The sequence below is a fragment of the Myxine glutinosa genome, chromosome 1, assembly GCF_964187855.1.
Source record: "Myxine glutinosa chromosome 1, kmMyxGlut1.1, whole genome shotgun sequence".
NCBI lineage: Eukaryota > Metazoa > Chordata > Myxini > Myxiniformes > Myxinidae > Myxine > Myxine glutinosa.
In genome coordinates, this window is record NC_136261.1 from 3,803,369 (window position 1) to 4,072,235 (window position 268,867).

Genomic DNA, 268,867 nt, shown 5'->3' on the forward strand with positions numbered 1-268,867 from the left:
GGCGGACACGAGTTTATTTTCCCTTATTGATGAGGAATTTAACTCTTATGATGTCATTTTGGGGATTTGAGCATTAATCATATCGTGAGTGTAATTTAATATTTCGGTATTCATTGCTGTGATGCTTGGATTAATTATTCGATGTACATTTTTTCCGGTTTGGGTAAAGGGGGAACTTTGCGATGTTCGCTCACTCCTTCGGGTTTCGACACCGATCGGCTAAAACGTCCACAAGTCGGCCAATGTACACGCGACTAACCACATGACCTCCCTCACATCACGTCATGTGAAACAGTGCATTCAACAACCACTCCTTACTGGAGTATGCTTCAATGGGGAAGGTGGGTACTTTGCGAAAGCACAGTTTATTGGGACATCGACACAGAGCGATGAAGAGAACGACAATGTGTTGCTTGAACGCTCGGTCTCTGGCAATGCTAATTGTGGGGTAACTGAATGCGACAGCTAGTCTAAACTCATATGGGATGGATAATTTTGCGATTAGATTAACCCTTTGCTTTCGGGTTTTTCATTGCAATACGTGTATGTAAAAAAAATAATGGAAAAAGAGAGATGTGAGGTAAGGTAAATTAAAGAAAGACGAATAAATAAGGAGGGGCAAAGGATTGAAAAGTTACGAGACGGGAGATGTAAGTGAATGAAAAACACTCCATGGTCCCGTGGGGAGCCGACGCGCCGATCCTGTAGATCAGGGCTTGCTATTTGTGTTTTTGACTGTCCGTGGTTCTGGAACGGAGAAAGATACTGGAGACTGGGATGTGACATAACCAATGTGAGGGAAGATTGAAGTGTCGAGCGACCGGCTTGGGGAGATCTATTCTGTTGGTTTGGACATCGAGCAAGTGTTCACGGAAGTGATCGTCCGGTATTTGGCCTGTTTCACCGATGTAGATCTTGCAGAGTTCACCTGATTCTGCAGATTGCATTTGCGGAGGTGCAGCCGAAATGGTCCGTGATTTTGATGATTCTTTTGGGTCATGAGAGTGAAGTGGTTTTCTTGATGTTGCAGATGTTACAGCGACTCTGAACACTTAAACGTTCCTTGTTGGAGGTCAAAGGGCAATGATGATCCTTTGCAAATTTCTGTCCCACTTGGAAGAGCTGAGGCAGTTGTGGAAAGATCGAGGTGGTTTCGGGATCATTCTGTCAGTGCTTGGAAGTTCCTCTCGATGGAGTTCTTGACTCGAAGGTCGATGGGATGGTAGATCAATATGAAGGAGATCCTCGAGTTGTTTTTTTCCCAGAAGGATGTCAGCTGAAAACATGAATCACGCCAACTCAAACGTTATTTGAATTTTATTTCCGCTACCACAGCTCCGTCATGGGTATATCATACACATGGTGTCTCGCGTTGGGCCATGGTTTTTAATGACTAAAAATGGCACAAATGTATTTTAAAATCGATCATGATTTTCATGGAATTTGTCTTCATCCTGTTTGCATCCAATTCCATGAATTCTGAGTTTCTTGCTTTAACAAACATACTGAAATTCAAGATGGCGATGAGTGAGAGAAAAACGGGTGGAATATTGAAAAATGTAAATGTCTGCTCAATGAACTATAATCAAGGCTGTTGAGATCTGAAAGTCTGCTCATTCGTATATTTGTATACAGAGTTAAGACTCATGGAACAGCAAGAACTCAGAACGCATCAGGATGCAACAAAACAAAAGGAACGGCAGAAAGAGAATGGAGAAATGCCAACAGCAGGGCAGATGGAGAAGATAGACGGAGACAAACAAACAAGGGATGCGGGTTATGATGAGGGGTAGAGGAGAGCGCAAGTGGTGGACATGCTCGATCCATAAGCAAAATTTTGGGAGGGGCGTGGGGGGAGGGGTGATTTGACGGGTGTAGAAAAGATTGGGATTCGGATTTTGATGGGGGGAAACCGAGACGGTGGTAAATAGCTGTCTTGAAGATCTGGAGGGAAGAATGAGATTGGAGAGGATGCGGAAGTTGGTTCTGCAGGTGGGAAAAAGAGGAACAAATGAGTGGAGGTGAGCAGTGAGCTTCGATTTAGGTAGATTCACCAGAAGGGGGTGATGGTGGGTCGTGTGTGTCTGGCAGAAACCTAGGGGAGACAAAGCACAGAGGGCAGAGGGTGCAAGAGCAGCAAGGAGGCGCTAGAAGACAGAGGGATCACTGACCTGTCTGCAATGGTGAAGTGATAGGCCCACAGACTTATCTTCATTGTGGGAGATTCCAATGATCTTGAAGGCCTTGGTATGCTCGGCAACGAGCTGAGCATCATGTGAGGCAGGGGCTCCAGCCCAGAGGGGAGAGCAGTACTCCATCAACCTATGGATGATGGCCTTTTAACTTTTTTAATTAATACTTTTTTATTTTTTGTTTAGTAAGTCGAGGCTCGTGTAAGAGCTAACACACGGAACATATAATAGAAGGAGTGGGAGACAAGAGGGAGAGAGAGAGAGAGGGAAACGCAACAGTAGAAAACAGGAACATCGGGGGATCTGTGGAAGGGGAAAGGTGGGAGGTGGGGGAGGCGGGAAGGAGGTGGGGTACACAGGAAAAACAAGATGGACACAACATTCCGTTAAGAGCCACATGTTGACTACGAAAGTGGAGGAAGTCAATAAGTCATGCGTGGAGTTGGCCTTGGATGCCATAGGCATAGACTTTGGAGAGCAGGGCAGGATGCCAGACTGTATCAGAAGCATGAGATGTGTCCAGAGAGATGGCCCTGATCTCATGTCTGATACTGAGGGCCGGGCCTCCATCAATTGTTGGGAGAGTAGAAGCAGCATGTACGGGTGGAGTCACCAGGTTTGAATCTGAATTGATGATCTGAGATGAGGTTGTTGGAGAAAAGGAATGATTTCATATCAACTGTCATGATGGATTCCAGGACCTTGCTGATGATTGGAAGTAAGTTGATAGGTCTGTAGTTAAGGGGATCAGTTTTTGCACCTTTTATGTACCGTTTTTTCATGCAAATAAACCGACCCTTGTTTAACCCACACCTGGGGAAAAAGTGCTTCAGGAAAATTTTAGGCATGTATAACCCACACGTGCGTGTAACCCGCACGTGGGAGTAACCCGCACGCGGGAGTAACCCGCACGCGGGAGTAACCCCTTGACAAGATAATGAATATCGTGATAGAGGGGGCCGTTGAAAAATCAGAAAATACGTAACACAACACATGGGGAGGGGGGGGGGGGGAGGTGGTTGTGAAGGTGTATGTCCAAGGGTTATGGAGTGCTGCGAGGAGGGGTGGAGGAGGGGGTGAAGGAGGGGGTGAAGGAGGGGGTGGTTTCCAGTGTCGTTATGTAACGCTAAATCAATCATGACGATATTATTTCCGGCACACTTAATTTTAAGATGTATCTAATGTTATACATATTTAATACATTGATTATAAAAGCAGATTGCTTTGTTTGAACGTACATCGTCTTACCATGGTAGTCGTCGAGTATTTTGTGACGTGGCATTTTGAATGCCATTTTTTTTTTTTTTTTTTTTTTTGTACACAAGATCGAGGCTCGTGAAAGAGCTAACATTAATCACACAAAAAGTCGAACCGACACATAAAACACAAAATAAGGGGAGCGGTAGACAAGATGGGGAGACGGGGAAGGACACAAACACAACATTTGGGAGCAGGGACATCGAGAGAAATTTGGGAGGGGGAGGGCTTGGGGGGAGGTGGGAGAGGTATAAAACATATGGACACTGCAAGGACTTCCAGGAAAGAAGTTGGAATTTCAAAAAAAAAAAATCTGGGGTGAATTAGCGGGGATAGAAAAGATCAAGGTTTTGGATGGGGGAAGATAAGAGATGGTGGTGAACAGCTGTTTTAAAGACCTGGAGGGAGGAGTGGGATTGAAGGGAGTGGGGGAGTTTGTTCCAGAGGCGGGAGAAAAGGGGAATAAAAGAGTGAAGGTGAGCAGAGAGCCTAGATTTTGGCAGTTTAACCAGAAGAAGGTTGCTGGCAGATGTTGTGCGACCTGTGGGAATATTTGGGGGGCAGGGCACAGAGAGAGCTGGGGGAGCAAGGCCAGAGAGGAGTCGGTAGAAGACAGAAAGACCACCAACCTGCCTGCGGTGACTGAGTGAAAGGCCCTCGGAGTTAGCTTCATCGCAGAAGATTCCAATGATTCTGAAAGCTTTGGTTTCAACAGCGTGAAGCCGAGCTAGGTGTGAGGCAGGAGCACCGGCCCAGAGGGGGGAACAGTATCGGGTTGCTTTTTCATTTCAGCCCATATTTTCACAACGATGAGCTGAACGGCCTTTTTGGGCGTTTCCGGGTGAGCTTTCTCATAAGCTTGAATGAGATTCTGGTACAGCTTGTCTTTATCAGCCGTGGCTTTGCCGAGAGATCCTGACACTGCAAACTGGTGCCTGAAGAAAAAGTGATATCACTTCCCTGAGAAGGAAGACGTTATATTTTGTATACTCAAATACTTTTAATTGTATAATTTTAGTAAAACATGTTTTTATATCGCCAAGGTCTGTACATTATACAATAACATCAACAACAACAACAACATGCATTTTATGGCCATTTTCCCTTCTAGAGCGGGGGTTAGCATTGTGGTCCCCATGACAATCTTCTTCATTTTGCCCTATTTTCTGCATCTCTCCTTGTTTAACCCCCTTGCCCGCATTTCTTCTTCCACCATCTTTAGCCAAGTCTTTCTCGGTCTTCCCCGTCCTCTACTTCCTTCTACATTCATTTCCATCACTCTTCTCAACCAGTCACTTTCATCCTTCCTCAACACATGACGAAACAATCTCAACCTGTTCCTCTTCACAGCATCAATCACAGGCTCTATTCCCATCATCTTTCGCAATTCATCATTTGTCTTCCTCTCTCTCAACGACACTCCACACATCCACCGAACCATTCGCATTTCCACCCTTTCCAGCCTTCATTGCTGCTCTACGTTCATTACCCATGTCTCGCTCCCATAAATCATAACACTTCTCACACATGCAGCAGACACCTTTCCCTTCAACTTCAACGACACTCCCCTCCTCATCAGCACGCCACTCAGTTCCCGAAACTTCTTCCATGCACATCTCACTCGAGCAACCGTTGCCGAGTCTGATCCACCTTCTCCATTCAGCATGTCTCCGAGGTAGCAAAATGTTTTCACACCTTCCAGCTTTCACACCTTCCAGCTTCTCCAAGATCCAACTCAACATTTCCTCCATCTGCAGCTCCCTCTGTGCATACCTTACACTTGATTGTAGCTGCCAAACTGGTTAATGACCCTCTCAGACCACTGCATTTTTGATGAACCCACTCAGCGCACATTGTACATTGAATGGAGTTCACTCCGACACCCTTCCTGCACACAGCACAGGGCCACTTCCCAGTTCTTTCCACCTCACCACATGCTTTACCACTTGCCATCACCTTCGTCTTTCCGATATTCACCTTCAGACCTTTTGTCTCCATACATTCCTTCCACTTGTTCATCTTTTCCTTCAGTCCATCCATACTTTTCGCAATCAACACCAGATCATCTGCATACAACAACTCCCACGGTAAACCCTCCTTTACGTTCTGAGCCAGCACCTCCATCACAGCTACAAATAGTAGTGGACTTAGTACCGACCCCTGATGCACTCCCACCTTCACCTCAAACTCACCACTGTTCCCGTCCTTCGTCCTTACAGCTGTGCGCGCGCTTTTGTACATTGCCATCACTACTCTGATCAACCATTCCTCCACTCCTAACTTCCTCAATACCCATGTCAATACTTCACGTGGAACCCTATTGAATGCTTTCTCCAGATCAACAAACCCAAGAAACAACTTCTTCCTCTTCTCCATGTACTTCTCCTGCAACTGCCTCACAATAAAGAGCACGTCTGTCGTTCCTCTCCCTGGCATAAATCCAAACTGCATTTCGTCAATCTTCACCTTCTTCCTTATCCTCCTCTCCAACACCCTTTCCAATACCTTCATTCCATGCTCCAATAACTTTATCGCTCAGTATGAGCCACACTCCAGAGGGTCACCTTTCCCCTTGTATAGAGGGACGAGGGTACTCAGTTTCCAACCACTGGAATGCGGCCTTCTTTCACCACCAGATTGCAGATCTCTGTCATTCTCTTCACACCCCAACTTCCTGCTGCCTTCAACATATCTCGCACAACTGCCGTCGGCCCTCCCGCTTTTCTACTCTTCATTGCTTTTATCGCTTCCTCAACTTCCTTCTCATTTGTCTTCTCTGCTGGTCCTAAAACTGGGTTACTCTCTATGTTGCCATCCCATTCATTCTCTGTATTCAACAGCATTTCCATATATCTTTTCCATCTTCCTTTAATTCCGTCTGGGTCCACAATGATTTGTCCCACTTCATCCTTCAAGCAACTCACCCCCATCACATCACACCTCTCTTTGGCTATCTGCTTTGCAATCCTGAATACTGCTCTCTGACCCTCTTCCGAATCCAAGCGTTCTCCGAACATTTTCCTACATGCCTCCTGCGCCTTTGCTACCTCTTTCTTTGCAGCCTTCTTGGTTGCCTTATAACTTTCATGCTCTGCTTTTTCTGCCCCCGTACCCTTCGCCTTCTGCCACTCCTTGAACTTCCTCCTCTTCTCGTCAATCCTTTTTCCAACTTCATCATCCCACCACGATGTTTCCGAGTGCCTCGGTGGTCCTTTTGTCCATCCACATACCTCACCAACGGCTCCCAACAGACTATCTTTCATTGACATCCAAGCACTTTCAAGCTCAACCACATCCTTCTCTACCCTACTCAGCCCCTCTTTTAATGCCCCCCCCTTACTGTCACCTCTTTCAACCTCCACACCTTCATTCTCGGTTGGTACTTCACCCGCCGAGCTCTCCTCGCACCTTTCACCCTTATGTCGCAGACAACCAAGTGGTGCTGTGAAACAGCCTCCTCCCCCGGGATCACCTTTGTGTCCCGGAGGTGCCCCCTATCTCGCCTACGCACCATCAGGAAGTCAACGGTTGTCGTCGACCCACCTGACGTGTATGTAACAAGCTTATTATCCTCTTTCTGGAACTGAGTATTACAAATCAACAAATCAGCTCCATCAGCAAACTCCAAAATCCTTTCACCTTCTCCATTTCTCACACCATATCCGTAACCCCCATGAACTCCCTCAAAACCGTCCATACTCCTTCCCACATGTCCATTTAGGTCTCCTCCTACCACAACAACTTCCTTATCTTTCACGTTTTCCATCAGCTTCTCTATCGCACACCAGAACTTGTCCTTCTCTTCATCGCTCCGACCAACCTGCGGAGCATATCCCGAGATGACGTTCACCAAGAGCTTTCCAATCATCATTTTCACCATCATCAACCTTTCACTCACTCTAGTCACACTCACCACACTGTCTACAAACTCCTCAGAAAACAGGACACCAACACCATTCACGCCCTCCGGGCACCCTTGCCACGCAAACTTGTATTTCTGTCCCTGCCTACCCTTCACCATTCTCACACCACTTCCCTTCCATCTTGTCTCTTGCACACAACATACAGTCACGTGAAAAAGTAAGTACACCCCATGTAAAGTTTTGACTTTTTCAACATATTTCAACATACAGCTATTTGATCTTCATTTCAACAATATTGATAGATAAAGGTGATATAACATAACAAATATCATGAAACATTTACATTTTGTCGTCCATTGTTTAATTTAAATAAACATAAATGCAAATTTCGCATGTGGAAAAAGTAAGTACACCCTTGGCTCTAATAGGTGGTCGTGCCCCCTTTGGCAGAAACAACCTCAAGTAGGTGTTTCTTATAACTGTCTACCAGTATCTGACATCGACTGGGAGAAATTTTTGCCCACTCCTCCATGCCGAATTCTTTCAGCTGTGCAATGTTTGAGGGGTTTCTTGCATGCACAGCTCGTTTCAAATCCCCCCACTCATCTCGATGGGATTTAGATCCAGGCTTTGACTTGGCCATTCCAGAACCCTCCATTTCTTTCTTTTCAGCCATTCCTTGGTGGATTTACTGGTATGTTTAGGGTCATTGTCATGTTGCAAGGTCGACCTTCGGTTGAGCTTCAACTTTCCAACAGATGGCCTCACATTATCCTCAAGCACCCTCTGGTACAATGAAGAATTCATAGTGGATTCTATGATGGTGAGCTGCCCAGGCCCTGATGCAGCAAAGCTGCCCCAAACCATAATATTTCCACCACCATGCTGCACAGTTGGTATCAGGTTCTTGTGGTCAAATGCTGTCTTTGGTTTTCACCAAACATGTCTTCTGGTACTGTGGCCAAATAGCTTTACCTTTGACTCATCTGTCCAGAGCACATTGTTCCAGAAGTGCTGGTCTTTGCCTAGGTGTTCATTGACAAACTTTAGTCTTGCCCTGATGTTCTTTCTGGACAGCAATGGTTTCCTCCTGGCACACCTCCCATGTAGATCAAATTGTTGCAGCCTCTTTCTCATGGTAGACTCGTGCACTTTGACATCAACAGTGCCAAGAGCTACCTGTAGGTCCCGTGATGACATTCTGGGGTTCTTCGAGACTTCTTTCAGCATATTGCGGTCTGCTCCCTGGCTGAACTTGCTGGGGCGTCCTGGCCTGAACAAGTTGGCAGTTGTTTGGAATCTTCTCCACTTGTAGATGATCTTCTGGACAGTCGAATGATTGATTTAAAATTGTTTGGTGATCTTTTTAAATCCCTTCCCAGACTCGGAGGCATCTATAACCTTCTTTCTGAAGGCCTCAGAGAGCTCTTTTGATCTAGGCATGGTGACGCCGCACACTTCAACAACAAAGAGCAAACCAAACGAAATGTCTGAGGTTTAAATAAAACAGGTTCCTCCAAGATCCTCTCCAACGATGTTCTAATCATTTGCACCTGAGCTGGTGCACCTGATTCTAATTTTAGGTATTTGAAGTAGGGATAAATGTGGGGGTGTACTTACTTTTTCCACATGCGAAATTTGCATTCATGTTTATTTAAATCAGACAATGGATTACAAAATGGTAAATGTTTCATGATATTTGTTATATTATATCACCTTTATCTATCAATATTGTTGAAATGAAGATCAAATAGCTGTGTGTTGAAATATGTTGAAAAAGTCAAAACTTTACATGGGGTGTACTTACTTTTTCACGTGACTGTATGTCCACTCTTCTTCTGACCAATACTTCCACCACTTCTCCTGATCTCCCAGTCATTGTCCCTACATTCCATGTCCCAAACCTCAGAAACCGATCTCCACTTCGGGCTGTACCCTGCCCATATGTAGTTGTAATTGTCATGGTTCTCTTTTTGAGGCAATGTTTTTTATGGTCGGATGCCCTTCCTGACGCCAACCCTCTTAGTCACCTCTTACGACACGCAGGGATACGGTGTACCTATTCTAAACCAGGGTACACACCGGGAAGGTCTGTACATTATACAATGTTACAAAATAATAATGAAATGTAAATTGCAAAGGTACAAAAATACGATAATTCAGTGATGTTGACTGACTTTCAAGCAGATGGGATATGACTTGGGGCAACTTATGTGGTGAATAGGACAGAGATGGGATGTGCAAGAGCGGCAGAGCAGGTTTTCAGATGTGCGAGCTGATGCCGTCCGATGCAGTTACAGAATCCAGAATCACATGATTGTCTTTGAAGGACATATGTTGAAGAACACATTGGGGTAAATAGTTTTTAATGAGCGACATAATTTATAACGTTTTGTAAAGTCTTAAACACTTCAACAATGAAGACATACGGAAGCTTCCACCTGGGACAATTGCATGTCCAAAGCTCGGGTCACAGTAGAAACCTCCTTGTGTGACCGTGTTTGGAGTTTATTACATTGAGTTGGCTTTGCTGGAGAGGTTTGGAGTAATGAAACTTTGCTGAGAATACTGACTTCTGTTTATTACAGTGAGTACGGCTTTGCTGAGAAGGTTGTGGAAGGCATGTCGTTGTCTGTGGGCTCCATTGTGGTGAAGATCAGGGCCAAGGCCTTCAAAGTATCCATGCAGCTGTCCCAGCTTCGCGTGTGCAGCATGAACCCTTCCTGGCAATCGAGCAATCTCCGCTTCACCCGCATCCTTGATCCTAACCGTGGGCAGGTGTGGCATCCGTGTTGCGACGCTTTCTTTAAGCACTCGTTCTCTCGACTCGGGGAAAAATATGCAAACTTCTCAGGTCCACTTGGGAGATTTTGTTCGATCGAATCTGGCGTAATCGAGCATAATCATATCTTCACTTCTGATAACGTATGCTGATGTGAACCTCTGAAATTACGTGCTCCCAGGAGTGATCACCAAAGAAATAGATGTTGTCTTGCATTCAAAGTATTACCCCATAAATTGCTAATCCGCAATGGTGGGGGTGCCCGGCCGGCACGCACGGTGGTTGGGGCGCCCGGCCAGCACGCGCGGTGACTTAGGCTCCCAGCCGGCACACGCAGTGGCCGGGGCGCCCGATTGGGGCGCCCGGCTGGGACGCGTGGTGACTGGGGCTCTCTCCCAGCCAGCACACGCGGTTGGTGGGGCGGCCGGCCGGCCGGCGAGGTGGCTGGGGCACCCGGCCAGCACGTGCCATGGCTGGGGCGCCCGGCCGGCACGTGCCATGGCTGGGGTGCCTGCCCAGCCGGCGAGATGGCTGGGGCGCCCGGCCAGCACGTGCCATGGCTGGGGTGTCCAGCCGGCCGGTGAGGTGGCTGGGGTGCCCGGTCGGCACGTGCCATGGCTGGGGCGCCTGCCCGGCCGGCGAGGTGGCTGGGGCGCCCGGCCGGCACGTGCCGAGGCTGGGGCGCCTGCCCATGCCGTGGCTGGGGCGCCTGCCCGGCCTGCGAGGTGGCTGGGGCGCCCGGCCGGCACGTGCCGAGGCTGGGGCGCCTGCCCATGCCGTGGCTGGGGCGCCTGCCCGGCCTGCGAGGTGGTTGGGGCCTCTTTAACTTCGAGATAGTGCAGTTGATGTGATATTGGAAAGATGAGTGTTTCAGGTGAGGCTTTTGATGAAACTCGTCTCCGTGCACCATTTATTTTGTACTTTCATTGTTGTTGTTATTGTTGTTTCATTGCTCGTGAGTGAGACAAGTGTCATTGTGTGGTGGGTGGCAGGTGCTCACTTTTAAGGAGTTAGAATGGCAGACCCTGCGCATCGAACTCGATGTAATTAATTCCGAGCTGCAAGACACGACTTCAACACCCCTTCGCCTAATCACCAACCAGGCCAAGATCCGCATTGTGCTCAAACGCAAGGTATTGTTGAGTGGGTGATGTGGGGGTATGTGGTTGAGGTGGGGGCAGGCTGTGTCGAAGGCTCATTCAGGAGCTAAAAGAGTTAATATACTCGCGTGCAGGTGAAGGAATTTAGGAGATATCAATGCACTTCTTCCTAAGCCCTCAGTTATCAGGATATGAGGAGATGATGGGCAAATCAACATATTTTATGGGATTTGAACGCAAGATCCCAGCAACTTGAGCCAAGTGATCAAATGGGAATGTTAAACCGTTCAATCAAGCGTCCTGTTGTATGAACAGGTCTCTCCACAAGTTCACGTATTGGGGGACATTCTTGTTATGTTTCAAAATGGAACTAATTTTGGTCCCTCTGCCCTGGTACACAAAACCCTGAGGCACTACGACCTGGCAAACAAAGTTCCTTACCTGAGAGTTTCACTTCCACAGATTGAACAAATAACATGCAGAGTCTGTGATCATGGTGTGTAAGTTGTCATTAAACCAAAAAAAAGAAAGACGAGGAAAACTTACTTTAATGGTAATGATTGTGATTTGTACACACATTAGTGCTTCCTCACACTCACACCTTGCATATGTAATATGTGAATGGCCTGTGCTTTTACAACCTGTCGTGTCACCAGCGATTAACACCGCAGGATGACGTATAGTCGATCGGTTTTACTCCGAGGTGGACAAGCCGAAATTTGGCGGTACTTTTTGGCGCGAGCGGGACGGAACCAAAGTGCTTACCTGCACGCATGGAAGCCACACGGGTTTATGCCAAGGACCCAACACAATGCAAACAAGACAGAAAAAGAAAATGCACAGTAAGGAATTTAATAAAGTAAATCAAAGAACCAAAAATGAACGGTGAGGTAAAAACTAATATCCTAACTTGAGACGTCTCCACTCAGACACATAAACAGACAAGGGGAAAGATTAAATATAAATAAAACGATGTTCTTTTTATATTGGCCAGCACTCAGCTTGCTCATCAAGATTGTTGAATGTGGTGTCGGCAACACAAGGCAGCCCGAAGCTGCTCGCATGGGAAACGCACAAGATGGCGCGCAGTTCCTCTTCACTGCGCCACAAACGTGAGGCAATTCATGCGGCTGGACCTACTTCGATCTCCACTCCCTCCAAAAATGTGATGCGGCTCCAGCTCCCCCGAAAACACTACCGCCAAACAACACCCTTGGCTCCAACGCTGCAAGGTTCTCTGGGCTCCGAACAGTTCTCCCCACAAGCGCGCCCGCCGCAAAGCCAGCACCACACAGAGAGATTCTTCCTCCTCCATTCTCGCAGTCTCTCAATGACGTCCACCCGACCAATTATGCACTTCGGGGGCGAGCCTCACGGCCCTCATGACCGCCCACCAATTCTCCGCCTCTATTGGGCGGGGCTTTTTTCATTAGTCGGTTGGTGGGGTGGGGTTAATTGTCTATTACGATTCGTTGGAGGTGGGGTTTACTTGTAGATCGTAATGTCCGTACCGTCGGCGATGGTGGGGCGGGGTTTAGCCCGATGGGGAATGTTCGGGTTTCTGTCGGCATTTATGTCGGTAGTTGTTGCTGTTGGCTAACGACGTCGGTTTTTATGGCCGGCCTGTTAATAATAATTTTAAGAACATGGGGGAAATCACAGAAGGCAATCACATACTGGGGAGATTAATCTTAAACCCTAGAGCTAATTATCATGTCTTCACCCCCTGTGTGAAGGACACATAAACAAGCTTAAGCTCACAGTTTTTTTTACTGACATCATGATTGGCTTCCTACTCGCATGTGGTCCATGCTACCCTACATCGTCCTATCTCCACGATGGTATGTCATCACCTACTCCTACAAACGTAACAATGTCTTGCTGCCATAATAACTACATAATGGGAACTGTCAGAAAATCTTCATGATCACACATGTGGACAAACTCTTCAAAATAAGAAGAGTTATTACTCCGTGCAAGCAAAGCGAAGAGCTCGGTAAAGCAAGTGGTTCATGTTTGTCTGTCTGATCAGTTTATGATCGAGGAACAGCTTATTTTAATGGAATGCTAGATTTTGAGCATGGACTGGAATATACTAGGAAGACAAGTTTGCCATTATACAGAAATTTGGCTCTGAATTTGTCCTGATCGCACGTTCGCAGAGAAAAGATAATATTTTTACTCTGCCTGCTGGCCTGGCAGTTTTGACAAAAGATTCCAAACAGGAACCCGACTGTTTTTAAGGACGTTATGAAGGACACAGACAACAGAATCACCAATGGATCACAAATGTAGCATGTTGGGGACAATAGAAATTATGGGAAAATAGCCAATGGGGACAATGGAGGTATAACCCGGAGTGTGTGTGTGTGTGTGTGTGTGTGTGTGTGTGTGTGTGTGTGTGTGTGTGTGTGTGTGTGTGTGTGTGTGTGTGTGTGTGTGTGTGTGTGTGTGTGTGTGTGTGTGTGTGTGTGTGTGTGTGTGTGTATGGGTGTGTATATGTATGTGTATATGTATGTGTATATATGTGTATACAGTCACGTGAAAAAGTAAGTAAACCCCATGTAAAGTTTTGACTTTTTCAACATATTTCAACATACAGCTCTTTGATCTTCATTTCAACAATATTGATAGATAAAGGTGATATAATATGACAAATATCATGAAACATTTACATTTTGTAGTCCATTGTATAATTTAAATAAACTTAAATGCAAATTTCGCATGTGGAAAAAGTAAGTACACCCCTACATTTATCACTACTTCAAATACCTAAAATTAGAATCAGGTTCACCAGCTCAGGCGCAAATGATTAGAACATCGTTAGAGAGGATCTTGGAGGAACCTGTCGTATTTAAACCTCAGACATTTAGTTTGGTTTGCTCTTTGTTGTTGAAGTGTGCGGCGTCACCATGCCTAGATCAAAAGAGCTCTCTGAGGCCTTCAGAAAGAAGGTTATAGATGCCGACGAGTCTGGGAAGGGAATTAAAAAGATCTCCAAACAATTTCAAATCAATCATTCGACTGTCCGGAAGATCATCTACAAGTGGAGAAGATTCCAAACAACTGCCAAATTGTTCACACCACGCCGCCTCAGCAAGTTCAGCCCGAGAGCAGACCGCAAGATGCTGAAAGAAGTCTCTAAGAACCCCAGAATGTCATCACGGGACCTACAGGTAGATCTTGCCACTGTTGATGTCAAAGTGCACAAGTCTACTGTCAGGGAATTTACTGGGGGACTCACAGGACTCCAACGACCGGACACAGGTTACAAAGGTCTAGTTTATTAAACTGTATTCACTTCATCCAATTACCAAAATGATACCGCATAATATAATGGATCAGGTTAACTCTTTTCGCTGGTCCTTCTCGTTCATCCGACACTCCCGTTCGGTCAGCGCTTCACGTAGCAAGTCCTCGTTCATTCCATCGTTCCGTCGGGCAGGGCTTCTGAGGACAAGTGTACTTTACTCAACGTTTGCTCTCGTTATATCGCCAAACTGGACTTAATCTCCTCTCCGCTAATGTCCCGAGGTCATGCATCGCACCGAGTCCTGGCATCAGCTCGCTCCCCTCCTGCTGTGTAAATGGAAATCACAGCAGGGGGGGGGTGCTCTAGCCTGGGGCCTTGACCAGGTGTTTCAAGAGATTACATTGTTCATACACATAAAATGTATCTGCTTTGTTACCAGGTTAATTAATAAGTTACCAGGGCCAATCAATATGTTACACTGAGTTACACTTCCACAATTCCCTCATCTTTTTGTTTTTGTTTATATTAACCATTAATCTAAACATCAATATAAGTAAACAATCAATCACTACTAGTAAACATCATTACAAGTATAAGTAAATAATCAATCACTTTGGTAATCAAATTCCCTTAGGCATACACCGTCATCCTGCAAGAATCACAAAACATTTCGTTGGTCATTGACTCCTTCCATATTGTTCAATCTATTGCATTTGCATCACAAATATATTTTCAAAACAACACTTCACCATCACCAAGATACAACAATTTCACTTCATTTTCAAGTTTTGTAAAGCATCTGCACCATCTGGCAAAAACGTTTGCCTCCACACAAATGTTGACTTTGTTTGAAAGGAAGGGCTGATCACTTGTGTTTGAATCCAGGTATGAAACATTTTCTCCTAATGTCTTCATAGCTCCTGCACTACTTCGTGTAGGATTTCGCTGTTGTGGTAACATTGCGGAGTCATAGACTGACCCTGCTCTCCTTGTAGCATTCTTGCCACTTTTTGCTGTAAACCATAGTAATTCCTGAACAAGGCCTTCACCCAGTTGTAGTCGACTTGCCTCCTCCCTTATTGTGAGTGGGCAGCAAGTATTGGTGTGACATTGATTGGCCAGCAAGATGTGGAACAGGGATGCCGGATGCATCCACAATGATGTTGGGACCATGGTGTTCAGGTCATTCATGGTCCTTACCAGGAGCAATCCAGCAGAATCGTGCACAGCTGTTGTGACAAGGGCACAGCCGTTTTTTGCAGCTCCATGCTGGTTCCCCGGACGTTGGTGAAGTAATAACATATGTCCCCGCATTTCACAGAGGTTGCAGGTAAAATGTCGTTGTCCTGCAACTTCTGATGTGGTGAATGTTCGAAGTCTTCGAACAAGAGTAAGTGATCACCTTTCTTTCATATGTTGCAGTGTGATCCAGGCAAATGGTCACATAAATTTCCTTGGTGAAGGTAAGCATTCATCTCCAAGTTACACGGGAGAATGTCTTCATCATTCTTTGAGAAAGAGGGTGTATGCCACGATTAACTTCATTTTTTAGCCACAAATTTTCTTTCTTTCTTCTTCCCAATTCCGTTAGCAATCCCTCCAAAATGTGATCTCGTCTTATCCTTATGCTCAGTCATATCTGAATCTGCTTTCCGCACACACTGAATCAGATAGGGTACATCTTACCATGAAATCAGCATAATCATGTATATCTTCCGACAGTTTCACATTCAACAATTTGTTGTTTTTCCTTAACACAAAAAGTTATATTCATTTATATGCGTCACACAAATAATATTCAATCAGGTATGTATTTTATTACTAAACTAAGAATAGCATTGTATATGATTACAATCACACACGGGAATACCTAATTCCCAACAACAATTTTCCCAAACCAACAAATTAAGCATAATGTATTATTACCATAATTCCTCTCCACTTTTTCTTTTCCCTCTTTTTTTTTTTCCTAACAGTGTGTCACTCGTGGTGATATGAGTTCATTGATATTGTAATTGACACAACTCATAACATTGTCGTTATGCCATTATCTTAATTCTACTGTATTCATTTGCAACATCACTTGATTTAGTCTTTTAATCTCAGTATTTATGTCGCCATAAAAGTCTTCCTTTTCTGGTTCCACATTTCTTTCCTCATTTGTCACTTCATGCGTTATCATCGTGTTGTTGGTTACCTTATTCAAACACACCGTCACTAAGGCTTTCAAGCAAGCCACCACTAAAACAATTGCCAATATAACTACTAAACCAACAAACAAGTCTGCTACTCCTTGTATATATTCATATCTATGACATAGTTATATGTCGATGACATTTAACATTATATACCAAACTAACAAGCTTCCTAAAAGGTAAATAAAGAAAATCCCTTAATATGTAACATAATCAGATTATTTGTCTTACCCTGATCCCCCTATCTCCCGGGGTTGAACTCAATCCCCTGATCATGAGTGTAGTTGTGATACATTTTTTCACTCATGCTGTATTAATATCAGCAGGTAATTGTATGTCATGTAGGCAAATAAATGTCACTATTCCAAGTAGGAATATCACATGTTGAAAATGTAATGTTTATCAATGCAAGGGGTGTTAAAATGTAATTCAAATGACTGTAAATCATGACTATCATTTTTCTACCACTGAATGTTCTGCTGGGCTGCTAGGTGCAGCCTCATTTTCTGTGGGATCGTCCACCTTAGCCCCATGTGCTTGCTTGCAATGAGAGGCATGAATCCAACTTTCTATTTTGGGTCCATATTTGTTTCTATTCTTATCAATCTCCTATGGTTTATCAATTCGTTCCAAGATACCGCAACCAAAGGTTTTAACCAAAGCTCTACCAAACTATTTCCAATGTGAACAAAAATGCCAGTGAAACAATGATTCGAAGGATTAACTTCAAGGGGTCAATACATTTATTCTATAGCCAGATCTAATTTTCCTATCCAATAGTTTGCCTTGCCACATGTCATATTATAACACCTTAATAAACCTTCGAAAAAATGTTTCCCATCTCAACAAATTTCCTTTTTTACAAATAGCCATGTGTAACTTACGTATTTAACTACAATTTCCTCTCAATTTGTTTGGCCTAACTGGCCGCAAAAGTGGCTGCCAGCATGCAGTACCGTTTTTATCTACCAAGGAAGTGTTCCACACAAGACCTCTACCAAAATGTTGTTTGTAAAAACAAATCTGGGATTTCTGATTACATGGATGCACACTCTCAGGACATTTTCAGGCTGCTGTTAACAATCCACTACGATGACTTAATTCCTTTACCCACAATCAAATAATTAGTACAAATTGAGGATATTATCCCTATCACATTCTTTTATAGATTCATTATGTTGGATCTAATTTTTTCCAATAATTTTCCACTGCTGTAAGGCGGAACAATAGCTCTCATAAGTCTTAGTAATATCGTACTTAATTTGCCCAGCAGAGAATAATTTATTTACTATCCTTTCTCATCTGTTAACCAGTGACTTTGTTTAAACTCCAGAACTGAAAAACCCACAATAGTTCAAACCAGCAAAATTTTCTTTACTCTTTTCCCATATCATCTATGCCTAAAACACATCCATACATACAGCACAATTTATATGCTGATAAAATTCAAGTTTATATATATAAAATCCATGAGCAGAGTATTCTGGGAAGTCAGTGTAAGACCTCTCCCAAATTTGGATGATTTTGTACTTCCTCATTTCCTTTTATGAAGCTCATATCCATAAATAGATGTTATTCTCATATACATTCTATCAAAAAATGGAATCCCAAAATTACTCACAATTTTACTATTAATTAATGGCTGCTCATAACCCAGCACATCAAATTTTTTTTATATTCCATTTCCCTTGACAAAAGAGATAATGTTCATAATCAAATTATATTTCTATTTTATTTTACGGATTCTCTGGATATTCAATCCCATCCACATATCCCAATCCCATCCACATATAACTATCCATTTCCAGACAGGCACACTGTCGGTGTCAACAATCTTGTAAGATTGATACACAAAAACACACACACACATGCATTATGCATATTTGTTTGCGTTGGAACCATTATTTACAGATCAGATGGGTGTCAATTTTATTTCAATTTCATAAAATTTGTCAATCAAATTCAAAATGCTTATAGACAAATAAACCAAAAGTCCATTCTTAGAAAACCCTTATGATGTCAAATTGAAATTACTCTTTCTGCCTTCACAATAATCTATCCAAATTTTGACTACACACCCATTTGCATGTCAGTCGACCATTGACCTATCAATCGTGCGGAACAATAGTCCGAAATTCCCACCTGATCATCATGTGACTCTTGTTACTTGGTTTGCCAACAATTGCAACGCAATTGTTCCAAACTTTGTAAATTTAAAATTGCTGTGCCCAAAATAGAAGATCCAATTTTGGCATTTGATCAATTAATTATTAATTTGTTAACAAGCAAAAAGAAAAATGAATCATTCTTGCTCTGAAAACTTTTCAGACACAAGAATCATTGACAGTTGTTCATGTTTGTCCAGTAATCGAATCTGTTGAGGCCAATCATCATTTGGGATTTGCAGCAATGAAGGCCTAATCATTGTCTGAGGTACCGGTAAGCACTGGTACCCTTGATCTTGGTTTGCCCCATGACCTTGTCTTCCTGTTGACATACGGACATCTTCTTCTCCAATGTCCCATCTTTCCACACTCGAAACACCGGTTTCTGTCGTTGTCTGATCTGTGCGCCTGTGCACTTGTATTGCTGGGCTGCATCTCTACATCCCTGAGTTGCCACTGCAATCTCTCGTTATCTCCTGAAACACGAAAAAATTCTCTGTACCGTCCTTTTTGGGGAGACAACTGGAAATCAGATGGGACAACTGTGACTTTCATTCCTAATTTCGAGGGCAGTTGTGCATTTGTCTCCTCCACTGTATCCTGTATCCTTTTTATTTTAAGTTCTAGTTCCGTTATCCGTTCTTGCTGTTCCCGTTGTCTGGATTCACCATCCCAAAGATGGAATGCAAGCCAGTCTATCGTTAGATTCTGTCTCTTCCTGGCTTTCAATCTTTGTTCCAATCTTTCCAATCGACTTCGCTCAAATGTACCATCTCTTGGAAACTCCTCATCATGTCCCTTTGTCCACAAATACCAATTCTCGACCTGCCTTATAGCTTCGGCACCATAACGGTCGTACATATGATGTGTACAAGTACCTTTTTGTGGAATCTCTGGTTGTCCTTGTGTGTTCTTGCAGGCTCCATTTCCCATTCTGCCTTTTATCAAAGTAGCGTTGGATGTGTTGTAGTTTGTTCCTCTAAAGCTTCACTCGTACCTCCAGGAAGGGTCTCTCCACCTGTTCACACGGTGATTTCCAGAGAATCTCCCTCAGCTGTGGCTTTTGCACAATCCAATCTCACAGATCAGTATTTGCAGATGAGCCAAAGGGTCAGTATGAAATGGGTGAATCCTCAGGTGTCCGCTCTGTTGACGGGGAAATCACACAATGGTAACCGCACATATATATCTGTATATAAACTCACCACCTTGCTCAATTTTCCCAGGTTGTCTCCACATTGATAATATCTCGCAAAGATATCAAAGCTTCTTTCTTGAGACCGCATTTTCATCAATCAAACAATCAATATATTCAATTCAATTTATTCAGTTCAATTTATGCAATTAAATTCAATCAATTAGATTCAATCAATTAACAATTCAATCAATTATTCAATTTCAATTAATTCATCAATATTCATCAATAAATCAAATTAATCATTTTGAATGACTCCTTGCATAAGCCCTTTCCCCAATGATGTCAGGACAGGTCCATCCATTGACTGAGATCGAATTTCATCGGTCGTCACCTCGGATTCGTACCTCATGTCAATTGATGAATCGCCGTCCTGTCCTAGGGTCATATCTGACATATTTTCCCATTTTGCCTGGTCTCCACAAATTTTTCTTTGCAACCACTAAAGGCAACTCATCCTTCATTCGTGAGACAGCCAAAATGGATGCCAGATATTAAAGTTCTTTGGGAAAAATATCTCATCATTTTCCTTTTAATAGTACCCAAAATCTCTTGGCAATATAAATTTCGTAAAACTCCTGAAATGGGACTGTCAAATTCCTTCAATCATGCTAAATTTTGAAACTCCATCGCTTGTAATACCCAATTTATCCCATAGGGCTTGAAAGTTCTTTCCCAAGTTCATGCAATCATTCTGCATTTGAACCCTATGATATCATTCATAATAATCATCATGATTTTATAGTCATGGTCCTATCATAATCATCTATTTAAACGAACATTTCCTTTATCACCACAGCTATGTGGTATAATCAACAATAGAATAAAACTGTACATAGCAACAGGCTACCTCATGGCCACTTAGTATACCTATTTACAAAAAGTCATAACAATATCGAATAATCATTGAACAATTCAAAAATCGCTTCCACTGCTCTAGCCGCAGCATCCGTGATATTTGTTTGCTCATTCCCTATTCCTGATTCGTCATCAAGGATCTCCATCATTACACAGCGTACTTAATTCCGCATTTTAATGAGAATTCAACAGGAATTTACGACTCAAAGGAAAAAGAACGAGCAGACCTTTTGCAGGATGATCGTTACAAAATCGTTACATATATTAAAGTATTTATGATGTCGACAAATCATATCTTAATTCTTACAAGATTTTGGTTCTTTGAATAAATCACAGCACCGGGAGAACCAGCTCCAAAAATGGATCTTTGTGTTTATTCAGCACCCTAGTAATTGGTTCTTTGTGTACTAATTACACAGCACCCAGGCCCCGCTCATATGGATCTTTGTGCAGCGCTACACAGCACCTGAGCAAAAGGGGTTTCATCTACATTTTCCCTATCTGGTGTACCATCCGTGATATTTGTCTGCTCATTCACTATTCCTGATTCGTCATCAAGGATCTCCATCATCACACAGCGTACTTAATTCCGCTTTTTAATGAGAGTTCAACAGGAATTTACGACTCAAAGGAAAAGAACGAGCAGACCTTTTGCAGGACGATAACTGGAATTAGTCGTGAAAATATATCCAAATACACAAAAATACACAAAAATACACTCCCACACAAATAAACAACATTTATTCCGTTCAACAGAACAAACATTTCCTCTATCATGACACGCATGTCTTCAAAATTATATGACCAAGAGAAAAAGTAAAATTAATTAAAACTGCGGGCAGTGATGATCCGGGGACCATACCGCTCCATCCTGATTGGACGAGTGCGTGCTAGAGTCGTTAACAACGACAGTCCAGATCCGATTGTTCAAAATTTCAACTCAATCGATCGAAAAATGAACGCAGGGATGCATTTTAAAGGTGCAGTGGCACTAACTGAGTTGCCACGAATATGGCCACGAAATTGCCAATATGGCCATCACAAAATATTTTCCTTAATCAATTGGCTCATAGCATAACCAATCTGCAAGTATTTCATCCGAAGATGTATCTCTCAGGAATTTTAATTAAATAAGTCATTTATAAATCAACGAGTTAATTTATTAAATGATTAATCAATAAATCAATATTTTCCTTGACAGCCACATCACTTGGTCAGTGTCATGTCCAAATATCAGCTTCCTTACTCAAAAGGTGCCTGAGTTAATGTAATGTAATTACTGTAATAAGATTACTGCAATTACTGTAATGATTACTGTAATTACTGTAATTACCGGAACTGTAATTACTGTAATTACCTCAGGTAATTACTGTAATGTAATTACTGTAATGTAATAAGAAATGTAATTAATTAAATAAGTACTTCATTAATCGTTAATAATGAAATAATTCCTGAATTCTCATTCGATTCACTTGACATTCGAATGTCCCCAAAACGTTGGAGCAAAACGTTGCAACAACGAAAGTGAAACGTTGTAGCGACGTTGTGGAAATGTTAGCAAAACCCAACATTTGAATGTTCCCATTCATTCCAACAACAAGTTCCAACAACAAGTTCCAACAACAAGTTCCAACAACAAGTTCCAACAACAAGTTCCAACAGCAAGTTCCAACAACAAGTTCCAACAACAAGTTCCAACAACAAGTTCCAACAAGTTCCAACAGCAAGTTCCAACAGCAAGTTGCAACAACAAGTTCCAACAAGTTCCAACAACAAGTTCCAACAACAAGTTCCAACAACAAGTTCCAACAACAAGTTCCAACAGCAAGTTCCAACAACAAGTTCCAACAGCAAGTTCCAACAACAAGTTCCAACAACAAGTTCCAACAACAAGTTCCAACAAGTTCCAACAGCAAGTTCCAACAAGTTCCAACAGCAAGTTCCAACAACAAGTTCCAACAAGTTCCAACAACAAGTTCCAACAACAAGTTCCAACAACAAGTTCCAACAACAAGTTGCAACAACAAGTTCCAACAAGTTCCAACAACAAGTTCCAACAACAAGTTCCAACAACAAGTTCCAACAGCAAGTTCCAACAGCAAGTTCCAACAACAAGTTCCAACAACAAGTTCCAACAACAAGTTCCAACAACAAGTTCCAACAACAAGTTCCAACAACAAGTTCCAACAGCAAGTTCCAACAGCAAGTTGCAACAACAAGTTCCAACAACAAGTTCCAACAACAAGTTCCAACAGCAAGTTCCAACAACAAGTTCCAACAAGTTCCAACAGCAAGTTCCAACAGCAAGTTCCAACAGCAAGTTGCAACAACAAGTTCCAACAAGTTCCAACAACAAGTTCCAACAACAAGTTCCAACAACAAGTTCCAACAACAAGTTGCAACAACAAGTTGCAACAACAAGTTCCAACAACAAGTTCCAACAACAAGTTCCAACAGCAAGTTCCAACAGCAAGTTCCAACAACAAGTTCCAACAACAAGTTCCAACAACAAGTTCCAACAGCAAGTTTCATTTGCTATAGCAGCCCTTGTATGGGCTAAATGTAAAAAAGTATTAATCCCGTGTAATCCATCGGATTCTAAAGGTGTGTCTTTATCCTTCATCAAACTTCTCTTCTGCTTTTGTCGTTCCGCATGATCATATATCTGTGTATCATTTGCTGGTGTTGCGTTTTGTTCCCTCATTACCCCAAAATAATCCATACAACACAGAGTCCCCACTACCAGAGAACCCATTCCTAGGATAAATATCACCATTTTCAAGGAGTATCTGAAGTAGAAGTCTCTGGTTTCCCTTGATTGGTCGGCTTGTCTTGATACGGTGTTTCCCTTTGTCCCACCTGTATCCATCTGTAAAACGTGTCTGACTATCATCTTTATCTCTGTTTGTCTCTATGTCTCTCTTTCTTTCTTTTTCTGTCTATCTCTCTCTGTCTGTCTCTCTTTCTCACTTTGTCTCACTCTGTCTATCTCTTTTTGTCTGTCTCTCTCTATGTGTCTGACTATCATTTTTATCTCTGTTTGTCTCTATGTCTCTCTTTCTTTCTTTTTTTTCTGTCTATCTCTCTCTGTCTGTCTCTCTTTCTCACTTTGTCTCACTCAGTGTCTATCTCTTTTTGTCTGTCTCTCTCTATGTGTCTGACTCTGACTATCATCTTTATCTCTGTTTGTCTCTATGTCTCTCTTTCTTTCTTTTTCTGTCTATCTCTCTCTGTCTGTCTCTCTTTCTCACTTTGTCTCACTCTGTCTATCTCTTTTTGTCTGTCTCTCTCTATGTGTCTGACTCTGACTATCATCTTTATCTCTGTTTGTCTCTATGTCTCTCTTTCTTTCTTTTTCTGTCTATCTCTCTCTGTCTGTCTCTCTTTCTCACTTTGTCTCACTCTGTCTATCTCTTTTTGTCTGTCTCTCTCTATGTGTCTGACTCTGACTATCATCTTTATCTCTGTTTGTCTCTATGTCTCTCTTTCTTTCTTTTTCTGTCTATCTCTCTCTGTCTGTCTCTCTTTCTCACTTTGTCTCACTCTGTCTATCTCTTTTTGTCTGTCTCTCTCTATGTGTCTGACTCTGACTATCATCTTTATCTCTGTTTGTCTCTATGTCTCTCTTTCTTTCTTTTTCTGTCTTTCTCTCTCTGTCTGTCTCTCTTTCTCACTTTGTCTCACTCTGTCTATCTCTTTTTGTCTGTCTCTCTCTATGTGTCTGACTCTGACTATCATCTTTATCTCTGTTTGTCTCTATGTCTCTCTTTCTTTCTTTTTCTGTCTATCTCTCTCTGTCTGTCTCTCTTTCTCACTTTGTCTCACTCTGTCTATCTCTTTTTGTCTGTCTCTCTCTATGTGTCTGACTATCATCTTTATCTCTGTTTGTCTCTATGTCTCTCTTTCTTTCTTTTTCTGTCTATCTCTCTCTGTCTGTCTCTCTTTCTCACTTTGTCTCACTCTGTCTATCTCTTTTTGTCTGTCTCTCTCTATGTGTCTGACTCTGACTATCATCTTTATCTCTGTTTGTCTCTATGTCTCTCTTTCTTTCTTTTTCTGTCTATCTCTCTCTGTCTGTCTCTCTTTCTCACTTTGTCTCACTCTGTCTATCTCTTTTTGTCTGTCTCTCTCTATGTGTCTGACTATCATCTTTATCTCTGTTTGTCTCTATGTCTCTCTTTCTTTCTTTTTCTGTCTATCTCTCTCTGTCTGTCTCTCTTTCTCACTTTGTCTCTTTGGTCCATTCGCAAAGCCAAAACGAACGACCACAGAACCCTCGCCATTAATATCTATTGTAAGCGTGCCAAATCAATAAGTATCAATTTTTCTATGAGCCTCGACCAGAGAGTGGTTGCTACTCACAAAACACCATTTCCTGTAATTATCTCTCACTAGGGCATGCCCATACTATATATATATCTAAAATTATATCCCCCGCCGAGCAAGTCGCTGGCTCCAAGTCGAGTGCTTTGAACAAAAAAAGAAGTACTCTTAACGGTGGTTTTTTATTCAACCGTGAAGCATGTCTCAAAGGCTTCTTGATGGACCTGGACAAAATTTGATGCAATTTTTTCCTCAATCGCCATCTTTCATCATAATTCTGGACTGGCATGAGGGGGGTTGTCTGTCATGAATTTATAGGCATGGCGGGAAAACTGAAAAAAATTATTTATTTAAAACGGGTGTACACGATTGTACACGTGTACGGACGGACCTTAGCGAACCGGCAAACAAGTCGCTTCATGCACATCAGTGGTGCGTTTCTTCGTGGCGCGTGTCAGAAGAATTACACAGCGCAGGAAAAATACGTATTTACAGAAATCGTTAAAAAAAAAACTCAGATAATCGCTAAAATCGTTGTGGCCGGTGTACCATATTGGAAATATATATATATAAGTATAATTCCGTTTCCCGGTTCCCTGTCGCTCGCCGAGCGCCGATCAAGTCAAGTGCTTCGAACAAGTGCAAAAAAAAAGTAGTACTTTATCCGTGTGCTGGTGGGTAAACGAGTGTACCGGCCTTACACGTCCTGGAAGCAAGCGGTCGCAAGGTGCACACTTGCTCCGTCCGCTTCCAGGTCACAGTAAGGCCCTTTAATAACCCGCGCAAAAATACGTATTTACAGAAATCATTGAGAAAAAAAAACGAATAAATTGCTACAGTCGTTTATCGAAATCCCATTCGTGATGGCTCCCGCCACCTATATCGCGGCATTGGTGCGCAAAGAAGCCCCAGATCTTCTGCTCCCCCATGTATGTACCCATAACTTCCAAGTTCGTAAATCATATTGGACAAGACAAGACACACTCACCTTTTAAAGAAGACTTGCTTGTACAATTGATCGCAGCGGTGCCTCCAAGATTGTCAGGGAATTTACTGGGGGACTCACAGGACTCCAACGACCGGACACAGGTTACAAAGGTCTAGTTTATTAAACTGTATTCACTTCATCCAATTACCAAAATGATACCGCATAATATAATGGATCAGGTTAACTCTTTTCGCTGGTCCTTCTCGTTCATCCGACACTCCCGTTCGGTCAGCGCTTCACGTAGCAAGTCCTCGTTCATTCCATCGTTCCGTCGGGCAGGGCTTCTGAGGACAAGTGTACTTTACTCAACGTTTGCTCTCGTTATATCGCCAAACTGGACTTAATCTCCTCTCCGCTAATGTCCCGAGGTCATGCATCGCACCGAGTCCTGGCATCAGCTCGCTACCCTCCTGCTGTGTAAATGGAAATCACAGCAGGGGGGGGGGTGCTCTAGCCTGGGGCCTTGACCAGGTGTTTCAAGAGATTACATTGTTCATACACATAAAATGTATCTGCTTTGTTACCAGGTTAATTAATAAGTTACCAGGGCCAATCAATATGTTACACTGAGTTACACTTCCACACTACCATTAGAAAGAGGCTGCACAAATTTGATCTACATGGTTTACATGGATCTACATGGATCTACATGGATCTACATAGTTGGTGTGCCAGGAGGAAACCTTTGCTGTCCAGAAAGACCATCAGGGCAAGACTAAAGTTTGCCAATGAACACCGAGGCAAAGACCAGCAATTCTGGAACAATATGCTCTGGACAGGTGAGTCAAAGGTAATGCTATTTGGCCGCAGTACCAGAAGACATGTTTGGCGAAAACCAAAGACAGCATTTGACCACAATAACCTGATACCAACTGTAAAGCATGGTGGTGGAAATATTATGATTTGGGGCAGCTTTGCTGCATCAGGGCCTGGGCAGATCACCATCATAGAATCCACTATGAATTCTTCATTGTACCAGAGGGTGCTTGAGGATAATGTGAGGCCATCTGTCGGAAAGTTGAAGCTCAACCGAAGGTCGACCTTGCAACATGACAATGACCCTAAACATACCAGTAAATCCACCAAGGAATGGCTGAAAAGAAAGAAATGGAGGGTTCTGGAATGGCCACGTCAAAGCCCGGATCTAAATCCCATTGAGATGTTGTGGGGGGATTTGAAACGAGCTGTGCATGCAAGAAACCCCTCAAACATCACACAGCTGAAAGAATTCTGCATGGAGGAGTGGGCAAAAATTTCTCCCAGTCAATGTCAGAGACTGGTAGACAGTTATAAGAAACGCCTACTTGAGGTTGTTTCTGCCAAAGGGGGCACTACCACCAATTAGAGCCAAGGGTGTACTTTTTTTTTTTTTTTTTTTTTTTTTTTTTTGTATACAATATCGAGGCTCGTGAAAGAGCGAACATTAATCACACAGAAAGACAAACCGACACATAAAACATATAACATAGGGAGCGGTAGACAAGATGGGGAGAGAGGGGGAAGGACACAAACACAACATTTGAGAGCAGGGACCGAGAGACATGGAGACATCGAGAGATCTGAGAGAGGGCGAGGGCTTTGGGCGGGGGGGCGTGGGAAGGTGGCAGTGGGAGAGGTATAAAACATATGGACACTGCCAGGACTTCCAGGAAAGAAGTTGGAATTTCAAACAAGGTGGATCTGGGGTGAATTAGCGGGGGTAGAAAAGATCAAGGTTTTGGATGGGGGAAGATAAGAGATGGTGGTGAACAGCTGTTTTAAAGACCTGGAGGGAGGAGTGGGATTGAAGGGAGTGAGGGAGTTTGTTCCAGAGGCGGGAGAAAAGAGGAATGAAAGAGTGAAGGTGAGCGGAGAGCCGAGATTTCGGCAGTTTAACCATCAGAGGGTTGCTGGCAGATCTTGTGCGACCTGTAGGAATATTTGGGGGACAGAGCACAGAGAGATCTGGGGGTGCAAGGCCGGAGAGGAGTCGGTAGAAGACAGAAAGACCACCTACCTGCCTGCGGTGAGTGAGTGAAAGGCCCTCAGAGATAGCTTCATCGCGGGAGATTCCAATAATTCTGAAAGCTTTGGTTTCAACAGCGTGAAGCCGAGCTAGGTGTGAGGCAGGAGCACCGGCCCATAGGGGAGAACAGTATTCCATTGAGCTGCGGATGAAAGCCTTGTATGTGGTGAGGAGCTCAGGTGTGCCGAGGAAGGACTTCGCACGACGGAGGATGCCCAGTCGGCGACTGGCTTTGGAGGCCAGCTTGGAAATGTGGTTTTCCCAAGAAAGATCATGGCAGATAGTGAGACCCAAAATCTTGAGCGACAGAACTTCTTGGAGAGGATTGTTGAGAAAGTAGATGGGAGGGTTGTCCAGTCGATCTTTTCGGAGAGACATAGTAAGAGTGTGAGATTTGTCAGGGTTGAAAGACATGTTCCACTTGTTTGACCAGTCTGTGATTTTGTCCAGGTCTTCAGAGAGTGAGGAGGCAGCAGACTGCCGATCTGAGGGAAGAGGAATGGAGCGGCAGAGAGTGGAGTCATCAGCAAAGAGATAGAGAGGATTTTCGAGAGAGTCAGAGAGATCATTGATGAAGACCAGAAAAAGCACGGGGCCCAGAACACTGCCTTGGGGAACTCCAGCCTGAACAGGAAGAGGAGATGAGAGAAACCCATTCAGGGCCACACGTTGACGACGACTAGAGAGGAAGTCCGCCAGCCATGCGTGGAGATTTCCATGGATACCAAAGGAGGAGAGTTTGGTGAGCAGAGCGGGGTGCCAGACCGTGTCGAAGGCACGTGATATGTCGAGGGAGACAGCTCTAATTTCCTGTTTGGCATTGAGGACCTCCATCCATTGTTGAGACAGCAGAAGCAGCATGTCCAGAGTAGAGTGACCTGGTCTGAAACCAAATTGATGATCAGAGATCAAGCCATTGGAGAAGAGGAAAGATTTCATATCAGAAGCAATGATGGATTCCATGACTTTGCTGATAATTGGGAGAAGGCTGATTGGTCTGTAGTTGCTAGGATCTGTTTTTGCACCTTTTTTGTGCAAAGCGGTGATGTTGGCTGATTTCCAAGCAGATAGCAGTTGACCTTGAGCAAAAGAGAGGGTGAAGAGAACAGAGAGAGGGTGAGATAGAGCAGCAGAGCAGGATTTTAGGACCCGTGGGCTGATGCCGTCGGGTCCAGTTGCAGAATCAGAGTCGAGGGTTGACAGAAACTTTTCCACCTTGTCAGGAGGAGAGGACACGGAGTCCAGGAGCAGCAGGGTACGACTGGGTATGGTGGGTACAGAGAGGGATGGGTTTGGGACACAAGATTTAGAGGCAAACACAGAGTTGAGGCATTCAGCTTTTTCACGTGCGGAGTCAGCTGTGTAGCCGTTTGAGGTAAGGGAGGGGATGGAGGGGGAACAAACACCAGAAACGGATTTGACCAGACGCCACCAGGATTTGGAAGAGGGAGACAGATAAGAGAGTTCGGTCTTGAGAACGGAGAGATATTGTTTCCTGGCTCTCCTGAGGGTGGACACACACTTGTTTCGGGCTTTGTGAAAGGAAATGAGATTTCCTTCCGTTGGATTTGCTTTCCAGGAGACGAAGGCAAGTTGTTTCTGGGCAACAGCCTCACCACAAGATTCCGTGTACCATGGACGGGAGGAAGGGTATGACAACTGAAGACGAGATGGGATAAATCTGTGCATGAGAGAGAGCAATTTACTTTGGAAGAATTCCCAGGATGAGTTGATGTCAGAGGTGGTAGAGATGGGAGACCAGTCCAGATGATTGATGGCTGCTTGAAGACCGTGCCAGTTGGCCTGAGTGAAATGCCAGACTCGTCGACGCTGAGCAGGCTCCATGAGGATGGTCAGAGAGATGTCCACTTTAACAAGGACATGATCAGATGATCCGATCGGAGCAGAAGAAGAGCAGCAGACATTTTCAGGGAAGTTAGTCATAACCAAGTCCAGAAGAGAAGATGTTCCGTTGACTGAGATCCGGGTCGGGAAATTGACAGATTGTGTCAGTCCCAGTGAGTCGCAGAAGTCCTTTGCTGAGGAGCCATGGCTGGTGAGAGAGGTACCCACACCCAGCCAACTGGCATGATGACAGTTGAAATCACCACATATGAGGAAGAGAGAGTTGGGATGAGTAGATAGAAGTTGGTCCATATCATCAGACAGCGAGATGTAGATGGAGTCATCACTGTTTGGTGGACGGTACAACACACATATGAACAAGAGGTGGGAGCGAAGGGGAAGCCGTAGCCAGAGGTATTCCTGGGGGTGAGGTGGAGAGAGTGCAGTGCAGGGCGAGTGAGGAAGAGAGTTTTTGATAAAGATAGCAACCCCGCCTCCAGGACGAGGCTCAGGTCTATCATACCGGAGGAGGGAGTAGCCCGGGAGAGATACTATGGAATCAGAGACATCATAAAGGAGGAAAGTTTCTGTTAAGCAGATCACGTCTGGTTTGACAGAAGCAACCTGTATGGAGAGATCAGTTAAGTTTGAACGAAGGCCCCGGATGTTTGAGGTCCATACCGTTAATGAAGAGGAAGGGGGAGCATCAGATACAGAACAGGGGGGAGGAGGGGTAGGGTAAGATGTGGAAGAGGTGGAAGAGGTAGGGAGAGCTGTTGAAGGTGTGTCAGAGATTTCAGAATAGCTCGGAGAAAGGGAAGGATGGGGCGGACAAAAGGTTTGATGGTGATTGGGTGAGCCACAATGAGGTGTTATTTGAGGAGGGGGAAGAGCGAGGCAGAAGGTTGGGGGAGATGGAGGTGAGAGTTTGAAGGGGGAAGAAGCGGGGAGGACACTTTGAGGAGGGGGAGTGGGCGGGGGGAAATTGAGAAGCAATGAGGGTGGGGAGATTTGAAGGGGAGGGGTGAGGGGGGAGTTTGGGAGGGAAGGGACAAGGGGAGGGATTTGAAAGGGATGGGATATGGGGGAGATTTGGAGGGGAGGGGTGAGGCAGGAGTCTAGGAGGGGAGGGGTGAGGGGGCGTCTTGGCGGGGAGGGGTGAGGGAGTAGTTTAGGAGGGAGGGGGCAAGGGGGGAGATTTGAAAGGGATGGGTGATGGGGAAGATTTGGAGGGGAGGGGTGATGGGGAAGATTTGGAGGGGAGGGGTTATGGGGAAGATTTGGAGGGGAGGGGTGAGATTGGATTTTTGAAAGTGTACGATTTATGGGAAACGAACATTTATTGCAAAATGAGTTTCTTGTGACCTTCGAGTTAAAAATACGTTTAAGGACGCTGGATGGAGGATGGAGTGCAGGAGAGTTTAGGGAATGTAGAACAAAGGCACTATAGGAGATGGATATTTTTTTTGGGATGAATTGATTTGGTGAGCAAGTCGAAAGCAGCCTTTTAAAGAAGAAGAAGAAAAAGGTGTTATAAAATATGACGGAATACATAACTTGAGGGGAAAGTGTAAACATTGAAGGTTAATGAGTGAAAACTATCTGGGGAAATGGGGGAGAAACACGTGGTCGAAGAACGAACGAACGAATAAGAATGAATAAACGAATGAGAACAGAGAAGGAAATGTTTTTTTTTTTTTTTTTTTTTTTTTTTTTTTTGAGTTGAGATTTACACAAGGAAGTAGGCTATGGGTGAAAAGACTGGGAATACAGAGAACGAAAGTTATTGGATCACAAACGACGGACCACTGAGAGAAAAACAAAGCCTCAAGGTTGTACAGTGCACACTGTACAAGGCCTTGCTCGCGACACGGCAAACAGACGATCAATTTATGAAAGATAAACACCGAGAAACAACCAAAGTTGCACACAATAACTTCACACACCGAAAGATAAATACAGTTTCGACAAAATACAATTGTGAACAGACTTAACTTCGAAAAACGTGGAGACCGTGTGGAGCTTCGAAAATCCCTGCCGCCGTCTCCAAGATCTCAAGATTTTTAACTCGAAGGTCTCCAAGATACTTACTTTTTCCACATGCGAAATTTGCATTTATGTTTATTTAAATTATACAATGGACTACAAACTGTAAATGTTTAATGAAATTTGTTATATTATATCACCTTTATCTATCAATATTGTTGAAATGAAGATCAAATAGCTGTATGTTGAAAAAGTCAAAACTTTACATGGGGTGTACCTACTTTTTCACGTGACTGTAAATGTGTTTGTGTGTGTGTTTGTGTGTGTTTGTGTGTTTGTGTGTGTGTGTGTGTGTGTGTGTGTGTGTGTGTGTGTGTGTGTGTGTGTGTGTGTGTGTGTGTGTGTGTGTGTGTGTGTGTGTTTTTTTTTTTTTTTTACAGACTTGTCATTTAATATGGAATTTTTTTTTACCTTAACTCATTATATCAATCTGGTGAGTTTCTTTTACACTTTGGTGATTTATTTGTTAAAAGAACCATGTCACTGATTGTCTGTCGCAGCAAGAAGTCAACAACAGGATTATATCACAGGTGGCGTGGCAAAATGTACGGAGAGGTACATTTGATGATTGGCTTCACAGTCGGCTATACAAGGGTTGTTGCGTTCTGTATTAGTGGAAAACAACTGCTGCATGTCTCCAAAAGTTATTGCCGCTTCCTCTGGAGATGGTCCGTCAACTCGACAATGCTGTTTGTCATGGAGTGGTGGCTTTACGAAATTACGGCATGAAACAGCGTGCTATTGCTCGGCAGTACGGCATCACTCAAGGTCAGGTGTCAAAGATCCTGAAACGAAATGCTCAGAGGGGTGTCCCTACTCCAATACCGAGGCCAGGACGTCCCCGCAGAACCACAAGGAGAGATGATCGGCAGCTGCACCGGTGAGTCCGCAATGGCCGTACCAAGTCAGCTAATCGGCTTAGGGCTGAGTGGCAGCAACTGACAAATGTGCCTGTATCCAGAAGGCTAGTCAACCAACGACTGGTTCAAGCAGGCTATCGTGCCAGGCATCCCCTGAGAAAGCCACGCCTGACCAGACAACACCACCAGCGCCGATTGCAGTGGGCCAGAGAGCACCGTCAATGGCAGCCAGGACACTGGAATCACGTGATCTTCAGTGACGAGTCTAGATTTCTGGTCTATCGTCAAGATGGCCACGTCCGAGTGCGCAGACAAGTGCAGGAAGCCTACAACAAAGATTGTATAGTGCCAAAAGTCCAAGCTGGAGGTGGTGGGGTGACCGTTTGGGTTGCTTTTCATGCAGGGGGCAAAACTGACCTGGTTGTTCTGAATGGAAACCTGAACCAGTTCAAGTTCAGGGCCATTCTGGAAGAAACATTGCTTCCATTTGCTCGTGCAGCCTTTCGAGGAAACTTTGTCTTCCAAGATGACGATGCACGGCCTCATCGTGCTCGCATGATCCAACACTTTCTTGCTGACCGTGGTGTAGAGCATATGGAGTGGCCTGCCATGTCCCCGGATATGAATCCGATAGAGAACTTGTGGGCAGAATTAACGCGTCAAATCGACCACTTGGACCAGCAGCCGACCTCTGTGCGTGAATTGCAGCAGGCTATTGTCACTGCATGGCAAGCGATTCCTGTCCAAACCTTGGCAAATCTCGTGAACAGCATGCCTCGACGTGTACGTGCTCTCCTGAATGCTCGTGGGGGTTACATGAAGTACTGAACTGTAATTTTACTGTCCATAATCCCAGTCGTAATTTAACTTTTGTTTTTGTTAAAAAAAATTTTGGCTAATGTGCAAAATAAAGAGATACTTCTGGAAAACGTACAGAAGTTTAACACAGTACTGTCCATGAATTGAGTTCGATATCAGTTTACATCACTTTCAAGGATCAATTTATTTGTTTCGAAATGTCAAATGTGGTTTTTGTTTCTTTTAAAGGTCACATTAACAAAATCTAGAATAATTTCAACATAATTCCAATGAACTTTTGGTTCTAAGACATCTTGAAAAGTAAGTTCACCCCCACAAAAAAAATATTCCATATTAAATGCCGTATGTATGTATGTGTGTGTGTGTGTGTGTGTGTGTGTGTGTGTGTGTGTGTGTGTGTGTGTGTGTGTGTGTGTGTGTGTGTGTGTGTGTGTGTGTGTGTGTGTGTGTATATATATATATATTGTCGTGTCCGTAGCTGATAAAGACCAGCCTTGGACGAATAGCCGGATGGACTTTAATTCCGAGGCGACTGCCCGAAAAATGGCGGTTGTTTTTGGCACGCGCAGGAATGAAGGAAACGGAATGCTTACCTGGACGAAGCACACGGGTTTAATCCGAAACCCACAGCGGACAGATACAACAAAGAAAAATGCAACAATGAAGATTTAATAAAAATAAATCACGGAATAAAAATGAAAGGTGAGGTAAACTAAAAATTCTCTACTTTAAGGTACCTCACATACAGACTCAAATACAGACAAGGGGACAGATAATAACATGAAATTCCTTTAGCCGGCCGGCACTCAACTTTGGCGTCCCAACAAGCACTTTGGTGAGCTTGGTGACCGTTGAAACTGGTGAGGTCGGTCGACGAAAAGACCACGCATCGAAGCTCCCCAAAATGGTGCCGATCAACGAAGTGAGAGCACCCCCCTCAATGTCCCCCCCCCCCCCCCTCAATTCCTGGCCAACAAGCACAACGCGGCCCCAGTTTCACCGAAGAGCACCACAGACCAACAACACCTCCTCCCTCCGGCTTTGCAAAACTTCCCACAAAAGCTCCGAAAGTTTTCCTCACAAGCACAAACACCGAGCCAGAATCAACCGAGCCACCCGAGAGAGACGCACTCTTCTTCCAAGGTCCATTTCTCTCCAAAAACCCCGCACCGAGAGAGCGACTCTTTGTCCATCCGTCGTTTCTCACTCAAACCTTCTGCATGACGTTACCCCGACCAATGGCCAAGTTCCACCGAATCGCCCCGTGTCCCCTTGACCCAATCACGAAGCTCTGGCGTGCCCTGCTGGCTTTGCTCTTCCACGCCCCTCGTACCACTCTGGGGGTGTGGCCTTTTTCCTGACTAGGTTGGTGGGGCGGGGTTTACTTGCCGAACGGCTCTGCCTGGCTTGCAGGGAACAGTTGTTGTTGTTTAAACGTAGGTTTTTATGGCCGGCCTTGTTGTAGTTGTAAAAACGTAGGGAAAAACCGCAGGGGGCAATCACATACTGGGGGCAAACTAACCTTAATCCCTACATAGCTAACATAGCTTCCCCCTCCCCCCCGTGTGAAGACATAAACAATCTTAAGCTCCAGTTTCCCTACTTAAATACATTGAGATGTCTCCTACTCGTCCACAGTCTATGCTATAATTATACAATCCTATCTTTTCTATGGGATTCCATCATCTACCTCCACAAACGTAACAATATATATGCCTTTAAAGGGGAACCCAAACGCTCAGACCACCTCGACACGAATCTATCCCTTGACACACTACAAAATAGATATGAAGTGTCTTTTACTGGTTTGCGATTTATAAAGTTGATAATTTTGCAAGTTAAAGTCCAAATTTTCTTCACGATTAGCCGTGACGTCACTTAGTGAAAACGACCGCCACTTCCACATTGTCCACAGATAACATCAAGGAACGATTAAACGAAAACGGCCAATAAATTTGGAATTTCTACAAATAAACCAGGTCGAAGCATCCTTGGTGGTTGTAGTATTACAAGCCGAGACGGTTTCATGCTAAACCAATGGCCGAGGGCTGCCAGAAATTGGACAATGTTTGTCCGAAATACCCGAGTGTGGATCGGGCCTACAATATGGTTGGTTTTGTGTTCGGAACATTTTACAGAGCACTGTTATGAATCAAAAGAGACGGCTGCAGGTCTTGTGGTTTTCCACCACGATTGAGAGAGGATGCCACCCCAACGATTAAGCAGAAGAAACAACCGTCACATGAATCTGGAAGACCATCTCTGTCGAACTACCAGCATATGGACACGGGTGATTTGAATGGTGAATCAAACAACTGTGTCGGCCTGCCGGCGACCAATCTCACCTTGCTAGATATGCTGGCTAACATCGACGCCACCTTGCCGTACGCATCTGAAGAGCTGAAAAACCCGAGCTAACCGTACCCACAACACCTCCCCCTACACAAGCCCCCCACAACCGTCACCCTGGCTAACAATACCCACGCCACCTCCCCTACACCATCCCCCCACAACCGTTACCCTAGAACCACATCCTTGTTGCCGAATGATCTGAGTTACCTTTTTGAGCACCTTTGCGTTCAGTGTTCAGGTGTCTGATTTTGATCTGGCTTTTCCTTCCCAGCTGGAGGACTGCCACGTGCTCGCATCGAAGTTGACCCTGGTGCTGGACGACCTGCTGTGGGTGCTCACAGACTCGCAGCTGTGTGCCGTGGTGCAGTACGCGCAGAGTCTGAAGGAGAGCATCGAGCGTTCGGCACAACAACGGAAAAATCTGGCTGGAGGATCTGTGCAGGTGTTATGTCAGGATAATGTTCGAAGATCTGCTGTGAGAGGTCGATAATGTATGAGTTGGGTGATGGTATGTTTGTGGATAGCAGAACGTAGTCCTCTGTGTTTGTGTCCCATGCAGGTGGGATCAACCCAGCCTACGGTACAGTCTTCACGGGGTGGACAACCGGGTCCTGGTCGCGACTCCAGCGAGGGCATTGGCCGGCTGTTTGAGCGATACGATGTGAAAGAAACATCCTACCATGCTGTTGGAAAAAGGCTGGACTTGCACCTGTGTGATGACAAATCACCTGTTGAGAAAGGTGGAATCCTTCTTATGTGTCGGTTTATGTGTCGGTTTGTCTTTCTGTGTGATTAATGTTCGCTCTTTCACGAGCCTCGAACTTGTATACAAAAAAAAAAAAAAAAAAAAAAAAAAAAAAAAAATCCTGGATAGATTACAAAATCGAATAATTTTGTGTACATCAGGAATGTGGTGCGGCATCCACTTGTGCGCAGCTGGGCTCGGCCTAACATTTGGTTTTGTGTTGCAGGTGACGGACGGCGTGTTTCTGGAGGTGCCCTTCAGGTCACTCTACATATGCTAACTATGGATTATTACCCTTTCCACCGAGCAGGTAACCAGAGCCATCACCTCCTGGTTCACTTCTCCATTTCATTTATTGCTCTTCAACAAGTGTCTCTTTCCAAAACCTCATTCTTATTATTATATGGAAAATGTACCTTATTTTTGTGTAGCACTTAAAACGAAAGCGTTGATAGTGTTTAAAGTTAAGCCATTTAGTGTTTAGTTTTAAAGTGATTCATCGAATCATTAAAAGTGCTCTTTGAAAGAACAGAATGTGTTTTGGATTGCACGCCATTACACGAAGGTACGTTTGCGTTTCATATCTCCGAAAATCTGGCACATTGGTCGGTCGGAGTTATTTTTATTTTCTTCTGCAGGATTGTTTAATTCTGGCCGCTAATCCTTTATAATCACCTTCTTCATGGTTGCACGGCATGAGTTCTTTGGTGGGAAACCAATCGGGACTGGTTACTGTATGTGTGGGTTCTTGCTCCTGTACACTAAACGTTTTACTGTACACTTTTTATTTATTTTGTAACCTAAATTTTTTTACTGTACACTACATTTTGCCGGACTTGAACCGGAATCGGCCTGAGTCCGACTTCTTGGCATTCAGAGTCTGACTCCAAGTCCTGAAGAGTCGAGTCCGTGTTCTCCAATAAGTGCACTCCAGTCCGACATCATACTCTGTACACTACACTACATTTGGAATCTCCCGCGATGAAGCTAACTCCAAGGGCCTTTCACTCACTCACCGCAGGCAGGTTGGTGGTCTTTCCGTCTTCTACCGACTCCTCTCTGGCCTTGCCCCCCCCAGCCCTCTCTGGGCTCTGTCCCCCAAATATTCCTACAGGTCGCACAAGATCTGCCTGCAACCCTCTTATGGTTAAACTGCCAAAATCAAGACTTTCTGCTCACCTTCACTCCTTCATTCCTCTTTTCTCCCGCCTCTGGAACAAACTCCCTCACTCTCTTCAATCCCACTCCACCCTCCAGGTCTTTAAAACAGCTGTTCACCACCATCTCTTATCCTCCCCATCCAAAACCTTGATCTTTTCTACCCCTGCTAATTTCGGTCCCCTTGTGTTTTATACCTCTCCACCCCCCCCTTCCCACGCCTCCTGCCCCCAAGCCCTCTCCCTCCCACACTTCTCCCTGCTCTCAAATGTTGTGGTTGTGTGCTTCCCCTTCTCTCCCCATCTTGTCTTCCGCTCCCTCTTTTTGTATATTTTGTTTGTCTGGTTGATTTGTTTGTGAAATAAATGTTAGCTCTTTCACGAGCCTCGATTCAGTATACAAAAAAAATAAAATAAAATACTCGAGACGAGTCCTACTGACTGAGTTGCTTTGATTTGACGGATTACAGTCAAATGTCACTTTGAATATAATTTGTCATCTCATAATAATCAATGAGCAGGGTTAGAAACAAGTGGTGGCCCGGGTGCCAAATACCACCAAAACCTGCGTTTGGCCACCAAAACCTACGTTTGGCCACCAAAACCTGGTCCTAGGTGGCCTGTGTGGCCACTTATCAAAATCTTCGATGTATTCCGTCGTTATCATTATGCAATCTCAACCAACTAAACTTGTCAAGCGGACTACGGGTCATACGGTAAAGGTTGTAGTGACTTCATTTGTTCCCAAAGTCGCATGATTCAAATTATCTTCGTGAACATGTACCGTGTAGGATCGCCGCTTTCGGTGCTGGTGTACGAGGGTATTACGAATGACGCTCCAGTACCCTAAATTGTATCACGAGTAAGAAGTCTCCGTGTTATTTTCACATTCACCGAGCCTACGTTGCTAATGACTTCAATTGACTGCAAAAAAAATGGAGGAATTCCCGTTTTTATCGTCTGTTCCCGCCTTGGGAAGGTGTATATATAGCAGCTTGATCCATCGTTTTACCTTGTGACGTTTTTCAATGGCCGATTCAAATGGTGCAAGAAAATAATAACTACAATCATTGGCAGTATTAAAAATAATAAAGTGATTCCTCTTGACCGCTCCTGTGAATATATTTTAAATTTTTATGCCATTATAATAACGGTAATCCCATAATCATAATGGTTAATCTCACCAACACCGCCAGCCAAAATAAACTCCAAAGGTAAAGGTGGTAAACAGCTTATCCAGGTGTGTTCCATTACCAATCAGCTTGCCAATCCAGCCATTCTTGAGTGCTTAAGCCACTTGGCGAGTGCTCAACAAGCTGCTTGGTAATGGAACACACCGACTGAGCAGTATCTATAACTGGAACATTCCCCGCTGTGGTGATATGTGGGTAGCGAGCTGCACCAGAGATTAGTCATTACCTCCATCTTGGATTGTCATAGCCCAGGTAGGGTATTCAGCTTACTGGTTTCAGGTAAAAAGATGGCGTTCATGTTCAGTGTTCTGCTGTGATTTCAGCTGCAATCACAGGAATTCCCCCTTCGTCCCCCCACCACACTTTCATTCCATTTTATTGGGGGCGGTGAGACTCAGTTATTCTCGCAGACCAACTCAATTTGACGCTTCTGACTTAATAAAATCGGAATCTCAGTTTAGTCAGTCACCTTTGTAGCTCTATTACAAACAACCACCACCACCACCACCACCGTTTAGAGGCCATTTTTCCCCGCAAAGCGGGGGTTGGCCTTTTCGGGGACCGTGGTTGTTGTTGTTTTTTGGTCCCCTTTTTGAAGCAATGTTTTACGGCCGGATGCCCTTCCTGCCGCCAACCCTGTTTGTTGCCTTTTACGACAAGCAGGGAATTACCAGTGAACTGGTACTCAATTAGCCGACCTCGGAAGGATGACAGGCTGAGTCAACCCCCCTGGCGTTAATTCAGCGATCGACCGGGATTCGAACCCAGGATCCTTGGATCCTAAGCTGGCACCCTAGCCGCTAGCCCAACACCAACTATTACAAACAACCAAAAGAGGAAAACAAATGTGAATCAATCTGTCAACGGAACCGGATAAAGTCCATATGCGTTCATATGCGTTCACGCTTATCAGACTCTCAGCTGTGCCTGTACCTCTCGCGTTCTCTCGAGGGAAGGGTATTCCAACATGGCGGCTGCTTGCCCTGCGAGCGCGTGCTTCAGCTGCGCTTCAGTTGTATATACAGCACAGGTGTGAGACCAAGCTTGGCTTGCATGCCCCTAACTCCGCCTTGGGATATAGAATCAAGGCCGTGAGCTTGCAATATGCACGCATCACATCGTTAGCCACATGCTCATCACGCAAATTCACATTGTGTTAAATTGACTATTCTTTACATCAAATTTTGACCCAATATTTTAAAAAACTGAATATTCATCAAATAAAAGCACTCAAGTTTTACAGTGACATGTGTTTTAGTACTATTTTCGAGATTTAATGACTACAATGATCTCGTCAATAGCTGAAAGTTTTGCAGAGCTAACAATTGTTTTGGAAAATGCAACAAATGGGTTAACATGTCAAGAGATTTTTATGCAGCAAACATTTAAATTGTCCAAGTATTATTTTGCTATAAATTAGTAGGTAGACGATTGAACAGCTGACGGGAGTGTTCTGTGATTGCGAGTTGCGAGGTTGCTGATATGAAAAGCACTCAAATTTGATCTCTTGGTGTCGTGAGAAATAATAATTTAAACGTGGATACTGATTTTTATGCAGTTTGATTCACCAACAAATAATATACGGTCGGGCCACCAAAAAAAACCAAATTAAGCGTAACCCCTGACTAGGGATAATTGGAAGTCGGTTTGTTAATCTGTTGGAGATCTGATGGTACCTTTATTATTCCCATGCTTTTTGAAAAAATACAGGAGACATCATAATTGGCTCTGTCTGTCTGTCTGTGTCTGTCCATCCTTCTGTCTGTCCTCATGCTATCTCCTCATAAACGGTTGTGCAGAAATTCACCAAACATGGTAGTTATGATCACCACATGGCACTAAGGTGCAAGAGCAGTATCATTTTGGCCCCGTCCCCTGGGGCAGGGTCAAAAGGTCAAATACTGAAAAAGAATTGATTATGGGCACATTTTAAAACATTTTTAAATAACTCTTTTTATATGCAAACACCATTGAGGTACACATGAGCCTGGTGTTGGCTTAGCGGTTAGGGTGCCGGCTTGGGATCCTAGGATCCTGGGTTCGAATCCCGGTCGATCGCTGAATTAACGCCAGGGGGGTTGACTCAGCCTGTCATCTTTCCGAGGTCGGCAAATGGAGTACCAGCTTGCTGGGATGAATGATCACGGTGTGTACCCCGATTTAGAATAGGTACACCGTATCCCTGCGCATCGTAAGAGGCGACTAAGGGTTCGCGTCAGGAAGGGCATCCGGCCATAAAAACATTGCCTCAAACAGGGAACCATGATTGTCATGGGGCCCGCAAGGCTAACCCCCGCTCTAGCGGGGAAAATGGCCTTAAAACGATCATTCATTCATTCATTCATTGAGGTACACATGAAATATGTAACAATTTATTGGATTTCGTACTCTGGTTCATGCCCCAGTGGGTGGGGACTTGAGGTTATCAGGGTGAAACAGGTAAAAACAATTTGTGTATCCTTCTGCCAGCTTTCAACTTTGCTTTTGGTGGGAAGTGTGGGGATTTGCGATGGCCTGCCATTGACTTCGCTCTTGTTTAGTACAGTATTGTTATTATTATTATTATTATTACTATTATTTTGATGATTTTGTGTGATGGCTTCCCCGGCTGGTCCCTCTGTCCTTTTCTCATTTAATCAATGAAGCTGTTGATTTGTGTAAATGCGGATTTATTTTTATGCGTCCGCAGCCGAAGGCCTAAAGCATTGTGCCCGTGCGTCAGTAACTTATCGGTTTTTTTGTTGCCATGATAACTTGTGAACCACTTCAGGGATTTCCACCAAACTTTGCACAAGTATGGACTGCAATACAAATATGAACTGATTCAATATTGGGTTCAACAGGTCAAAGGTTATGTGCCCTTTGAAATGCATTTTCCAGATCACAACTTGAATTAGAAGCATCTGATGTTGTCTCTCCTTTACTTCTCTCTCAAACCGTTTTTAATGTGACCTTTAATTTGTCACGTGACCTCTAATTGAGATCAAACCCAACAGTCATGGGTTGACATCCAACACGGGTGGAGTCAAAAATGCATTCTCGTCAAATTGTATGGTTTTTTTCATTATTTATTTTTTAATGTACACATTAAAAACGAGGTGTTGATTTTGTTTTGGTTATTTTATTTTCTATTAAATATGCATTCAGCATTCATAAATCTTATTGATTAAAAGCAAGTTTTGAATAATCTTGTGTTGCGGGACAGACGTTTATTTGATGAAATGTCTCGATCACACGTAACATATTGCTGTGATTGTGACGCACCTACTATTTCAATTGCACTTCCAAAATCAGTCAAAATTATTGGTATATGACAGGAAGAGAATATTGCCATGTTTGGGTTGTTTTGTGGTTTTATGGAGAAAATGAGGTGTTGCTGTGCTGTTGGGTTCAATAGTGCATGCCCGTGTGGTGCTCGTATCGTTTGTTTTTTTACAAGGAGCGAGCTGCAAACATTGGGAGAACCATTCGGCCGCTACGGAACGACGGGGAGCCTGGGCCAAGATCCTCAGGGCACGGTTTCGTGACCTGGTCGAGCGGCTGCCCGAGGCGGGAGGGCGCGAAAGCCACCGCCCTGAGAGCGAGAACGCACACGAGACCTCGGCAAGTCGGTCCCCTACCTCTCCCGGTCAGTGCCTACCAGCAAATGTACGTGTGCTGGATGTAAGGATACGGCGCGAGTTTTTATCATCCACGCTTCTCACCAGAATCAAAGGAACGAGTCGGTACGAAAGGTGAAGAGCCGGGCCAGCGTGCCGTTCCTACCTCGGGCGTACGTCACGTGGAACGTGTGAAGCTGCTCTCGAGTTGCGTGGTGCTACGCGTCGAGGACTTGAACGTGTATCAGGTCAGATGTGTCAGGAACCCCTGCGTCTTGGCTCGGGATGGGTTCTCGGTGTAAAATGGCATGACGCGGTTCTTCGTGTGGCGTGTAGGTTTCCACAATGGAGGTTCAGCGTAACCCACCGGAAAAACTCATTTCTTGTAATAAGTCTCCTCTGCTTTTGCCGCCAGACATCGCTGCCATCTACGCAGAGTTTACAGAGTACTATTTTCCTGATGAGATGCCGTTTCCTGGTAAGCTCAATGCTGTTTGCGTTTCTTGTGCCACCGTTGAATGCACCATTTTGGTCTTTGTCCTTTGTTACCGTCTTGTGGAGATCTCTCCTCCTTTTCCTCTTCCCTATCTCTCCCTCTCCCTCTCTCTCTTTCTCTCTAGAGGTCTCTCTCTATTTGTCGTTAAAATAAATCATTATTCGTTTTATTTTTTAAATACGTTTTTGTACGTCATCTTGCCTTGTCCACTTGTCCACCCTTTTTGTACACTTCGTCTTTATTCTCACGGCAGTTCGCACACCTCAGAACATTTCTATTTTCTATGCAAAGTCAAGGCTTGTGGAATAGTTTGCCAATTGGTTTGTTATTCTAAAACCTCGTCCCTTTCTCTATACATAGACGAGCTCTAGATGTTATAAAGACGAATTGGATGTTTCTGTGTATCCCAGTGCCAAGTTCAAACCTGTATATACAACTGAACGCTCTTCAACTGACGGTGGACTCTCTGAGCATGCTGTGGCTCGGTCGTCTTGTGCTGGACATCGCTCAGAGCCTGGAGCAGTGCAAACAGCTGTACTCGCCGTCCGACCCGCAGCCCCACGACGAGCACGTGGACATTCGTGTCGACGTGCTCATGTCCAAGGTACGGCTCGATGCGACTCTTGACTCGACCAATTATGTTGGGAATGAAGTTTAAAGCGTTTTTTGTTTTTTTTGTTTTTTTTGCAACGATTGTCTAACAATGATTTGCAAGTTTTTGGCAAAAAAGTTTCCTCACATGTAATAAAAATAAAACCAAGTGAAATATTTCTGTTATTGCTGGCATCTTGGCAAGTGTTTTGGCATATAACTTATGACATTTATTCTGTTCAGTTTTAAGCATGGCCAAAAAAACAAGGTTAGTTATGTTACGTTTAGTTACGTTACAGTTTGTCAATTTGAAGATCAGTTGTGAAAGATCCAGATTTATTCACATTTTTAATAAATGTAGAAGGAATATGTTTCCTTAACAATGAGAAAATAATTACAGTGCCCAATTTAGTATTAAATCTGCACTACTACCTATGTTACACTACTCAGGAAGATCTAAAAGGACTCCCTGCACTACTACAGGCCTACTTTTATGAACATTAACCAAAACGCTGACATTTCCATTTATGGACATACTGTAAATGCACCAGAATGCTTCATTTGTATTGAAGTTAATCATTGCTTGAATAACGCAACCTCACCAAAATGGTAGGTTTCCGTAAAAGTTAAAGTTATGAAAAAATCACAAGTACTGTATATTGCACTTTTTGTCCCCCGTCGCACGGGCGAAAGGGGGACTATGGTTTTCCCCTCCTTCCGTGTGTGCGTCCGTCCGTCCGTCCGTCCGTGCGTGCGTAAGCGAAGGACCGAATTCTAATTTGGTGTGTGGGTGCAACTAGGCATATGGAAGAACCCTATTGAAAATTAGGTCGCCACGTCAAAATCCAAGATGGCCACCGCCATGTATATGTCTGAACCTTGTGAGCGAAATATGTCTGTCCATGCATGCGTAAGCGAAGGACCGAATTATAATTTGGTGTGTGGGTGCAACTAGGCATATGGAAGAACCCTATTGAAAATTAGGTCGCCACGTCAAAATCCAAGATGGCCACCACCATGTATGTCTGAACCTTGTGAGCGGAACATCTTGAAAAATAAGCGAAGTACCAACGTCTAATCTGGTGTGTGGTTGTATCTTGGCATAAGGAAGAACGCTATTGAAAATTGGGTCGCCACGTCAAAATCCAAGATGGCCGCCTTGCGTCTTCCACTTTGTCAACGCACATCACTTCACCGATGGGGGACCTAGGCATAACGCTTGTATAACATAAAGAAAAGCTTCACATAATCATACTGTATGAGTACACCTGCAAAGTTATGTAATCAGTATCATGCACTGCTGAGATAAATGTGTGACTGATTTCATCAAATGGCAATGTACCTGTATGTGTTGGCAGCTGCTGATAACTTATATGAATGAATGATCGTTTTTAGGCCATTTTCCCCGCTAGAGCGGGGGTTAGTCTTGCGGGCCCCATGACAATTATGGTTCCCTGTTTGAGGCAATGTTTTTATGGCCGGATGCCCTTCCTGACGCCAACCCTTGGTCACGCACTTACGATGCACAGGGATACGGTGTACCTATTCTAAACCGGGGTACACACCGTGGTCATTCATCCCAGCAAGCTGGTACTCAATTTGCCGACCTCGGAAGGATGACAGGCTGAGTCAACCCCCCCTGGCGTTAATTCAGCGATCGACCGGGATTCGAACCCAGGATCCTAGGATCCCAAGCCGGCACCCTAACCGCTAAGCCAACACCAGGCTTAATATATATAAGGGTATACTTATACTTATAAGGGTATACTAAGGGTATAAGGGTATAATGGTATAAGGTTAATAAGGTTATAAGGTAATAAGGTTATAAGGTTATTAGGTTATAAGGGTATAAGGGTATACCTTATAAGGGTATACTTACTTATATACTTATATATACTTATATTATATAACTTATATAACTTATGATAACTTATATGAACACTGCAGTTATTTACTAATGTGGAACACTTGGAAATTAAAGAACAAATGATATGATACCAATACATTCTCTACAAATTTCTCTCATCTTGATCTTGACATAATCTATTACACCATCTTGGTCCAAATTATATACCAGTATAATTATTCATGACAGTTTCTTGCTGCTGCACATACATTGTACACTCTAAGCATTTTAAAACATAATTAACTGCATGTAAAACTTCTTACATGTAAATGACGAAAAAAAAAGAAAATCATCATAAGGTTGATATGTGTTTTTCTTTTTCCAAACAAATTTAAGAAAATTAAATGCACGCACAAAGTAGCCTTCATTTAAATGCACGTAGTGAGTTTATGCCAAACATGTCCTGGTCACAAGCATGAATACAGTGCATTCAGAAAGTATTCAGACCCCTTCACTTTTTTCACATTTTGTTATGCTGCAGCCTTATGCTGAAATCGTTTAAATTCATTTTTTCCCTCATCAATCTACACTCAATACCCCATAATGACAAAGAGAAAACAGGATTTTAGAAAGTTTTGCAAATTTATTAAAAAGAAAAAACTGAAATATCACATTTACATAAGTATTCAGACCCTTTGCTTTGACACTTGAAATTTAGCTCAGGTGCCTCCCATTTCTCTTCATCATCTTTGAGATGTTTCTACACCTTGATTGGAGTCCACCTGTGGTAAATTCAATTGATTGGACATGATTTGGAAAGGCACACACCTGTCTATATAAGGTCTCACAGCTGACAATGCATATCGGAGCAAAAACCAAGCCATGAGGTCGAAGGAACTGCCTGCAGAGCTCAGAGACAGGATTGTGTCGAGGCACAGATCTGGGAAGCCTACAAAAAAATCTCTTCTGCATTGAAGGTCCCCAAGAGCACAGTGGCCTCCATAATTCTTAAATGGAAGAAGTTTGGAACAACCAGGACTCTTCCTAAAGTTGGCCGCCCGGCCAAACCGAGCAATCGGGGGAGAAGGGCCTTGGTAATAGAGGTGACCAAGAACCCGATGGTCACTCTGGCTGAACTCCAGCGATCCTGTGTGGAGATTGGAGAAACTTCCAGAAGGACAACCATCACTGCAACACTCCACCGATCTGGGCTTTATGGCAGAGTCGCCAGACGGAAGCCAAACAGTTCAATCCTAGTTTCATCAGACCACATAATCTTGTTTCTCACAGTCTGAGAGTCCTTTAGGTGCTTTTTTGCAAACTCCAAGCGGGCTTTCATGTGTCTTTCACTGAGGAGAGGCTTCCGTTTCCACCTCCCCAAGGGGTTTTTCCTCCTTGAACAAACGTCGAGTCGGCATTTATAAATAGCTCATCATGGCGTGTTCGTGGGAGTAACGGTCTGGCCTCTACCAGAAGCAAAAATATTATAAACCACTAATGCGTATGATTAGCTTTTTAAACGGTCACTAAAGCTCTTTATAACACTAAATAAAGAAATTTGGAGGAACCCAGACATCCACAAGGTAAATTTTACTTTCAGAACTGAGTGAAGATATACTGTACTCTAGATACCCCACAAGGGTTAGTTAGGTTAATAACATGACCCTTCCTGCCGCTAATGTGGTGTTTTTCATGGCGAACTTTTGAAAGTCGCTCCTGCTGTTTAACTTGAAGCTGAAAGGGAGAAAGCCCAGGGTGTGCTCATTTACCAACCACCTAGCTAGTGCTTGCCAAGCCAGCCGTTCCTTCACGGTTTTGAATGGAGTGCTTGCTCGAATGCGTAAACCACTTGGCGATCCCTCCACGAGAAACTTGGTAAATGAACACCCAATGTTCTTGAGACAGACCATAGATCTACTGTAATCTATATACCCCAAAGAGGAATGACCCTTCCTGCTGCTCCCATAGTGAGCAGGTGTACTAGTTCTTCAAATGTGCAAATGGCACCAACACTTTTTAAGCTCTGGGACCTCAGTAGAAATTATTTTGTTGGGTGCCAAGACTTTTCACTTGCATCGCACCGGAATACTTAGACCCCAAGGCAAGTAAGGTTATTGTGCGTGCTGATACTTTGTGGACCTTGTCTTTGTCTTTGTTAAAACTGCCGTCAGTAAGATAGCTGCACGTTCCAAAATGCTAGGCCTTCTGCAAATTGGCAGGTGAACCTTTAAAGTCGGGCTTTATTGCTTGCACCAAGTGACGTTGCGCTTATCAAGCACCCCCCCAGATATGGTTTCGGAGCCTGTGTTGCTTTTGTTTGATTACAGGTGATTTTCCCAGCAGAGAAGCCCTGTCCAGACCAGCCCAAGAGGCCCCGTGCAATTGCTTTGCAGATCTCTGAAGGAATCGCCACCAACGTACGTCTTGGTGCGAACTGTGAAATACAGGACCTTCAAAAGGTCTTGGCTGACTTTGAACGTGCAAAGCTTTTTGATGAGTATTTTACGATTTTCCCAAAGGATGAAAAGGGATTCAAAGTGCTCTATCCTATGTTTCTGAGGCATGTGAAGAACGACAAAGAGAGAACGGATGCATCTCGATCTACATCCCCTTTGCTTTCCGTAAATTTGTTGAAAACTCCTTCTTCGGAGGACTTGTGGTCTGTAAGTCTGTCACAGTTCTGGATTGATTATGAGGGCAAGGGTCGGCCCTTGTGCTGTGTGGACTCTGTTCCGATTGTGCTTTGGTTGTGTCGAACTCAGAGAGGTTTAGCTCGTTCTTTAGTTAATACAGAAACAGGAGAGGATCAGACCACAGTGGCTGGCATGGCCCAGGTGGACAATCAGGAGGAGGGCGTGGAGCCGGACTTTTGCCAAGGTGAACTGAAGGAAGATAAAGATGAAAGAAGTTACGGTGATGCAGATCTGCATGTTCTGTTGCATATACCAACATCGTTCAGCGTGCAGATGGAACACGACCAGTATTTGTTCTTGCTGCGGTTACAGCAATCTCTGCAGGTTCTTCAGCAACAGTTAAAGCAGGATCACATGGACGTGTTGGGTCAGGAGACCGTTCACTTTGGTTTGTGTATCGGCCTGTTGGCTCCGGGAGTAGAGCTGGTATTGTTGATGCATCCGAGTTCTGGAGGAGTGCAAAGCATTGGAGAAGATAAATGGGGTGAAGGGTGCGCTGCTACCAGAGACAGTACCAGCCTCTCTGAAGAAGAGCTGTCGGCAGGTGTTAAAGAAGGCTTGGCTGAAGCGACTTTACAGCCAGGTGTGGGGAAGGAAATTGTGGAGGGATCCACTGATGTGGTTCCAGGCAGAGAGCCAAAAGTTTCAGTACAAAATGTGATTTTGGCAACAGATTTGAAGGTTGTGAACAGATCACTCGCAACAGAGGGGTCAGGACTTGATGGAGAGTTAAGTAGGTTGGAAGCTTTTGGGGTTGCGGATAGGTTTGAGGGACATGGAAAGTTTGCAGAAGTGAAAGAGACCGATGTTATGGAAATGCCGTGCGGTCAAGTTGTTGAGAATAAAGAGGAAGAACCAGCACCAACTATGCAGCAGGCCGAAACTACGACCGAAAATCAGGTACTCCTTGTGACGGCATCCACTCCGACATGCAGAAAACCCATGGAAATGCACAGTGGTGTCAAAAAGATCATGACGCCCCCAAAGATTGGCCTCTCGACACAAACCAGGTATGCACTTGATGGATCTTTTTTCTACCACATTCCTACCATTCGCACGAGTTTTTTAAATGTATTCAGAAGCTTCATCTATCTATAATTCCAGTAATCTCTGTGTGTTTGTTTGTTTGTACGTTTGTACGTTTGTTTGTTTGTACGTTTGTTTGTTTGTCTGTGACCGCTGTTTCTCGACAACCACGGGTCCGATATACTTGAAACTTGCCAGGTATATTGCTGGGGACCCGAGGATGTGCCTTTTCAAGGTTTCATATTAATCGGACAATTACTTACCGAGCTATGTCCAAAAAACGATTCAACCAATCAGAGAGCAGCGAGCTATCGCGTGTGCCGAACGTGGCGAACACACTCTGCCTCGGATGGCACATTTGAGAGCGTATTCATTTATTTCACGTTTGCAAACTATGTTGGCGCTATGTTGGCGTTAAACTATGTTTTAAAACTAATAAAAACCATTTCATGTAAATAGAGGGGGGGGGGGGGGGATTGTCACTGTACTCGCACGAGCAGATGGCGGAAGTGCCTGACCGCCAAGTGAAGTCCGAGCAACTCGCGGTCGAAGGTACTGTAACGGCGTTCGGGCGGGCGAAGCTGCCGGCTAAAGAACGCCAGCGGTTGCCAAGCTCCGTTTTAAAACTAATTAAAACCCCGGGGGGATTGTCACTGTACTCGCAAGCCGTTCGCCGTTCGCTTTGGCGTTGCGAATGGACCAAAACATTTCATGGACCAAACCATTTCATGTAAAGCGTTCGCCGTTCGCTTTGGCGTTGCGAATGGACCAAAACATTTCATGGACCAAACCATTTCATGTAAATAGAGGGGGGGATATAATTTTAGATATAGATATAGTACGGGCATGCCCTAGTACTGAACAAACACACACGATGCCATCATACAAGAACTACTCGGTGTTCTCAAATTAAAACCACTAGGGCATGCCCGTACTATATCTATATCTAAAATTATATCCCCCCCTCTATTTACATGAAATGGTTTGGTCCATGAAATGTTTTGGTCCATTCGCAACGCCAAAGCGAACGGCGAACGCTTTACATGAAATGGTTTGGTTCATGAAATGTTTTGGTCCATTCGCAACGCCAAAGCGAACGGCGAACGGCTTGCGAGTACAGTGACAATCCCCCCGGGGTTTTAATTAGTTTTAAAACATCGTTTAACGCCAACATAGCGCCAACATAGTTTGCCGACGGGAAATAAATGAATACGCTCTCAAATGTGCCATCCGAGGCAGAGTGTGTTCGCCACGTTCGGCACACGCGATAGCTCGCTGCTCTCTGATTGGTTGAATCGTTTTTTGGACATAGCTCGGTAAGTAATTGTCCGATTAATATGAAACCTTGAAAAGGCACATCCTCGGGTCCCCAGCAATATACCTGGCAAGTTTCAAGTATATCGGACCCGTGGTTGTCGAGAAACAGCGGTCACAGACAAACAAACGTACAAACAAACAAACACACAGAGATTACTGGAATTATAGATAGATATGTGGGATGTGTATACTGTATTTCATTTTGATCATAGTTTGTAGCACAAAACCTGTCACACAGTGCGAGGCATTAACAATGTGCTCTATGTCTGCTTTTGCTTCAGTTAGACAGGAAAGATCGACTCATTTGGGTTTATTATGCTTTGCGTGAGCACGACCTGGAACTATCGTCCGTCAGGTAAAGGGTCCCATTTGGCTGATTGGTACCACTCAAGGTGGCCAAGCTTCAACAGTATCATTTAAAAGACCAGCGATTCACAATTTGATTCTGCCCTGGTAGCACTCTGTACATCGTAGTTGAAGCTCTGCAGAGCCGTTCAAAGAGGACCTACTGTACATTGTAGTTGAAGCTCTGCAGAGCCGTTTAAGGAAGACATACTGTACATTGTAGTTAAAGCTCCACAGAGCCGTTTAAGGAGGACCCACTGTACATTGTAGTTAAAGCTCCACAGAGCCGTTTAAGGAGGACCTACTGTGCATTGTAGTTGAAGCTCTGCAGAGCCGTTTAAGGAAGACATACTGTACATTGTAGTTAAAGCTCCACAGAGCCGTTTAAGGAGGACCCACTGTACATTGTAGTTAAAGCTCCACAGAGCCGTTTAAGGAGGACCTACTGTGCATTGTAGTTAAAGCTCCACAGAGCCGTTTAAGGAGGACCTGCTGTGCATTGTAGTTAAAGCTCCACAGAGCCGTTTAAGGAGGACCTACTGTACATTGTAGTTAAAGCTCCACAGAGCCGTTTAAGGTAGCACTCTGCCCTGGTAGCACTCTGTACATCGTAGTTGAAGCTCTGCAGAGCCGTTCAAAGAGGACCTACTGTACATTGTAGTTGAAGCTCTGCAGAGCCGTTTAAGGAAGACATACTGTACATTGTAGTTAAAGCTCCACAGAGCCGTTTAAGGAGGACCCACTGTACATTGTAGTTAAAGCTCCACAGAGCCGTTTAAGGAGGACCTACTGTGCATTGTAGTTAAAGCTCCACAGAGCCGTTTAAGGAGGACCTGCTGTGCATTGTAGTTAAAGCTCCACAGAGCCGTTTAAGGAGGACCTACTGTACATTGTAGTTAAAGCTCCACAGAGCCGTTTAAGGAGGACCTACTGTGCATTGTAGTTAAAGCTCCACAGAGCCGTTTAAGGAGGACCGACTGTACATTGTAGTTAAAGCTCTACAGAGCCGTTTAAGGAGGACCTACTGTGCATTGTAGTTAAAGCGCTACAGAGCCGTTTAAGGAGGACCTACTCTACATTGTAGTTAAAGCGCCACAGAGCCGTTTAAGGAGGACCCACTGTACATTGTAGTTAAAGCTCTACAGAGCCGTTTAAGGAGGACCTACTGTGCATTGTAGTTAAAGCTCCACAGAGCCGTTTAAGGAGGACCTACTGTGCATTGTAGTTAAAGCTCCACAGAGCCGTTTAAAGAGGACCTACTGTACATTGTAGTTGAAGCTCCACAGAGCCGTTTAAAGAGGACCTACTGTACATTGTAGTTGAAGCTCTACAGAGCCGTTTAAGGAGGACCTACTGTAAATTGTAGTTGAAGCTCTACAGAGCCGTTTAAGGAGGGCTTATCTGGAAGAAGTTTTAACAAATTATTCAAAATGGTTAAAAGCACATATATAGATATGTTTACACAGGTTAGATATTTGGATGCACATTGACTATTGAGTTGGATATTTGGATGCAGATTCGGACGAAATTTGGTGGGGAGGTTGGGTGTGGGAATTGATTGGTGGACGAATATAATCGATGTTCGTGAAGAGCCGGATGCGGGATTTTATTTAAATTTTAAAGTGATTCGTCATCATTGAGTGAGAGGGCGAAAGAACGATATTATACCATATTTTAAAAAATTGTGGACAAGTTATGACAAATGTAGGTGGATGGAGTTGGTTAGGCGACAAGACCAAGTGATTAGATGTTCAGGTCCGAATCCAGATCTGACCTATCAGTGGGATACAAAACAAACTGTTCAGCCTGGCGGAGGTATGCTCTCTACCTAGTGCCGTTATAGTTTTGTTTGTGATGTATCCTTGAGAGTAAGTGTACAACTTGCTGATGGAAGTGTTGTCCGGGTAGTTTTTTTATCTACTGAGTAGCTTACGACAAAGGACCAATCGTGATGCGTCACCGAATGAAGCCAGGACGCTCCGTGAGCAGGTTGAACCATTTTGTGGCGAGGATGGGGTGCCAATGATTTATCGTCATCTAACTTTTTACGTGGTGATTAATCTTACACTTGAATCTTCAATCCTCTGGGTTTAAGTTTTCTGGAGATGATGTTTTGATTTCTATTTTTTAAACACTGTGGCACGTAGAGTTGATGCTTTTGTACTTTCATGGCAGCAAAGAAGCCCTGCTGAGGCCATGGGAGCAAACTTCACAAAGCTTTCCACAGGGCAAGTTCAAACTCATCCCACGGACATCTTCTGAGATGTCCTTGGAGACCGCCTTGTCTGATGGCTGCCTTACAGATGACACCATCTCGCTGGACAGCGACGGTTCAGATAACTTCATCTTGCTCAACCTGGATGCTTCCATGAAAGGTTCGTAAGTATTATAAAGGATCGTTAGCTATGCATTGAGGGAAGTGAAGTGCTCACACTTCCTTGACTTCGCCCCCACGGAATGAGCGGAAAATGTCCAGACAATTGGAGTCAACTGAATGAGGACTTGTTGATTTGAGTGAAAGCAAAGACATGTTGAAGTTTGTTAATTTCTATTAATATATGAGAGAATTGCCAAGACGGCACGGTAGTAAAACCTGCACCTTGTGAATTTGGGGATCTGAATTGTAGGATTCGTTAGAGCCAAATGCTTCCTCTTTGGCTGAGTAGTGATAGTCGTGCTATGCAATGGTTGAGCACTTTGTAGGAATACTTCTGAAAAGTAGCTGCAGAAGCGTTTTACTGTAACAAAAGTTAGTTCATGTTGTGGAAGACGCTGGCTTTCAAACGTCGTTTTCGCGGAACCCTTTTCTCATTGAAAATCGCCCCGAACAAGGCTGAGACCCACCAAATGTGAAGGGCTACAGAGAAAAAGAAGAAGAGGAAAAACTGGCAAACCTTCACAGGACCACTGCGCAGGAGGGTGTAACTAGGCCTTACGGAAAAATATATTTTCCTATCCCCATTGGGTGTTTTTTAGGAGACAATCTCCGTACTGGATGGCTGTTTGCACCCGAAAGGGAGCTTATCTGCCCTTTGCAAGTTGTTGTTTTTAGTCCTGGCAGGGTGTCACAGTCATCCTCCCCACCAGCAAAGACAATGAGGGGTGTCGGTTTGGTCGCCGACAATTCGACCATGCGTGAGGTAGCACTGGGTTACATATAGCACAGGTAGCACACTGGGTTGATAATTCGGTCATAACCTTAAAAATTGGTCAACGTCAAAAAAATTATGTCAACCCCGCCATACTTTTTATTGTCATCTATTGATGCAAAGTTCCATTCCGAAAGTCCCAGCCGGCTCTGTGATACAGCTCAGAAATTGGCAGAAAAAGGAGAAAAACCTAAATGGTTGTTTAGTAACCTCGGGGTGGAAGAAACTGGGGTAGCATTACAATTGGGGGCACCGTTAGTTGCTGGGGCGTGAGACCCCTCTGCTGCCGGGGCGTGCGGCCCCTCCGCTGCTGGGGCGTGCGGCCCCTCCGCTGCTGGGGTGTGAGACCCATCCGCTGCTGGGGTGTGCGGCCCCTCCGCTGCTGGGGTGTGCGGCCCCTCCGCTGCCGGGGCGTGCGGCCCCTCCGCTGCTGGTACGTGAGACCCCTCCGCTGCTGGTACGTGAGACCCCTCCGCTGCTGGGGTGTGCGACCCCTCCGCTATTGGGGCGTGCAGCGAACTGACCGAAAGTGTCCCAATCCCAATCCTGACGAACCAATGTTATGGTTGACCGGGGGTGGACTCAGTCAAATCCTACACTCGATCACCAATTTAGCGACGGATTGTCGAAAGAGACCATACGCCATACACCAGAAAAGCTGAATTGATCAATTAATATTTCCTTCCGTTTTTGAGGTACACTTAGCTCTGATGAGTCTCTGATGCTCTGCCCGGATCACTCTTCGAAACAAGATGGAAAGCCTGAGCGGTGCCTTGGGTGATGCGGCAGTAATTTTCTAAAGTGTCCTGTGAGGTAATGACACCAATTTCCCACAGGCACAATCGTGCGTTTTATCCATGCTGGGATTAATAGCCAAATGATGAACCAGTCGGCACAAGTTAATGAAAAAGTAATCAGATTTAATAAATGGGGGAGGAGAGAGAAACGCGTCTCAACAGGAATTACTGAATCAATGTACAGTACATACTGTACTATAACAATCAGATACAGATGTAGTGATACAGTTATGATTCCCCCATGTCCACGATAATCCATCTCCCACAACCATCCACTCGACAAGCGAGCACTCACGACACACTGGAAATACACAACAGACGATCAGAAAACCCAGACGTGAGAGCCTGACAAAGTGTCTGGAGGTGGTTTGGATCCAGTCCCTGCATGAGGTGACTTGTCGTTCTGCACGTCGACCGAGGAAGGAACAAGAAACACGGCTTGTTCAGCGAGGTACGTCTCAGCCGCCCTCTCTACAAGCTCGGCGCATCCAGCAGCACCGAGACAAACACAAAAACTCCTTTCTCGGGACTCTTGGGAGCAATTTTGTCCGCGTCTCCGAGCGTTCTCCAGCTTCTTTCATCCAGTCGCTCATATGCGCTTTTTAATATCGGTCTTTTTGCACTTTTTATCGTCTGTCGTTCTTGAACACTTTATCTCCATCCGCCGATCTTGATCATCACTCCAGCGAGCGCTCAACTACCGACGAACTCCTTTCATGTGCTGTCACTGCTTTTTCCACATCCTGGGGAGATACCGATTTCCAGCTTAAGCAGCCCAGAGACCGTGCATGACTTTGATGGATTGAAGGAACATTTAACGGAGATGGCAGAGGATTGAATGGTCCAACTAAAATCTGTCTCGACATACCTCGACACGTTGTAATCTTTGTACACAAATACTATACTCTTATGCTGAACATTTAACAATGAAATATCTGCACTGTTTTTTTTTTGTTTTTGTATACAAGGTCGAGGCTCGTGAAAGAGCGAACATTAATCACACAGAAAGACAAACAGACACATAAAACAAATAACATTGGGAGCGGTAGACAAGATGGGGGGAGAGGGGGAAGGACACAAACACAACATTTGAGAGCAGGGACCGAGAGACATGGAGACATCGAGAGAACTGTGGGAGGGAGAGGGCTTTGGGGAGGAGGCATGGGAAGGGGGGGGGAGGGGGGTGGGAGAGGTATAAAACATATGGACACTGCCAGGACGTCCAGGAAAGAAGTTGGAATTTCAAACAAGGTGGATCTGGGGTGAATTAGTGGGGGTAGAAAAGATCAAGGTTTTGGATGGGGGAAGATAAGAGATGGTGGTGAACAGCTGTTTTAAAGACCTGGAGGGAGGAGTGTGATTGAAGTGAGTGTGGGAGTTTGTTCCAGAGGCGGGAGAAAAGAGGAATGAAAGAGTGAAGGTGAGCAGAGAGCCGAGATTTCGGCAGTTTAACCATCAGAGGGTGGCTGGCAGATCTTGTGCGACCTGTAGGAATATTTGGGGGACAGCACAGAGAGAGTTGGGGGAGCAAGGCTGGAGAGGAGTCGGTAGAAGACAGAAAAACCACCTACCTGCCTGCGGTGAGTGAGTGAAAGGCCCTCAGAGATAGCTTCATCGCGGGAGATTCCAATGATTCTGAAAGCTTTGGATTCAACAGCGTGAAGCCGAGCCAGGTGTGAGGCAGGAGCACCAGCCCATAGGGGAGAACAGTATTCCATTGAGCTGCGGATGAAAGCCTTGTATGTGGTGAGGAGCTCAGGTGTGCCTAGGAAGGACTTCGCACGACGGAGGATGCCCAGTCGGCGACTGGCTTTGGAGGCCAGCTTGGAAATGTGGTTTTCCCAAGAAAGATCATGGCAGATAGTGAGACCCAAAAGCTTGAGCGACAGAACTTCTTGGAGAGGATTGTTAAGAAAGTAGATGGGAGGGTTGTCCAGTCGATCTTTTCGGAGAGACATAGTAAGAGTGTGAGATTTGTCAGGATTGAAAGACATGTTCCACTTGTTTGACCAGTCTGTGATATTGTCCAGGTCTGCAGAGGGTGAGGAGGCTGCAGACTGCCGATCTGAGGGAAGAGGAATGGAGCGGCATCGAGTGGAGTCATCAGCAAAGAGATAGAGGATTTTCCAGAGAGTCGGAGAGATCATTGATAAAGACCAGAAAAAGCACAGGGCCCAGCACACTGCCTTGGGGAACTCCAGCCTGAACAGGAAGGGGAGATGAGAGAAATCCATTCAGGGCCACATGTTGACTACGACCAGAGAGGAAGTCCGCAAGCCATGCATGGAGATTTCCATGGATACCATAGGAGGAGAGTTTGGTGAGCAGAGCTGGGTGCCAGACCGTATCGAAGGCACGTGATATGTCATGGGAGACATGACATATCACGTGTTACTCCCTTTGACCCATATGACATCCCCGCAACATTTCCCCTCTCTCCGAGGACTGTCTCAGACCTAAGGGGCCAAACCTGGATAAATCACACCCCAATTCCCAGGATAAATCCCCCTGCCCTCCCCCCTTCACTTCCCACTCACCGTGGGGCTTGTCATTCCTCAGTTTGAGAATCAATGGTGACAGATACTAGTTTAATACCGCATTAATTTTTTTTGGGTGGGGGGTTGGGGGGTGGGGGATTTCAAACATTGTTTTTATTTTCAGGTTTTTTTTAAACATCTCTTCTACTGCCTCCGTTCTGGTCTTGCATCTTCTGCTCTTTCCGTGGTTCCTCCACACCCCATTATTTCTGCAGGGCACATACGGTCCACCCTCAACCCCCTTCTGGTGTAACTACCTAAATCCAGGATCACTGCTCACTTCCACTCATTAGTTTTTCTTTTCTCCTGCCTGTGGAACCAACTTTAACATTCTCTTCAATCTTTTCTCATTCTGCCTTCCATTCTTCCTTCTTCAAGACGGCTATTCACCACCATCTCAGATCATTCCCAATCCAAAACCATGATGTTTTCTACCCTCGTTAACCCTTTACCCCCCTCCCCAAGCCTTCCTCCTTCCAAATTTCCAGTTTTTCCTCCTGAGAGTTTCCTTCTGCATCCATCTTGTCCACCCAATGCATACTCTCCTGCCCCTCGTTTTCCTCCCCACACCCGTTGTTTGTTGAAGTCTGCTTCTGTCTTGGCCTTCAACTCTGCTGTTGGTGTTTGCCCCCTCTCTCAACTGTTCCCTTTGTCCTGCTGTGTCCTGATACGTTCAATGTACTAATACTAGGTCTTCCATGTGCCTCGACTATGTGTACAATTTTTTAAAAAACCAAAAAAAACGGTGCTGCCATGCTTGATGTTGACAATTGAGTATTGTTTCCTTATACAGAGGTGGCTGAACCCACGATGCAAGGTCGTGGCGCACAGAGTCCAGTGGAGAGTGCAGACGGAGCACTGGGTGAGAAGGCCTCGTGCTGTATCTCCCCAGAGAGTAGTCCATCATGGAGTGGAAATTCCATGCAAGATATGGTAATCCCTTCACACCCATCAATGCTAAAAGTTTAATGATTGGGTTGCACATTTTCACCCTCACATCATGTTTTCCTCATGTACGTGCACATGTGCTCGTTATCTGCTATTAGTTTCATTAATCTGTCGTTGTTATTCCAGTATAATGTTGCTGTTCGCTGCAATGTGTACAGGGTGTTTCAAAAAAGTGGACTATTTGAGAAGCCTGATATACTGTGGTTTCTAATGCTCTACCCTTCTCTCTTGTTATGGTGGTGGTGGTGGTGGTGCTGCTGCTTTGCCATTTCTAACAAGTAGTCAGTTGGGCCCTACGTCAACTATGGTGTTCACAGTGGAACAAAAAGTGAAAATCGTAACTTTGTGGTTTGAGATAAAATTCTACGTGCAGATGTGCCGATGATACTGTTAGTATTACAATGTTCACACCTGTAATGGACCTTCTAATGGGAGCATTCAGCAGTTTGTGGAGCACGTCAAAGTACATGAATGAATGAATGAATGAATGATCGTTTTAAGGCCATTTTCCCCGCTAGAGCGGCGGTTAGCCTTGCGGGCTCCATGACAATCATGGTTCCCTGTTTGAGGCTTTTTTTTTATGGCCGGATGCCCTTCCTGACGCCAACCCTTGGTCGCCTCTTACGATGCGCAGGGATACGGTGTACCTATTGTAAACCGGGGTACACACCGTGATCATTCATCCCAGCAAGCTGGTACTCAATTTGCCGACCTCGGAAGGATGACAGACTGAGTCAACCCCCCTGGCGTTAATTCAGCGATCGACCGGGATTCGAACCCAGGATCCTAGGATCCCAAGCCGGCACCCTAACCGCAAAGCCAACACCGGGACTGAAAAGTACATGGAAGCATGAAAAATCAAAATACAGGTAACAGTGGCCACCCACCAAGTCAATTGAGTACCAGTTCACTGGTAATTCCCTGTTTGTCGTTGAAGGCGGCAAAAAGGGTTGGCGTCAGGAAGGGCATCCGGCCGTAAAACATTGCTTCAAAAAGCGGACCAAAAAACAACAACTACCACGGTCCCCGAAAAGGCCAACCCCCGCTTTGCGGGGGAAAATGGCCTCTAAACGGTGGGTTTTTTTTGGGGGGGGTTTTTTTTTTTTTAGTGGCCACCCACCAAGTGTTACCAAGGAACGAGGGAACATTGATCTTGTGAGAGATTCTGCTATCGAAAATCCTAAGAAATCCCATCATCGGGATTCCCGAGAACTGGCGATCTCGGCCTCGTGTGTGGTGACAGTGACGGTCAACGGTGAGTGGCACCGTGAGGACTTGCACCGATTCCACACTGATCTCGCTCAACTACCGTCTCCAAACCAACTCAGACTTGCATGGTTCATGCAGGACGGTGCCCCACCGCACACTGCAGGTGAAACCATCGACTTGCTCCACCAGCCGTTTGGAAACGGTGCCATCAGCCTGGGCAAGAGTGGGTGCCCCACAGCCCGGATTTGAATCCATTGGATTTTATATTTTGGGGTGCTGCGGAAGGTCAAGTTTGCACCAACAAACCTCGAACCCTGGCTGTCCTGAAGCAGGTGGAGGCCTACCCTCGGGCTACCACTCCAGCCACTTGTAGGCGAGTTATGGAGAATTTAGGAGTCAGGATCAAATCCTGGGTGAACAGAAGCCAAGCGCACATTGAAAATGTCAATTACAAGTAGAATGATGAGCGATTTGAAAATGGCGTGGTGGACGCCTTCCATCAATGTATCACCGAACTTACTACCTTTTGTAATTTCTCTACAATAAAACGTTCAAATGGTCCACTTTGCTGAAACACCCTGTAAGTGTTGATAATGCTAAAATTGAGCATCGAACAATCAAGTTTTATGGAAATGAGATGCAGTTTTATCGACATGCATGAGTGCATTGTGGCCGTGTGTGATGAAAATAGGGTCTTCTCTGCAGTAGCCAAATGGAAGGCTGACATTGTGTCGATGTGTAGATGACAATGTATAGCCAAATGGAAGGCTGACATTGTGTAGATGTGTAGATGACAATGTATAGCCAAATGGAAGGCTGACATTGTGTAGATGTGTAGATGACATTGTGTAGCCAAATGGAAGGCTGACATTGTGTAGCATGGATAGATGTCAAAGACACACACCCGTGCACATCCATAATCTCCTCTACACTCACTCTTTCTTTCCCATTTCGTTCTTGTCTGAGCCATCTCTACTCGTGTTGTTTGTCCTTGTTTACGTCTACCACCCACACAACCCCCTTCAACCAATACACTTTGGTCGTTTGTGAACTTGCTGTCCTTTATCTTTCAACTCCTCCACACGTCCAGACCATTGCATAAAATAAATCCCACTCTCGTGACCACCGATTTGGTGGCAATAAGGAACTGATTGATGCGACCAAGATTTGGCTGAAGGGGTTTGGCTCTGAAAACTTGTAAAACAATAGTTCAAACTGTATAACAGTTTGAAGAACTAGATGGTATTCATAGAATACTTACCCTGCACAGTCAACTTGGTGTGAGCCAACTCTTGTATTTTTGAACGTTTCTTTTTTTTTTGATCCAATATGGCTGCCAGACCACGTGAGCAATGACATCATAAATTTATATTCTCTAAATAATTGTTGCATAGATCATGCTCAATAAATTTCAAACTGATCAGACTAAGCGTTGTCCCTATCGAATTATGACGTCATAATTATGGCACCAATGACGTCATCGTTAACAACACCTATTCCCCATATGGAGTTATTTACAATGAGCCACGTTTCAATTTTTAAAATGCTGGCACGGCACATAGATTACTTTACTGAAATGCATACACAAATGTTATATTTTCGTCAAAAATCGTCGGAATTTTGCCAAATCTGTTTTGGTCGTGTGTTAATATACCTCAGCGATTGACAAATTTGAAATCAGAATTTTATTTGAGGTCAAAATGACCCCGTGAGGTCGCTCCATACTTTGCCTGCTCGTCATGTGCAGTGTGATAATTATTAATTCCATGCCGACACCAGAAGACTCTTCTTCTTCACGCAATAACAACTTCTAGCTTTCAGACCGTACATCCAATCATCTTGAAAAATTTTGCACACGTTACATTTCATTACCTCTACTATAATATAAAGTTTCACGTCGATCAATGAAGCGGTTCAAGGGTTATAAATTTTTAAATATTTCCATTTAATTATTCACATCTGCCAAACCACATCACCTATCGCAAATTTCAAAAGGTGATTTTAGTAGACTGATATGCTGAACACATCTGTGATGTTTCCCCTCGATAGGATCAAAAATGAGGGAGGAGCTAGGTTTTTAAAGTTTATGCCTAAAAACGTCATAACTACGAAACCATGTGACGCATGACGTCATGCTCGCTGACGTTTTTGTTCGTCATGGGTATGCGATTCTGTCTGCAAAGTTTGGCCTCGATCTGTTCAGTCGTTTTGGAGAAAATTGGATTTTCATGGGTTTTCACTCAAAACAATATGGCGGCCGAACCACATGACCTACGACGTCATTATAATTTTATTTCTGCATCAATTTATACCGAGAAGATGCTGAAGAAATTTCATCCTGATCGGATAAAGTTTTTTACATTGTCGAATTATGACGTCGTAACGGCGGCACCTGTGACGTCATAATTCACATGTTATTCGGCATGGAGTGTTCTTTGCAATGAGACCTGTCAATTATTTCTGTGCAGTGGTTTTTGAGATATAGTGGTGCAAAGTTTTTTGGTTTTTCCAAGGTGGCGCCCGTACCACGTGACCTGTGGCATCATAATATTCACTAAAATATTATACAGGAGAAGGCCCTCCTATGGTGAAAATTTCATGTCAATCGGACCAATGGTTGCCGAGAAAATGAATTTTTAAAATGCAGACGCGCGTACGTACGTACCCGAATGCTTAACCTCGCTTTTCGCTTCGCGAACGCAGGGTAATAAACTGAGGAAGAGTAACAAGTAACCCAGGAATTCCAGTAACGCATTCCTGGTTAAACTTCCAGAATACAGGGTTAACGCACACGTCCCTTTTCTCCCCATTGTGGAACTTGGACAAGCTTTACATGAGAGATCAATTAAGGAAATTGTGCTTGCAGATTACTGTATTTTATTTGAAAAATGCATAAACATTTTCAGAAAAGGACTGTGATGAATATCTGATCCACATCGTGTATTTAATTTTATGGAGGATTGATAATAAACATAATTGGTGCGGGAGAGTCCAGCAGTGAAAGTCGGAAGAGCCAAATAGCCTTACATCGTGTGACTGCCGTTCTGCAGGCCTCAGTTCTGATATTCTCTGTACGAGGAGTGACTTGCCAAGTGGACATTGCTGGTCCTGACGTGACGGTTGCTCTGCTGGCCCAGCGCGTGACACCAGAGGAGTTGGGAAACGTAAACGTGAAGGAGTTCTTGAGCAAGAGGAGTGCCAGTAGGTACCGAGAATTGGCTGCATGTTGTGATCTCGCCACGCCATGTGTTGGAGACTGCCAAGTGGTTAAATTATTCCAAAGATTTCTCGCAAGGCCTTGCCGTTGGTGTGTTTCCCCCAGAGTGCTGTCACCCTGTGTTTAATAGGCTCTGGAGACAGACGGTGGCACACACAGAGCAGTGAGACATTGGCGGACGATGTGCACGACGTAGCTCTGCGGTTGGAAATTGGGCCTTGTGCTGGGAAGCACTCACCGCTGGCCGTGCAAAATGGATTCCTGCAGACTCGACTCTGCGGATTGTGCTGCACACTGCACCTCTCCTCACTCACCAATTTTACTTATTTCTTGGAGGATGAGGTGTTCCCAGATGTGTTCCCAATGCAGATTGAAGTCGTCGACTGCAAGATCCACCTGAAGGTGATTCCCTGCTTACCCTGGAAAGCCCCGATCGGCCCTTTTTAAGTTATATTTAATGGAATCATAATCTTTCTCACATCTGACGTTGTAGTTGCCTCTTGTGTGTGCGCAGAACGATAGTCCTTCCGTAAATGCGACGTCCCCTGGACCCATTCCTATGGATCTGTACATTGAACGTGTCGCTGTTCACCGCCAGGACGATGGCACGTTTGACATAATCGGTGGGTCGTACTACAACTCGGTGATTTATAACCGGATGGTATCACCAATCTTGTGCACATGAAACTTGATGCTGGTAGAGATAGCAAATTCCTTTCTTCTGCTCCTCTCCTTCCCCCAACCCCTCCTATCTACTCCCCACATTTAAAAGTTGCTGTTGCTAACCACCTTGCGGTATTATTAACCACTCCGTGTCAGCGTCTCATAGAGATTGCAGCTCAGTTCAACAAAATACCCACGCCACGGTGCGATTGTTGCAAAAGTCTTTCACATGTGCAACACAATGATGCAAGGGCATCCAAGAGAGGCAGAGAGGAAACAGCTAAATCGGAGGGGGAGCGGCCAAACCGGAGAGGGGGAGCGGCCAAGCCGGGGAGGGTGAGCGGCCAAACCAGAGAGGGGGAGCGGCCAAGCCGGGGAGGGGGAGCGGCCAAACCGGAGAGGGGGAGCGGCCAAGCCGGGGAGGGGGAGCGGCCAAGCCGGGGAGGGGGAGCGGCCAAGCCGGAGAGGGGGAGCGGCCAAGCCGGAGAGGGGGAACGGCCAAACCGGGGAGGGGGAGCGGCCAAGCCGGGGAGGGGGAGCGGCCAAGCCGGGGAGGGGGAGCGGCCAAATCGGAGAGGGGGAGCGGCCAAGCCGGGGAGGGGGAGCGGCCAAGCCGGGGAGGGGGAGCGGCCAAGCCGGGGAGGGGGAGCGGCCAAGCCGGGGAGGGGGAGCGGCCAAGCCGGAGAGGGGGAGCGGCCAAGCCGGAGAGGGGGAACGGCCAAGCCGGAGAGGGGGAACGGCCAAGCCGGGGAGGGGGAGCGGCCAAGCCGGAGAGGGGGAGCGGCCAAACCGGGGAGGGGGAGCGGCCAAGCCGGGGAGGGGGAGCGGCCAAATCGGAGAGGGGGAGCGGCCAAATCGGGGAGGGGGAGCGGCCAAACCGGAGAGGGGGAGCGGCCAAGCCGGGGAGGGGGAGCGGCCAAGCCGGGGAGGGGGAGCGGCCAAATCGGAGAGGGGGAGCGGCCAAGCCGGAGAGGGGGAGCGGCCAAGCCGGGGAGGGGGAGCGGCCAAGCCGGGGAGGGGGAGCGGCCAAGCCGGGGAGGGGGAGCGGCCAAGCCGGGGAAGGGAAACGGCCAAGCCAAATATGCAAAGGGAGGAGGGGGAGGTGGGGAGACGCACCAGCAGGGCTGAGAAAGGTGGTGGAGGGAAGATGCACCAGCAGAGATGGGAAAGGGGTTGGGGAGGGTTGCCAAGGAGGGTTGTTTGTTTTCACCATAGATTTCTGTTGTTCAAACATATTGGGCACGTTCAGATTGTGGTGAAACATGTTCATTAAAAACGTAATGTAAACTCGAGAGTTTATTGAACACCTTATCCTGCAGTCTTGAGAAAACGTTAATGGGAAGGCTCTTTTAAACTCCTGCTTTGCTTTTCCAAGCACAACCTATATTTTCTACAACAACAACAGTCATTTTAAGGCCATTTTCCCTGCTAGAGCGGGGGTTAGCCTTGCGGGCCCCATGACCATCTTCTCCATTTTGCCCTATTTTCTACATCTCCCCCTTTTTATATATTTTCTCCATATTTATTTTCTATATTTTTATTTCTAAAAACTATATTTTTTACGACCCGCAATTTTGTCTGAATCTCGATATTCCCCAACGCTGATAGCATGATCGGCACATTTGATTGGTCGGGATGATGGGAAATGGGGTGATATTTTATTTTGTCCAGTACTTGCAAAACTAGCGGATTTTGAAAATGCCAACTTGCCGATTTGTGCTTTAAAGTGCTCAAGTATATAATTCAATTGAAATTGATAAAGATTTTGAAGGTTGTAGAAAATAAAAAAAACCTTTTTCAGAAGTTTACTGCCGTTGATGCACCTTCTTTTACACCCCCCTATTTAACACATTACATTAGTTCTTCTTGCCTGTTTGTGTCCTTTATGACGTCCCTAAAACAGTACGTTTCCTGTTTGTAATGATTTTCGATTTTGTTTTACTGGCAGACAGAGTAAAACGATTACCTTACTCTGTGCGCACGTGTGATCCGAACGCGATTCTGTACGTGGTTATTGGTCTCTTCCTTTTCCATTTATAAGGGGTGAGGTCCGATGGCACCGAGCTCCTGCCTCGACCACGATTGTCCTCCACTCCCCTCTGTCGTCGGCCAACTATCTCCACTCTGCAACCTCCCTCACCTTAGACATCCCTCGTCACACAATCCTCCCATCTCAACCACGTCTACCTCTTTTCCTCCTACTTTTTTCTTTTCCTACTTTTTTTACAACTACATCCTATTTTCCAAAATATTTTTCTCCCTCAACCTATCCACTCTCTTTGCCATTCTCTCTTTCCCCATCCACACCAAATGTCCAGCCAATCTCAGGGGGCATTTCACCAATCTCCCCGTCTCCTCCCCTGTACAATTTGCCAAATTCAGAGCCAAAGTCACGCGAAACTACAGGTTAGTTTTCCGATTCATGTTCAAAATATAAAATGTAATTGTAATGAAGTAGTTACTTGATCAAAGACTGATGTCTGTTTACAGACAAAGTGAAGCAATCGCTCCATCGTGCTTTTCACTTTGTGCATGTGTGGAGTAATTAGTACATTATAACTATTGGTTTTCATTTTCCTTTGGATGTCCAGATGACAAATGAAATCGCTTCTCCAGCTCAGGTCTTGGGGACGAGAAGGTGTTAACAGGTCTTGGGGACTGTTAGCACATTAATGATGTTCCTCTTAGATGGGTAGCACACCACGAGGGTTCTTTGTTAGAGTATTGGTTTTTATTGATCAGGAGATGGCACCAATTTGAGTGGAATAGTTGAATGACGCGACTCTGTGCACTGTGTGCAGCAAGCAGCGATCGCAAGACTGGATCCTTCTCCAGCTGTGTCGGAAACGCCGATGAGCTTCAGAGGTCAAGTCGAAGTAAACACGAGGTGAGCGTTGCAGGCCCAACTACTCGATGGTGCTCCCTTTTATAAAGGTAAACAGTGGTTACGCAGTACAAGCGGCTGTGTACCAGGCAGAAGCCACTTCGAATAATTTTGATCTTTGGATCATCTTGTATTGACAAGACAGCCACAGAATCCATCGCGGTACCCCTGAGCTGTCCTATCATCCCTCCACCTCATTGGAGGGGGTGGGGGTGTTTGAATTGAGGAGATAGCAACAGCATTTGTGCGTGAAGCACCAATGTAACAATGTATAGCTGCGTTAGGAGTCGCAGATAAGTGTTCTTCCTCTGCACCATTGTGCCAACCCAACTATTGGCTCACGAGTTATCAGAGTGACCACTATATTCGTCATGGGTGTGTGTCTGTCTGTCTGTCTGTCTGTCCGCAGCATAACTACCCGATGATATCATCCGATCTTGATGAAACTTGGGTGGGAGGTTCATATCATGATCTAGTTGTGTCCTGCCTCGAGTGGGCGTATTGCGCCCATTGTGGGCGCAGCCACGCCCGAAAAAGATGTCTTTTTACGGGGTAATCGAGTTCAAGCTACATCTTATCCGAGGGAGTTGGTGGAATCCGACAGGGGTTTCGGTATTTGGTTAGGCCAACGTCACGTGTCTAGCCCCACGGAGCTAGATTTTTCATTTTCGCCCCAAGGTCAAGATCACCAGGTCACGAAATTTAGAAAAGTCTATTTGATGGTTTTATTACATTGTTCGCTTCCTGATGGGGTGAAATGTCGTACATGATCTTATATTATCATAAACATCATGAAATACAAGTTTTCCAACAAATTTCAGAATATTCGACCTTTGAAGGTCACAAAGGTCAAATTTGCAAAGTTGTCGGAATCGAACCGAATTTTCGGTATTGTCTAGCTAACTAACCTCATAACTGATTATACATTATTTTTTATCATTTCAAGGTCGGTAACCTTCGTTTTGACATTTCTGGGCCTGGCCTGACCGGGCCTGTTTCGGTTATAGTCCGTCTTTTGTCATTGAATACCACTCGCTCGTGAACCATCGTCGTCTCCTGACATGTGTGCTCTAAACCTGAGGGCCGACATCTTTTCCTGGCGTTTTACCCTTTGTCGATTGTGAAAATCGTCTGTACAATTCATGACTGGAATGGGGTGTCCTATGAATTTTGTTGCAGGATGGTGTAGGAGCTTGCTTTCTCTACCCAGAATTCCTCATGAAAATAAATTTGAATGAAACTTCCAATTATTTACTCAAAAAAGCAGACAAATCAAAGGGATTACGAAATTGCGCATTACACGTGCTCCGTCCCTCGCACAGATGCGTGCATGCTCCGTCCTAATTCAGTGACTCAATATGCAAATGATTTTCAACTTTCAAGTCCATTGGATGAAAAATGCGACTTTAGACATTTGACCTCCAGATGACCTCTGACCTCAAAATCAATAGGCTTCTCACTTGACTCGCTCTACAACTTGGTGAAGTTTCATGTCAATCGGTGTAGAATTTTGACCTGTAGGCAAAAGACAGACAGCGGTGAAAACGATCTCCATCCATCCACCTTGGATGGTAATGAGTAGTGGATGGATGTAATTCATACCTGTCCTTCACATCATGACTAATCACATTTTGTGTTATACACAGACCTTGGAAGTGGAGAATAAGCGGCTTCGCGCCGAGCTCTGGAGGATGGAACACCTGTTGGCTTTGCAGCAGCGAGATGCGGAGAGATTTCGGAACGCGCTCGAGTCACGAGCCCGAACGCCGCCGGTGTAGCGTCGCCCTTTTTCCGTCCGCACAACCACACTACCTGTATTCTGAGTTATGTACAAGGGACAGACAAATATTGGAGTAGGAGCATTTTAATGTGCAGCTTAGTATTCTTCGTTTGGACAGGTGAAAATTAATGTGCAATTTCTAGGATTTCCAAATGTTTACCAATAGATGAGATAATTTATTGTTTTTGGCTCATGTATTATTGTTTACAACTTGTATAAGACTCTAGGGATACGTTCAGGACTCTAACACTGCATTGTCATTTCCCAAAATATTTAACCTTTGAGAGCTTATCCGTCCTTGACGGCCCAACGGCGTGGCACGGGATCCCTTCTATGTTGTTCCACGAATGGTGCCGCCCGTTCTGCCGCACGGTCGTTGTCCGCCCAGGTCTGTCATGGCGTGTGTCTGTGTGTGCACACAAAATAAACCAACAGAAACACTCATGCTCTTCCAAGAATGCCTATTCCCATCAACATCTAATAGAAATGAAAAGGTGTTTGGAAAAATACCATCCCAGGCCTCCCTTCCTGAACTCCACTTCTCATGGTAAAATGTGTTTGTGGAACATTGAGGAGCTAGCTGCTCGTGCCACCCGGATGCAGGAAGAGCCCCTGCAGACGGGTATACGGAACCTCGGGACGAGACGGACACCGCACGGGTACGGCCCAAAGAGAACGCGGATGCACGCGCAGAGCCGCTAATGAAACAAAATCTTGTGATATTTGGTGTTGGGGATTTGGCCTTTGTTCTTGAGTCGCCGGACAGCCTCACGCAGGTGCTTTGGCTGTAATGGTGGCATCTCATCACACTGCTCGCAGACGTCCAACGCTGTGACAGAGACAGAAGCATTTTCAACAACCTATCGGACTCATTGTAACGGTAACATTTACTTTGTGTTTGGGTGGGTAGAGTGGGGGGAGGTGGGAGAGGGGGGTAGAAACACGCATCAAGGTAAACAGGTCAGGTCATGATCAATAGTAGTCGTTCCAAGGGACCTATTATCCACGTGATGCTTGTGTTACCAGCACCAGGAAGTCTTTCACATCATTTCTGTGCATTAATTGAAATTTTAATTCTCTACATAAATGATGATTCACACCACCAAAGGTTACAGGTTGTGGGGGAAGTCACAACCACCACCACTTTATATTTTAGGATTGAGAATTCATAGAACACCTTACCCGTCGCCGTCGAGAGAGACAGAAGCGGGGTCTGCGAGCGGCAAATTTCAATTGTCGTGATGTAAGATGGTGTAATATTTTGTCCAAGAACTGCTAAACCAAAGGCTTTTCAAAGTGACAAAAAGGGGATTTGTGTTCTACAGTAATGAAGTATATAATTCACTTTGAATAAAATGAAGGGTTTTAAAGGTTTTAGAAAAACAAAAACATTACAAACAAAAAGCAAGGAGAGTTCAAGCCCCTGTCATACCGTTGAATTACCACCAGGTGGGTTGACTCAGCATGTCATCTTTCTGAGGTCGGCGAAATGAGTACCAGCTTACTGGGATGAATGAGCCATTCGAGTATCCTTCATAAAAGTGATGCGCTGACCAGGGTTGTGCCCAACAGAAGTGACGCGCTGACCAGGGTTGTGCCCAACAGTGAAGTGACGCGCTGACCAGGGTTGTGCCCAACAGTGAAGTGACGCGCTGACCAGGATTGTGCCCAACAGTGAAGTGACGCGCTGACCAGGATTGTGCCCAACAGTGAAGTGACGCGCTGACCAGGGTTGTGCCCAACAGTGAAGTGACGCGCTGACCAGGGTTGTGCCCAACAGTGAAGTGACGCGCTGACCAGGGTTGTGCCCAACAGTGAAGTGACGCGCTGACCAGGGTTGTGCCCAACAGTGAAGTGACGCGTTGACCAGGGTTGTGCCCAACAGTGAAGTGACGCGCTGACCAGGGTTGTGCCCAACAGTGAAGTGACGCGCTGACCAGGGTTGTGCCCAACAGTGAAGTGACGCGCTGACCAGGGTTGTGCCCAACAGTGAAGTGACGCGCTGACCAGGGTTGTGCCCAACAGTGAAGTGACGCGCTGACCAGGGTTGTGCCCAACAGAAGTGGCGCGCTGACCAGGGTTGTGCCCAACAGAAGTGGCGCGCTGACCAGGGTTGTGCCCAACAGAAGTGGCGCGCTGACCAGGGTTGTGCCCAACAGAAGTGGCGCGCTGACCAGGGTTGTGCCCAACAGAAGTGACGCGCTGACCAGGGTTGTGCCCAACAGAAGTGACGCGCTGACCAGGGTTGTGCCCAACAGTGAAGTGGCGCGCTGACCAGGGTTGTGCCCAACAGTGAAGTGGCGCGCTGACCAGGGTTGTGCCCAACAGAAGTGGCGCGCTGACCAGGGTTGTGCCCAACAGAAGTGGCGCGCTGACCAGGGTTGTGCCCAACAGTGAAGAAACTTTCGGCAGCAAAATGTATCGACGATGCAAAAAGAAGAGGTCTCTGCTGTTGCTGCAGTTTATTACATCACTAACACACCACATTAGTTAATGTTTATACTACACGACACTAGTTACCACATTAGTTAATGTTTATACTACACGACACTAGTTACCACATTAGTTAATGTTTATACGACACGACACTAGTTACCACATGAGTTAATGTTTATACTACACGACACTAGTTACCACATTAGTTAATGTTTATACTACACTACACACATTACCACATAAATTGATGTACTTACCAAATTAGTTAATGTACATACTACACACATTACTACATAAGTTAATGTACACACTGCATTAGTTATTACATTAGTCAATGTACATACTACACACTACTACATTAGTTAATGTACATACTACACTACACACATTACATTAGTTACTACATTAATTAATATACATACTACACTACACACTTAGTTACAACATTAGTTAATGTACACACTGCATTAGTTAATGTACATACGACACTACACACATTACTACATTAGTTACAACATTAGTTAATGTACACACTGCATTAGTTACAACATTAGTTAATGTACACACTGCATTAGTTAAGGTACACACTGCATTAGTTACTGCATTAGTTAATGTACATACCATACCACACACATTACTACATTAGTTAAAACATTAGTTAATGTACACACTGCATTAGTTACTACATTAGTTAATGTACACACTACATTAGTTAATGTACATACTACGTTGGTTACTGCATTAGTTATTTGTGTCGTTTATAACACCCTTAAAAACAGTAAGTTTACTGTTTGGAATGATTTTCAATTTTGGTCGACTGCCAGGCCGGCACACAGAGTAAAACACAAAAAAGGATTTCGCTCCCCTCTGCGCGTGTGTGATCAGGGTCAATTGAGAGCCACAGTAACGTACTGCTGAAACACAGGTTCGTTTTCTGATTCGTGTTCAAAATATAACGTTCAAGTTGTTCCTCGATCATAAACGGATGTTTCTAGATGAATAAAGTGAACCAATAATTGCTTCACCCTGCTTTTCCCTTTGTGTGTGTGCAATATCAAGAAAAATTGACAACACCCAATGTTTTCACTTCAATCACTCACCTTCTTCCATAACTTCTCCCACAAACACTTTTGCGATTCCTGCCATGGCAATCACCACATTCTGGGAGATGGAGCAGCCAGTGATGGACTGAATCAGCTGTGGAGATCAGACAGTTTATCATTTATTTTTCCTATCACAGTCCATGTAGTAATGTACAAACACTTAACTACATCTCTGCCTTGTGGACCACAGTTCGCAACCTGCGCCCCTCGCCTGCCCGCAACCTCCATGGCCAGCCCATAGTCTGTGCGGCCCGGCACGCCTGTAACCTGCGCCGCCCGCCAGCAGGCTGCGCCGCCCGCCTGCGCCGCCCTGCCTGCGCCGCCCCGCCTGCGGCCTGCGCCGCCCCGCGTGCAACCTGCGCCGCCCCGCGTGCAACCTGCGCCGCCCCGCCTGCAACCTGCGCCGCCCCGCCTGCAACCTGCGCCGCCCCGCCTGCAACCTGCGCCGCCCCGCCTGCAACCTGCGCCGCCCCGCCTGCAACCTGCGCCGCCCCGCCTGCAACCTGCGCCGCCCCGCCTGCAACCTGCGCCGCCCCGCCTGCAACCTGCGCCGCCCCGCCTGCAACCTGCGCCGCCCCGCCTGCAACCTGCGCCTCCCGCCTGTGCCTCCCGCCTGCAACCTGTGCCTCCCGCCTGCAACCTGCGCCTCCAACCTGCAACTCCCGCCTCCCGCCTGCAACTCCCGCCTGCAACCTGCAACTCCCGCTTGCAACCTGCGCCGCCCGCCTGCAACCTGCGCCGCCTGCCTGCGACCGGCCACACACAAAACAAAATCTTGTTTTTGGACTGAGTATTAGAACAAAACAAAGTATTAGAAACGTACTTTTGTACATTGATTACGGGATAGTCATTACAATTGGGATTTTTTTTTTTTTAAATGGGAGAGATCTATGCAGGGAAAACGTGGCTGCTCTTTCATGGTCTCGATACCATTTGGGTTTCCAAGAGCTCGGCCAGGTCAAGGACAAGAAGCCCCCCTATTGCATGACCAGACACAAGTGCAAGCCCCCGGGGTCGGATGCTCACCCTCTTGAAGGCAGCTTTTGGGAATGCGGCTCTGCGATACATCTCGTAGCGGTTCAGCTGTTCTTCAGAAAATGAAGATACCAATATCCTGGAGGGAAAGGGCCGTTTGACAATTAACAACCCCAATGTAAGGGGAAAGGGCCGTTTGGCACGGTGGGTGTGTATGTGTATGTAGTGGGGGTTCGGAACGGTGTTTGGGTGGGTGTAGTGGGAGTTCGGCACGGTGTTTGGGTGGGTGTCGTGGGGGTTCGGCACTGTGTTTGGGTGGGTGTAGTGGGGGTTCGGCACGGTGTTTGGGTGGGTGTAGTGGGGGTTCGGCACGGTGTTTGGGTGGGTGTAGTGGGGGTTCGGCACGGTGTTTGGGGGGGTGTAGTGGGGGTTCGGCACGGTGTTTGGGTGGGTGTAGTGGGGGTTCGGCACGGTGTTTGGGTGGGTGTAGTGGGGGTTCGGCACGGTGTTTGGGTGGGTGTAGTGGGGGTTCGGCACGGTGTTTGGGTGGGTGTAGTGGGGGTTCGGCACGGTGTTTGGGTGGGTGTAGTGGGGGTTCGGCACGGTGTTTGGGTGGGTGCAGTAGGGGTTCGGCACGGTGTTTGGGTGGGTGTAGTGGGGGTTCGGCACGGTGTTTGGGTGGGTGCAGTGGGGGTTCGGCACGGTGTTTGGGGGGGGTGTAGTGGGGGTTCGGCACGGTGTTTGGGTGGGTGTAGTGGGGGTTCGGCATGGTGTTTGGGTGGGTGTAGTGGGGGTTCGGCACGGTGTTTGGGTGTGCAGTGGGGGTTCGGCACGGTGTTTGGGTGGGTGTAGTGGGGGTTTGGCACGGTGTTTGGGGGGGGTGTAGTGGGGGTTTGGGTGGGTGTAGTGGGAGTTCGGCACGGTGTTTGGGTGGTTGTCGTGGGGGTTCGGCACGGTGTTTGGGTGGGTGTAGTGGAGGTTCGGCACGGTGTTTGGGTGGGTGTAGTGGGGGTTCGGCACGGTGTTTGGGTGGGTGTAGTGGGGGTTCGGCACGGTGTTTGGGTGGGTGTAGTGGGGGTTCGGCACGGTGTTCGGGTGGGTGTAGTGGGGGTTCGGCACGGTGTAGTGGGGGTTCGGCACGGTGTTTGGGTGGGTGTAGTGGGGGTTCGGCACGGTGTTTGGGAGGGTGTAGTGGGGGTTCGGCTCGGTGTTTGGCTGGGTGTAGTGGGGGTTCGGCACGGTGTTTGGCTGCGTGTAGTGGGGGTTCGGCACGGTGTTTGGCTGGGTGTAGTGGGGGTTCGGCACGGTGTTTGGCTGGGTGTAGTGGGGGTTCGGCACGGTGTTTGGGTGGGTGTAGGGGAGTTTCGGCACGGTGTTTGGGTGGGTGTAGTGGGGGTTCGGCACGGTGTTTGGCTGGGTGTAGTGGGGGTTCGGCACGGTGTTTGGGTGGGTGTAGGGGAGTTTCGGCACGGTGTTTGGGTGGGTGTAGTGGGGGTTCGGCACGGTGTTTGGGTGGGTGTAGTGGGCATGGTGTTTGGGTGGGTGTAGTGGGGTTTGGCAGTGTGTGTGTGTGTGTGTGTGTGTGTGTGTGTGTGTGTGTGTGTGTGTGTGTGTGTGTGTGTGTGTGTGTCCGGCAGGGGGTGGGGATTCGGCATTGTTTGGTTGTGCAGTGTTGCTTTGGTGTGTGAGTGTAGTGTGGGTTTGGCACGGTGTTTGGGTGTGTAGTGGGGGTTCGGCACGTGTTTGGGTGTGTAGTGTGGGTTTGGCACGGTGTTTGGGTGGGTGTAGTGGGGGTTCGGCACGGTATTTGGGTGGGTGTAGTAGGGTTCGGCACGGTGTTTGGGTAGGTGTAGTGGGGTTCGGCACGGTGTTTGGGTGGGTGTAGTGGGGTTCGGCACGGCGTTTGGGTGGGGGTAGTGGAGTTTGGCAGTGTGTGTGTGTGTGTGTGTGTGTGTGTGTGTGTGTGTGTGTGTGTGTGTGTGTGTGTGTGTGTGTGTGTGTGCATGCGGGCGTGCCCGGCGGGGTTGGGATTCAGCACTGTTTGGTTGTGCAGTGTAGCTTTGGTGTGTGAGTGTAGTGTGGGTTTGGCACGGTGTTTGGGTGTGTAGTGGGGGTTCGGCACGGTGTTTGGGTGGGTGTAGTGAGGTACGGCACGGTGTTTGGGTGTGTTGTGGGGGTTTGGCATGGTGTTTGTGTGTGTGTGTCGTGTGGGTTCGGCACGGTGTTTGTGTGTAGTAGGGGGGTTCGGCATGGTGTTTGTGTGTAGTGGGGGTTCGGCACGGTGTTTGGGTGGGTATAGTGGGGTTCGGCACGGTGTTTGGGTGTGTAGTGGGGGTTCGGCATGGTGTTTTGTGTGTGTGTGTAGTGTGGGTTCGGCACGGTGTTTGTGTAGTAGGGGTTCGGCATGGTGTTTGTGTGTAGTGGGGGTTCAGCATGGTGTTTGTGTGCGTAGTGGGGGTTCGGCATGGTGTTTGTGTGCGTAGTGGGGGTTCGGCATGGTGTGTGTGTGTGTGAAATTGTGAGGAACACAGAATTGTGAGGAACAGAAATGAAAAAACGAGATGTGTGCAGTGTGGTTTCGGCACGGTGTTTGTGTGTGTGGTGGGGGTTCGGCACGGTGTTTGGGTGGGTGTAGTGAGGTTCGGCACGGTGTTTGGGTGTGTTGTGGGGGTTTGGCATGGTGTTTGTGTGTGTGTCGTGTGGGTTCGGCACGTTGTTTGGGTGGGTGTAGTGGGGGTTCGGCACGGTGTTTGGGTGGGTGTAGTGGGCACGGTGTTTGGGTGGGTGTAGTGGGGTTCGGCACGGCGTTTTGCTGGGTGTAGTGGGGTTCGGCACGGTGTTTGGGTGGGTGTAGTGAGGTTCGGCACGGTGTTTGGGTGTGTTGTGGGGGTTTGGCATGGTGTTTGTGTGTGTGTCGTGTGGGTTCGGCACTGTGTGTGTGTGTGTGTGTGTGTGTGTGTGTGTGTGTGTGTGTGTGTGTGTGTGTGTGTGTGTGTGTGTGTGTGTGTGTGTGTACACGCGCGTGCGCGCGTGCCCGGCGGGGTTGGGATTCAGCACTGTTTGGTTGTGCAGTGTAGCTTTGGTGTGTGAGTGTAGTGTGGGTTTGGCACGGTGTTTGGGTGTGTAGTGGGGGTTCGGCACGTGTTTGGGTGTGTAGTGTGGGTTTGGCACGGTGTTTGGGTGGGTGTAGTGGGGGTTCGGCACGGTGTTTGGGTGGGTGTATTTGGGGTTCGGCACGGTATTTGGGTGGGTGTAGTAGGGTTCGACACGGTGTTTGGGTGGGTGTAGTGTGGTTCGGCATGGTGTTTGGGTGGGTGTAGTGGGGTTCGGCACGGCGTTTGGGTGGGGGTAGTGGAGTTCGGCACTGTGTGTGTGTGTGTGTGTGTGTGTGTGTGTGTGTGTGTGTGTGTGTGTGTGTGTGTGTGTGTGTGTGTGTGTGTGTGTGTGTGTGTGTGTGTGTGTGTGTGTGTGTGCATGCGCGCGCGGGCGTGCCCGGCGGGGTTGGGATTCAGCACTGTTTGGTTGTGCAGTGTAGCTTTGGTGTGTGAGTGTAGTGTGGGTTTGGCACGGTGTTTGGGTGTGTAGTGGGGGTTCGGCACGGTGTTTGGGTGGGTGTAGTGAGGTACGGCACGGTGTTTGGGTGTGTTGTGGGGGTTTGGCATGGTGTTTGTGTGTGTGTGTCGTGTGGGTTCGGCACGGTGTTTGTGTGTAGTAGGGGGGTTCAGCATGGTGTTTGTGTGTAGTGGGGGTTCGGCACGGTGTTTGGGTGGGTATAGTGGGGTTCGGCACGGTGTTTGGGTGTGTAGTGGGGGTTCGGCATGGTGTTTTGTGTGTGTGTGTAGTGTGGGTTCGGCACGGTGTTTGTGTAGTAGGGGTTCGGCATGGTGTTTGTGTGTAGTGGGGGTTCAGCATGGTGTTTGTGTGCGTAGTGGGGGTTCGGCATGGTGTGTGTGTGTGTGAAATTGTGAGGAACACAGAATTGTGAGGAACAGAAATGAAAAAACGAGATGTGTGCAGTGTGGTTTTGGCACGGTGTTTGTGTGTGTGGTGGGGGTTCGGCACGGTGTTTGACTGTTTGTGTGTGTGGTGGGGGTTCGGCACGGTGTTTGGGTGGGTGTAGTGAGGTTCGGCACGGTGTTTGGGTGTGTTGTGGGGGTTTGGCATGGTGTTTGTGTGTGTGTCGTGTGGGTTCGGCACGTTGTTTGTGTGTTGTAGGGGAGTTTCGGCACGGTGTTTGGGTGGGTGTAGTGGGGGTTGGGCACGGTGTTTGGGTGGGTGTAGTGGGCACGGTGTTTGGGTGGGTGTAGTGGGGTTCGGCACGGCGTTTGGGTGGGTGTAGTGGGGTTCGGCACGGTGTTTGGGTGGGTGTAGTGAGGTTCGGCACGGTGTTTGGGTGGGTGTAGTGAGGGTTCGGCATGGTGTTTGTGTGTGTAGTGGGGGTTCGGCACGGTGTTTGGGTGGGTATAGTGGGGTTCGGCACGGTGTTTGGGTGTGTAGTGGGGGTTCGGCATGGTGTTTTGTGTGTGTGTGTAGTGGGGGTTCAGCATGGTGTTTGTGTGCGTAGTGGGGGTTCGGCACGGTGTTTGGGTGTGTAGTGGGGGTTCGGCATGGTGTTTTGTGTGTGTGTGTAGTGGGGGTTCAGCATGGTGTTTGTGTGTGTGTGTGTGTTATGTACTCACTGCATCTTCTGTATCTCATCCTGATCCACCTTGTTCCGAGCCCGGTCGCACTCCTGCTCTATACTCCTTTCTTCCCTGATCTCGGCTCCACTTCCCTCCCCATTGGCTCTCTCTCGTTCCTTTTCCCCATTTCCCTCCAAGCGGCCCCGTTCGGCCCCTTCACGGACCTCAAGTCTCTCACCAGGTACAGCGGCCGCCATCTCAATTCTCAACGGCCTCGTTTCTTCCCCAAGTTAACACGAGCTCAGGATAAGTCCTCGGATTCAATGTCGATTGTTTGTATTTACTTCACAACAACGCTCAATAATCACGTTTCGCTGTTGACTAACCCACGCCGTAAGGTTTAGCCTCAGAGCGGTACTTCCTCATCTAAAATGTGCAATCTTCCTCTTCTTATATTTAGTTTTAGCCTCATCCACTCATCAGTGTAAGGTCTTCCCTGCTTACTTCTGAATCTGATCCTCTTTCTTTCGCTTTCTTCCCTGTAATGGAGCACACCTGTATTGAAAAGGAGAGGGTGAGGGAGGGAAGTGAGGGAAGATTAACCTTATTGAGGTGTATCACAGCAGAAAAAATAAATCCCGGATGGGCATTCCCTCATAGGCTTTCGGGTCAGTACATGTGACGTACGTACGTACGTGTCTCCATTTTTTAAATTCATTTTCTGAGCAACCGTTTATTCGATTGACACAAAATGTTACCATTGGAGCGCCTCCACCTGTATAATTTTTTTATTCCTAATTATGACGGCATAGGTCACGTGGTACGGACGCCATCTTGGAAAACGTTAAACCTCTATTTCTAAAACTGCTCAATGCCAAAAGTTGAAACAAGGTTCATTGTCAACTATGCCCCATGGGGGAATAAGATATGTTGATGATGTCATCGGTGCCTTCATTATGATGTCATAATCTGACAAGTACAGCACTTTGTACTAATTTTTTTCCTCTGCAACTGTTAGTCTGATGGACACAAAATTTGTACCATAGGAGCACCTCCTCCTGTAGAATTTAAATGAAATGTATGACATCATAGGTCAGTCACATGGTACAGGTGTCATCTTGGAAAAACCGAAAAACGTTGCACCTCTATCTGCAAAACCACCCACTGTCCTGGGATTTGTTGAGGGTCACATCAGAGCTTGCTCCTGCATCAACAGTGTTACTACACGGAGGTTACCCACCAGACAACGTACTATCCAGTTCTGGCATTGGAGTGTCTACCCCGGGCTCACTGTCCTGGGTTTCTTTGAGGGCCACATCAGAGCTTGCAGCTGCATCAACAGTGTTACTACACGGAGGTTACCCACCAGACAACGTACTATCCAGTTCTGGCATTGGAGTGTCTACCCCGGGCTCACTGTCCTGGGTTTCTTTGAGGGCCACATCAGAGCTTGCAGCTGCATCAACAGTGTTACTACACGGAGGTTATCTGCCAGACAACGTACTATCCGTTTCTGGGAGTGCGGTGTCCCCCCAGAGTCTCTTACTGTCTGTCGCTGTCTTCTGCAGTGACAGCCACATTAGATGCCTTCTCAGCATGCCTGGCAGCAGACTCCTGGGAATCATGTTCCGTCCACGACGACTATCCAAGTCGATGGTACCTCCACAACCTGTTGGCATGCACAACCTTGGCCTTGCCTTGTGGCCCAGACCTGATGCGGAATGTTACATCACATAGGCGATCCATTACCGTGTAGGTCCCTTCCCAGTTGCTCATCAGCTTGGGTGACAGGCCTTTCTTCCTTTGAGGGTTGTGCAGCCACACCTTGTCAGCTCTATGATAGGTAATCTCACTGGCCTTAAGGTCGTAACAATGCTTTATCACTTCCCCAGAGAACTTCACATTTTGCCGGATTTGGTGATGCTTCTCTCGCAGCCTGTCAAAGACTTGCCTCACATAGGTTGGAGCATCTTCAGGTAGTCTTTCATCAGGTGGTCTTCACATCAGCAGGTCATGCGGAAGGTGCAGTTCATGGCCGGTCATCAGCTTCGCTCATTTGTACCCAGTCGACTCATACTCAGCAGAACGGAAGGCCATCAGTAAGACTGGCAGCTTCTGGTCCCATCCCGTCTGTCCATCGATACAGTACTTTGCCAGCTCCTGTCCTAAGGTTCAGTTAAACTTATCCACCATGCCATTTGCCTGTGGTCGGAGTTGTCATATCTCGTCTTCAGTTGTCATACCCTTCCTCCCGTCCATGGTACATGGAATCTTGTGGTGAGGCAGTTGCCCAGAAACAACTTGCCTTCGCCTCCTGGAAAGCAAATCCAATGGAAGGAAATCTCATTTCCTTTCACAAAGCCTGAAACAAGTGTGTGTCCACCCTCAGGAGAGACAGGAAACAATATCTCTCCATTCTCAAGATCGAACTCTCAAACCTGTCTCCCTCTTCCAAATCCTGGTGGCGTCTGGTCAAATCTGTTTCTGGTGTTTGTTCCCTCTCCATCCCCTCCCTTACCTCAAACGGCTACACAGCTGACTCCGCACGTGAAAAAGCTGAATGCCTCAACTCTGTGTTTGCCTCTAAATCTTGTGTCCCAAACCCATCCCTCTCTGTACCCACCGTACCCGGTCGTACCCAGCTGCTCCTGGACTCTGTGTCCTTTTCTCCTAACAAGGTGGAGAAGTTTCTATCAATCCTCGAATCTGTTTCTGCAACTGGACCTGACGGCATCCGCCCACGGGTCCTAAAATCCTGCTCTGCTGCTCTTTCACTCCCCCCCCCCTCTCTCTCTCTCTCTCTCTCTCTCTGTTCTCTTCACCCTCTCTTTTGCTTAAGGTCATCTGCCATCAGCTTGGAAATCAGCCGACATCACCGCTTTACACAAAAAATGTGCAAAAACAGATCCTAGCAACTACAGACCAATCAGCCTTCTCCCAATTATCAGCAAAGTCATGGAATCCTTCATTGCTTCAGAGATGAAATCCTTCCTCTTCTCCAATGGCTTGATCTCGGATCATCAATTTGGTTTCAGACCAGGTCACTCTACTTTGGACATGCTGCTTCTGCTGTTTCAACAATGGATGGAGGTCCTCAATGCCAAACAGGAAATTAGAGCTGTCTCCCTTGACATATCACGTACCTTCGATACAGTCTGGCACCCCGCTCTGCTCACCAAACTCTCCTCCTATGGTATCCATGGAAATCTCCACGCATGGCTTGCGAACTTCCTCTCTAGTCGTAGTCAACGTGTGGCCCTGAATGGGTTTCTCTCATCTCCCCTTCATGTTCAGGCTGGAGTTCCCCAAGGCAGTGTTCTGGGCCCTGTGCCTTTTCTGGCTTCATCAATGATCTCTGACTCTCTTGAAAATCCTCTCTATCTCTTTGCTGATGACTCCACTCTCTGCCGCTCCATTCCTCATCTCAAAAAATCGGCAGTCTGTAGCCTCCTCACTCTCTGCAGACCTGGAAAAAATCACAGACTGGGCAAACAAGTGGAACATGTCTTTCAATCCTGACAAATCTCACACTCTTACTATGTCTCTCCGAAAAGACCGACTGTACAACCCTCCCATCTACTTTCTGAACAATCCTCTCCAAGAAGTTCTGTCGCTCAAGCTTTTGGGTCTCACTATCTGCCATGATCTTTCCTGGGAAAACCACATTTCCAATCTGGCCTCCAAAGCCAGTCACCGACTAGGCATCCTCCATCGTGCGAAGTCTTTCCTTGGCACACCTGAGCTGCTCACCACATACAAGGCTTTCATCCACAGCTCAATGGAATACTGTCCTCCCCTCTGGGTCGGTGCTCCTGCCTCACACCTAGCTGGGCTTCACGTTGTTGGAACCAAAGCTTTCAGAATCATTGGAATCTCCCGCGATGCAGCTAACACTGAGGGCCTTTCACTTACTCACCGCAGGCAGGTTGGTGGTCTTTCTGTCTTATACTGACTCCTCTCTGGCCTTGCTCCCCTAGCTCTCTCTGGGCTCTGTCCCCCAAATATTCCTAAACCTCACACAAGATCTGCATGCAACCCTCTTATGGTTAAACTGCCAAAATCAAGACTTTCTATTCACCTTAATTCTTTCATTCCTCTTTTCTCCCGCTTCTGGAACAAACTCCCTCACTCTCTTCAATCCCACTCCTCCCTCCAGGTCTTTAAAACAGCTGTTCACCACCATCTCTTATCTTCCCCCATCCAAAACCTTGATCTTTTCTACCCCCGCTAATTTCACCCCAGATCCACTTTGAAATACCAACTTCTTTCCTGGAAGTCCTTGCAGTGTCCTTGTGTTTTATACTTCTCACACCCCCCTCCCCCCTTCCCACGCCTCCTCCCCCCAAGCCCTCTCCCTCCCACAGATCTCCCAATGTCCCTGCTCCCAAATGTTGTGTTTGTGTGCTTCCCCTTCTCTCCCCATCTTGTCTACCGCTCCCCTTATTATATGTTTTATGTGTCTGTTTGATTTTTTGTGTGATAAATGTTAGCTCTTTCTCGAGCCTCGATCCTGTAAACCCCCCAAAAAAGAAGAAGCTCATCACCCATCTAACACCATCGTGGCCGTGAAGCATGGTGGCGGCAGCAGGCCAGCATCATGCTATGTGTATTATTTTCAGCGGCAGGGACTGGGATACTTTTACATATCGAGGGAATAATGAACGGAGAAAAATACAGGCAGATCCTTGAGGTGAACCTTCAAGCCTCATATCAGATCGAGTGAATCCATTTTAAAGTAACACACCTGTACCTTGGTAATTTAATATTTCATCATTGAGATGTTGTTAAACAGTCGATGGTTGAAAAATCACAATCTTTGATTCTCTTCTCTTGTATGAACTCAGGAATCTTGTGAAATGCTGGCAACGTGTATATTCGACCTACCGTCCTCCTTAATCTTTGAAATAAACCAAATTTACGATCTTTAAAGTGTATGAACAATTGACAAATTGTTCACAAACCTGTCACCTTCACTACCGAGAATGCACCACTTTGTATTTATCACAAACGTCCATTATCCATTTTCAGGTAAAACGGCAAAAAAAAAAAGTCATCAAATGTCATATTTCCAGTGCAGCTTATCAACCGGAAGTTCCCTACGTCGCAATGCAACATGGCATTAAATTCCCTGCCAAAGTTACGTAATCATCTTCTTCTTTGACTGCCACCATTATCCCATTGTTTTTGTGGGGTCACCACGATTACCTCATCTTTCTTTTGGGGTCGCCACCATTATCCCATTGTTCTTGTGGGGTCACCACGATTACCTCATCTTTATTTTGGGGTCACCACCATTATCCCATTGTTCTTGTGGGGTCACCACGATTACCTCATCTTTCTTTTGGGGTCGCCACCATTATCCCATTGTTCTTGTGGGGTCACCACCATTACCTCATCTTTCTTTTGGGGTCGCCACCATTATCCCATTATTTTTGTGGGTTCACCACGATTACCTCATCTTTCTTTTGGGGTCGCCACCATTATCCCATTGTTCTTGTGGGGTCACAACCATTACTTCATCTTTCTTTTGGGGTCGCCATCATTATCCCATTGTTCTGGTGGGGTCACCACGATTACCTCATCTTTCTTTTGGGGTCGCCACCATTATCCCATTGTTCTTGTGGGTTCACCACCATTACCTCATCTTTCTGTTGTGGTCGCCACCATTATCCTATTGTCCTTGTGGGTTCACAACCATTACCTCATCTTTATTTTGGGGTCGCCACCATTATCCCATTGTTATTGTGGGTTCACCACCATTACCTCATCTTTCTTTTGGGGTCACCATCATTATCCCATTGTTCTTGTGGGGTCACCACGATTACCTCATCTTTCTTTTGGGGTCACCACCATTATCCCATTGTTCTTGTGGGTTCACCACCATTACCTCATCTTTCTTTTGTGGTCGCCACCATTGTCCCATTGTTCTTGTGGGTTCACCACCATTACCTCATCTTTATTTTGGGGTCGCAACCATTACCACATCTTTATTTTGGGGTCGCCACCATTATCCCATTGTTCTTCTGTGTTCACCATCATTACCTCATCTTTATTTTGGGGTCGCCACCATTATCGCATTGTTCTAGTGGGTTCACCACCATTACCTCATCTTTATTTTGGGGTCGCCACCATTATCCCATCTTTCTTGTGTGTTCACCACCCTGACCTCATCTTTATTTTGGGGTCGCCACCATTATCCCATTATCCCATTATCCCATTATCCCATTGTTCTTGTGAGTTCACCACCATTACCTCATCTTTATTTTGGGGTCACTACCATTATCCCATTGTTCTATTGGGTTCACCACCATTACCTCATCTTTATTTTGGGGTCGCCACCATTATCCCATTGTTATTGTGGGTTCACCACCATTACCTCATCTTTATTTTGGGGTCGCCATCATTATCCCATCTTTCTTGTGTGTTCACCACCATTACCTCATCTTTCTTTTGGGGTCGCCACCATTATCCCATTGTTCTTGTGTGTTCACCACCATTATTTCATCTTTCTTTTGGGGTCGCCACCATTATCCCATTGTTCTTGTGGGGTCACAACCATTACTTCATCTTTCTTTTGGGGTCGCCATCATTATCCCATTGTTCTTGTGGGGTCACCACGATTACCTCATCTTTCTTTTGGGGTCGCCACCATTATCCCATTGTTCTTGTGGGTTCACCACCATTACCTCATCTTTCTGTTGTGGTCGCCACCATTATCCTATTGTCCTTGTGGGTTCACAACCATTACCTCATCTTTATTTTGGGGTCGCCACCATTATCCCATTGTTATTGTGGGTTCACCACCATTACCTCATCTTTCTTTTGGGGTCACCATCATTATCCCATTGTTCTTGTGGGGTCACCACGATTACCTCATCTTTCTTTTGGGGTCACCACCATTATCCCATTGTTCTTGTGGGTTCACCACCATTACCTCATCTTTCTTTTGTGGTCGCCACCATTGTCCCATTGTTCTTGTGGGTTCCCCACCATTACCTCATCTTTATTTTGGGGTCGCAACCATTACCACATCTTTATTTTGGGGTCGCCACCATTATCCCATTGTTCTTCTGTGTTCACCATCATTACCTCATCTTTATTTTGGGGTCGCCACCATTATCGCATTGTTCTAGTGGGTTCACCACCATTACCTCATCTTTATTTTGGGGTCGCCACCATTATCCCATCTTTCTTGTGTGTTCACCACCCTGACCTCATCTTTATTTTGGGGTCGCCACCATTATCCCATTATCCCATTATCCCATTATCCCATTATCCCATTGTTCTTGTGAGTTCACCACCATTACCTCATCTTTATTTTGGGGTCACTACCATTATCCCATTGTTCTATTGGGTTCACCACCATTACCTCATCTTTATTTTGGGGTCGCCACCATTATCCCATTGTTATTGTGGGTTCACCACCATTACCTCATCTTTATTTTGGGGTCGCCATCATTATCCCATCTTTCTTGTGTGTTCACCACCATTACCTCATCTTTCTTTTGGGGTCGCCACCATTATCCCATTGTTCTTGTGTGTTCACCACCATTATTTCATCTTTCTTTTGGGGTCGCCACCATTTTGCCATTGTTCTTGTGGGTTCACCACCATTACCTCATCTTTATTTTGGGGTCTCCACCATTATCCCATTGTTCTTGTGGGTTCACCACCATTACCTCATCTTTATTTTGGGGTCGCTACCATTATCCCATTGTTCTTGTGGGTTCACCACCATTGCCCCCAACTTTATTTTGGGGTCGCCACCATTATCCCACTGTTCTTGTGTGTTCACCAACATTACCTCATCTTTCTTTTGCGGTCGCCACCATTATCCCATTGTTCTTGTGGGTTCACCACCATTACCTCATCTTTATTTTGGGGTCGCAACCATTACCACATCTTTATTTTGGGGTCGCCACCATTATCCCATTGTTCTTCTGTGTTCACCATCATTACCTCATCTTTATTTTGGGGTCGCCACCATTATCGCATTGTTCTAGTGGGTTCACCACCATTACCTCATCTTTATTTTGGGGTCGCCACCATTATCCCATCTTTCTTGTGTGTTCACCACCCTGACCTCATCTTTATTTTGGGGTCGCCACCATTATCCCATTATCCCATTATCCCATTATCCCATTATCCCATTATCCCATTATCCCATTATCCCATTGTTCTTGTGAGTTCACCACCATTACCTCATCTTTATTTTGGGGTCACTACCATTATCCCATTGTTCTATTGGGTTCACCACCATTACCTCATCTTTATTTTGGGGTCGCCACCATTATCCCATTGTTATTGTGGGTTCACCACCATTACCTCATCTTTATTTTGGGGTCGCCATCATTATCCCATCTTTCTTGTGTGTTCACCACCATTACCTCATCTTTATTTTGGGGCGCCACCATTATCCCATCTTTCTTGTGTGTTCACCACCATTACCTCATCTTTCTTTTGGGGTCGCCACCATTATCCCATTGTTCTTGTGTGTTCACCACCATTATTTCATCTTTCTTTTGGGGTCGCCACCATTTTGCCATTGTTCTTGTGGGTTCACCACCATTACCTCATCTTTATTTTGGGGTCTCCACCATTATCCCATTGTTCTTGTGGGTTCACCACCAATTACCTCATCTTTATTTTGGGGTCGCCACCATTATCCCATTGTTCTTGTGGGTTCACCTCCATTGCCCCCAACTTTATTTTGGGGTCGCCACCATTATCCCACTGTTCTTGTGTGTTCACCAACATTACCTCATCTTTCTTTTGGGGTCGCCACCATTTTCCCATTGTTCTTGTGGGTTCCCCACCATTACCTCATATTTATTTTGGGGTCGCCACCATTATCCCATTGTTCTTGTGGGTTCACCACCATTGCCCCCAACTTTATTTTGGGGTCGCCACCATTATCCCACTGTTCTTGTGTGTTCACCAACATTACCTCATCTTTCTTTTGGGGTCGCCACCATTATCCCATTGTTCTTGTGGGTTCCCCACCATTACCTCATATTTATTTTGGGGTCGCCACCATTATCCCATTGTTCTTGTGGGTTCCCCACCATTACCTCATCTTTATTTTGTGGTCACCACCATTATCCCATTGTTGTTGTGGGTTCACCACCATTACCTCATCTTTCTTTTGGGGTCGCCACCATTATCCCATTGTTCTTCTGGAGTCACCACGATTACCTCATCTTTCTTTTGGGGTCGCCACCATTATGCCATTGTTCTTGTGGGGTCACCATGATTACCTCATCTTTCTTTTGGGGTCGCCACCATTATCCCATTGTTCTTGTGGGGTCACCACGATTACCTCATCTTTCTTTTGGGGTCGCCACCATTATCCCATTGTTCTTGTGGGGTCACCACGATTACCTCATCTTTCTTTTGGGGTCGCCACAATTATCCCATTGTTCTTGTGGGGTCACCACGATTACCTCATCTTTCTTTTGGGGTCGCCACCATTATCCCATTGTTCTTGTGGGGTCACCACGATTACCTCATCTTTCTTTTGGGATCGCCACCATTATCCCATTGTTCTTGTGGGTTCACCACCATTACCTCATCTTTATTTTCGGGTCGCCATCATTATCCCATTGTTCTTGTGGGGTCACCACGATTACCTCATCTTTCTTTTGGGTCGCCACCATTATCCCATTGTTCTTGTGGGGTCACCACAATGACCTCATTTTTGTTTTGGGGTCGCCACCATTATCCCATTGTTCTTGTGGGTTCACCACCATTACCTCATCTTTCTTTTGGGGTCACCACCATTATCCCATCTTTCTTGTGTGTTCTCCGCCATTACCTCCTCTTTCTTTTGGGGTCGCCACCATTATCCCCTTGTTCTTGTGGGTTCACCACCATTACCTCATCTTTATTTTGGCTGCACCACCATTATCCCATTGTTCTTGTGGGTTCACCACCATTACCTCATCTTTATTTTGGGGTCGCCATAATTATCCCATCTTTCTTGTGTGTTATCCACCATTACCTCATCTTTCTTTTGGGGTCGCCACCATTATCCCATTGTTCTTGTCGGTTCACACCATTACCTCATCTTTCTTTTTGGGTCGCCACCATTATCCCCTTATTCTTGTGGGTTCACCACCATTACCTCATCTTTCATTTGGGGTCGCCACCATTATCCCATCTTTCTTGTGTGTTCACCACCATTACCTCATCTTTCTTTTGGGGTCGCCACCATTATCCCATCTTGCTTGTGTGTTCACAACCATTACCTCATCTTTCTTTTAGGGTCGCCATCATTATCCGATTGTTCTTGTGGGGTCACCACGATTACCTCATCTTTCTCTTGGGTCGCCACCATTATCCCATTGTTCTTGTGGGGTCACCACGATTACCTCATCTTTCTTTTGGGGTCGCCAGCATTATCCCACTGTTATTGTGGGTTCACCACCATTACCTCATCTTTCTTTTGGGGTCACCACCATTATCCCATCTTTCTTGTGTGTACTCCGCCATTACCTCCTCTTTCTTTTGGGGTCGCCACCATTATCCCATTGTTCTTGTGTGTTCACCACCATTACCTCATCCTTATTTTGGCTGCACCACCATTATCCCATTGTCCTTGTGGGTTCACCACCATTACCTCATCTTTATTTTGGGGTCGCCATAATTATCCCATCTTTCTTGTGTGTTATCCACCATTACCTCATCTTTTTTTTGGGGTCGCCACCATTATCCCATTGTTCTTGTGGGTTCACCACCATTACCTCATCTTTCATTTGGGGTCGCCACCATTATCCCATCTTTCTTGTGTTGTCACCACCATTACCTCATCTTTATTTTGGGGTCGCCACCATTATCCCATCTTTCTTGTGTGTTCACCACCATTACCTCATCTTTCTTTTGGGGTCGCCACCATTATCCCATTGTTCTTGTGGGTTCACAACCATCACCTCATCTTTCTTTTTGGGTCGCCACCATTATCCCCTTGTTCTTGTGGGTTCACCACCATTACCTCATCTTTCTTTTGAGGTCACCACCATTATCCCATTGTTCTTGTTGGTTCACCACCATTACCTCATCTTTATTTTAGGGTCACCACCATTGTCCCATTGTTCTTATGGGTTCACCACCATTACCTCATCTTTCTTTTGGGGTCGCCACCATTATCCCATTGTTCTTGTGGGTTCACCACCATTACCTCATCATTATTTTGGGGTCGACACCATTATCCCATTGTTCTTGTGGGTTCACCACCATTACCTCATCTTTATTTTGGGGTCGCCACCATAATCCCATCTTTCTTGTGTGTTCACCACCATTATCCCATTGTTCTTGTGGGTGCACCACCATTATCCCATTGTTCTTGTGGGTTCACCACCATTACCTCATCTTTCTTTTGGGTTCGCCACCATTATCCTATTGTTCTTGTGTGTTCACCACCATTGTCCCATCTTTATTTTGGGGTCGCCACCATAATCCTATTGTTGTTGTGGGTTGACCGCCATTACCTCATCATTATTTTGGGGTCGACACCATTATCCCATTGTTCTTGTAGGTTCACCACCATTACCTCATCTTTATTTTGGGGTCGCCACCATTATCCCATTGTTCTTGTGGGTTCACCACCATTACCTCATCTTTCTTTTGGGTTCGCCACCATTATCCTATTGTTCTTGTGTGTTCACCACCATTGTCCCATCTTTATTTTGGGGTCGCCACCATAATCCCATTGTTCTTGTGGGTTCACCACCATTACCTCATCATTATTTTGGGGTCGCCACCATTATGCCATTGTTCTTGTGGGTTCACCACCATTACCTCATCTTTATTTTGGGGTCGCCACCATTATCCCATCTTTCTTGTGTTGTCACCACCATTACCTCATCTTTATTTTGGGGTCGCCACCATTATCCCATCTTTCTTGTGTGTTCACCACCATTACCTCATCTTTCTTTTGGGGTCGCCACCATTATCCCATTGTTCTTGTGGGGTCACCACCATTATCCCATTGTTCTTGTGGGTTCACCACCATTATCCCATTGTTCTTGTGGGTTCACCACCATTATCCCATTGTTCTTGTGAGTACACCACCATTACCTCATCTTTATTTTGGGTTCGCCACCATTATCCTATTGTTCTTGTGTGTTCACCACCATTGTCCCATCTTTATTTTGGGGTCGCCACCATAATCCCATTGTTCTTGTGGGTTCACCACCATTACCTCATCATTATTTTGGGGTCGACACCATTATCTCATTGTTCTTGTGGGTTCACCACCATTACCTCATCTTTATTTTGGGGTCGCCACCATAATCCCATCTTTCTTGTGTGTTCACCACCATTGTCCCATCTTTATTTTGGGGTCCGTCGGGGGAAGCTCAGTCCTGGTCTTCATGAAGCCGCTGGCCAGGCCTGACGTTCAGTTACGTTAGTTAGAGCAGGAATTGGGCCATGGTCATATCTCGCCTAATCTTTGCAAATCAGCCAAGGATATTAGTTCTCGTCTGGGATTTTTTTTAAAAGGAGGAAGGGATGGATGCCTTTCTGTTTGATATTTTCCAGATTTTTGATATTTTTTCCAAGATGGCTTCCACATTGTGAGGTCAACCAGACAAAAGACAAATATGAAGCATCAGCGGGTCCATCCTCCATGTTCCTCAGATCATGACGACTCAAAGTCTCCAGTTTCATGTTTTAAACAGATCCGAGGATCCTCGCTCGATCCGCGTGCTTTGTTTGATTTATGGGATTCATATTAATTTATCTTCTTTTTCTTGATAATAAATGTAGTTTTATTTTTATTTTCATCTCCACGAGATTCGATCATGCCGGGTCAAAGGTTCTTGGAGGAGCAGCAACATCAATCACGCACGTACATGCCAAACGTCATCAGTCTGCCCCCGCCCCTCCGCAGACAATCCCTTGAAGGTTATTCTTCTTCTTCACTTGAAAACCCGCGCATATGATGCGGAAGTGTTTCTCATCGGAGTGGATGAAAGTTTAATCCGCAAGACACTGTCGGCATCAGTGGTCGAGGTTCCTCAACGTGTTATGTGAGTCTAATGAGGATAACTTCGTGCTTCAGGTACTTTAATTTTGATCAGCTGTGTGTGTGCACGTGTTAGTGTTAGTGAGTGTTAGTGTTAGTGAGTGTTACTGAGTGTTACTGAGTGTTACTGAGTGTTACTGTTAGTGTTAGAGTGTTACTGTTAGTGTTAGAGTGTTACTGTTAGTGTTAGAGTGTTACTGTTAGAGTTAGCGTTAGTGTTACTGCTAGTGTTAGTGTTACTGCTAGTGTTAGTGTTAGTGTTACTGAGTGTTACTGTTAGTGTTGGCGTTAGCGTTCGTGTTAGTGTTAGTGTTACTGCTAGTGTTACTGCTAGTTTTACTGCTAGTGTTACTGTTAGTGTTACTGAGTGTTACTGTTAGTGTTGGCATTAGCGTTCGTGTTAGTGTTGCTGCTAGTGTTACTGCTAGTGTTACTGCTAGTGTTACTGCTAGTGTTAGTGTTACTGGGTGTTACTGTTGGTGTTGGCGTTAGCGTTCGTGTTAGTGTTACTGCTAGTGTTACTGCTAGTGTTACTGCTAGTGTTACTGTTAGTGTTACTGAGTGTTACTGTTAGTGTTGGCGTTAGCGTTCGTGTTAGCGTTAGCGTTCGTGTTAGTGTTAGTGTTACTGCTAGTGTTACTGCTAGTGTTACTGTTGGTATTACTGTGTGTGTTGGTGTATTAGTGTTTGTGTGTATTGGTGTTTGTGTGTATTAGTGTTTGTGTGTATTAGTGTTTGTGTGTATTAGTGTTAGTGTGTGTGTGTATTTGTGTTTGTGTGTATTAGTGTTAGTGTGTGTGTGTATTAGTGTTAGTGTTAGTGTGTGTGTGTATTGGTGTTTGTGTGTATTAGTGTTAGTGTGTGTGTATTAGTGTTAGGGTTAGTGTGTGTGTGTATTTGTGTTTGTGTGTATTAGTGTTAGTGTGTGTGTATTAGTGTTTGTTTGTATTAGTGTTAGTGTGTGTATTTGTGTTTGTGTGTATTAGTGTTAGTGTGTGTGTATTAGTGTTTGTTTGTATTAGTGTTAGTGTGTGTGTGTATTCGTGTTTGTTTGTATTAGTGTTAGTGTGTGTGTGTATTAGTGTTAGGGTTAGTGTGTGTGTGTATTTGTGTTTGTGTGTATTAGTGTTAGTGTGTGTGTGTATTCGTGTTTGTTTGTATTAGTGTTAGTGTGTGTGTGTATTCGTGTTTGTTTGTATTAGTGTTAGGGTTAGTGTGTGTATTTGTGTTTGTGTATATTAGTGTTAGTTTGTGTGTGTATTCGTGTTTGTTTGTATTAGTGTTAGTGTGTGTGTGTATTCGTGTTTGTTTGTATTAGTGTTAGTGTGTGTGTGTGTGTATTAGTGTTAGGGTTAGTGTGTGTGTGTATTTGTGTTTGTTTGTATTAGTGTTAGTGTGTGTGTGTATTCGTGTTTGTGTGTATTCGTGTTTGTGTATTAGTGTTTGTGTGTGTGTGTGTGTTGGTGTTTGTGTGTATTAGTGTTAGTGTGTGTGTGTGTGTATTAGTGTTAGTGTGTATTAGTGTTAGTGTGTGTGTGTATTCGTGTTTGTGTGTATTAGTGTTAGTGTGTGTGTGTATTAGTGTTAGTGTGTATTTGTGTTTGTGTGTATTCGTGTTAGTGTGTGTGTGTGTGTTTGTGTGTATTAGTGTTAGTATGTGTGTATTCGTGTTTGTGTGTATTCGTGTTTGTGTGTATTCGTGTTTGTGTGTATTCGTGTTTGTGTGTATTCGTGTTTGTGTGTATTTGTGTTTGTGTGTATTCGTGTTTGTGTGTATTCGTGTTTGTGTGTGTGTATTCGTGTTAGTGTGTATTCGTGTTTGTGTGTATTCGTGTTTGTGTGTATTCATGTTTGTGTGTGTATTCGTGTTTGTGTGTATTCGTGTTTGTGTGTGTGTGTGTGTGTGTGTATTCGTGTTTGTGTGTATTAGTGTTAGTGTGTGTGTATGCGTGTTTGTGTGTATTCGTGTTAGTGTGTGTGTATTCGTGTTTGTGTGTTTTCATGTTAGTGTGTGTGTATTCTTGTTAGTGTGTGTGTGTATGCGTGTTTGTGTGTATTCATGTTTGTGTTGCTGTGTGTATTCGTGTTTGTGTGTATTAGTGTGTGTGTATTTGTGTTTGTGTGTATTGGTGTTCGTGTGTATTGGTGTTCGTGTGTGTGTGTGTATTCGTGTTTGTGTGTATTCGTGTTTGTGTGTATTCGTGTTTGTGTGTATTCGTGTTAGTGTGTGTGTATTCATGTTTGTGTGTATTTGTGTTAGTGTGTGTGTATGCGTGTTTGTGTGTATTCATGTTTGTGTGTATTCGTGTTTGTGTATTAGTGTTAGTGTGTATTCTTATTTGTGTTGGTGTGTGTATTCGTGTTTGTGTGTATTAGTGTGTGTGTGTATTCGTGTTTGTGTGTATTAGTGTTAGTGTGTGTATATTCATGTTTGTGTGTAATTCATGTTTGTGTGTATTAGTGTTCGTTTGTGTGTATTCATGTTTGTGTGTATTCGTGTTTGTGTATTCGTGTTAGTGTGTGTGTATGGGTGTTTGTGTGTATTAGTCTTAGTGTGTGTGTATTCGTGTTTGTGTGTGTTCATGTTTGTGTGTATTCGTGTTTGTGTATTCGTGTTAGTGTGTGTGTGTATTTGTGTGTGTGTGTGTATTCGTGGTTGTGTGTATTAGTGTTAGTGTGTGTATTAGTGTTAGTGTGTGTGTATTTGTGTTTGTGTGTATTAGTGTTAGTGTGTGTATTAGTGTTAGTGTGTGTGTATTCGTGTTTGTGTGTGGTCGTGTTTGTGTGTATTAGTGTTAGTGTGTGTGTATTCGTGTTTGTGTGTATTCATGTTTGTGTGTATTCATGTTTGTGTGTATTCATGTTTGTGTGTATTCGTGTTTGTGTATTTGTGTGTGTGTATTCGTGTTTGTGTGTATTAGTGTTGGTGTGTGTGTGTGTGTATTCGTGTTTGTGTGCATTAGTGTTAGTGTTTGTGTGTATTCGTGTTTGTGTGTATTAGTGTTCGTGTGTGTGTATTCGTGTTTGTGTGTATTCATGTTTGTGTTGCTGTGTGTATTCGTGTTTGTGTGTATTAGTGTGTGTGTATTTGTGTTTGTGTGTATTAGTGTTCGTGTGTGTGTGTGTGTATTCGTGTTAGTGTGTGTGTATTCGTGTTTGTGTGTATTCGTGTTAGTGTGTGTGTATTCATGTTTGTGTGTATTTGTGTTCGTGTGTGTGTATGCGTGTTTGTGTGTATTCATGTTTGTGTGTATTCGTGTTTGTGTATTAGTGTTAGTGTGTATTATTATTTGTGTGTATTAGTGTGTGTGTGTATTCGTGTTTGTGTGTATTAGTGTTAGTGTGTGTGTATTCATGTTTGTGTGTATTCATGTTTGTGTGTATTCATGTTTGTGTGTATTCATGTTTGTGTGTATTAGTGTTAGTGTGTGTGTATTCGTGTTTGTGTGTATTAGTGTTAGTGCGTGTGTATTTGTGTTTGTGTGTATTAGTGTTCGTGTGTGTGTGTATTTGTGTTTGTGTGTATTAGTGTTAGTGTGTGTGTATTCGTGTTTGTGTGTATTCGTGTTTGTGTGTGTTCGTGTTTGTGTGTATTAGTGTTCGTTTGTGTGTATTCATGTTTGTGTGTATTCGTGTTTGTGTATTCGTGTTAGTGTGTGTGTATGGGTGTTTGTGTGTATTAGTCTTAGTATGTGTGTATTCGTGTTTGTGTGTGTTCATGTTTGTGTGTATTCGTGTTTGTGTATTCGTGTTAGTGTGTGTGTGTATTTGTGTGTGTGTGTGTATTCGTGGTTGTGTGTATTAGTGTTAGTGTGTGTGTATTTGTGTTTGTGTGTATTAGTGTTAGTGTGTGTGTATTCGTGTTTGTGTGTGGTCGTGTTTGTGTGTATTAGTGTTAGTGTGTGTGTATTCGTGTTTGTGTGTATTCGTGTTTGTGTGTATTCATGTTTGTGTGTATTCGTGTTTGTGTATTTGTGTGTGTGTATTCGTGTTTGTGTGTATTAGTGTTGGTGTGTGTGTGTGTATTCGTGTTTGTGTGCATTAGTGTTAGTGTCTGTGTGTGTATTCGTGTTTGTGTGTATTAGTGTTCGTGTGTGTGTAATCGTGTTTGTGTGTATTCATGTTTGTGTGTATTCATGTTTGTGTGTATTCATGTTTGTGTGTATTCATGTTTGTGTGTATTCATGTTTTTGTGTATTCGTGTTTGTGTGTATTTGTGTTAGTGTGTGTGAGTTCGTGTTAGTGTGTGTGAATTCGTGTTTGTGCGTGTTAGTGTGTGTGTGTATTCGTGTTTGTGTGTATTAGTGTTGGTGTGTGTGTGTGTATTCGTGTTTGTGTGCATTAGTGTTAGTGTGTGTGTGTATCCTGTTTGTTTGTGTGTATTAGTGTTGGTGTGTGTATATTCCTGTTTGTTTGTGTGTATTAGTGTTAGTGTGTGTGTATTAGTGTTTGTGTGTATTTGTGTTTGTGCATGTGTGTATTCGTGTTTGTGTGTGTGTGTGTGTTCATGTTGGTGTGTTGGTGTGTTTGTGTTGGGGTGTTCGTGTTGGTATGTTCGTGTTGGTCTGGATGTTCACACGCATTCATGTCAATGTGTGCTCACATTAGTGTTATTGTTTGAATGCATTCATATTATTGTGTGCATGCATTCGTGTTATTGTGTGCTCCCATTCGTGTTATTGTGTGCTCCCATTCGTGTTATTGTGTGCTCCCATTCGTGTTATTGTGTGCTCACATTCATGTTATTGTGTGCTCCCATTCGTGTTATTGTGTGCTCCCATTCGTGTTATTGTGTGCTCCCATTCGTGTTATTGTGTGCTCCCATTCGTGTTATTGTGTGCTCCCATTCGTGTTATTGTGTGCTCACATTCATGTTATTGTGTGCTCACATTCACGTTATTGTGTGCTCACATTTGTGTAATAGTGTGCATGCATTCATGTTATTGTGTGCTCACATTACTGTTATTTGAATGCATTCATGTTATTGTGTGCACACATTCATGTTATTGTGTGCACGCATTCATGTTATTGTGTGAACGTTTTCGTGTTATTGTGTGCACGCTTTTGTGTTAGTGTGTGCTTACATTAGTGTTATTGTGTGTACGCATTGATGTTATTGTGTGCTCACATTCATGTTATTGTGTGCTCACATTAGTGTTTTTGTTTGAACGCATACATATTATTGTGTGGATGCATTCATGTTATTTTGTGCATGCATTCGTGTTATGGTGTGCACACATTCATGTTATTGTGTGCTCACATTCATGTTATTGTGTGCTCACATTCATGTTATTGTGTGCTCACATTAGTGTTATTGTGTGCTCACATTCATGCTATTGCGTGCTCGCATTCATGCTATTGTGTGCTCGCATTTGTGTTATTGTGTGCATGCATTCATGTTATTGTGTGCACACATGAATGTTGTGTGCACACATTCATGTAATTGTGTGCTCACATTCATGTTATTGTGTGCTCACATTCATGTTATTGTGTGCACACATTCATGTTGTGTGCACACATTCATGTAATTGTGTGCTCACATTCATGTTATTGTGTGCTCACATTAGTGTTATTGTGTGCTCACATTCATGCTATTGCGTGCTCGCATTCGTGTTATTGTGTGCATGCATTCATGTTATTGTGTGCACACATTCATGTTGTGTGCACACATTCATGTAATTGTGTGAACGTTTTGGTGTTATTGTGTGCACGCTTTTGTGTTAGTGTGTGCTTACATTAGTGTTATTTTTGTGCTTACATTCGTGTTGTTGTGTGCATGCCTTCGTGTTAGTGTGTGCTCACATTTATGTTGTTGTGTGCATGCATTTGTATTAGTTAGAGTCCCTGTATATAGAGAGTTGTGTCAACTCAAATTTGGACGCCATTTTGTGTCTAAGTGTGTCGGATTAGATATACATGTACATTCGCGATATGGGGTGATATATTCTAAACCTGCTAAAAAAAATTTTTACTACACATATTTAGTCTTATTATTACATACAGGTGATATTTGTTTTGTCAAAAACTCAGCTATTGCCGTGAAAAAGAGCTGTGTGGTGATATTAAAAGTGGTATGGCAATGCATATTACAAGCCAACACTGCATATAAGAGCTAACATTATAAGTAAGACAAACCAATGCTGTCGTTCTCTGAATTTTAATAACTTTTAGAAAGGAGTGTGGGCATATCCAATATTTTTTAAGGGTGCCGAGAGCAATTCCGGTGTAGGACTTCCAGCCGACATATAGTCTAACACACTTAAAACAAATTCTGTACGTGGTATTGCCATATTTCTATAGTGTACAACTTTAGTTTTATCGACATTTATATTCAATTTCCATTGTAATGATTTAACAAGCTGCAAGTCAGCTTCTGTCTCTGACATAAGGAAAACGTCATCGGCATCTAGTAAGATTGAAACGTTCATTTATTACTACACCCTTGCCCAGAACTCTGATGGATATTGCCTGATCGATTAATATGTTTCATAGCTGGCGACTTGGCTGCACAACCCGCAAAAAAATTGAGCAGGTCCCCCCCTAAAATTGCTTTTATGATTGCCGATTAGGCTAAAGATTTTAAACCAAAAAAAGAACTTGCCTCGGAATAAGTTTTGAATGGACGGACAGACAACTGAAAACAAAACGGACCATGGGTTTCCCACCCCTATAAAATCAAAATTAATTCCCTCTGAAAAAGTACAGTGACATTGCCCGCAGACTACCCAACCGCAGACCAGGCAATGTCACTGTACCGGGACATTTCATCAATTAATGACAATATGCGGTCCGCTAGGACTACCCGAAAAAAATTGAGCAGGGTTCTTCCCACGGAAATGCATTTTTGGTCAGCTCCTTGAAGATTATAAACAAACACAAATCACTTCCCTTTAAAAGGGTTTTCAACGGACAGACAACCAAAAAAAAACCGAGCAGATAGAATTGCTTTTGAACATCGATCATCAAGCGGCGTGGGCTTACCTGGCAGAGTCTCGAGGAGTCGATCGCTTTCCAGCTCTTTCGTCTGACTTTCGCTTCCCAAATTTGTCTTCTGACTTTATCACTTGGAAATCTATACATCTTATATTTCCCAGATTGGTTTGAACAACCAAAAGCAGAACAACCAGTCATTTTGTTTGGCAATAAACAACATTCCCGTACCAAGCTGACGTTCACGCACGGTGAAGTTAGACACAAAATGGCGCCACGAAATCACGTGACCAGAAATCTCGGGTCAGCGCATGGCGCAACTCTCTTTATACAGGGACTCTAGTATTAGTGTGTGCACGTGCTTTTTTTCTATACTTAATTGAGGCTCGTGTAAGAGCTAAAATTGGGTGCGCTTGCATTAGTGTGTGCATGTGTGGTAGTTTTGTTGTGTGCATGTGTTCATGTTGGTGGTCTCTGTGTACCTGAGCTCATGTGTGTGTGCATGTTTCTGTGTACTTCAGTGAGGTCTGATGGACGAGGTCGTACGCAGCTCCGTTTTGCAAAACAAACAGAGTTTCCTGAGGGATCTGAACCCTTCATACATCATTGATCACCTGGTCACTGATGGAATTCTCAATGCACAGGAAGAGGAAGACATTTGTTCACAGGTATTTTCAACCAAATTGTGAGTGAGTTGGACCCATGGACTCTGCACCGAATTTTGAGAGAGTTGGACCCATGGACTCTGCACGAAATTGTAATTGAGGGTGACCCACTGACCCATGGACTCTGCACCAAACTGTGAGTGAGTTGGGCCCATGGACTCTGCACCAAATTTTGAGAGAGTTGGACCCATGGACTCTGCACGAAATTGTAATTGAGGGTGACCCACTGACCTATGGACTCTTCACCAAATTGTGAGTGAGTTGGGCCCATGGATTCTGCACCAAATTGTGAGTGAGTTGGGCCCATGGACTCTGCACCAAATTGTGAGTGAGTTGGGCCCATGGACTCTGCACCAAATTGTGAGTGAGCTGGGCCCATGGACTCTGCACCAAATTGTGAGTGAGTTGGACCCATGGACTCTGCACCAAATTGTGAGTGAGTTGGGCCCATGGACTCTGCACCAAATTGTGAGTGAGTTGGGCCCATGGACTCTGCACCAAATTGTGAGTGAGTTGGGCCCATGGATTCTGCACCAAATTGTGAGTGAGTTGGACCCATGGACTCTGCACCAAATTTTGAGAGAGTTGGACCCATGGATTCTGCACGAAATTGTAATTGAGGGTGACCCATCGACTCTGCACGAAATTGTAATTGAGGGTGACCCATGGACTCTGCACGAAATTGTAATTGAGGGTGACCCATGGACTCTGCACCAAATTGTGAGTGAGTTGGGCCCATGGACTCTGCACGGAATTGTAATTGAGGGTGACCCATGGACTCTGCACGAAATTGTAATTGAGGGTGACCCACGGACTCTGCACCAAATTGTGAGTGAGTTGGGCCCATGGACTCTGCACCAAATTGTGAGTGAGTTGGGCCCATGGACTCTGCACCAAATTGTGAGTGAGTTGGGCCCATGGACTCTGCACCAAATTGTGAGTGAGTTGGACCCATGGACTCTGCACCAAATTGTGAGTGAGTTAGGCCCATGGACTCTGCACCAAATTGTGAGTGAGTTGGACCCATGGACTCTGCACCAAATTGTGAGTGAGTTGGACCCATGGACTCTGCACCAAATTGTGAGTGAGTTGGGCCCATGGACTCTGCACCAAATTTTGAGAGAGTTGGACCCATGGACCCTGCACGAAATTATAATTGAGGGTGACCCAACTGACCCATGGACTCTGCACCAAATTGTGAGTGAGTTGGGCCCATGGACTCTGCACCAAATTGTGAGTGAGTTGGGCCCATGGACTCTGCACCAAATTGTGAGTGAGTTGGGCCCATGGACTCTGCACCAAATTGTGAGTGAGTTGGACCCATGGACTCTGCACCAAATTGTGAGTGAGTTGGGCCCATGGACTCTGCACCACATTTTGAGAGAGTTGGACCCATGGACTCTGCACGAAATTGTAATTGAGGGTGACCCATGGACTCTGCACCAAATTGTGAGTGAGTTGGGCCCATGGACTCTGCACCAAATTGTGAGTGAGTTGGGCCCATGGATTCTGCACCAAATTGTGAGTGAGTTGGGCCCATGGACTCTGCACCAAATTGTGAGTGAGTTGGGCCTATGGACTCTGCACCAAATTGTGAGTGAGTTGGGCCCATGGACTCTGCACCAAATTGTGAGTGAGTTGGGCCCATGGACTCTGCACCAAATTGTGAGTGAGTTGGGCCGATGGACTCTGCACCAAATTGTGAGTGAGTTGGGCCCATGGACTCTGCACCAAATTGTGAGTGAGTTGGGCCCATGGACTCTGCACCAAATTGTGAGTGAGTTGGGCCCATGGACTCTGCGCCAAATTGTGAGTGAGTTGGGCCCATGGACTCTGCGCCAAATTGTGAGTGAGTTGGGCCCATGGACTCTGTTGAAATCCCTTTGTGGTTTGTTCCGCTCGTTGTGTTGTTCACTTTATCCTTCATATTGCTAGAATAATTAGTGATGTTTTTTTGGATTTAAAGGAAAATTTTAATATCAAAATGAAGATGTTTAATCCACCATGCGATCGATTTGAGTGTGGTCGTTATGAGGTTATGGAGGTTCTGATTACACGCAAAAGGAATGCTTTGGTTGTTTCTGTTGCCAGGAAAATGGAAATTTTTATGATTTTAAATTTTATCTTTGGGCATGTCGAGGTTTGTGGATTAGCAACGGCCTTCTGTTTTACTCTGATGAAGAGTTAATGTTCAAAATGTCACCTGCACCGCATTCCCAGAGTGGCCGACATACTCTATCTATTTATTTATTTATTTTTATTTGATGATATAAAGCCAATGGAGTACCTTGTGCAGGATAACCACATTCGTAAGTCATAAGACTACTCTCACTTAAATTACATGGACATTGGTAGTGGACAGACCAACAAACATGTACATTAATTGGGATTTGAACCATGGTCCCTACATCATGAGCCAGGAGTTTAGATGGGAACACACATAAGCTTAGACCAATTAACATACTCACCTTTATACGTGATTGAAATTGGTTGTTCATTCTGACAGATATGGTGGTATTGAAGCGCGGCGTTACGCGCGCTGCTTGTGAGCAAGGAGGAAGCGGACAAGCGGTAACATATAAACGTCTTTATTGTAAGACTACACTGTAACACTGAAATGCTCCGGGCTGGTCGCCCGGTGTATATCATGAGGCCACGCCTACCCCTCGGGCGTGGCCACCGCCCACTTGGTGCGTGGAATGATGTCACCACGCCAGTGGGCTTTTGTGTCCGTCACACGCGCCCCCCCAGAATTCCCGCGCACCTGGAGGGCCAGTTTGCGGGGCAGACGAATGACCCGGCCGAAGCGCCCCCTGGCGATCGGCGGCGTCCGGGGTGCAGGGATGCCAGGTGGGATGCCCCTGGCTGCCCCTGGGATGGGTGCAGGACCGGGGGGCGGCGTGGCGGCGGGGCTGGGCGGTGCCGGGGGTCCGCCCGCAGGAGGGCGGCCCCGACGTGGGGGTCGGGCCACTGGCGGTGGATGGTCCACATCGAGGTGGGCCGGCTTGAGGCGGTTTACCGAAACACGGTCAGGAGTACCGCCGATGTCCAGGGTGAAGTGCTTCGCCCCGGTCTCCAGCACGCGGAAAGGCCCGTCGTACGGGGGCCGCAGTGGTGTCCGATGGGCATCGTGGTGGACGAAGACGTACTCCGCCGTGCGAAGCTCCGGGGCGACGTGCGTCGGTGGGTGCCCGTGGCATGCCGTTGGCACCGGGGCGAACCTCTGGGCGGTCTCTTGCAGAGCGGAGCGCTGCTGTGCCGCGGACCATGGTGCTGTGGAGTCGGGGAGGAACTCGCCCGGCACCCGCAGCGGTTGCCCGAAGACCAACTCCGCCGCGGATGCGCGCAGGTCCTCCTTGGGCGCCGTCCGGAGGCCCAGCAGGACCCAGGGGAGCCTGTCGACCCAGCCGCCGTCGCGGAGGGTGGCCCGGAGCGCGGCCTTCAATGAGCGGTGAAATCGCTCACACAGGCCGTTAGCCTGGGGGTGGTAGGCCGTGGTTCGGTGCAGCCGGACCCCGAGCCCCTGCGCAACCGCCCCCCAGAGCTCCGAGGTGAACTGGGGGCCGCGGTCGGATGAGATGTCTGAGGGGGCGCCGAACCGGGCGACCCAGGTGGCGATGAAAGCCTGCGCGACATCGGCCGCCGTTGTCGACGCCAAGGGCACGGCCTCCGGCCACCGGGTGGTGCGGTCCACCATGGTGAGGACGTAGGTGAAACCCCGCGAGGGGGGCAGAGGTCCCACCAGGTCCACGTGGACGTGGTCAAACCAGCGTTCCGGCACCGTGAACGGGGCCAACGGGGCCAACGGGGCCTGGGTGTGCCGGTGCACCTTGGCGCGCTGGCACGCGAGGCACGTCCTGGCCCAGCCGCGGACGGTCTTCCGGAGGCCATGCCAGACGAACTTGTCGGCGATCAGCCTTTGGGAGGCCCTCGCGCCCGGGTGGGACAGGCCGTGGATGGCGTCAAACACCTGGCGCTGCCAGCCCGCGGGCACGATGGGGCGAGGACGCCCGAGGGAGACGTCGCACAAGAGGGCCACGCCCGCGCCGTCGAACGGCACCTCGGTGACGCGGAGGCCCGTGACGGCGGTCCGCAAGGCCTGGACGTCGGGGTCAGCGGCCTGGTCCGCTGCCATCCGGGCATAGTCGATGCCGAGGTGGACTGCGTGGGCGACGGCCCGGGAAAGGCAATCCGCCACCGGGTTGTCCTTCCCCGCGACATGCTGGATGTCCGTCGTGTACTCGGACACGGCCGAGAGGTGACGCTGCTGCCGGGCCGACCACGGCTCGGTGACCTTGGCCATCGCGAAGATCAGCGGCTTGTGGTCGACGAAGGCAGTGAACGCCCGGCCCTCGAGCAGATGGCGGAAGTGCCTGACCGCCAAGTGAAGTCCGAGCAACTCGCGGTCGAAGGTACTGTAACGGCGTTCGGGCGGGCGAAGCTGCCGGCTAAAGAACGCCAGCGGTTGCCAAGCTCCACGCACCCATTGCTCGTGCACCGCGCCCACCGCGTAGTCCGAGGCATCGGTGGTGAGGGCGATCGGTGCATCGGGCACCGGGTGCGCGAGCATGGTGGCGTTAGCCAAGGCGAGCTTCGCGCCCGTGAACGCCGTGTCCATCTGCTCGGTCCAGGTAACGTCGCCTTTGCCCGGCTTACCTCGGAGAGCTTCGTGCAGGGGGCACAGGAGCTGGGCGATACGGGGCAGGAACCGATGGTAAAAGTTCACCATGCCCAGGAACTCCTGCAGCCCTCTGATCGTGCGGGGGCGCGGAAACCCCTTCACCGCCTCCACCTTGGCCGGCAGGGGGACGGCTCCGTGCCTGGTGACACGGTGCCCCAGAAAATCGATTGTGGCGGCGCCGAACCGGCACTTTGCGGGGTTCACAATCAGGCCATGCTGGCCCAGGCGTTCGAAGAGCGTGCGGAGGTGGCGTAGGTGCTCTTCGCGGGACGCGCTGGCGACGAGGATATCGTCCAGGTAGACGTAGACAAAATCCAAGTCGCGCAGGACGCTGTCCATCAGTCGCTGGAACGCCTGAGCCGCATTCTTCAGACCGAAGGGCATGCGCAGGAACTCGAAGAGTCCGAATGGCGTGATGACCGCCGTCTTCGGGACGTCCTCCGGCCTGACGGGGACCTGATGGTAGCCGCGTATGAGGTCCACCTTCGAGAAGAAGGACCTGCCCGCCAAACGGGCGGAAAAGTCCTGAATGTGGGGGACGGGGTAGCGGTCGGGAGTCGTGGCGTCATTGAGACGGCGATAGTCCCCGCACGGTCGCCATCCCCCGCCGGGCTTCGGCACGATGTGCAGCGGCGACGCCCAAGCGCTCTCTGAGCGCCGAACGATGCCGAGTCGCTCCAGGGTAGCGAACGCCGCTTTTGCCACCGCCAGCTTCGTCGGCTCGAGGCGGCGTGCCCGGGCGTAGACCGGTGGCCCGACGGTGGGGATGTGATGGGCCACCCCGTGCTTGACGGCCCCCGCCGAGAAGGTGGGCCGCGTGAGGGCCGGGAAGCCGGCGAGGAGGCGGGTGAATGCGTCCGCTGCCGGAAGCGTACAGACCAACGTGGCCGGAACCGAATCGTTCGGCAAGCCGCTTGGCAAGCCGCTCGTTGAGCTGGGAAACGCACAAGCGAGCGAGCTGAACGTCTCGGCCTGGACAAGCCGTCTGCGCTTGACGTCGACCAGGAGCCCATTAGCGCACAGGAAGTCCGCACCAAGCAGTGCCATGGGCACGTCGGCGGTGACGAACGTCCATCGGAAAACCTGCCCTCCAAACCGCAGAGAGAGGCAGCGTTTTCCGTACGTACGGATGGGCGTCCCGTTCGCGGCAAGCAGCGCGGGGCCCCCACCCGCGGCGTGCTTGTCTGACGTGCCGGCGGGAATGACACTCACCTACGCTCCCGTGTCGCACAGGTAACGGCGCCCGGAGAAGGTGTCCGTTATGAACAGCAGGCTGCTCGAACGGCCGGCGCTCATCGCCACTATTGAGCGCCGGCCCGGGCGTTTCCCGACCCGTTGAAGGAGCATGGCGGATGACACCGCCGAGCTTCGTGGCCGAACTTGGCGTGGAACCAGCACCAGGTGGTGGAGCTGGAGGAGCGCGGCTGGCTCCGCCAGGCCGGTGGAGTTGGCGGGTTTCCCCGCGGTGGCGGTTTTCGCCGCGGCGGTGGGCGGGGCGTGGCGGCGTTCACGAGGTGCATATCAGCATGCTGCTGAACATCAGCGCGCTGTAGAAGCTGATGCTGTGGAACATGCTGCTGAACATCAGCGCGCTGTAGAAGCTGATGCTGTGGAACATGCTGCTGAACATCAGCGTCGAGGGCCGTGACGGCCACGCCGACGCTCGCCCGCGTGTCCGTAGCGCCGAAGTACCTGTCCGCCTTGGCGGCCAATGCTCGGGGTTCCGTTAGCTCGGTCCCGGCCAACGCGAGGCGAACCTGCGCTGGAAGTTGGCGCCGGAAAAGCGCCCGGAATAGCGAACCGGGGGCTTCGTCGCCCAACAGTGACAGCATATGGTCCATTCGGACCGACGGGCGCGTCTCACCGAGCTCGGGGAGATCCAGGAGGCGGTCGGCCCGTGCGTCGTCCGTGAGGCCGAACGTGGCTAGGAGTAGCCGCTTGAGTGCCTCGTACTTGTGGCCGTCCGGTGGGTGGCGAAGGACGGACACAACTCGAGCGGCCGTGCCGGGCCCGAGGGAGGCGACGACATGGCAGTAGCGCAGGTCGTTGTTGGTGAGGCGCCGAAGCTGAAATTGGGCTTCGGCTTGAACGAACCAGACTTCGGCCTGGGCCTCCCAAAATTCGGGAAGTTTAATCGCCATTGCCTTGTCGTTGGCCATTGCAATGGCGTCGTGTTCGGAAGGATCGCTACGGCAGATCCAACGTCGAGGGTCACCAGTGAAGCGCGGCGTTACGCGCGCTGCTTGTGAGCAAGGAGGAAGCGGACAAGCGGTAACATATAAACGTCTTTATTGTAAGACTACACTGTAACACTGAAATGCTCCGGGCTGGTCGCCCGGTGTATATCATGAGACCACGCCTACCCCTCGGGCGTGGCCACCGCCCACTTGGTGCGTGGAATGATGTCACCACGCCAGTGGGCTTTTGTGTCCGCCACAGTATCTTGATGGTTCCCTGAAGACCACCAGGGACTGAACAGCACTCTTCACAGTATTTGAGGAAGAGCAGAAAGATTGCAATAGAAGTTGAGTATGTTTAGGTGAAGCAGAGAGTGGGGTGCGGCCTGACTAGGTGAGGCCTGGATTGACCCTTCACTACAAATTGGCTTCGCAAATTGGACGAGAGGGTTTGGTTGTGAAGTTGGCTGAGAGATCTTCATGCACTATACCATCGAATTTGGAAAAGCGAGAAACGGAAACGGACACCACGGACAAAAACAACAAACTGCAGACATGTCCGTGGCCTCTCTGTTTTAGCCGCCTCTGTTTTCTCAAGTCCTCTGACCCTCCCCAGGTCCTCCAGGATGTGAGGCCTTCTTCGAGGACCCCCTCCTGGATTAATTTCCAAACTCCAGACTTACCGCATACCTCTCTTTCGTTCCTCCTTTCTTCCATCTGTGGAGCCACCTTGTTGAGGCAGTTCAATCCCACCCTTCCCTGCAGTGCTTCAAGCAGACAATGCACCACCGTCTCATCTCAGCCCCCATCGCTACCCACAATCCTTTTTCTCTCATTTTTAACCCTACCTAACCCAACTTGCACATTATTATTCTCCTCTACTCTTCTCTCCCCTCATTTCCTGTTCATTCCCTTTCTAATTATGTCCATTTGTGCCACACTCTCAGTTCATTGATGTTTTACCCTCTGTCACTTTGCTCTTCCATTAACCTCAATATTCTTCACAACAAAATCCCAAATTCTAATAATAATTGCTGTTAATAAATATTTCAGAGGACACAATAAATATTCCATGAAAATTGGTGATTGCGGAGGTGAGGTTGGGAGGGAGAACAGGTTGGGGAGGAGGGAGAGAAAGTAGTTAGGACAATGGAGAAGGGAAGTTGGGCATGAACAGCACGAGCAATGGACCTGCCAAAATGTTACTTGGAATCAAAACTGGTACGTAGAATCCAAAATGGTACGTGGAATCCAAAATGGTACGTGGAATCCAAAATGGTACAACAACAACAACAACATGCATTTTAAGGCCATTTTCCCTGCTAGAGCGGGTGTTATATTAGCCTTGCGGTCCCCATGACAATCTTCTCCATTTTGCCCTATTTTCTGCATCTCTCCTTGTTAACCCCCTTGCCCGCATTTCTTCTTCCACCATCTTTAGCCAAGTCTTTCTCGGTCTTCCCCGTCCTCTACTTCCTTCTACATTCATTTCCATCACTCTTCTGAACCAGTCACTTTCATCCTTCCTCAACACATGACCAAACCATCTCAACCTGTTCCTCTTCACAGCATCAATCACAGGCTCTATTCCCATCATCTTTCGCAATTCATCATTTGTCTTCCTCTCTCTCAACGATACTCCGCACATCCACCGAACCATTCGCATTTTCACCCTTTCCAGCCTTCGTTGCTGCTCTACGTTCATTACCCATGTCTCGCTCCCATAAATCATAACACTTCTCACACATGTAGCATACACCTTTCCCTTCGGCTTCAATGACACTCCCCTCCTCATCAGCACGCCACTCAGTTCCCGAAACTTCTTCCATGCACATCTCACTCCAGCAATCGTTGCCGAGTCTGATCCACCTTCTCCATTCAGCATGTCTCCTAGGTCGAAAAATGTTTTCACACCTTCCAGCTTCACGCCGTCTCCAAGATCCAACTCAACATTTCCTCCATCTGCAGCTCCCTCTGTGCACACCTTACATTTGAATGTAGCTGCCACACTGGTTAATGACCCTCTCAGACCACTACATATTTGATGAACCCGCTCAGCGCACATTGTACATTGAATGGAGTTCACTCCGACACCCTTCCTGCACACAGCACAGGGCCACTTCCCAGTTCTTTCCACCTCACCACATGCTTTACCACTTACCATCACCTTCGTCTTTCCGATATTCACCTTCGTCTTTCCGATATTCACCTTCAGACCTTTTGTCTCCATACATTCCTTCCACCTGTTCATCTTCTCCTTCACTCCAGCCATACTTTCCGCAATCAACACCAGATCATCTGCATACAACAACTCCCACGGTAAACCCTCCTTTACGTTCTGAGCCAGCACCTCCATCACAGCTACAAATAGTAGTGGACTTAGTACCGAACCCTGATGCACTCCCACCTTCACCTCAAACTCACCACTGTTCCCGTCCTTCGTCCTTACAGCTGGAATCCAAAATGGTACGTACAATCCAAAATGGTACGTGGAACCCAAAATGGTACGTGGAATCCAAAATGTTACGTGGAATCAATCTGGTACGTAGAATCCAAAATGGTACGTGGAATCCAAAATGGTACATGGAATCCAAAATGTTACTTGGAATCAAAACTGGTACGTAGAATCCAAAATGGTACGTGGAATCCAAACTGGTACGTGGAACTGAAAATGTTGCATAGAATTGAAAATGCTACGTGGAATCAAAACTGGTACGTACAATTGAAAATGGTACGTGGTGTCCAAAATGGTACGTGGTGTCCAAAATGGTACGTGGAACTGAAAATGTTGCATGGAATTGAAAATGCTACATGGAATCAAAACTGGTACGTACAATCTAAAATGGTACGTGGAACTGAAAATGGTATGTTGTATCCAAAGTGGTACGTGGAATCCAAAGTGGTACGTGGAATCCAAAATGGTACTTGGTATCCAAAATCGAAAATGGTATGTGTTTGTGGTTTGAAGGCTTATAGCTGGCCCTTCCTTTCCAGAGCTGGTCCAGTACTTGGAATCTCACAACCCCTGCACCCCTCCATCCTCTTGAGGAAGTTCAGTCACTCAAACTCATGGATCTCGCGATCAGCCATGATGTTTCTTCAGAAAACCACATTTTATAGTTGGCCTCCAATGCGAGATGTCGACTAGGCCTCCTCTGCCATACAAAGTCATTCCTTGGCACACCTGAACTCCTATTCACCTACAAGGCCTTCATCTGCAGGTTGACGGTTTACTGTTCTCCCCAACAGGGTAGCTCCCTTGCCTCACACCTTGCTCAGCTTGATGCCATGGAAACCAAGGTTTGAAGATGTTTTATATATTTTAATTTATTAATTGTGCATACAATGTCAAGGCTCATGGAAGAGTGAGTACACTGAACGCATCGGGATACAACAGAATGAAAGCAACAGTCGAGAGAGTGGAGAAAATACCAACAGCGGAGTTGAAGGTTCAACATGGATCAAGTTGAATGAGACTTATGGAGTAGCAAAGCACGTGTCCTCCACTTACATTGCGGTTTCTTTATTTGATTAGAAGGAAGGGAGCAGTTGAAGTTGTTTTCCGTGTTGTTTGTAGAAGACGCGAAATGAAAAGGTGAAGAAGCTTCTGGATGTTTTGCTGGGGAAGGATAACCACGCGGTGATTCGCTTTCGGAGAGCCCTCGAGATGGAAGGAAGCGATCACCTGGCTGAGTTGTTGAAAATCCGTAGTCCTGGGTCCTCCTCGGATGACTGTGAAGGACGGAGTGTCGGTGAGTGAGTGTGATGTCCACTTTCCCTTTGATTTTTTTTCCAATCATTTCACCAAGTCAGGATAAGGAATTTCAATTTGCCACGTGGACATTTATTTGTTTTTGTATTGGTGTGTCATTTATTTGTTTTTGTATTGGTGTCATTTATTTGTTTTTGTATGTCATTCATTTGTTTTTGTATAGGTGTTATTTATTTGTTTTTGTATCGGTGTGTCATTTATTTGTTTTTGTATCGGCGTGTCATTTATTTGTTTTTGTATCGGTGTGTCATTTATTAGTTTTTGTATGTCATTTATTTGTTTTTGTATATGTGTCATTAATTGTTTTTGTATAGGTGTCATTTATTTGTTTTTGTATGTGTCATTTATTTGTTTTTGTATATGTGTAATTTATTTGTTTTTGTATCGGTGTCATTTATTTGTTTTTGTATATGTCATTTATTTGTTTTTGTATGTCATTTATTTGTTTTTGTATAGGTGTGTTATTTATTTGTTTTTGTATCGGTGTGTCATTTATTTGTTTTTGTATCGGTGTGTCATTTATTCGTTTTTGTATATGTGTCGTTTATTTGTTTTTGTATGTGTCATTAATTGTTTTTGTATAAGTGTCATTTATTTGTTTTTGTATATGTGTCATTTATTTGTTTTTGTATATGTCATTTATTTGTTTTTGTATCGGTGTGTCATTTATTTGTTTTTGTATGTCATTTATTTGTTTTTGTATAGGTGTCATTTGTGTGTCATTTATTTGTTTTTGTATATGTGTCATTTATTTGTTTTTGTGTATGTGTGTATTTTATTTGTTTTTGTATGTCATTTATTTGTTTTTGTATAGGTGTGTCATTTATTTGTTTTTGTATAGGTGTGTCATTTATTTGTTTTTGTGTAGGTGTCATTTGTGTCATTTATTTGTTTTTGTATAGGTGTCATTTATTTGTTTTTGTATAGGTGTGTCATTTATTTGTTTTTGTATATGTGTCATTTATTAGTCCCCTACCGGTGTACACCGGAGGGGACTATAGGTTTGCACTCTGTCGGTCAGTCCGTCGGTCAGTCAGTCAGTCAGTCAGTCCGTCAGTCCGTCGGTCAGTCAGTCAGTCAGTCAGTCCGTCAGTCTGTCAGTCTCAGTCTGTCAGTCTGTCAGTCCGTCAGTCCGTCAGTCCGTCACGCAAAGAACAGTTTTCCAGACTTTATTTCTAAACGCTTAATGCTAATGATTTCAAACTTGGCACATGGTTTCCTCATGATAAGTTACAGATCGAGTTCGAACTTCACGACGTTTCGATCATTTTTGACAAAGTTATGGCACTTTGAACTTTGGGAATTCTGATAATTCTGATGATCCTTAACTCGGTGCCATTTTAAGTTTTAATTTCCTTTAAAAAAGATTTTCTCTGCAATAATAGGACCGATTGAGATTAAAGTTTCACCATAGGGTGCACTCGGTCTGTAGAATATTTTAATCGTAATTATGACGTCACAGGTCACGTGGTTCGGCCGCCATATTGTTTTTCGTGAAAACACGAAAACCCCATTTTCTCTGCAATGGCTGAACAGATCGAGGCCAAACTTTGCAGACAGAATCGCATACCTATGACGAACAAAAAGGTCAGTGAGCATGACGTCATGCGTCACATGGTTTCAGAGTTATGACGTTTTTCAGCATGAACCTTTAAAACCGAGCCGCTCCCTCATTTTTGATCCAATCGAGGGGAAACTTCACAGATCTGTTCAGCATGTCAGTCTACTAAAATGTCCTTTTGGAATTTGCGATAGGGCACGTGGTTTGGCAGATATCGTTAATTAAACGAAAATATTAAAAAAATGGATATCTCTTGTTTATTCTAGAGTTCTCCTCAAGCCGCACCGCGCGCCCTGAGCCTCGTCTCGCGAACGTCAACAGCGCGACACAGCGCGCGCTTTCTGGAGGGGCGGAGCCAAGCCGAGCAACATATATATATATATATATATATATATATATATATATACATACATACACACACATGGATCATTGATCGTGAACCGGAAAATATAATAAATTACTGATATTTAGCGACTCGAAAGGTTCTTTATCAACAACTTATTTTCTTGTGCTTCTGCTGACCTGTCTGCAAGGTGTATAAATCGAAGTCCCGAGTGCGAATCACAGGTGAGCCCGTCCTGAGGTAATTAGCGATTGGGAACGATTCAGAACATGTGAGCAAATAACCCTTATGAAGTAAATAGTGTGTACATAACCCTTTGGTAATTTCCCCAACAGTTTTCCGGACGACAGACTGCCAGTAGGGGACATGTATTGCAGCGTAATACTCAGAATGCTTGTTTGTTTTTGTATAGGTGTCATTTATTTGTTTTTGTATATGTGTGTTATTTATTTGTTTTTGTATCGGTGTGTCATTTATTTATTTTTGTAGAGGTGTGTCCAGGTTTCTAGATGATTCACCAAATCGATGTGACGGCTATCGTAAGGTACTGTCCATACAGACCAACAAGGTTGGGACAAGAAGAAATCCAAACAAGGTTTTTTTTTCTCCTATGCAATATCGAGGCTCATGGAAGAACGAGTTTCTCAATAAAAACATTGCCTCAAAAAGAGAACCATGACAATTACAACTACATATGGGCAGGGTACAGCCCGAAGTGGAGATCGGTTTCTGAGGTTTGGGACGTGGAATGTAGGGACAATGACAGGGAGATCAGGAGAAGTGGTGGAAGTATTGGTCAGAAGAAGAGTGGACATATGTTGTGTGCAAGAGACGAAATGGAAGGGAAGTGGAACATGTCTTTCAAACATGTGAAAGAACATGTCTTTCAAAGACTGGTCAAACATGTGGAACATGTCTTTCAATCCTGACAAATCTCACACTCTTACTATGTCTCTCCGAAAAGATCGACTGGACAACCCTCCCATCTACTTTCTCAACAATCCTCTCCAAGAAGTTCTGTCGCTCAAGCTTTTGGGTCTCACCATCTGCCATGATCTTTCTTGGGAAAACCACATTTCCAAGCTGGCCTCCAAAGCCAGTCGCCGACTGGGCATCCTCCGTCGTGCGAAGTCCTTCCTAGGCACACCTGAGCTCCTCACCACATACAAGGCTTTCATCCGCAGCTCAATGGAATACTGTTCTCCCCTATGGGCTGGTGCTCCTGCCTCACACCTGGCTCGGCTTCACGCTGTTGAATCCAAAGCTTTCAGAATCATTGGAATCTCCCGCGATGAAGCTATCTCTGAGGGCCTTTCACTCACTCACCGCAGGCAGGTAGGTGGTCTTTCTGTCTTCTACCGACTCCTCTCCGGCCTTGCTCCCCCAGCTCTCTCTGTGCTCTGTCCCCCAAATATTCCTACAGGTCGCACAAGATCTGCCAGCCACCCTCTGATGGTTAAACTGCCGAAATCTCGGCTCTCTGCTCACCTTCACTCTTTCAATCCTCTTTTCTCCCGCCTCTGGAACAAACTCCCACACTCACTTCAATCACACTCCTCCCTCCAGGTCTTCAAAACAGCTGTTCACCACCATCTCTTATCTTCCCCCATCCAAAACCTTGATCTTTTCTACCCCCACTAATTCACCCCAGATCCACCTTGTTTGAAATTCCAACTTCTTTCCTGGAAGTCTTGGCAGTGTCCATATGTTTTATACCTCTCCCACCCTCCCCCCCCCCCTTCCCATGCCTCCTCCCCAAAGCCCTCTCCCTCCCACAGTTCTCTCGATGTCTCCATGTCTCTCGGTCCCTGCTCTCAAATGTTGTGTTTGTGTCCTTCCCCCTCTCTCCCCATCTTGTCTACCGCTCCCGATGTTATTTGTTTTGTGTGTCTGTTTGTCTTTCTGTGTGATTAATGTTCGCTCTTTCACGAGCCTCGATCTTGTATACAAAACAAAACAAAAAAAAAACAAAAAAAGAAAAGAAAAAAAAAGAAAAAAAAAAGTGGTGTGAGAATGGTGAAGGGAAGGCAGGGACAGAAATACAAGTTTGTGTGGCAAGGGTGCCCGGAGGGCGTGAATGGTGTTGGTGTCCTGTTTTCTGAGGAGTTTGTAGACAGTGTGGTGAGTGTGACTGGAGTGAGTGATAGGTTGATGATGGTGAAAATGATGATTGGAAAGCTCTTGGTGAACGTCATCTCGGGATATGCTCCGCAGGTTGGTCGGAGCGATGAAGAGAAGGACAAGTTCTGTTGTGTGATCGAGAAGCTGATGGAAAACGTGAAAGATGAGGAAGTTGTTGTGGTAGGAGGAGACCTAAATGGACATGTGGGAAGGAGTATGGACGGTTTTGAGGGAGTTCATGGGGTTTACGGATATGGTGTGAGAAATGGAGAAGGTGAAAGGATTTTGGAGTTTGCTGATGGAGCTGATTTGTTGATTTGTAATACTCAGTTCCAGAAAGAGGATAATAAGCTTGTTACATACACGTCAGGTGGGTCGACGACAACCGTTGACTACCTGATGGTGCGTAGGCGAGATAGGGAGCACCTCCGGGACACAAAGGTGATCCCGGGGGAGGAGGCTGTTTCACAGCACCACTTGGTTGTTTGCGACATAAGGGTGAAAGGTGCGAGGAGAGCTCGGCGGGTGAAGTACCAACCGAGAATGAAGGTGTGGAGGTTGAAAGAGGTGACAGTAAGGGAGGCATTAAAAGAGAGGCTGAGTAGGGTAGAGGATGATGTGGTTGAGCTTGAACGTGGTTGGATGTCAATGAAAGATAGTCTGTTGGGAGCTGTTGGTGAGGTATGTGGATGGACAAAAGGACCACCGAGGCACTCGGAAACATGGTAGTGGGATGATGAAGTTGGAAAGAGGATTGACGAGAAGAGGAAGAAGTTCAAGGAGTGGCAGAAGGCGAAGGGTACGGGAGGAGGAAAAGCAGAGCATGAAAGTTATAAGGCAGCCAAGAAGGCTGCAAAGAAAGAGGTAGCAAAGGTGCTGGAGGCATGTAGGAAAATGTTTGGAGAACACTTGGATTCGGAAGAGGGTCAGAAAGCGGTATTCAGGATTGCAAAGCAGATAGCGAAAGAGAGGTGTGATGTGATGGGGGTGAGTTGCTTGAAGGATGAAGTGCGACAAATCGTTGTGGACCCAGATGGAATTAACGGAAGATGGAAAAGATATATGGAAATGCTGTTGAATACAGAGATTGAATGGGATGGCAACATAGAGAGTAACCCAGTTTTAGGACCGGCAGAGAAGATAACTGAGAAGGAAGTTGAGGAAGCGATGAAAGCAATGAAGAGTAGAAAAGCGGGGGGGGGGGGGGGGGGGGGCCGACGGGAGTTGTGGGAGATATGTTGAAGGCAGCAGGAAGTTGGGGTGTGAAGACAATGACAGAGATCTGTAATCTGGTGGTGAAAGAAGGCCGCATTCCAGTGGATTGGGAACTGAGTACCCTCGTCCCTCGATACAAGGGGAAAGGTGACACTCTGGAGTGTGGCTCTTACCAAGCGATAAAGTTATTGGAGCATGGAATGAAGGTATTGGAAAGGGTATTGGAGAGGAGGATAAGGAAGAAGGTGAAGATCGATGAAATGCAGTTTGGATTTATGCCAGGAAGAGGAACGACAGATGCGCTCTTTATTGTGAGGCAGTTGCAGGAGAAGTACATGGAGAAGAGGAAGAAGTTGTTTCTTGGGTTTGTTGATCTGGAGAAAGCATTCGATAGGGTTCCATGCGAAGTATTGACATGGGCATTGAGGAAGATAGGAGTGGAGGAATGGTTGATCAGAGTAGTGATGGCACTGTACAAAAGAGCGCGCACAGCTGTAAGGACGAAGGACGGGAACAGTGGTGAGTTTGAGGTGAAGGTGTGAGTGCATCAGGGTCGGTACTAAGTCCACTACTATTTGTAGCTGTGATGGAGGTGCTGGCTCAGAATGTGAAGGAGGGTTTACCGTGGGAGTTGTTGTATGCAGATGATCTGGTGTTGATTGCGGAAAGTATGGATGGACTGAAGGAAAAGATGAACAAGTGGAAGGAATGTATGGAGACAAAAGGTCTGAAGGTGAATATCGGAAAGACGAAGGTGATGGCAAGAGGTAAAGCATGTGGTGAGGTGGAAAGAACTGGGAAGTGGCCATGTGCTGTGTGCAGGAAGGGTGTCGGAGTGAACTCCATTCAATGTACAATGTGCGCTGAGTGGGTTCATCAAAAATGTAGTGGTCTGAGAGGATCATTAACCAGTGTGGCAGCTACATTCAAGTGTAAGGTGTGCACAGAGGGAGCTGCAGATGGAGGAAATGTTGAGTTGGATCTTGGAGATGGCGTGAAGCTGGAAGGTATGAAAACATTTTGCTCCCTTGGAGACATGCTGAATGGAGAAGGTGTATCAGACTCGGCAACAGTTGCTCGAGTGAGATATACATGGAAGAAGTTTCGGGAACTGAGTGGCATGCTGATGAGGAGGGGAGTGTCGCTGAAGCTGAAGGGAAAGGTGTATGCTGCATGTGTGAGAAGTGTTATGATTTATGGGAGCGAGACATGGGTAAAGAACGTAGAGCAGCAACGAAGGCTGGAAAGGGTGGAAATGCGAATGGTGCGGTGGATGTGTGGAGTATCGTTGAGAGAGAGGAAGACAAATGATGAATTGCGAAAGATGATGGGAATTGAGCCTGTGATTGATGCTGTGAAGAGGAACAGGTTGAGATGGTTTGGTCATGTGTTGAGGAAGGATGAAATTGACTGGTTGAGAAGAGTGATGGAAATGAATGTAGAAGGAAGTAGCGGACGGGGAAGACCGAGAAAGACTTGGCTGAAGATGGTGGAAGAAGAAATGCGGGCAAGGGGGTTAACAAGGAGAGATGCAGAAAATAGGGCAAATTGGAGAAGATTGTCATGGGGACCGCAAGGCTAACCCCCGCCCTTGCAGGGAAAATGGCCTTAATATGCATGTTGTTGTGTTGTTGTATGGAAGAACGAGTGAGGTGACTGAGGGTAAAAGGCAACGACCTTTTTACATTTGGAAAGTTAGACACAATGCACAGTGGAAAGAATTGGAAAAGGGAGAGAAAGGGTGGGAGTAAACACTGTAAATAAGCAGATTAAGTTAGGTATTGTTAATGGGGTCAAAGGTCATGGGTCGTGGTGAGGTACACCGTGACATGGCGGTGCATCAGCTGCTTGAAGTCCTGTCTTGGTGATACGAGCGGGATTGAACGACTTCAGAGGAAAACAACAAAAAGACATAAAATATCCTAAGCCCCCATGGTTTTAGTAATTTTGCTGACGGAGTTAAAGGCTGCCAGTCGGCCATCTTTGGTCAGATTACAAAACAAAATTTTCTGCATATGTACACTCTTCTGTACTGTCTTTGTGCAACGTTTGAAGAAAATCGGACCATGCATGTCGAGAAATGGATGGGGACACATTTAAGTAACAAAATGGCCACCAGTCCGCCATCTCGGATCTGATCTCAAAAAAAATAAATGGCATATGTAACCCATCATTCATTATCCTTGTGCAAGCATTGAACAAGATCAGTAAAAGCATGTCCGATATATCTTTGAGGACGTGTTCAATATCGGGTCTTTACCTCTGCCACCGAAGGTGGATGGAGGTTATGTTTTCACCCCTGTCTGTTTGTTACTTGCAAAATCGAAGATTTTTCAAGTATATTAGTCGGTTGCGTTTGTTATTACTTGCCGGAAAAGATTCCGGCAAGTATGTTGGTTGGTTGGTTTGTCTGTCTGTCTGTTTGTGCGCAGTACTTCGTCTACACCGTTGCACATAGAATCGCTATACTTTACACACATATTTGTCTTGCCCTGGAATAGACTGCCCAATTTTTAACTCTCTAAGCCCAAGGCCGCCATTATGACGTCATAAATCGATAATTCGACAAGTGCAAAACTTCATCCAATCAAGATGCAATTTCTTGAGCGCCATGTCGGCACAAACTGGTGGAGAAAAATTACTAAATGATGACGTCATCGGTCACGTGTTTCGGCCGCCATCTTGGAAAAACCGAAAAACTTTGCACCTCTATATCTCCAAAAGTGCTGAATAGAAAGAATTGAGACATGGCTCATTGTAAATAACTCTCCATGGGGAATAAAATATGTTAATGACTATGTCATCGGTGCCTCCATTATGACGTCATAATTCGACAGGTACAAAACTTCATCCGATCAAGATGAAATTTCTTGAGCATAATCTAGGAATAAATTAGTATAGAAAACAAATAATGATGACATCATCGGTCACGTGGTTCAGCCTCCATATTTGTCCAAAATAGCCGATTAAAAAAAAAGTACATTCTGGCAAGTCCTCGGTCTCTGACCAATTTTTCATTACTTGCTGGAAAAGATTCCGGCAAGTATGTTGATTGGTTGGTTTGCCTGTTTGCCTGTCTGTTTGTGTGCAGTACTACGTCTACACCGTTGCACATAGAATCGCCATACTTTACACACATATGTGTCTTGACCTGGAATATACTGTGCCCAATTTTTAACTCTCTCGGCCCAAGGCCTCCATTATGACGTCATAATTCGATAATTCGACAAGCACAAAACTTCATCCGATCAAGAAGAAATTTCTTGAGCATAACCTCGGAATAAATTAGTTTAGAAAACGAATAATGATGATGTCATCGGTCACGTGGTTTGGCCGCCATCTTGGAAAAACCGAAAGACTTGATCCAAAATGGCCGATAAAAAAAAGTACATTCCGGCAAGTCCTCGGTCTCTGACCAATTTTTCATCTGTCTGTCTGTCTGTGCGCAGTACTACATCTACATCATTGCACATGGCATCGCCATACTTTACACACATATTTGCCTTGCCCTGGAATAGGCTGTGCCCAATTTTTAACTCTCTAGGCCCAAGGTCAAGCTCAAGGTCACCCAAAACGTGAAATCAGGGGGTCGAGTTTTCATTTAAAATATATTTCAAACCACTATAACTCTAAAAGTACAAGAGATATGCATACATTTACTGTTACTGACATATAGGAAGTCACATACGACATTTCATTTGGCACCATGACCTTTGACCTTGATTGACCTTGAAAGGTCAAACTCACGGTCAAAAATTGTTTTTTTTACTAATAACTCTGTTAAACATGATCCGATTCCCTTCTAACCAACACCAAAATGTTCATTATTCAATTCCCGAAAAATAACATGTGGCATGAAATGGTCAAAAATGCTTAGTTTTAATTATTTTTTGGGGTCAAAGGTGAGTGGGCCAAGTTTTCATTGAAAATATATTTCAAACCACTATAACTCTGAAAGGACAAGAGATATGCATACACTTAGTTACCTTCCATTGCTTAGCGTATGTACATGTATAGATTTCCCGCCATTTTGAATCAAAATGGCCGATAAAAAAGTACATTCCGGCAAGTCCCCGGTCTCTGACCGATTTCTAGTTTTTTTGTCTGTCTGTCTGTCTGTCTGTTTGTCTGTATGTGAATAAGATATTTCAAAACGTTGTGGACGGATTCGGACTAAATTTGGCAGAGAGGTAGTGTATGTGGCAAGGACGAAATGATTAGATTTTGGTGAAGATCCAGATTCGGAAACGGCCAGTAGAATTTTTAAAGTGATTCTTCACCATTGGAGATCGGGCCAAAATCGATACATAGCAGGATATCTCAAAAAGTTATGGACGGATTTGCACAAGACTTGGTGGACGAGTTGGTTTGGTGACAAGAACAAGCCAATTAGATTTTGGTTCAGGTCCGAATCCAGATCCGGCCTATCAGTGGGATACAAAACATAAACTGTTCAGCCTGGCAGAGGTATGCGCTCTGCTGAGTGCCATTATTGTTTACAACTAAAATGGCCACCAGTCAGCCATCTCGGATCTGATCTCAAAAAAAATAAATGGCATATGTAACCCATCATTCATTATCCTTGTGCAAGCATTGAACAAGATCAGTAAAAGCATGTCCGATATATCTTTGAGGACGTGTTCAATATCGGGTCTTTACCTCTGCCACCGAAGGTGGATGGAGGTTATGTTTTCACCCCTGTCTGTTTGTTACTTGCAAAATCGAAGATTTTTCAAGTATATTGGTTGGTTGCATTTGTTATTACTTGCCGGAAAAGATTCCGGCAAGTATGTTGGTTGGTTGGTCTGTCTGTCTGTCTGTCTGTCTGTTTGTGCGCAGTACTTCGTCTACACCGTTGCACATAGAATCGCTATACTTTACACACATATTTGTCTTGCCCTGGAATAGACTGTGCCCAATTTTTAACTCTCTAAGCCCAAGGCCGCCATTATGACGTCATAATTCGATAATTCGACAAGTCCAAAACTTCATCCAATCAAGATGCAATTTCTTGAGCGCCATGTCGGCACAAACTGGTGGAGAAAAATAAATAAATGATGACGTCATCGGTCACGTGTTTCGGCCGCCATCTTGGAAAAACCGAAAAACTTTGCACCTCTATATCTCCAAAAGTGCTGAATAGAAAGAATTGAGACATGGCTCATTGTAAAGAACTCTCCATGGGGAATAAAATATGTTAATGACGATGTCATCGGTGCCTCCATTATGACGTCATAATTCGACAGGTACAAAACTTCATCCGATCAAGATGAAATTTCTTGAGCATAATCTAGGAATAAATTAGTTTAGAAAACAAATAATGATGGCATCATCGGTCACATGGTTCAGCCTCCATATTTGTCCAAAATAGCCGATTTAAAAAAAAGTACATTCCGGCAAGTCCTCGGTCTCTGACCAATTTTTCATTACTTGCTGGAAAAGATTTCGGCAAGTATTGGTTGGTTTGTCTGTTTGCCTGTCTGTTTGTGTGCAGTACTATGTCTACACCGTTGCACATAGAATCGCCATACTTTACACACATGTGTCTTGACCTGGAATATACTGTGCCCAATTTTTAACTCTCTCGGCCCAAGGCCTCCATTATGACGTCATAATTCGATAATTCGACAAGCACAAAACTTCATCCGATCAAGATGGAATTTATTGAGCGCCATGTCGGCATAAACTGGTGGAGAAAAAATAATAATGATGACGTCATCGGTCACGTGATTCGGCCGCCATATTTGAAAAATCAAAAAACTTTGCCCTCTATATGTCCAAAAGTGCTGAATAGAAAAAAATGAGACATGGCTCATTGTAAAGAACTCTACATGGGGAATAAAATATGTTAATGATGATGTCATTGGTGCCTCCATTATGACATAATTCGACAAGTACAAAACTTCATCCGATCAAGATGAAATTTCTTGAGCATAATCTCGGAATAAATTAGTTTAGAAAACGTATAATGATGATGTCATCAGTCACGTGGTTTGGCCGCCATCTTGCAAAAACCGAAAAACTTGATCCAAAATGGCCGATAAAAAAAGTACATTCCGGCAAGTCCTCGGTCTCTGACCAATTTTTCATCTGTCTGTCTGTCTGTGCGCAGTACTACATCTACATCGTTGCACATGGCATCGCCATACTTTACACACATATTTGCCTTGCCCTGGAATAGACTGTGCCCAATTTTTAACTCTCTAGGCCCAAGGTCAAGCTCAAGGTCACCCAAAACGTGAAATCAGGGGGGTCGAGTTTTCATTTAAAATATATTTCAAACCACTATAACTCTAAAAGGACAAGAGATATGCATACACTTACTCAGTTACCTTCCATTGCTTAGCGTATGTACACGTATAGATTTCCCGCCATTTTGAACCAAAATGGCCGATAAAAAAGTACATTCCGGCAAGTCCCTGGTCTCTGACCGATTTCTAGTTTGTTTGTCTGTCTGTCTGTCTGTCTGTTTGTCTGTATGTGAATAAGATATCTCAAAACGTTGTGGACGGATTCGGACTAAATTTGGCAGAGAGGTAGTGTATGTGGCAAGGACGAAATGATTAGATTTTGGTGAAGATCCGGATTCGGAAACGGCCATCAGAATTTTTAAAGTGATTCTTCACCATTGGAGATCGGGCCAAAAACGATACATAGCAGGATATCTCAAAAAGTTATGGACGGATTTGCACAAGACTTGGTGGACGAGTTGGTTTGGTGACAAGAACAAGCCAATTAGATTTTGGTTCAGGTCCGAATCCAGATCCGGCCTATCAGTGGGATACAAAACAAACTGTTCAGCCTGGCAGAGGTATGCGCTCTGCTGAGTGCCATTATTGTTTACAACTAAAATGGTCACCAGACGGCCATCTTGGATCTGATCACGAAAGAAAAATGATGTACATATGTTTACTGTCATGTATTGTCTTTGTGCCAAGTATGAACAAAATCGGTCCATTCATCTCTGAGATATGGTTTTAGAGTACTCACGCACGCACGGACGGACGGGTTGATGAGACCCAATCCATAAGCCCCCGTTTTAGACCAATTCCAATGGGGCTAATAAAAGAGTTAAGGGGATGCTGTAAGCCTGGATCGAGGGTGTGCGGTAATCCTGGATCAATGGCGTGTGGTAATCCTGGATTGAGGGCATGCGGTAATCCTGGATCGAGGGCGTGCGGTAATCCTGGATCAATGGCGTGTGGTAATCCTGGATTGAGGGCATGCGGTAATCCTGGATCGAGGGCATGCGGTAATCCTGTATCGGGGGACGTGTGGTAATCCTGGACGATGACGTGTGGTAATCCTGGATCGAGGGCATGCGGTAATCCTGGATCGAGGGACGTGTAGTCATCCTGGATCGAGGGCATGCGGTAATCCTGGATCGAGGGCATGCGGTAATCCTGTATCGGGGGACGTGTGGTAATCCTGGATCGAGGGCATGCGGTAATCCTGGATCGAGGGCATGCTGTAATCCTGGATCAATGGCATGTGGTAATCCTGGATTTGAGGGCATGTGGTAATCCTGGATCGAGGGCATGCGGTAATCCTGGATCGAAGGCATGCGGTAATCCTGTATCGGGGGACGTGTGGTAATCCTGGATCAATGACGTGTGGTAATCTTGGATCAATGGCATGTGGTAATCCTGGATCGATGGCGTGTGGTAATCCTGGATCGAGGGCTGTTGTATATTTTTAGCTGTTTCTCGCTTCCACAATTAACATAAATTTCCTTCCTCTCACTACTTCCTGTATTTTTCCTTTTTCAAAAAGCACCCTAATGCCTGTGTCCAGGATTGGTGTTAATGTGTCAATGTACCTTGGTGATAAAGATCTCTGTCCTTTATGTCACTGCCTTGACAGATGCGGTGCTGTGGGAGGGCGGTGTACCTCCACGACCCGTTGTGTTTGTGTCGCGCCATGAGGCCGAGAAAGGCCTCCGATCTCAGCTCCGTCGCCTGCAGAATAAACCCGGCTGGGTGGTGTTGCACGGCATGGCGGGTTGCGGCAAGTCTGTTCTTGCTGCAGAAGCAATCCGAGATGGTCCCCTCCTTGGAGGTAGACATTTCATCATCTCAACACAGATATCCTTCCTGTGGTTAAACAGGTGGTCCACTTTTCCACAAGGTGTGTTTGAGTTTATCCTTGTTCACATCTTTGTTGAGAATGTTTTTCTCCCTTTGTGTTTGACAGATTGCTTTCCTGGAGGGGTTTGTTGGCTCCATGTTGGTGACACACACGGTCCTGGGCTTCTGATGAAATTGCAGAGCTTGTGCTCGCGATTGGACAAGGCCGGCAGCTCTGTTTTCCCACCTCCGCAAAACACTTTGGAGGCAAAGGATAAACTCCGACACCTCCTTTTGAAGATGTACCCAAGGTATTGTTGTGGAAATGACTTTTTCAAGAGGGTAAAATACATAGATTAGAGCAGTTATGTCATTAATTTACATTTTATAATAGGTGTGAAGTTAAACCACCCTGTGACCAGAAATGTGTTGCTGTTAATCGTTGAGATAGAAATGTCATTTCCCTTTGCGATGTCTGTGTGTAAAACTGCTATTCCATAATCCTTATCGTTTTATTCCTTGTCATCTGTCCTTTATGTTCTTTGAAAAGATCGGGGCCTTACAAGCAGATTAGAGCAGGAGTTCAGGTGCGCTTTGGGAATACGTGGAATGTTCTGGACAAGCTGAGAGCTTTTAGGTGGGGTTTAGCTTTCGTGACACCTGAACGGCCAATGATCTTTGAGCGGGCAAGGCCTATTGACGTCAGAGGGTGGGGTGGAAGGAGAGCTAATAAAAAGCTCCGAGGGCACTTGGACGATAGAAGCGGACCAGCAGAAAGGAGAATCGAATGCAAGAGACACGGATGCAATCTCCTGACCCTCGTTCCATACCCCCCCGAGCCGCACTTTGTACTGTGCCACACCAACCTGCATGACCACGGTTGAGCTGCTGCGTCTTAAGGGACTGTGGCGCCATTGCCTCGGCACTCCCTGGCGTTCCTGTCCACCTTCCGTACCTCCCGCATCGATCCACCCCAGGAGCACAAACGTCAGTGTACTTCTAGTGCCCAAACAGGCCTCATAAATGTATTCCGTTCGTCCTTTGTCCTCTCCACTCTTGTCCTCTGTGTCATATGATTGAGGCCTTCAGGTAGATAATTAAGGTTCCTGTCCGTTTGATTCCTCCGGGCGCATATTTCACTTATTATAACTTATTCATCTTGTCATCCAGTTCCGTCAAGTCATGTCTGACTTTTGGTGACATTCATGATCAGGTTTCTCCAAACATCCCTATCCTGCACTGATTCCCGAAACTCCACCGCATCCTTTACCACACCCATCCAGCACATTCAAGTCTGCTTCTTCCTCATCTTCCCTCAATCATACCCAGCATGGCTGACTTCTCCAGACTCGCCGTTTCTGCACACATGACATGTCCAAAGTATGATAGTTTATGTTTTATCATCAGCACCTCCAATGGACATGGAGGTCTAATTTCTTCAATTACTGATTTGTTTGTTCTTCTCGTCGTTCATGGAGTTTGTTACCTCCTGTATATTAATCATTTGCATCTCTTTTATTTTACTCTCCCATTCTATTTAAATACATGCACCTTGAATTGACTGGATCTCTTTGTATTTGTTCGGACGACCATAGATCACCGATTTCAGAATAGCCGATTCAGTTATAAATCCCGGAGAGGATATTCATTTGGATACGTAACGCTCTGTTAAATTCACTCTCCGGCTGGGCGAGGTGACGGCTCGCACCTCCATTTTTTAATCGGGACCTCAGCGTGGAGAGAATTCCAGTGCTGTGTCCGATGGGCTGTGGGTGTTCCATATTGAGGCCGTTAATCCGGCCTCAATATGGAGGAGCAAATAGGCCGTTAATCCGGCTCGGTGCATCCCGGCCACTTGGCAGCTGTGTCCCCACAACAGTATAAACATCCTTCAACAGCTCTTGCTTTATGTTGATGAACGCCTCATACCTAGATGTAAGTGATTAACCATTGTGTGATGCAGAACCAGTGAATACGTAATAATCTAGCTGCCCCTCTTGTCATGGATCTTAATACGAGCAGAGGGATAAACTGGAAGGAGGGAATGCAAAATACAACAACAACAACATGCATTTTAAGGCCATTTTCCCTGCTAGAGCAGGGGTTAGCCTTGTGGTCCCCATGACAATCTTCTCCATTTTGCCCTATTTTCTGCATCTCTCCTTGTTAACCCCCTTGCCCGCATTTCTTCTTCCACCATCTTTAGCCAAGTCTTTCTCGGTCTTCCCCGTCCTCTACTTCCTTCTACATTCATTTCCATCACTCTTCTCAACCAGTCACTTTCATCCTTCCTCAACACATGACCAAACCATCTCAACCTGTTCCTCTTCACAGCATCAATCACAGGCTCTATTCCCATCAGCTTTCGCAATTCATCATTTGTCTTCCTCTCTCTCTCAACGATACTCCGCACATCCACCGAACCATTCGCATTTCCACCCTTTCCAGCCTTCGTTGTGCAGGGAATGCAAAATGTGAAATTAAAATTGCAGGGAGAGGTAAATGAATAAATAAATAAATCAAAAGCATCCATTGCAGATGAGGAAAATGGCATCGCATTGTGAGCATGTTGGCTGGGGTGCTCACGCATCACGTGGTCAACCTCTTCACTTCACGGGGCTGGTGACGACCTCAACTGAGAGACGCAGCTACTGTCTGCTTAGCAGAGGGATGAAGTACTGGATGACGCAATATGGGATGTCTGTAAAAAGGAAGAGACGGGTTTCCAGAGCAACGGAAAGGTCATTAATATAGATGAGGAAGAGGACTGGGCCCAAAACACTGCCTTGGGGGAGGAACTCCATCTTATTAACTCCACTTAACATCTCTTATCAACTCCACTCCGCCATGCATCTCTGTCATCAAAAACCACGGACTCCTATGGCGACCCAGATACATCCATAGAGGCTTCGGTCGCAAGTTTGTTTACTCCCAGACAGGTCACTCCATCCCCTCACTCTGGTCAGCTGAGCGCACTCTCACCCGTCGATTACGTCATCACAACAACATACACGAATGCGCCCCCTGTCTGCAAGCCCTGGTAACATCACCCAGGTCCATCCACACCATACAAAGCAATATGAAGCTTACTCTGTTCAATACCCGGTCCCTCAACAATAAAAGCCACATCCTGAACGACTTCATTCTGGACAATAAACTGGACTTTCTCTGTCTGACTGAAACCTGGCAACAACCTCTGGACTACCTCTCACTCAACCTCACTACACCCAAAGGTTACTCATACATCAATAAACCACGCTCGGAGGGCCGAGGTGGTGGAATTGCTGTAATACACCGACAGGACATCAAGACCAGCCTCATCTCCATCTCATCTGCTCCATCATTTGAACACCTGGCTTTTAAACTTTCTGGTCACACACAGTCAGTCATGGCAGTTGTCTACCACCCTCTCAAACCACACCCATAATTCCTGTCTGACTTCTCTTACTTTCTGACCCAGCTCTGTTCCTTCTCCCCCTCAACCCTCCTCCTCGGTGATTTCAATATCCACATGGACTCCACTGACTCCACAATAACCGCTGACTTCATTGATATTCTTAATTGCTTTAACCTTACTCAACATGTCAACTTTCCCACCCATAACTGTGGTCACATTCTGGACCTTGTCTGTTCTATTGGACTAAATCTACACCATCTCTCTGGCTCTGACCTCACCCTCTCCGATCACTTAGCCATCACTATGACCATCAACATCCCCACCCCAGCACCAAGGCAAAAACGCATAATCAACTTCCGTAAGCTAAACTCTCTTTCACCTACCTCATTCTCATCTTACCTCTCCGAAAAAATATCCACCTCTCCCTTCGTTGATTTGCACAGCCCCCCTGACCTCACTGACGACTACAACCACACTCTCTCCTCCTGCCTCGACCAGCTTGCGCCTATAAAAACCAAAACAGTTTCCTTCACCCATTCTGCTCCCTGGTTTACCCCTGAACTCCGCCTGATGAAAACCCGTGCCCGCCAACTTGAAAGACTCCGTAATAAAACAGGTCTCACAATCCACTCCCAAGCCTACAAAGACCACCTGCAGCACTACAAAGATGCCCTCTCCCGCGACCGCTCCACCTACTACTCTCAAATAATCCACTCTGGCTCCGGAAACCCAAAAGCACTCTTCTCCACAATAAACAAACTCCTCAGCCCCCTGGATACCACCACCCAGTCATTCACAGTCGACAACTGTATTTCTTTCCTTTCATTCTTCCAAAGCAAGATAGACAACATCTACAGCAGCTTAACCACCACCGCACCCGCTCCCCCTCAAACCATCTGCCCCCCCTTATCCTGCCAACCCCTATCTCAGTTTTCCCCAGTCTCCCCTACTGACCTCTCTGAACTCCTCACAGGAATGAAAACTGCCACCTGCACTCTGGACCCCATCCCCTCCAGCTTTGTTAAGGCTTGCCTTCCTGCTCTCTCTCCACTTATCACTGCAACGATAAACTCCTCCCTGTCTACTGGCATCGTCCCACCATCCCTCAAAATCGCTGCAGTCACCCCCATTCTGAAAAAACCTGGACTCAACCCTGACACCCCAAATAACTTCAGACCCATCTCCAACCTATCCTTTCTGTCAAAAGTTTTGGAACGCACTGTAGCCACTCAACTCAAACATCACCTCTCTGCCAATAACCTGTATGAAACATTCCAATCCGGATTCCGCCTCAACCACAGTATGGAAACTGCACTCCTCAAAATCACCAACGACCTTCTCCTCTCCTCCGACGCCGGTAACCTCAACATTCTCATCCTTCTCGACCTCAGCGCCGCCTTTGACACCATCAATCACATCATCCTCCTTACCCGACTTGAAACCACCTTTAACATCACTGGCACTGCCCTTTCTTGGATCAATTCATACCTCTCCGACAGGCACCAGTTCATCTCCATCAATAACTGCAAATCCCCCACCGCTCCCCTCCCCCAAGGTGTCCCCCAAGGTTCAGTTCTCGGTCCCCTCCTCTTCATCCTGTACCTGTTCCCCCTTGGTCACTTAATCCGTCGTCATGGTCTCCAATTCCACTGATTTGCCGATGACATCCAGCTTTTCATCTCCGCCAAGTCAATTTCCACCGTCACCCACTCTATCCTGACAAACTGCATTACAGAAATAAAATCCTGGCTTCAAATCAACTTCCTCAAACTTAACTATGATAAATCCGAAATAATCATTATTGGACCAAAAACGCTCCCCAAATCCACCCACAACTTCACCCTCAACATCGACGGTATCCCAGTATCCACCTCCCCGCACATCCGGAATCTTGGCATCATCTTTGACCAAACCCTCTCCTTTGGCAAACACACTAAACAGATCACCAAGACAGCCTTCTTTCATCTGAAAAGCATCGCCCGTCTCCGTCCATCCCTCTCCTCCACGGCTGCAGAAACCCTCATCCACGCCTTCATCACTTCCCGTCTGGACTACTGCAACAGCCTCCTCTATGGTTCACCCTCAAATATCATCAACAAACTTCAATACATTCAGAACTCCGCTGCCCGTCTACTCACCCACTCCTGGGCCCGGGACCACATCACCCCCGTCCTTCACAAGCTACACTGGCTCCCCATCTCCCACAGAATCCAGTACAAAATCCTCCTCCTGACCTACAAAGCCCTTCATAACCTGGCCCCATCCTACCTGACTGACCTGACACACTCCCACCCGCACCCTCCGCTCTGCTGCTGCCAACCTCCTGTCCCCCCCCCCCCCCCCATCCGGACCAAACTCAGATCCTGGGGGGACAGGGCTTTCTCCATCACTGCTCCCACACTCTGGAACTCACTACCTCAAACCATCAGAGACTCCTCCTCACTCACCACATTCAAATCATCACTCAAGACTCACCTGTTCAACACCGCATTCAACCCCTGACCGTCTCTTCTCCTTCTCCTTCCTTTCTGTCTGGTTATTTAATTATGTATTTTTGTCTTTTTTGTCTTTGTTTTACGTACTATGTCAAAGCGTCTTTGGGTTTCTTGAAAAGCGCTACACAAAATAAATGTATTATTATTATTATTATTATTATTATTATTATTATTATTATTATTATTATTATTAAGGGAGAGGAATGAGGAGGACCCCATGGATAGCAACAATGTTGACTGCACGATTTGAGGAAAGTCAGAAATCCAGGAATGAAGGCCTTCTATGCCACGGGCAGAGAGCTTGGCAAGAACATCACGATGACCAGCACCCTTCGCCATCACGATCGACTGTTTCCAGATTCACTTTTATTCTTGAGCTTTTCACTCCATTCTTGAGATTTGTTTCCACACAAGGCGTTTGGTACTCTCTTGCAAAAGACACTGGATCATAATTTCCTATTGTTTCACTGCATAATGGATCAGGAAGCATTCCGTGCACAAACGTCTCCACCAGAGACCACGGAAGGTGATGACCCTGGCCAAACAACCAGTCAACAAAATAATGGGAAAAGGGTTGAACCACCGGCTCTTCTGTGAACTTCTTGAAGAGGTCAACTGTCAATATTCAGACGTTCTTCTACACATCAAGGTGCGGTGGCTTTCCAGGGGAAGAGTGCGTGCGCGTTTGGCATCCTGTCTGAAAGAAAAGAAGGTGTTTATGGGGCAAAAGGGCTGTGAATATGCAGAACTTCCAGATCCTCAGTGGCTACAGCGGTCACTTCATGGTGGACATCACCTCACATTTAAATGGTGTTAAGAGAAAGCTGCAAGGAAAGGCAAACACAGCTCACTTGCTTTTAGAAGACGTGCTCTCAATTTGAGTGAAAACTAGCATCGTCTGAGAGAGACATGGAGACGGGTTCCATTCATTGACCCATCATGGAAACAAACCATGACCCTAAACCGAGAACCTAAGAAAACGTGATACTGAGAATGCAAGAAGCCTTGGCCGGGGGAATTCAGGAATTCAGAAAGGAAAATGCGACTTTATTATTTGTGTTGAAACTTCTTGAAGGAGACACTTCGCAATCAACTTTTCAGGATTTACAAGAGTAGACCGAGCAGAACTAGAACTTAAACTGGGCGATTTGCAGGACAAGGAAGGACGTGCGGAGTTGGACATTCAGAGGTTTAGTGACCAAAGTGGGAAATCTAGATTGGCATAGATGTACCCTGGCACTTCAACATAGATGGACCCTGACACTTCAACATATATGTACCCTGACACTTCAACATAGATGGACCCTGACACTTCAACATAGATGTACCCTGGCACTTCAACATAGATGGACCCTGACACTTCAACATAGATGTACCCTGACACTTCAACATAGATGTACCCTGACACTTCAACATAGATGGACCCTGACACTTCAACATAAATGTACCCTGACACTTCAACATAGATGTACTCTGACAACACTTCAACATGGATGTACCCTGGCACTTCAACATAGATGTATTCTGACAACACTTCAACATAGATGTACTCTGACAACACTTCAACATAGATGTACTCTGACAACACTTCAACATAGATGTACTCTGACACTTCAACATAGATGTACTCTGACAACACTTCAACATGGATGTACCCTGACACTTCAACATAGATGTATTCTGACAACACTTCAACATAGATGTACTCTGACAACACTTCAACATAGATGTACTCTGACAACACTTCAACATAGATGTACTCTGACAACACTTCAACATAGATGTACCCTGGCACTTCAACATAGATGTACTCTGACAACACTTCAACATAGATGTACCCTGGCACTTCAACATAGATGTACTCTGACAACACTTCAACATAGATGTACTCTGACAACACTTCAACATAGATGTACCCTGACAACACTTCAACATAGATGTATCCTGACAACACTTCAACATAGATGTATCCTGACAACACTTCAACATAGATGTACTCTGACAACACTTCAACATAGATGTACTCTGACAACACTTCAACATAGATGTATCCTGACGACACTTCAACATAGATGTATCCTGACAACACTTCAACATAGATGTATCCTGACAACACTTCAACATAGATGTACTCTGACAACACTTCAACATAGATGTATCCTGACAACACTTCAACATAGATGTATCCTGACAACACTTCAACATAGATGTATCCTGACAACACTTCAACATAGATGGACCCTGACACTTCAACATAGATGTACCCTGACACTTCAACATAGATGTACTCTGACAACACTTCAACATGGATGTATGCTGACACTTCAACATAGATGTATTCTGACAACACTTCAACATAGATGTACTCTGACAACACTTCAACATAGATGTATCCTGACAACACTTCAACATAGATGTATCCTGACAACACTTCAACATAGATGTATCCTGACAACACTTCAACATAGATGTATCCTGACAACACTTCAACATAGATGTACTCTGACAACACTTCAACATAGATGTACCCTGACAACACTTCAACACATGTATCCTGACAACACTTCAACATAGATATATCCTGACAACACTTCAACATAGATGTATCCTGACAACACTCCAACATAGATGTATCCTGACAACGCTTCAACATAGATGTATCCTGACAACGCTTCAACATAGATGTACCCTGACAACACTTCAACATAGATGTACTCTGACAACACTTCAACATGGATGTATGCTGACACTTCAACATAGATGTATTCTGACAACACTTCAACATAGATGTACTCTGACAACACTTCAACATAGAAGTATCCTGACAACACTTCAACATAGATGTATCCTGACAACACTTCAACATAGATGTATCCTGACAACACTTCAACATAGATGTATCCTGACAACACTTCAACATAGATGTACTCTGACAACACTTCAACATAGATGTACCCTGACAACACTTCAACACATGTATCCTGACAACACTTCAACATAGATGTATCCTGACAACACTTCAACATAGATGTATCCTGACAACACTCCAACATAGATGTATCCTGACAACGCTTCAACATAGATGTATCCTGACAACGCTTCAACATAGATGTACCCTGACAACACTTCAACATAGATGTACCCTGACAACACTTCAACATAGATGTATCCTGACAACACTTCAACATAGATGTATCCTGACAACACTTCAACATAGATGTATCCTGACAACACTTCAACATAGATGTATCCTGACAACACTTCAACATAGATGTACTCTGACAACACTTCAACATAGATGTATCCTGACAACACTTCAACATAGATGTATCCTGACAACACTTCAACATAGATGTATCCTGACAACACTTCAACATAGATGGACCCTGACACTTCAACATAGATGTACCCTGACACTTCAACATAGATGTACTCTGACAACACTTCAACATGGATGTATGCTGACACTTCAACATAGATGTATTCTGACAACACTTCAACATAGATGTACTCTGACAACACTTCAACATAGATGTATCCTGACAACACTTCAACATAGATGTATCCTGACAACACTTCAACATAGATGTATCCTGACAACACTTCAACATAGATGTACCCTGACAACACTTCAACACATGTATCCTGACAACACTTCAACATAGATGTATCCTGACAACACTTCAACATAGATGTATCCTGACAACACTTCAACATAGATGTATCCTGACAACACTTCAACATAGATGTACTCTGACAACACTTCAACATAGATGTATCCTGACAACACTTCAACATAGATGTATCCTGACAACACTTCAACATAGATGTATCCTGACAACACTTCAACATAGATGTACCCTGACAACACTTCAACACATGTATTCTGACAACACTTCAACATAGATGTATCCTGACAACACTTCAACATAGATGTATCCTGACAACACTTCAACACAGATGTACCCTGACAACACTTCAACATAGATGTATCCTGACAACACTTCAACATAGATGTATCCTGACAACACTTCAACATAGATGTACCCTGACAACACTTCAACATAGATGTACTCTGGTACTTCAACATAGATGTACCTTGACAACACTTCAACACAGATGTATCCTGACAACGCTTCAACATAGATGTACCCTGACAACACTTCAACATAGATGTACCCTGACAACACTTCAACATAGATGTACCCTGACAACACTTCAACATAGATGTACCCTGACAACATTTCAACATAGATGGACTCTGGTACTTCAACATAGATGTACTCTGGTACTTCAACATAGATGTACTCTGGTACTTCAACATAGATGTACCCTGGTACTTCAACATAGATGTACCCTGGTACTTCAACATAGATGTACCCTGGTACTTCAACATAGATGTAACCTGGCACTTCAACATAGATGTACTCTGGTACTTCAACATAGATGTAACCTGGCACTTCAACATAGATGTTCCCTGGTACTTCAACATAGATGTACTCTGGTACTTCAACATAGATGTAACCTGGCACTTCAACATAGATGTAACCTGGCACTTCAACATAGATGTACTCTGGTACTTTAACACAGATCTACGGATGATTCTACAAAACAAGACTAAATTGTGTTTGAAGTTTGGAATTCTTTCCCAACACCTTCCGTAACATGAAGAGGTGTGCACTTGGCATTATGTCCGTCCATGGATCTACTTACCTCTACAATTAGGTGTTTTCAAATGTATATTTCACATAAATCACAGAGAAACTAATTGTACAAGTCGAGTTTACAGTCCTGCTTGAGAATGAAAACGACACATACTGGCCGAGCATCGAACGACTCTCCAAAGAAAATATACAGCAGAAATCACTAAATATGGCTAATCTGACTCAATACACCGCAGAAAATGTGATGGGCCTTTTCATTGATAGCGACTCAACAAACGTTTATTGTGTTACAAATCGATGTGTCTTTGTCCTGTTATTCCATTATTGAAATGGGGTTTACGTTCATTGTGGCTCTTAAGTTATTGCGTTTTTGACCGAATTTGAAAAAATGGCTCTTCATGTTATTTGGGTTGCTGACTACTGGGACCATCCTATAACACAGAAGTAAGTAAGTGTGCCCTCTGTGCACCATCCTATAACACAGAAGTAAGTAAGTGTGCCCTCTGTGCACCATCCAAAACACAGAAGTAAGTAAGTGTGCCCTCTGTGCACCATCCGATAACACAGAAGTAAGTAAGTGTGCCCTCTGTGCACCATCCTATAACACAGAAGTAAGTAAGTGTGCCCTCTGTGCACCATCCTATAACACAGAAGTAAGTAAGTGTGCCCTCTGTGCACCATCCGATAACACAGAAGTAAGTAAGTGTGCCCTCTGTGCACCATCCTATAACACAGAAGTAAGTAAGTGTGCCCTCTGTGCACCATCCGATAACACAGAAGTAAGTAAGTGTGCCCTCTGTGCACCATCCTATAACACAGAAGTAAGTAAGTGTGCCCTCTGTGCACCATCCTATAACACAGAAGTAAGTAAGTGTGCCCTCTGTGCACCATCCGATAACACAGAAGTAAGTAAGTGTGCCCTCTGTGCACCATCCTATAACACAGAAGTAAGTAAGTGTGCCCTCTGTGCACCATCCTATAACACAGAAGTAAGTAAGTGTGCCCTCTGTGCACCATTCTTTAACACAGAAGTAAGTAAGTGTGCCCTCTGTGCACCATCCTATAACACAGAAGTAAGTAAGTGTGCCCTCTGTGCACCATCCTATAACACAGAAGTAAGTAAGTGTGCCCTCTGTGCACCATCCGATAACACAGAAGTAAGTAAGTGTGCCCTCTGTGCACCATCCAAAACACAGAAGTAAGTAAGTGTGCCCTCTATGCACCATCCGATAACACAGAAGTAAGTAAGTGTGCCCTCTGTGCACCATCCTATAACACAGAAGTAAGTAAGTGTGCCCTCTGTGCACCATCCTATAACACAGAAGTAAGTAAGTGTGCCCTCTGTGCACCATTCTTTAACACAGAAGTAAGTAAGTGTGCCCTCTGCGCACGATCCTTTAACACAGAAGTAAGTAAGTGTGCCCTCTGTGCACGATCCTATAACACAGAAGTAAGTAAGTGTGCCCTCTGCGCACGATCCTATAACACAGAAGTAAGTAAGTGTGCCCTCTGTGCACCATCCAAAACACAGAAGTAAGTAAGTGTGCCCTCTGTACACCATCCTACAACACAGAATTAAGTAAGTGTACCCTCTGTGCACCATCCTATAACACAGAAGTAAGTAAGTGTGTCCTCTGTGCACCATCCGATAAACACAGAAGTAAGTAAGTGTGCCCTCTGTGCACCATCTGATAAACACAGAAGTAAGTAAGTGTGCCCTCTGTGCACCATCCTACAACACAGAAGTAAGTCAGTGTGCCCTCTGTGCACCATCCTATAACACAGAAGTAAGTAAGTGTGCCCTCTGTGCACCACCCTATAACACAGAAGTAAGTAAGTGTGCCCTCTGTGCACCACCCTATAACACAGAAGTAAGTAAGTGTGCCCTCTGTGCACCATCCGATAAACACAGAAGTAAGTAAGTGTGCCCTCTGTGCACCATCCTACAACACAGAAGTAAGTCAGTGTGCCCTCTGTGCACCATCCTGTAACACAGAAGTAAGTAAGTGTGCCCTCTGTGCACCATCCTACAACACAGAAGTAAGTCAGTGTGCCCTCTGTGCACCATCCTATAACACAGAAGTAAGTAAGTGTGCCCTCTGTGCACCACCCTATAACACAGAAGTAAGTAAGTGTGCCCTCTGTGCACCACCCTATAACACAGAAGTAAGTAAGTGTGCCTTCTGTGCACCATCCTGTAACACAGAAGTAAGTAAGTGTGCCCTCTGTGCACCATTCTATAACACAGAAGTAAGTAAGTGTGTCTGAGTCCATTTCCAGGTTTGTTCCATTCATTGAGGTACCTGTCACGTCACAGGTCCTTGCTGGTTCTCGATGATGTCTGGAGCACTCACGTGATTGAAGTGTTTGATGTGCAAGGACGTATCATGGTGACAACACGTGACAGTCGAGTGGCTGATTATGCACATGGTAATATATGTTTCGCTGTTTATCTTCACAAATGGTAAACACTGCATGCAAAGTCTCTCCACAAACCCCCAATCTGAGGATTGCTAGCCCCTCACCCCACACCCCCAATCTGAGGGCTGCTGGTCCCTCACCCAACATTCACAATGTTGGACTGCTGGGCCTCACCCCACACTCCCAATCTTAGAGATGCTAGTCCCTCTCCCCACACACCCAATCTGAGAGATTCTAGTCCCTCACCCCACACTCCCAATCTGAGGACACACCCCACTCCTCCACAGTGTGTGAATTACTAGTCCCTCACCCCAATCCTACCCCCCCTCACAGTGTGTGAATTGCTAGTCCCTCACTCCAACCCTCCCCTCCACAGTGTGTGAATTACTAGTCCCTCACTCCAATCCTCCCCTCCACAGTGTGAATTACTAGTCCCTCACCCCAATCCTCCCCTCCACAGTGTATGAATTGCTATTCCCTCACCCCAATCCTCCCCTCCACAGTGTGTGAATTACTAGTCCCTCACTCCAATCCTCTCCTCCACAGTGTGTGAATTACTAGTCCCTCACTCCAATCCTCCCCTCCACAGTGTGAATTACTAGTCCCTCACTCCAATCCTCCCCTCCACAGTGTGTGAATTACTATTCCCTCACCCCAATCCTCCCCTCCACAGTGTGTGAATTACTAGTCCCTCACTCCAATCCTCCCCTCCACAGTGTGAATTACTAGTCCCTCACCCCAATCCTCCCCTCCACAGTGTGTGAATTACTAGTCCCTCACTCCAATCCTCCCCTCCACAGTGTGAATTGCTATTCCCTCACCCCAATCCTCCCCTCCACAGTGTGTGAATTACTAGTCCCTCACCCCAATCCTCCCCTCCACAGTGTGAATTACTAGTCCCTCACTCCAATCCTCCCCTCCACAGTGTGAATTACTAGTCCCTCACCCCAATCCTCCCCTCCACAGTGTGTCAATGCTTAACCTCATTCCTTTCCTGGTGAATGCTGAGAAACCAAACCTTTGCCCTCCTCTTCCCTCATCCATCCCCAATATCATTTTACCCCACACTAAGTCACGCTACCTTGCTTGTTTTGATAATGGAGTAACTTCAGATCGATATAACTCAAACATCTTTTTCACTTTCATTAACGTGATAATTTCAGAGTGCTTATGGATTGTTTTCATTTTACTCCAAAGGAAATATCTACAAGACAGAAGTTGAGAATGAGATGAAAGAACATCAATGCCTGCAGATACTGTCTGGTTGGATTCACCTTCCCACGTGTGAGTTGCCAGTCGAGGCCCAACTCATCATCAAAGAAACCAAAGGTAATACGTGATTACATTTGCATTTATTCCTACTGACCGAAACTCCATTCATCCTGACCAAGTGAGGCCATTTTATTTATGCCATTACATGATGTGAGGCTTTGACAACAGTGCTATATGACCTCATGACTCACGAGGACCCATCATATGACCTCACGACTAATGCAAACCCATCATATAACCTCACGACTCACGAGGAACATTGACATGACCTCACGACTCGCATGGACCCATCATATCACCTCACGACTAGTGTGGACCCATCATATAACCTCACGACTCACGAGGACCCATCATATAACCTCACGACTCACATGGACCCATCATATAACCTCACGACTAGCGTGGACCCGTTATATAACCTCACTTCTCACGTGGACCCATCATATCACCTCACGACTCATGAGGACCCATCATATGACCTCACGACTCACATGGACCCATCATATAACCTCACGACTAGCGTGGACCCGTTATATAACCTCACTTCTCACGTGGACCCATCATATCACCTCACGACTCATGAGGACCCATCATATGACCTCTCGACTCACATGGACACATCATATGACCTCACGACTCACGAGGATCCATCATATGACCTCACGACTCACGTGGATCCATGATATAACCTCACGACTCACGAGGACCAATCGTATGACCTCACGACTAACAAGGATCCATCATATAATCTCACGACTCACGAGGACCAATCATATGACCTCATCACTCACGTGGACATATCATGTAACTTTACGACTCAGGACGACCCAACATATGACCTCACGACTCATGAGAACCCATTGGTGGTTAAAACCATTGTTAGCGCAATTGCAATTTTTTCATAAAGTTCTTCACCCAAACGTTCCTGTTTCTTCACACTCTACCTGCCATTTTCCACCTTGCACACACAACTTCTGTTGCTGCATCTTATTTGGCTGGTTTGGGTTTTTGAAGGTTCTCCTTTAGTCGGTAACCGTTCCTTGGTTGAGAAGTTTCGTGTCATTCTCTCTCGCTCTGTCATCACCATGATTCTTTCCAAACCACATAGAGTCATGACACATGAACTCAATGAATATTATTTAATGTCTGATGTTGTTCTCACCTTTTCAAGGTTCTCCTCTGGCTGTGTCCCTGATCGGTGCTCAGCTGAAGGATTTCCCAAATCGATGGCAATATTATTTGAAGCAGTTACAACAGCGAAAGTTCCAGCGGATCAAACGCCGTTCTTCATACGGGTATGAAGCTTTGGACGAGGCAATAGCAATAAGTGTCCGGAGACTTTCGGATGACGATCGAAAATACTACAAATATCTGGCTGTGTTCAAGAAAGAAACCGATATTTTGAGTTCGGTGAGTATTTTGTTCAATGAGCATTTGTCCATTTCCATTGTGCTTTGTTGTTGTGGAGTTTTCAAATAATGGTTTTTTTTCTGAACTTTCAAATAATGGTTTTGTAGGTGCTGTCCATGCTGTGGGACGAAGACATTGAGGACGTTGAGGACATAATGCATGTGTTTGTTACAAAGTCAATGGTGCGGCACCATTATGATGGGCAACATATCATGTACCGGCTTCATGATCTGCAGCATGCTGTTCTTTATGATATGCACAGGAAGGAAATGCCGGTAGGTATCGGGGACAGAGAGGGGTTGAGGAATGGGGATGGGGGTGGGAGGAGCTCGTGAGGCTCCGGCACGGTTGAGTCTCTCACATGGCACAGCTTCAGCCAGTGTGTGATATCTACGTGTATCTTTGTCATGTATGTGATTTATAGATGAGCTCCACTATGACGCTTCGGTTGATGTAAAATAAACTAACGGACACATTATCTTTAGGCTTGCCTCAAAGACTTGGGCCACATTCTTTAGACTTGGCTCTGAGACTTGGTCCACATTCTTTAGACTTGGCTCTGAGACTTGGGCCACATTCTTTAGACTTGGCTCTGAGACTCGGGCCACATTCTTTAGACTTGGCTCTGAGACTTGGTCCACATTCTTTAGACTTGGCTCTGAGACTTGGGCCACATTCTTTAGACTTGGCTCTGAGACTTGGGCCACATTCTTTAGGCTTGGCTCTGAGACTTGGGCCACATTCTTTAGGCTTGGCTCTGAGACTTGGGCCACATTCTTTAGGCTTGGCTCTGAGACTTGGGCCACATTCTTTAGACTTGGCTCTGAGACTTGGGCCACATTCTTTAGGCTTGGCTCTGAGACTTGGGCCACATTCTTTAGGCTTGGCTCTGAGACTTGGGCCACATTCTTTACACTTGGCTCTGAGACTTGGTCCACATTCTTTAGACTTGGCTCTGAGACTTGGGCCACATTCTTTAGACTTGGCTCTGAGACTTGGTCCACATTCTTTAGACTTGGCTCTGAGACTTGGTCCACATTCTTTAGACTTGGCTCTGAGACTTGGTCCACATTCTTTAGACTTGGCTCTGAGACTTGGGCCACATTCTTTAGACTTGGCTCTGAGACTTGGTCCACATTCTTTAGACTTGGCTCTGAGACTTGGTCCACATTCTTTAGACTTGGCTCTGAGACTTGGTCCACATTCTTTAGACTTGGCTCTGAGACTTGGGCCACATTCTTTAGACTTGGCTCTGAGACTTGGGCCACATTCTTTAGACTTGGCTCTGAGACTTGGTCCACATTCTTTCGTCTTGGCTCTGAGACTTGGTCCACATTCTTTAGACTTGGCTCTGAGACTTGGTCCACATTCTTTAGACTTGGCTCTGAGACTTGGTCCACATTCTTTAGACTTGGCTCTGAGACTTGGGCCACATTCTTTAGACTTGGCTCTGAGACTTGGTCCACATTCTTTAGACTTGGCTCTGAGACTTGGTCCACATTCTTTAGACTTGGCTCTGAGACTTGGTCCACATTCTTTAGACTTGGCTCTGAGACTTGGGCCACATTCTTTAGACTTGGCTCTGAGACTTGGTCCACATTCTTTAGACTTGGCTCTGAGACTTGGGCCACATTCTTTCGTCTTGGCTCTGAGACTTGGTCCACATTCTTTAGACTTGGCTCTGAGACTTGGGCCACATTCTTTAGACTTGGCTCTGAGACTTGGTCCACATTCTTTAGACTTGGCTCTGAGACTTGGGCCACATTCTTTAGACTTGGCTCTGAGACTTGGGCCACATTCTTTAGACTTGGCTCTGAGACTTGGTCCACATTCTTTCGTCTTGGCTCTGAGACTTGGTCCACATTCTTTAGACTTGGCTCTGAGACTTGGGCCACATTCTTTAGACTTGGCTCTGAGACGTGGTCCACATTCTTTAGACTTGGCTCTGAGACTTGGGCCACATTCTTTAGACTTGGCTCTGAGACTTGGGCCACATTCTTTAGACTTGGCTTTGAGACTTGGGCCACATTCTTTAGACTTGGCTCTGAGACTTGGGCCACATTCTTTAGACTTGGCTCTGAGACTTGGGCCACATTCTTTAGACTTGGCTCTGAGACTTGGGCCACATTCTTTAGGCTTGGCTCTGAGACTTGGTCCACATTCTTTAGAATTGGCTCTGAGACTTGGGCCACATTCTTTAGACTTGGCTCTGAGACTTGGGCCACATTCTTTAGACTTGGCTCTGAGACTTGGGCCACATTCTTTAGACTTGGCTCTGAGACTTGGGCCACATTCTTTAGACTTGGCTCTGAGACTTGGGCCACATTCTTTAGACTTGGCTCTGAGACTTGGTCCACATTCTTTCGTCTTGGCTCTGAGACTTGGGCCGCATTGTCCAAAGGCGATCACTTGTTCTCACATCCGTGTGATCGATCACTTGTTCTCATATCCGTGTGATCGATCACTTGTTCTCATATCCGTGTGATCGATCACTTGTTCACATATCCGTGTGATCGATCACTTGTTCACATATCCGTGTGATCGATCACTTGTTCTCATATCCGTGTGATCGATCACTTGTTCACATATCCGTGTGATCGATCACTTGTTCTCATATCGATGTGTCCAATTTTGCAGGCACTGCATGAGGAGTTACTCTGCAAGTACAGGCAAAGGTGTGCGGATGATTTCACCCAGCTACCTAATGATGGATATATTTACCACTACCTGTGTTACCACTTGGTGCAAGCAGGTCAGCTGGAGGTACGTTTGAGTAATCATAAGTTCACTTGGAGAAGGTGTTTGTCACTTTAACCATTAATTAATTATGTTTATTTGCTCTTACATCGAATAAAAAGCAGTGCCCTATGTAAATAAATAAAATTACCTTGTGTAGTGCAGCTTGTCGTGGTATGCGGAGGGGAGGTGGAGGTTGTCGTGGTATGCGGAGGGGAGTTGGAGGTTGGCGTGGAATGCGGAGGGGAGTTGGAGGTTGTCGTGGTATGCGGAGGGGAGTTGGAGGTTGTCGTGGTATGCAGAGGGGAGTTGGAGGTTGTCGTGGTATGCGGAGGGGAGTTGGAGGTTGTCGTGGTATGCGGAGGGGAGTTGGAGGTTGTCGTGGTATACGGTGGGGAGGTGGAGGTTGTCGTGGTATGCGGAAGGGAGATGGAGGTTGTCATGGTGTGCGGAGGGGAGTTGGAGGTTGTCGTGGTATGCGGAGGGGAGATGGAGGTTGTCGTGGTATGCGGAGGGGAGTTGGAGGTTGGCGTGGAATGCGGAGGGGAGTTGGAGGTTGTCGTGGTATACGGAGGGGAGTTGGAGGTTGTCGTATGCAGAGGGGAGTTGGAGGTTGTCGTGGTATGCGGAGGGGAGTTGGAAGTTGTAGTGGTATACGGAGGGGAGTTGGAGGTTGTCGTGGTATGCAGAAGGGAGATGGAGGTTGTCGTGGTATGCGGAGGGGAGTTGGAGGTTGTCGTCGTATGCGGAGGGGAGGTGGAGGTTGTCGTGGTATACGGAGGGGAGTTGGAGGTTGTCGTGGTATGCGGAGGGGAGTTGGAGGTTGTCGTGGTATGCGGAAGGGAGATGGAGGTTGTCGTGGTATGCGGAGGGGAGTTGGAGGTTGTCGTCGTATGCGGAGGGGAGTTGGAGGTTGTCGTGGTATACGGAGGGGAGTTGGAGGTTGTCGTGGTATGCAGAGGGGAGTTGGAGGTTGTCGTGGTATGCGGAGGGGAGATGGAGGTTGTCGTGGTATGCGGAGGGGAGATGGAGGTTGTCGTGGTATGCGGAAGGGAGATGGAGGTTGTCGTGGTATGCGGAGGGGAGTTGGATGTTGTCGTGGTATGCAGAGGGGAGTTGGAGGTTGTCGTGGTATGCGGAGGGGAGATGGAGGTTGTCGTGGTATGCGGAGGAGAGATGGAGGTTGTCATGCCTAGCGGGTCTCTAGCGGTACTCCGTGATGAGTGTATGATTGTGTTATTGATTTGGTTGTAGTGAGGAGTGTATGATTGTGTTATTGATCTGGTTGTAGTGAGGAGTGTATGATTGTGTTATTGATCTGGTTGTAGTGAGGAGTGTATGTTTGTGTTATTGATCTGGTTGTAGTGATTAGTGTATGATTGTGTTATTGATTTGGTTTTAGTGATGAGTGTATGATTGTGTTATTGATCTGGTTGTAGTGAAGAGTGTATGATTGTGTTATTGATCTGGTTGTAGTGAGGAGTGTATGATTGTGTTATTGATCTGGTTGTAGTGAGGAGTGTATGATTGTGTTATTGATCTGGTTGTAGTGAGGAGTGTATGATTGTGTTATTGATCTGGTTGTAGTGATGAGTGTATGATTGTGTTATTGATCTGGTTGTAGTGAGGAGTGTATGATTGTGTTATTGAACTGGTTGTAGTGAGGAGTGTATGATTGTGTTATTGATCTGGTTGTAGTGAGGAGTAGTGTATGATTGTGTTATTGATCTGGTTATAGTGAAGAGTGTATGATTGTGTTATTGATCTGGTTGTAGTGATGAGTGTATGATTGTGTTATTGAACTGGTTGTAGTGAGGATTATATGATTGTGTTATTGATCTGGTTGTAGTGAGGAGTGTATGATTGTGTTATTGATCTGGTTGTAGTGAGGATTGTATGATTGTGTTATTGATCTGGTTGTATTGAGGAGTGTATGATTGTGTTATTGATCTGGTTGTCGTGAAGGTTGTATGATTGTGTTATTGATCTGGTTGTAGTGAGGAGTGTATGATTGTGTTATTGATCTGGTTGTAGTGATGAGTGTATACAACATGCATTTTAAAGGCCATTTTCCCTGCTAGAGCAGGGGTTAGCCTTGCAGTCCCCATGACAATCTTCTCCATTTTGCCCTATTTTCTGCATCTCTCCTTGTTAACCCCCTTGCCCGCATTTCTTCTTCCACCATCTTTAGCCAAGTCTTTCTCGGTCTTCCCCGTCCTCTACTTCCTTCTACATTCATTCCCATCACTCTTCTCAACCAGTCACTTTCATCCTTCCTCAACACATGACCAAACCATCTCAACCTGTTCCTCTTCACAGCATCAATCACAGGCTCTATTCCCATCATCTTTCGCAATTCATCATTTGTCTTCCTCTCTCTCAACGATACTCCGCACATCCATCGAACCATTCACATTTCCACCCTTTCCAACCTTCGTTGCTGCTCTACGTTCATTACCCATGTCTCGCTTCCATAAATCATAACACTTCTCACACATGCAGCATACACCTTTCCCTTCAGCTTCAGCGACACTCCCCTCATCATCAGCACGCCACTCAGTTCCCGAAACTTCTTCCATGCACATCTCACTCTAGCAACCGTTGCCGAGTCTGATCCACCTTCTCCATTCAGCATGTCTCCGAGGTAGCAAAATGTTTTCACACCTTCCACCTTCACACCGTCTCCAAGATCCAACTCAACATTTCCTCCATCTGCAGCTCCCTCTGTGCACACCTTACATTTGAATGTAGCTGCCACACTGGTTATGTAGTGATGAGTGTATGATTGTGTTATTGATCTGGTTGTCGTTAGTTGTTTATTTCCAGCTATTTAAAAGTGTTCCCTTGGTAAGGTGATTCCAGTCCTTGTATATTCAGAACCTCCGTAGGTTGATGTTTTCTCTTGACTGGATCAACTCCAAATTGAGGATGGTTGGTGTCCAGCATTTTGTTGGAGAGTTGTTGCAGTTCAAGAACGATCTGTGTTCGTCGGGAGAGGTAACTCACTGATGCTAGCTGTAGGTTTGTATGTTCATAAAGTTCAATATTTGTTGTTTATTGTTATTGTTGTTATTATTATTATTATTACTAGCAACGGTACCCGTCCTATGGGCGGGGCTTCAATTGGGAAGCCCAAATGAAAAGGCAAAATACCAGAAGGCTTTTTTTAATTTTAAACGATTCATATGAACATCCGTTGAATCATATCACATGCAAATCATCTAAACAGCAAATCATCTAAACAGTAAATCATCTAAACAGTACATGGGGCCCATTTTGAAAAAAGATTGAATTCTGCAAAACGGAAGCGGCCGCTACACCTGTTTCTCAGTCGCTTTGCACACTCTGCCATGTTACTTCGGAGCCGCACGTTTATATAGGAAGAGTTCGTCAGGAGTCGATCTACTCTCTCCTGGTACGTAGAATTTCAAAAAAAGCCACATCACTGTTCATATCGGTAAATATTATTCCATCGTGTTTGGAAAAATTGGAAACCTTGGAAAACTTGGAAAAACAATATAGCCTATTTTACTCCCAGGGTTCCAGGAATACCCACCCAAAATATCGTTGCGATTGGTTGAGCCGTTTTTGCGGTACCTTCGAATGGACGGACGGACATTTGGTGAATTTTAGTAAGATTATATTATTATTATTATTATTATTATTATTATGTTTTTTTGTGTTGTACAGAGTGCTGCTGACACATGGCAAGATTTCATTGACTTTTTATCTCCTAATGGGCACCTGTTGGTGGCCCGCGAGATGCCGGACGTCTGGCAGCTGGCCCTCAGTGAGCCGGTCTCCTCGGAGGTGTATGCTCAAGGTTTGCGGAAAGTGCAAGAGCAAGGCGATGGCCGCGTTTACGTGAAATGGCTGTAAGCATGTTGTACAAACACGTTACTGGCCGATGGGTTCTCAAGAATGGCTCTATGATGTCAGGCGTGTGAAGTTTGTGAGCCTTCATTTTGCTGGATTACTTGTTTTCAGAAACAAGGCCTCGGCACCAAAGCTCTTTTGGAAAACGTTCCGTGTACACACTGGTGCGGTGTATGGTGCGTGTTTCTCACCCAGTGGAGAGTTGGTCGCATCCTGTGGCGGAGATCGCTACCTCAAGGTATTTTAATAGATGAAGGCTTCTAGGAATTGGTCAAATAGCAATTTTTCTCTGAAATACATATTAGAGGAGTACAATGAACCACCGGAGGTTTCTACTGTCATCTCGGTGTTAACGGATTGCTTGGGTCACATCCTTGTTATAATGTGAGGTGGAGGTGGAGGAGGAGGAGGAGGAGGAGGAGGAGGAGGAGGATGGTTGGTTTGGGTAGTGTTAATGAGGATGGAAAATATTTCCGATAAGGATGAAGGATGACCTGAGGTGGTGGAGCAACGCCCGCTTGAAGTAATGGAGCGAGGAGTGGGATTTTACAACCCCAGGGAGGTGGTTACACAGACGAGAGAAAAGAGGAATAAATGCGTTGAGGTGTGATAATCCTGGATGTTGGGAGTTTAGCCAGGAGGGAGTTACTGGAAGAATGCTTGTGTACCGGAGGAGCTGCGGAGGGTGGGAGGGCTGAGAGAGAGAGAGAGAGAGAGAGATCGGACAGAACTGCAACGGAAGAGAGGAGGGAAAATACAGGCCATGGACCTGTCTTTCTTTGAAAGCAACAGACTTTGTGCTCGGCCTCATCGTCGTAGGTTCAAATAATGCTGAGATCTTTCCACAGAATCCAGAAGAGACAGATATGATGCTGGACCCCCACCCGTAGGAGAAAGCAGTATTCTATGGAACAATGGACAATGGCCTTGTAGACTGAGCGAGTACAAAATTTTCAAGGAATTAATTTGAATGATGGAAGATACCCAGTCTGCCAAGCAGAGGGATGTGGATACTGTATGTCACAATGCGGAATCATTTGAAAAACGCAGAGAGGGTTTTCCAGAGCATCGGAGAGGTCATTAATATGGATTAGAAACAAGACTGGGCCCAAAACCCTGCTTTGGAAAACCCCAGCCTTCACTGCGAGAGGGAATGAGAGGGGGATTGATGGCAACATGTTTACTGCGTGAGTGGAGCAAGTGAGGAATCCAGGAATGGGGTGACCTTGTACCCGACAGACCGAGAGCTTGGTGAGCAGTACAGTGTTTTAGTGCGTTGTATTTGCAACACACAGTATGGTGGAAACCATGAGACTTATGAATGAATGTGTGCCATTACTTTACAGGTGTGGAAGGCTGAAACAGGGGAGGAGCACCTCTCCGTGAAGGTGCATCTTGACCTTGTGCTGTCGTGCTCGTTTTCTGCTGATGGAAAACAAATTGCAACTTGCTCCGCAGATGGCACAGTGAAGGTGATTGTTGTATGAATGTAGTTCAAGGTTTACCTGTCCTATTTGTTTGAGACTTGTGTGACGGATCACCTCACCGAAGGTTTGCCGAATGGTTGTTGTTCCATGAAGACATTTTTGTGTGAAGTGATGTCTCGTATATGTGCAAAGCATTCTGGACATTCTGAAAATGCTTTGGGACAATATATTGTTTGATGAATGAAAGTGTCGAACCAGTGCATGTTTGCAGGAGATGAGATGCGGATATCAGGAATAGGTGTCATTTGTGGAGTTTTAATGAAACAAAAGGTTTATAAATGGATGTGAAAGTTTGTGCTTCATGGTGTTAAAATCCTTCCTTGTTAAAACATCTCACTTTAAACAGAGCTTTGTATTAATCATTGGAAGTGGAACTACAGTTGGACTCGGCATCCATGAGGTCATTGGGGTGCTAACTTGGACAGAGCCAGATTATTATTCGTTTCCCTAAGAAGGACATTGAATTCATGATTTCCAAGCTAGTAGAAGATAAATAAATAATTAATGCGTTCTTGAAACTATTCCATCTGATTTTGTCTGCACCTCGAGGAGACTTCTTCAATGCTTGTGTTGTACGGCAGGTGTGGAACTCGGAGGATGGAGGGTTGACCATCGAGTACGAAGGTCACGATGAAGATGTGCTGCATTGCAGGTTTTCTCATGATGTCCGCAAGCCGATTCTTGCGTCGTGCTCAAAGGGCTGGGACATAAAGGCATGTAGCGTCCGCTGCGTGGGGCCTTCCACCCTGGCAGTTTGTGTTCATGTTTTAACTTTGCTGAACCTCCCAAAGAGTATTTTTTTTAAAGAAATAACCTCATAGAGTGGGGTCCAGTATCCGGCCGTCTGTCCGTACATACGTACGTCTGTTACCATTTCACTAAAACATATTCTTCTCACAAACTACCCGACCGATTATGGACCAACTTTGGTACGATGCATCAGGACAGCTCAGTCTCATGGTGTTGTGCTCCCCATCCGGATGTGCCCATGATAGAAGGGGGTTATGGAGGATTTTGCCCAAATATTGGTATTTTATTCAAAATCTTGTTCTCAGAAACTGCCAGACAGATCCAGACCAAACTCGCCACGAGGAATCGGGACCATGCTCGAACCTTAAGTTGTGCTCCTCATTGCCGTATCTCCCCAATAAAGGGGGTCACGGGGCCCCTTCCCGAATCTTTCATTTTCACGAAAGCATCTTCTCCACAACTACCTGAGTGATAAGGACCACATTTGGTACAATGCATCAGGACAGTACGGCCCCATGGGGTTGTGCTCCCCATCCGGATCCACCCATTTAAAGGTGATAAAAGTGGGGTTTTGCCCCAAAGGGGGATTTCGCCTCAACTTCAAGTATTTTATTTAAAAATCTTCTCACAAACTCCTTCTCAGAAAATCTTTTAAAACACCCACTCCGGTTCCGTAACACAGGCCTCCAATATTTTCTCCTCTTGCTCCAAACTCCACCGCGCTGGTGCTGCAAAAATTCCAATTCCGCTACCTGTTGTTGCATTCCGGCATCCACACAGGCGCGATAGCCATCCAGGTCATCAGTCACTTTATCAATTCTTTTATTTGTTGACCAATTTTTTCATCCAACTTTTCCCCCCATTTGATCAAATTTATTTTCCAATCGATCCCCTCGACAACAGTTGTCGTGTCCCCGGGATTAATAACCCTTGGTGACGGATGGCTGACCGAGCTTTAACTCCGAGGAGTTTACCCAATTATGGCGGTAGTGACACGCACGGGGGTAGTGAAGGGTGACAAGGCTTACCTGCACGGATTTCACTTGGGCGTCCTTGAACCCACGACAGATAAACAAGACGGACACAAAATTGAAAATGTAACAAATAATGGTTTGATAAAATAAATCCTATATTGAGATGTCTCCATATGGACTCATATACAACAAAGGGGAAAACGAAAGTAAAAATAAATAATGTTCCTGCCGGCCGGCACTTAACTCTGGTCTGGATGACACGAATCGCCACACGGCACACTGAGCCGTGAAGCGGCAGCAAAACTCCTTCCCCCGATAGTTCCACACTCCACCAAGCTCTGAGGTTTGTCAGGCGCACACGGCACGGAGCTCAACCGTCACGAGCCAACACCAAGAGAGAGACAGGGAGGTGCGTCCGCCTTTCGCATAGCCCAGAACAGAGAGAGAAGTGCGACTGCACGCTATGGAAGCCAGGAACAAGAGTGCGTCCGCTTGTAATGAAACCCAGCGCAGGAGAGCGAAAATGGTGGGACCTGTCCTTTTTGTCCCTGGTACTAGAATGTTCTCTCTGACATCACCCGCGCTCCAATTGTGCTGCACCATCGCATCGCTCTCTGGCCATCCTGACCAGTCGTTCTTCTCGGGCGGGGCCTCACGGCCTTTCTTGCTGCCCCTTGAGATGACTCGGCTGGGTGGCGTTGGTGGTCGAATGTCCGGATCCGGTCGGCAGTTATATGGTTTAATTTAGGTGCTGTTCGCATGGCTGGTGGTGTAAGTGTCATAAGGAACGAAGGGAAAACCACAGAGGCGACGACATACAATCTACCTTTTTCCCCAACTAATTAGCATAGCTCCACGGTGGAGCCTCCACCCCTCACATGTAGACAAATATACACTTATGCGACATCCGGCCCTACTTGGTTGCAGGAAAAAAAATTTCTTCATGACATTTGGAGCACACTACCCCATACAATCCTACCTGGCCTAAGGTATTTCATTACCTACCCCCCACAAACGTAATGATATGTATGCATATGCATATGTATATGTGCATGTGTGTATATGTATATGTATATGTATGTATATGTATATATTTGTATTTGTATATATAAATGTAATTATATATATATATGTAATTATATACTGACTTGGCATTTAATATGGAATATTTTTTTTGTGGGGGTGAACTTACTTTTCAAGATGTCTTAGATCCAAAAGTTCATTGGAATTATGTTGAAATTATTCTAGATTTTGTTAATGTGACCTTTAAAAGAAACAAAAACCACATTTGACATTTCTAAACAAATAAATTGATCCTTGAAAGTGATGTAAACTGATATCGAACTCAATTCATTGACAGTACTGTGTTAAACTCCTGTACGTTTTCCAGAAGTATCTCTTTATTTTGCACATTAGCCAAAATTTTTTTTAACAAAAACAAAAGTTAAATTACGACTGGGATGACGGACAGTAAAATTACAGTTCAGTCCTTCGTGTAACCCCCACGAGCATTCAGGAGAGCACGCACATGTTGAGGCATGCTGTTCATGAGATTTGCCAAGGTTTGGACAGGAATCGCTTGCCATGCAGTGACAATAGCCTGCTGCAATTCACGCACAGAGGTCGGCTGCTGGTCCAAGTGGTCGATTTGACGCGTTAATTCTGCCCACAAGTTCTCTTTCGGATTCATATCCGGGGACATGGCAGGCCACTCCATATGCTCTACACCACGGTCAGCAAGAAAGTGTTGGATCATGCGAGCACGATGAGGCCGTGCATTGTCATCTTGGAAGAAAAAGTTTCCTCGAAAGGCTGCATGAGCAAATGGAAGCAATGTTTCTTCCAGAATGGCCCTGTACTTGAACTGGTTCAGGTTTCCATTCAGAACAACCAGGTCAGTTTTGCCCCCTGCATGAAAAGCAGCCCAAACGGTCACCCCACCACCTCCAGCTTGGACTCTTGGCACTATACAATCTTTGTTGTAGGCTTCATGCACTTGTCTGCGCACTCGGACACGGCCATCTTGACGATAGACCAGAAATCTAGACTCGTCACTGAAGATCACGTGATTCAAGTGTCCTGGCTGCCATTGACGGTGCTCTCTGGCCCACTGCAATCGGCGCTGGCTGTGTTGTCTGGTCAGGCGTGGCTTTCTCAGGGGATGCCTGGCACGATAGCCTGCTTGAACCAGTCGTTGGTTGACTCGCCTTCTGGATACAGGCACATTTGTCAGTTGCTGCCACTCAGCCATAAGCCGATTAGCTGACTTGGTACGGCCATTGCAGACTAACCGGTGCAGCTGGCGATCATCTCTCCTCGTGGTTCTGCGTGGACGTCCTGGCCTCGGTATTGGAGTAGGGACACCCCTCTGAGCATTTCGTGTCAGGATCTTTGACACCTGACCTTGAGTGATGCCATACTGCTGAGCAATAGCATGCTGTTTCATGCCAGAATTTCGTAAAGCCACCACTCCATGACAAACAGCATTGTCAAGTTGACGGATCATCTCCAGAGGAAGCGGCAATAACTTTTGTAGACGTGCAGCAGTTGTTTTCCACTAATACAGAACGCAACAACCCTTATATACCCGATTGTGAAGCCAATCGTCAAATGTACCTGGCCTTACATTTTGTCACGCCACCTGTGATATAATCCTGTTGTTGACTTCTTTCTGCGAAAGACAATCAGTGACATGGTTCTTTCAACAAAGACATCACCGAAGGGTAAAAGAAACTCACCAGATTGATATACTGAGTTCAGAAAGTAAACCCAAGTCAAGAAAAAAAAAATTCCATATTAAATGCCAGGTCTGTATATATATATATATACATTTGAAGTTTTATTTTTGGAGAGGGGGGGGGGGGTGGTGGGGGTGGGTGCAGAAAATGTACATTTTATTGCAAAACAAAATTTCACCGAGCAGAGCGAGGGGAACATTTTTTGTGGGTGTTTCTTTTTGTCATAAATTGTAAAGACTTTTCTAAATATAGACAAAAAAAATGCTCTAATACACTTGAAAGCAATTACTCTGTTGAAATTGTTTTTTTGCTCAATATTCACCATTTATTTTAATTATTATCTCATGTTAAAATCCAATTGCCTGAAAAGCAAAAATTGCATATAATGAAATAAATGGCACAATGATCATAACTTTCAGCAAAGGACTTCTGTGACTCACTGGGATTGACACAATCTGTCAATTTCCCGACCCGGATCTCAGCCAATGGAGTATCTTCTCTTCTAGACTTGGTTATGACAAACTTCCCTGCTAATGTCTGCTGCTCTTCTTCTGCTCCAATCGGTTCTTCTGATCATGTGCTTGTCAAAGTGGACATCTCTCTGGCCATTCTCAGAGAGCCTCCTCAGCGTCGACGAGTCTGGCATTTCACTCAGGCCGACTGGGACGGTCTTCAAGCAGCCATCAATCGTCTGGATTGGTCTCCCATCTCCACTGCCTCTGACATCAATTCTTCCTGGGAATTCTTCCAAAGCAAACTGATCTCTCTCATGCACAGATTTATCCCATCTCGCCTTCAATTGTCTTACCCTTCCTCCCGTCCATGGTACACTGAATCTTGTGGTGAGGCAGTTGCCCTGAAACAACTTGCCTTTGCCTCTTGGAAGGCTAATCCAACTGAAGGAAATCTCAGTTCCTTCCACCAAGCTCGGAACAAGTGTGTGTCTACCCTCAGGAGTGCCAGGAAGCACTATCTCTCCTCACTCAAGAATGAACTCTCAAACCTGTCTCCTTCCTCCAAATCCTGGTGGCGTCTGGTCAAATCCGTTTCTGGTGTTTGTTCCCCCTCCATCCCCTCCCTTACCTCAAATGGCCACACAGTTGACATCGCACGTGACAAAGCCGAATGCCTCAACTCTGTGTTCGCCTCGAAATCCTTAGTCCCAAACCCATCTCTCTCTGTTCCCACCTTTCCCAGTCGAACCCAACTGCTCCTGGACTCTGTGTCCTTCTCTCCTGACAAGGTGGAGGAGTTTTTGTCAAACCTCGACTCTGATTCTGCAACTGGACCAGACGGCATCAGCCCACGGGTCTTAAAATCCTGCTCTGCCGCTCTATCTCACCCTCTCTCTGTTCTTTTCACCCTATCTTTTGCTCAAGGTCATCTGCCAGCATCCTGGAAATCAGCTAACATTACCGCTTTACACAAAAAAGGTGCAAAAACAGATCCTTGCAACTACAGACCAATCAGCCTGCTCCCAATTATCAGCAAAGTCATGGAATCCATCATTGCTTCGGATATGAAATCTTTCCTCTTCTCCAATGGCTTGATCTCTGATCATCAATTTGGTTTCAGACCAGGTCACTCTACTCTGGACATGCTGCTTCTGCTGTCTCAACAATGGATGGAGGTCCTCAATGCCAAACAGGAAATCAGAGCTGTCTCCCTTGACATATCAAGGGCCTTTGATACGGTCTGGCACCCAGCTCTGCTCACCAAACTCTCCTCCTATGGTATCCATGGAAATCTCCATGCATGGCTTGCGGACTTCCTCTCTGGTCGTAGTCAACGTGTGGCCCTGAATGGATTTCTCTCATCTCCCCTTCCTGTTCAGGCTGGAGTTCCCCAAGGAAGTGTGCTGGGCCCTGTGCTTTTTCTGGTCTTTATCAATGATCTCTCTGACTCTCTGGAAAATCCTCTCTATCTCTTTGCTGATGACTCCACTCTCTGCCGCTCCATTCCTCTTCCCTCAGATCGGCAGTCTGCAGCCTCCTCACTCTCTGAAGACCTGGACAAAATCACAGACTGGTCAAACAAGTGGAACATGTCTTTCAATCCTGCCAAATCTCACTCTCTTACTATGTCTCTCCGAAAAGATCGACTGGACAACCCTCCCATCTACTTTCTCAACAATCCTCTCCAAGAAGTTCTGTCACTCAAGCTTTTGGGTCTCACTATCTGCCATGATCTTTCTTGGGAAAACCACATTTCCAAGCTGGCCTCCAAAGCCAGTCGCCGACTGGGCATCCTCCGTCGTGCGAAGTCCTTCCTTGGCACACCTGAGCTCCTCACCACTTACAAGGCTTTCATCCGCAGCTCAATGGAATACTGTTCTCCCCTATGGGCTGGTGCTCCTGCCTCACACCTGGCTCGGCTTCACGCTGTTGAATCCAAAGCTTTCAAAATCATTGGAATCTCCCGCGATGAAGCTATCTCTGAGGGCCTTTCACTCACTCACCGCAGGCAGGTAGGTGGTCCTTCTGTCTTCTTCCGACTCCTCTCCGGCCTTGCTCCCCCAGCTCTCTCTGTGCTCTGTCCCCCAAATATTCCTACAGGTCGCACAAGATCTGCCAGCAACCCTCTGATGGTTAAACTGCCGAAATCTCGGCTCTCTGCTCACCTTCACTCTTTCATTCCTCTTTTCTCCCGCCTGTGGAACAAACTCCCACACTCCCTTCAATCCCTCTCCTCCCTCCAGGTCTTTAAAACAGCTGTTCACCACCATCTCTTATCTTCCCCCATCCATAACCTTGATCTTTTCTACCCCCACTAATTCACCCCAGATCCACCTTGTTTGAAATTCCAACTTATTTCCTGGAAATCCTGGCAGTGTCCATATGTTTATACCTCTCCCACCCCCCCCTTCACATGCCTCCCCCCAGGATCTTCATGTCTCTCGGTCCCTGCTCTCAAATGTTGTGTTTGTGTCCTTCCCCCTCTCTCCCCATCTTGTCTACCGCTCCCGATGTTATTTGTTTTATGTGTCTGTTTGTCTTTCTGTGTGATTAATGTTCGCTCTTTCACGAGCCTCGATCTTGTATCCAAAAAAAAAAAAAAAAAAAAAAAAAAAAAAAAAAAAAAAAAAAAATAAACAAACAAAAAAACAAAAAAAACAAATCAATTGTTCCTCCGTTAACTGCAACGATAATAATCATTCGGCCAACAAAGTTGATGTGTGACGTCACAGCACAGTTTGCTCTGTTTCTTCAATGCTGGATAGTTCACGAACACGATGAAGGACCAAACCAACAACAGATATTACCAACAACACGGCTATAGGCCTACTCGTAATTGCACAATTCCAACTGACTAAGGAGGATTGGTTTTGGGTGTCACAGTGTTGTTGGTAATGGTATCACAAAGGATTTTCCTGTCACACGAACCCCGGTTACACTCTCCCTAAAATAGATTAATTAATTATGTAAAATGATTAAAAATCACGGGGCAACCCGGGTTACCACGTGGTGGATTATATATATATATATATATATATATATATATATATATATATATATATATATATATATATATATATATATATATATATATATATATATATATATATATATATATATATATATATATATATATATATGTGAAGTATTTTAATTTGAGTCTCTCACAATGATGATGATAATGGATAGTTTTTGAATAATTATATTCATCCCCACCCAGAGTGCTCTATTGCCGTGGTATATATTTTATTCTTCTCTCTAACCCGTAGTTATAGGTGCTCTATAAATTGTGTAGTTTTCAAATATAATGATTATAATATGCTGTCTTCGTGTGTGCAGTTATGGGATCTCCAGTCTAAGCAGGCGCGGACCACGTTGCTAGGCCATGTGGGGGCTGTAAGGTCCTCCTGTTTTAGTCCTGATGACAAGAACCTCGCCTCGTGCTCTCTCGATGGAACGCTCAAGGTTTGTTTTTCTTTTTCTCCTTATTTTTTTCTCTTTTTTATTTCCCCTCATTTATCCTCATCTCTTTATGATCATCAGACGAGGATTTCCTCACTCTTTATTTGTTTTATGGACTATCTGAGATTGCCAGCTCTTTCATTGAGTCTCTTTCTGCCCAAGAGGTTAGTTTGTGAAGCTCGGATTGTGTTTCTCATCAGGATGGAAAGGTTCAGGAATTACATTAGGAATACTAGCAGCGGTACCCACCCTATGGGCGGGGCTTCAATTGGGAAGCCCAAATGAAAAGGCAAAATATCAGAAATTGAAGGCTTTTTTTATTTTAAACGATTCATATAAACATCCGTTGAATCATATCACACGCAAATCATCAAAATCTAAACAGTACATGGCGTCCATTTTGAAAAAAGATTGAATTCTGCAAAACGGAAGCGGCCGCTACACGTCTTTGTCAGTCGCACGTTCATGTGTGAAGAGTGCGCGCCGAATCTGTATCATGGAAGCGGCCGCTACACCTGTTTCTCAGTCGCTTTGCACACGCTGCCATGTTACTTCGGAGCCGCATGTTTATATAGGAAGAGTTCGTCAGGGGTCGATCTACTCTCTCCTGGTACGTAGAATAAACAGTATTTGTAGAATTTCAATAAAAGCCACATCACTGTTCATATCGGTAAATATTATTCCATCGTGTTTGGAAAAACTGGAAAATTGGAAAATTGGAAAACTTGGAAAAACAATATAGCCTATTTTACTCCCAGGGGTCCCAGGAATACCTTTGAACTGTCCCAGGAATACCTTGCGGTACCTTTGAATGGACGGACGGACATTTGGTGAATTATAGTAAGATGGTGTTGGAAATAAATAGGAGAAGGTTGGGAAGGATCAGGTTGGACATTCTTTGTTCATCAGACGCTGCAGATCGTCTTGGTTTGTGAGAGAAATGGTTACTCGATGGTTCAATGAATTTCCATCACAGGACCAGGTCCAGATCGACCCGTCCACGGTTTGAGATTACACAAAATTGTCCAGGGCAGTCAGTCTCCATTATTTGTCCTGTTTGGTGGAGTCATTGATTAGGATAAGTGCGTTTCACCGTCGAGACGCCCTTGGACAATTTGGACCTGGTAAGTGCAAAGGAAAGGGTAAAATGTTTGAGAAAACCTTGATCCTGTTGCCCTGGAAAGTGTGGCCTAGTGCGAGACATTATGGAAAGCTCACAAGATGTCCAAATAGATGTAACTGATGTCTTGTTTGAGATTTAGTACATCTATTCATTGTTGGGTGAGAAGAAGCACAATGTTGATGATCTCACAGCCAGGGTAGAGGCCGAACATATCGTGACGGATCGGAGTTTAATGCCTGAGGTTTTTAGAATCGGGAGAAGGTTGAATAGTCTGCAGTTGATTGGATCAGATTTTGAACCCTTCTTGTGAATTGGATTTATGTTTGAAAAATTTTGAGATTAAAGAAGGAGGATTGGGAGAATGACGAAATGGGCAGAGGATATGACTGAAGCACAATTCTTAATGATAACAAGGCCATTGCTGCCGCCAGGTCCAGTTACGTAAGAGGTGTCAAGGCCAACCCATAACCCCATAACATTTGTAGTAGGGAAATCCACGTGGTCCAGAGAGCTGTTTGTGATGAGAGAAAGGGTACGTACGGGAAGGGATGGTTTGGACACCTTGGTCTATCAGGATATTGGGATTTATCCAGAGCAGTGTCTAACATGACTGCATCCTTTAAACATAAGGGCAATACCCCAAGCACTCACCTGGTGGAATAAACAGTATACTGCATTGACTAACGGTATTTTAAACCAATTTCAATGGTTGCTGGAAGACAGGGCAGCACGTAGAATCATACTTACACTAGGGCATGCCCGTACGTGGGTGCCCGTTCCTTGCCAAAAAAAAAAAAAAACGCTACCTGTACGCTCTACCCCGCCCGTACGCCCGTAAACAAAAAAAACAACGCTCTTCGCTTCCGCCCTTCGCTCTGACTGAATTGGGAGAAATAATGCGCATAAGAAATCGAGAAATTATTATTTTCTCCGGAAGAAATCGAATTACGAACCGTAATGGCGCACGCGCTCGGCTCGGCTCGCTCTCACATCGGCCACGCCTACGCAACAACGTGTTCTGTGATTGGCTGCCGGAAGTGCAGTCTTCACTGTCCGGAAGGTCGCAAATCGCAGTTACGATGAATCGCAAATTAGTTTTAATTAGTTTTAAAACATAGTTTAACGGCAACATAGTTTTCCAACGTGAAATAAATGAATACGCTCTCAAATGTGCCGTCCGAGGCAGAGTCTGTTCGCCACGTTCGGCACACGTGATAGCTCGCTGCTCTCTGATTGGTTGAATCGTTTTTTGGACATAGCTCGGTAACTACTTCTCCGATTAATATGAAACCTTGAAAAGGCACATCCTCGGGTCCCCAGCAATATACCTGGCAAGTTTCAAGTATATCGGACCCGTGGTTGTCGAGAAACAGCGGTCACAGACATACAGACATACAAACATACAAACATACAAACATACAAACATACAAACATACACACAGAGATTACTGGAATTATAGATAGATGAGCATGAGACTTTAAACAAACAAGCAAAAAAAATACCTATTTTGGGGGGCAACTCCCCCCGTAGACCCCTTTAGCGCCGATTTTCTAATGCCATGAACGAACTTTGGTACATCAAGGGTGATGGAGGTTGTGGTCAAGTTTCATCGAAATTGTGTGTGTTGTATTGAAGCCACTCGCACTAAAATGTGTCACCAATAGACTTCAGACTGGTACAGAGAAATCTATTCAGAGTCGTGTACGCGGAGAGATAAGCATCTACGTAAAGAAATCATATATATGCGACCCTGGCAGATCTCTGAAGAGATGTTTGTGAAGCCATCACATTTATACAAAACACAATATGCTGGCAAAATCCACTCGCAGGATAGGAATGCAGTTCAGCCCACACCTTCTCATCAAAGTTGCACACAAGCATGCCAAAAAAGACAACATGAGCCAGGTGGCCAACCTTGAATTTGTTCCTAGCAGATATCGAGCGCTCTTTGCTCGTCAACAGGAAGTTTTTCTTACGGACAAGAAGCCCATTTAATTAAAACCCTTTAGCCACGAGAGTACAGTCGTCACGTGGTTCCATAAGTCCTGCTTTCCTGATTGGACAGGAGTGACGATCATTATTTATCCCACTTCTACAGTAGTTTCGGAGAAGAAAGCAAATACCTATTTTGGGGGGCAAACCTCAACCCCTTCCACCCCCTGTGGTAGACCCCCTTAGACCCTGATTTTTTAAATTCCGTGAACAAACCTGTTTCCACATACCAAATATTATTTGTGCCGAGTTTGGTCACAATTCCATCGAGGGTTTCGGAGAAGTTGCAAGTGTTTACGGAGTGAGGGACTGACGACGAGGCATCGCATAAGCTCCCCGGAACTACATTCCAGGTGAGCTCAAAATGAAGGTACAGAAATGGAACATGTATCGGAGACGGACTTGATCATCTGTCACCAGGATTTGGATGGTAGTGAGCTACTTCACATGTTTGACCCCAAACGTGAGCGTAATGTTGTGTCTGGCCCGGCGAAGGACTGATCCCACATTGGTTGCACGCTATGTGGAGGGACTTTAGATTCTCATCGGTTCGATTTCCATTCCAGGTGGATAAAGTAAGCTGTGTTTTCATGATTGCTTTACCACTTTTCTCACTCTTGAGGGGAAATTTAACATGCCTGACTAAATTGAACAGATTGACTGATATTTGGAGATGCGTGAGGAGGAAAAGAGGTTGATCAAGTAAGAGCAGCTCTATCCCCAAAATCCTTTGGCCCCACTACTGTAAAATGTTGTTTGAGGCCTAGGAGATGGCAATTGAAGGCTCCATGGATTAGAAAGAGAAAACCGGGGTGGGAGGACAGCAGAGATTATACAGTTGTGGCCAAAAATATTGGCACCCTTGCACTTTTTTCAAATAACTCACAATTTTCTCTAAAAAAGATAAGTTGAAATTGACAAAAGTATTTGGTCTCCACAATTCTTTATTTCACCGTTAATATTGCAGAACCTTTGTTTTTGATTTAGAAGAAATGGCATTGACAAAATTATTGACACCGTAGACTTAATATTTGGCAGCACGGCCTTTGGACAAAATAACTGTAGTCAAGCGCTTCCTGTAGCCATGAATGAGCTTCCTCCACCTCTCTACTGGCAGTTGGCCCACTCTTCTTATGCAAACTGCTCCAGTTCTCCCAGATTTGAAGGTTGCCTTCTCCCAACTGCTGTTTTCAGATCCCCCTACAGGTGTTCAATGGGATATACCGGTAGATCTGGACTCATTTCTGGCCACTTCAGAACACTCCAGTGTTTTGTCTTGAACCATTCCTGGGTGATTTTTGAAGTGTGTTTGGGGTCATTGTCCTGCTGCAATACCCATGACCTTCGACGGAGACCCAGCTTTCTGACACTGGGTTGAACATTGTACACCAAAATGCCTTGGTAATCTCGTCATTTCATGATGACATGCACACATTCAAGGCACCCAGTGCCAGAGGCAGCACAACAACCCCAAAACATCACTGACCCTACTCCATGTTTAACTGTAGGGAAGGTGTTCTTTTCTTTAAAGGCTTCATTTTGTTTTCTGTAAACATAGAGATGATGTGCTTCACCAAAAAGCTCTAATTTGGTCTCATCTGTCCACAGGACATTGTCCCAGAATGATTTTGGTTTGTTCAGGTGTGTTTTGGCAAACTCCCGACAGGCTTTCTTACGTCTGTCTCTCAGCAATGGGGTCCTCCTGGGTCTCCTACCATAGAACATCCTTTCATTGAGTTGGCCACGGATGGTGCGAGTTGAAACTGTTATACCTTGTGTCTGAAGGTCAGCTTCAATCTGTTTAGCAGTTGATTGAGGTGCTTTCTCCACCATTGGAAAAGTTTTCTCTTGTGGCCACGTCCAGGGAGGTTGGCTACAGTGCCATGGGCCTTAAACTTTCTGATAACATTGCGTACGGTGGACACAGGGAAATCAAGGTCTCTGGAGATGGATTTGTAGCCTTGAGATTGTCCATGTTTGACTGCAATCTTGTGTCTGACCTCCTCAGACAATTCTCTGATTTTCTTTCTTTTCTCCATTGGCCTGGTGTTGGCTTAGCGGTTAGGGTGCTGGCTTGGGATCCTAGGATCCTGGGTTCGAATCCCGGTCGATCGCTGAATTAACGCCAGGGGGGTTGACTCAGCCTGTCATCCTTCCGAGGTTGGCTAATTGAGTACCAGCTTGCTGGGATGAATGACCACGGTGTGTACCCCGGTTTAGAATAGGTACACAGTATCCCTGCGCATCGTAAGAGGCGACCAAGGGTTGGCGTCAGGAAGGGCATCCGGCCATAAAAACATTGCCTCAAACAGGGAAGCATGATTGTCATGGGGCCTGCAAGGCCAACCCCCGCTCTAGCGGGGAAAATGGCCTTAAAACGATCATTCATTCATTCATTCTCCATGCTCATTGCAGTACACACACTCACACAGTGACACAAAACAGCAGAATGACTCCTTTTCTGTATTCAAACTGGTTGAACGAGTGATTTTTATATTGCAGGCACCTGCAACTCACCACAGGTGAGTTCGATTTCAAGGCCAAAGAGATTCACCTGCTTGAAATCTAATTATTTCTAACAACTTATAAAAGGTGCCAATAATATTGTCCTGGCCATTTTAGGATTTCTGTGTGGAATAAGCTAAGATTTAGTGATTTTTTTTCAGCTCTTTTTGTTTTGTTCCACTATAAACCAAAGAAATACAAATGTGGACACCAAAAGATTGTTTAATTTCAACAATTTTCTGGAAGAAATGGTGCATTCTTTGGGAAAAAAAGTGCAAGGGTGCCAATATTTTTGGCCACGACTGTACGTTTAAAGAAGAAGCTTCACAGATGGACTTATCAAAGCTGGGTTAGACGGTCGGTACACGTTACATTGAAACAACAGGTCGTTACGGAGAGAGAGGCAAAGCCAAAAACACTCCACATAGTCAGGGAGGAGCAGGCAATGTGGGGAAGGAAGTTATGAACTTGTACAGCAACCGCACCATCCGGATACCAAGTGGGTCACTCGGAGTGCAGAAGTGATTTGCCAGGTAGTAGTAGTTGCGTTCTGTGACAATAACATACACGGCCGTTTGGATAACGTTTGTAAATGTTCTGTTATTGTTTGTTAGATTTGGAACATCGCATCAGGAAACGAGGAGGAATCGGTAGATGTATCCGACTTCATCAAGGAAGTTCCTAGTGTTTTGAAGACAGACCTCAAGGGTTGCGCCTGGTCTCCGGATGGCAATAGAATTGCCGTCGTTGCTTTGAACTTCATTGTTGTAAGTGTGCTCATCAATGGAACACGTAACCTTTCACCCGCTCATGAAACTATTTCTATGGAAGTTTCAAATGAAAGATTTTCACCAATTTTTTTTTGGTCATAAAATGGACCGTTCGCCATTACAACAATCTTCTTCATTTACTCCTCCTTCCTATTATTGCATCATTCTCTCTGGTGCGTTCCTGTCTAATCACACCTACAATTGCATCACTGTCTATGGTATTCTTTACGAGACAAACCCACTATTACATCACCCTCTAGGAGTGCACCACTCGAAACACATCCATGGTTACATCACCCTCTTGTAGTGCATTCCGCTAACCACATCCACGATTGCATCACCCTCTTGGAGTATACTCCTCTCACCACATCTATGATTACATCACCCTCTTGGAGTATACTCCTCTCACCACATCCACGATTGCATCACCCTCTTGGAATATACTCCTCTCACCACATCCATGATTACATCACCCTCTTGGAGTACACTCCTCTCACCACATTCATGATTACATCACCCTCTTGGAGTACATCCCGCTAACCACATCCACGATTGCATCACCCTCTTGGAGTATACTCCTCTCACCACACACCCTCTTGGAGTGCATTCCTCCAATCACATCCATGAGTACATCACCCTCTTGGAGTATACTCCTCTCACCACATCCATGATTACATCACCCTCTTGGAGTATACTCCTCTCACCACATCCACGATTGCATCACCCTCTTGAAATATACTCCTCTCACCACATCCACGATTGCATCACCCTCTTGGAGTATACTCCTCTCACCACATCCATGATTACATCACCCTCTTGGAGTATACTCCTCTCACCACATCCATGATTACATCACCCTCTTGGAGTACACTCCTCTCACCACATTCATGATTACATCACCCTCTTGGAGTACATCCCGCTAACCACATCCACGATTGCATCACCCTCTTGGAGTATACTCCTCTCACCACACACCCTCTTGGAGTGCATTCCTCCAATCACATCCATGAGTACATCACCCTCTTGGAGTATACTCCTCTCACCACATCCACGATTGCATCACCCTCTTAGAATATACTCCTCTCACCACATCCATGATTACATCACCCTCTTGGAGTATACTCCTCTCACCACATCCACGATTGCATCGCCCTCTTGGAATATACTCCTCTCACCACATCCATGATTACATCACCCTCTTGGAGTATACTCCTCTCACCACATCCATGATTACATTACCCTCTTGGAGTACACTCCTCTCACCACATTCATGATTACATCACCCTCTTGGAGTACATCCCGCTAACCACATCCACGATTGCATCACCCTCTTGGAGTATACTCCTCTCACCACATCCAACATTACATCACCCTCTTAGAGTACATTCCACAAACCACATACACGATTGCATCACCCTCTTGGAGTATACTCTTCACCACATCCATGATTACATCACCCTCTTGGAGTACATTCCTCGAACCACATCCACGATTGCATCACCCTCTTGGAGTATACTCCTCTCACCACATCCATGATTACATCACCCTTTTGGAGTACATTCCTCTAACCACATCCACGATTACATCACCCTCTTGGAGTGCATTCCTCCAATCACATCCATGATTACATCACCCTATTGGAGTGCATTCCGCTAACCACTTCCACGATTGCATCACCCTCTTGGAGTGCATTCCTCCAATCACATCCATGATTACATCACCCTATTGGAGTGCATTCCGCTAACCACATCCACGATTGCATCACCCTCTTGGAGTGCATTCCTCCAATCACATCCATGATTACATCACCCTATTGGAGTGCAATCCGCTAACCACATCCACGATTGCATCACCCTCTTGGAGTACATTCCTCCAATCACATCCGTGAGTTCATCACCCTCTTGGAGTATACTCCTCTCACCACATCCATGCATACATCACCCTCTTGGAGTACATGCCACTAACCACATCCACGATTGCATCACCCTCTTGGAGTATACTCCTCTCACCACATCCACGATTATATCACTCTCTTCAAGTATACTCCTTCACCACATCCACGATTACATCACCCTCTTGGAGTATACTCCTCTCACCACATCCACGATTACATCACCCTCTTGGAATATGCTCCTCTCACCACATCCACGATTGCATCACCCTCTTGGGGTATACTCCTCTCACCACATCCACGATTACATCACCCTCTTGGAATATACTCCTCTCACCACATCCATGTATACATCACCCTCTTGGAGTACATTCCTCCAATCACATCCATGAGTACATCACCCTCTTGGAGTACATTCCTCCAATCACATCCATGTATACATCCCCCTCTTGGAGTACATTCCTCCAATCACATCCATGAGTACATCACCCTCTTGGAGTACATTCCTCCAATCACATCCATGAGTACATCACCCTCTTGGAGTGCATTCCTCCAATCACATCCATGTATACATCACCCTCTTGGAGTACATTCCTCCAATCACATCCATGAGTATATCACCCTCTTGGAGTACATTCCTCCAATCACATCCATGTATACATCACCCCCTTGGAGTGCATTCCTCCAATCACATCCATGTATACATCACCCCCTTGGAGTGCATTCCTCCAATCACATCCATGAGTACATCACCCTCTTGGAGTATACTCCTCTCACCACACACCCTCTTGGAGTGCATTCCTCCAATCACATCCATGAGTACATCACCCTCTTGGAGTATACTCCTCTCACCACATCCACGATTGCATCACCCTCTTGGAGTATACTCCTCTCACCACATCCATGATTACATCACCCTCTTGGAATATACTCCTCTCACCACATCCATGATTACATCACCCTCTTGGAGTGCATTCCGCTAACCACATCCATGATTGCATCACCCTCTTGGAGTGCATTCCGCTAACCACATCCACGATTGCATCACCCTCTTGGAGTGCATTCTGCTAACCACATCCATGATTGCATCACCCTCTTGGAGTGCATTCCTCCAATCACATCCATGAGTACATCACCCTCTTGGAGTGCATTCCGCTAACCACATCCATGATTGCATCACCCTCTTGGAGTGCATTCCGCTAACCACATCCATGATTGCATCACCCTCTTGGAGTGCATTCCTCTAATCACATCCATGAGTACATCACCCTCTTGGAGTGCATTCTTCCAATCACATCCATGAGTACATCACCCTCTTGGAGTATACTCCTCTTACCACATCCATGATTACATCACCCTCTTGGAGTACATTCTTATGTATGTGTATGTATGACTGTATGTGTGTGTTTTGTACAGGTGTTGCTTGCACCAACCTATACCTTTGAGAAACTATTGAAGACTTCTCCCGAGTCTTCTATTCTCAGTGTGGATTTCTCTTGTGACAGCAGACTCTGCGCTCTGGGCTTGTCCTCCTCAAATGTGCAGGTATGAAAGATTGACCTCGATACGAGCAGCGGTGTATTTCATACAGTCGCCCGGAAGTGAGCATGTCCGTGTTTTGACTTTCCCTATAGATCTGGGACATTGGGAATGAAGAACTGAAGCTTGACGGCAAAGGGCATCTGGCATGGGTCCACTGCGTTACCTTCGCTCCGAACGGCACTCATCTCCTTTCGGCATCTGATGACCAGATCATCAGGGTATGTGATGACCCCCACGGGTGCAGCCTGCATACCCACAGTGCATATTCTGATCTCACTCGTTACTTTTACAGCTCTGGAACCTCGATTCAGAAAATGTGAGCGGTCATGGACATCTGAAGAAGTGCATCGATGTGGCATTTCCATCGGAAGACGCGATGCTCATTGCTGCTGCCAATGAAGATGATGGTCTCCTGGTAACGGGGTATTTTGGGGGGGATGGTACTCATGTTGTACTTATGTACTCGTGGACTCAGTTGTAAACGTGTACTTATGTTGTACTCATGTTGTATTTATGTTGGACTCATGTACTTGTGTACTCATGTTGCACTTGCGTACTCATATACTCATGTTGTACTCATGTACTCGTGTGTTCATGTTGTACTCATGTTCTCGTGTGTTCATGCTGTACTCATGTTGTATTTATGTTGTACTCATGTACTTGTGTACTCATGTTGCACTTGCGTACTCATATACTCATGTTGTACTCATGTACTCGTGTGTTCATGTTGTACTCATGTTCTCGTGTGTTCATGCTGTACTCATGTACTCATGTTGCACTTGCGTACTCATATACTCATGTTGTACTCATGTACTCGTGTGTTCATGTTGTACTCATATACTCATGTTGTACTCATGTTGTATTTATGTTGTACTCATGTACTTGTGTACTCATGTTGCACTTGCGTACTCATATATAGTCATGTTGTACTCGTGTACTCGTGTGTTCATGTTGTACTCATGTACTCGTGTGTTCATGTTGTACTCATGTACTCGTGTGGTCATGTTGTACTCATGTACTCATGTTGTACTCATGTACTCATGTTGTACTCATGTACTCATGTTGAACTCATTCGTATCATTCCCTTATTTTCCTCTCATGGATTTTGAACTTACATCATGAAGGTCTCTGTTTAAGTTCTTTCTATTTTTTTCTTGCAAGGACCGGACCATTTTAATCTCACCTGGTGCGTGGTTCAGGGGAGCTTATGCGATGGCGCGTCGTCCGTCCGTCCGTCCGTAAACACCTGAAACTTCTCCGAAACCGCCGATGGGATTGTGACCAAATTTGGCACAAATGATATTTGTTGTGTTGTGACTAATGTTTGTTCACTGCATGAAAAAAATCTGCCCCTTTAGGGATCTACGGGGGGCGGGGGTGGGAGGGGGGTGACCCCCCCCAAATAGATATTTGCTTTTTTCTCAGAAACTACAATTCCAAACAATTACAATGAAACTTGACCACAACGTCCCGTTCATCACCCGTGATGTACCAACCTTTGTTCCCGGCATTGAAAATATCGGGGTCTCGGGCGTCTATTGGGGGGCGGGGGGCGGTACGGTTGCCCTCCAAAATAGGTAATTGCTTTCTTCTCAGAAACTATACACACTGTTTCAATGAAACTTCACCACAACCTTCATCACACGTGTTGCACCAATGTTTGTTCAAGGCGTTAGAAAAATCGTGGTCTGACGAGGTATATAGAGGTGGGGGAGCGTGGGGGGGGGGGGGGGAGGGGTACAGGATGGAGGGGGGGGCATTAAACAGACTGGGGAAGATGGTTCTACAGATGAGAGGAAAGATGAAACAAATGAGTGCTGGCACACCACGTGCATCCTGCAGAAATTTAGGGGTGTGTGGATAGCACAAGGTGTGAAGCATGGGGGTGGGGGGCGGTGGGCAGTACAGTTGCCCTCTGATGGGAGACCGGGCATGGAAGAGAAGTACTCCGTCAAGCTGCGGATGAAGGCCATGTAGGTGGATAGGAGTTTAGGTGTGCCATGGAAGGACTTTGTATGATGTAGGATTCCCAGTCTCCGACTGGCGTTGGAGGCCAACCGGGTATGGACATGATGGGAGATGGGGAATGGACATGATGGGAGACAGGGAATGGACATGATGGGAGATGGGGAATGGACATGATGGGAGATGGGGAGTGGACATGATGGGAGATGGGAATGGACATGATGGGAGATGGGAATGGACATGATGGGAGATGGGGAAGTGACATGATGGGAGATGAGGAATGGACATGATGGGAGATGGGGAATGGACATGATGGGAGATGGGGAATGGACATGATGGGAGATGGGGAATGGACATGATGGGAGACGGGGAATGGACATGATGGGAGACGGGGAATGGACATGATGGGAGACAGGGAATGGACATGATGGGAGACGGGGAATGGACATGATTGGAGACGGGGAATGGACATGATGGGAGATGGGGAATGGACATGATGGGAGATGGGGAATGGACATGATGGGAGACAGGGAATGGACATGATGGGAGACAGGGAATGGACATGATGGGAGACAGGGAATGGACATGATGGGAGACAGGAAATGGACATGATTGGAGACGGGGAATGGACATGATGGGAGACGGGGAATGGACATGATGGGAGACAGGGAATGGACATGATGGGAGACTAGGCATGAGCATGATGGGAGATGGGGAATGGACATGATGGGAGACTAGGCATGGACATGATGGGAGACGAGGCATGGACATAATGGGAGACTAGGCATGGACATAATGGGAGACTAGGCATGGACATGATGGGAGACTAGGCATGGACATAATGGGAGACTAGGCATGGACATGATGGGAGACTAGGCATGGACATGATGGGAGATGGGGAATGGACATGATGGGAGACTAGGCATGGACATGATGGGAGATGGGGAATGGACATGATGGGAGACTAGGCATGGACATGATGGGAGACTAGGCATGGACATGATGGGAGACTAGGCATGGACATGATGGGAGACTAGGCATGGACATGATGGGAGACTAGGCATGGACATGATGGGAGACTAGGCATGGACATGATGGGAGACTAGGCATGGACATGATGGGAGATGTGGAATGGACATAATGGGAGACTAGGCATGGACATGATGAGAGACTATGCATGGACATGATGGGAGACTAGGAATGGACATGATGGGAGATGGGGAATGGACATGATGGGAGATGGGGAATGGACATAATGGGAGACGAGGCATGGACATGATGGGAGACTAGGCATGGACATGATGGGTGATTAGGCATGGACATGATGGGAGATGGGGAATGGACATGATGGGAGACTAGGCATGTACATGGTGGGAAACGAGGCATGGACATGATGGGAGACGAGGCATAGACATGATGGGAGATGAGGAATGGACATGATGGGAGACTAGGCATGGACATGATTGGAGACTAGGCATGGACATGATGGGAGACTGGGCATGGACATGATGGGAGATGGGGCATGTACATGATGGGAGATCAGGCATGGACATGATGGGAGATGGGGAATGGACATGATGGGAGATGGGGAATGGACATGGTGGGAGACTGGGCATGGACATGATGGGAGATGTGGCATGCACATGATGGGAGACGTGGCATGTACGTGATGGGAGACGGGTGTTCCGACCTGGCCCCTGCGTGAAGGGCTCGGGGTACTGCCAATTGCTCCGGAGATCCTAATCGATGTGCTCTGGAGACCAATACGTTCCCCATGGACGGGTCGCTCCGTAAAAGCAGTCAGAAGTGACCGAGCGAAGTTACCATCCAAATGCTGACGCAATTTTACACCCCGCCTCCCCCCCCCCCCCCCCCCAAATTCAACACACAGTATGCCAATCGAGATATGCAATGCAAATTCAAAACAGGGGAATAAATGCAAATCCTTTACTCAGAATCAAGAAAAAAAACCACAGGGTACAACACCAAGGAAAAGATAAATCAGAAGGAAAAGAAATCCCGCTGATATGCAGCGGCAAAGTTCAAGTAATTAAAGGACAGACAGGTGCCAAGACAAAACAGGCAAGACAATTAAATGACCCACCCGGTATCCCAAGCTAATCCCAAAGGGGAGGGAGAGGGTAGCAAAATAACAACGAAATTTTCGTCAAGATATAAAGGAAATAAAAGATAAAATAAAACTGGGAGGGGAGGGGAGGAGGGGAATTCAGGCCTGTTTCAGATGGCGTTCTGGCTGCCTCGTCCCAACCACGTGTCCCGAGGGTGGTGCCTCCCCTCCACTCTTCTCTTTCTCAGTGAGTGTCCCCAAACTCCACGAACGACTTGCCCAGGGCAGTTTCTGCAAGACCCTGAAGCCGCATTTTGCCCCCGGCGGACTCAGACGAAACTTGACGAGGAGCAAAAGCTTCTGCTTCCTCTCCCACGTTTTCCTCACGATCCCATGTGCACCGAGAAAATCCTCCTCCACCCCAATCTCTCCGGCACCGACTGTGCCTCCAACAGGCAGCCCTCAGAGATATTAATGAAAGCCTCAAAAAGCTCACACAGGTCGAGTTTCTTGTCAAAACCTGGACCGCGTGTCCTGCGTTAGTTTTCGCCTTTTTCCACCGACACGACACGCTCTTCTTCCTCCTCCCTGTCCTCTTCTTTCTTTCTTTCCAAAGGTTCTTTCTCCATTCAATTATGTAGAGCTCCGGTGGGAGGGAGAAGGTCGATAAGGAAGATCTTTGTTTTTCTTTTAACAAAAGAATAAAAATAAAGTCGAAAGGGAAGGAAGAAAGAAAAGAGCAAATCTGGTTTCACAGCCTGCCCGCAATTTAAAGGTACACCCCAACGATCACAGCTTCTCGTCATTGCAAGCCCAGCCCCATGAGTGTACCATCATTAAACAATCCACCCCACAAGTGTAACACTGCTCCCATCCTTCTTTCAGAGCCGTCCCGGCTCGACTATATAATCGAATCAAAGCAAATGCAGGTTCTCTACTCTACACCCCTGTTTAGTCCTCGAACACAGAACATATTGTTGCGGATATGGGATTTACATCCATCCATATCCGCTTGTAAATATTCCCCTATTTCCTCAATACTTCCCAACTATCCCCAATCCCCCATTCCCTAGTCCCATTTTCTGTAAACAACACTCTGTAGACCCGACCTCCCCCTATTTCCCCCATTAAATGTCGCATCCAGGTCCACCGCATCTCACGTAGACAACTATAGGACATCTTGCTAGTTATTCTTAGTCTATGTCAGTTAAGGACTCGTTTCCATTAATTCTGACTCTTCGTTGCACCAGAATGTGATTGTATGGCACCGTTAGGAAGTTTAGGACCTCCCAATACCTCCCCGCAGCTCTTCCTCACGGTTCAACAACAACAACAACAACAACAACAACAACGGCGGCGGCGCGGGGAGTGCGCGTCCTCACTCCGGCTTGGTTGGTAGGGGGTGTTGGGAGCCAACACCAGGCCTTTCCAACGAGCCGCCATTGAACATGTGCTCGACGGGGTTACCACGTAGGGGCTCGCTGTCAGCTCCTCGTCAAGGGCGGAGCCCGGTAACCCCCGCACCCAATGGGAGCGGCGGACCGGTCCCATCTGGGGCGGAGCCAAGCAGCCGAGGGCGTGTCACTCCCCGTTGAGCATGCGCAGGAAGAGGGGGGTGACGTCAGATGCGCGCTGAGCTTGAAGGAGAAAGGACGCCACCTCCGAGCGCCGAGAGACCTCCCAAAGACTGAGCTGTATCCTGTCCCTGAGCCAAGGTGCACCTTGTGCTATCGACTGCCTGTCCTTCCCTGCCATCAATCCCTGTGTAAGTCAGTCTTGTTCCGTTTGTCTGTGGTCTGTCGGGGATAAGATAAGACTGTGTCTAAGTGCCTATCTCTTCTGTGTCTTTACCTCATTACCTTGTAATCTACCCCTTTTTTCCACCACCAATTATATCCTCCTCCGGAGGTCTTGAGAACTGTACCCCTTGTGTCGTTTCATTTATCCCAGTCGTTGTGTCCTTTCCAATCATTGATTTAGCATAGCGCGACTTGGTCAACGTCGGGTGGAATCGGGTGAGTTGGGGAAGAATCGGGGGAATTGTTAGGTCGCGGCAATACCACCACTCGGTAAATAACATCTAATCCGCGATCCGTAACAATATACTTACACAAAATTCAAAACATAGGGAGCATGGTCCTCCATCACAATAGAGTCGCATGGCACAGTTTAAAAAATAATAATAATAAACAACAACAACAAAAAAACAAACAAATGTTGCATCCTGATGGTTTACAGGATTCAAGCGACAGCAAGCAAGGTAACCAACTTGCATCCCTCCCTCTCTCTTCCAAGCTTGAGGCGAAGATGGGGAATGCCATGCAGAATATTGCTAGTAGCTTCCGCCGAATCTAGGGGAGGGAAGGGGGGAACAAGGACAACAACCCCTCCCGATAGACCTATCCCCGCATCCTCTCAAGTCAAGTCATAGTCGCGGAGATAAGCTGGATGCTGAATATTGCGTTTTCCCCTTCCACGTTGGCCGGCCAAATTGTTATTACCAATTCTATCCCCTGGGTTATGGAGTACAGTTATTTGGAGTGTGGGTTTTCGGTCCCTTCCCCAACTTCTTTTGGCCGAATCGTACCCACTCAGGGATGGAGTCCCCATTATATTCCCTCAGCTTGTTCCGGTGGAGGACGCGTGGCGCAACTTGCTGTCCTTGCCGCAAGCGATAAATGACATCATTTTCTTGCTTCATCACTAGACACGGGCCCTGCCAACGATCGGCAAACTTGCGACAGAGCCCTCTCCGCCGTCTCATGTTGCTCACCCACACCAGGTCTCCCTCCTTAAACTGCTTTCCCCGGGCTTGTGTGTCGTTCCTAGTTTTCATGTGCTGTCCGGATCGCTTCAACCTGTCCTGAGCAAACTGATGCGCCTGTTCAATATCACATTGTAGGCCATCAACATAGTGGGGCCAGGTCTGGAAGTGTTGATCGGGTGGTCCTCCGTAAATCAAATCTGGGGGGAGTATTAGTTCTCGACCATACATCAGGAGTGCGGGTGTGCAACCAGTGGCTTCGCTCACCGCCGTTCTGCATGACAGTAGAATCAGTGGTAACCCCTCATCCCAGTCGGTGTGAGTATCATTCACATACATTGCCAGCTGGGTACCTAGGATTCGATTGAAACGTTCTACCATGCCGTCGGATTGAGGTTGGTAAGGAGTGGTTTGAGTTTTCCGTATACCTAGAAGATTGCACATTGCTCGAAAAACCTCAGACTCAAAATTGCTTCCCTGATCTGAATGTAGCTCAGAAGGGATGCCGTACCGGGTGAAGAAACCGTCCACAAGTGCCCGTGCAACTGTATTCACATCTATACTTGCCAATGCATAAGCCTCGGGCCACTTCGAAAAGTAGTCCATAGCGACTAGGATGTACCGGTTTCCACGGGTGGTTTCTGGAAAAGGTCCTGTAATATCCACGGCCACTCTCTCCAGGGGTGCGCACACTTGGTATAATTGCAAAGGGGCTAATTCTTTCCTCGAGGGGCCCTTCTTCGCAGAACACTTATCACAGTTGCGACACCAGGCCTCCACGTCTCTTTTGCAATGGATCCAATAAAAAAATTTCCGGATCTTCTTTAGCGTTTTATTAACCCCAAAGTGGCCCATTGCCTTTGGTCTGTGATATTGCCCCAATATTTCAGAGTTCTTCCACTGTGGTGTTACCAGTAACCACGCATACTTGTTTGTGGCGGCCACTGCCCACCTCCGGTAAAGTACTCCATCACCTAAGCCGAAACTGTCCCATTGTCCCCAGTACACTTTCAAGTCTGGCGTAAGAGTTGCTACCTCTTCCCAGTCCGGTCATCTGTTCGCCTCCTTGCAGGTAATGACCATGTTCAAGTCAGAGTCTTCTCGTTGTGCCACACCAAAGTCTGTCAGCAAATCATTATCACTCTCTGTGGGATGCACACTTCCTCGCATTACACACACATGATCATTCTGGTTGTTCTCCTCCTTCCTCTTGTCCTTTCTTTCACAATAGCGGCAACCTTGCTCAATGCATGATCTTCTAGACAAGGCATCGGCGTTGGCATGGAGCCGACCCGGGTGATGCACAATGTTGAAATCGAAAGCCTGTAACTTTTCTAACCAGCGGGTCACCTGACCCTCTGGTGACTTGAAGTTCATTAACCATCTTAGAGACGCATGGTCTGTGCAAAGCTCAATTTTTTTTCCAAGGAGGTACGGTCGGAAGTGATCAACCGCGGTCACCAACGCCAGCAACTCTTTTCGCGTCACACAATAGTTCCTTTCTGGTTTAGACAAAGCCCTGCCTAAGTAGGAGATTACCCTCTCTGTGCCCCCCTGCTCTTGGGAAAGTACTGCGCCCAGGCCCAAGTGGCTTGCGTCTGTATCCAGGATAAACTCTTCCTCACTTTCAGGGAATGCCAGTATGGGGCTCCCCGTCAATGTATCCTTTATGGCTCTAAACACATCCTCACAGTCATTGGCCCAGACAAACTTGATGTTTTTCTTTTCTGTCAACCTGTGTAGGGGGTCGTGCGATGTCTGCAAAGCCTTTTTTAAATCGTTGGTAGTACGAGCATAACCCCAGAAAGGCCTGTACCTGCCGTACATTCGTGGGAGTAGGCCAATCTTGCACTGCTGAGATTTTGTCTGGGTTGGTCGATACACCCTCTCGACCGATAATGTGTCCCAGGTAGGCGAATCTTGCCCGAAATAGCTGGTACTCCCTGGGGTTCAATGTCATCCCCGCCTCCCGAAAGCGTGAAAAAATTTGTTCCAGTTGGGAAATAGCAAGGTCAAATGTTGATGAATGGACTAGAACGTCATCCAGATAGACCAGACAGGATTTCCAATGCCACCCTTCCAAAACTCTGACCATAAGCCTTTCAAATGTGGCGGGAGCATTGCACAGACCAAATGGCATAACCTTGAATTGCCATAGACCTGTTCCCACTGAAAATGCGGTCTGAAAACGACTGGCTGAGTCGATTTCAACCTGCCAGTAGCCATTCTTTAGGTCCAAAGTGCTATACCACTTCGATCCAGCTAACGCATCAAATGTCTCATCGATTAGAGGAAGAGGATATGAATCCTTTCTGGTCACATCATTAAATTTCCTGTAATCCACGCAAAATCGAACTGTGTCCCATCCTTCTTCCGCACCAGGACCACTGGCGATGCCCATGCTCCATCAGAGGGTTCAATTCAATCTTCGGCATACATTCTAGCAATTTCCTCCGCAGCAGTTTTCCTTTTTCCAAATGGTAGCCGTTTTGGCGGTTGCTTAATCGGTCTTGCGGCCCCCGTCCCAATCCAATGGTTTACCATTTTTGTGCGGCCCAGCTTCTTACCCACTAGCAGGAACAAGGCTCGGTTACGGGCAATTAACCAGTGGACTTGTTTGGCTTGATCCTCACTGAGCCCTGCAATACTGCGCTGTTCCAGATCTGCGAGTTCTTCAGGCCACTCACCATCGTCGCACCCTGTGTGGTGCTCTACTCCGGACCTCCCATTACACTCTACTACCCTCTATCCCCGACGTCCAGGTAGCTAGCTGGGTGCCCACTCTCACAACCCTTGGCTGATCGGTGGCATTTAGCACCTGTACTGGTACCCATGTTCCTTCGGACCCTGCTAACGTTTGTGCTACTGCGATTCCCTAAGTCATTGGCTCTTCCATCGGTTCCACTAGTCCCAGCGGGGATGATTCACACCTGACGACAGCTCGCTGAGCGATGATCAGCATTTCTGAGTTTGGTGGTACAGTCACAGACACAGGTGCAATTACACTTGCATCCTTTGGATCTTTTTCTCTCTGCTCCTCAAATAGAACCATGTCCTTTCTAATCTTCAAGCACATCCGATCAAAATCCAACTGGCAGCCGTTCTCGGCCAGGAAATCCAGTCCAATCAAGCAAGGGTCACAGAGTTTCGCCACCCACACCTTTGTGTTATACTCCATCCCAGCCAACCGCAAGTTTGATGACTCCACTCCCGAGTATTGGCACTGTCTCCCCATTGGCCAATTTCAGATGATACCCTGCTCCAGGGGCGAGTGGTTTCCATCCCTTTGTTGTGTGTCGCAGCATGTCCGGATGTACAACGGTTGCATTCGCCCCCGTATCCACAATTGCTAGAATCTGTTTCCCCTCTACTGTACAAGAAACTACGACATTCTGTAGCTGTTCCCCAACTCCACTCAAACCAAGCACCACGACTGAGGCGTCCCCTTTCACAGCCGGCCTGTCGCCCCACACGACCGGCTACGTCCGGTTTCCCGAATGGCTAGCTCCATCTCGTCTTGGGGCCTCTGATCTCTCTTCTGCGATATGGCTTAACTCCCCCCACTATCGGAGCAACTGCCATGGCTGTTTCATTTACATCCCATCTCGGTCCCCTTCCTCCTGTGAACTCCTGTTGACGTCCGTGCCACATACAGTCCGACTGCAAGTGGCCCCGTATTCCGCACCCTCAGCATGTGGGGTCCCTTCCCCGGGGATCAGAAAACACCCTGTTTCCTGGTGGTCCCCCCCCACCCCCCAAAGGTTGCTTCCCTAAGGTCCAAAAACCCTGCTGTATCACCTCACCAAGCCTCTGCACACCCTGTTTGGTGGCGTAACCTTCTGCCCTTTCAATACCATCAGCTGGTCCTTCATACCGCTTGGGAGTCTCCACCTCTTCAGTTCCTAGGTGATGTGCCTGACGAATTACTGCCCGTTGTGTATGAGGTGACTGCTGTGTATGAATGATCCGCAATTCAGAAGCAAACTCCGCTGCCTGATACAGACCCTGAGGCCGTTGTAGACGAACTTGTGATTGCAATTCCCCCACCTATGGCTGCTATGAAATACTCACGAGCCAGATTTTCAAATCCCAGTCCCTTTACCTCCGGGTAAACCAGCTTTACTAAGCATTCAATGTCACCCGCCAGATTCTGGAACGTCTCCGGGGGTCGCCACTTCCGCTGCGTGAGCTGTACCCATGCCAACTCAACCTGATGTGCTGCCCCGAAACGTCTTTTGAGGCATTTTACCACTTCATCATAGCCCAGTGGGTCTTCTAGCCGACCATTCAGTATCCCCAATGCCCTTCCTCTCAATGACGCTACCAGCATAGCCGCCTTTTGACTAACTGTCCATCTGTTCAACCTAGCAACGCACTCAAATTGTGCTAAATATGCATCTAAGTTTTCTTCCCCATTATAGGGGCCACATGTGATGTCTCGACAGCATGCGTTACCCTCCATCGTCCCCATGGTAACGGAAACGTTAAAGCCCGCTTAGCCCTACAGCAGATTTGGAGGCAGTCCCGGGTTGCGATATGTCACCCATGTCGTGGAAATCAATCAGGTCCACAACTTTGTCCCATAGGTAGGTTTAATCACAATTAGATCTTTGGCATCATCCTGTAAAAATACAATCATGCGATAGATATCAGGATCTTGGTATCATATAGAAAGGACCGATAATAATAGTCAAAGCAAGCGAGTCTAGCATATATGTGTGGGTACGTACCATTCAAGACTACAGGACTACATGTCATAGTAAATGTCACAGGAGTGGCTCAGCGTCGCGGATGTCCCAGGTCTTACAGACGCCCCTCAGTGGTTTAAGCGAGCATCACTCCCGGGTTCAACTTTGGTATATTTTCACTACATTCTCCCCGCCGTTAGAACTATACTGCCGCTAGGCAGGTCTCAAGCGTGTGTCAGCATTAATTGATTGGGGTACGTCATTCCATGTCAGTCCCCTATGGCTGCGGAGCCCCGGCGGACCGGGGACACGCGAGCCTACACGTTAGCGTGCTACGGCGGAAATGGCGAACTACCCTGCCAGCTCGTGTCCGGAAACTACCGAATACGGCGTCCCCAAGCCCGGAGTCCCCTGCTGAATCTGAAATGGATACTGAATCCCTGGTGTTGGGCTAGCGGCTAGGGTGCCGGCTTAGGATCCTAGGATCCTGGGTTCGAATCCCGGTCAATCGCTGAATTAACGCCAGGGGGGTTGACTCAGCCTGTCATCCTTCCGAGGTTGGCAAATTGAGTACCAGTTCACTGGTAATTCCCTGCTTGTCGTTAAAGGCCGATTTGGATTTGAATCGAATCCTGTTTGAATCGATTTGAAGGCCGATTTGAATTATATCTGGGTAGCGCTAGGCCACCCGAATACCACCCCGTGAGCTTGTCGTTAAAGGCGGCAAAAAGGGTTGGCGTCAGGAAGGGCATCCAGCCGTAAAACATTGCTTCAAAAAGGGGACCGAAAAACAACAACAACCACAGTTCCCGAAAAAGGCCAACCCCCGCTTGCGGGGAAAAATGGCCTCTAAAGGTGGTTTTTATTCCATGTCAGTCGGTCCACCCGTAGCGGTCGGGGTGGCGAACTACCCTGCCAGCTCGTGTCCGGAAACTACCGGATACGGCGTCCCCAAGCCCGGAGTCCCCTGCTTCAGAGTAGCCGCTGGAGGCAGGTGTCGGAGGGGGCACCTCAGAGCCTTCAGGCAGGGGTGTAGGTGACGACGGAAGTGACGGCAGAAGTTCCATAGAGGAAGCTTCGGTAGAGTCCATAGACTCGTAGATCGGTTCGTCGATATCCCTATAAGGGTTGATGATCCCACATGGGGCGAGATGGCGTACGGAGACAGTGGCTTCGCGTCCATTTGCTGTCATCACACGAGCATGCTCGGGATTAGCCTGGAGTACCTGCACCTTATCTACAAAGGGGTCGTACTTGCTTGTGCGAACCGCTCGTTTGAGATAGGCCGGCCCCGGCTCAGCGAGCCAGCTGGGTAAAGATTGGATACTACCCGAGCTTTTAGGGTGGTGGAACAGTCTTTCGTGAGGAGTCTGGTTGGTGGCCGTACATAGGAGAGCCCTGATCGAGTTCAGAGCCGCAGGTAGCGACCAAGCCCATTTATCGAGGCCCCGGCCGAGGGTCCTGAGGCTTAGCATGACGGCCCTCCATATAATCCCATTGAAGCGTTCGATCTGCCCATTCGCCTGGGGTCTGTACGGTGTGGTGTAACTCGAAGCGACATTATTTTGGAGCAAATAACCTCTCACCTCCTGAGACAGGAACACTGCACCCCGATCGGTATGCACGTAGGCCGGATACCCAAACACAGAAAACAAATTCTGCAGGCACCGTATGACCATGGCAGCCGTCATATCCCCGCACGTGTAAGCAAAAGGGAATCGCGAGTACTCATCAACGATAGTGAGCAGATAACGAGAGTTACTCGACACCGGCAGCGGTCCTTTGAAATCCATCGCCAATCTCTCCCACGGTCTAGTAGCCCTAACCAGCGTCCCCATGGGAGGGTTGTAAAAACGTGGTTTGAGTTCCGCACATATAGCGCAGTCACGGCAGATCCGGCGGATGTCCTCAATCGAGTTTGGCAGATTACCACTATGCACAAAATGAGCGAAACGTGCCACCCCTGGATGACACATAGTGTCGTGCAAAGCGCGCAGTCCCTCCAAAGTTACGATTCCCGTGCACGTAGCCGGCCTCGATAAGGCGTTGGCGACCAGGTTATCCTTCCCCGGGCGGTATTTGATGGTGTAGCAGAAGTCGGCGAGTTCGATACGCCAGCGAGTGATTTTCTCATTCTTAATACGTTGAGCATGTAAGGTGTCGTACATGAACGCATCGCTTTGTTGGTCTATGATGATTTGGAAGCATCGCCCGAATAAGTACGGTCGCCATCGCCGAATTGCCTCGACGATCGCGTACGCTTCCTTTTCGACAGACGAATGCCTCCGCTCAGCGGAGGTGAGAGTCCGCGAAAAGAAAGCCACAGGGCGCCCCCCTTGGGAGAGAGTCGCCGCTATCGCATGATCCGAGGCATCACTTTCTAAGACGAAAGATTCGCTCTCGTCGATCGTCGCCACAGTGGCGCCAGCGATGTCAGCCTTAAGGCCCCCGAAGGCCGCCAAGGTGGCCGGGCTCATGGGGAACGTGTCGCAGGCCACGAGGGGGCGGAGTTTCGTGGATAAATTTTGCACCCACTTCGAATAGTGGGCGAATAGCCCGAGAGCGCGCTTCAGCGAAGCCCGATCGCTAGGCGGAGCCATATCGAGCAAAGGTCGCAGACGCTCCTTATCCGGAGAGACAGAGCCATGGGTCACGGTGTACCCCAGAAGATCTATCGTGCGTAGAGAGTAACGACACTTAGCCTCATTCATGGTTAGGCGATACCTCTGTGCGACCTAGAGGAAGCGCTTCAGATTAGCATCGTGATGCCCTTGGTCATACCCACAAACCGTAAGATTGTCCAGATATACAAAGACATCTGTCAAGTTCTCCTTAGTAACGAGGTCGTCCATAGCCCTCTGAAAACAGGTGACCCCGTTCGTCACCCCAAAAGGTAGTCGGGTGAACTGGTATAACCTTTGACCCGATTCAAAGGCGGTATAGATGCGATCAGCCCTAGAAATGGGGATCTGATGATACGCACTACGCAGATCGAGAGTGCTGTAGATTCCTCTGCAATGAATTGCGCGTCTGCTCGTGAGTAGCGCCGTGATTTTACTGCTACAGGAGTGCAGTCGGTGGTCAGGTTGGGAGCGTGTCCGTCCCACCGAATTCCATTTCCAAACGTCCATGTCGCTTAAGAAAATCGTGTCCCAACAGAATGTCAGCACATAATGCAGGCAAGACCATGAGATGTACATCTGGAAACATGCGTCCCTTTATCACAAGTTTCAATCGACATTCCCCCTTTGTGCTGAGCCTAAGTCCTTGGGAGGCCATGAAGATCCGTCGTGTAGTCCCGAGGACCGGCCACCCATGTTGACGCACCAGCCGTTGATCGATAAAACTATCCGTAGACTCTGTGTCGACCAAGGCCCGCGCAAAAATGCCTTCGACCATGAGCGGAATAATGGCCTGAGCAAGGCCGGAAGATCCGGCAGGTATTGTGCCGTCCAAGCGAGAAGATCGCGCCTCGCGTGTGGATCCCACACCGGCTGCAGTTTTCCGGTCATTTGAGCAGCCTCCGGAGGGCCCCCGTGCCAAACGCATAGTTGGTCGTGCCGGAGCAAGAGCGTGTAGTTCGTACGAGCTGCCGTCAGATGGCGCTCATGTCACGCGAGAAGGATCGCAGCCATCTGCAGTTTCATGTGCTGGAGCAAGAGCGTGTAGTTCGTACGAGCTGCCGTCGGATGGCGCTCGTGTCACGTGCAGCGTTTGCCGCAAAGCAAGAGGAGCTTTCAAAGCAGAAGCTTGTCGTTTGAGGAGGGCGTTCGGATGCCAGTCAAGGACGGTCGCTCCGCGGTCGGTCGTGTTTGCGCCATTTGTTTTGGCGGCCCGATGTATCTCACCAAGGTCGAGCGTGCAGCCAGGGGCCCACGAGGAGGAGGACCGCTCATCAAAGCCGGGTGAGGCGCTCCGCTCTGTGCTCGGTCCGTTGGCTCGGCGATAAGCCCATTCAAGGTCGCGCGAGCTCGTGTGCCCCGCGCGGTCTTCTTGCAGACTTTTGCAAAATGTCCTTTAGTAGAACACAAATGGCATATTGCTGCCCGAACCGGACACGCCGACCTGGGATGCTGTCGATTGCCACAGAAGTAACACGTCGCGTTTCGTTCAGGCCTTGGCCTGGCTGCTGTAGCTGCTGCCAGGCCGGAATCCGAGTCCACCTCGGGAGCGGCCAGGGGCTCGGCCGTAGTCGAGTCCGCACCCGTATCCTCGGGGGTAGCCCTCTCCGGTCGCGCGAGTTGAGAAGTCCCCACAACGACTCGTGTGTGGTCATAGGCGGTAGATTGCTCCCGGGCCTTCGTGTAGACGTGGGCCACCCGTAGTGCCTCCGCGAACGTCAGGTCAGCTGTCTCCAAAAGTCTGAGCCTCAGAATCGAAGAGCTGATCCCAGAGACGAAAGCATCTCGGACAAGATCGTCCTGGACTTGCTCGTGTGTCCGTACCTCTTGAGTACTGTCCGCAAGGAGGTGTCGCAGCTCCTGGGCGAAGCGATCGATCGACTCAGTGGGCTGTTGACGCCGCGTTGAGAGCAGATGCCTGTTGTACACCACGCTCCGTTTCTTAATGTAAATTCGCTTTAGCTCTGCCACGGCGGCATCGTACGTCGTACACCGTGCGATGCTCTTGTAGACGCGGTGGTCTACTTTGGTCTGCAGCACAGACAGCTTCGTTTCAGCGGTGGGAACGGTATCCTGGGCTCCGAACTGGTTCTCCAGCGTTTTGAGCCAGTGAGTGAACTCCGAGCCCGAATCCTCAGCTTGTGGGTCGGCGCCGAGTGTCGGTACATTGATCATCTTGTGTCCCGCCATTTCCGTAGATCTTAATTGTGATTAAATGTCGTGGAAATCAATCAGGTCCACAACTTTGTCCCATAGGTAGGTTTAATCACAATTAGATCTTTGGCATCATCCTGTAAAAATACAATCATGCGATAGATGTCAGGATCTTGGTATCATATAGAAACGACCGAAATAATAGTCAAAGCAAGCGAGTCTAGCATATATGTGCAGGTACGTACCATTCAAGACTACAGGACTACATGTCATAGTAAATGTCACAGGAGTGGCTCAGCGTCGCGGATGTCCCAGGTCTTATAGACGCCCCTCAGTGGTTTAAGCGAGCATCACTCCCGGGTTCAACTTTGGTATATTTTCACTACAACCCATACACCACGTATTCTGTTCTTTAATTTTATCTGTCCTAATCCCTTCCAACTTCCTCTCCATTACTTGGAAACGATTTTCCATTTCTTCCTTAAGTCCAGTCATCTGTCCTTTCATATTTTTGGCCTCCGCCCTCTGAGCATCAATCCTCTCGGTCATTTCAGCTCTTTGAGAATCCATCTTCTCATTTATTTCGGCTTTCTGAACATCTATCTTCTTATTTATCTATCTATAATTCCATTAATCTCTGTGTGTATGTGTGTGTGTATGTGTGTATGCGACAACGATTTCTCGACAACTACCGGTCCGATATACTTGAAACTTGCCAGGTATATTGCTGGGGACCCGAGGATGTGCCTTTTCAAGGTTTGAAATTAATCGGACAAGTAGTTACCGAGCTATGGCGATTTAGCCGTTCGCCGTTCGCTTTGGCGTTGCGAATGGACCAAACCATTTCATGTAAATAGAGGGGGGGGGTTCTGTGGTCGTTGCGAATGGACCAAACCATTTCATGTAAATAGAGGGGGGGGGATTGTCACTGTACTCGCAAGCCGTTCGCCGTTCGCTTTGGCGTTGCGAATGGACCAAACCATTTCATGTAAATAGAGGGGGGGGATATAATTTTAGATATATATATAGTACGGGCATATATATAGTACGGGCATGCCCTAGTTTCACTAATTTCCGCTCTCTGAACATCCATCTTCTCATTTATTTCAGCCCTCTGAGCATCCATTTTCCCAGTTTGCACCCCCAGTATAGCCATAATGGAACTCAAATGCTGGCCGATGTCCCTCGGCATGGGCGACACCAAGTTGCTGTCACTGCCTGCTCCTGGGCTACTGTGATCGAATGGGTGGCCGGAGAATTTTTTTCAGCACCCTCTAGCTGGCTGGACTCAGTTACCCTTTCCCCAGATGTAACTGCCCCATTAAAAAACCCACTTTCATCCACCCCTGGGTTTAGGGCGAATTTTATTGTCCTCTTTGGCAAAGCTTCCTGCATTGTTTTCACCATTTCCTCAAATTGAACTTCGGACTTGTCCACATCAATACCCTCCTCCTTACTCATTGCCTCCCTAAGACAATCTACCAACACACATTTTAAACCACTGACGTCGAGATCACGTTTTCTCAGCTCTCTCCTAAGATCGCCGACACGCCAATCAGCGAGTTCTTTACCTTTTACAGACACTACCACCTCTGCATTTGCCATACCGACACTCATTTCCCAATTTGGGTGAAGATCCCACTCCTGACGCCACTTGTTACGACCTGGCCCCTGCGTGAAGGGCTCGGGGTACTGCCTATTGCTCCGGAGACCTTAATCGATATGCTCGGGAGACCAATACGTTCCCCATGGGCGGGTCGCGCCGTATGAGCAGTCAGAAGTGACCGAGCGAAGTTACCATCCAAATGCTGACACAATTTTACACCCCCCCCTCAACCCCCAAAATTCAACACACAGTATGCCAACCGAGATATGCAATGCAAATTCAAAACAGGGGAATAAATGCAAATCCCTTACTCAGAATCAAGAAAAAAAACACAGGGTACAACACCAAGGAAAAGATAAATCAGAAGGAAAAGAAATCCCGCTGATATGCAGCGGCAAAGTTCAAGTAATTAAAGGACAGACAGGCGCCAAGACAAAACAGGCAAGACAATTAAACGACCCACCCGGTATCCCTAGCTAATCCCAAAGGGGAGGGAGAGGGTAGCAAAATAACAAAGAAATATTTGCCAGGATATAAAGGAAATAAAAGATAAAATAAAACCGGGAGGGGAGGGGAGGAGGGGAATTTCAGGCCTGTTTCAGATGGCATCCCTGCTGCCCTCGCCCCAACCACGCGTCCCGAGGGTGGCGCCTCCCTTCCACTCTTGTCTTTCTCAGTGGGTGTCCCCAAACTCCACGAACGACTTGCCCAGGACAGTTTCTGCAAGACCCTGAAGCCGCATTTTGCCTCTGGCCGGCTCAGACGAAACTTGACGAGGAGAAAACGCTTCGGCTCCTTCTCCCACGTTTTCCTCACGATCCCACGTGCACCGAGAAAATCCTCCTCCACCTCAATCTCTCCCGCACCGACTGTACCTCCAACAGGCAGCCCTCAGAGATATTAATCAAAGCCTCAAAAATCTCACACAGGTTGAGTTTCTCGTCAAAACCTGGACTGCGTGTCCTGCGTTCGTTTTCACCTTTTACCACCGACTTGATGCGCTCTTCTTCCTCTGCCCTCTCTTCTTCTTTCCTTCTTTCCAAAGGTTATTTCTCTATTCAATTATGCAGAGCTCTGGTGGGAGGGAGAAGGTCGATAAGGAAGATCTTTGTTTTTCTTTTAACAAAAGAATAAAATATAGTCGAAAGGAAAGGAAGAAAGAAAAGGGCAAATCTGGTTTCACAGCCAGCCCGGAATTTCACATGAGGTCCACCCCAACGATCACAGCTTCTCGTCATTGCAAGCCCAACCCCACGAGTGTACCATCATTAAACAATCCACCCCACGCGTGTAACACGGGGCATGTACATGATGGGAGACAGGGCATGTGTTTGCGAGTGATCTAGAAATAAACAGAAAGGAAAGGAAGAAGAGGAAGCAGTATGGGAGAAGTACGTACATTTGGAAATGTGATTTTCGTGAGATTATACATTTTATGATTGAGACGAAGGGGGGCGGGGGGGGGGAGGAGCATGGGGGTGGCAAGGGAAGGAAGAAAGAGAGAGATAAGGAAAGAAATGGTTTTGGAACTAAATATCTTGAGAAATGAGTTAAGAATGAGTGGAAATGATCAATGTATGACGTTCTGTTGTTTTGTCAGCCTTTGCAATCAATAGGATGAGAGTGTGGTGCTGTGCACACACGACTCGATTGCCAGAAAGGTAGGCCACAACGCGTGGATACAAACAAAAGTATCCGCTGCTACGCCCCGCCCACTACCGCCGCCGCCACCACCACCGCCGCCGGCACGGCCGACGCGGCCACCGCCGCCGCAAACCTGGTGCTACTACCATGCCAGGTTCGGCCGCAAAGCTAGAACGTGCCGCCCGCCGTGTTCTTTTGACGGGTCGGGAAACGACCGGGCCGGCGCTCACTTGCGGCCATGAGCGTCGGCCATTCCGACAGCCTCCTGTTCATCACGTCGGGGTCACCAGTGTGGTGCTGTGCACACACGACTCGATTGCCAGAAAGGTAGGCCACCGCGTGGATACAAACGAAGGTACTTTATTACAAGCTCGCACATCAGCACTGGGCGGGCTCGACCTTAGAGCCCGCATATATGTCCCGAGGCCACGCCTTGCCCCCGGGCGTGGCCGAACGGCTGAAAGGCGGGGCATGTAGCTCAGTTCCACGCCCGGACGCTCGCGCCACCCACTGGTGCGCGGAATTATTGACCGTTGTGCCCGCAACACGCGCCCCCCCAGAATTCCCGTGCACCTGAAGGGTGAGCTTGCGGGGAAGCCGGATGACCCGGTGCGCAGGTCGTCCTTGGGCGCCGTCCTGAGGCCCAGCAGGACCCAGGGGAGCCTGTCGGCCCAGCTGCTGTCGCGGAGGCTGGCCCGGAGCGCGACCTTCATTGAGCGATGAAAGCGCTCGCACAGGCCTTTGGCCTGGGGGTGGTAGGCCGTGGTGCGGTGCAGTTTGATGCCGAGCCCTTGCGCCACTGCTCCCCAGAGCTCCGAGGTGAACTGGGGGCCGTGGTCGGACGAGATGTCCGAGGGGGCACCGAACCGGGCAACCCACGTGGCGATGAAGGCTTGCGCGACGTCAGCCGCTGTCGTCGCCGCCAATGGCACGGCCTCCGGCCACCGGGTGGTGCAGTCCACCATGGTGAGGAGGTGGGTGAACCCCTGCGAGGGGGGCAGAGGTCCCACCAAGTCGACGTGGACGTGGTCGAACCGACGCTCGGGCACCGTAAACGGGGCCAACGGGGCCTGGGTGTGGCGGTGGACCTTTGCGTGCTGGCACGCGAGGCACGTCCTGGCCTAGTCGCGGACGTTCTTCCTAAGGCCATGCCAGACGAACTTCGCCGCGACGAGCTTCTGGGAGGCCTTCGTGCCCGGGTGGGACAGGGCGTGGATGGCGTCGAAAACCGGGCGCTGCCAGCCAGCGGGCACGATGGGGCGAGGCCGGCCGAGGGAGACGTCGCACAAGAGGGCCGTGCCCGCGACGTCGAATGGCACCTCGGTGACGTGGAGGCCTGTGACGGCGGTCCGCAAGGCCTGGATGTCGGGGTCGGCGGCCTGGTCCTCCGCCATCCGGGCATAGTCGATCCCGAGGTGGACTGCGTGTGCGACGGACAGGGAAAGGCAATCCGCCACCGGGTTGTCTTTACCCGCGACGTGACGGATGTCCGTCGTGTACTCGGACACGGCAGAGAGGTGACGTTGCTGCCGGGCCGACCATGGCTCGGCGACCTTGGCCATCGCGAACACAAGGGGCTTGTGATCGACGAAAGCCGTGAACGGGCGGCCCTCGAGCAGATGGCGGAAGTGTCGGACCGCCAGGTGGAGCCCGAGCAGCTCGCGGTCGAAGGTGCTGTAGCGGCGTTCGTGCGGGCGAAGCTGCCGGCTAAAAAACGCCAGCGGCTGCCAAGCACCACGCACCCACTGCTCGTGCACCGCGCCCACCACGTAGTCCGATGCGTCGGTGGTGAAGGCGATTGGTGCATCGGGCGCCGCGTGCGCCAGCATGGTGGCGTTGGCCAAGGCCAGCTTTGCGCCCGCAAACGCCACGGCCATCGGCTCCGCCCAGGCGATGTCACCTTTGCCCGGCTTTCCCCGGAGGGCCTCGTGCAGGGGGCGCAGGAGCTGGGCGACGCGGGGCACGAAGCGGTGGTAAAAATTGACCATGCCCAGGAATTCCTGGAGCCCCTTGATCGTGCGGGGGTGCGGGAAACTCTTGACGGCCTCCACCTTGGCCGGTAAAGGGATGGCCCCGTGCCTGGTGATGCGGTGCCCCAAGAAGTCGATGGCGGTGACGCCGAAACGCCACTTTGCGGGGTTGATGATCAGGCCATGCTGGCCCAGGCGTTCGAAGAGCGTGTGGAGGTGGAGCAGGTGCTCCTCCCGGGACGCGCTCGCGATTAGGATGTCATCCAGGTAGACGTAGATGAAAGGTAAGTCGCGCAAGATGCTGTCCATGACCCGCTGGAACGCCTGGGCCGCATTCTTCAACCCAAAAGGCATCCGCAGGAACTCAGAGGCTGAAAGGGGCGATGACGGCCGTCTTTGGGACATCGTCCGGTTGTACGGGGACCTGGTGGTAGCCCCGGATGAGGTCCACCTTGGAGAAAACGGTCGTGTTTGCCAACCGGGCAGAAAAGTCTTGAATATGCAGGACCGGGTAGCGGTCGGGGGTGGTGGCATCGTTGAGCCGGCGGTAGTCACCGCACGGCCGCCATCCGCCGCCGGGCTTGGGCACAATGTGCAGAGGAGAGGCCCAAGCGCTGTTGGAGCGCCGTACGATGCCCAGCCGTTCCAGCATGGCGAACTCCGCTTTCGCCACGGCGAGCTTCGTGGGGTCGAGGCGGCGCGCGCAGGCGTAGACCGGTGGGCCGACGGTGGGGATATGGTGCTCCCCCCCATGTTTGACGGCCACCGCTGAAAAGGTGGGCCGCGTGAGTGCCGGGAAACTGGCGAGGAGGCGAGTGAACTCGTCCGCTGCCGGAAGCGTACAGACTAACCTCGCCGGGACGGAACCCTTCAGCAAGCCGCTTGGCAAGCCGTTCGGTGAGCCACTCAGCGAGCTGCTCAACGAGCCGCTCAGCGAACAAGCGAGTGAACTGAAGGTTTCGGCCTGGACGAGACGTCGACGCTTAACGTCCACCAACAGCCCATGTGCACAAAGGAAGTCCGCACCGAGCAGGGCCATTGGCACGCTGGCGGTGACGAACGACCATTTGAAGCACTGCCCTCCGAACCGCAGTGAGAGGCAACGCTTCCCGAATGTGCGGATGGGTGTTCCGTTGGCGGCAAGCAAAGCTTGCTTGTCGGACGCGGAGGCAGGGAGGACGCTTACCTGCGCTCCCGTGTCGCATAGAAAACGACGACCAGACGAGGTGTCCGTGATGAACAGGAGGCTGCCGGAATGGCCGACGCTCATGGCCGCAAGTGAGCGCCGGCCCGGTCGTTTCCCGACCCGTCTAAAGAACACGGCGGGCGGCACGTTCTAGCCTTGCAGCCGAACCTGGCGTGATAGTAGCACCAGGTTTGCGGCCGTGCCGGCGGCGGCGGCGGTGGCAGCGGCGGCGATGGTGGCGGCGGCGGTAGTGGGCGAGGCTTAGCAGCGGCCACGAGGGAAGCCGGGGGCGCTGTAGCCTCCGCACCGGGATCCACTACGGCAGCACCGTAAACCGACCGCGTGTCGCAGGCCGCGAAAAATTTGTCGGCCTCTCCGGCCAGGGTGCGGGGTTCCGTGATTTTGGAACCGGCCAGCGCGAGGCGCACCTGTACAGGTAGCTGGCGGAGGAAAAGTGCTCGGAAGAGGAAATCCGGGCGCTGGTCAGCATAAAAGGGACAGCATAAAATCCATCCGAACGGACGGTCGTGTGTCGCCGAGGGCGGGAAGGTCCAGGAGGCGGTCGGCGCGTTCGACCTCCGTGAGCCCAAACGTGGCGAGGAGGAGACGTTTGAGTGCCTCGTACTTGTGGTCGCCGAAGGATGGACACGACGCGGGCGGCAGTGCCGGGCCCGAGGGCGGCGACCACGTGGTAGTACCTGGTCTCGTCCGCCATGATGCCCCGGAGTTGGAATTGAGCTTCGGCTTGCACAAACCAAACGTCGGCTTGCGCTTCCCAGAACTCCGGGAGTTTGATGGTGACGGCTTTGGTAGCCATGGCGCGTTCGGGGGTCAGCGACGGCTGAACCAGTCGGGGTCACCAGTGTGGTGCTGTGCACACACGACTCGATTGCCAGAAAGGTAGGCCACAACGCATGGATACAAACGAAAGTACTTTATTACAAGCTCGCACATCAGCACTGGGCGGGCTCGACCTTAGAGACCGCATATATGTCCCGAGGCCACGCCTTGCCCCCGGGCGTGGCCGAACGGCCGAAAGGCGGGGCATGTATCTCAGTTCCACGCCCGGACGCTTGCGCCACCCACTGGTGCGCGGAATTATTGACCGTTGTGCCCGCCACAAGAGCATGTTATTATTTGTTGGAGTCACTGTCCATGTTTGAGTGATTTGGTGCTCTCCTGTTCCCATCCGGTGTCCCACAGGTTCTGAGCGGTGAAACCGGAGATCGCTTGTGCAGGGCCGCTTCTCGTAAGCACAATGTGGTCTGTTGTTGCCTCAACTCTGAGGGAGTGCTCATTGCAGCAGGCTATGAAGATGGAGACATCACGGTGAGGAGTCATTTCTGTTTTATTTGGTATTAGCATCTTTGTTGGCTATGAGGTTGTAATGGAATTTATCCAAGACCTCGTCCACAGAAGTGAGGCTTTATTGAAATCGATTCACACAAGTCCTAGGCACACAAGCAATTAACGTGTTCGCTATTGAATCGCATAAAGTATAAGTATAAAGTTTACTCGAGAACAGTATAAAAACCAAGCCATCGATCAGGTCTTACCAAGATGAATGCAGCGCAGACCAGAACATGGTGCGTTCAGAACGCGTAATTCTCCCTTCACACATAAAAAGCGCTCGACTATATATCCAGCTGGTGTGGCCCTGAATGGATTTCTCTCATCTCCTCTTCCTGTTCAGGCTGGAGTTCCCCAAGGCAGTGTTCTGGGACTTGTGCTTTTTCTGGTCTTCATCAATGATCTCTCCGACTCTCTGGAAAATCCTCTCCATCTCTTTGCTGATGACTCCACTCTCTGCCGCTCCATTCCTCTTCCCTCAGATCGGCAGTTTGCAGCCTCTTGACTCTCTAAAGACCTGGACAAAATCACAGACTGGTCAAACAAGTGGAACATGTCTTTCAATCCTGACAAATCTCACACTCTTACTATGTCTCTCCGAAAAGACCGACTGGACAACCCTCCCATCTACTTTCTCAACAATCATCTCCAAGAAGCTCTGTCGCTCAAGCTTTTGGGTCTCACTATCTGCCATGATCTTTCTTGGGAAAACCACATTTCCAAGCTGGCGACTGGGCATCCTCCGTCGTGCGAAGTCCTTCCTTGGCACACCTGAGCTCCTCACCACATACAAGGCTTTCATCCGCAGCTCAATGGAATACTGTTCTCCCCTATGGGCCGGTGCTCCTGCCTCACACCTGGCTCGTCTTCACGCTGTTGAAACCAAAGCTTTCAGAATCATTGGAATCTCCCGCGATGACGCTATCTCCGAGGGCCTTTGACTCACTCACCGCAGGCAGGTAGGTGGTCTTTCTGTCTTGTACTGACTCCTCTCCGGCCTTGCTCCCCCAGCTCTCTCTGTGCTTTGTCCCCCAAATATTCCTACAGGTCGCACAAGATCTGCCAGCAACCCTCTGATGGTTAAACTGCTGAAATCTAGGCTCTCTGCTCACCTTCACTCTTTCAATCCTCTTTTCTCCCGCCTCTGGAACAAACTCCCACACTCCCTTTAATCCCACTCCTCCCTCCAGGTCTTTAAAACAGCTGTTCACCACCATCTCTTATCTTCCCCCATCCAAAACCTTGATCTTTTCTACCCCCGCTAATTCACCCCAGATCCACTTTGTTTGAAATTCCAACTTCTTTCCTGGAAGTCATTGCAGTGTCCATATGTTTTATATCTCTCCCACCCCCCCCCCTTCCCATGCCTCCTCTGCCCCCCCCCCCCCAAAGCCCTCTCCCTCGCACAGATCTCTCGACGTCCCTGCTCTCAAATGTTGTGTTTGTGTCCTTCCCCTCTCTCCCCATCTTGTCTACCACTCTCCATGTTATATGTTTTATGTGTCGGTTTGTCTTTCTGTGTGATTAATGTTCGCTCTTTCACGAGCCTCGATCTTGTATACAAAAAAAGAAAAGAAATAAAAAGCACGCATTAGATCACAACACCCCAAAATCTTCTTCTTCTTCTTCTTCTAATGTCAGTCTCTCACGTGACGATCCCCTGGTAAACGGGGTATTTGGGGGAGAAAGGTGCTCTTGTTACATCACGTGTGTCATTCATTGACCTTCTGTCCAATGATTATAAACTTTCATCCATTCCTTCCAGGATGATAGACGAGAGCTTCCATCATCAAATAACGAGTAACGACGAAGCTTGTTCCAACTGCCCAGATGGAGAATTCAAACAGATGAACAATTGGATCATAGGGAAAATTCGGTTTGTAAGAAACTGATAGTTGGAGTAACATCCCGTCCAAAAAGGAAGATAGATTCATGAAGAACAGTAATCAATCATCTACCATATAAAACACAATCTCCGTTTGTGTGTTTGTACAGATGTCTGTCCCCCTTCATAAGGGCAGCTTTTAATGGCCAATCTTTTAACACGAATGTGTGTTCACTACGTTCTATTTTTGAGGATAAAACAAACTCGAAAAACATTTTCTATAAAAGTAATTATGTAATAATTAGAGAGTAATTATGTTTCTGCTCTTGGAATTGTAGACGGTGGCTTGCAAACCAAGCCTCAAGGGCAGTGTATAGAAGAGTTTTTTTTTAAATAACAGTAAATACAAGGAGCAGGGCGGTGAAATTCACTGCACGTGATGTGCAACGTCTACAGAGTGAAATGAGTGTTCATTTACATCTATATGTTGTCTAAAAAATAAATAAAGAAGATATAAGCACACCTGATACTAGGCCGAGGCTTCAGACTTTGGCACGCTCACGACGCTGCATCATCGAATAAACTGTTCCAACCAGTCATTTTTGACAGGATTTTTACTACTGCGGTAAATAAAGCTGAGACTAAAAAAGAACAAACACAACATGCCAGTTCAAACAATCCCATTTAGAGATGGTAAATAGGTGGAAGCAAAGGAAAGGAGTTAAAGAAGAATTTCTCAAACTTGTCAAACACAATAAAGTGAATAAATGGGAACTGAAGGTCAAGAAAAGATGGTCAGAGAGCCTACTACACTCTATTTCAACCCATAGCATACAAAAGGTTTGACCCCCTAGAGTTGTTGGGGGTATCAAGCTGAGTAAAAAAAAGTATGTAAGATTGACCCCCCCTGCTGGAACTAGTCACCAGACCCCCCTAAAATGACCCCAATAATGGGTTATTTCAACCCATCTCATACATGGACCAAATTTGGTTACAATATAGTGTCATGTCAGGACATTACAAAAATGTCAAATCTAACAACTTACCCTGCTGGAAAGGTGATGTTAGACCCCCCGCAAAGTACCCCCCAAAATGGGTTATTTCAACCCATCTCATACATGGACCAAATTTGGTCACAATATAGTGTCATGTCAGGACATTACAAAAACATCAAATCTAACAACTTACCCTGCTGGAAAGGTGATGTTAGACCCCCTGCAAAGTGCCCCCCCCTAAAAACGGGTTATTTCAACCCATCTCATACATGGACCAAATTTGGTTACAATATAGTGTCATGTCAGGACATTACACAAACATCAAATCTAACAACTTACCCTGCTGGGTAGGTGATGTTAGACCCCCCGCAATCTCCTATTGCATATACGAACCAAATTTGGTCACGATGTACAAATATAACAAATCTAACGTTACCCTTCTGGAAAAGGTGGGTGATGTTAGACCCTTCCTCAAAACAATCTACACACAAAATACATGATACTTCAAATATATAAACTCACCATCAGTCAATGAGGATTACTATTTATTATCACAAGACTCAAACATAAACGAAACATGACTTCCTGTCAGCAACAGAGCTCTTATTTTAGGGAAGACATCATGATTTATCGTTGTTTTAAAATTCATTTAAAACAATAAATGATACAGGAATAGGTCATTGGTGTGGTCATCAGCATCATCATCAGCGTGGTTTATTAAGTTTATTAAGGCTACACAGAGAGAAATGTTTACACAGCTTGTGTACAATTTTACACTTTTCTGATGTTAAAATAGAACTCCAAAACTGTTATGTAAACATTTACATAGGACCTGATATGTAAAATTTTACTAATTAATTATGTTAAGTTTTACATAATTCATATGTAAAAAAAAATTACATATCTCTTATGTAAACTTTTTGCACAGTAATTATGTAAAAATAGAACTCCAAAACTATAATAAATAATATATTGTTTACTGAACTAATTATGTAATTCGCGATTCCCGGTGCACACGAAGCGGTGAGATGCTGTCATAAATATCTGCCAATGTTACCGTAGTGCAGTTCAATCTGAGGATCCTGACTTAACGACTGTGTGACATGAATCCTACTTGATTTTTGCTTTAATTATCATCGTGTCGGCAAATTTGAAATAATCACAGCATTCTACAGTGTATGTGAGTCATAATAATTGCAAAAGAGAATGTATAATTACCTTCAAACCATGCAAAATCGGCAGACATTTATGACAGCTTCTCACCGCTTCGCGTTCACCGAAAAAAAATGGCGACGGGAATGGCGACTCTAACATAATTAGTTCAGTAAAAGAAAATCGGCCTTTACTTAATATTTATGTATTTTACAATATTCACAACACGTTTTGTAACAAAAAAACTTTAGTAAACTCCCTTGATTACATAATAAATGTGAATATGACAAGTTTACACAAAAGTTATGCTCTATTATTGTACATACTATTAGGCCTATGTTATACTTTTACAAAATAATGAGAAATGAAAGAAAACATAACTTTCTTTACATTATTTTGTGTAAAAGAATACCAAACTCTGTAAAATGCCAATGTTACATTACAAATGTGTAATATGAAATTTACGCAAAAGTTATGTTCCATTTTGGTACATAAAATTGGGTTAGATTAAGTTTGGGTTTGGGTACTTCAGATTAAGTTTCCATACTTACTATATGAAAGCATGTTGCTTAAAAACTGGAAAATCTAGAATATGCAGTTCCTCAAGGAGGGGCTCGTTCAGTATCTGTGAAAGTTAAATACAAAATGTATTTGCTATTTGACCATATAATGCTCATGAAATTTAGGATAGTATGCCTACAAGTCAATCATCTCTGATTGGTTTCATTCAGGCTTCTATTATTATATTATATTTGATCATGTCATGCTATTATAAGTGCATCAACAATATTTTATTGGTTGTCCTCTATTGGCTTCCGTAGTTTACAAAAAATATTACCAAGGAGGGCCTAGCAAGGTCATTTGCATACTTTTACTAAACTAGGGGCATTAAATGATGATGTATGTCAATGTACAGACATGTCTTAAGCTGTTAAGTTGTTACATTTGATAATTTGTAATATCCTGATGACATGATTGTGACCGAAGTTGGTTCATGTAAACGATGGCTTGAAACAGGGGTACTTTGGGGCCGGGGGGGGGGGGGTCTAACATCACCTACCCAGCAGGGTAAGTTGTTAGATTTGATGTTTTTGCAATGTCCTGACATGACACTATATTGTGACCAAATTTGGTCCATGTATGAGATGGGTTGAAATAACCCGTTTTTAGGGGGGGGCACTTTGCGGGGGGTCTAACATCACCTTTCCAGCAGGGTAAGTTGTTAGATTTGATGTTTTTGTAATGTCCTAACATGACACTATATTGTGACCAAATTTGGTCCATGTATGAGATGGGTTGAAATAACCCATTTTGGGGGGTACTTTGCGGGGGGTCTAACATCACCTTTCCAGCAGGGTAAGTTGTTAGATTTGACATTTTTGTAATGTCCTGACATGACACTATATTGTAACCAAATTTGGTCCATGTATGAGATGGGTTGAAATAACCCATTATTGGGGTCATTTTAGGGGGGTCTGGTGACTAGTTCCAGCAGGGGGGGTCAATCTTACATACTTTTTTTTACTCAGCTTGATACCCCCAACAACTCTAGGGGGTCAAACCTTTTGTATGCTATGGGTTGAAATAGAGTGTAGTAGGCTCTCTGACTAAGAGGAGTGCCAATTGAGCGCAGTAACACTTTAGGGAAAACTTCGAGAAGCTTTCCATGAAGAGGTTCATACCGAAACACGATCATTCCATCGAACATGAGACAAGAAATACATCAAGTGAGTAAGGACAGAAACATAAGAAGAAGGATCACTCAATGTCTGGTACCAAGACACCACCATCACTCAATGTCTGTTACCAAGACACCACCATCACTCAATGTCTGGTACCAAGACACCACCATTACTCCATGTCTGGTACCAAGACACCAACACCACTCCATGTCTGGTACCAAGACACCACCATCACTCAATGTCTGGTACCAAGGCACCAACATCACTCCATGTCTGGTACCAAGACACCAACATCACTCCATGTCTGGTACCAAGACACCACCATCACTCAATGACTGGTACCAAGACACCACCATTACTCCATGTCTGGTACCAAGACACCAACACCACTCCATGTCTGGTACCAAGACACCACCATCACTCAATGTCTGGTACCAAGACACCAACATCACTCCATGTCTGGTACCAAGACACCACCATCACTCAATGACTGGTACCAAGACACCAACATTACTCCATGTCTGGTACCAAGGCACCAACATCACTCCATGTCTGGTACCAAGACACCACCATCACTCAATGTCTGGTACCAAGACCATCACTCAATGTCTGGTACCAAGACACCACCATCACTCAATGACTGGTACCAAGACACCACCATCACTCAATGTCTCTACCAAGACACCACCATCACTCAATATCTCGTACCAAGACACCACCATCACTCAATATCTCGTACCAAGACACCACCATCACTCAATATCTCGTACCAAGACACCACCATCACTCAATATCTGGTACCAAGACACCACCATCACTCAATGTCTGGTACCAAGACACCACCATCACTCAATGACTGGTACCAAGACACCACCATCACTCAATGTCTCTACCAAGACACCACCATCACTCAATATCTCGTACCAAGACACCAACATCACTGCATGTCTGATACCAAGACGCCACCATCAATCAATGTTTGGGACCAAGACACCAATATCACTCCATGTCTGGTACCAAGGCACCAACATCACTCAATATCTGGTTCCAAGACACCACCATTACTCAATGTCTGGTTCCAAGACACCACCCTCACTCAATGTCTGGTACCAAGACACCACCATCACTCAATGTCTGGTACCAAGACACCACCATCACTCAATGTCTGGTACCAAGACACCACCATCACTCAATGTCTAGTACCAAGACACCACCATCACTCAATGCCTGGAACCAAGACACCACCAAAACCAAATTTGCCTTTCAACACAAATACTCAGTCTGTGCGAATCCACGAAAAAATGCTTCATAGGAACCAAACTCTAGCAGGGGTTCATCTATCGGATGGAGAACGACGAGAATACCCTGGTGTTGGAGAGAAACTTCATATCTCCAGTGAGGAGATAAGGACCCATCATGTTTCAGGCCTTTTGCATTGAACATTTGTGGTGGTGAATTTAACCGTTTGTTTTCGTACTCATAGGTTCAAAAAGTATTTAACTTGAAATTATTACAGAAACAAATCCATTCAAAATTGGGCTTCATGGATAAATGTATTATTAGGATGTTTGGAACAAACAGAAGGCTTGATGAATGAAATGTTCCAAAATGCAAACAAGATAACTTGGCTGGACATGCAAAATGCTTTGGGAAAAGTACCACATTGTACTGTGAACACCATGGTACAATGTACAACCACGCATCATATTGTACTGTGAACACCATGGTATAATGTACAACCACACACCACATTGTAACGCAAACACCATGGTGCAATGTACAACTACACATCATATTGTACTGTGAACACCATGGTACAATGTACAACCACACATCATATTGTACTGTGAACACCATGGTATAATGTACAACCACACACCACATTGTAACGCAAACACCATGGTACAATGTACAACTACACACTACATTGTACCGCACATATTGAATCGCACGTTACCTTACTGTACACATATTTAACCGTATATGTTACCTTACTGTACTCGTATTAAAACACGTTAACTTCCTGTACACATATTGAAACACGTTACCTTCCTAGACAAAATCGAAACCCATGCTCCTTACTGTACACACATTGAAATTCATGTTATACCTTACTATAATGTATCGAGAAGCATGTTATCTTGCTGTACACGTATTGAAATGCATGTTACCGTACTCTAAACACATTGAAATGCATGTTGCCTAACTGTACATGGAGTGAAACTCATGTTACCCTGCTGTACACATATTGGAATGCATGTTACGTTACTGTACACATTGGAATGCATGTTACTTTACTGTACACAAATTGAAACACATGTTACCTTACTGTACACATATTGGAATGCATGTTACTTTACTGCACACAAATTGAAACACATGTAACTTTACTGTACACAAATTGAAATGTGTGTTATCTAACTGTACGCTTTACTGTAGCCTACACGTATTGAAATGTGTTACCTTACTGTACACTTTACTGTACACCTATTGAAATGTGTCACCTTACTGTACACATATTGGAATGCATGTTACTTTACTGTACACAAATTGAAACACATGTTACTTTACTGTACACCTATTGAAATGTGTGTTATCTAACTGTACGCTTTACTGTAGCCTACACGTATTGAAATGTGTTACCTTACTGTACACTTTACTGTACACCTATTGAAATGTGTCACCTTACTGTACACCTATTGAAATATGTGTTACCCTACTCTGCACTTTACTGTACGGTAACGTATTGAAATATGTTACCCTACTGCAATGTATTGAAACGCATGTTACCTTGCTCTATACGTAACGAGTAAGGTAACGTGTTTAGTATTCAAGTCATTCTCGTGCCAGACAACTCCACCATCACCTCCATTGAACCTTCTTTTCACGCCACGTTCTGAGATTTTTATCCTTCTTCTGTTGGTCCTCGACATGCTGATATGTGGCCTTCCCCGTACATTTTCTAGGTTTGTGATGTTCACACTGGAGACGTCCTCAGAGAATTGCATGGACATCAGAAGTGTGTCCGGAAGTGTTACTTCTTCAGGGAGCATCCCTTCCTCCTGTCCTGCTCAGATGATGGTTCCCTGAGGGTAAGCAGAGGTGCACTAGATGGACTCTATGTCCTGCTGCAGATTAGGTAGAACCGTGTCTGTCCCATGTTCCCATGTGAATGAATAAGATAAGATAGAGCCGTGTCTGTCCCATGTTCCCATGTGAATGAATAAGATTAGATAGAGCCGTGTCTGTACCGTGTTCCCATATGAATGAATAAGATTAGATAGAGCCGTGTCTGTCCCTTGTTCCCATATGAATGAATAAGATTAGATAGAGCCGTGTCTGTCCCATGTTCCCATGTGAATGAATATGTTTAGATTGAGCCATGTCTGTCCCTTGTTCCCATATGAATGAACAAGATTAGATAGAGCCATGTGTGTCCCATGTTCCCATATGAATGAATAAGATTAGATAGAGCCGTGTCTGTCCCATGTTCCCATGTGAATGAATATGTTTAGATTGAGCCATGTCTGTCCCTTGTTCCCATATGAATGAACAAGATTAGATAGAGCCATGTGTGTCCCATGTTCCCATATGAATGAATAAGATTAGATAGAGCCATGTGTGTCCCATGTTCCCATGTGAATGAATATGTTTAGATTGAGCCATGTCTGTCCCTTGTTCCCATATGAATGAACAAGATTAGATAGAGCCATGTGTGTCCCATGTTCCCATGTGAATGAACAAGATTAGATAGAGCCGTGTCTGTCCCATGTTCCCATGTGAATGAATAAGATTAGATAGAGCCGTGTCTGTCCCTTGTTCCCATATGAATGAATAAGATTAGATAGAGCCGTGTCTGTCCTTTGTTCCCATATGAATGATTAAGATTAGACAGAGCCATGTCTGTCCCGTGTTCCCATATGAATGAATAAGATTAGATGGAGCTGTGTCTGTCCCATGTTCCCATATGAATGAATAAGATTAGATAGAGCCGTGTCTGTCCCGTGTTCCCATATGAATGAATAAGATTAGATAGAGCCATGTCTGTCCCGTGTTCCCATATGAATGAATAAGATTAGATAGAGCCGTGTCTGTCCCGTGTTCCCATGTGAATGAATATGTTTAGATTGAGCCATGTCTGTCCCTTGTTCCCATATGAATGAACAAGATTAGATAGAGCCATGTGTGTCCCATGTTCCCATGTGAATGAACAAGATTAGATAGAGCCGTGTCTGTCCCATGTTCCCATGTGAATGAATAAGATTAGATAGAGCCGTGTCTGTCCCTTTTTCCCATATGAATGAATAAGATTAGATAGAGCCGTGTCTGTCCCATGTTCCCATATGAATGAATAAGATTAGATAGAGCCGTGTCTGTCCCATGTTCCCATGTGAATGAATAAGATTAGATAGAGCCGTGTCTGTCCCATGTTCCCATGTGAATGAATATGTTTAGATTGAGCCATGTCTGTCCCTTGTTCCCATATGAATGAACAAGATTAGATAGAGCCATGTGTGTCCCATGTTCCCATGTGAATGAACAAGATTAGATAGAGCCGTGTCTGTCCCATGTTCCCATGTGAATGAATAAGATTAGATAGAGCCGTGTCTGTCCCTTTTTCCCATATGAATGAATAAGATTAGATAGAGCCGTGTCTGTCCTTTGTTCCCATATGAATGAATAAGATTAGATAGAGCCATGTCTGTCCCGTATTCCCATATGAATGAATAAGATTAGATGGAGCTGTGTCTGTCCCATGTTCCCATATGAATGAATAAGATTAAATAGAGCCGTGTCTGTCCCATGTTCCCATATGAATGAATAAGATTAGATAGAGCCATGTCTGTCCCGTGTTCCCATATGAATGAATAAGATTAGATAGAGCCGTGTCTGTCCCGTGTTCCCATGTGAATGAATATGTTTAGATTGAGCCATGTCTGTCCCTTGTTCCCATATGAATGAACAAGATTAGATAGAGCCATGTGGGTCCCATGTTCCCATGTGAATGAACAAGATTAGATAGAGCCGTGTCTGTCCCATGTTCCCATGTGAATGAATAAGATTATATAGAGCCGTGTCTGTCCCTTGTTCCCATATGAATGAATAAGATTAGATAGAGCCGTGTCTGTCCTTTGTTCCCATATGAATGAATAAGATTAGATAGAGCCATGTCTGTCCCGTGTTCCCATATGAATGAATAAGATTAGATAGAGCCGTGTCTGTCCCATGTTCCCATATGAATGAATAAGATTAGATAGAGCCGTGTCTGTCCCATGTTCCCATATGAATGAATAAGATTAGATAGAGCCGTGTCTGTCCCGTGTTCCCATATGAATGAATAAGATTAGATAGAGCCGTGTCTGTCCCGTGTTCCCATATGAATGAATAAGATTAGATAGAGCCGTGTCTGTCCCATGTTCCCATGTCAATGAATAAGATTAGATAGAGCCGTGTCTGTCCCTTGTTCCCATATGATTGAATAAGATTAGATAGAGCCGTGTCTGTCCCTTGTTCCCATATGAATGAATAAGATTAGATAGAGCCGTGTCTGTCCCTTGTTCCCATATGAATGAATAAGATTAGATAGAGCCGTGTCTGTCCCGTGTTCCCATATGAATGAATAAGATTAGATAGAGCCGTGTCTGTCCCGTGTTCCCATATGAATGAATAAGATTAGATAGAGCCGTGTCTGTCCCTTGTTCCCATATGAATGAATAAGATTAGATAGAGCCGTGTCTGTCCCTTGTTCCCATATGATTGAATAAGATTAGATAGAGCCGTGTCTGTCCCTTGTTCCCATATGAATGAATAAGATTAGATAGAGCCGTGTCTGTCCCGTGTTCCCATATGAATGAATAAGATTAGATAAAGCCGTGTCTGTCCCTTGTTCCCATATGAATGAATAAGATTAGATAGAGCCGTGTCTGTCCCTTGTTCCCATATGAATGAATAAGATTAGATAGAGCCGTGTCTGTCCCGTGTTCCCATATGAATGAATAAGATTAGATAGAGCCGTGTCTGTCCCTTGTTCCCATATGAATGAATAAGATTAGATAGAGCCGTGTCTGTCCCGTGTTCCCATGTGAATGAACAAGATTAGGCAGATAAGATTCATTGCGATTCCGCACAGGGATTTATTTTATATCTGTTACCTCCGTTTTGTTGTGAGTGTCCCTCTCTCTCTTCCATTTTCCCGCTCTCTGTGGTAATAAAGCTTTTGTTCATATAAAACAAAACTTTTACGTGTTCATTCGAGGTATGGGACATTGCCAGCACCTAAAGTTGTAATTTGTTGGGCCCATCAGAAAATCAAGATGGCGGTCGTATCATTTCGTCTCAGTGCTCTGGTGGGTGGAGTCAAACGATAGATGTGGGTGTGGTCTGGAAGCTGGCCGACCAATGGGTGCATATTTCATAAATCGACCCTTAAGAAGAACCCCAACAACACCAGCAATGCAAAGCTCTCGTAGACCTGTTGGATCCTGAAGTTTACTGGATTCTAAATCATAATAATAATGATAATAATAATAATAATAATTATCATCATCTTCAAAGGTTACTTCATACTGTATGTACCTTGTCTTTCATTCAAATTGGAAAGAGTACCTGCTGTTGTTTTATTCATAAGCATTCTAAATGACTGTAATCATCTACATTCGTTTTTGTAAAATTCTAAAATTTATCCTCATGCATCACGAAATGCTGGGAACCTATCCCCCTTTTTGTCCCCCGTCGCACAGCGGAGCGAAAGGGGGACTATGGTTTTCCCCTCCGTCCATGTGTCCGTCCATCCGTCCATGCGTGTGTGCGTGCGGGCCTGCGTGCGTGCGCGCATGCGTGCGTGAAGGACCGCATTCGAATTTGGTGTGCGGGTGCAACCCACGTCAAAATCCAAGATGGCCGCCGCCATGTATGTCTGAACCTTGAGATGAATATCTTGAAAAAATAAGCGAAGTACCAACTTCTAATGTGGTGTGTGGCTGTATCTAGGCACAAGGAAGAACGCTGTTGTAAATTGGGTCGCCACGTCAAAATCCAAGATGGCCGCCACCATATATATGTCTGAACCTTGTGAGCGAAATATCATATCGTAGCACGTTTTCTGCGTCTTCCACTTTGTCAACTCACATCACTTCCCCGACGGGGGACCTAGGCGTAACGCTTGTCCTCATTGAAACAATGCCCTGGTGTTTGCGGGTCCGACATTTGCGGCATTTTTCAGGAACATATCCTCCGCGAATTTCGGGGCCTTACCTTACCCTATGCTACTTTTGGTACTTGGATGAAACAATTCTGTTCCACTGAGTCCCTGATGTTCTCCTCCAGGTATGGGAGTGGAAAACTGGAGATTGTTTGATGGTGATGAACCATTCTGACGAGGAAGTGAGAGGTTTTTCTCTCGTAGATGAGGAAGTCATCCTGTCCATCTCGTGGGATGGTTCTATTAAAGTGAGTTTGAGTTACTAAATATATTTACATCAACGAATGAGTCATGGAATGAGTAATAAATACTGAGCACCGTGTTTGGTTCCGCTGTATACAGATGTGGAACCTATTTGATGGATCCCTCATTCGAACATTCCAGCACCAGGAATCTGGCTCTTCCATACTTTCCTGTGACGTCTGCCCAGGTCGGAAACTCTTTGCTTCTACGTCGGCTGACAAGACTGCAATGGTGATGTTTCCTGAAGATTGTACAACGTACCCACGTGTTGTGTGGAAGTTCTCCACAAGGCTACTTTTACACAGAGCAGTTTACTAAAGAGCTTGTGTGGGCCTGCAGAAAACCATCCCTAAACCGGTTTAAACTGTTTTGGTTATTTGGTAAAAAGTTGATCGTGTATCCAAGGGTTTGAACATTGCTCCCTTGTGTTTGTGCGTGAAGGCCGCTCTGTTTCTCCTTTGGTTGGATGTTAAATATTTAGTTAGGCTTGCTTTTGCTTGAGTCAGATATTGGGCCTGTCTTGCTCTCATGACACCTGGAGATTGAGGTGGTCCTGCGTAAATTGGACATGAGAGCTCAACCTTGGTTTGCTGTGGTTTCAGGTTAGAGATAAGAGTGGTTCCCTGATAGCTAAGGTTCTAGATGAAGGTCGAAGTTATGTAACTGACCAGTGGATACATTACAGGTGTGGAGCCTACGTCAACAACAGACACCATTGATTTTTCGAGGACACGCTGACTGCGTCCGCAGTTGTCGCTTTTCCCCTGATGGATGCCTACTTGCTACTGGTGCAGACGATGGCACCATCAAGGTGTGACACCTCATCTGTTCAGCACAGATATGTTAATTCCATCCATTTATAGTCCATATGCACGTACCCAGTCCAGTGTTATCCCCTAATGAAAGGCTCTCTTGTTTTATTTTGCCAATACATCACCCTATAGGGAACTAGTCTTTATAAGGGCTAAAGTCAGTGTTTTGTTTTATGACATAGTCGAGGCTCGTGAGAAAGCTAGTAGACTGAACGGATCAGGACGTAACCGACAAAATCAGGACACAAAGCGGATCAGGACGGAACAGACAAAATCAGGACACAAAGCGGATCAGGATGTAACAGACAAAATCAGGACACAAAGCACGCATGCATGGGGTAGAAAAGACGGACACTGAAGGAAACCCCAAGGAGGGAAAACTGGAAAATTGGAAGGAGGGGGCATTTGGGTGTGGTTAACAAGGATTGAAAAGATCATGGTTTTAGATTGGGGAAGATCTGAGTTTGGGTGAACAGCTGTCTTGGCGACCTGGAGGGAAGAATGAGATTGAAGAGGATGTGAAAGTTGGTTCCACAGGTGGAGAAAAGAGGAACGAATGAGTGGAGTTTAGCAGTGATCCTGGATTTAGGTGGATTAACCAGAAGGTGGTTGATGGTGGGCCGTGGGTGCCCTGCAGAAATCTGCGGATGGGGGGGAGGGTGGGAGGGGGACGACGACAAAGCACGGATAGAGCAGAGGGTGAAGACCTGGAAGGAGGCGGTAGAAGACAGAGCGACCTGTCTTCGATGGCAAAGTGATAGGCCCATGGACTCAGCTTCAACATAGGATATTACAATGATCTTGAAGGCGTTGGTTTCCACGACGTCAAGTTGAGCCAGATGTGAGGTGGGGGAGCCAGGCCAGAAGGAGAACAGTAATCCATCAAGCTGCGTATGAAGGCCTTGTCGGTGGATAGGCGTTCAGGTGTGCCAAGGAAGTACTTTGTACGACAGACGATGTCCATTGGGCGGCTGGCTTTGGAGGCCAAATTTAAATGTGGTTTTCCCAAGAAAGATCATGGCTGATAGCGAGACCCGGGAGTTTGAATGACTGAACTTCCTCAAGAGGATTGTTAAGAAAGTACATGGAGGGTTTGACAGGTGGTCGTTTTGGAGAAAGATAGTGAGAGTGTGAGATCTGTCGGGATTGGAAGACATTGCAAGTGTTTGACCATCTTGAGATTTTTTTTAAAGGGCTGAAGAGAGGGAAGAGGCTGCAGCCTGTCTGAAGGCTGAGGGATGTCACAGCAGAGAGTGGAGTCATCAGCAAATAGATAAAGGGGAATTTACAGAGAATCAGAAAGATCATTGATGAAGATCAGGAATAGAACTGGGCCTAGAACACTGCCTTGGTGCACTCCAGCCTTGACAGAGGGAGTAGATGAAAGGATTCTGTTGAGAGCCGCACGTTGGCTACTGGAGTGGAGGAAGTCGTTAAGCGATGTGTGGAGTTGACCTTGAATACCAGGCCATAGGCAGATAATTTGGAGAGCAAGACGGGATGCCAGACTGTATCAAAATCACGAGATATGTCTAGGGAGACGGCCCTGATGTCACGTCTGATACTGAGGGCCTCCATCAATTGTTAGGTGAGTCGAAGCAGCATGTACAAGGTGGAGTGAGCTGGTCTGAAACAAATTGATGATCTGAGATGAGGTTGTTGGAGAAAAGGAATGATTTCATATCAACTGTCATGATGGATTCCATGACCTTGCTGATGATTGGCAGAAAGTTGATAGGTCTGTAGTTGAGGGGATCCGTGTTTGCACCTTTTATGTAATGCGGTGTTGTTGATGGATTTCCTAGCAAATGACAGGTTGAAAAGGGTAGAGAGGAGATGTGTAAGAGCAGCAGAGCAGGTGTTTAGGACACGTGAGCTGATGCCACACCTGGTCCAGTAGCAGAGTCAGAGTCGAGGGTTGAAAGAAACTTCTCCACCTTATCAGGTGCAAAACACAGGAGGAAGGATGGGTACCAAGAGTGAGGAGTTTGGGACACAGGATCTTGGAAGCAAACACAAAATTGAGACATTCGTCCTTCTCACGAGCATAGTTGTCTGTGGTGCCATTTGAAGATAGGGAAGGGATGAAAGGGGGACATATACCTGAGACAGACTTATCAAGGTACCACTAGGTGTTAGAGGAGGGAGACAAGTTTGAAAGTTCATTATTGAGGTTGGACCGATGTTGTTTTCTGGTTCTCCTGAGAGTGGACAGACAATTGTTGCGGACCTTTTGGAATGCACTGAGATTGCCTTTGGTTAGGTTTGCTTTCCAGGAAGAGAAGGCAAGATGTTTCAGAGCAACTGCCACACCACAGGATTCAGTGTACCATGGGTGGTATGAAGTGTCGGATATTTGAGGGTGGGATGGGATGAATTTGTACATGAGAGTTTGTATCAATGGAATTATAATACACGAACTTTTCTAAAGCAAATGTTGGTAGACATATGCTAACCGTTGTTGGAAAGATGGTGAAGTGATGTTTCCTGGTGTGAGCACTTCAAATCAAAGTAAACTCTTTCTTCTTTCTTTGGTTGGTGGTCTCTCTGTCTTCTTCCGCCTCATTTCTCCTCTGGCACCCTCTGTTCTCTCCGTGCCTTGTCCCCCTCAGGTATCTGTAGGACGCATGTGGTCCACCAGCAACCCCGTCCGCGTAAACTGGCCTAAATCCAGGATCACTGCTTACCTCCACTCATTTATTCCTCTTTTTTTCCCACCTGTGGAACTACCTTACACACTCTATTCAATCTCATTCCTCCCGTCAGGTCTTCAAGACAGCTGTTCATCATCATCTCAAGCCATTCCCCATCCAAAATCATGATCTTTTCTACACCTGTTAAACCACCTCCACCCCTCCAAAAATTTTACTTATGTATTCATCTTGTGCACCCCTTGCACCCCTCCCTCCCCATGTATTCACCTTGTGCACTCCTTGTGCCTCCCACTGTATCCATCTTGTGCACCCCTTGCTCCCCCTCCATGTATTCATCTTGTGCACCCCCCCCCCCCTGTATTAATGTTGTGCACCCTTTGCTCCCCCTCCATGTATTCATCTTGTGCACCCCTTGCGCCTCCCCCCCTGTATTAATGTTGTGCACCCCTTGTGCCCCCCCTGTATTAATGTTGTGCACCCCTTGCGCCCCCCCTGTATTAATGTTGTGCACCCCTTGCGCCCCCCCTCTATTAATGTTGTGCACCCCTTGCTCCCCCCCTGTATAAATGTTGTACACCCCTTGCGCCCCCCTGTATTAATGTTGTGCACCCTTTGCGCCCCCCTGTATTAATCTTGTGCACCCCTTGCGCCCCCTACCTGTCATCGTTACCTGCATCCCGTCTCCATTTGTTTTCTTCCTCTGCCATGCTGTGGGCCTTTCCCCTTTCTCCTGCTGTTCCCTTTGCTATGTTGTTTCCTGATCTGTTCTGTGTCCTCGCTCTTCTTCAAGCTTTGACATTGCATAACAAAAAGAAGGGTTCACGTCTGAAACGTCACTTCACCATTCCCATGGCGGTTAGCATACCACTGACAACAATTGGTTGAGAACATTTATCACCGTAACACTCCTCCAAATGAGGCAGCCACAGGTGCACGTCATGGCATCCGCCATGTAAACTCCACAGGTGCACATCATGGCATTCGCCATGTAAACTCCACAGGTGCATGTCATGGCATCCTCCATGTAAACTCCACAGGTGCACGTCATGGCATCCTCCATGTAAACTCCACAGGTGCACGTCATGGCATCCACCATGTAAACTCCACAGGTGCACGTCATGGCATCCTCCATGTAAACTCCACAGGTGCACGTCATGGCATCCTCCATGTAAACTCCACAGGTGCACGTCATAGCATCCTCCATGTAAACTCCACAGGTGCACGTCATGGCATCCTCCATGTAAACTCCACAGGTGCACGTCATGGCATCCTCCATGTAAACTCCACAGGTGCATGTCATGGCATCCGCCATGTAAACTCCACAGGTGCACGTCATGGCATCCACCATGTAAACTCCACAGGTGCACGTCATGGCATCCTCCATGTAAACTCCACAGGTGCACGTCATGGCATCCTCCATGTAAACTCCACAGGTGCACGTCATGGCATCCTCCATGTAAACTCCACAGGTGCATGTCATGGCATCCGCCATGTAAACTCCACAGGTGCAAGTCATGGCATCCTCCATGTAAACTCCACAGGTGCAAGTCATGGCATTGTCCATGTAAAATCCACAGGTGCATGTCATGGCATTCTCCATGTAAACTCCACAGGTGCATGTCATGGCATCCTCCATGTAAACTCCTGGGGAATTCACTGCAGTTGCATTTTCTGCCCGATGGTGAATTCATTATTAATTAGTGGATATGCCATTCAATAATAATGGGTGATGGGATGTAATGGCAAGTGGTGATGAAAATCCCGTTAGAGTTGGGTTTGAGGAATACCGTGACGTCATTGGGCAAGGTGACACACTTTGACAAAAGTTTACTTTGGGCCGGGCTGAACAGAATAAAAGTGTAACTACATTTAGATACCGGTACATGTTCGTTCTGTGATGACTGATGATGCACGAACAGGTGAGAGAGGAGACGCACATCATGTGTACACAGTGTATAAAATGGTATGAAATGATGATCAGTGTTTGGTCCTTGGCATCATCACACCAGAACTATTGAGATGTCCACGTGACCTGTCACATGGCCGCACCTACAGATATGGCACATGGATGATAACCGGAGCCGGAGTCTGGACGTGAAGGGACGGCACGACGGATGGATCAACGACTTGCATTTCCTCAGCCCAAAACTACTTGTTTCAGCTGGAGATTCTCTCAAGGTAAGTCTCCTCCACCTTTCCTTAACTTACAATTTCTGTGTTAAATCCCTGAATCGGTTTTTGTAATTTCCAAAAGTAATTGTAGACAAAAATGAAGAATGAATGACTCATGGAAAAGTGAGAAGGCTGAACGCAAAAAGGTAAAGGTAGAGTGGAAAAGAGGGAAGGGAACTTGCAGGATTGTATTAGTAGGGGGGATTTGGGGGGGGGGCGGTGGGGATCACCTATAGTGATGGGAGATGACACAAGATGGTGGAGCGCCGCTTACTGCCCTTGGAGGAGGAAGGGGGATGAAACATGTCAGCAAGGAAATTCCACAATTGGGAGGGAAGAGTTGGGGGGCGGTGAGGATCACTGATAGTGATGGTGGATGAGACAAGATGGTGGAGCGCCGCTTACTGCCCTTGGAGGAAGAGGGGAATTGAAGCATCTCAGCAAGGCAATTCCACAATTGGGAGGGAAGAGTTGGGGGGCGGTGGGGATCACCGACAGTGATGGCGGATGACACAAGATGGTGGAGCGCCGCTTACTGCCCTTGGAGGAGGAAGGGGGATGCAACATCTCAGCAAGGCAATTCCACAATTGGGAGGGAAGAGTTGGGGGGCGGTGGGGATCACTGATAGTGATGGCGGATGAGACAAGATGGTGGAGCGCCGCTTACTGCCCTTGGATGAGGAAGGGGGATGAAACATGTCAGCAATTAAATTCCACAATTGGGAGGGAAGAGTTGGGGGGCGGTGGGGATCACCGACAGTGATGGCGGATGACACAAGATGGTGGAGCGCCGCTTACTGCCCTTGGAGGAGGAAGGGGGATGCAACATCTCAGCAAGGCAATTCCACAATTGGGAGGGAAGAGTTGGGGGGCGGTGGGGATCACCGACAGTGATGGTGGATGACACAAGATGGTGGAGCGCCGCTTACTGCCCTTGGAGGAGGAAGGGGGATGCAACATCTCAGCAAGGCAATTCCACAATTGGGAGGGAAGAGTTGGGGGGCGGTGGGGATCACTGATAGTGATGGCGGATGAGACAAGATGGTGGAGCGTCAATTACTGCCCTTGGAGGAAGAAGGGAATTGAAGCATCTCAGCAAGGCAATTCCACAATTGTGAAGGAAGAGTTGAGGGTGTGCAGTAAACATGGATTTTTGGAGTTGAACCAGAAGGGTTTTACCGGATGAACAGTTGGGTCCTTGAGGAGCTGGAGAAGGTCAAAGGTCTCGAAGAGCAGAGGCAGTGAGAATGGATGAAATGAGATTTCAAAAAATTCATGTTCATGTCATTTATACCTATTTTTTGATGAAGTTTGCCCTAAACAAGGCTGAAAGTCACTAGATTGTCAAGGTCTACAAAGAAAAGGAAGAGGAAAAATTGGCAGAACCTTCACCTAGTCCTGAAACAAGGAAACGTCTTCACAGGACCACTGTGCAGGAGGGGATAACTAGGCCAGGTGTAAAAAAAAAAAAAAATTCTACCCTAATTGGGTGTTTTTTTACGAAACATCATCTCCGCACCGGACGGCCGTTGCCTCCCGAAGGGATCTCACCTGCCCTTTGTCAGGTGTTGTTTTTAGTCCTGGCAGGTGTCGGTGTCACAGTTATCTTCCCCACTAGCAAAGCCAGCGAGCGGTGTCGGTTTAGTCGCCGCCAACTCGACTTACTGTCGTGAGTCGTGGTTATGACGTCAAAAATGTACACTGTAACTATTATATCTTACTGTAATTCGCCAAATGTCTGTCCGTCTGTCCATCTGTCCCAGGTACCGCAAAAACGGCTGAACCGATCGCAACGATATTTTGGGTGGGTAATCCTGGGACCCCCTGGAGTAAAATAGGCTATATTGTTTTTCCAATTTCAGCTTTGGTCTCCAGCATTTTCAGGTTTGGACTCCCGCATAACGTTATTGTCCCAGGTATCCCAAAAACGGCTGCACCGATCGTTAACGATTTCCTGGAACCCCTGCAGTAAAATCCTATGATAATTCACCAAAAGAACATGACATGAAAATCAAAAATGGCTGAACAGTATTTCATGAACATTTAATTGCGGAATTGAGGACAATCCTGATGAATTATGAACCTGCCGAATGCGGAAGTGGACAGATTATGACAATGAGCTGGTTTGATAATATCCCAATACAACTGTCATTTAAAACAATATTTTGTTAAAGTATCAATTGATGATTGGAATTGAGTGAATACAATTACGATTTTGAATTCGTAATTGTATTCACCCAACCGTACGGAACTTCACAACAGGATTTAAATATTTGTTTATGTCACAAATGTTGTTAAAAGTATATTTTTTATATTAATGCTATTTAATTTGTGATTGGAGTTATGCTGTTTGGAATGAAAAAAAGAGATATCAAGTTCAAGTGAATGACGAAATGCAGTGACGGTTTCTACTTTCTAAACGTGAATTCGCGAATCGCCATATGCAGATTCACCATTGACTGGGTATGGAACACACGTATCCGTTTGTTTGCGAATGGGTACGTTTTTCATGGAAGTCATTCACGAACTTGCTGTCCATTTCTGACGTGCGACTGAAGGTGCTACAGGAAGGTGGAATTTATTGGTTTCATGCTTTAGCATTCGCCGTTTCTGCATTGTCTGTTTGCTTCTGGCCACCCACCCGTGCTTAGCACGGGTACCTCATGTCATGGAAATCAATCAGGTCCACAACCACAGGAGTGGCTCTGCGTCGCGGATGTCCCAGGTCTTATAGACGCCCCTCAGTGGTTTAAGCGAGCATCACTCCCGGGTTCAACTTTGGTATATTTTCACTCCATTCTCCCTGCCGTTAGAACTATACTGCCGCTAGGCAGGTCTCAAGCGTGCATCAGCATTAATTGATTGGGGTACGTCATTCCATGTCAGTCGGTCCACCCGTAGCGGTCCGGGTGGCGAACTACCCTGCCAGCTCGTGTCTGGAAACTACCGGGTACGGCGTCCCCAAGCCCGGAGTCCCCTGCTTCGGAGTAGCCGCTGGAGGCAGGTGTCGGAGGGGGCACCTCAGAGCCTTCAGGCAGGGGTGTAGGTGATGACGGAAGTGACGGCAGAAGTTCCATAGAGGAAGCTTTGGTAGAGTCCATAGACTCGTAGATTGGTTTGTCGATATCCCTATAAGGGTCGATGACCCCACATGGGGCGAGATGGCGTACGGAGACAGTGGACTCGCGTCCATCTGCTGTCATCACAAGAGCATGCTCGGGATTAGCCTGGAGTACCTGCACCTTATCTACAAAGGGGTCGTACTTGCTTGTCCGTACCGCTCATTTGAGATAGGCCGGCCCCGGCTCAGCGAGCCAACTGGGTAAAGATCGGATACTACCCGAGCTTCTAGGGTGGTGGAACAGTCTTTCGTGAGTCGTCTGGTTGGTGGCCGTACATAGGAGAGCCCTGATCGAGTTCAGAGCCGCAGGTAGCGACCAAGCCCATTTATCGAGGCCCCGGCCGAGGGTCCTGAGGCTTAGCATGACGGCCCTCCATATAATCCCATTGAAGCGTTCGATCTGCCCGTTCGCCTGGGGTCTGTATGGTGTGGTGTAACTCGAAGCGACATTATTTTGGAGCAAATAACCTCTCACCTCCTGAGACAGGAACACCGCACCCCGATCGGTATGCACGTAGGCCGGATACCCAAACATAGAAAACAAATTCTGCAGGCACCGTATGACCGTGGCAGCCGTCATATCCCCGCACGTGTAAGCAAAAGGGAATCGCGAGTACTCATCAACGATAGTGAGCAGATAACGAGAATTACTCGACACCGGCAGCGGTCCTTTGAAATCCATCGCCAATCTCTCCCACGGTCTAGTAGCCCTAACCAGCGTCCCCATGGGAGGGTTGTAAAAACGCGGTTTGAGTTCCGCACATATAGCGCAGTCACGGCAGATCCGGCGGATGTCCTCAATCGAGTATGGCAGATTACCACTACGCACAAAATGAGCGAAACGCGCCACCCCTGGATGACACATAGTGTCGTGCAAAGCACGCAGCCCCTCCAAAGTTACGATTCCCACGCACGTACCCGGCCTAGATAAGGCGTCGGCGACCAGGTTATCCTTCCCCGGGCGGTATTTGATGGTGTAGCAGAAGTCGGCGAGTTCGATACGCCAGCGAGTGATTTTCTCATTCTTAATACGTTGAGCATGTAAGGTGTCGTACATGAACGCAACGCTTTGTTGGTCCGTGATGATTTGGAAGCATCGCCCGAGTAAGTACGGTCGCCATCGCCGAATCGACTCGACGATCGCGTACGCTTCCTTTTCGACAGACGAATGCCTCCGCTCAGCGGAGGTGAGAGTCCGCGAAAAGAAAGCCACAGGGCGCCCCCCTTGGGAGAGAGTCGCTGCTATCGCATGATCCGAGGCATGACTTTCTAAGACGAAAGATTCGCTCTCGTCGATCGTCGCCACAGCGGGCCGCCAAGGCGGCCGGGCTCATGGGGAACGTGTCGCAGGCCACGAGGGGGCGGAGCTTCACGGAGAAATTTTGCACCCACTTCGAATAGTGGGCGAACAGCCCGAGAGCGCGCTTCAGCGAAGCCCAATCGCTAGGCGGAGCCATATCAAGCAAAGGTCGCAGACGCTCCTTATCCGGAGAGACAGAGCCATGGGTCACGGTGTACCCCAGAGGATCTATCGTGCGTAGCGAGTAACGACACTTAGCCTCATTCATGGTTAGGCGATACCTCTGCGCGACCTCGAGGAAGCGCTTCAGATTAGCATCGTGATGCCCCTGGTCATACCCACAAACCGTAAGATTGTCCAGATATACAAAGACATCCGTCAAGTTCTCCTTAGTAACGAGGTCATCCATAGCCCTCTGAAAACAGGCGACCCCGTTCGTCACCCCAAAAGGTAGTCGGGTGAACTGGTATAACCTTTGACCCGATTCAAAGGCGGTATAGATGCGATCAGCCCTAGAGATGGGGACCTGATGATACGCGCTACGCAGATTGAGAGTGCTGTAGACGGAGTACTGGGCCACCTGTCGTACTAGCGCATCCATCCCCGGAAAGGGGTAGGCGTCCAGCTGTGTAAAGCGATTAACCGTCTGTGAGTAGTCGATTACCATGCGTCGGCGGTGGGCCTCACTTCGCACCACTAAGACCTGGGCCCGCCACGGCGATCGGCTAGGTTTGATAATACCGTCCTTTAAGAGCTGGGCCGTTTCCTCCGCAATGAATTGCGCGTCTGCTCGTGAGTAGCGCCGTGATTTTACCGCTACAGGAGTGCAATCAGTGGTCAGGTTGTGGAACAGCGAAAGAGGCTCAATTTCCATTTTCGCGAGTGCACACACAGCAAGCGTGTCAGTCCCACCGAACTCCATTTCCAAACGTCCATGTCGCTTAAGAAAATCGTGTCCTAGCAGAATATCAGCACATAAAGCAGGCAAGACCATGAGATGTACATCTGGAAACATGCGTCTCTTTATCACAAGTTTCAATCGACATTCCCCCTTCGTGCTGAGCCGAAGGCCCTGGGAGGCCATGAAGATCCGTCGTGTACTCCCGAGGACCGGCCATCCATGTTGACGCACCAGCCGTTGATCGATAAAACTATCCGTAGACCCCATGTCGACTAAGGCCCACGCAAAAATGCCTTCGACCATGAGCGGAATAATGGCCTGAGCAAGGCCGGAAGATCCGGCAGGTATTGTGCCGTCCGAGCGAGAAGATCGCGCCTCGCGTGTGGATCCCACACCGGCTGCAGTTTTCCGGTCGTTTGGGCAGCCTCCGGAGGGCCCCCGTGCCAAACGCATAGTTGGACGTGCCGGAGCAAGAGCGTGTAGTTCGTACGAGCTGCCATCAGATGGCGCTCATGTCACGCGAGAAGGATCGCAGTGTGTTTTGTGTGCTTTGTGTTTGTGTTTATGTGTGGCTGGTGGGGGATGTTTGTTTAAAGGTGCTTTGTGTTTATGTGTGGCTGGTGGTAGATGTTTGTTTAGAGGTGCTTTGTGTTTACGTGTGGCTGGTGGTAGATGTTTGTTTAGAGGTGCTTTGTGTTTATGTGTGGCTGGTGGTAGATGTTTGTTTCGAGGTGCTTTGTGTTTATGTGTGGCTGGTGGTAGATGTTTGTTTAGAGGTGCTTTGTGTTTATGTGTGGCTGGTGGTAGATGCTTGTTTAGAGGTGCTTTGTGTTTATGTGTGGCTGGTGGTAGATGTTTGTTTCAAGGTGCTTTGTGTTTATGTGTGGCTGGTGGTCGATGTTTGTTTAAAGGTGCTTTGTGTTTATGTGTGGCTGGTGGGGGATGTTTGTTTAGAGGTGCTTTGTGTTTATGTGTGGCTGGTGGTAGATGTTTGTTTAGAGGTGCTTTGTGTTTATGTGTGGCTGGTGGTAGATGTTTGTTTAGAGGTGCTTTGTGTTTATGTGTGGCTGGTGGTAGATGTTTGTTTAGAGGTGCTTTGTGTTTATGTGTGGCTGGTGGTAGATGTTTGTTTAGAGGTGCTTTGTGTTTATGTGTGGCTGGTGGTAGATGTTTGTTTAGAGGTGCTTTGTGTTTATGTGTGGCTGGTGGTAGATGTTTGTTTAGAGGTGCTTTGTGTTTATGTGTGGCTGGTGGTAGATGTTTGTTTAGAGGTGCTTTGTGTTTATGTGTGGCTGGTGGTAGATGCTTGTTTAGAGGTGCTTTGTGTTTATGTGTGGCTGGTGGTAGATGTTTGTTTAAAGGTGCTTTGTGTTTATGTGTGGCTGGTGGTAGATGTTTGTTTAAAGGTGCTTTGTGTTTATGTGTGGCTGGTGGGGGATGTTTGTTTAGAGGTGCTTTGTGTTTATGTGTGGCTGGTGGTAGATGTTTGTTTAGAGGTGCTTTGTGTTTATGTGTGGCTGGTGGTAGATGTTTGTTTAGAGGTGCTTTGTGTTTATGTGTGGCTGGTGGTAGATGTTTGTTTAAAGGTGCTTTGTGTTTATGTGTGGCTGGTGGTAGATGTTTGTTTAGAGGTGCTTTGTGTTTATGTGTGGCTGGTGGTAGATGTTTGTTTAGAGGTGCTTTGTGTTTATGTGTGGCTGGTGGTAGATGTTTGTTTAGAGGTGCTTTGTGTTTATGTGTGGCTGGTGGTAGATGCTTGTTTAGAGGTGCTTTGTGTTTATGTGTGGCTGGTGGTAGATGTTTGTTTAGAGGTGCTTTGTGTTTATGTGTGGCTGGTGGTAGATGCTTGTTTAGAGGTGCTTTGTGTTTATGTGTGGCTGGTGGTAGATGTTTGTTTAAAGGTGCTTTGTGTTTATGTGTGGCTGGTGGTAGATGTTTGTTTAAAGGTGCTTTGTGTTTATGTGTGGTTGGTGGTAGATGTTTGTTTAGAGGTGCTTTGTGTTTATGTGTGGCTGGTGGTAGATGTTTGTTTCGAGGTGCTTTGTGTTTATGTGTGGCTGGTGGTAGATGTTTGTTTAGAGGTGCTTTGTGTTTATGTGTGGCTGGTGGTAGATGCTTGTTTAGAGGTGCTTTGTGTTTATGTGTGGCTGGTGGTAGATGCTTGTTTAGAGGTGCTTTGTGTTTATGTGTGGCTGGTGGTAGATGTTTGTTTAGAGGTGCTTTGTGTTTATGTGTGGCTGGTGGTAGATGTTTGTTTAGAGGTGCTTTGTGTTTATGTGTGGCTGGTGGTAGATGTTTGTTTAGAGGTGCTTTGTGTTTATGTGTGGCTGGTGGTAGATGTTTGTTTAAAGGTGCTTTGTGTTTATGTGTGGCTGGTGGTAGATGTTTGTTTAGAGGTGCTTTGTGTTTATGTGTGGCTGGTGGTAGATGTTTGTTTAAAGGTGCTTTGTGTTTATGTGTGGCTGGTGGTAGATGTTTGTTTAGAGGTGCTTTGTGTTTATGTGTGGCTGGTGGTAGATGTTTGTTTAGAGGTGCTTTGTGTTTATGTGTGGCTGGTGGTAGATGTTTGTTTAAAGGTGCTTTGTGTTTATGTGTGGCTGGTGGTAGATGCTTGTTTAGAGGTGCTTTGTGTTTATGTGTGGCTGGTGGTAGATGTTTGTTTAGAGGTGCTTTGTGTTTATGTGTGGCTGGTGGTCCATGTTTGTTTAGAGGTGCTTTGTGTTTATGTGTGGCTGGTGGTAGATGTTTGTTTAAAGGTGCTTTGTGTTTATGTGTGGCTGGTGGGGGATGTTTGTTTAAAGGTGCTTTGTGTTTATGTGTGGCTGGTGGTAGATGTTTGTTTAGAGGTGCTTTGTGTTTATGTGTGGCTGGTGGTAGATGTTTGTTTAGAGGTGCTTTGTGTTTATGTGTGGCTGGTGGTAGATGTTTGTTTGGAGGTGCTTTGTGTTTATGTGTGGCTGGTGGGGGATGTTTGTTTGGAGGTGCTTTGTGTTTATGTGTGGCTGGTGGTAGATGTTTGTTTAGAGGTGCTTTGTGTTTATGTGTGGCTGGTGGTAGATGTTTGTTTGGAGGTGCTTTGTGTTTATGTGTGGCTGGTGGGGGATGTTTGTTTAGAGGTGCTTTGTGTTTATGTGTGGCTGGTGGTAGATGTTTGTTTAAAGGTGCTTTGTGTTTATGTGTGGCTGGTGGTAGATGCTTGTTTAGAGGTGCTTTGTGTTTATGTGTGGCTGGTGGTAGATGTTTGGTTAGAGGTGCTTTGTGTTTATGTGTGGCTGGTGGTCGATGTTTGTTTAGAGGTGCTTTGTGTTTATGTGTGGCTGGTGGTAGATGTTTGTTTAAAGGTGCTTTGTGTTTATGTGTGGCTGGTGGGGGATGTTTGTTTAAAGGTGCTTTGTGTTTATGTGTGGCTGGTGGTAGATGTTTGTTTAGAGGTGCTTTGTGTTTATGTGTGGCTGGTGGTAGATGCTTGTTTAGAGGTGCTTTGTGTTTATGTGTGGCTGGTGGTAGATGTTTGTTTAGAGGTGCTTTGTGTTTATGTGTGGCTGGTGGGGGATGTTTGTTTGGAGGTGCTTTGTGTTTATGTGTGGCTGGTGGTAGATGTTTGTTTAAAGGTGCTTTGTGTTTATGTGTGGCTGGTGGGGGATGTTTGTTTAAAGGTGCTTTGTGTTTATGTGTGGCTGGTGGTAGATGTTTGTTTAGAGGTGCTTTGTGTTTATGTGTGGCTGGTGGTAGATGTTTGTTTAGAGGTGCTTTGTGTTTATGTGTGGCTGGTGGTAGATGTTTGTTTAGAGGTGCTTTGTGTTTATGTGTGGCTGGTGGTAGATGTTTGTTTAGAGGTGCTTTGTGTTTATGTGTGGCTGGTGGTAGATGCTTGTTTAGAGGTGCTTTGTGTTTATGTGTGGCTGGTGGTAGATGCTTGTTTAGAGGTGCTTTGTGTTTATGTGTGGCTGGTGGTAGATGTTTGTTTAGAGGTGCTTTGTGTTTATGTGTGGCTGGTGGTAGATGTTTGTTTAGAGGTGCTTTGTGTTTATGTGTGGCTGGTGGTAGATGTTTGTTTGGAGGTGCTTTGTGTTTATGTGTGGCTGGTGGTAGATGTTTGTTTAGAGGTGCTTTGTCTTTATGTGTGGCTGGTGGGGGATGCTTGTTTAAAGGTGCTTTGTGTTTATGTGTGGCTGGTGGGGGATGCTTGTTTAAAGGTGCTTTGTGTTTATGTGTGGCTGGTGGGGGATGCTTGTTTAAAGGTGCTTTGTGTTTATGTGTGGCTGGTGGGGGATGTTTGTTTAGAGGTGCTTTGTGTTTATGCGTGGCTGGTGGGGGATGTTTGTTTAGAGGTGCTTTGTGTTTATGTGTGGCTGGTGGTCGATGTTTGTTTAGAGGTGCTTTGTGTTTATGTGTGGCTGGTGGTAGATGTTTGTTTGGAGGTGCTTTGTGTTTATGTGTGGCTGGTGGTAGATGTTTGTTTAGAGGTGCTTTGTGTTTATGTGTGGCTGGTGGGGGATGCTTGTTTAAAGGTGCTTTGTGTTTATGTGTGGCTGGTGGGGGATGCTTGTTTAAAGGTGCTTTGTGTTTATGTGTGGCTGGTGGGGGATGTTTGTTTAGAGGTGCTTTGTGTTTATGTGTGGCTGGTGGTAGATGTTTGTTTAGAGGTGCTTTGTGTTTATGTGTGGCTGGTGGTAGATGTTTGTTTAGAGGTGCTTTGTGTTTATGTGTGGCTGGTGGTAGATGTTTGTTTAGAGGTGCTTTGTGTTTATGTGTGGCTGGTGGGGGATGTTTGTTTAGAGGTGCTTTGTGTTTATGTGTGGCTGGTGGTAGATGTTTGTTTAGAGGTGCTTTGTGTTTATGTGTGGCTGGTGGTAGATGTTTGTTTAGAGGTGCTTTGTGTTTATGTGTGGCTGGTGGTAGATGTTTGTTTAGAGGTGCTTTGTGTTTATGTGTGGCTGGTGGTAGATGTTTGTTTGGAGGTGCTTTGTGTTTATGTGTGGCTGGTGGGGGATGTTTGTTTAGAGGTGCTTTGTGTTTATGTGTGGCTGGTGGTCGATGTTTGTTAAGAGGTGCTTTGTGTTTATGTGTGGCTGGTGGTAGATGTTTGTTTAGAGGTGCTTTGTGTTTATGTGTGGCTGGTGGTAGATGTTTGTTTAGAGGTGCTTTGTGTTTATGTGTGGCTGGTGGGGGATGTTTGTTTGGAGGTGCTTTGTGTTTATGTGTGGCTGGTGGTAGATGTTTGGTTAGAGGTGCTTTGTGTTTATGTGTGGCTGGTGGTAGATGTTTGTTTAGAGGTGCTTTGTGTTTATGTGTGGCTGGTGGTAGATGTTTGTTTGGAGGTGCTTTGTGTTTATGTGTGGCTGGTGGGGGATGTTTGTTTGGAGGTGCTTTGTGTTTATGTGTGGCTGGTGGTAGATGTTTGTTTAAAGGTGCTTTGTGTTTATGTGTGGCTGGTGGTAGATGTTTGTTTAAAGGTGCTTTGTGTTTATGTGTGGCTGGTGGTAGATGCTTGTTTAGAGGTGCTTTGTGTTTATGTGTGGCTGGTGGGGGATGTTTGTTTAAAGGTGCTTTGTGTTTATGTGTGGCTGGTGGTAGATGTTTGTTTAGAGGTGCTTTGTGTTTATGTGTGGCTGGTGGTAGATGTTTGTTTAAAGGTGCTTTGTGTTTATGTGTGGCTGGTGGTAGATGCTTGTTTAGAGGTGCTTTGTGTTTATGTGTGGCTGGTGGTAGATGTTTGTTTAAAGGTGCTTTGTGTTTATGTGTGGCTGGTGGTAGATGCTTGTTTAGAGGTGCTTTGTGTTTATGTGTGGCTGGTGGGGGATGTTTGTTTAAAGGTGCTTTGTGTTTATGTGTGGCTGGTGGGGGATGTTTGTTTAAAGGTGCTTTGTGTTTATGTGTGGCTGGTGGTAGATGTTTGTTTAAAGGTGCTTTGTGTTTATGTGTGGCTGGTGGTAGATGCTTGTTTAGAGGTGCTTTGTGTTTATGTGTGGCTGGTGGTAGATGCTTGTTTAGAGGTGCTTTGTGTTTATGTGTGGCTGGTGGTAGATGCTTGTTTCGAGGTGCTTTGTGTTTATGTGTGGCTGGTGGTAGATGTTTGTTTAAAGGTGCTTTGTGTTTCTGTGTGGCTGGTGGTAGATGTTTGTTTAAAGGTGCTTTGTGTTTATGTGTGGCTGGTGGGGGATGTTTGTTTAAAGGTGCTTTGTGTTTATGTGTGGCTGGTGGTAGATGTTTGTTTAAAGGTGCTTTGTGTTTCTGTGTGGCTGGTGGTAGATGTTTGTTTAAAGGTGCTTTGTGTTTATGTGTGGCTGGTGGGGGATGCTTGTTTAGAGGTGCTTTGTGTTTATGTGTGGCTGGTGGGGGATGTTTGTTTAAAGGTGCTTTGTGTTTATGTGTGGCTGGTGGTAGATGTTTGTTTAAAGGTGCTTTGTGTTTATGTGTGGCTGGTGGTAGATGTTTGTTTAAAGGTGCTTTGTGTTTATGTGTGGCTGGTGGTAGATGTTTGTTTAAAGGTGCTTTGTGTTTATGTGTGGCTGGTGGTAGATGCTTGTTTAGAGGTGCTTTGTGTTTATGTGTGGCTGGTGGTAGATGTTTGTTTAAAGGTGCTTTGTGTTTATGTGTGGCTGGTGGTAGATGTTTGTTTAGAGGTGCTTTGTGTTTATGTGTGGCTGGTGGTAGATGTTTGTTTAAAGGTGCTTTGTGTTTATGTGTGGCTGGTGGGGGATGTTTGTTTAGAGGTGCTTTGTGTTTATGTGTGGCTGGTGGGGGATGCTTGTTTAGAGGTGCTTTGTGTTTATGTGTGGCTGGTGGGGGATGCTTGTTTAGAGGTGCTTTGTGTTTATGTGTGGCTGGTGGGGGATGCTTGTTTAGAGGTGCTTTGTGTTTATGTGTGGCTGGTGGGGGATGCTTGTTTAGAGGTGCTTTGTGTGTATGTGTGGCTGGTGGGGGATGCTTGTTTAGAGGTGCGTTGTGTTTATGTGTGGCTGGTGGGGGATGTTTGTTTAGAGGTGCTTTGTGTTTATGTGTGGCTGGTGGGGGATGCTTGTTTAGAGGTGCTTTGTGTTTATGTGTGGCTGGTGGGGGATGCTTGTTTAGAGGTGCTTTGTGTTTATGTGTGGCTGGTGGTAGATGTTTGTTTAGAGGTGCTTTGTGTTTATGTGTGGCTGGTGGTAGATGTTTGTTTAGAGGTGCTTTGTGTTTATGTGTGGCTGGTGGGGGATGTTTGTTTAGAGGTGCTTTGTGTTTATGTGTGGCTGGTGGTAGATGTTTGTTTGGAGGTGCTTTGTGTTTATGTGTGGCTGGTGGGGGATGCTTGTTTAGAGGTGCTTTGTGTTTATGTGTGGCTGGTGGTAGATGCTTGTTTCGAGGTGCTTTGTGTTTATGTGTGGCTGGTGGGGGATGTTTGTTTAGAGGTGCTTTGTGTTTATGTGTGGCTGGTGGTAGATGTTTGTTTGGAGGTGCTTTGTGTTTATGTGTGGCTGGTGGGGGATGCTTGTTTAGAGGTGCTTTGTGTTTATGTGTGGCTGGTGGTAGATGTTTGTTTAAAGGTGCTTTGTGTTTATGTGTGGCTGGTGGGGGATGTTTGTTTAGAGGTGCTTTGTGTTTATGTGTGGCTGGTGGTAGATGTTTGTTTAGAGGTGCTTTGTGTTTATGTGTGGCTGGTGGTCGATGTTTGTTTAAAGGTGCTTTGTGTTTATGTGTGGCTGGTGGGGGATGTTTGTTTAGAGGTGCTTTGTGTTTATGTGTGGCTGGTGGTAGATGCTTGTTTCGAGGTGCTTTGTGTTTATGTGTGGCTGGTGGGGGATGTTTGTTTAGAGGTGCTTTGTGTTTATGTGTGGCTGGTGGGGGATGTTTGTTTAGAGGTGCTTTGTGTTTATGTGTGGCTGGTGGGGGATGTTTGTTTAGAGGTGCTTTGTGTTTATGTGTGGCTGGTGGGGGATGCTTGTTTAGAGGTGCTTTGTGTTTATGTGTGGCTGGTGGTAGATGTTTGTTTAAAGGTGCTTTGTGTTTATGTGTGGCTGGTGGGGGATGTTTGTTTAGAGGTGCTTTGTGTTTATGTGTGGCTGGTGGGGGATGTTTGTTTAGAGGTGCTTTGTGTTTATGTGTGGCTGGTGGTAGATGTTTGTTTAGAGGTGCTTTGTGTTTATGTGTGGCTGGTGGGGGATGTTTGTTTAGAGGTGCTTTGTGTTTATGTGTGGCTGGTGGGGGATGTTTGTTTAGAGGTGCTTTGTGTTTATGTGTGGCTGGTGGTAGATGTTTGTTTAGAGGTGCTTTGTGTTTATGTGTGGCTGGTGGTCGATGTTTGTTTAAAGGTGCTTTGTGTTTATGTGTGGCTGGTGGTGGATGTTTGTTTAGAGGTGCTTTGTGTTTATGTGTGGCTGGTGGTAGATGTTTGTTTAGAGGTGCTTTGTGTTTATGTGTGGCTGGTGGGGGATGTTTGTTTAGAGGTGCTTTGTGTTTATGTGTGGCTGGTGGGGGATGTTTGTTTAGAGGTGCTTTGTGTTTATGTGTGGCTGGTGGGGGATGCTTGTTTAGAGGTGCTTTGTGTTTATGTGTGGCTGGTGGGGGATGTTTGTTTAGAGGTGCTTTGTGTTTATGTGTGGCTGGTGGTAGATGTTTGTTTAGAGGTGCTTTGTGTTTATGTGTGGCTGGTGGTCGATGTTTGTTTAAAGGTGCTTTGTGTTTATGTGTGGCTGGTGGTGGATGTTTGTTTCGAGGTGCTTTGTGTTTATGTGTGGCTGGTGGTAGATGCTTGTTTAGAGGTGCTTTGTGTTTATGTGTGGCTGGTGGGGGATGCTTGTTTAGAGGTGCTTTGTGTGTACTAGGGCATGCCCGTACTATATATAAGCTAGGACGTGCCCGTACGTGGGTGCCCGTTCCTTGCCAAAAAAAAAAAAAAAAAAAAATTTGTGTAGGGGTGTGTGTGTGTAAACATCCTAGGGCGTGCCCGTACGTGGGTGCAAAAAATCATGCGTGCAAACAACAACAAAAAAAACAAACTTTGAAACCACGTGGCAGTAACGACCACAGAACCCCCCCCCCCCCCCCCCCTCTATTTACATGAATGGTTTGGTCCAAAGCGAACGGCTTGCAGTGTTTGGTAAAGAAATCGCCATAGCTCGGTAAGTACTTCTCCGATTAATATGAAACCTTGAAAAGGCACATCCTCGGGTCCCCAGCAATATACCTGGCAAGTTTAAAGTATATCGGACCGGTAGTTGTCGAGAAACAGCGGTCACAGACAAACATACACACATACACACATACACACATACACACATACACACATACACACATACACACATACAAACACACATACACACAGAGATTAATGGAATTATAGATAGATGTGTGGCTGGTGGTAGATGCTTGTTTAGAGGTGCTTTGTGTTTATGTGTGGCTGGTGGTAGATGTTTGTTTAAAGGTGCTTTGTGTTTATGTGTGGCTGGTGGTAGATGTTTGTTTAGAGGTGCTTTGTGTTTATGTGTGGCTGGTGGGGGATGTTTGTTTAGAGGTGCTTTGTGTTTATGTGTGGCTGGTGGTAGATGTTTGTTTAGAGGTGCTTTGTGTTTATGTGTGGCTGGTGGTAGATGTTTGTTTAGAGGTGCTTTGTGTTTATGTGTGGCTGGTGGTAGATGTTTGTTTAAAGGTGCTTTGTGTTTATGTGTGGCTGGTGGTAGATGTTTGTTTAGAGGTGCTTTGTGTTTATGTGTGGCTGGTGGTAGATGTTTGTTTAAAGGTGCTTTGTGTTTATGTGTGGCTGGTGGTAGATGTTTGTTTAGAGGTGCTTTGTGTTTATGTGTGGCTGGTGGTAGATGTTTGTTTAAAGGTGCTTTGTGTTTATGTGTGGCTGGTGGTAGATGTTTGTTTAGAGGTGCTTTGTGTTTATGTGTGGCTGGTGGTAGATGTTTGTTTAGAGGTGCTTTGTGTTTATGTGTGGCTGGTGGTAGATGTTTGTTTAGAGGTGCTTTGTGTTTATGTGTGGCTGGTGGTAGATGTTTGTTTAGAGGTGCTTTGTGTTTATGTGTGGCTGGTGGGGGATGTTTGTTTCGAGGTGCTTTGTGTTTATGTGTGGCTGGTGGGGGATGCTTGTTTAGAGGTGCTTTGTGTTTATGTGTGGCTGGTGGGGGATGCTTGTTTAGAGGTGCTTTGTGTGTATGTGTGGCTGGTGGGGGATGCTTGTTTAGAGGTGCTTTGTGTTTATGTGTGGCTGGTGGTAGATGCTTGTTTAGAGGTGCTTTGTGTTTATGTGTGGCTGGTGGGGGATGTTTGTTTAGAGGTGCTTTGTGTTTATGTGTGGCTGGTGGGGGATGTTTGTTTAGAGGTGCTTTGTGTTTATGTGTGGCTGGTGGTGGATGTTTGTTTAGAGGTGCTTTGTGTTTATGTGTGGCTGGTGGTAGATGTTTGTTTAGAGGTGCTTTGTGTTTATGTGTGGCTGGTGGGGGATGTTTGTTTAGAGGTGCTTTGTGTTTATGTGTGGCTGGTGGGGGATGTTTGTTTAGAGGTGCTTTGTGTTTATGTGTGGCTGGTGGGGGATGTTTGTTTAGAGGTGCTTTGTGTTTATGTGTGGCTGGTGGTAGATGTTTGTTTAGAGGTGCTTTGTGTTTATGTGTGGCTGGTGGTCGATGTTTGTTTAAAGGTGCTTTGTGTTTATGTGTGGCTGGTGGTAGATGTTTGTTTAAAGGTGCTTTGTGTTTATGTGTGGCTGGTGGTAGATGCTTGTTTAGAGGTGCTTTGTGTTTATGTGTGGCTGGTGGTGGATGTTTGTTTAGAGGTGCTTTGTGTTTATGTGTGGCTGGTGGTAGATGCTTGTTTAGAGGTGCTTTGTGTTTATGTGTGGCTGGTGGGGGATGCTTGTTTAGAGGTGCTTTGTGTGTACTAGGGCATGCCCGTACTATATATAAGCTAGGACGTGCCCGTACGTGGGTGCCCGTTCCTTGCCAAAAAAAAAAAAAAAAAAAAAATTTGTGTAGGGGTGTGTGTGTGTGTAAACATCCTAGGGCGTGCCCGTACGTGGGTGCAAAAAATCATGCGTGCAAACAACAACAACAAAAAAAAACTTTGAAACCACGTGGCAGTAACGACCACAGAACCCCCCCCCCCCCCCCTCTATTTACATGAATGGTTTGGTCCAAAGCGAACGGCTTGCAGTGTTTGGTAAAGAAATCGCCATAGCTCGGTAAGTACTTCTCCGATTAATATGAAACCTTGAAAAGGCACATCCTCGGGTCCCCAGCAATATACCTGGCAAGTTTAAAGTATATCGGACCGGTAGTTGTCGAGAAACAGCGGTCACAGACAAACATACACACATACACACATACACACATACACACATACACACATACAAACACACATACACACAGAGATTAATGGAATTATAGATAGATGTGTGGCTGGTGGTAGATGCTTGTTTAGAGGTGCTTTGTGTTTATGTGTGGCTGGTGGTAGATGTTTGTTTAAAGGTGCTTTGTGTTTATGTGTGGCTGGTGGTAGATGTTTGTTTAGAGGTGCTTTGTGTTTATGTGTGGCTGGTGGGGGATGTTTGTTTAGAGGTGCTTTGTGTTTATGTGTGGCTGGTGGTAGATGTTTGTTTAGAGGTGCTTTGTGTTTATGTGTGGCTGGTGGTAGATGTTTGTTTAGAGGTGCTTTGTGTTTATGTGTGGCTGGTGGTAGATGTTTGTTTAAAGGTGCTTTGTGTTTATGTGTGGCTGGTGGTAGATGTTTGTTTAGAGGTGCTTTGTGTTTATGTGTGGCTGGTGGTAGATGTTTGTTTAAAGGTGCTTTGTGTTTATGTGTGGCTGGTGGTAGATGTTTGTTTAGAGGTGCTTTGTGTTTATGTGTGGCTGGTGGTAGATGTTTGTTTAAAGGTGCTTTGTGTTTATGTGTGGCTGGTGGTAGATGTTTGTTTAAAGGTGCTTTGTGTTTATGTGTGGCTGGTGGTAGATGTTTGTTTAGAGGTGCTTTGTGTTTATGTGTGGCTGGTGGTAGATGTTTGTTTAGAGGTGCTTTGTGTTTATGTGTGGCTGGTGGTAGATGTTTGTTTAGAGGTGCTTTGTGTTTATGTGTGGCTGGTGGTAGATGTTTGTTTAGAGGTGCTTTGTGTTTATGTGTGGCTGGTGGGGGATGTTTGTTTCGAGGTGCTTTGTGTTTATGTGTGGCTGGTGGGGGATGCTTGTTTAGAGGTGCTTTGTGTTTATGTGTGGCTGGTGGGGGATGCTTGTTTAGAGGTGCTTTGTGTGTATGTGTGGCTGGTGGGGGATGCTTGTTTAGAGGTGCTTTGTGTTTATGTGTGGCTGGTGGTAGATGCTTGTTTAGAGGTGCTTTGTGTTTATGTGTGGCTGGTGGGGGATGTTTGTTTAGAGGTGCTTTGTGTTTATGTGTGGCTGGTGGGGGATGTTTGTTTAGAGGTGCTTTGTGTTTATGTGTGGCTGGTGGTAGATGCTTGTTTAGAGGTGCTTTGTGTTTATGTGTGGCTGGTGGGGGATGTTTGTTTAGAGGTGCTTTGTGTTTATGTGTGGCTGGTGGTAGATGCTTGTTTAGAGGTGCTTTGTGTTTATGTGTGGCTGGTGGGGGATGTTTGTTTAGAGGTGCTTTGTGTTTATGTGTGGCTGGTGGTAGATGCTTGTTTAGAGGTGCTTTGTGTTTATGTGTGGCTGGTGGTAGATGTTTGTTTAGAGGTGCTTTGTGTTTATGTGTGGCTGGTGGGGGATGCTTGTTTAGAGGTGCTTTGTGTTTATGTGTGGCTGGTGGGGGATGCTTGTTTAGAGGTGCTTTGTGTTTATGTGTGGCTGGTGGTAGATGTTTGTTTAGAGGTGCTTTGTGTTTATGTGTGGCTGGTGGTAGATGTTTGTTTAGAGGTGCTTTGTGTTTATGTGTGGCTGGTGGTAGATGCTTGTTTAGAGGTGCTTTGTGTTTATGTGTGGCTGGTGGTAGATGTTTGTTTAGAGGTGCTTTGTGTTTATGTGTGGCTGGTGGTAGATGTTTGTTTAAAGGTGCTTTGTGTTTATGTGTGGCTGGTGGGGGATGTTTGTTTAGAGGTGCTTTGTGTTTATGTGTGGCTGGTGGTAGATGTTTGTTTAGAGGTGCTTTGTGTTTATGTGTGGCTGGTGGCTGGTGGTAGATGTTTGTTTAGAGGTGCTTTGTGTTTATGTGTGGCTGGTGGTAGATGTTTGTTTAAAGGTGCTTTGTGTTTATGTGTGGCTGGTGGTAGATGTTTGTTTAGAGGTGCTTTGTGTTTATGTGTGGCTGGTGGTAGATGTTTGTTTAAAGGTGCTTTGTGTTTATGTGTGGCTGGTGGTAGATGTTTGTTTAGAGGTGCTTTGTGTTTATGTGTGGCTGGTGGTAGATGTTTGTTTAGAGGTGCTTTGTGTTTATGTGTGGCTGGTGGTAGATGCTTGTTTAGAGGTGCTTTGTGTTTATGTGTGGCTGGTGGTAGATGTTTGTTTAGAGGTGCTTTGTGTTTATGTGTGGCTGGTGGGGGATGTTTGTTTCGAGGTGCTTTGTGTTTACGTGTGGCTGGTGGGGGATGTTTGTTTCGAGGTGCTTTGTGTTTATGTGTGGCTGGTGGGGGATGTTTGTTTAGAGGTGCTTTGTGTTTATGTGTGGCTGGTGGTAGATGTTTGTTTAGAGGTGCTTTGTGTTTATGTGTGGCTGGTGGTAGATGTTTGTTTCGAGGTGCTTTGTGTTTATGTGTGGCTGGTGGGGGATGTTTGTTTAGAGGTGCTTTGTGTTTATGTGTGGCTGGTGGGGGATGCTTGTTTAGAGGTGCTTTGTGTGTATGTGTGGCTGGTGGGGGATGCTTGTTTAGAGGTGCGTTGTGTTTATGTGTGGCTGGTGGGGGATGTTTGTTTCGAGGTGCTTTGTGTTTATGTGTGGCTGGTGGGGGATGCTTGTTTAGAGGTGCTTTGTGTTTATGTGTGGCTGGTGGGGGATGCTTGTTTAGAGGTGCTTTGTGTGTATGTGTGGCTGGTGGGGGATGCTTGTTTAGAGGTGCGTTGTGTTTATGTGTGGCTGGTGGGGGATGTTTGTTTAGAGGTGCTTTGTGTGTATGTGTGGCTGGTGGGGGATGCTTGTTTAGAGGTGCGTTGTGTTTATGTGTGGCTGGTGGGGGATGCTTGTTTAGAGGTGCGTTGTGTTTATGTGTGGCTGGTGGGGGATGCTTGTTTAGAGGTGCTTTGTGTTTATGTGTGGCTGGTGGTAGATGTTTGTTTAGAGGTGCTTTGTGTTTATGTGTGGCTGGTGGTAGATGTTTGTTTAGAGGTGCTTTGTGTTTATGTGTGGCTGGTGGGGGATGCTTGTTTAGAGGTGCTTTGTTTTTATGTGTGGCTGGTGGGGGATGTTTGTTTAGAGGTGCTTTGTGTTTATGTGTGGCTGGTGGGGGATGCTTGTTTAGAGGTGCTTTGTGTTTATGTGTGGCTGGTGGTAGATGTTTGTTTGGAGGTGCTTTGTGTTTATGTGTGGCTGGTGGGGGATGCTTGTTTAGAGGTGCTTTGTGTTTATGTGTGGCTGGTGGGGGATGTTTGTTTAGAGGTGCTTTGTGTTTATGTGTGGCTGGTGGTAGATGTTTGTTTAGAGGTGCTTTGTGTTTATGTGTGGCTGGTGGGGGATGTTTGTTTAGAGGTGCTTTGTGTTTATGTGTGGCTGGTGGTAGATGTTTGTTTAGAGGTGCTTTGTGTTTATGTGTGGCTGGTGGGGGATGTTTGTTTAGAGGTGCTTTGTGTTTATGTGTGGCTGGTGGGGGATGCTTGTTTAGAGGTGCTTTGTGTTTATGTGTGGCTGGTGGGGGATGTTTGTTTAGAGGTGCTTTGTGTTTATGTGTGGCTGGTGGGGGATGCTTGTTTAGAGGTGCTTTGTGTTTATGTGTGGCTGGTGGTAGATGTTTGTTTGGAGGTGCTTTGTGTTTATGTGTGGCTGGTGGGGGATGCTTGTTTAGAGGTGCTTTGTGTTTATGTGTGGCTGGTGGGGGATGCTTGTTTAGAGGTGCTTTGTGTTTATGTGTGGCTGGTGGTAGATGTTTGTTTAGAGGCGCTTTGTGTTTATGTGTGGCTGGTGGGGGATGTTTGTTTAGAGGTGCTTTGTGTTTATGTGTGGCTGGTGGGGGATGCTTGTTTCGAGGTGCTTTGTGTTTATGTGTGGCTGGTGGGGGATGTTTGTTTAGAGGTGCTTTGTGTTTATGTGTGGCTGGTGGGGGATGCTTGTTTAGAGGTGCTTTGTGTTTATGTGTGGCTGGTGGGGGATGTTTGTTTAGAGGTGCTTTGTGTTTATGTGTGGCTGGTGGGGGATGTTTGTTTAGAGGTGCTTTGTGTTTATGTGTGGCTGGTGGGGGATGCTTGTTTCGAGGTGCTTTGTGTTTATGTGTGGCTGGTGGGGGATGTTTGTTTAGAGGTGCTTTGTGTTTATGTGTGGCTGGTGGGGGATGCTTGTTTAGAGGTGCTTTGTGTTTATGTGTGGCTGGTGGGGGATGTTTGTTTAGAGGTGCTTTGTGTTTATGTGTGGCTGGTGGGGGATGTTTGTTTAGAGGTGCTTTGTGTTTATGTGTGGCTGGTGGTAGATGTTTGTTTAGAGGTGCTTTGTGTTTATGTGTGGCTGGTGGGGGATGCTTGTTTAGAGGTGCTTTGTGTTTATGTGTGGCTGGTGGGGGATGTTTGTTTAGAGGTGCTTTGTGTTTATGTGTGGCTGGTGGTAGATGTTTGTTTAGAGGTGCTTTGTGTTTATGTGTGGCTGGTGGGGGATGTTTGTTTAGAGGTGCTTTGTGTTCATGTGTGGCTGGTGGTAGATGCTTGTTTAGAGGTGCTTTGTGTTTATGTGTGGCTGGTGGTAGATGTTTGTTTAGAGGTGCTTTGTGTTTATGTGTGGCTGGTGGTAGATGTTTGTTTAGAGGTGCTTTGTGTTTATGTGTGGCTGGTGGGGGATGTTTGTTTAGAGGTGCTTTGTGTTTATGTGTGGCTGGTGGGGGATGTTTGTTTAGAGGTGCTTTGTGTTTATGTGTGGCTGGTGGGGGATGTTTGTTTAGAGGTGCTTTGTGTTTATGTGTGGCTGGTGGGGGATGTTTGTTTAGAGGTGCTTTGTGTTTATGTGTGGCTGGTGGGGGATGCTTGTTTAGAGGTGGGGAATTTGGAGGTGATTGGTGGGGGGAATCAAACACAAACAAACGAAGGGGAAAAGAATGGAAAAGGCAGATGGTGATGGTCAGAAAGCCAAGGGAGAGCAGCACAATGAGGGAGAGGAGGATGATGAAGATGATGAAGAGCAGCATAGACTGGAAGAAGAGTTAGCCAACAAAATAGAAGAGATAAAATTGATAAAACTCAGACAAAGACCAAAACTTCATCGCATTGAAAATATTAAACGGACTAAAATCTTAACGAGAGGAACCAACTATTCAATCAGAAAAATGATCTCAAAATCATCCACCTTGAAGGAAATCAATATCTGTTCCGCAGCTGCACTATTTATTCAAGAAAAAGTAACGGGCAAACAACACCAGAAGAAGAAAAAATGAACTTCGTTCCAGGTGAGCTAACTACGACTTACAAATAGAAACCAAATCCACCTTGGAGACAGAGTTTCGAGACACAAAGAGAACAAGCATTCTTGAGTATTGCGCTGCAATACATGTCCCCTACCGGCAGTCTGTCATCCAGAAAACTGTTAGGGAAATTACCAAAGTTCAAAGTGCCATAACTTTGTCAAAAATGATCGAAACGTCGTGAAGTTCGAACTTTATCTGTAACTTATCATGAGGAAACCAGGTACCAAGTTTGAAATCGTAAGCATTAAGAGTTGAGAAAAAAAAGTCCGGAAAATTGTTCTTTGCGTGACGGACTGACGGACTGACGGACTGACGGACTGACGGACTGACGGACTGACGGACTGACGGACTGACGGACTGACGGACTGACAGACTGACAGACTGACAGACTGACAGACGGAGGGACGGAGGGACGGAGTGCAAACCTATAGTCCCCTCCGGTGTACACTGGTAGGGGACTAATAACTGTAGAAGGAAGTAGGACAAATACAACAGTTCAGGAAAGGAAACAGACACCCAAAACTAAAAAAGAGAATCCAAAGAATAAAAAACAAACACAAAGACAAAGTCGAAGACAAATACCTCGAGTCCTTGTGTGCTGACAGCAAACTCAATAGAAATGATAGCAAGGAAGATAAATTTAAAAAAACTATGAAGAAGGAAACAACAGGAGAAAACAAAACCACATGTTTGAAAGTAACACAAAGAGATTTTACTGTGAATTGCGGAAACAAAAGCAGAATGTGTCAACTCCCCATGAAAAAGAAAAACTGGAACAATTCTGGAAAGGAATTTTTGAAGATTGAAAAGAACATAACAAGGAAGCAGAATGGATCCCAAACTTGGAGAGGAAGAAGCAACATCTCAAGGAAATGCCCACATTGGTTATTGATGAAGAGAAAATGAGAAAACAACTTCAAACTCGAACAATGCGACGTGTCTCCAATATTCCTCCACATTGTCCCACAACGGGTAGATGCCATCACTCTGCATATGTATGGGTAGGGGATCACGTTTGTGAAGTTTCGTGTTGATCAGATAAGGTTCGTTTTTCTATCCAAGACGGCTGCCCAAGCACAATGTGACCTATGATGTCATAAATTTAATATTTCAATACAAATGGGTCATAGATCATGTGCATGCAATTTCAGATTTTTAGGATAAGGAATTCGATGAAAACAATTTTTGACTGGTATACCACTTTACCTATGATGTCATCATTATCAAGCTTTTGTCCCCCATTGGGAGTACTTGACAATATGCCAAGTTTCAAATTTTTCCATTCATCGGTTCTGAGAAATAATTTTTTAATTATTTCCTTTTAATACAAGAGGGCTGCCATACCACATGACCTATGATGGCACAATTATCATAAAAACATTCTGCATGGGTGTCACTCCTACCCTGAAAGTTTTGTCTCAATCGGACATGTGGTTGCTGAGAAAAACGAGGTTTAGCCCGTACGGACGGACGGACGGACAGACGGACAGACGGACAACCCGAAAACATAATGCCTCCGGCGACTTTGGCAGCAGAGGCATAAAAATGCAAAACTTCAAAAGCCCAGGCCCAGATGGAATTCCAAATTTCTGGCTAAAACAACTTGATGCTCTTCACAATCACTACGCCAGAACATTTAAGGAACTGATCCACAAGGAAAAGGAATGGATGAGTGGCTCACAGAAGGGAACACCTTTCTCATCCCAAAATCGGAGGAATCGCAACTTCCCCACAAATACCGGCCGACAACTTGCTTACCGATCACATACAAACCTCTGACTGGAATCAGCACTGAAATGATGTACCATCATCTAACAGCAAGGAGGTTTAGAGGCAGAACAAAAGGGATGTAACAGAGGGTGTTATGGAACAATTGACCTCCTACTACTGAACAAGGCCAAACTTGAACATTGCAAAATGTGAAGAACTAAATTGTCCACCACCTGGATAGACAAGAAGAAAGATTTTGACAGTGTCCCACATTCGTGGATGATAAAATGCATGCAAATGTACAAAATCAATCCCCAAATAATCAAACTGATTGAGAAAGCAATGGAGCTCTTAAATTCCACGTTGACATTACAGTACTCAGAAGGAAATATCGAAATACCAGATGTGAAGATACGGCGCGGAATCTTCCAGGGAGACGGTCTTTCCCCCCTTCTGTTTTGTCTGGCTCTGGACCCACTAAGTAACCTCATAAATGAACAAGGACACGGATACACCCTAACAACCAATAGACGAACATCCAAAGAAAAACGAAAGGTGACACATCTACTATACAGTCACGTGAAAAAGTAAGTACACCCCATGTAAAGTTTTGACTTTTTCAACATATTTCAACATACAGCTATTTGATCTTCATTTCAACAATATTGATAGATAAAGGTGATATAATATAACAAATATCATGAAACATTTACATTTTGTAGTCCATTGTATAATTTAAATAAACATAAATGCAAATTTCACATGTGGAAAAAGTAAGTACACCCTTGGCTCTAATAGGTGGTATTGCCCCCTTTGGCAGAAACAACCTCAAGTAGGCGTTTCTTATAACTGTCTAGCAGTCTCTGACATCGACTGGGAGAAATTTTTGCCCACTCCTCCATGCAGAATTCTTTCAGCTGTGCGATGTTTGAGGGGTTTCTTGCATGCACAGCTCGTTTCAAATCCCCCCACAACATCTCGATGGGATTTAGATCCGGGCTTTGACTTGGCCATTCCAGAACCCTCCATTTCTTTCTTTTCAGCTATATTCCTTGGTGGATTTACTGGTATGTTTAGGGTCATTGTCATGTTGCAAGGTTCACGTTCGGTTGAGCTTCAACTTTCCGACAGATGGCCTCACATTATCCTCAAGCACCCTCTGGTACAATGAAGAATTCATAGTGGATTCTATAATGGTGAGCTGCCCAGGCCCTGATGCAGCAAAGCTGCCCCAAACCATAATATTTCCACCACCATGCTTTACAGTTGGTATCAGATTCTTGTGGTAAAATGCTGTCTTTGGTTTTCGCCAAACATGTCTTCTGGTACTGTGGCCAAATAGCTCTACCTTTGACTCATCTGTCCAGAGCACATTGTTCCAGAAGTGCTGGTCTTTGCCGAGGTGTTCATTGGCAAACTTTAGTCTTGCCCTGATGTTCTTTCTGGACAGCAAAGGTTTCCTCCTGGCACACCTCCCATGTAGATCAAATTTGTGCAGCCTCTTTCTAATGGTAGACTCGTGCACTTTGACATCAACAGTGGTGAGAGCTACCTGTAGGTCCCGTGATAATAATAATAATAATAATTCATTTATTTTGTATAGCGCTTTTCCAGAAGCCCAAAGGCACTTTGACAGAGTGGAAAACATAATGCATAACAATACATGAAAACAACAATTGCAAAAAGACAAGAATCAATAGGGAAATATTTAAAGCAAAAGGAGGGAGAAGGAGAAGAGATAGTCAGGGGTTAAATGCTGTGGGTTGAATGTTGAATGCAGTGTTGAACAGGTGGATCTTTAGTGATGTTTTGAATGTGGTGAGTGAGGAGGAGTCTCTGATGGTGTGAGGTAGTGAGTTCCAGAGGGTGGGAGCAGCGATGGAGAAGGCCCTGTCCCCCCAGGATCTGAATTTGGTCCGGATGGAGGGGGTCAGGAGGTTGGTACCAGCAGAGCGGAGGTTGCGGGTGGGAGTGTGTCTGGAGAGGAGGTCAGCCAGGTAGGATGGGGCCAGGTTATGGAGGCCTTTGTATGTCAAGAGGAGGATTTTGTACTGGATTATCTGGGGGATGGGGAGCCAGTGAATCTTGTAAAGGACAGGGGTGATGTGGTCACGGGTCCGGGAATGGGTGAGTAGACGGGCAGCGGAGTTCTGAATGTATTGGAGTTTATTGGTGATTTTTGAGGGTGAACCATAGAGGAGGCTATTGCAGTAGTCCAGACGGGAGGTGATGAAGGCATGGATGAGGGTTTCTGCAGCCGTGGAGGAGAGGGATGAGCGGAGACGGGCAATGTTTTTCAGGTGAAAGAAGGCTGACTTTGTGATCTGTTTAGTGTATTTGTCGAAGGAAAGGGTTTGGTCAAAGATGACGCCAAGATTCCGGATGTGAGGGGAGGTGGATACTGGGATACCGTCGATGTTGAGGGCAAAGTTATGGGTGGATTTTGTGAGCGTTTTTGGGCCAATGATGATTATTTCAGATTTATCACAGTTAAGCTTGAGGAAGTTGATTTGAAGCCAGGATTTTATTTCAGTGATGCAGTTTGTCAGGATAGAGTGGGTGTCGGTGGAGACGGACTTGGTGGAGATGAAAAGCTGGATGTCATCGGCGAAGCAGTGGAATTGGAGACCATGACGGCGGATTAAGTGACCGAGGGGGGACAGGTAGAGGATGAAGAGGAGGGGGCCAAGAACTGAACCTTGGGGGACACCTTGGGGGAGGGGAGCAGTGGGGGATTTGCAGTTATTGATGGAGATGAACTGGCGTCTGTCAGAGAGGTATGATTTAATCCAAGAGAGGGCAGTGCCGGTAACGTTAAAGGTGGATTCAAGTCAGGTGAGGAGGATGGTGTGATGACATTCTGGGGTTCTTAGAGACTTCTTTCAGCATCCTGCGTTCTGCTCTCGGGCTGAACTTGCTGGGGCGGCCTGGCCTGAACAAGTTGGCAGTTGTTTGGAATCTTCTCCACTTGTAGATGATCTTCTGGACAGTCGAATGATTTATTTCAAATTGTTTGGAGATCTTTTTAAATCCCTTCCCAGACTTGTAGGCATCTATAACCTTCTTTCTGAAGGCCTCTGAGAGCTCTTTTGATCTAGGCGAAATTTGCATTTTGCATGATCTCTGGAGCTCAGCCTGAGTAACCATCAGGTTCTTGGTCACCTCTCTTACCAAGGCCCTTCTCCCCCGATTGCTCAGCGTGGCCGGGCGGCCAGCTCTAGGAAGAGTCCTGGTTGTTCCAAACGTCTTCCATTTAAGAATTATGGAGGCCACTGTGCTCTTGGGAACCTTCAATGTAGCAGAGATTTTTTTTTGTAGGCTTCCTCAGATCTGTGCCTCGACACAATCCTGTCTCTGAGCTCTGCAGGCAGTTCCTTCGACCTCATGGCTTGGTTTTTGCTCTGATATGCATTGTCAGCTGTGAGACCTTATATAGAGAGGTACGTGCCTTTCCAAATCATGTCCAATACAATTGAATTTACCACAGGTGGACTCCAATCAAGGTGTAGAAACATCTCAAAGATGATCAAGAATGAATGTGGTGAGTGTGGTGAGTGAGGAGGAGTCTATGACTGAGCTAAATTTTAAGTGTCATAGCAAAGGGTATGAATACTTTTGTCAATGTGATATTTCAGTTTTTTCTTTTTAATAAATTTGCAAAACTTTCTAAAATCCTGTTTTCTCTTTGTCATTATGGGGTATTGAGTGTAGATTGATGAGGGAAAAAATGAATTTAAACGATTTCAGCATAAGGCTGCAACATAACAAAATGTGAAAAAAGTGAAGGGGTCTGAATACTTTCTGAAATCATTCATTCATTCAGAAAGTATTCAGACCCCTTCACTTTTTTCTCATTTTGTTTTGTTGCAGCCTTATGCTGAAATCGTTTAAATTCATTTTTTCCCTCATCAATCTACACTCAATGATCGTTTTAAGCCATTTTTCCCCGCTAGAGCGGGGGTTAGCCTTGCGGGCCCCATGGCAATCATGGTTCCCTGTTTGAGGCAATGTTTTTATGCGGAATACTTTCTGAATGCACTGTATAATATAAATACGGTAGTATGCCTGTTTTGGTTGTTTTTGTCATCCCCTCCTAAATTCTGCCCTTGAGTCATTTTGTCTGTTGATGCAAATTGGATAGAATGGAACCTTGCAAATTCGATTTGAGTCGCATGGTCTGGCCAACGCGAGAGTGAGGGGGTCGTGGATTTGTGGCATGGGCCTCACAAGGCTTCTCTCTCCTCTAGTTCTGGGACGTCTCTACGGGGGACCTACTGCAGACATTCCACACCCGTGGAAATGACCTCGTGTCCCTCCATGTGTCTCTTCAACGACAAATGCTCGTCACCGTTGACAGTTTGGGTTTATTGTACATTCTCCAGGTAATGCACTGATTTTAGATTTTTTTTTATCGTTGTTGTATGTTGTAGTTTTTCTACTTGTACAACCACAATTTCCTTCTGCACAATAAGGTGCATACCTGGATGTATTCCATTAAATGTAGCCTATTGGTTGCCAATAAAGCCCGAATGTGTTACACAAAGGGATTGCAAATGGGGTGTGCACTTCCAGTTCGTTGTGTTGGCTTGGTTTGCTCCATTAGCCTCCATCTTGGATGGGATATTGGTTTCACCATCTCATACCATCGTCACGTGACTCCTGGAAATGCATAACGGTTATTTGAATTTTGATTTTTGACATGGTGCTGCACCGCCTGCTTTAATCATTCAGAGGGAAGAGTGGGGTTGTGCATCCTTGGTGGGGGAGGTGGCGACGGGGGGGCCATAAATAAATTATTACATAAATAAAAAACATAAATAAATTACAGCCATAAATAAATGGCTGTACCATGCCTCTCCATGGAGTGTAACGAGAAAATAAATAAATAGCTGTACCATGCCTCTTCATGAAGTGTAGCGAGAAAAAAAAATAGCTGTACCATGCCTCTCCATCTTTTTCCATCTTTTTGGGGCATGGCTCCGCCCACAATGGGCGCAATACGCCCACTCCAGGCAGGACACAACCAGATCATGATATCAACCTCCCACCCAAGTTTCATCAAGATCGGATGATATCATCGGGTAGTTATGCTGCGGACAGACAGACACACACACATGACGAATATAGTGGTCACTTGATAACTCGTGAACCAATAGCTGTACCATGCCTCTCCATGAAGTGTAGCGAGAAAAAGAAATAAATAACTGTACCATGCCTCTCCATGGAGTGGTGAGAAAAAGAAATAAATAGCTGTACCATGCCTCTCCATGAAGTGTCAGGATCAAAAATAAATAAATAGCTGTACTATGCCTCCATGAAGTGGTGAGAAAAAGAAATAAATAGCTGTACCCATGAAGTGTAGCGAGAAAAAGAAATAAATAACTGTACCATGCCTCTCCATGGAGTGGTGAGAAAAAGAAATAAATAGCTGTACCATGCCTCTCCATGAAGTGTAGGGATCAAAAATAAATAAATAGCTGTGCAATGCCTCTCCATGAAGTGTAGCGATCAAAAATAAATAAATAGCTGAACCTTACGTATCCATGAAGTGTAGCGAGAAAATAAATGAAGTTTCTTGTGGAGAGATCGCCATTTGGTTTAAGCATTCGAGCAAGCACTCCATTCAAAACCGTTAAGGAATGGCTGGCTTGACAAGCGCTAGCTAGGTGCTTGGCGAATGAGTACACCTCAACCCTTGTGGGGTATATAGATTAGAGTAGATCTTCCCTCAGTTCTGTAAGTAAAACTTACCTCATGGATGTCTAGAATCCTCCAAATTTCTTTGTTTAATGTTATAAACAGCATTAGCGACTGTTAAAAAAGCTAATAATGTGTGTTTGTGGTTTCTAATATTTTACAAGCCCGGCTACACCGCTGTTAGACTTTTGGTCTTGTTTTTTTTAAAATGAGGCACCTCGGGGTCTTTTGGGTCTTTTGAGTCCTCAGGGTCTTTTGGGTCATCTGGGTCTTTTGGGTCATCTGGGTCTTTTGGGTCATCGGGGTCTTTTGAGTCCTCAGGGTCCTCTGAGTAGTATAAATCGGAGTCTCCTAGGACAGACCACATTCCCCCACATTCCCCGCATCCCACCCTTGCCCCCAAACCGAAACTGCCTCAACTCAAAAACAGGAAGTGACTCACCACAAACCGGAAGTGACCAATTAATTATTTAATTTTCACATTTTCACGATTTTCAAAAAAATAAAATACATTTATTTTTAGTTTAAAAAAATACTTTCCCTATATAAAATACATATGGCGTTGACATCTGAATTTTGATATCAAGAATATTATTTTTGAAGAACCACAGTATTACAACAACAACGGGATTGCCTATCACCGTATTATGATTAAATATAATTACGATCATACTCACGCACAAAGCGGCATTAGAAAACTGTTCATCGAAACACCAACGTTGTTTTCATGGCATATTAAAGCGAATATAAATAATGTTAAGGGGAATAGAGTTGAATCATATTCGCTGCCCCTTGTTATGTATAATTCGTGGGTTGGTGAGACGGCGGCGGAAACAAAAACAATAAAAATGTTTGAAGAAATTATTGATGCTGTTAAAGTGCATTTGGTGAAGAACGATGTTATTGAAATGCTGGAAAAGGAACAGAACAAGTTTAGAGCCCTTGTTAGCGGGCTTGATATATTCTGGTGGAAACGTGATAGACGGACACACGATAAAATTTCCATTGAAGGATACCCCCCTGTTGTGGAAAACCATTCAGGTCCGCACAACTTTAGTCCAACGGTTTGGTTTAATTGCATTTAGATCATCAGATCATTCCTGTAAGTAGAAATACACAATAAGCATACGATGCGACATCTCATAAAGCCATTCATATCAGTCAATGCAAGCAAGCTAGATATTCTATAAAGGCGTACCATTAACGAGGCTACCGATGTAACATGTCACAAGGGAGAAGTCTCGGAGCACTGACACAGCAACGGGTCTTATAGTCACGCCCCTAGTGGGGGACAACAATGACAGCGAGCAGCGAGCATCCCCACCCGGGTTCAGTACGGATACGATTTCACTACATTCACCCCCCGTCAGAATTATACGGCCGCGTGGCTAAAAGCGAGTGAGCGTCAGCATGGGCGCGGAGTATCAGTCGGCCCAACCGTAGCGGGCCGGGCGGCGAATTTCTCTGCCAGCACGCGTTCGAAATTCCCCGGGTACGGCGTCTCGTAACCCTGTATCCCCGGTGTCAGAGGCGTCAACAGGGTCGGGTGATGAAGGGGGTAACGCCAAGTCGTCGGACCCGGGCAGTCTCGACGGGGGGAGGGTCGGTGGACTATCGGCGATGGGAGCGTCGGGAGAGGTCATAGTCTCATAGATGGGTTCGACCGGTTCGTCCGATTCCCTACTAAGGTCGTCGACCCCGCAAGGGGCAAGATGACGAACGGAGACAGTAGTCTCACGACCATCAGACGTCATCACACGAGCATGCTCAGGATTAGCCTGGAGAATCTGCACTTTGTCCACAAGGGGGTCGTACTTGCTCGCGCGAACTGCCCGTTTAAGGTAGGCCGGCCCGGGCCCAGCGAGCCAACTGGGCAAAGACCGTATACACCCCGAGCTCCTGGGGTGGTGGAAAAGACGCTCGTGGGGAGTTTGGTTAGTTGCCGTACTCAGGAGTGCCCGGATTGAGTTCAACGCCGCAGGTAGCGACCAAGCCCATTTATCGAGGCCCCGGCCGTGGGTCCGGAGATGGAGCATGACGGCCCTCCAGATAATCCCGTTGAAGCGTTCGATCTGCCCATTAGCCTGGGGTCTATACGGCGTGGTGTAACTAGACGCAACGTTGTTTTGGAGCAGATAGCCGCGCACCTCCTGAGACAAGAAGACTGCACCCCGGTCGGTATGGACATAGGCCGGGTAACCGAACATTGAGAACAAGTTCTGTAAGCAACGCATCACCGTGGCAGCAGTCATGTCCGCGCACATATAAGCAAAGGGGAATCGTGAGTACTCATCAACGATAGTGAGCAGATAGCGAGAGCCGCTCGACACCGGCAAAGGGCCCTTGAAATCCATCGCCAAGCGTTCCCACGGGCGTGTAGCCTTCACCAGAGTCCCCATAGGGGGGTTATAGAAACGCGGTTTGATTTCCGCGCAGATAGCGCAGTCGCGACAGATACGGCGGATATCGTCAATCGAGTAAGGGAGATTCCCACTCCGCACGAAATGAGCGAAACGCGTTACGCCGGGATGGCCCGCAGTAGCATGCAGCACCCGTAGGCCCTCCAACGAGGTGATACCAGCACATGTAGTGGGGCGCGATAAGGCATCGGCGGCCTGGTTATCCTTCCCTGGGCGATATTTGATGGTGTAACAGAAGTCGGCGAGTTCGATACGCCAGCGAGTGATTTTCTCGTTCTTAATGCGCTGGGCGTGTAAGGTGTCGTACATGAACGCAACGCTTTGCTGGTCCGTGATGATTTGGAAGCTCCGCCCGAGTAGGTACGGGCGCCATCGCCGAATAGACTCGACGATCGCATACGCTTCCTTTTCAACGGACGAGTGCCGCCGCTCAGCGGAGGTAAGAGTCCGTGAAAAGAAAGCCACGGGACGTCCCCCTTGGGAGAGGGTCGCCGCGATGGCCTGATCCGAGGCGTCACTTTCGAGGACGAACGAGCCGCTCTCGTCGATGGTTGCTACGGCGGCTCGGGCGATGTCGGTCTTAAGACCTTCAAAGGCCGTCAATGCGGCCGAACTCAGGGGAAAAGTGTCGCAGGCCACAAGGGGGCGAAGTTTCGCGGAGAAATTTTGCACCCATTTGGAGTAATGGGCGAACAGCCCAAGGGCGCGTTTCAGGGACGCCCGATCGCAGGGAGGGGCCATGTCGAGCAAAGGTCGCAGACGTTCCTTATCCGGAGAGACAGAGCCATGGGTCACGGTGTACCCCAGAAGATCTATGGTGCGTAGGGAGTATCGGCACTTATCCTCGTTCATAGTTAAGTGATACCGTTGCGCGACCTCAAGGAAGCGCTTCAGATTAGCGTCATGGTGCCCTTGGTCATATCCACAAACCGTAAGGTTATCGAGGTAGACGAAAACATCGGTTAAGTGCTCCCGCGCAACGAGGTCATCCATGGCCCTCTGGAAACAAGCGACCCCGTTCGTCACCCCAAAGGGCAATCGTGTGAATTGGTACAACCGCTGCCCCGACTCGAAAGCGGTATAGATACGATCCGCCCTAGAGATAGGGATCTGGTGGTACGCACTACGGAGATCGAGAGTACTATAGACCGAATACTGGGACACCTGTTGCACTAGCGCGTCCATCCCCGGAAGGGGGTAGGCATCCAGCTGTGTAAAGCGGTTAATCGTTTGGGAATAGTCGATCACCATGCGTTTGCGATGGGCCTCACTGCGCACCACTAAGACCTGGGCACGCCACGGCGACCTACTAGGTTCTATGATGCCGTCTTTCAAGAGCTGAGTCGTTTCGTCCGCAATGAATTGCATGTCCGCGCGAGAGTAGCGTCTCGATTTTACCGCGACAGGGGTACAGTCGGAGGTTAGATTGGGGAACAGTGAAAGCGGACGGACGTCCATTTGCGCTAGGGCGCACACCGTTAGCGCGTCGTCCGCCCCCACAACAAGAGTGTCAGGCCCACCGAACTCCATTACCAGACGTCCATGCAGCTTAAGAAAATCGTGTCCTAGCAGAATATCAGCACATAATGCGGGTAAAACCATAAGGTGTACATCAGGGAAAACCCGTCCCTTTAGCACTAGTTTCAATCGGCATTCCCCTTTTGTGCTAAGCCGGAGTCCCTGGGAAGCCATGAAGATCCGTCTCGTAGACCGCCCGATCCGCCATCCATGCCTGAGCACAAGTCGCTGGTCGATAAAACTATCCGTAGATCCGGTGTCCACCAAGGCCTGAACACAATGGCCCTCAACCATAAGGGGAATAAGGGCTTGAGCCAGGCCAGACGAGGCAGCTGGGAGCGGGACTGAGCCCCCCGAATGGGTCGGACCAGCCTCGCGGGTGGATCCTACACCAGCAGCAGTTTTGCGATCGTGGCCGGAGTCTGCGTTGACCATGGGGAATCCATTATCGTCATCAGAGGGCTTTCCCCAGCATTCCGGTGTTTCGCGATTCAAAATCCGACGAGAAAAGGCCTCCGTAGTATTTGGCATCGCCTTTTGACACTCCTGGCAGATAAAGGCTTCCGTTGTAGCCGAAATCGCCTTTTTCGTTTGGTCGCTTTGACAAAAGGCTTCCGTAGTATTCGAAATCGCCTTTTTCGTTTGGTCGCTTTGACAAAAGGCTTCCGTAGTAGTATTCGAAATCGCCTTTTTCGTTTGGTCGCTTTGACAAAAGGCTTCCGTAGTATTCGAAAGCTGTTTCTTCCCTTGCGTGGCTCGAGGTTTGGCCAAGGACGCGGCCTTTGTCCCCGATGGAGAATGAGACGGTGGTGGCTGTCCGGTGGCGCCAGTCAAGGTTGTCTGCGCGCCCAGCGGGCCGCAGAGAGGGGCCCTCCCCTTCGAAGTCGGGTAAGGCGCTGGGCTCGTGGGTTCTGCTACAAGCCCGTTCAAGGTTGCCGCGCCTGCGCGACCGCGGCTGCGCGAGTCGAAGGGCCGCGAGCCGCGTGCCGATTTCTTGCACACTTTCGCGTAATGTCCCTTTAGCGAGCACAAATGGCAAATAGCGTCACGTGCCGGACACACGACTCGGGCATGACGAGGCCCTCCACAAAAAAAAACATGCGGCCCCGCGCAAGGCCTTGGGTCTGCTGGTCGTAACGGCAGCTGTCAGGGTAGGGTCATCCTCCGGAGCATCCCGGAGTTCAGCAGGCGGATCCACGTCCTCGTCAGTGGTACTCTCCGGCCGGGCGTGTAGTGAGGTGCCCGCCAAAAGGCGCGTGCGATCATAGGCGTTCGATTGCATCCGCGCTTCGGTATACACCGTCGCTTGCTCAACCGCCGTAGCGAAGGTCAGGTCGGACTTCTCCAAGAGTTTGAGACGTAGTTCCTGGGAGGAGACCCCTGCTATGAAGGCATCTAAAAGTCGATCATCTTTAGCCTGCTCGGGAGTCCGTGGCTCCTTGGCGCTGTCCAGCATGAGCTGCCGGAGCTCCTGGGCGTAATGATCCATAGGCTCGTTGGGCTGCTGCCGCCGCGTCTGCAGCAAATAACGCGCATACATAGGGCTTTTTTCTTTTATATAAAGCCGCTTGAGCTCCGCGATGGTAAGATCATACGTCGTGCATTGAGCGACCGCGTGGTAGACCCGGTAGTCGATTTTTGAGTGTAATATTGCCAGCTTCGCGGCAGGCGTCGGAGCGGTCTCAGGCTCATCAAAGAGATGCTCCAGTTGTCGGAGCCAGTGCTTGAGTTGCAAGCCTCCGTCCGTGGCTTGTGGGTCGGCGCTGAAAATGGACACCGTCAACGTCTTGTTGCCAGCCATGTCAGCAGATCTTAAATGCAATTAAGTGTTGTGGAAAACCATTCAGGTCCGCACAACTTTAGTCCAACGGTTTGGTTTAATTGCATTTAGATCATCAGATCATTCCTGTAAGTAGAAATACACAATAAGCATACGATGCGACATCTCATAAAGCCATTCATATCAGTCAATGCAAGCAAGCTAGATATTCTATAAAGGCGTACCATTAACGAGGCTACCGATGTAACATGTCACAAGGGAGAAGTCTCGGAGCACTGACACAGCAACGGGTCTTATAGTCACGCCCCTAGTGGGGGACAACAATGACAGCGAGCAGCGAGCATCCCCACCCGGGTTCAGTACGGATACGATTTCACTACACCCCCAACAATGTATCCAAAACTTTTGACTAAATACGAAAAGTGTGTGGGGGGGAGCAAGTAAACACCCCGAAATTCTAACTTAGTTTTACGACAACACAATTAGCGAAGAATCATGTATTGAAGGTCCTCGTATTAATCCAGACGAATTGCTGGGTGTGAACTGTAAAGATGTTTGTGCTATTGAGATATCAAATGTTTTTATCGGTGGAGCAGGCCCATGCATTCAAATGAAAGTAAATGATGTTGTTGTCCGAGAACTATTTTGCAAAACAAACTATTGATTAATATTAACAACCTTACGTCCCAAAATAAAATTACGGAAGCAGCAGCGACGTGTATGTTTAACGATGATAGTACTAACGACACAACATTGGTAAATAATATGAAAATATGTAATTAAACTTTTACATGATAGGCTGTGGGTAAGTTGTGGTTAAAATTATAGAAATATAACATTTATGTTATACTTCTTTTAAAATAATATTTTTGTATATAAAATGGATGGACCTACTTACAAAATATTTCAAGATATATTCAACTCAATTAAATGGTTGGTTGAGCCACTTCTAATATATATACACAATTATAATAGGGATAACACAGGAAAAAAGATTAGATGAGGCTAGCAATCCTAAACCCTGGTCTAAACTTAAAAACAGGGTTGATGAAGTGTGTATGAAGCATGATATTGCTTATGGGAATGCCACTACACTGGACGAAAAATACGTAGCCGATAGAGAAATGCTGTATAATTTGTCTCTGATACAAATCTAACGTTGAGAGAGGAAGTTGATTGGCTATCCTGAAGAATATGATAGGCGCTAAATAGAGATTAGGGCTTGGGTATCAAAAAAACTATTAAACTCGAAGAGTGATATTAAACCTGAGGAAGGAATCATTTTAGCTAAAATTTTAGAAATATACCATTTATGTTATACTTCTTTTAAAATATTTGAGAAAAACTTTTTTTATTTGAGTATATAAAATGGACAAACCCATTTTCAAAATATTTCAAGATATATTCAACACAATTAGATGGTATGTTGAATCGCTTCTAATATGTAAACATAATTATAATGCAAATAGGGATAACAACACACAGGATGAATAATATAATTAACCATTATATATTTTCAAACATATATATATATACAGTATATATAAAATGGATGATTTTTTACCCATGTGGGAAAGTAAGATAAAATTTAAAAATCATAAGAACCTCCCAAATTCATTAAGATGTCTAATAGTCGGGTCAAGCGGATGTGGGAAAACCTGTTTGCTTTTAAAGATGCTCCTCACTCCAAAATCTTTAGATTATGAAATTTTAATAATTTTCACAAAGTCTAATTTTCAGCCAGAGTATCAACTATGATCACAAGGTTTTAATGCCGGTCTTCAAAAAGAAGATATAATCCATTTATTTAAATTTCAACATGAACGAAATAGGCTTAAAATTGAAGATGTAATACAACTACGTTGTAAGTTACAAAAAGTTAAAAAGAAATTAAACCCCACACCACCTATAACTTGTATTCTCAGTGATAATACGGATGATATACGTTTACCTCAAGATTTAGATGAAACTGCTCTTCAAGCAGCCATCAATCGTCTGGATTGGTCTCTCATCTCCACTGCCTCTGACATCAATTCTTCCTGGGAATTCTTCCAAAGCAAACTGATCTCTCTCATGCACAGATTTATCCCATCTCGCCTTCAATTGTCTTACCCTTCCTCCCGTCCATGGTACACTGAATCTTGTGGTGAGGCAGTTGCCCTGAAACAACTTGCCTTTGCCTCTTGGAAGGCTAATCCAACTGAAGGAAATCTCAGTTCCTTCCACCAAGCTCGGAACAAGTGTGTGTCTACCCTCAGGAGTGCCAGGAAGCACTATCTCTCCTCACTCAAGAATGAACTCTCAAACCTGTCTCCTTCCTCCAAATCCTGGTGGCGTCTGGTCAAATCCGTTTCTGGTGTTTGTTCCCCCTCCATCCCCTCCCTTACCTCAAATGGCCACACAGTTGACATCGCACGTGACAAAGCCGAATGCCTCAACTCTGTGTTCGCCTCAAAATCCTTAGTCCCAAACCCATCTCTCTCTGTTCCCACCTTTCCCAGTCGAACCCAACTGCTCCTGGACTCTGTGTCCTTCTCTCCTGACAAGGTGGAGGAGTTTTTGTCAAACCTCGACTCTGATTCTGCAACTGGACCAGACGGCATCAGCCCACGGGTCATAAAATCCTGCTCTGCCGCTCTATCTCACCCTCTCTCTGTTCTTTTCACCCTATCTTTTGCTCAAGGTCATCTGCCAGCATCCTGGAAATCAGCTAACATTACCGCTTTACACAAAAAAGGTGCAAAAACAGATCCTTGCAACTACAGACCAATCAGCCTGCTCCCAATTATCAGCAAAGTCATGGAATCCATCATTGCTTCGGATATGAAATCTTTCCTCTTCTCCAATGGCTTGATCTCTGATCATCAATTTGGTTTCAGACCAGGTCACTCTACTCTGGACATGCTGCTTCTGCTGTCTCAACAATGGATGGAGGTCCTCAATGCCAAACAGGAAATCAGAGCTGTCTCCCTTGACATATCAAGGGCCTTTGATACGGTCTGGCACCCAGCTCTGCTCACCAAACTCTCCTCCTATGGTATCCATGGAAATCTCCATGCATGGCTTGCGGACTTCCTCTCTGGTCGTAGTCAACGTGTGGCCCTGAATGGATTTCTCTCATCTCCCCTTCCTGTTCAGGCTGGAGTTCCCCAAGGAAGTGTGCTGGGCCCTGTGCTTTTTCTGGTCTTTATCAATGATCTCTCTGACTCTCTGGAAAATCCTCTCTATCTCTTTGCTGATGACTCCACTCTCTGCCGCTCCATTCCTCTTCCCTCAGATCGGCAGTCTGCAGCCTCCTCACTCTCTGAAGACCTGGACAAAATCACAGACTGGTCAAACAAGTGGAACATGTCTTTCAATCCTGACAAATCTCACTCTCTTACTATGTCTCTCCGAAAAGATCGACTGGACAACCCTCCCATCTACTTTCTCAACAATCCTCTCCAAGAAGTTCTGTCACTCAAGCTTTTGGGTCTCACTATCTGCCATGATCTTTCTTGGGAAAACCACATTTCCAAGCTGGCCTCCAAAGCCAGTCGCCGACTGGGCATCCTCCGTCGTGCGAAGTCCTTCCTCGGCACACCTGAGCTCCTCACCACATACAAGGCTTTCATCCGCAGCTCAATGGAATACTGTTCTCCCCTATGGGCTGGTGCTCCTGCCTCACACCTGGCTCGGCTTCACGCTGTTGAATCCAAAGCTTTCAAAATCATTGGAATCTCCCGCGATGAAGCTATCTCTGAGGGCCTTTCACTCACTCACCGCAGGCAGGTAGGTGGCCTTTCTGTCTTCTACCGACTCCTCTCCGGCCTTGCTCCCCCAGCTCTCTCTGTGCTCTGTCCCCCAAATATTCCTACAGGTCGCACAAGATCTGCCAGCAACCCTCTGATGGTTAAACTGCCGAAATCTCGGCTCTCTGCTCACCTTCACTCTTTCATTCCTCTTTTCTCCCGCCTGTGGAACAAACTCCCACACTCCCTTCAATCCCTCTCCTCCCTCCAGGTCTTTAAAACAGCTGTTCACCACCATCTCTTATCTTCCCCCATCCATAACCTTGATCTTTTCTACCCCCACTAATTCACCCCAGATCCACCTTGTTTGAAATTCCAACTTCTTTCCTGGAAATCCTGGCAGTGTCCATATGTTTATACCTCTCCCACCCCCCCCCCCCTTCACATGCCTCCCCCCCTTCACATGCCTCCCCCCCAAAGCCCTCTCCCTCCCACAGATCTCTCGATGTCTCCATGTCTCTCGGTCCCTGCTCTCAAATGTTGTGTTTGTGTCCTTCCCCCTCTCTCCCCATCTTGTCTACCGCTCCCGATGTTATTTGTTTTATGTGTCTGTTTGTCTTTCTGTGTGATTAATGTTCGCTCTTTCACGAGCCTCGATCCTGTATACAAAAAAAAAAAAAAAAAAAAAAAAAAAGTACCTCGTTATCTTTGACGATTGTGTTAATGAGAAAAAATCAAACGGTTATGGACAGCTACTATACAAGGGGGCGGCATTCTTCTTGTAATTGTATTTATCATGGTCAATCATACTTTCAACTCCCTCGTCGCTCAATAAGAAATAACACTAATACTTTTATTTTATTCAAACTAAATGCAATAGATAAAAATAATTTTTGGTGGGATAATTGCTCCACATTATGTACCAAAAAGGAATTTGAGGGACATATGAAACATACGGGGGGAAAATACAAATATATCGTTGTTAAAGAAGATATAATAACTAATAATTTCTTTGCATAAATAAAATGAATGCTGAAGAACGAGCAAGAAAATTTAAGGAACATCAACAATTACTTTCAAAAGTTGTTAAACAACAGGAGGGAATAAAGAAGAAACGGAGACAAAAGCTATTAGGTGAAGACGTATTTGAAAGAAAACAAGAGAAGTTTTTTAAACCTCTTTCAAAATCTTCCGAACAAAAGGGGGTTTCGTTTCGAGTTCCTGCGATAGAATATACTCCTAAAAACACTTCAAATGATAAAAAGCATTTTCGCCAAATGGCAGAGCAAAAGCTAAGAGATATAGGAGCATTAAAATCTGATAATGAAGACTCATTCCAACATTTGAGGAGAGAAATCATCCTCCTGATTATGTTGTGCAAGCTCTTCAAAACAATGAATATTTGGCGGATTCAAAAACCAAAGTGGGTCTCACTCCAACAGAAGAACCAGCAACGTTTTATCTTGTTAGAGAAAAGGTATATATATTTAATAATAATTTGTTATTCTTAAATTCTAACCTATCATCTATTACATTAACCCCCAGATTAATGTTTCTTCTCACAAAGGATGGATATACTAATTCAAAATATTTTGATGAACCGCTTCATATGGAAAATGTGGAAGATAAGGTATATATTGATGTACTACACTCGCTTGATTATCATGTTTCTGTTGCCGGTAAAAGTAAGAAGAATGAGAAAGCAAAAGATATTCTTAATGCTTTGAGTAAGCTTTGTTCGGGTGTTAGTTTTCTTCCGAGTGACTCATCACAATTAGTTAATAGGCTATTACTGTTGTTAGGTAGTACGGAAGTGGGAAACAACAATTGTTTTAACGAAATATCAGCCATTCTAGACTAGTTGATGAATAGGAAAATAATAATTAATAAATGTCAATACAAAGATGTTTTATCTCACATACAATAAAATGAGAAGCTATCCTCTTAGATTTGATTTTACAACAAGTGATCACACGGCACCAATCCAATACCCGCTACAACTTGATCCCACAAAAGAATATGAAGCGGCATTATTCTCTATGGAAACCTATAATACCTTGTTTAATATCACAGAAAAGAATAACAAGTTTAGTTATAATCCGGGAACTGGATATAAAACTATAGAAGTACCCCCCTGACCTTACGAGATACCTGTACTATGTTCAGAAATTTCTCGTGTTCTGAAAGAAAAAGGTGATGAACCAAAAAATATCGAAATAAGTACTCAAAAAACACATCAAAATCAACTATTAGCCTTAAAAATAATTATGAAATAGATTTCACGATTACTAATTCATTCCGAGAGATGTTAGGTTTCTCCGCAAAAAAGCTTGAGGATAATAATACGTTTGTCAGTGATAACGTCGTTGACATATCCTCAGGTATAAATTCGGTGTTGATTAACTGTGATTTGGTTGATGGTGCTTATGACGATGGAGTAAAAACAAATACAATATTTTCATTCAGCGCTTATTCAACCCCAATAGGATATAAATTCCATATGGAGCCAAAGAATCTCACCTATTTGCCCGTGTCAGGAAAAACCATTTCTAAAGTAAATTTTAAGATAACCGATCAGGATCACTGTATGGTTTCTTTCAATGGTGAAATTATATCCATCAGAATTCACCGATGTGAAGTTGTTCAACAATCAATTGGAGAACACCTGCGTGAAGTTCTTCAACAACTAATTGGAAAAAATAGATAATAAATATAAACCAATTAATAAATGAACATCGAACTGTTTTTTCTAGAATTTAGTTTTAACACGAGTGATCAAGATAAAAAGAAAACTTACCAAGAGTTAGCGTTTGGAAAAATAGGTCTTGTATTTACTCGGGAAAGAGGAGAGGTTATGTTAACGTCGAGCGGGGAATTTTTAATTCCGTCAAAATTTTCAATGAAAGATAAATTACGTTTTGAAAAAATGTTTTGGACACCAGACACTAATTTTTCACGACTAGAACGAAAAATCAAAGCAAGTAAATAAATAAAAAATAAAATGTTAAAAGTTTTTTATTCTACTTAGTATAAAATCACGATGGTTGTACGAAAACATGAGTTAAGCAAATATAAAGTCATTATGAAAGGTGATAGTAAAACAGCTGGGAATGGGATTGGGGAAGGTATGTACCTTTCACCATACTATAAGAGTCAAGGTATGTATCTTTCACCGTACTATAAGGGTGAAGGTATGTTTCTTGGGAGAGGATACTATAAGCCTACGAGAGAACGTGGTTTAGGATATCAATTTAGAAATAAAGGAGATGGGTTAATTGATACTCTAATCCTAATGGGTATCGGTTCAACTATTCTCAAACATAAAGACCTAATTGGTTCAACCGCTTCTGCCGTGGGAAATGTAGCGGGTGCTGTAAAGAGTATAAAAGACGCTCAAAAGGAGTCTCATAAATTACAAGCGATCAAAGAAATTAAAAAAGGTAAAACTGAACTAACTCCACAAGAGCGCCGAAGAATAATTGAAATACTTGGGTCGGTGTTTCAAAAGTTTTAAATATTTTATTAGTATCACATGTAAATATAATAAATTTATTTATTATATTTTTTATTGTTAATATATATATATATATTTTATTGTTATATATAAAGAATGGAGGCGATTGACAATATGTATAATTTGGATGATACGATTATCATTTCCAACTCGACTAAAAAAGAAGATTATTATAAGGTAAATGCCGTAACAGGAACAGATTAGAATTCAAATGGATGAAAATATTTTGAAATAAATAAATTATGAACAAACATATTTGAACCTAGCCGATAGTTTCTTGTTGTGTAAATTTAAATTCACCAAGGCGGCGAATAACTCAAACATTACACTCATAACTGATTTCTTCTGGAAAATGTTTGATAATATTAGTTTGACTATTGGAACGCAAGAAGTGGAAGCGATTGATTGTGTCTATGCTACATCTGAAATGATGAAATTTACGCTATATTCCCTGACTGATAGATGGTTTAAAGGGTCTGCCGAAGGTTTTATTCCTGATATGACAACAGGAAAAGATGATGTCCATGGTTATAAATAAAGGAAGTTAATGTATAACGATGACGCAAATGCTGAGAATAGTTTTACCGTAGCTGTACCCCTTAAAGGTATATTTGGATTTTGTGACTATGATAAAGTTCGACACAGCCTTAAAATTAGATTTCAACTAAAAAGGGATGTTAATGAAAATAGATTGTTTTTTGGGGGTGCTAATGTTCTCGCTGATGACAATAAATTTGTTATTAATGATCTGTGTTGGTATATCAGCGAATATAGTCCTAGTCTTAAAACTGAAGAGATGTTGAATAGAAGACTTAACTCAAAGACCCCGCTAAATGTATCATACCTTAAAAGAAGATGTCAACACATTAAAATGGACAAATCCACTTACATGTGGAATTTGGGTGTTCTTCAAGGAAAACCTTCTTCAAGGAAAACCCTATCTTTGGCTCATTTTAAAGAAAACAGATGGAGATACTGCTACTGATAAGAATAACGTGTTTTGTGATAATGCTACGGTAAAACAACTTCGGGTTTCTCTAGATGGAACATTTTACCCGCGTGATAGATAGCCTGGTGTTGGCTTAGCGGTCAGGGTGCCGGCTTGGGATCCTAGGATCCTGGGTTCGAATCCCGGTCGATCGCTGAATTAACGCCAGGGGGGTTGACTCAGCCTGTCATCCTTCCGAGGACGGCAAATTGAGTACCAGCTTGCTGGGATGAATGATCCTGGTGTGTACCCTGGTTTAGAATAGGTACACTGTATCCCTGCGCATCGTAAGAGCGTGACCAAGGGTTGGCGTCAGGAAGGGCATCCGGCCATAAAAACATTGCCTCAAAACAGGGAACCATGATTGTCATGGGGCCCGCAAGGTTAACCCCCGCTCTAGCAGGGAAAATGGCCATAAAACGATCATTCATTCATAGATTGGAAATTAATTGGAAAAATAATGATTATGCCGAAGCCTACAAGTCTTACCAAAAGGTGTGTCAAGGTAACGGTAATATGGATCCCATTTTGAATATGGCCGCGTTTAAAAATCTGTATACAATCTATGCGATTGACCTGAGTGCTCAAAAGGAAACTATAACGTCTAATAGAGTGGATACTTCCCCATACATTGAAAGAGGAGAGAGTGAAGAACTTAATGCATATTGTTTGCTCTAGGAAGAAACAGAACTACAGATTAATACGGATAATGGTGTTATGACTAATATCACATAAGTAAAAACTAGAAAAAATCTTTTCTAAATAAAATGAGTAAAGTACCAACTGACGTATATATTAATCAAACAAATCGCGATAAGCTATCGTCTTGCATTCAACTTCAAAAACCTTGTACGATTAATGTTCGTACAATTCAAAGAAAAGGTGATATGAGAATTAGTATTTTGCTCACAAAAGTGCAGGAGGAAAAACGAAATGGTACCGGTTCACTTAGTTTTAAAATGTCAAAACCTATGTTGAACAAATATTCACTGAAGGAGATAAACGGAGGATTTCTTCCACTTCTAGCCCTAATCCCCTTAATTTCTGGAGCTGTAGGTGCAGCGGGGGCGGCGACGGGTGGTATTTCAGCAGCGGTAAAAGCCGCTAACGAAAGGAAAGCTCAACTAGCAGCCCAAAAATAATTGGAAAGACATAATAAGGCGTTGGAGAAAGAAATTAGTGGAAGCGGGGTAATTGTAGATTTTGCTGAAAGGCTTGAAAGTCTGCCTGATAAAGCGAGATCGTTAGTTGGAGATATGCTTTCCTCTATCGCACGGGCGGGTGTAAAACTGACTAAAAGGGGTAATGGATTATATCTTTCACCTAAATAAAATGGAGGAGTGGTTTAAACATTTTGGAAAGAATACAACGTCAAATATAGAACTCGATAAATATTGCAAACAGCTAAACCTTGATAACGTAAGTATTTGTACGAGGGATGAATTACCAAAGTTACCTAGAAATACAAAGAATACTATTATGAATTTAGAAGATAATAGTGGGAATGGGTCACATTGGACTTGTATTTATAATGGTGGGGATAAATACTATTTTGATAGCTATGGGCTTCCACCGCCTCTTGAAGTAATTAACTTCCAACCGAAGGGGGAGAGTGTTTGTCAAACGTTTCAAGTCCAAGAAGTAAATTCTAAATGTTGTGGGCAATTATTTTTATACGTATTATTTCACCTCAACCCTGGTGTTGGCTTAGCGGTTAGGGTGCCGGCTTGGGATCCTAGGATCCTGGGTTCGAATCCCAGTCGATCGCTGAATTAACGCCAGGGGGGTTGACTCAGCCTGTCATCCTTCCGAGGTCGGCAAATTGAGTACCAGCTTGCTGGGATGAATGATCACGGTGTGTACCCCGGTTTAGAATAGGTACACCGTATCCCTGCGCATCATAAGAGCGTGACCAAGGGTTGGCGTCAGGAAGGGCATCCGGCCATAAAAACATTGCCTCAAACAGGGAACCATGATTGTCATGGGGCCCGCAAGGCTAACCCCCGCTCTAGCGGGGAAAATGGCCTTAAAACGATCATTCATTCATTCATTCATTCATTTGTATTATTTCACCTCAACAATAATGAAGAGTTTTCTGATATTATTTTTACTCTTACTTAAAATGACCTACGTTGGAAAAGACGGTTCTATCTTTAGGGGATCTCAAAAGACGACTGTTGATTTATCAAATTATTACACAAATGCACAGGTTGAATGCCAGAAATATGATATAACTAAAAATCTTAATATGAAAAATAGTTTTAAATTAATCAGTACCACGGGTAACAATGACTTGGTGAGATTAGGTGATGTATTACAATATATCTATCTATAATTCCAGTAATCTCTGTATGTCTGTGTGTATGTCTGTGTGTATGTCTGTTTGTCTGTGACCGCTGTTTCTCGACAACCACGGGTCCGATATACTTGAAACTTGCCAGGTATATTGCTGGGGACCCGAGGATGTGCCTTTTCAAGGTTTCATATTAATCGGAGAAGTAGTTACCGAGCTATGTCCAAAAAACGATTCAACCAATCAGAGAGCAGCGAGCTATCACGTGTGCCGAACGTGGCGAACAGACTCTGCCTCGGACGGCACATTTGAGAGCGTATTCATTTATTTCACGTTGGCAAACTATGTTGGCGCTATGTTGGCGTTAAACTATGTTTTAAAACTAATTAAAACTAATTTGCGATTCATCGTAACTGCGATATGCGACCTTCCGGACAGTCAAATGAGGACGTCACTTCCGGACTTACGGATAGTCATAGTGACGACGTGAACGTGGCGAGCAGACGCTGTAAGGTACGATCGATTGTAGTACACGTTTATAATAACTCTGCCGATACAGGCCCGATTAACTGCAGCGCCATCCGAGCTGCGGCGTCGGGACGATACATTCATTGTACGGTCACATCACGCACTTACGGGCACGCCCATGGGCCCATGGGTACGCCCATGCATGCATGGGCGAAGCCATTTTTTTTTTTTTTTTTGGCAAGGAACGGGCACCCACGTACGGGCACGTCCTAGTATCCCAAAAGAAAACAGCGCGTTATGACAAACAAGTAGAAATTACAGTCACAACGCCCGGTTCTCCAGACCATACACCTTTTCACATTAAATTTAACGTACCACTTACAATTAAACTTTATAAAGAGGTGGATATTGTTAATATGGTAATTGATAAATGGGGGTATGATATGCCTGATTTGGGGTATAATTGGTTCTTTTCAATAAACTTGGAAGAACTACAAGATATTATTTGGTCCCGTAAAGAAGACTATTACCCCCTTGGTGACCATAATGCGGTATGTGGAAACACAATTAGTAGTCAGCTAATACATGAGTTAGGAAGTAAAAAAATTATATGGTAGCATAGCGATGGTTGGTATGACAAAGAGTCAAGACAATCATATAACTATACAAAGTCAGGGAATACAAACAGATTTGGTGGTGGGAAGATGGAATGGTATTACCTGTCATGGTATTAATCTCATGTACAGTCACGCGAAAAAGTAAGTACACCCCATGTAAAGTTTTGACTTTTTCAACATATTTCAACATACAGCTATTTGATCTTCATTTCAATAATATTGAGAGATAAAGGTGATACAATATAACAAATATCATGAAACATTTACATTTTGTAGTCCATTGAATAATTTTTTTTTTTTTTTTTTTTTTGTATACAAGATCGAGGCTCGTGAAAGAGCGAACATTAATCACACAGAAAGACAAACCGACACATAAAACATATAACATCGGGAGCGGTAGACAAGATGGGGAGAGAGGGGGAAGGACACAAACACAACATTTGAGAGCAGGGACCGAAAGACATGGAGACATCGAGAGATCTGAGAGAGGGCGAGGGCTTTGGGGGGGGGGGGGGGCATGGGAAGGGGGCGGTGGGAGAGGTATAAAACATATGGACACTGCCAGGACTTCCAGGAAAGAAGTTGGAATTTCAAACAAGGTGGATCTGGGGTGAATTAGCGGGGGGTAGAAAAGATCAAGGTTTTGGATGGGGGAAGATAAGAGATGGTGGTGAACAGCTGTTTTAAAGACCTGGAGGGAGGAGTGGGATTGAAGGGAGTGAGGGAGTTTGTTCCAGAGGCGGGCGAAAAGAGGAATGAAAGAGTGAAGGTGAGCAGAGAGCCGAGATTTCGGCAGTTTAACCATCAGAGGGTTGCTGGCAGATCTTGTGCGACCTGTAGGAATATTTGGGGGACAGAGCACGGAGAGAGCTGGGGGAGCAAGGCCGGAGAGGAGTCGGTAGAAGACAGAAAGACCACCTACCTGCCTGCGGTGAGTGAGTGAAAGGCCCTCAGAGATAGCTTCATCGCGGGAGATTCCAATGATTTTGAAAGCTTTGGATTCAACAGCGTGAAGCCGAGCCAGGTGTGAGGCAGGAGCACCAGCCCATAGGGGAGAACAGTATTCCATTGAGCTGCGGATGAAAGCCTTGTATGTGGTGAGGAGCTCAGGTGTGCCGAGGAAGGACTTCGCACGACGGAGGATGCCCAGTCGGCGACTGGCTTTGGAGGCCAGCTTGGAAATGTGGTTTTCCCAAGAAAGATCATGGCAGATAGTGAGACCCAAAAGCTTGAGTGACAGAACTTCTTGGAGAGGATTGTTGAGAAAGTAGATGGGAGGGTTGTCCAGTCGATCTTTTCGGAGAGACATAGTATCAATATTTAAATAAACAAAAATGCAAATTACACATGTGGAAAAAGTAAGTACACCCCTACATTTATCACTACTTCAAATACATAAGGTTTTACATTGCAATAGGTTTTACTCATTTTATTAATCATATGTTTCTTCAAACTAAAAATCAAATTTTTTATTTAAAGGATTAGTTTGTAATATGTAAGGGGTGGGGGTTTCTATATAGCGATGGATTGCATTACCCGTGGTAAGCCTGGGGTTTTGTGTACCCGCTGTAGGAATTCGCATTCGCGGTCACAAAGGATCACAAACATTTACAAATATTCACACATGTTCGCAAACTTGCAATGTTGTATTCATATTTTTTTTAATCATACGGTTAAAAATTGGTTGTTATAATTCTTTTTTTGGGAAAATCATGAAAGTCAGAAAATCACAAAAAATCGTGAAAATCGGGAAAAATGACGAATCGGAAATTTTTTGAAAATCATTTTTTTATTTTTTGAAAATCGTGAAATGTGAAAATTAAATAAATTGGTCACTTCCGGTTTGTGGTGAGTCACTTCCTGTTTTTGAGTTGAGGCGGTTTGGGGGCAAGGGGGGGGGATGCGGGGAATGTGGGGGAATGTGGTCTGTCCTAGGAGTCTCCGATTTATACTACTCCTCTGGCTCTTTTGGGTCCATGGGGTCTTTTGGGTCTTTTGAGTCATTGGGTTGTTTTCAGTCCTCAGGGTCTTTTGAATCTTCGGAGTCCTCAGGGTGTTTTGGGTCTTTTTTGGGTCCTCGGGATATTTTGGGTCTTTTGAGACCTCGGGGTCTTTTGGGTCCTCAGGGTCCTCTGGTTATTCGTGGTATTTGAGCGTCTTCGGGGTATTTCGTGGTCTTGGTGGTCTTAAGGGTCTTGGGGGTTTTAAAGGTTTTTCAAAAGTCTAATGGGTCTCAGCATTCGCAAATGTCGAAAGGTACACTCCAATAGTGCATAATTAATCGACTACGCAATTAAAAGAGAAGATGCCACTGAGTTCAAACAGTACATAATTTATAGATATACTGAAAAGTCAAATGGAGAAGATAATATTGTAGAGTTTCTTCTTCAAACAATAATAACTTCTGGCTGCCAAACCGTACGACCAATCATATTGAAATTTTAAACAAGAGTTCCACTTTACAACTACTACATTACTTTGAAGTTTCACATCGATCAATGAAGCGGTTCAAGAGATATAATTTAAAAAAGATTTTCATTCAATCCAATATGACCACCAAACCACGTGACCTATGAATTGGTCAAGGACACCATGGTATCCCCAAGGCATGGGGAACATATGTGTAAAGTTTACACTCAATCTATTCAGCCATTCTGGAGAAGTGGATTTTTTTTTCTTCAAAACATCATTGCTGCCAAACCATGTGACCTCTGAATTATTCAAGGACACCACGGTATCCCCAAGGCATGGAGAACATATGTGTGAAGTTTTCACTCGATCTGTTCAGCCATTCTGCAGGAGTGGCTTTTTAAAGGTTTCGTCTTTTTTCGGGTTTATCCCCTTTATAATGCGTTTGCTCTGCAACTGTTAGTCCGATTTACACAAAATATTCACAATCGGAGCGCCTCCTCGGGTTTTGTTTTGCTTTTTTTTTTAATACAAGATCGAGGCTCGTGTAAAACTAACATTCATCACAAAAAAACAAACGGACACACAAAACATATAATAAAGGGAGTGGGAGACAAGATGGGGAGAGAGAGGGAAGCACACAAGTACAACAGTAGAGAACAGGGACATTGGGAGATCTGTGGGAGGGAGAGGGCTTGGGGGGGACGAGGCATGGGGAGTGGGGGGGGGGGGGGGCATGGTGGTGGGAGAGGTAAAAAAACACATGGACATTGCTGTGACTTCCAGGAAAGAAGTCGGTATATCAAAAAAGTGGATCAAGGTTTTGGATGGGGGAAGATAAGAGATGGTGGGGAACAGCTGTTTTAAAGACCTGGAGGGAGGAGTGGGATTGAAGGGAGTGGGGGAGTTTGTTCCAGAGGCGGGAGAAAAGGGGAATGAAGGAGTGAAGGTGAGCAGAAAGTCTTGATTTTGGCAGTTTAACCAGAAGAGGGTTGCAAGCAGATCTTGTGCGACCTGTAGGAATATTTGCGGGACAGAGCACAGACAGAGCTGGGGAAGCAAAGCCGGAGAGGAGTCAGTAGAAGACAGAAAGACCACCGACCTGCCTGCGGTGAGCGAGTGAAAGACCCTCAGAGTTTGCTTCATCGCAGGAGATTCCAATGATTCTGAACGCTTTGGTTTCAACAGCGTGAAGACGAGCTAGGTGTGAGGCAGGAGCACCGGCTCAGAGGGGGAACAGTATTCCATTGAGCTGCGGATGAAAGCCTTGTATGTGGTGAGGAGCTCAGGTGTGCCAAGGAAGGACTTCGCACGACGGAGGATGCCCAGTCGGCGACTGGCTTTGGAGGCCAGATTTTTCATGTGGTTTTCCCAGGAAAGACCATGGCAGATAGTGAGACCCAAAAGCTTGAGCGACAGAACTTCTTGGAGAGGATTGTTGAGAATGTAGATGGGAGGGTTTTCCAGTCGGTCTTTTCGGAGAGACATCGTAAGAGTGTGAGATTTGTCAGGATTGAAAGACATGTTCCACTTGTTTGATCAGTCTGTGATTTTGTCCAGGTCTGCAGAGAGTGAGGAGGCTGCAGACTGCCGATCTGTGGGATGAGGAATGGAGCGGCAGAGAGTGGAGTCATCAGCAAAGAGATAGAGAGGATTTTCAAGAGAGTCAGAGAGATCATTGATGAAGACCAGAAAAAGCACAGGGCCCAGAACACTGCGTTGGGGAACTCCAGCCAGAACAGGAAGAGGAGATGAGAGAAACCCATTCAGGGCAACACGTTGACTACGACCAGAGAGGAAGTCCGCAAGCCATGCATGAATTTTTTTAAATCATAATCTTAATTTAATAATCATGACATCAAATAAATTTTCATTTAAAAAAAGAAAAAAATCATTAAAAAATCATAAATAAATAAACAAATAAATAAATAAAAATCATTAATCATAAAATGAATTTAATTTCATAATAATTTAAAATTAAAGAGTTAAATTTTTTAATCATAACGTCGTAGGTCGCGTGTTACGGGCGCCATCTTGGAAAAACCAAAAAACTTTGCACCTCTATATCTCTGAAACTGCTCCATAGAAAAAATTGAAACGTGGCTCATTGTAAATAACTCCATATGGGGAGGGCGGGAGGGGGTTGGGGAGGGGGGGGGGGGGAATAGGTGTTGTTAACGATAACGTCATTGGTGCCATAATTATGACGTCATAATTTGACATGGACAACGCTTAGTCTGATCAGTTTGAAATTTTACTCCCCATGGGGTACTCATTGTAAAGTACTCCCCATGGGGAATAACATATGTTATTCATAGGTCAGCAGAGAAAATAAATGAATATCAGGAAAATAGAATATATAAATGAAAATAAATGACTGTAGCATTGGGAGAGGATTGTGGATGAATCGGTCAAATAAATGGGTCGTGTCCTTCAATCCTGGGAAACGCTGCGCTCTCACCCTATCACTCCGGAAAGATTGTCAAATGAACCCACCCACCTTTTCCCAATGGCATCCACTGGAAGAGGTTAATTCTCTTGAACTTCGAGATCCCATCATTACCCATGACCTGTCCTGGGCAAACCACATAACGAAGCTCACCTCTAAAGGTAGCCACAAACAGGGCATCCTCCATCGATCCAAATCTTTCCTTGGGAAATCAGCGCTACTTCCATTCTACAAGGCTTTTCCATTTCCTAATGGAGTATTGCTATCTGCTGTGGCCTGTTGCCCAACATCACATCTTCTGTTTATCCTGGATTTTGTGGAATCTGAAGTTCTCAACATTATTGGAATCTCAGGTGATGAGGACAAAGCACAAGGTCTGTTTCTCTAACACTGCAGGCAGGTCGGTGATCTCCCTGTTTTCTCTGGTCAATTCTCTACCATTGCTCCTGTGCCCTCCCAGTCCTCCAACCATCCCCAGTAACTCCAGGATGTATTCTCTACCATTGCTCCTGTGCCCTCCCAGTCCTCCAACCATCCCCAGTAACTCCAGGATGTATTCTCTACCATTGCTCCTGTGCCCTCCCAGTCCTCCAACCATCCCCAGTAACTCCAGGATGTATTCTCTACCATTGCTCCTGTGCCCTCCCAGTCCTCCAACCATCCCCAGTAACTCCAGGATGTATTCTCTACCATTGCTTCTGTGCCCTCCCAGTCCTCCAACCATCCCCAGTAACTCCAGGATGTATTCTCTAACATTGCTCCTGTGCTCTCCCAGTCCTCCAACCATCCCCAGTAACTCCAGGATGTATTCTCTACCATTGCTCCTGTGCCCTCCCAGTCCTCCAACCATCCCCAGTAACTCCAGGATGCATTCTCTACCATTGCTCCTGTGCCATCTCAGTCCTCCAACCATCCCAGTAACTCCAGGATGTATTCTCTAACATTGCTCCTGTGTCCTCCCAGTCCTCCAAACAATCCCAGTAATTCCAGGATGTATTCTCTACCATTGCTCCTGTGCCCTCCCAGTCCTCCAACCATCTCAGTAATTCCAGGATGTATTCTCTAACATTGCTTCTGTGCCCTCCCAGTCCTCCAACCATCCCCAGTAACTCCAGGATGTATTCTCTAACATTGCTTCTGTGCCCTCCGAGTCCTCCAACCATCCCAGTAACTCCAGGATGTATTCTCTAACATTGCTCCTGTGTCCTCCCAGTCCTCCAACCATCCCCAATAACTCCAGGATGTATTCTCTACCATTGCTCCTGTGTCCTCCCAATCCTCCAACAATCCCAGTAACTCCAGGATGTATTCTCTACCATTGCTCCTGTGCCCTCCCAGTCCTCCAACCAATCCCAGTAACTCCAGGATGTATTCGCTACCATTTCTCCTGTGCCCTCCCAGTCCTCCAACCATCCCAGTAACTCCAGGATGTATTCTCTAAGTCTAACATATGGCCATTTTAAGAATATGGCAATTTTAGTTGTAAAAAACCCGATATTTAATACGTCCTCAACTATTTCTCGACATGCATGGACCGATTTTCTTCAAACTTGGCACAAAGACAATACATGAGTATACATATGCAGAAGATTTTGTTTTGTCATCCGATCAAAGATGGCCGACTGGTGGCCTTTAACTCCATACAGCAAAAATATGAAAACCACTGCGGCGACCATGACATTTTAATGTCTTTTTCTTCTTGCTTTTGTTACCTTTGCTTGTTGTTTATCTGCATTTTCGTGGTTAAATCTCCTCCATATCCTGGTTTATAATTCAGAACTTGCAGCAAATTATGGGCAGGTGTATGTCTGTCATACCATTCAGCCTGGCTGGTTTCCCTCCTCAAGCTGCACTGTGTAGGTAAAATCAGGTAAAGTTTACCTTGAAAATGGGTGGCAGCTGTGGATTCAAACTGAACACAAAAATGCAGAAACATTTGCAAAAAAGGTTTTAATGCACGAAAGGTTTTACTTAATTGAGAGTGAAAACAATGTGTTTAACGAGAATTCACAATGGAATGTATATTTGTGAAGATGTGCACGAGTTGAGTAACTGAGATTCTCCTGCAACCAGGACACCTGACACAGGTGTGGGGATCAAGTGCACAAAGTCTCAGGGTTAAATAACATTCTGCATTTGTTGTGATGAAGATGTTCACAATAAAAATAAATGATAAGCATGTAGTATGGAGTATGGAGAGCCGGGCCCGAGGAAGAAAAGGTCGGAAACTTTGAAGGTGGATCATCATGGACAGCGGAACCAATGTTTCTTCATGTTGCCAACAGGTACAGCACTCACGGTGTTCCTGACGATGTCCAGAGGGTAGATATTGACTGCAGGTAAAGAACGACACAAGCAGCACACATGGTAAACATACAATGGCTAAGGTGGATCAGCACCATAAGGTTTATTATTCAATACTGAGGTCAAGGCAAATGGAGGACCTGGATGACTGGATGGAAGGTTCACACCCGACGAGGTGGAGGTGGCAGGTAGACGACAGAATGAGTACACCTAGCATCCAAAATGTCTTTGTGATAAGATATCAGGACATGTGCACAAGTTTAAATGTTCTGTGAACATCAACACCGTCTAATTCCATGTATCCTTCGAGTTATCGAGTCAGAAACCATGGTGCACAGGCATCGCATTTGCCTTTCAGATGTCTGGTGTACGTTCAATTCCCGACCCCACTACAACACCTTCCATCACAACGTGTACCATCGCTCGGATGAACGTGAGGCCAACTGCCCGTATGCTCGCATTAGTCAGTGGACGTTATAGATCCCACGGTGCAGAGTTAGCGAGTTATCGACGGGTCGGTGGACGTTATAGATCCCACGATGGAGAGTTAGCGAGTTATCCATGGGTTGGTGGACGTTATAGATCCCATGGTGCAGAATTAGCGAGTTATCGATGGGTCGGTGGACGTTGTAGATCCCATGGTGCAGGGTTAGCGAGTTATCCACGGGTCGGTGGACCTTATAGATCCCACGATGGAGAGTTAGCGAGTTATCCACGGGTTGGTGGACGTTATAGATCCCACGATGGAGAGTTGGCAAGTTTTCCACGGGTTGGTGTACGTTATAGATCCCACGATGGAGAGTTGGCGAGTTATCGATGGGTCGGTGGAGATTATAGATCCCATGGTGCAGAATTAGTGAGTTATCGACGGGTTGGTGGACATTATAGATCCCACCGTGCAGAGTTTGCGAGTTATCGATGGGTTGGTGCATGTTATAGATCCCACGATGGAGAGTTAGCAAGTTATCAACGGGTTGGTGGACGTTATAGATCCCACGATGGAGAGTTAGCAAGTTATCGACGGGTTGGTGGACGTTATAGATCCCACGATGGAGAGTTAGCGAGTTATTGACGGGTCGGTGGACGTTATAGATCCCACGATGGAGAGTTAGCGAGTTATTGACGGGTCGGTGGACGTTATAGATCCCACGGTGCAAAGTTAGCGAGTTATCGACGGGTTGGTGGACGTTATAGATCCCACCGTGCAGAGTTTGCAAGTTATCGACGGGTTGGTGCATGTTATAGATCCCACGGTGCAAAGTTAGCGAGTTATCGACGGGTTGGTGGACGTTATAGATCCCACGATGGAGAGTTAGCGAGTTATCGACGGGTCGGTGGACGTTATGGATCCCACGGTGCAGAGTTAGCGAGTTATCGACGGGTTGGTGGACGTTATAGATCCCACGATGGAGAGTTAGCGAGTTATCGACGGGTCGGTGGACGTTATGGATCCCACGGTGCAGAGTTAGCGAGTTATCGACGGGTTGGTGGACGTTATAGATCCCACGGTGCAAAGTTTTCGAGTTATCGACGGGTTGGTGGACGTTATAGATTGTTACGGATTCGGCCCTAATGATTGTTGTTATGATTATTGTTGTTGGTTCGAAGTATTCTAGATATTATGCTTATTGTGACTTAAGGGAAAGGGTTGTTGTGGTTAAAAGATTTAAAAGCGCTCCTGGTAAAATGTAGCCGGAAATCCGGATCGAGACCGGACGAGGTGGAAAAAAGGAAAGAGAGGCGAGGAGATCGTGAAACAGACATTGTTGTTGAAGCTCCGGCCCGAGCGTGCGACGTACAGTGCGAGGGAACTTTGCGTCCTTGAAGGGAAGTTCGGGCGAAAAGAAATATCGCCGGAGTGCGTGTAGCCTGTGTCGTCGGGTATTCTCATTGAGGTTCCGGAGGATCCGGGCCTCAAATCCCGGGTTGGAGTGAAGGCCGTCCGCCATCTTCGCCACGTGAGCAACCCGCAGTGACCAGGTTTTTGTCGTGTCGGCTGGGCATTATTCCCCGGTGTTCACCTTGGACGGCTGTGCCAGAAAGGGGCACGTGAGAATTATACGGAGGCTCGCGGATTGAACCGCAACGTGTACGTCGGAGCGCCTCTTTGTGAGGTTCCTTTCCACCGCTGTGTTGCTGGGTGCTGAGCACGTGACCTCGGGGTCGTCTCGCTCGCCTACGCCTCAATTGACCATCGGGCCTTGACTCCCCGATCGCAGGAGCGCACAGAGACATTGGGACTTCGCCTTGGACGGGGTGCAGAGACATTGGGGGAGGTGCCGTGAGTGTGGGGTTAAGGGGCTTGACAAGGATATCATCGTAAGATTGGAAAGTATGGGTGATTGCCCCATTGTTGTATGGCTCTTTGTGTGTGATTTATAATATATTATAGTTTGGTTATAACCTGGTGTGGTTGCATTATTGATTTGACTGTTTCAGTTGCTGGTTCCATTGAGGGTTTCATTATTTGCTGGATTTCAACCAAGGATAACACATCTTTCTGCCGGGGACCCTCTCGGGGTTCGGAGGTCCACCGAGACCAGAGGTAAGGGGGGGACCCCGTAACAGAAATTGGGGGCTCATCCAATTGATATTTGTGGGCTCACAATTGGGTCTGCGTCCGGGATCAAAAAAATTCCTAAATTTAGTCTGGGAAAGAATTCCCTAACATTCCAAGAATTCCCAAATTTGGAACTTTTTCCAACATTCCCAAATTTTTTCCAAAAACAAACAACAACAACAACAAAAAAAAAAAGTTTTTGTTTGTTAAAAATTTCTTGTGTGAAGGTTAACAGGTGTTACCAGTAGTCACTATGGAGTTTGACGCAGAGAAATTTACAGTGACCCCTAGTGAAGCACAGTTCAGAGCATTAGTAAAATCGGACCTCTGGAAATTGGCCAAACATTTTAGCTTGGAGGTCCGAACTAATATGAAGAAGGCAGAGTTGCAGACAGTGGTGATACAATCTATGGTGGGGTTAAAAGCATGGGAAGAGGTAGCCTGGGATTGGTTACCAGAAGAACAAGAAAATGTGGAGCTCTGGAAACTGGAGATGCAATTACGGAGCAAGGAAAGGGAAAAAGCACAGGAACGAGAACTCCAGGAAAGGTTAAAAGTACAGGAAAGAGAACTCCAGGAAAGGTTAGTAGAGAAAAAAACAGAGGAAAGGAGAGTGGAAAGAGAACTCCAGGAAAGGTTAAAAGTACAGGAAAGAGAATTCCAGGAAAGAAGAGCAGCCCAGGAAAGAGAACTCCAGGAAAGGTTAGAAGACAAAAAAGCAGAGGAAAGGAGAGCTGCAAGAGAACTCGAAGCAGAGGAGAGAAGAGCCGAAAGGGAGTTAAAGGACCGTGAATTGGTGCGTCAGCAGGAAATTAAAGTCAAGGAGCTGGAGTTAATGAGAGAACGGGGAGAGGTACCATCCTTGCTGACTGGTTCGACACCTAGTCAGAACACCTGGGATGTTGGCAGACATGTGAGGCTGGTTCCACCCTTCAATGAAAAGGAGGTAGCCAAGTTTTTTCCACACTTTGAGAAAGTGGCTCATCAGTTAAACTGGCCTGAGGAGTACTGGTCCATACTAGTGCAAAGTGTTCTGGTGGGTAAAGCTCAAGAGATTTATTCGGCTTTACCGATTGACCAATGCGCAGATTACGAGGTATTGAATAAACACATTCTCAAAGCCTATGAATTGGTCCCGGAAGCTTACCGGCAAAAATTCCGGAGTGCCAGGAGGAGGGAGAGTGAGACACATGTGGAATTTGCCAGAGTGAAGGAAGCCATGTTTGATAGGTGGTGTGATTCAAAAGGAGTTGGGGAAGACTTCGAACGATTGCGACAATTGATCCTGGTGGAGGAATTCCAACAGTGTGTCCACGAGGACATTAAAGTTCATCTGGAGGAAAGGAAAGTACCAAAGCTGTATGAGGCAGCCACCATGGCAGATGACTGTGCCTTAACACACAGGATGGGGTTCCACAAACCGAACTTCTCGCCCAGACCTAGCCAGGGGAGCTATGGTACATCAGGGGCGGAGAGTGAAAATCCATGGGGGCGGCCTCGGGATGAAAATGAGGTTCACTTTGACACCACGACTTCTAGAAATGAGAAGACTGCGGTTCCAAGACAGACCGATCGTCCGGGGGACTCGAGGCAGACCGCCGCCCCCATGCCTTGGCAGACCACGAGGTTCTCCTCCGGGCCTACTTGCACTTTTTGCCATAAACCGGGACACTGGATGTCCAACTGTTATGCTCTGGGAAAGGAAATTCAGGAGCGGAGTTCGACTAGTACAACTCCAAATGCGATGGCCATTGTGAGAAATCACCCTCAAAAGGGTTACCAAACATTTATTTCCGAGGGGTTTGTGTCACTGGATGGAGCCTCGACTAACCGGAGACCGGTTAGGATATTGAGGGACACAGGAGCACATCAATCTTTAATGCTTGAAGGCATCTTGCCATGGTCCGAGGAGACGGCAACTGGGGATAGTGTTCGTTTACAGGGGATTGGTGGCTGTGTTAGTGCTCCACTTCATGTCATCCATTCGGAGTCCGATTTGGTGTCAGGACCGGTCACCGTCGGTTTACAAGCCACGCTTCCTGTAGAGGGAGTATCGGTTGTTATCGGGAATGATTTGGCCGGTGGTCAAGTTTATGGTAACCCGATGGTTGTTAAAAAGCCCAGTAGGGAAAATAACCACACCAGTTAGGGATGGCGACAAGCTAAGCAAGTTATTTGTAGGTGGACTGAACTTCCAAACAAAGGAAGATGTTCTGGAGTCTGCCTTCAGCAAATATGGACTGCTTTTGGAAGTGCTGCTGATAAAAGACAGGGAGACACGAAAGTCAAGAGGGTTTGGCTTTGTCACATTTGAAAACGCAAAGGACGCCAGAGAGGCAGAAAAGGATCTGAATAGCAAGGAGTTGGAGGGTCGGACCATCACAGTAGGGAAGGCATTTCCTAGGGGTCGAGGGGGCTACAGAGGAGGACCACAGAGTAGTAGTGGTGGTGGCCGCAAGCGATATTATTATGGAGGCTTCAAGAGTTATGACAGCTCCTGAAGGAAGGATTAATCAGAGTGGTGGCCGAGAAGGAGACCGCCAGTCAGGTGACTACTGTGACAAGTGGTCCCACCGTAATTATTAGGAGTCCGGAAAAGTGGAAGCACTGAATGCTGCGGAGCCACCGAGCCAAGATTCCTACACGGACTAACTGTGAACGCCACATTCCTAAAGGCGTCCAGGTAGTGAATTTTCCTGCACGGACTAACCGTGAACTCCACGTTCCTAAAGGCGTCCATGTAGTGAACTTTCCTCCCCGGACTAACCGTGAACTCCACGTTCCTAAAGGCGTCCATGTGGTGAATACTTCCAGGCTTCACCACCCAACCACCATGGAACCTGGCTTTCAGCTCGGCCTCCCGGGGACGGTGCTATAGATTTGCTGGCCTTTGGGTTTTTGGTCACAACCCCTTAACCTTCATTCAAGAGAAACTAGAAGTAAAAATCAGAGGGGCAGGGACAATGTCGTTGTTGACGCTTGGTCCAGAGCGAATTAACTTTGGAAAGCTCTGGGGGTTGTGTAAAATTTTGTTGCTTTATTTTTGGGGAAGGTTGAGTATTGTTGCCCATGGGGATTGCTGATTTGGGTGGTGAATTTACTTTTGCATGTTCAAAGAGGGCATGCAATGAAAGTTTTCACGGTGTTCAAACTTTCGTTCTTGAGGGGGGGAAGTGTTATGGATTCGGCCCTAATGATTGCTGATGATTATTGTTGTTGGTTCGAAGTATTCTAGATATTATGCTTATTGTGACTTAAGGGAAAGGGTTGTTGTGGTGAAAAGATTTAAAAGCGCTCTTGGTAAAATGTGGCCGGAAATCCGGATCGAGACCGGAAGAGGTGGAAAAAAGGAAAGAGAGGCGAGGAGATCGTAAAACAGACGTTGTTGTTGAAGCTCCGGCCCGAGCGTGCGACGTACAGTGCGAGGGAACTTTGCGTCCTTGAAGGGAAGTTCGGGTGATAAGAAATATCGCCGGAGTGCGTGGAGCCTGTGTCGTCGGGTATTCTCATTGAGGTTCCGGAGGATCCGGGCATCAAATCCCGGGTTGGAGTGAAAGCCGTCCGCCATCTTCGCCACGCGAGCAACCCGCAGTGACCAGGTTTTTGTCGTGTTGGCTGGGCATTATTCCCCGGTGTTCGCCTTGGACGGCTGTGCCAGAAAGGGGCACGTGAGAATTATACGGAGGCTCGCGGATTGAACCGCAACGTGTACGTCGGGGCGCCTCTTTGAGAGGTTCCTTTCCACCGCTGTGTTGCTGGGTGCTGAGCACATGACCTCGGGGTCGTCTCGCTCACCTACGCCTCAATTGACCATCGGGCCTTGACTCCCCGATCGCGGGAGCGCACAGAGACATTGGGACTTCGCCTTGGACGGGGTGCAGAGACATTGGTGGAGGTGCCGTGAGTGTGGGGTTAAGGGGCTTGACAAGGATATCATCGTAAGATTTGAAAGTAGGGGTGATTGCCCCATTGTTGTATGGCTCTTTGTGTGTGATTTATAATATATTATTGTTTGGTTATAACCTGGTGTGGTTGCATTATTGATTTGTCTGTTTCATTTGCTGGTTCCATTGAGGGTTTCATTATTTGCTGGATTTCAACCAAGGATAACACATCTTTCTGCCGGGGACCCTCTCGGGGTTCGGAGGTCCACCGAGACCAGAGGTAAGGGGGGGACCCGGTGACATAGATCCCACGATGGAGAGTTCGCGAGTTATTGACCGGTTGGTGGATGTTATAGATCCCACGATGGAGAGTTAGCGAGTTATCGATGGGTCGGTGGACGTTATAGATCCCACGATGGAGAGTTGGTGAGTTATCGATGGGTCGGTGGACGTTATAGATCCCACGATGGGGAGTTAGCGAGTTATTGACGGGTTGGAGTACGTTATAGATCCCATGGTGGAGAGTTAGCGAGTTATCGACGGGTCGCTGGACATTATAGATCCCATGGTGGAGAGTTAGCGAGTTATTGACGGGTTGGTGGACGTTATAGATCCCACGATGGAGAGTTAGCGAGTTATCGACGGGTCGGTAGACGTTATAGATCCCACGGTGCAGAGTTAGCGAGTTATCGACGGGTCGGTGGACGTTATAGATCCCATGGTGGTGAGTTAGCGAGTTATCGACGGGTCGGTGGACGTTATAGATCCCACGATGGAGAGTTAGCGAGGTATCGACGGGTTGGTGGACGTTATAGATCCCAGAATGAAGAGTTCGCGAGTTATCGACGGGTCGGTGGACATTATCGATCCCACGGTGCAGAGTTAGCAAGTATCGACAGGTTGGTGGACGTTATAGATCCCAGGATGGAGAGTTAGCGAGTTATCGACGGGTCGGTGGACGTTATAGATCCCACGATGGAGAGTTAGCGAGTTATCGACGGGTTGGTGGACGTTGTAGATCCCACGGTGCAAAGTTAGCGAGTTATCGACGGGTCTGTGGACGTTATAGATCCCACGATGGAGAGTTAGCGAGTTATCGACGGGTTGGTGGACGTTATAGATCCCACGGTGCAAAGTTAGCGAGTTATCGATGGGTTGGTGGACGTTATAGATCCTACGGTGCAGAGCTAGCGAGTTATCGACGAGTCGGTGGACGTTATAGATCCCATGGTGGTGAGTTATCGAGTTATCGAAGGGTTGGTGGACGTTTTCGATCCCAGGATGGAAAGTTAGCCAGTTATCGATGGGTTGGTGGATGTTATAGATCCCACGGTGCAGAGTTAGCGAGTTATCGATGGGTCGGTGGACGTTATAGATCCCACGATGGAGAGTTAGCGAGTTATCGACGGGTTGGTGGACGTTATAGATCCCACGGTGCAGAGTTAGCGAGTTATCGATGGGTCTGTGGACGTTATATATCCCACGATGGAGAGTTAGCGAGTTATCGACGGGTTGGTGGACGTTATAGATCCCACGGTGCAGAGTTAGCGAGTTATCGACGGGTAAGTGGACGTTATAGATCCCACGGTGCAGAGTTAGCGAGTTTCTACGTTGGCGAGTTTCTATCGACAGCACCCTCAACTAATTACCAATTGCTGTTCTGAACTACAGTGGGCACTGCATCAACGGCACAGCTGTGCACAAACAAAATGATGCTTCTTGCAGCCATCTATATTATCAGAGAGGTGTGTGTGTGTGTGTGTGTGTGTGTGTGTGTGTGTGTGTGTGTGTGTGTGTGTGTGTGTGTGTGTGTAACAATGTAATATTAAATATAAATGTTCCTTTGTGGGTGTAGGGAAGTGTATTCGGTGTGTGTGTGTGTGTGTGTGTGTGTGTGTGTGTGTGTGTGTGTGTGTGTGTGTGTGTGTGTGTGTGTGTGTGTGTGTGTGTGTAACAATGTAATATTAAATATAAATGTTCCTTTGTGGGTGTA

At 46.1% G+C, this 268,867-nt stretch overlaps 4 protein-coding genes across 8 annotated transcripts in view; 2 read left to right on the top strand and 2 right to left on the bottom strand.

The window, feature by feature from the left end:
* Positions 1 to 68,732, top strand: part of BLTP3B (bridge-like lipid transfer protein family member 3B) — a 115,636-nt gene extending 46,904 nt beyond the window's left edge. The window contains exons 5-21 of one of the 2 annotated variants that reach the window (XR_013623221.1): positions 9,901 to 10,090; positions 11,087 to 11,227; positions 36,370 to 36,540; positions 36,658 to 36,838; positions 37,070 to 37,153; positions 42,633 to 42,821; positions 42,901 to 43,040; positions 43,129 to 43,270; positions 43,699 to 43,892; positions 48,053 to 49,428; positions 53,282 to 53,481; positions 58,383 to 58,522; positions 62,797 to 62,951; positions 63,094 to 63,365; positions 63,478 to 63,586; positions 66,428 to 66,513; positions 68,157 to 68,732. Coding sequence is in view for 1 of the 2 variants with exons in the window: in XM_068106286.2 (XP_067962387.2) it covers positions 9,901 to 10,090; positions 11,087 to 11,227; positions 36,370 to 36,540; positions 36,658 to 36,838; positions 37,070 to 37,153; positions 42,633 to 42,821; positions 42,901 to 43,040; positions 43,129 to 43,270; positions 43,699 to 43,892; positions 48,053 to 49,428; positions 53,282 to 53,481; positions 58,383 to 58,522; positions 62,797 to 62,947; positions 63,094 to 63,365; positions 63,478 to 63,586; positions 66,428 to 66,513; positions 68,157 to 68,288 (3,898 nt within the window). In the remaining variant the exon portion in view is untranslated. The remainder of the gene's footprint in view (positions 1 to 9,900; positions 10,091 to 11,086; positions 11,228 to 36,369; positions 36,541 to 36,657; positions 36,839 to 37,069; positions 37,154 to 42,632; positions 42,822 to 42,900; positions 43,041 to 43,128; positions 43,271 to 43,698; positions 43,893 to 48,052; positions 49,429 to 53,281; positions 53,482 to 58,382; positions 58,523 to 62,796; positions 62,952 to 63,093; positions 63,366 to 63,477; positions 63,587 to 66,427; positions 66,514 to 68,156) is intronic. The other variant, XM_068106286.2, reaches the window with a different exon arrangement.
* LOC137420854 (transcription initiation factor TFIID subunit 11-like) lies at positions 68,359 to 77,896 on the bottom strand. Its single transcript, XM_068106308.2, has 4 exons — positions 77,484 to 77,896; positions 72,856 to 72,943; positions 71,827 to 71,923; positions 68,359 to 69,119 (listed from the first exon to the last, which is right to left on the bottom strand). The coding sequence occupies exons 1-4, from the start codon at positions 77,681 to 77,683 to the stop codon at positions 68,989 to 68,991; spliced, it is 516 nt and encodes a 171-aa protein (XP_067962409.1). The 5' UTR covers positions 77,684 to 77,896; the 3' UTR covers positions 68,359 to 68,988.
* Positions 77,897 to 90,348: 12,452 nt separating this feature from the next.
* Positions 90,349 to 234,796, top strand: APAF1 (apoptotic peptidase activating factor 1). 3 transcript variants are annotated; one of them, XM_068106327.2, is made up of 27 exons: positions 90,349 to 90,489; positions 97,905 to 98,051; positions 108,484 to 108,658; positions 121,782 to 121,976; positions 122,112 to 122,295; positions 134,858 to 134,970; positions 136,159 to 136,290; positions 137,405 to 137,643; positions 137,751 to 137,918; positions 140,281 to 140,406; positions 143,257 to 143,376; positions 144,070 to 144,254; positions 144,367 to 144,493; positions 145,602 to 145,727; positions 146,324 to 146,455; positions 153,999 to 154,124; positions 160,357 to 160,509; positions 163,820 to 163,948; positions 164,038 to 164,163; positions 164,238 to 164,360; positions 187,815 to 187,940; positions 196,582 to 196,707; positions 200,942 to 201,064; positions 201,159 to 201,290; positions 201,745 to 201,870; positions 206,581 to 206,703; positions 234,490 to 234,796. In XM_068106327.2, the coding sequence occupies exons 2-27, from the start codon at positions 97,914 to 97,916 to the stop codon at positions 234,634 to 234,636; spliced, it is 3,720 nt and encodes a 1,239-aa protein (XP_067962428.2). In that variant the 5' UTR covers positions 90,349 to 90,489; positions 97,905 to 97,913; the 3' UTR covers positions 234,637 to 234,796. The 3 variants fall into 3 exon arrangements, with proteins under 3 accessions (XP_067962428.2, XP_067962446.2, XP_067962436.2); XM_068106345.2 differs by having other exon boundaries at positions 108,487 to 108,658; XM_068106335.2 differs by having other exon boundaries at positions 90,353 to 90,457.
* A 25,261-nt stretch (positions 234,797 to 260,057) lies between these two features.
* The window catches only part of LOC137420882 (proteoglycan 4), a 94,004-nt gene continuing 85,194 nt past the window's right edge, over positions 260,058 to 268,867 (bottom strand). For both annotated transcript variants that reach the window (XM_068106368.2, XM_068106358.2), the window contains exon 10: positions 260,058 to 260,459. In XM_068106368.2, the coding sequence (XP_067962469.2) occupies positions 260,371 to 260,459 (89 nt within the window). In that variant the 3' untranslated portion in view covers positions 260,058 to 260,370. The remainder of the gene's footprint in view (positions 260,460 to 268,867) is intronic.

Coding starts and splice junctions, on each gene's coding strand:
- LOC137420854 (XM_068106308.2), bottom strand. CDS start 77,683: ATGGCGGCCGCTGTACCTGGTGAGAGACTTGAGGTCCGTGAAGGGGCC. Junction 72,944..77,483: donor GATGAGATACAGAAGATGCA/GTGAGTACATAA, acceptor CTTTCCCTCCAG/GATATTGGTATCTTCATTTT. Junction 69,120..71,826: donor GGGAGAAGTTATGGAAGAAG/GTGAGTGATTGA, acceptor TCTCTGTCACAG/CGTTGGACGTCTGCGAGCAG.
- APAF1 (XM_068106327.2), top strand. CDS start 97,914: ATGGACGAGGTCGTACGCAGCTCCGTTTTGCAAAACAAACAGAGTTTC. Junction 137,919..140,280: donor TGCACAGGAAGGAAATGCCG/GTAGGTATCGGG, acceptor CCAATTTTGCAG/GCACTGCATGAGGAGTTACT. Junction 201,065..201,158: donor CGTGGGATGGTTCTATTAAA/GTGAGTTTGAGT, acceptor CGCTGTATACAG/ATGTGGAACCTATTTGATGG.